The 230,909-nt window shown below is 47.0% G+C and overlaps 1 protein-coding gene and 3 long non-coding RNA genes across 6 annotated transcripts; 2 read left to right on the top strand and 2 right to left on the bottom strand.

The window, feature by feature from the left end:
- Positions 1-752: 752 nt before the first annotated feature.
- On the bottom strand, positions 753-128,484 carry RARG (retinoic acid receptor gamma). 3 transcript variants are annotated; one of them, XM_081848973.1, is made up of 9 exons: positions 128,158-128,484; positions 77,882-78,241; positions 17,628-17,776; positions 14,655-14,796; positions 7,955-8,115; positions 6,444-6,620; positions 5,286-5,490; positions 4,163-4,321; positions 753-3,155 (listed from the first exon to the last, which is right to left on the bottom strand). In XM_081848973.1, exons 2-9 carry the CDS (start codon positions 78,054-78,056, stop codon positions 2,956-2,958), a joined length of 1,368 nt encoding a protein of 455 aa, XP_081705099.1. In that variant the 5' UTR covers positions 78,057-78,241; positions 128,158-128,484; the 3' UTR covers positions 753-2,955. The 3 variants fall into 3 exon arrangements, with proteins under 3 accessions (XP_081705099.1, XP_081705100.1, XP_081705101.1); XM_081848974.1 differs by lacking the exon at positions 128,158-128,484 and adding an exon at positions 117,887-118,033; XM_081848975.1 differs by lacking the exons at positions 77,882-78,241; positions 128,158-128,484 and adding an exon at positions 50,995-51,353.
- A 41,228-nt stretch (positions 128,485-169,712) lies between these two features.
- LOC309335429 lies at positions 169,713-170,490 on the top strand. Its single transcript, XR_014153496.1, has 2 exons — positions 169,713-170,112; positions 170,247-170,490. It is a non-coding gene; the product is annotated as an uncharacterized lncRNA (long non-coding RNA).
- Positions 170,491-180,791: 10,301 nt separating this feature from the next.
- LOC309334617 lies at positions 180,792-186,284 on the top strand. Its single transcript, XR_014153193.1, has 3 exons — positions 180,792-180,958; positions 181,775-181,941; positions 186,183-186,284. It is a non-coding gene; the product is annotated as an uncharacterized lncRNA (long non-coding RNA).
- A 29,393-nt stretch (positions 186,285-215,677) lies between these two features.
- Positions 215,678-222,390, bottom strand: LOC309334623. Its single transcript, XR_014153201.1, has 3 exons — positions 222,167-222,390; positions 221,580-221,660; positions 215,678-216,965 (listed from the first exon to the last, which is right to left on the bottom strand). It is a non-coding gene; the product is annotated as an uncharacterized lncRNA (long non-coding RNA).
- Positions 222,391-230,909: the final 8,519 nt, after the last annotated feature.

Raw genomic sequence — 230,909 nt, 5'->3', positions numbered from 1 at the left:
CGTAGGTGTTGGAAACAACCAAGAGGTAAGCCTAAACCTTGCTGAGATATTGCTTACCGCATTTTTCGCTCTAGAGGACGCACCGGACCATAGGATGCACCTTGTTTTAGAGGGGGAGAACAAGAAAAAAAAATTCTTCCCCTCTCTGCTCAGCGCCCCTTCCATTTCTCCTCCCGCTTGGCTGAAGGGGCGCTGCGCAGTTCTCCCTCTATGCTGAAGCCAGGGGAGTCTTGCTCTCCTGGCTTCAGCGAAAGGAACCTGAAGCAGCGGGAACTCGACCCCTCTCACTCTCCAGGCTTCAGCGAAAGCAACGCGAAGCCAAGGAGCGCGGAGGGAGCGCTCCCTCTGGGCTTCGGAGGCTTCGCGTTGCTATCGCTGAAGCCAAGGAGCCTGCATTCGCTCTACAGGACACACATACATTTCCCCTTAATTTTTGGAGGGGGAAAAGTGCGTCCTATAGAGCGAAAAATATGGTATTTGGAACATTTTCTAGGCTACTGTCAGAATGGGTTGCTAAGGAAAGCAGAACTATTATGAAACAAAGGTTATGTAATCCAGACTTGCCTTGATCCAGAAATGGGTGGCTGTTATTTCAACTTCTGGCGGTGGGTATCAGAAAATGCTGCTGTTCCACACCACACCAGGATGCAAATTCTATGCAGTTTTTAAAATTTGGAGCGAGGTAAAAAAAATACAGCGAGAGACACGAGCGCACACACTGTCTGAGAGACAAATAAAATTGAAAAGCCATGTTTTTGAGTTTCCGTCGCTTTATTTTGCAAAAATAGAAAAGTCCCCTCTTCTGCGGCACAGCTGGGAGTGCAGGGACAGGACAGATTCCTCTAAAACACCATGGAAAGCTGGTCTGTAAACATCACGGAAGGGCTTCACCCTCTTCTCCATCCCGCCCCACAACAAACAGACCCCATCTTAAGGCCTGGGGTATTTATTTCATTAATTCGTTTCATTTTGGCAGCTTAAAATGACTGGGGGAAGAAGCCAAGGCAGTTTTCGGCAGAGCCTCTCGTTCCTGTGGGGGGGGGCTGTTCCACCCGCCTCATCGCCTGCTCTGGGGTGGGGGTGAAGGTGCAACTCTTTGTGCTACCCACCCCCCTGGTGTAAACATAGGCAAATAAATAAATCCGCCAAAAGTCTTGCCCCATTCATGGCCAGCAAGGGGCAGCAGAACCTTCAGCTCTCATTCCCAAAGCAGCAGTTTCTCTCTCCCCCCACTGATGAAGCAGATGTAGGGCGAGATGGAATCGCAGTTGCCGATGGCGGAACACCAGCAAAAGGGTGCTGGTGCGATGCCACCCTCCCCAACCTTCGTTTCTTGTAGTGTTCGGGTTTGGTTCCTTTCGTATTGCTAGGAGCAGAGGGAAGGGGAGGTGGGAGACCCCTTTCTGCAAGTCTTTTGCCCTCTGGGGAGGAGAAGAAAGAGCATTTTCCATATTTGGTCCATTGGAGCTGTGGAGCAAAGCAGGTCTCCTCCCCATCTTAGGCCTTGGGAGAATTGGAAACAAAGCTTCCTAGAGCAGGAGTGACCCGTCCCTTCCCCTTTATCAAAGTGCTGGGGAAGAAAACTTTGCCAGTTACGGTAAACAGTGTCCCGCTGCTCCCTGCCAAGTCCCCCTTTCCACACAACCTTAGCAGAGAGTGGCTGGTTCTCCCTGGGGAGGGGGGAGGTTGTGGGTAGGGGGCAGCAGAGGGCCCTGAGGGACAGGAAATGGGTTCAAGTCTGCAGCTCTGGCACCCCCGACCCTCACCCTTTCCTCAATATCTTTGGTATCTAGTGTCCTTTGGGGTCTGTTTCCCAGAATCCTTAGCACCGGGGTCAAAAGCATCCCAAGCGAGAACAGAGACAGCAAGCCACGCCCCCTGTTGCCCCCTCTGCCTTGGGAGGGAGGGAGGAAGGACAGACTGCTGCCCCTCTTCTCCCCCACCCCCTCCTACACACACACACACACACACACCTGATACGGGATTGATTTCTGCCCCAAACAATAAAACATTAGCGCTTTATACAGCTAACAAAAACAAAAAACAAAAAAAGACACACACCCCCAGCCCGTGAAACTCACCTCCCTCAAAAACAAAGACTCCACAACCCCATGGAATCCGCAAGAGATGGTCATGAACACACACACACATCCAGAAATCCCACAACAGGGATATATATGTATGCTGAAATCCTGGCTTCACTCTCCCCATTCTGCATAGTCATTGGTCCGAGATCCTTGTGTGCATTTGGGGGCCAGGTGGGATGCAGGAGAGAAATGAAATCCCTCTACCCGCCTCCAGAGACTAGAATAAATAGTGTCCCGGATGCCTGGGTTCCTGGCTTGGGAGGGTACAGTTCGCATCCAGCCGGGACGGTGGACCAGGTCACGAGGGAGGAGGCCAGGAGTGCGGTGTGGTGTGTGTTTGGGGGCACATGTCGCAGAATCTTTCTCCCTCGGCTCTCGAGGCGCCCCTCTTCCCACAGGCAGGAGTGCGAGGGGGGCGGATTGCACAGCGGGAGCTCCTCCCGTTTTGAAAGGAGAGGTCTCCCAGTCTAAGCCCCTTGGAGGCTTTCCTGGATATTTGGCTTGAGGGCGCCCGACGCAACTGGGCAGGCGGCCTGGGGCTTTTGGCAGAGCTCTGGGGTTCGAGGGGCAAAGGCGAGTTTAGAATATACATCCAAGGGCCCCGCGAGGGGAAAGGTTTAAGGCAAGAGGCATCCAACACCGCCCGAGAAGTCACCAAAGGCAGCCAAAGAGGGGGGAATGTGGAGTCTCCCTAGCTGTTGCCGTGACACCCAACTCCGGCGGCCTGCAGGAAAGGCCCAAGTATTAAGGCAAAGAGTCCTGGAGGAAATGGGCAGCGGGAAGGACGGAAGAGATAGATGTGGAAAGGGTTTTCATTTTTTCCTTCTCCCGGCCTTTCCTAGCCTAGATCCTGGCTCTCTTTGAGATGCTAGGGGGCTTCTTCCTCCTCCTCCTCCTCCTCCTGGCTCTTGGCATCTGCAGGGCTCTCCTCAGAGCTGGGGGGTTCTGCCAGGGGCGGGGGCTGCGACAACTCATCTTCAAACATCTCGGGGTTTTCCAGCATCTCTCGGATGAGTGGTGGCATGGGACCAGGAATCTCCATCTTAAGGGTGATGGCTCGTTCGGCCCCTGTTTGGGGGAGAAGGGGAAAGAAGGGAGGTTTGGGATTATCATCACAAAAGCAGTCCAATGCAATGTTTTCTGTTTGCCCAGAGTGGACACACAGAGGAATGTTGCTCGGGAAAACAGAAAACGGCAGGGGTGACAACAAATGCGCCACGAGTTGTTGGTTCTCAATAATCATGTTTTGAGATGCCGGGAAAATGTGTAGCTATATGAAGATGCTCAGTCTGCCCTTAACCAGCTGCCAGCTGCCTGCCCTCTGACTTACAACCAGTCCAACAAGTGCATCTGGCTTTGAACTTCCTCTTGAATCTAGAATCATAAAATTGTAGAGTTGGAAGGGTCCCTGAGGATCATCCAGTCCAACCCCGTGCAATGCAGGAATATGCAGCTGTCCCTTAGAAGGTTCGAACCTGCAACCTTGGCATTATCAGCACCATGCTCTAACCAACTGAGCTATCCAGGCAGCCTGACGGTAGGGAAGGGAATAGAGGTGAAATATACTTGGAGTCGAGAGTGGATTTCATGCTCTTTATTTAGCTCATAGTGGTGAGGAGGAATGGAAGTTCCCCCAGAATGTCTGCTTTATATACATTATTTACACAATGGGCCCCATGTGATTGGCTAATTCCGGGATTCTCCTGCAGGCCAATCAGGTTGCGGATTCACTTCCACCTGGAGCTGGATTGGGTGACTCCAGTGGACTAATCAGACTGCAGTATCCTGGACCCTATTGCTCTAGGACCAATCAGACAGCTGCATTCTGAATCCTATTGTTCTAGGACCAATCAGACTGCTGCCTTTTGGATCCTATTCAACTCAGTACATAACAGGAGACAAAATTAGAATGAGTTGGCTCTGACTCCACCTACTGGTGGCTGCCTTGCCTTCTTCTGCCCCACCAATTCCAGCGGGGACCAGCCACCACGCATTCACATCCAGGGTGTAATTGCTCGCAAGAATCCTACCCCCTTGCCTATGTGGCAATGGGTTGATGATGGGCTTGTTCTCACCTTTGGTGCTGATCCCCCGCAGGTCAGTGATCTTCATCAGCATGCGGGGAAACATGTAAGGCTTGTTGGGCCGACGTCGGCGAGCGTAGATCTTCAGGGCTTCCAGTAGTGGCTCTTGTAGCTTGTCCACTTTCTCCGGCTCTTCCAGGTCCATTCGATCTGGGGACGAAGAGACAGGCAGTGCTGTTTGTTTTGCTGGTTTTGTCTTTTGAGTTCTTTATCGAAAGGTGGGGCAGAAATGCAAGGTCAGCCCATCAGGAAGAGGTTACTGCATTGCGGAGGTTGGAAAGACAGCCATGTAGGATTCAGAAACAGGCATGTTCAGCACTTTAAACTGGGCCATAACGCCAAGAATGCAACCATTTAGCAGAATTATACAAATGTGTGTACAAATTACCGGTGTGATTGTTCTAATAGAAGATTCTGGCCTTTCTAGTTGTAGACCAGTGTCTCACAAACCTGGGTCTCCAGTTGTTTTTGGACTACAGTTCCCATTATCCCTGACCACTGGTCTTGCTGGGAGTTGTAGTCTGGATGATGGGACTTGGATGGGATGATGGGAGTTGTAGTCCTAAAACACCTGGAGACCCAAGTTTGGAAACACAGCTGTTTACGTTATGATACCATTCTAGGCTTTCTGCTGATGCAGATGTCATTTCCTATCCTTTCCCAGCAGTGTTTTAGAAATCTTACAAAATTTGCCAGCCCTTAAAGACAAGGCTGGGACGTGGGTGGTGCTGTGGGTTAAACCACAGAGCCTAGGACTTGCCGATCAGAAGGTCGGCAGTTCGAATCCCCGCGATGGGGTGAGCTCCCGTTGCTCGGTCCCTGCTCCTGCCAACCTAGCAGTTCGAAACCACGTCAAAGTGCAAGTAGATAAATAGGTACCGCTCCAGCGGGAAGGTAAACGGCGTTTCCGTGTGCTGCTCTGGTTCGCCAGAAGTGGCTTAGTCATGCTGGCCACATGACCCGGAAGCTGTACGCCGGCTCCCTCAGCCAATAAAGCGAGATGAGGGCTGCAACCCCAGAGTCAGTCACGACTGGACCTAATGGTCAGGGGTCCCTTTACCTTTAAAGACAAGGCTAATAACAATGCCTGTGGAGGCTGCAGCACAACCATTACCTCCGCAGATGAGGCAGATGGCGCTGAGCAGTCCTGTCTCTGTGTCGTCCATCTCAAGAGGCAGCAGTTGCCCAGCAAAGGCAAAGACCAGGTCCGTGAGGGGCCCAAATCCAGCATTGTGCATCTGGGTGCGGTTCAGGGTCAGCCCATCCGAGAAGGTCATGGTGTCCTGCTCTGGGGTGTAGCGGGTGCAAATACGGAGCATCTGCAGAAGGTGGAGGGGAGCACAGAGAAGATGGTCAGGAAGAAGGTCACGTCTAGAATGTCCTCAAGTGGGGCAGCAATAAAACTGCTAGCACATCTGCAAAGCTAAGCAGGGTCTGGTATGGTTTCGAATTGCAGGGGTTGGACCAGATGACCCTCAGGCATAGCTGTCAACTTTTCCCTTTTTTTGCGAGGGATCCTATTAGGAATAAGGGAATTTCCCTTAAAAAATGAGAAACGTTGACAGCTATGGCCTTGGGGATCGCTCCCAACTCTACAATTCTAATTCTAACTCTACAATTTTTAATAAGGGAGAGGTTCTCACTAGAGGTTATCCATTCTCCCTCTTGTCCCACTGCTTTCACCCAGGGAAAAAATGCTCTTTAGTGCTCAGTTGGAACAAATGGCAGTTCGGGTTTTCTCTGGATTAACATTTGCTCTGATTTAGTATTTAGGAGTGGGCCTTTCCTGGGAATGAGGAAAACTGCTCGGATCCATGCTTTCTAGGCACGGGTTAAGCAGGTGTGGATGAGCCCTAGGTCTGCAAAGAAGGTTGAAATTCTGTGTATTAGGTGAGAGTTCAGCGTCCTGAGAATCTCAGCCTCTCAAGTAAGCTTCTTGGCCTTTAACCCCTACAATAACGGGCTCAGAAGTGGTTGAAGATGCCCAGGGAGACAGAGAGAGACGGAGTTGAGGAGAATTCCCAGCACACAAAAAGGGGCTTCAGCATCCTCCCTTACTCCTTGCTCTTCTGTACAGTTAGCAGAAGCAGAACTACCTGAGCTGATGCTTAATTTTGCACCATTTCAGGCAACCCTGCAGAAAGGGGTGGTGAAGCTTTTTCTTTCTCTCCGTTGTCACTGTTTGCCTCCGGCATTATATGAAGCCCCCTGGCAAAGGCCGCACACCCCTCGCTTCCCTGGTCAGCTCTCGTTGCCTGCTGTAGCCCCTCACCAAGATGTCTAGGCAGGCCGCCTTGAGCAGGGTGATTTGGTCGGCGATGCTGAGGGTGGTGAAGCCTGGCAGGCGTTTGGCAAACTCCACAATCTTGATAATGCACTTGGTGGCCAGCTCACTGAACTTGTCCCAGAGCCCCAGGTCCAGCTGTACTCTGTGGTCTGCGCTAGAGTTCTGGAAGAGAAAGGACGAGCGGTCAGGGATCGATAATGCTGCCGTCTTCTCCCCACCTTGCATCTTCTGTTTGTGTTTGTGCAGATACAGGAGGGCTCGCACGCTTAGCACAGCTTAGGAGTTTCTCCCACCAGTCAGCATCCCTTACGGCAAAGGCAAGCACATGTCGGGCATTTGGGGAATCTAATTCTTTGTTGCTTTACTTAAGGACCCCTGAGGTCCAACAGCTTGAGCTGATATAGTAGCTTGGAAAGAGCGGTAGGCTTACACTTTCAACTACAGTGGTACCTCGGGTTAAGTACTTAATTCGGTTCAGAGGTCCGTTCTTAACCTGAAACTGTTCTTAACCTGAAGCACCACTTTAGCTAATGAGGCCTCTCGCTGCCGCCGCACCACCAGAGCACAATTTCTGTTCTCACCCTGAAGCAAAGCTCTTAACCCAAGGTACTATTTCTGGGTTAGCGGAGTCTGTAACTTGAAGCATCTGTAACCCAAGGCACCACTGTACTTAGAGGAGACCCACTAAAATAAATACAAATTAATGAATTAATATCCCACCTTTCCACCAGTGCAGAACCCAATGTGGCTCACACCAGCTCAAGTAGATAAATAGGTACTGCTGTGGCGGGAAGGTAAACGGTGTTTCTGTGCTGTCTGGCTTCTGTCACGGTGTTCTGTTGTGCCAGAAGTGGTTTAGTCATGCTGTCCACATGACCCGGAAAAGCTGTCTGCAGACAAACACAAGCTCCCTCGGCCTGTAAAGTGAGATGAGCGCTGCAACCCCATAGTTGCCTTTGAATGGACTTAACTGTCCAGGGGTCCTTTATCTTTTGCTTACCTAGCTAAGGTAACATTGATTTCAATGGGCCTTTTACAAGTATGGCTTAGCCATTTAGCATTGTTGAGGGTTACTGATATACCTGCCCTAAATGTAAAGGTAAAGGGACCCCTGACCATTAGGTCCAGTTGTGACCGACTCTGGGGTTGCGGCGCTCATCTTGCTTTATTGGTCGAGGGAGCCGGCGTACAGCTTCCGGGTCATGTGGCCAGCATGACTAAGCCGCTTCTGGCGAACCAGAGCAGCGCACGGAAACGCCGTTCACCTTCCCGCTGAAGCGGTACCTATTTATCTACTTGCACTTTGATGTGCTTTCGAACGGCTAAGTTGGCAGGAGCAGGGACCGAGCAATGGGAGCTCACCCCATCGCGGGGATTCAAACCGCTGACCTTCTGATCGGCGAGTCCTAGGCTCTGTGGTTTAACCCACAGCGCCACCCGCATCCCTTTCAATGTACAATGTACACAATTCAAATAAAACACGCTGCGGCTCTTACCGTTGTATATTTGCCCAGCTGGCAGAGGGAAGGGAAGGTTTCCTGGTGAGCTTTGCTGACCTTCTGGATGAGTTCTTCCAGCTCAGGTGTCATTTCGTAGCTGTCTACCACAACCTCCTCCTTTACGTCTTTTTTCTTCTTGTTGCGGTCGTTCCTCACGGCTGAAAGAGAGAGAGATGAGGGAAGGAAGGTGAGGAGGGAACAGGGATGGAATTTGGTGTGGGGAACCAAATTCTTGCTCTTATGATCTGACCCCATCAAAAAATGAAATAAAAATCCCTCCATTTCCGGACGCAGAGAAGAAAGAAAGCCATGGTGGTTAGGCCGAGGCAACGTGCGTGGTGGGTTGGTGGAATTTCTGCCGAAACTGTTCGCAGACGGCACTGGGGGACGGGGTGCTGGCTCCCCTCCAAGACAATAAAAAAATTAAGGTCTTAGATATATAATAAATGTTCATAAATGTACCAAGCAAACACGTACATAGATATGTGGACCACATGTCTGGAGCAGCACAGGAAGACTGTCCTGAAACCATTTTGACTCCCAAACTGACCAAATGTTTTCTCTGCAAGGAGAGAGGGGGTGAGGGAACCTTCCTGTTGTCTCAGGAATTGGGTAATCACCATCTCAAAGGAATGGCCAGACTACCAGGAAACCCAATCAGATAAGGCATTATCAGATAACCTGGCAAACAGGAAAAACAACAACATTCAAATTTCTGTTGTAGACCGCCTTTTCTGTGATGTAGGTATGATGTTTGTGGGGGTGTGGTCTTGGGTTACACCCCTTCTGTGATGTATGTATAATGTATGGAAAGGGGGTCTTGAGCTTCAGAGCAGGGAATTTAAAATGTCTATATAAGGGCAGGCACACCTTGGTTCTGGGTTCCTCCTCATCTCCTGCGTGTGAGGGGAGCACCCTGTTGCAACAGTTCAATAAAGATGAGACTTAATAGCTGCTTTGCTTCTCAATATTCTCTGGTTGGCCTCTGTTATTTTCTTCGACCGATGGAGAACCTACAAAGGACTCTGTAAGGGCTCTTGTGTCCCCCATAAGGGAATAAGGGCAGATTTTTGTTTATTACACCAGGGAGACACCTCACCTAGAGATCTTCTACAACACAGCCTGTGGGTGAAACCAAGGCCTCTTGCCAGCCCTCTCAGCTCATCCCCAACTCCTGGCGCTGTGTTGTTACAGTGCCCTAAAGAAACATGGCGGCAGAAACTGGGCTACCGGCATCCATTGAAAACAGTTGCATGGATAGTTGCCAGCCTCTGAGGTCAAGGGGTGTCAATGGTGGACAACTGAGCCCAAGCTCAGGAATCCTTTGCCCAATGCAGGACTCGAATCCATGACTCTGAGATTAAGAGCCTCATGTTCTTCCGGCTGAGCCACTCTGGACATATGTATATTGTTGTGACTGTCCGTTAGAGTGAAGGGTGTGTAAGAAATCTTTAACAACCATCACTACCACCAGCTGTATCTGAAGAAGTCTGCATGCACGCAAAAGCTTATACCCAGAACAAACTTAGTTGGTCTCTAAGGTGCTACTGGACAAATATATATATATATATATATAATTTATTATTATTTGTTATTTATATATTATTTATATATACGGTGGTACCTCAGGTTACATACGCTTCAGGTTACAGACTCCACTAACCCAGAAATAGTACCTCAGGTTAAGAACTTTGCTTCAGGGTGAGAACAGAAATCGTGCTCCGGCGACGCGGCAGCAGCGGGAGACCCCATTAGCTAAAGTGGTGCTTCAGGTTAAGAACAGTTTCAGGTTAAGAACAGACCTCCGGAACGAATTAAGTACTTAACCCGAGGTACCACTGTATTTCAACTGCATCAGACCAACATGGTTACCTACCTAAATCTGCTTTTCATGAAGACAGTCCCAGGTTCAAATCCACAGCATCTCCTGTTAGGGCTGGGAGAAACCAGTCTGAAACCCTGAACTGCTGCTGCCAGTCAGTGTAGACAGTGCTGAGCTAGATAGACCAGTATAAGGCAGCTTCCTATTTTCCTAGCAATTGAGTGCAGCCTACCTCTATAGAGCAGGGATTCCCAAACTTGGAGCTCCAGCTGTTTTGGGACTACAATTTCCACCATCCCTGCAATCTAGGGATGATGCGAGTTGGTAGTACAAAACCAGCTAGAGACCCAAGTTTGGGAAACCCTGATCTAGTGTATCTGGGGAATAGATGGAAATTACCTTGGGAAATAAACCAATTTCGCCCACCCCACAACTGTCTTGTAAAAGTCCCAAATTCCACAGAAGCAGCACGGGATTAACTTTTTGGATTCTACAGGCACTTCTCTACAAGAGAACTCACATGTGGTTTTATTAAAGGTAAAGGTAAAGGGACCCGTGACCATTAGGTCTAGTCGTGGCCGACTCTGGGGATGCGGCGCTCATCTCGCTTTATTGGCCGAGGGAGCCGGCGTACAGCTTCCGGGTCATGTGGCCAGCATGACTAAGCCGCTTCTGGCGAACCAGAGCAGCACACAGAAACACTGTTTACCTTCCCGCTGAAGCGGTACCTATTTATCTACTTGCACTTTGACATGCTTTTGAACTGCTAGGTTGGCAGAAGCAGGGACCGATCAATGGGAGCTCTCCCCGTCACAGGGATTCGAACCACCGACCTTCTGATCAGCAAGTCCTAGGCTCTGTGGTTTAACCCACAGCGCCACCCATGTCCCATGTGGTTTCATTAGCTCTTTGTAAATTTTAATCTCCCTTTTGTACACCAAACCAGATTGGTTAAATAATAATTGATTCATTTATTTTAAAGGACAGTCTGGGGGACATCTTGTGCTGTGGCGATTTTTAACGTGTCACTGATGGAATAAGGGTTGCAAGTTATTCCAGACCCTTAAGACTGCTTACCCTCCATCCTATCTACCTCATGGCATTCATTATCAAAAGTGGTTGAAGAGTCCATTGGCTGAAACCTTTCCTGGAAATAAGTCCCATTGAATATTTACTTCCGAGTAATGGCACATCGTAAGACTGTGAAAGCTGGAGCAAGCTTGCTTTCTCCTGCTCTGGAGGGTAGAAGAAGAAGAAGAAGAGTTTGGATTTGATATCCCGCCTTTCACTCCCTTTAAGGAGTCTCAAAGCGGCTAACATTCTGCTTTCCCTTCCTCCCCCACAACAAACACTCTGTGGGGTGAGTGGGGCTGAGAGACTTCAGAGAAGTGTGACTAGCCCAAGGTCACCCAGCAGCTGCATGTGGAGGAGCAGGGAAGCGAACCCGGTTCACCAGATTACGAGTCCACCGCTCTTAACCACTACACCACACTGGCTCTCACCAATGGATTCAAGTTACAAGAAACTTGACTAAACACCAGGAAAAAACCCTTTCTGATGGTAAGAGCTGTTCTCCCTCGGGAATTGGTGGGCTCTCCTTCCTGGGGGGCTTTTATGCAGAGGTTGGGCGGCCATCTGCCAGGGATGCTTTAGCTAAGATTCCTGCATTGCAGGGGGTTGGACTAGATGCCTCTTGGTGTCCCAATTCTAGGACTGCACTCACAGTCCCACACTCTCAGTGAAGGCTGGTCCTTTAGGGGAAACTCCAGCGGGTGCAGAATGCCGCGGTGAGACTCCTTACGGGGTCCTTGCTGCAAGATCACATTCACCCGGTGCTATACCAGCTGCACTGGCTCCCGGTGGAGTACAGGATCAGGTTTAAGGTGCTGGTTTTAACCTTTAAAGCCCTATACGGCCTAGGACCCTCGTACCTACGGGACCGCCTCTCCTGGTATGTCCCACAGAGGAACTTACGGTCTTTAAACAAAAACATCCTGAAGGTCCCAGGCCACAGAGAGGTTAGGCTGGCCTCAACTAAAGCCAGGGTGCTTTTCTGCTGCGGCTCCGATCTGGTGGAACGCTCTGTCACAAGAGACTAGGGCCCTGCGGGACTTGACATCTTTCCGCAGGGCCTGCAAGACAGAGCTGTTCCACCAGTCCTTTGGCCAGGGCACAGCCTGACCCCCTCCTCTGGCAATCCTCACAGAACTCTAGCCCAATGGTTGCCATTAATCTGATTTGAACTGATTTTAGAATGAAATGATTTTAGAATGTTGTACTATTTTATTGTTGTTAGCTGCCTTAAGCCTGGCTTCGGCTGGGGAGGGTGGGATATAAATTAAATTTATTATTATTATTATTATTAATGCCCCGCCAACTTCATTCTGCATTTACCCAGTCCTCAGCCTTCTTCCTTACACACCCCACAACGGAGAGCAAAGCTGCGTTGCTTGAGCAACAAGCTCCAGATGTTTCCAAAAAAAGAAAACCAGAGAGACCCAGTGCCCCCTGGGCAAGGAATCTGGAGATGCCTGTGATGATTTCTCAGGAGTTTATCTTGGGCTGGCATGTGTGTGTTCAGGTGGGACGTGGGGTGGGGAGAAACTTTATACTCTTCCCTCTCTCTCTCTCCAACTTAGGGGTGCCAGGAGCAGCAGCAGCAGCAGTAACTCCCCCCCGCCCTCCCTTCCCCAGGCTCTGCCGGCACCCCTCCCTTTACTGAGAGTCCTGGGGTTGCGTGTGCACTCTCGCTGGCCTGAACCTTCCCAGGCTGCCCTTCCTGTTCACCCCAGGATAAAGCGCCAGGGATCTGGGAAGAGGATACGCCAATTGGCAGGATATACACTTTTAGCCACAGTCAGCACAATGCTGAAGGGGGTGGGGGGCTGCTGCCAGCCAAGCTATAGACCTCTTTGCAGTGGGGGGGGGGAACACACACGCAAACTGAGAACCCTACTGCCTCAGGGTATTCCCCCCCCCAACCTACTCTCCCCAGCACAAACTCAAGCTTATGCCTTTGCTTTCAAGAGGCGAAAGCATAGAGGTTTAGCAGAAGTCTAGCTGTGAGGGTGAGCACCTCAACCCCCCCCCCCAATTCCTTGGTTTTTCTGCAATGCTGCCCCCCTCCCCCCCGCTTAGCACGAAATCCCATTTGAGTCTACATGGGATACTGGGAGGGAAAGGGAGGAGGGGCTGCGCTGGCCCAAATCCCTTAGGCCATCCGTTTCCTGTCTCTGTAGTGACAACCCATCGGGATAACATTCCTTCCCCAGCCAGCCAGCCAGCCAGCCATGCCCCACGCCCCTTGCCCAATCCTCTCCACCGACCGCCTCTCTCCCTTTAAAGTGACAGGCCCTCGGAAATAAATTGCCAGGTTTCGAGACATAGACATTCCTAATTAGGGGCTCTTAAAGAGACGGTGATTAATGTAAGCCCTGGCCCAGGCCAGCGCGAAGACATGCCTAAGCAGTTGGGAGTAAAAGCAACAGCCGCTGAGAGGCTCTCTGTCTCTTGGAAGGGCCGGGCAGCTGACAGCACTCTTGAAAGGGACGGCAAACTCCCCAAGTGGGGCAGTGACTAAAGTACCTCCCCCTCCACTGGGAGTTTTGTTTGTTTGTTTGTTCCTCTGTGGGAGTGCTCTCGGAATTATTTCCTCTCCAAGGAATACACATGGAAAACATTTCATCAGAACAGAATATCGGCAAGGCTCTGTGTGTGAAGTTTCTTTCACCTTGAGGAGCAGGGCGGGAATAGCTGCAAACGACAGTCTCCCGCTCATGCAGAAAACCCACGTTGCCTTTTCAGTTCCAAGGTAAATGTTCCCCAAATGCTTTTCCTTGGGGGTGGAATGCATTGAAAAGCACCACCGTGGAAGGAAACGCAGCGGCGAAACCAGATACAGAAAGCAGGTGGCTTTGCAGGAGTTTTCAGGCTGCGGTAGCTAAAGATCCCTTCAGAAGCGCTGGCCTGGGTTGTGTGCCTCCTCTTAGATGTCCCTGTGATTGTATCTTGGCAACACAGGCCTTGGTATTACAAAATTCTACATTTGATGCGCGGCAAGTAAAGCGACAGAGGCAGGCAGGAGGGACCTATGCGCAGGCCACTCCTTACAATACAGTGGTACCTCAGGTTAAGAACTTAATTCGTTCTGGAGGTCTGTTCGTAACCTTAAACTGTTCTTAACCTGAAGAACCACTTTAGCTGCGCCGCCGCTGCATGATTTCTGTTCTCATCCTGCAGCAAAAGTTCTTAACCCGAGGTACTATTTCTGGGTTTTGTTGTTGTTTAGTCGTTTAGTCCTGTCCGACTGTTCGTGACCCCATGGACCAGAGCACGCCAGGCACTTCTGCCTCCCGCAGTTTAGTCAAATTTCTGGGTTAGCGGAGTCTGTAACCTGAAGCGTATGTAACCTGAAGCGTATTTAACCCGATATACCACTGTAGTGAGGTTCCATTTGGGATGCATGCAAATATGTGCATGCACACAGATGTGAGGATACAGGGGGAAATGTTCCTGTGTACCCATCATCTAAACGTGAAATGGTCCGTGTCCAAATCCATGGGGGGGCGGGGACAAAGAAAATCTGCCAATGGCTGTTGCCAACAAAAACCAAAATATTCAAATGAGTACTTCTGCCTACAAGCAGGCAGTTGCGGTACATAAAACAGTAAGGCAGACATGGTCCTTGCACACACAGGCTGACAGTTTCAAAGTGTGTTGCATCTATGCCAAACGAGCAGGGGGCATGCATACCACCCCATCTGAAGGGCCCTGAATGGAACCTCCCTTTGCTTTCCGTCTTGTTTTACCTATGTAATCTCATTTGCTATCATCCCTCACACACTGCCCCCTCCCAAGGCTTAGAACAGAGCTCACCTTCTTTGGACATGCCAACCTCAAAGCACTTTTGCAGGCGGCAATATTGGCAGCGGTTGCGGGTGACCTTGTTGATCTGACAGTTCTTGTCCCGGTGGCAGGTGTAGACCATGTTTTTCTGGATGCTTCGGCGAAAGAAGCCCTGAAAGGTCAGAGAGAGGGAGAGAGAGAGAAGGAGGAACAGGTAACCAGGTGGGTGATGCGGAAGGAAGGCATTTAGGTAGTTCCAAGCCTCCTTTCCAAGTCTCCTTTCCCAGTGCAAATTGTGATATCCACATCCACCTTCTCCCAAACTCGCTGTTTCAGGTAGGACCGTTTTTGTAGCTCGGAGGCTGTTTTAGATGTCGTCGCTTACCAGGGTGAATCTTCAGACCTGGCTATGGCAGTATGAGTTTTGAATCTTCAGATCAGGGGAGTTGCTAGTGACTTTGGGACATGGGTCCATAGACACAAATGTACATACAATTTGCAAATATGCACATGCCAGTTTAGACTTTAAATGGCACGGAAGGCGAACCAACTATTTCCCATCCAGATCACCCCCAGGTTTAAGTTCTTTGCTTAATTTGCAGCCCAAGTCAGATAGCCCAAAACAGTACCTCTTTGATTCATATACCCCTGGTTAATTTCCCAATTTATCCTGCTCCAAATCAATTCAATTCCTGTTCAGTTTCTTCCATTCCTTACACTCCAGATCATCTCCAAAAAAAAAGGTCACCTTTGGGAGGCAACAACAGAAATGGGTCTTTTTTGTGGTGGCTCCAATTGTGGAATGCTTTCCCCAGAGAGGCTCGCCTGGCGCCATCATTGCATGTCTTTAGGCACCAGGCAAAAACATTCCTCTTTACCCAGGCCTATGGCTATTAAACGTCGTTTCCATGTGCTGCTCTGGTTCGCCAGAAGCGGCTTAGTCATGCTAGCCATATGACCTGGAAGCTGTACTCCCTTGGCCAATAAAGTGAGATGAGCGCCACAACCCCAGAGTCGTCTACGACTGGACCTAAGGGTCAGGGGTCCCTTTATGGCTATTAAATAGCTCAGTTGGTTAGACTATAGTGCTGATAACGCCAAAGTTGCAGGTTCGATCCCTGTATGGACCAGCTGCATATTCCTGCATTGCAGGGGGTTGGACTAGATGATCCTCAGGGTCCCTTCCAACTCTACAGTGCTATGCTATGCTATGCTATGCTAAATAATCTATGGCCTGTGAAAGTGTGGAGAAGAGGACTGTTATTACAATGACTATTTTAATATTAGGCTGTCTGTCAGTGTACTTTTTTATAATGTGCTTTCATTGTATTTTTATCACTGGTGTTCTGTAATGTGTTTTTAACAATTGTACACCACCCTGGGATCTTTTGATAAAGGGTGGTATATAATTTGAATTAATAATAATAATAATAATAAATAATTTGTGTAATATCCTACTGATATCCTGTAATTTGGCCCCTCCTTCCACTGAACTCACTACCCCACACAGGGAAACACTTAGGGCACTCAGAAAAAGTTGTGAGGCCCCCTTGTTCTTTGGCCCACCTCTGACTTTTAAATATTTGTGCATCATAAGCAGCTGACCTGTAATGAATCAGACCTTCCGTTCTAGCCCAGGACAGTCTTCCCTGACCGGCAGTAGCAGCGACAGCTTCCCCAAAATCTCAGGCAGAGGGTCTTCCACTGTCCTGCCCCTTGCGATCCTTTAACAGAAGTTGCCCCTTAAAGAGCTGGCATTTTGTAAGGGGCTGGGAAGTGTGTGAACCAGGAAGTTCTGAGCCCAAACATCATCTTAGGCAAGTCACTATCTCTCTCTTCCCTCAGTATGGAGATAAAGGGCAGTGGTGGGGAACTCTTTCAGCCAGGAGCCCTAGATCTTTATCTCCCACTCTGCCTAGAGGCCAGCTTTGATAGGGGAGACTACCACGTGTCAATCATCTGCTGGCAGGTGAATGATAGGTGCATAGTAAAAGCCCAGCTGTCCAAGTTGTGGAGCAAGTCAGGTGTGGAGCAGGTGGGCATGGTTTGGGGGACACAGCCTCACAGGCCGAATGAGTCAAGGAGAAACTTTTAACTATAGCTCTCAGTTCCAGCAACCAACCAACCCTCAAAGGTTCCCAAGGTGGAATATTGTAAAATTAAGGACTGTTAGAAAGATGTTGGAAAAAGAAAACTAGATGGTTTTGGTTGAAATGACATAAAGGACTAAGTAAAGATGAGTTGTTGAAATTGACGAAAGAGAGGACGATAAATTGTAATATATTATATTAAATTACTTAAATGAAAATAAGGTTGGAAGGATTTGCTGAAATAACGATTTGAATTAGAATACAAAACTGGGAGGTGAGAGGAGGTCAAGGAAATAAGTAAAGGAAGAAAGTTATGTAAAGGTTTAATTAGTTTTTTTTAAAAAAAATTTAAGTGGATCTATTTTTTCTCTTTTGGTGTTGTTATTTCTTTTTGTATTTTGTATTTTTCTTTTCTTCTTTTTGTTATTCTTAAATTCTGAATAAATATTATATATGAAAAAACAACAACAAAGGTTCCCAAGGTGGAAAACACATGCTCCATATGTACGGATTCAGCCTCAGCCTGACGGATGTTAACCTGATGATCTTTGAAGTAGGTGCAGAATTTTCTGCAACCAGAACCCCCCCCCCCCCCAATTCAACAACCAGGACACAGGAGGATGCAAGTCAGCATGCATATGCTTGTTTTGCACATTTCATCTTGCTTGCATAATCTGTTTTTTTGGGTGTTGGCATGCAGCTTCAAATTCCCTGCTGCAACATTCCTTTGGACGAGGAAAGGAGGCCTGGGTGAAGCAGCAAACCCCACCCTCCTGGCCTGAACAGTTGCGAGCCTGATGCCTGCTTGAACTCACGATTCGGGCGAGCTGCGCTGCAAGGAGCCCCCCAGCGCAGAGGGTTAGCTGAGGTGTGCGACAGCGCCTTGTTGGGTGGGGAATCTCCCTCCACTCACCTTGCAGCCTTCGCAGGAGCTGACCCCGTAATGATAGCCGGATGATTTGTCGTTGCAGACGAAGCAAGGTTTGTAGACACGTGGGGGTGGGGGCGGAGAGGGGGAGCTGGGCACCATCTCCTCCGAACTTGTGCTCTGTGTCTCCACCGCTGCAAAAACAAATAGGGGAGGGTCAGGTGGAAATTTGGGACACTGTACACCCAAGCAGCAGCCACGAAATTAAAAGACACCTGTTTCTTGGGAGAAAAGCAATGACAAACCTAGACAGCATCTTAAAAAGCAGAGACATCACCTTGCCAACAAAGGTCCATATAGTAAAAGTTTTCCCAGTAGTGATGTATGGAAGTGAGAGCTGGACCATAAAGAAGGCTGATTGCCGAAGAATTGATGCTTTTGAATTATGGTGTTGGAGGAGACTCTTGAGAGTCCCATGGACTGCAAGAAGATCAAACCTCTCCATTCTGAGGGAAATCAGCCCTGAGTGCTCACTGGAAGGACAGACTGTGAAGCTGAGGCTCCAATACTTTGGCCGCAACATGAGAAGAGAAGACTCCCTGGAAAAGACCCTGATGTTGGGAAAGATGGAGGGCATAAGGAGAAGGAGACAACAAAGGACGAGATGGTTGGACAGTGTTCTCAAAGCTGTCAGCATGAGTTTGACCAAACTGCGGGAGGCAGTGGAAGACAGGAGTGCCTGGCGTGCTCTGGTCCATGGGGTCACGAAGAGTCGGACATGACTAAATGACTAAACAACAACACCCAAACTTTGGTTAAAACATATTAAAAATGTCAGCCTTTCGTTTCGTTTCATTTTTTATTTTTTTTATCTTAAGGCAGCTTCTACAACTCAAAATTATTGTGTGGAAAGTGTGTGGGGTTGTTTGTTTTGCTACAGAACTCACATAAATAGTCCATGCAGCATCCAAACCAAGGGAATGTTTCCATTCCATGCTAGCACAGCCCAGGGCACTGGGTTTTCCTTCCTTTGGGGCACTATGTGAACAAAAAATCCTTTTGAGCTTTACCAGCAAGCTATACACAGGGTTCCAAGGAGCCTATGAGGAGACTCTCTTGCAGGGTTTTTTTTTAAAAAAAACATTTAATCATTTTTTTGATACAAACATCAACCACAAAAGACACATACAGTACAACAAAAACCATAATGACAATAATAACACAATTTGACAATTCAGATTTGAATACACTGATATACCTATGACTACACCTTTTTTTAACAAGATTTCCCCACCTCTCTCTCCTCCCACTACTATCCGCCTTATCGCTTAAATATTCATTCCAAATTTCTTCATATTGATCCATTCTTATTTTGCGTCGACATGCAATTTGTTTGTATGTAACTAATCTGTTCATATTATCAATCCATGCACTCAATGAAATCTTTTTGCGGCTCTTCCAATTAATCAAAACAAGTTTTTTGGCTTCTAATATAGCACGGTACATCCATTTTTTCGACCCCTTGAAATCTCCCACATTTCCGGAATATAATTTAGAATTAAATTCAGTTCCCCTAAATAACAATTTCTTTTTATTACTCTTACTCTCTTGCAAGGGTACCCCCGAAGCCAATTCTCTGAGAATTACAAAAAAAAACACCCACGACAACATTATGGGGAACACTCTCCCTTCGAGGGTACCCACTCTCTCCATATGAACCTACCTGGACCCTGAGATCATCCTCTGAGGCCCTTCTTCATGTGCCTCTTCCAAGAGAAGTCTGGAGGGTGGCAATATGAGAACAGGGCCTTTTTGAGAGTGGCTCCCCCTTTGTGGAAGGTTTGTCTGGCACCTTTGTTATACACTTTTAGGTGCCAGGTGACTGATTTGGCACCTGATGCCCTTTTAAAAGTGTTGTGGAGAGGGTTGTGTGTGTTATTGGTTTGTTTTTGTTCTTAAAGGTAAAGGTAAAGGTACCCCTGCCCGTTTACGGGCCAGTCGTGTCCGACTCTAGGGTTGTGTGCCAATCTCACTTAAGAGGCTGGGGGCCAGCGCTGTCCGGAGACACTTCCGGGTCACGTGGCCAGCGTGACAAAGCTGCTCTGGCGAGCCAGCACCAGTGCTGCACACGGAAACGCCGTTTACCTTCCCGCTATAAAGCGGTACCTATTTTTCTACTTGCACTTAGGGGTGCTTTCGAACTGCTAGGTGGGCAGGAGTTGGGACCGAAAGACGGGAGCTCACCCCGCCACGGGGATTCGAACCGCCGACCATACGATTGGCAAGTCCTAGGCACTGAGGTTTTACCCACAGCGCCACCCGCGTCCCATTGGTTTTTGTTCTTACTGTATTTTAATTCTGTATTTTGTGTTTTCATACTGTGAATTTTATGTTGTGAACTGTCCTCAGATCTAAGGATGAAGGGTGTAATAAATAAAATAAAATAAAATAAAATAAAATAAAATAATTAACCATCAAATTCTAAGTAAGAAGCTGTTAGGGCCACACATCTCCCCTTTCCCACTTTTATTCCTCTCAGCAGACAAAACCACATGCTTTTGTGCATAGCTGGCTATCGCTTGAAAGCAGCTGCTCTCAAAGTGCAAGGTAGGTCCCTCTGTTGGAGGGAACAGGATTTCTGGGCCAGGGTGACTAGATCCCAGGAATAACGGGATCCTTCAGCAGGTAGCAGTGGCGTAGCGTGGGGGTGCAGGGGGGGCCGGCCGCACTGGGCGCAACATCTGGGGGGGCGCGCTCGACGCCTCCGGAGTCGCCGAAGAGCCTCGGGCGCAGGCTGTAGCAGAGCCCCATGTCTTGCGGAACCGACGAGCTGTGCGCGCGTCCGGGCTGAAGGCGTCCGGCAGGCAGCGGCTCTCAGCGCTAGCCGCGGTCCCGGCGCGCCAGGCAGCCCCTCCTCACAGCCCCGCCGCCGCCGCCGCTGCTGCAGCTGCTGGGCCATGTTGCATTTTCCTCGCCTCTCTGCCCTCCTCCTCCTCCGGGCAAGCGGCGTCATTTGGGCGGCAGCGCCAGCGGCAACTCGCCTCAGATCACCTGACACGGACCCGCCGCCGCCGCCGTGGCTACCTTACCGTAAATACCCCAGCCCAGGCAGCAGCAAGAAGAAGCTGGCAGCGGCGGCAGGTTAGGGGTTAGGGGCGCAAATTACTTGCCTTGCCCCGGGTGCTGACAACCCACGCTACGCCGCTGGCAGGTAGAGCTCTTTTTCTCTATGGGCAAAAGGTGCTCACCTGATTCACACTGGGAAAGGGGAGGGTTAGGCAGAGGGGCAGGGACTGCATCCGCTTTGCCCAATATTATCAACCTTGGTTGGTACTGACTTGGGGAGAGCCGCAAGCTAAAGGAACTTCAGAAGGCAGAACAGAGTCAAGAAAGTTTGAGTGATATCTTAGCATCGTGGAGCCATCAGAGGGACAGGCATTACAAATAACACCTCCAAGATTCTGAATCTATAAAGTAATTTACGAACTTTGGCTGCATTTCAACTTGCATTAAAAATCTCTCTCACACCCCCACATTTTTTTCTGGCACCTAAAAGACTTAACAGATTGATTGGGGCATAAGTGTTCACAAACAGAAGCCCATTTTATCATCAGATACAAAAATAAAATTTAAAAAATCATTCATCTAGTTGTGCATCAATCATGCCTTGGTCCATGAAAGATTATGCTATGAATAAATGTTTTCATCCATAATGAATGGGTCTAGTTGTTCACGATATGCTGCAATCAATCTGTTAGTCTTTAAGGTGGCACATAGGTACCCCCCAAAAAACACTGTGACACATTAAACTGACTCCCAGCAGTGGACAGTGTGGTGCAGTGTAAACGCATCGGCAGGAGTGCTGGATTGGCTCTGCTGGCATCTGTTTCCACCACGCTGACCTCCCAGACCTTTCCTTCCCACTAAGCATCAGTCAGGTAAGCGCTGCTGCCACCCCCATCATGCCACACACTGTTGATGACCAACCTTCTGAAATCATAAAAAAGGTAAAGGGACCCCTGACCATTAGGTCCAGTCGTGGCCGACTCTGGGGTTGCGGCGCTCATCTCGCTTTACTGGCCGAGGGAGCCGGCGTACAGCCGGCATGACTAAGTCACTTCTGGCGAACCAGAGCAGCGCATGGAAATGCCGTTTACCTTCCCGCTGGAGAGGTACCTATTTATCTACTTGCACTTTGATGTGCTTTCGAACTGCTAGGTTGGCAGGAGCAGGGACCGAGCAACAGGAGCTCACCCCGTCGCAGGGATTTGAACCGCTGAAATCATACAGTGTTAGAAACTCAGGTATATAAGCTAGGCACCAAATGTGTAGTTGCCATTTGGGGGCAAGATGGCTCCAAAATCTTATTTTTCAAGGGATGCACTGTCTGTGATTGGTCATCAGGTAGTTCAGATGACTACCTTGAGCTAGGTTAAGAACTTTGAAACCTTAAAGAAGAAAAGTCACTTGATCCAGGGACAGTCCACATAGATATAGATAGTCCACATAGATATAGGCCTATTCCTATATCTTTTTCTTAATGACCATTCAACGTAGGAATATTCTTCACAATTGTGAGCAGGGCTGTGGGATGGGGACTCAGGGGTGCTCAAACTTTTCTCAAAATTTGATGAAGTGAACGTGCGTGAGGGCCGACCAATGTTGTTGACCCTTTTTTTAGGATTGAAGTTGTTGATTTTATTTTGCAGCTGGGGAGACTTGAGGAAGAGAGAAAATTGCTTGCCGAAATTGCCTCCTCATGGCTGAGGAGGGTCATACTTTATCAGGAATATGCTGGGATACAATATACATGGGAGTAAGTGACTGGAGACAGGGCAGTTGGGATTGGGGTGGGCCGGAGGTCAGGGTGTTATGTACTGAGTTGAATAGGATCCAAAATGCAGCAGTCTGATTGGTCCTAGAACAATAGGATTCAGAATCCAGCAGTCAGATTGGTCCTAGAACAATACGATCCAGAATGCAGCAGTCTGATTGGTCCTAGAACAATAGGATCCAGAATGCAGCAGTCTGATTGGTCCACAGGAGCCATCCAGCTCCAGGTGGAAGTGAATCTGCAACATGATTCGCCTGCAGGAGAATCCTGGAATTAGCCAATCACATGGGGCCCATTGTGTAAATAATTCTGGGTGAACTTCCATTCCATTCTGGGGGAACTTCCATTCCTCCTCACCACTATGAGCCGAATAAAGAGCATGAAATCCACTCTTGACTCCGGAGTATATTTCACAGCCATACACTGAGCAGGCAAATGGCGTAACTGTGCATTACTTACAGGGAAGTTGCATGGGAAGGAGGAAACATTAAAAAGATTTAGTCCTAAACTCCCAGCCTCTTGCCCTCACCATGACCCATAACGCCTGGACAGAGTTCCTTCGGTTCAAACAGCATTTTCCACCGCCCCCCAACCCCGGCAAGCCATGAAACTGTTTGCAATTCTAGCTTTCAACACAGACTGAATTTCCTGTGACAAGACCCTAAATGCCACATTCCAGGCCAAACAGGTTGGAATTGTTACCAGAGCTGTGTAACCTAATCCCTTCCCCTGGGGGTGGGAAGAGAGGAATGACCCTGCCCAAAGGAGACATAGGTTAGAAAAGCTGGGGAGGAAATACAATGGGGGGGGGGGAGAGACTTTTAGTCCACTTTCCCCTCCTGCAAAAGGTCTGTATTTAGTGTCCCGCCCCCCTCAGAAATTAAGGGTGTTTCCATTTTTAGGGTGGTGAAGCCAACAGCAGATTCGCAATATTCATTTAAAGCAGCCTTTCTCAACCTGTGGGTCCCCAGATGTTGTTGAACTACAACTCCCATCACCCCTAGCTAGCAAGGCCAGAGCTCAGGGATGATGGGAGTTGTAGTCCAACAACATCTGGGGACCCACAGGTTGAGAACTGCTGAATTTTAAAGCGTAACCAATGCACATTCAAAGCACATGACTTCCCCCAAAGAATCATGGGAACTGTAGTTTTCCTTTCCCATAGCTACAATCCCAAACACCCTCACCTACAGGATTTCTTTGGAGGAAGTCATGTGCTTTGAATGTGTGTTGGATGTGCTTTAAATCATGTATAGTGTGGATCTGCTCAATTGCTGACATTCTCCTTACATGGTGAATGTGGACTCAGTCTATATGGTATCCCTGACCATTAACCATAATAAAATGACTTGTATTATACGGTAGCCCTGCTTGTGGGTTATATTCACAGGTTTTTTTTAAATAAAAAAGTGTTTCACAATTACGATCATTCCACCGGAGTTTAACTTAAAGTCCGGATTAGGAAGCCAGCTCCAATTTTCTTCTTTTCTAGTGCCAATTTTGGCACTAGAGTTCACTGTGAGCTGCTTCTTGGGAATCACCCAGCAGTTCCAAAACTTCAATTGATATCCCTAATGTGTTTCTTTGCTCATTCATTCACAGAACCAGGCAGAAGGTGACTTCTTTCAGAACACACATTTTAAAGCACATTCGAAGCATGTCTCCTCACCCAAAGAATCCTGGGAACTATAGTTTCTTAAGGGTGCTTGGAATGGTAGCTCTGTGGGGGGTAATGAACAATTCCCAGGTTGGGGGAGTTTTTTTTGGGGGGGTGCTTTCCATTGTACGCAGCCTAAAACTGGAGCAAAACGACCCCCCCAATAGATAAAGCAACAACATTGCAGCTGTCTAGTTGATAGCAGGGATGGGTTGTTCAGAGAATTTGGGTGCTTGTGCAGAGAATTCCCTGCCTACAATACAATAGGGATCACAGGAGTGAAGGATTATAGGATTCCTCCCTCACCACCGCCCCCTTCACCTTCCTGCTATCTGCAATATCTCCCAGCACAAACTCTTGTTTGCAAAAGGAAAACAGCACTTCGGCAGGCCACTCTAACCACAATGGATAAGCAGCATATACAAGCTCCATGCAGCCAACATGTCTCTTGAGCTCCGTTCTTATGAGTGACCCTGCAATAAACAAACCCAGCCTTCCCACCCCAACAAATATCCCTCCGATGAATATTCATTTCCCGCAATAATAACGGGGCTCATTTGTGTGTTTCTCTCTCACTCCGCCTTCTAAATGACTCCACAACAAACAAGCTAATGTACAGCAGCCCAGAGCTAAGCAACAAAACTCATACTGTTAGCCTATGCCAGGCATGCCTAAACCCAGCCCTCCAGATGTTTTGGGACTACAGTTCCCATCATCCCTGACCACTGGTCCTGTTGGCTAGGGATGATGTGAGTTGTAGCCCCAAAACATCTGGAGGGACGAGTTTGGGAATGCCTGGCCTATGCTCTGAATCCTCTGCTGAAAACAAGATTCTTTATAGGCAGATATTCAGTGGGGGAAACTCAAATAATTTGGTGCTGAACACCACACAATTGTGAAGAATCTCAGCATGCATTTACTTTTCGAACAGCAGATTTCTAGCCCTTAAGATTGTGAAGATATGCTTGAAAGTACAGTGGTACCTCGGGTTACATATGCTTCAGGTTACAGATGCTTCAGGTTACAGACTCTGCTAACCCAGAAATAGTACCTCGGGTTAAGAACTTTGCTTCAGGATGAGAACAGAAATCGTGTTCCGGTGGCGCAGCAGCAGCAGCAGGAGGCCCCATTAGCTAAAGTGGTGCTTCACGTTAAGAACAGTTTCAGGTTAAGAACAGACCTCCGGAACGAATTAAGTACTTAACCCGAGGTACCACTGTACACATGGGTAAGGCCTAGATAAATCTCAGAAGCTAGAAGAGCAGCTGAACAACGTATGCCGTGTGGTGGGCTTCAGTGCCCTTGACAAAACTTTTCCAACGGAAGCTAGATTTAAGGTTTCATTCATTTCCCCAAAAACTCAGTCCTTCTCATTTTGGACTACTGACATACAGTATCTCATCCAATACTCCTGCAGGGGTAGCAAACATGGTATCCTCCATATGCTATTGGACTAGAATTCCCATCACCCCCCACCACTAGCCATGTGGGCAGGGCATGATGGGAATTGTAGTCCATCAACATCTGGAGCGAACCATGTTGACTACCCCAGGTCTACTGTCTCCAACTGGAGGGCAACAGTTCTGTGGTGGCAGGACCACATGCAAAATAATTATTTATTTATTTATTTATACCCCGCCCATCTGGCTGAGTTTCCCCAGCCACTCTGGGCAGCTCCCAATCGAGTGTTAAAAACAATACAGCATTAAATATTAAAATCTTCCCTGAACAGGGCTGCCTTCAGATGTCTTTTAAAGATAGGAGAGCTGCTTATTTCCTTCACATCTGAAGGGAGGGCGTTCCACAGGGCGGGCGCCACTACCGAGAAGGCCCTCTGTCTGGTTCCCTGTAAGCTCGCAATGAGGGAACCGCCAGAAGGCCCTCGATGTTGGATCTCAGTGTCCGGGCGGAACGATGGGGGTGGAGACGCTCCTTCAGGTATACAGGACCGAGGCCATTTAGGGCTTTAAAGGTCAGCACCAACACTTTGAATTGTGCTCGGAAACGTACTGGGAGCCAATGCAGACCTCTCAGGACCGGTGTTATGTGGTCCCGGCGGCCACTCCCAGTCACCAGTCTAGCTGCCGCATTCTGGATTAATTGCAGTTTCCGGGTCACCTTCAAAGATAGCCCCACGCAAAAGGGACTAGGCACAATTCCCAGCACCTTCAGGGAGGCTTGGAAAGACCCGTGCCTGAAATTCTGGAAAGGTGCTGGCGTTGGATTCTGAGCTAGGTCTGATTTGCTAGAAAAAGATGGCAGCATCCTACCGGGTCTTCCTAACTGATAGCAGTTTTCTGAGGTCACAGCCTAGGCTACCTCCAAAAATGTGATGCTGGTAATCGAGGAGTCTGAAATATGTTTGTTCACATGGCCTATCCGAACTCTTTAATTCCCAACTAGATTTACACCCTTCAGTCCAGTGCTATTCAGGCTTAAGTCCCAGATGTTTTTGCACTATAATAATAATAATAATAATAATAATAATAATAATAATAATAATAATAATTTATTATTTATACCCCGCCCACCTGGCTGGGACTCCCCAGCCACTCTGGGCGGCTTCCATAGAAAGCAAAAATACAGTAAAATATCACACGTTAAAAACTTCCCTGAACAGGGCTGCCTTAAGATGTCTTCTGAATGTCAGGTAGTTGTTTATCGCTTTGACATCTGCTGGAAGGGCGTTCCACAGGGCGGGCGCCACCACCGAGAAGGCCCTCTGCCTGGTTCCCTGTAGCTTTGCTTCTCGCAGTGAGGGAACCGCCAGAAGGCCCTCGGCGCTGGACCTCAGCGTCCGGGCAGAATGATGGGGGTGGAGACGCTCCTTCAGGTATACTGGGCCGAGGCCATATAGTTCCCATCATCCCTGACCACTGGCTAAGCTGGCTTGGGAAGATGGCAGCTGGGAGTTCAACAATTCCAAAGGCTGGGGGGGGTGTAAACAGCCTTGGTACAGGGATGCAAAACTTCTTTTTCAGTCAGGAACTACTGACCCAAAGAAAAAAGATCAGCAAGAGCCACATACAAACGAAAAGCACCTGAGGGGATCTTTGGAGGTGCTGACAGCACACTCTGACTCAACATCTCCACCCCACATCAGCCAAGAGGTTGCGCAGTACAGTGGTACCTCAGGTTAAGAACTTAATTCGTTTCGAAGGTCCGTTCTTAACCTGAAACTGTTCTTAACCTGAGGTACCACTTTAGCTAATGGGGCCTCCCACTGCCGCCGCTGCACGATTTCTGTTCTCATCCTGAAGCAAAGTTATTAACCCGAGGTGCTATTTCTGGGTTAGCAGAGTCTGTAACCTGAAGCATCTGTAACCTGAAGCGTCTGTAACCCAAGGGACCACTGTATCACATAGCCCCATGCCTAAGAACAGTTTGGAAGACGCAGATCAGGTCAGCTGATGCCCAGCCATATCCACACTTTCAAACGTGTTCAGGAACAAAGTAGGCCACACAAATCGGAACCAAGTGGAAATTCAGTGTTAATTAATGTTTTGTTTACATATACACAAGTAAAGGGAAAAGGAAAAGGAAAAAGAAGCATGTGAGGCCCAGGTGAAATTAAGCAACATACCAGATCTAGCCCCTAAATTCGAGATTCCCTGCCTTGGTGTTTTGTCAGCATTTGCACCCACCACCTTTTCGGTGGTGACAGCTGATTGCATCAACCAGCTGTTTGCTGTTAATGCGTAACAGCTGATCAACAGAGTCAGTAGCTGATTGAACCCCACAGCTCCCAGTTAAGTGACACATCTACAAGTTTCATCGTCCTTCAAGCTGATAAGATAACAAGCTTCCTCTGTATTAGACTACCAGTAGCGTATAAAGCAGAGACATCACCTTACCAACAAAGGTCTGTATAGTTAAAGCTATGGTGTTCCCAGTAGTGATGTATGGAAGTGAGAGCTGGACCATAAAGAAGGCTGATCGCCGAAGAATTGATGCTTTTGAATTCTGGTGCTGGAGGAGACTCTGGAGAGTCCCATGGACTGCAAGAAGATCAAACGTATCCATTCTTAAGGAAATCAGCCCTGAGTGCTCACTGGAAGGACAGATCCTGAAGCTGAGGCTCCAATACTTAGGCCGCCTCATGAGAAGAGAAGACTCCCTGGAAAAGACCCTGTTGTTGGGAAAGATTGAGGGCACAAGAAGAAGAGGATGACAGAGGACAAGATGGTTGGACAGTGTTCTCGAAGCTACAAACATGAGTCTGACCAAACTGTGGGAGGCAGTGGAAGATAGGAGTGCCTGGCGTGCTCTGGTCCATGGGGTCACAAAGAGTCGGACACGACTAAACGACTAAACAACAACAGCGTATAAGCCAGCATGGAGATGGTGTGTGGATGCTGCTTGGAAGGAAACGCATATTTTTATAGTATACATTTGTAGACACGTAAAAGTGTCAACTGCTTTGGTCAGTGTCTATCCCAAATGACTAAACTCAGGACTCAGCTACATTGGTAAAGAAACAGCTATTTGAATGTGCAATAAACATGCAACACCAGATGGCGCAAGAGAGCAGGAAATTTTTAAGCGCAATTTTCCATGGATATTTTTTTCTTTTGTTGAAATGATCTAATTTCTGACTTATTTATAGCGTTCTCCCCCAGCCCCTGCACCCGTGTTTAGATCCACCCACAGTGGTATTAGAAGGGACCTTCCTCTCTCCAAAGCTGTCAACAGTGAGATAGGTTGACCAATGTTCAAGACCAAATATATATAGACTGCAATGACTTATGCACAATTAATATATGTGTGCTTCTGAGTTGGTAAAAGCTGCAGGAGATGGCATAATTTTCATGTGGGCAGGGACTTATGCAAAAACCCGCCCGCAGCAGTGTCTTTCTCCAACATGGGAATTCTGCTTTTCATAGAATCGTAGAGTCATGTCAGAACCCAAAAGTTTCCCTTTCACAAAAGGGTTTGTATTTTCCAAGTGGAAGTTCAGCATTAAACTTAATTATGAGCAGGTCTGCATTTTGCCCAGCAATTGTTTGACATGGAGTGCTGTTCCCATGTCCTGAAGCACCTGTGTACCCAGAGAAGCCAGAATTCAGCTGTACTTTCCTAATGTGTGCAAACATGTGTGTCTTTGAAGGCGCATAACTGTTTGTTAATGCTTTGTGGGTACACTGTAGGAAATACCAGAGTAATGCCAGCAGCAAAAACAAGGTTGTTGCATAAAATGTGGAGCCACTCTTAAGATACAGCTGGGAGGGAGAGTCAGTGTCTCTGTTCTTAGCATCCCAGGGGCACCAGTATTAACAGGCTTCGTGATTCAACGTGGCACATTTCCCCACAGGGAAATGGCTAAATAGAGTATCCATTTCAAAGCCACTTAAGTCCTTCACATAGCAGGAGTGCAGGCCGCAGGTTGTCACTGTGATGAGATTCCCAGGACTGATCCCCTTAATAGAGACAGGGCTTTAGGGCAACCGGCAAGCTGGGAGCTCAGCCTAGACCCCCTCCGTTTCCCATATGCCCCCTCCTCCCCACAGAAAAGTCTAATGAGTTCCTCTCTTTATTACACAGCACAGCTTCTCTGTCCAACATGGCAGCTCTTAAAGGCCTCCCTATTCACTGCGCGACCAACAATGCATCATAGAGAGCCCTCTCCCTTATATTACAAACCTCTGCGGCTTTCTGCTGCCTACAAACCAAGCCACAGGCAAATGGGAGTGGGAAGCAGAGGGGCATACAAGGCTAACCCCAGCACAGCCTTTTGTTGGTGTTTGTACTTAGAGCAGGTACAGAACGAGCCTTTTGCTTGCATTTTGGTTGGCTAGTGCTGGAGCATGTCCGTGAGAGGAATCAATGCCCTTATGCGAAATATGGCCTATTAAAAACTGGTTGCGGCTAAGGTGCCTGCATCATCCAGGTCATTTAAATGTACTTATTCAGCTCTGGGTCCCCAGGTGTTATTGGACTACAACTCCCATCGTCCCCAGCCAGCTTGGCCAATGGGCAGGGATGATGGGAGTTATAGTCCCATTGTCGTCATCTGAGGGCCTAAGATGGAAGAAGGCTGCTTTGAAAGGCCTGCACAATTCTTCTCCCACGGCAACATCTTTGTTTCAGCTTTATGCTTTAATTTTCACTCTTGCAGTAACCTTGAGAAGCTGGTCGCTCTTGTTCTTGTTCTGTCAATGGAGAACGGAGGCAGAGAGACAGGTCTCAACATTTTATTCACTGGTCCCCACAGGTATTGTCTTAGGAACCACTGTTTGTTTCTCCTTTTCAGTGATTCAGGGGCTGCTTAGGTAAGGATGTTCGCTAGGCAACTGTTTCTAAGTGATGCCTCTTAAGGGATCTCTTGGGTAAGAGCTGAAGTACAATTGTAAATTGTACTTGGGTCTGACAATGCTGGGTTCATGACCCACAGACTCATTCCTTGCCCTTGGGAAGGCAAATCTCAAGATAGCAGCAGCTGCTGCTGAGCTACAGGGCTGGGGAACTTGCGGCCCTCCAGGTGTTGCTGGACTACATCTCCCATCATCCCTGACCATCATCAATGGTGGCTGGGGACTGGGGCTGATGGGAGCTGGAGTCTAACACAATCCGGAAGGTCATGGGTTCCCCATCCAAGGCAACAAGGTACAGATTTAAAACCGGTGAGTCAAGAGCAAGAAGTCCCACCGAAGAGATTGAGGGGTCTGAAGATGGTCTAAAAGATGTATGATGCAAGCAACTCCTTTCAGAACTGAGAGTTTTAACTACTCTGCCCTTTCTCACCTGGACAGGGTCTGTAGGGAATGTTCACTTTCCAAAAGAGAGATACCACACACCATTAAGCAAGGCTTACTGGGAACAATAATGTTCTCTGGAGCTAGGTAGAAGATGATCCTGACACACATGGGAAGAGATCTCAGCAAGTTCTTAATTTATTCCAGCACCAGGGCCTGGTTTCTGTCCATGCCTCCTGCCAGAGCCTATGAGTCTGGGAGCATGAACCTTACACTGCTTCGTTCATAGGCTCTTTTGGTGTTCTTGACATCTGTCTGTTTCAAGAGTCAATGGAGGGCACCTCCAGGGGTGAAGTCAAACCACTGTGTTAGCAGCACCTAAGGAACCTCACTGATGCGGGTCAAAGCAGAGCAATACGTTTGTCACCAGCTGGGCTGCAAGAGTTGCGGAACGGAGGCATACAAGGAGCCACCCAACTGTATTAGGAACTCCACTCTGGATTTGTGCAAAGGAATCCTCCTAAAGTCTTTTCTTCTCCCAAAGATGTCATGCAAGGCAGTGGAGCTTTAGGACCAGAGTTTTCCTTCTCCTGGATGGGCTACCTTCCAGGTTTAGCAGGCTGAATTCTTATGTTATTCCTATACTGCAAGACAGAGTGGACAGAGAGGGCTGGATAAAAAGGCCAGAAACAGATGCAAGGTCAAAGTCAGGTATGCAACATGATCCTCAGCAGCCGCCAGCAATAAGAAAAAGAGTAGAATTCAGCAGCCTCAGAAGAGTAGCATGAGTCTCAAGACTCAGGAGAATCTCTAAGGCTGGAGCTTTATAGAGCTTGGTTTGTGAGGACTGGCCCTTGAGGATCAGCTGACCAGCTTTTGAGACCGTCTTGGTACTTAATACTAGATGGCAACCTCAATGCATGGAGCCAAGTCTGCTGGACTGGCCATAGATGAAATGATGGAGCATCAATGGCAAAGCACCAGAGGTTCAAGACACAAACACCAGGGTCATACACCTTCATTCTTGGATTCCATTTCCAATCCCTGGCCTGGCACATTCTCAGCGGCAAATGTTCTCTGTTTGTAAAATAGAAGCAACTGGCCAAACTCACAGGGTTCTTGTGAGGATGGATCAGGCATTAAAGAGATGTTGGAAGCACTGCAAGCTAGAGGAGCTTCCTGCTATGGCTCTTCTCCTGGTCTTGATATAAATTTGACTATCACCCACCATTACTACCACCAGAAAAAAACCTTTTTAACCATGAGAAGGGACGGAAACATTTAAGGTTCGCCAATTCCTGTTTATCCATTCCGCCAGAGCCTCTTTTCCTGTCCTTGCAAACCTCTCCAGTGGAGTCTTCATCAGCATCAGAGAAGAAGGGACAATTAGAAGCTCATGAATTTTAACTCTCTGCATTATCCTCTTCTTTCAGATAAGACAATAGGCCTTTGGAGGCTGTTCCCTTGGCTCCAACAGTGCATGACTGGCTCCCTAGGGCCAGGAGATAGAGGCAGACAAAAGGAGGCCCTGCCAGGTGATTAGATCTCACTGGAAGGCCTTTATTTACCTGAAAACAGCCCATAAACACAGAGGGTTGTGTCTGAAAAGCTGGTGAGAATTAAGGGAGATGGATAAGAGAGAAAGAATGCCAGGTAACACAAAGAGACCAACACACACAGAGTAATGTGGAGATGTGCCATCACAGCTTTTAATTGCAAAGCTCAGAATCTATAAGTTTTTGCAAGCCCAAACTCCTGGAATTCCATGAACTACATCAGAGCAATCTTATATCAGGAAGATACAATGTGGTGGTGGGTATAAGACTGGAAAGACAGAATTCTAGTTAAGAGTAGGTAGCTGTGTTGGTCTGCCGTAGTCGAAACAAAATAAAATAAAAATTTCTTCCAGTAGCACCTTAGAGACCAACTAAGTTTGTTATTGGCATCAGCTTTCGTGTGCATGCAGTGTATCTGAAGAAGTGTGCATGCTTTCATGTGCATGCACACTTCTTCAGATAGCTTATACCAAGAACAAACTTAGTTGGTCTCTAAGGTGCTACTGGACAATTTTTTTATTTTTCTATACATTTTGACTGTGTCAGACCAACACGGCTACCTACCTGAATCTAGAACTGTAGCAATAGTTCTGTAAGTGAAATACAGTTGCCAACATTTTGCTGGCCCCTGCTAATATACGTTAAACTAAATCAAAAGATAGAAACTTCTACTTTGCAGAGATAAATATTAACTCATGCTAAAGTCTGCAAATCCATCTCCTACTGGAGGGACCAATAAATGACTTGGCAACCATAAAGTGAAGTGATTCTGTTCCAAAGCAACTAACAGTCAAAGCAAGCTGTGGGGTTTCAGAGACCTCTTCTTCAAGCACACATGTTCAAAGGGGGGGGGATTAAACTAAAATATTATTCAAAATAAAGTTGATGAATTTAACTTGATAGGCTGTCTCTGCAACTCACTTATTTATTTCTTAAATATACTATTTAACATAATAAAAACTTCTAAGTGACTTACAATAAAAAGACACAATAGGGAAAATGCAAAAAAAAAAGTTAAAGTTTCCTTAAAAACTGGATGAAAAGAAGATAAATACACAACTGTTTATCACAAATAAAACAGAGCAGAGCAAAAAACAAACAAACAAAAAATTCAAGTGGCAGAGTCCAGGAAACTTGGTTATACAGTAAATGCTTTTTTTAATGCATTGGAAGGTTATTATTGCTTTCACCCCATATTCATATAATCGAGAATGCCCACTTCTACACTGTCACTCAGCTGGTCATTCTGCAATAGCTGCAGCTTCTGAACCATGTGTACAGTACATTAAAAAAGGTAAAGGACCCCTGACAGTTAAGTCCAATCGCAAAGGACTCTGGGATTGCGGCTCTCATCTCGCTTTACTGGCCAAGGGAGCCGATGTTTGTCCACAGTTAGTTTTTCCGGGTCATGTGGCCAGCATGAATAAGCCGCTTTTGGAGAAACCAGAGCAGCACACGGAAACGCCGTTTACCTTTCCGCCGGAGTGGTTCCTATTTATCTACTTGCACTTTGACATGCTTTCGAACTGCTAGGTTGGCTGGAGCTGGAACCAAACAATGGGAGCTCACCCCGTTGTGGGGATTCGAACTGCCGACCTTACGATCAGCAAGCTCTAGGCTCAGTGGTTTAGACCACAGCACCATGCGTCCCTCGTGTACAGTACATTAAAGTACCCTAACTGTCTGCACTGTTACTAAAGGTGCAAGAGAGCCCTTGCACCTACCCAACCTAGAACCCAGGGACCCACTGCTAGGCAAAGCCACTTCTGGCCTGCCCAGGAGGTGGGGTTGCGGGCTTCACGCCCACCCCCACGTGAGCGGGGGCTGGTTTCAGCCCCCGCGAGAACAGGGGAATCCCGGCCGCGTCTGCCCCCCTAGCCAGCCAATCGGCTGGCTGGGGGGGGGGGCTTGGCCTGCCCTATTTAGGGCCAGTGCAGAGGGGGCTCGCCCTCTTTTCGCCAGCTAGCCCCCACATTTTCCCACCCTCCCTCCCTTTAGGTAGGCTTTAGGTAGGTCTCTGACTTTGCTATGGACTTCGGTCTGTCGTCGCAAGGGGCATGGTAGGAATTTTTCCCAATTGGCAATTTACAGCCTTTTGGTTTTTCGCCTACCTCGTAGCAACTCGTCACAACTCTTCGGCATTGGCGGTAGGCATTGGTAAGAAGGGGTTAAGAGGATGGGGGGGGGAGGAACGCCATCACCTCCCCCCAGTGAGCGAAGGGTGGTCTGTTAAAGGACTCCGGGAGGCGTGGCCCTGTCCGAAGCCTATGGAGGTGTGGGCCAAAGGCACGCCCCCGAGCGGTGACGGGGGGGGGGGGGACCTCCTAGTCAACGTGCCTCGGCAGGAGACTCCCCCATATAGTGTTAACCCTTCCCCGTGTCTCCAGCAAATGGGCTGGAGACCAATGCCTAAGCCAATGCCTCTCATTCCTGAATTCAATAAAGTTGTGGCCTAATTCGCCCATTTAACCTTAAATTATGGTGTCTCGTGTCTTTATTTATCCTGGTGGGGGGCGGGAACTCGCCACGCAAAGGAGATTGATGGGTTAGAAGGACAACCTGTTCTGAGGTGGTATAAGGCATGTGGCTGCCTCTTGCAGGAGAAGACTGATCACTGTGAGCAAACTTGGCTTTCACGGAAGCTTGCCTGCTGTCACCAATCTTGTCATGAACGAAGCTCTAGAGAAGCATTCATGGAACCCCTGGCGTTTGCTTCTGTGGACCAGACAGAGAAGCAAGCTTTGGAAATGTCCCACTGCCCCCACACCATCAGAACTGGGAAGGAGCAAAAAAAAAAGTCCCTTCCCTGTGCAGTTTTGCAGAGGATGTTTCAGAGCCAGAGTACAGACTTGTTTCCCTGGATTCCCCAATTGCATTTGACAGCTCCTGCCTTGTTTGCCCGGAGTCACACAGCGTGAAGGAGCCCAGGGTGGCAAAGGGACCTCAGCCAAGGCCACCCAGAGCTCCCTGCATGGCCGCCGGAAGCCAAGCTGTCGGGCTTTTTGAGGCATCGTTAAGCGAGATAAAGAGTGTGTTCTGCAACAGGTGGGAGCAGAGGGCAGGAAATAAATTCCGCAGCAGGACAGGGCTTTCCCGCCTCCATGAACGGGGGGGGGGGGGGGGAGCAGGCCTGGCCATAAATCGCCCCCGTGCTGACAGCAATCTGATGCTCCAACAGAGGGAACAAACCCAAACACATTCCCAGAGGGCAGGAGGCCAATGCACCTTCACGGAGGCGGAACAAGCAGCATGAAATATGGTGGCTGGCCCATGGGAGTGGACATCTGTGTCCAGTCCTTGTCCTCTGGGGAACAAATGAGAGCAGGAAATCCCAATACGCAGCCCAGCAGGAATACAAGAGGCAGCACATTAATCATGGTTTCAAATACTTCCATAGTCAGCTGATTGCATAAAATGCCTCTCAAAGCTAGAATCGTTCTTTGGTTCTTCATAATCAGGTGGTAGAATTTTGGGTCGTATCACTGCAGGGGCAGCCATGTTTTTTCAATCAATTTCCTTTATTCGACCGATAGTCAGAGATAAAACACAATACAGAATTATAAACTAAAACATCATAGGGGTACATAAATAACATTACTCATTTAAAACACAGAGAGACATACACACACACAACCTCCAACCATGCAGTCAACTAGCACATCAGGGGGGGAAAAACATTTAGCATACCCCTATGAAGGGGATTTCTTTTAGGGGGGGGGATGTTAAAAACTATTACCATCCCTTTGGCAGGAACCGGCAGTCTTAAGTGGCACAGTCCAGAATTCTGCCACCTTGTTCTTTATAATATGTGGGTCAGTTCCACGCTCCATTCATCTTCACAACCCTTTGAAGTCAGTAATAAAAATCACATTTTACAGGCAAGGAGTCCCGATTACAATTTCAAACATACAGTACTTGCAACAACAAAATAAAATAAAGCAAAGCATCCAGATGCAAAGTATACCTGTCTCTCCAAGTGTGTTTTACTAGGTCTTAATAAAAAACCCATCGTTTATCTGTTCTGTGTTCTCTTATGAAATCACATGCATATTCTTGTACTGAAATATGGACTGGGCATGAAAACATGAGATGGACCATCTGCTCTGAAGCTGAGGGATTAGAAAGAGAAAGTTACCATATTCTAGAGGAGTCTGGCGATAGCCACACCATACATTTAAAGTACGGTGGACGCTCAGGTTGCGAATGTGATCCGTGTGGGCACGTTTCGCTGCGCAAAGCGCAATTTAATGCTTCTGCACATGCGCAAACGCCAAAACCCGAAAGTAACCCGTTCCGGTACTTCTGGGTTCGGTGCGGTGCGCAACCCAAAAATGCACAACCTGAAGCGTCTGTGCATCCAGTATACAGTGCTACCTCGGGTTAAGAACTTAATTTGTTCTGGAGGTCCATTCTTAACCTGAAACTGTTCTTAACCTGAGGTACCACTTTAGCTAATGTGGCCTCTCGCTCCTGCCACGCCGCCACCACACGATTTCTGTTCTCATCCTGGAGCAAAGTTCTTAAACCAAGGTACTATTTCTGGGTTAGCGGAGTCTGTAACCTGAAGCGTCTGTAACCCGAGGTACCACTGTACTGTACATCCTGGGAATTGTAGTTTCCCCCTCACACAGAGATACAATTCCCAGCACCCTTAGCAAACTCCAGGAGGTCTTCCCCACCACCTGCTACCTGATCCTTTTGAATAGAGAGGCCAAGTTTTTAACTTGGGAGCCTTTTCTAATGTTGTTGGACTGGATAGCTCAGTTGGTTAGAGCGTGGTGCTGGTAATGCCAAGGTTGCAGGTTCAATCCCCATATGTGACAGCTACATATTCGTCCATTGCAGGGGGTTGGAGATCCTCAGGGTCCCTTCCAACTTTACAATTTGATGACTCTTAACTCACACCAGCCTCCAATGGCCTGGAACTATACTTCAACAACACTGCCTGCCTCTGTTCTACATGCAAGGCATGTGTCCTAAAGCTGAGCTACAACCCCTCTCCTACAGAGAGTCAGGTCTGGATTAAACTCTTGCACCAGACAACCTGCAGTGGAGGCTCTGCTGTGTGCTAATTATCTGGATTCTAGAATCCAGAATTTATCAGTGTAAAAACCAGCCCCACACAGACCTTTCTAGGAAGTTAGCAAGTAGAGGATGATGACAAAACAGCCAACTCCTGTTGTCTGTCCCCAGCAATGTAGCACTATCATTGTTCACACACACACACACACACACACACACACACACACACAGTGTCATGTGAAGGATCTAAATTCTTCTCAACTCTTCCTAGTTTGAAAGCTGAAAAAACAGAGAAAAGTCTGAAAAGGGGGTGGGTGGAAAGTGTCTTTTCTGCCCCCTCTTCCCAAAAGCAACCTCCGCCTCCCACCCTGGAGCTTCCCAAAGCAACTCTCCTCAGGGTCAGGGACCCTGCTGAACAGGGTGAGCTATTATGGCACAGGGGCTGAGAGGAGGAGGCTCCCAGAAGATGACCTGAAGGCATCTTCCATCAGCCAGAGTGCCTTCCTGCCGACTCTAATTTCAGTCCATCCAATAATAATAATAATAATAATAATAATAATAATAATAATTTATTATTTATACCCCACCCATCTGGCTGGGCTTCCCCAGCCACTCTGGGCGGCCTCCAACAAAATATTAAAATACAGTAATGCATCAAACATTAAAAGCTTCCCTAAATAGGGCTGCCTTCAGATGTCTTCTAAAAGTCTGGTAGGTGTTGTTCTCTTTGAAATCTGGTAGGAGGGCGTTCCACAGGGCAGGTGCCACTACCGAGAAGGCCCTGTGCCTGGTTTCCTGTAACTTGGGTTCTCGCAGTGAGGGAACTGCCAGAAGACCCTCGTGTGTCCGGGCAGAACGATGGGGGTAGAGACACTCCTTCAGATATACTGGACCGAGGCTGTTCAGGGCATTAGGTCCAGTCGTGGCAGACTCTGGGGTTGCAGCACTCATCTCGCTTTATTGGCCGAGCGAGCTGGTGTACAGCTTCCGGGTCATGTGGCCAGCATGACTAAGCCGCTTCTGGCGAACCAGAGCAGCGCACGGAAATGCTGTTTACCTTCCCGCCGGAGTGGTACCTATTTATCTACTTGCACTTTGACGTCTGCTAGGTTGGCAGGAGCAGGGACCGAGCAACGGGAGCTTACCTCGTCGCAGGCATTCGAACCGCTGACCTTCTGATTGGCAAGTCCTAGGCTCTGTGATTTAACCCACAGCACCACCCACATCCCTTACGGCACCAGTACCATGTACAAATTTCACATCATGCATCATGCCCACAGCAGAATTTTCCCATGTTGGAAGCAGTGACCTGATGCAAATATGGTGCTGGGGTGGAAAGGAATAGTGCAGTCCACGGCTATTTAGATGTTACTCTCTTGGCAGGAGGGGAACGAGCAAGACTGGATTACTGCAATGTGCTCTATGTGGGGCTTCCGTCGCACCTGATCCGGAAGCTGCAGTTAGCCGTGCAAAACGCTGCCACACAACTGCTGACGGGAGTGAGGCCTTGTTAGCATATAACACCTGTGCTGAGAGATCTGCCCTGGTTGCCAATTTGCTACCGGGTCAAGTTCAAAGTGTAATGAACTATGCGGCAAAGAATTCATTCCAAATGTGTCACATCTGATAATTAATGTACAGCTCACCCAAGTTGGCATTTTTGAAACAGGGAAATTGAAACCCAGGGACGTCACATGCCCATGATCACACAGGACAATGGAAGGTGAGCTTGGGCAGCGGCGTAGCATGGGTTGTCAGCACCCGGGGCAAGGCAAGTAATTTGCGCCCCCCAACCCGGGGCAAGGCAAGTAATTTGCGACCCCTAACCCTTCAGCCCGGACGCACGCACAGCTTGTCGGTTCCGCGATACATGGGGTTCTGCTACAGCCTGCGCCCAAGGCTCTTCGGCGATTCTGGAGGTGGCGAGTGTGCCCCCCCCCCAGATGTTGCGCCCGGTGCGGCCGGGCCCCCCTGCACCCCCCACACTACGCCACTGAGCTTGGGTGACAGTTGTGTGTGTGTGTATGTTTCTGACTCACTTCAATCTGCTACAGCTCTTTGTTTAACAACTTTGCCCTACAGTTGTTGGGTTAATAAGGAAGTCCGAAGGGATGCACATGGAAGCATCAAACTTTTGCTGACGGGAGCCTTGAGCTGTCAGAGAACAGCCTGGGATTGTGGTAAACAGCTCCATGAAAGCATTGACCCACTGTGCAGTTGCTGTGAAAAAGGTGAGCTCCATGTTATGGAATATTAGGAAACAGATCAAAAATAAAGCTGCCAGTTATTGTCATGCCTTTATACAAATCTATGGTGCAGCTGCACTTTTGGTATACTATGGACAGTTCTTCTCAAAGAGGAGCTGGAAATGGTACAAGACAGGGCAATCAAAATGGACCTGGAACAGGTACAGTGGTACCTCAGGTTACAGAAGCTTCAGGTTACATACTCCGCTAACCCAGAAATAGTACCTCGGGTTAAGAACTTTGCTTCAGGATGAGAACAGAAATCGTGCGGTGGCAGTGGGAGGCCCCATTAGCTAAAGTGGTACCTCAGGTTAAGAACGGTTTCAGGTTAAGAAGAGACCTCCAGAATGAATTAAGTTCTTAACCCGAGGTACCACTGTACAACGTTTGGGGCTTTTTAGTTTAGCAAAAAGGCAATTTGGTTTCATAGGGCATGAAAGAGGTGTGCAAAATTAAGCATGGTGTGTGTATAACGTAGAAAGAGATACAGTTTTCTCCCTCTTTGATTATACTAAAGGAAACAAAGGAGAATGCTGGCAGATTCAGGACAGACAAAATGAAGTAACTTCTTCACACATTAAAAAGCAAAAAAAGAAATTACACCAAGTACACCAATTTTTTCACAGGATACAAACAGTGATTTGTTTATACTATACGCCAAGTTCCCAGAAGGAAATTACCGTATTTTTTGCACCATAACACTCACTTTTTTCCTCCTAGAAAGTAAGGGGAAATGTCTGTGCGTGTTATGGAGGGAATGCCTACGGGTGGCATGCCTACGGATTTTCCTCCTCTAAAAACTACGTGCGTGTTAGGTCGGATGGCCAAAATATTGGGAAATGATAGAAAAAATAGGAGACAACTGGAGACTGCAGAGCTTCGAAAAATTAAAGAATAGGGTGCAAGATTGGTTTCATTATGCCCAAATTCAAGAAGTCTTTAAGTCTGACAAAAAAACAGGATTCCAGGTGGAAAAATCGAAACTAGAGACAGAACTGTTAGAACCTAAGACTAAGGTACTTTCGAGAATGTATAACTTGCTGCTTAAATGGAACACTCAGGATGAGATAGTCAAATCAGCCATGATAAAATGGGCTCAGGATATTGGGTACCACATTATGTTTGAAGACTGGGAAAGGTTATGGACCACTGGAATGAGATTCACGGCATGCAATGCCTTGAAAGAGAATATTATGAAAATGATATATAGGTGGTACATGACCCCAGTCAAGCTAGCAAAAATTTACCATCGATCTGATAATAAATGTTGGAAATGTAAGGAGGCTGAGGGGACATTCTTTCACCTTTGGTGGACGTGTCCAAAAGTGAAGGCCTTCTGGGAAATGATTTACAATGAGTTAAAAAAGGTGTTTAGGTACACCTTTCCTAAGAAACCAGAGGCCTTACTCCTGGGTATAGTGGACCAAAGGGTGTTAAAGAAGGACAGAACACTTTTTATGTATGCAACTACAGCAGCAAGAATACTTATTGCAAAAGGTTGGAAGACACAAGACCTTCCCACGCTGGAAGAATGGCAGACGCAGTTGATGGACTATATGGAATTGGCAGAAATGACTGGCAGGATTCGAGATTTGGGAGAAGAGACAACGGAAGAAGACTGGAAAAAATTTAAGGATTATTTACAAAAACATTATAAGTTGTATGAATGTTAAGAATCTGCATGATTTGGAAATTTTTGCTCCTGCAACTAGATTGGGAAAATAGAAAATTAAGTTATAAGTAAGAAAAAGGTGAAATTTAAAGTTATTTTATGTATTATTCTAAGGCATAAATATTTGAAAAAAGGTACTTTAAATCTAGAAGTAAAATATTTTGAAAGATACAAATAAGACACGAAATAAGGTAATAATTTGCTGACATGTTTATTGTAAAGAACGCAGGGTGAGGGAGATGTGGGGAAGTCCAGTTAACAATGTAAAAATGCATTTTGAAAGTTGGATCGCTTTTTCTTTTTCTTTTTTCTTTTTTCTGTAAATTGAAAATGTAATAAAAATTTTAATAAAAAAAATAATAAATAAAAACTATGTGCGTGTTATGGTCAGGTGCGTGTTATAGAGCGAAAAATACGGTACATTTGTACTCCTTCTTTTCTTTCTTTCTTTCTTTCTTTCTTTCTTTGTAGTCACTTTTTTTCCGTTCTGGAAATTTTTTTGAACCCCTTCTATGTTCGTTGATTTCCACTATCTCTTTGCGGTTTCAATACTTTCCTTAAGTAATAAGTGTTCTGTATTCATTTATTAATCTCAGTTTTCCTGTATATCTGTGAAATTAATCTAAGCACAACCAAGTATTATTTTTGGAACCATATTTTATCAGGTAGTTTTTGAAGCAATCCCATTCCTTTTTTGGGAATGGGAAAGGAAAGGGGGGAGAGAAAGCTATTGTGCTCCTATCATGCTTGTGGGAACCATCTGGTTGTCCACTGTGGAAAGAGACCGCAGGGCGTTTGGTGTGTGATGCTACTGTGTTCTTGACAGCAAGATCAAAAATCAAATAGGAAGTTCTTCAATCCCGTGTGCAGACAGTGTGCTTTAGGGTCAATGAGAGAAGAAAAGAGCAAAACAAAATATAATAATAATAAAGTAAGAACTCTTCCACCAGACTTCGAAAGGGTCCCCTATGACTTAACAACAGAGGTGAGGAATGCTCAGCATTCTGACCCAGTAAAATATCAGAGCTAGGAAGAATGCAGGCCTCCTATAGCAAGTGGCTATAGTTTACAGCAGCCCATCCCACACTTGGGAAGTAACCCAGCCAGATCCTGGTTGTATTCTTACAGGAAAAATAGAACCCAGGAGTTCTAGGTCACATCCCCCGTTCCAGGTACACAAAGATCTCCAGATGATGACTCTCGTGCTAATCTCTGTCAGTGGCTGACTGCTCTTCTTCTGGCAGACCCTCTTAATTTTCATCCCAGACTTCAGACCCCCAAGGCACTGGATCTTCCCAAAAGTCCCCTTCAGCTCATCCTTGTCTTTCTACAATCCTTCTTGCACGACTCTGCCAATCAAGGTTCCAGATTCTGCGTGTTCAGCCCTAGCTGGGGAGGGTGAGGAGAGAGAGAGGTGATGCCCTGTTTGTACTCTAAGCATCAGAAACCACTGGCAAACTTTAACACAAGGCTCCTTCAAGGCTCTTGTCAGGCCAAGCTGTTATCAGGCCTGTCATTTCCTGGAGAGCATCACATTTTAGCCCCAACTTATTCTTCTCTAAATAGCTTCTGTACACACCCAAATAACTGCCTGGAGCCACACAAAGGGGGGAAGAGGGGAAAGAAGAAGAGGACTGCCTGTCTCCGGGTGTGTTTACAAACCATCCAATATCCACAGCGGGGCTCAGCTACCAACAGATGCCTAAATGGTGAAAGAAGGGAGATGTGTGCAGAGATACAGAACCTGACAAGCCAGATTCAAAGGGGACAGGAGATATATGAGCCTCTGCATCTGCAGGGGACAGAAGCAGCAATGTGAAGGAAGAAGCTGCGACTGCCCCCATCGGGCTTGTGTGCTTCACTTGCAAAGTATTCATGGAGTTTTGCAAATCTGTTGTGGCTTTAGAGTAGCTACAGCAATGTTTTTGACATGTGTTTGGGTTTGTTTTCTAAATGCACAATACACTCCCTTGTCTAACCAGGTTGTTTCCGCCTAGCTCAGCAAGGTGTGCCAACTCCTCCCCATACTACAAGAGGCAGCGGGGCACAGTGAGACAGCCAACTAGACACAGCCTTTGAGTGCCCTCAGAAACCAGGCACAGGTCAGGAGCAATGGTAGGAAATGTTCGATGACTAACCTCACAACAGTCCTGATGGATCAGGCAAGAGGCCTGTCTTGTCCAGCATTCTGTTCCCACAGTGGCTAACCAGAGGCTTATTATGGGAAGAAAACAAGAAGGAAGCCCCAAGCAGAAATCATTGCTCACTGTTGTTTGTCAGCTACTGATATTCAGAGGAAATGCCTAGCTTCTGTGGCTAGTAGAATAGTAGTAGCCTTGTCCTCCGTGAAATGGGGGTGAATCTATTTATTTGTTTAAAATATTTGAATACCACTATTCATTTCTTTTTTTAAAAAAATTCAGTTTGCAACAAATATGCATATAGAGAATTTTTTTTTTTAATTGAAAACTTAAAATTAGAGATCAACTAACCATTACAGAGGGGGGCACGAGTGGCACTGTGGGTTAAACCACAGAGCCTAGGACTTGCTGATCAGAAGGTCGGCGGTTCGAATCCCCACGACGGGGTGAGCTCCCGTTGCTCGGTCCCTGCTCCTGCCAACCTAGCAGTTCGAAAGCACGTCAAAGTGCAAGTAGATAAATAGGTATCACTCCAGCGGGAAGGTAAACGGCGTTTCCGTGTGCTGCTTTGGTTCACCAGAAGCGGCTTAGTCATGCTGGCCACATGCTGTACGCCGGAAGCTGTACGCCGGCTCCCTCGGCCAATAAAGCGAGGTGAGCGCAGCAACCCCAGAGTCGGTCACGACTGGACCTAATGGTCAGGGGTCCCTTTACCTTTACTTTAACCATTACAGACAGGTATTTTCTTAACTGCCTGCATATGTTTGGTGGTTTTCAGTGGATGCTTGAAAACTGAAACAGGAGACGGCTTCTGAATCTCTATTGGCAGAGCATTCAGGGGACTACCATCCACCCCCCAAGGGGAATATCACTCATTAGGGCCAGATTCCCCCTCTCAGCTCCAAGCTTCCCCCTCTCAATCTCCACTACTAGACTGATGCATGCAGATCCAGGATGGCGAATAGACTCGTGGACTCATAATCTGCGTTTCCTTCCTCTGCCTCTCTTTTCGGACGGAAAGGAAGATCTCTGCACAACAGAGGTTTCATTTTTTTACTCAGAATACATGGTGCAAAAAAATGCATGACTGTATAAATAAAAAACTCTCATCCAACTCGTGTATATAAAAATGGGAATGAAAACTGTACAAAAGTGCAACCAGCTTATACAATACAAAAACCAAAAACAGATTGCTCAGATTCTATAAGACAAGGCCATTAGGATGTTCCTCATAGCATTACTGGGTAGGACAAAGCAGCTGAAGTCACACCACAAAAGTGGCACCTGTATATTCACAAACGTATACTGCATAATAAAATGTAAATGCATAATAAATGCTGGTACTTTCTTGTAACGGCTGGAAGAATGAGAGGAATGGTCTGAACAAGTGAGGAATGGGGAGCTGAGCAGAGCTCAAGTTCAGGTTCTGCAAAGGAGTTTAGTTCCCCCACCCCCAACCCTGTTAAGAGGCATTTGCCTTGAAACAAGCTGGAACTCCTCCGAGCTTTGTGAAGAAACCATCACATAAAATACTCGCTTTTCAGCTGGATTCCTTTCGACGCTTTGGAACTGCACATGTTTAGATCTTTTAAGCTAACTATGAAAGCTAGAATTTAAAAATGAAAGGAAAAAAGCTTTGTTCTTCTGGGACAGAGAAGCAGAGCAGAGAAGAGAGAGAGAAAGAGAAACAGAGAAGGAGAGAGAGAGGAAGGAAGGAAGGAAGGAAGGAAGGAAGGAAGGAAGGAAGGAAGGAGAATTTTCAGGAACAGGGACAGAGCAAAGAATTAACCCAGGGGCTCTGTGGATAGCACAATGTGGCGAATCTCCAATCACACGATCACTAGACCCAGTATTTCCTTGTACCCACACCAGGTGACTGTTAAACCAGGCTCTGGGTAATGGGTAAGGGAACCTGTGTCCCTCCAAATGTGGTTCAGCTTCTAAGTCCAATCATTACTGACTACAGTATTGTCTGTGTTGTCTGGTGTGGATGAGCGATGGGACTCCAATCACATCTGGAGGATCACAGCTTCCACACACACACTCTCTTTTAGGTTTTCCATGTGTCACTAGAAGATTCCTTTTTTTAAAAAAAGCCAAAAAGAAGCAACCAGAGTTTAAGCCTTTAAAGCTCTGGAATTTTACTTATATATTGAAATCGGATTCCTTTAAAAAGAAAAAATAATAATGTTTTAGATCACTTTATGATATATATTGTTATGATGGCACAGGCTAAATATTATTAAACATGAAATTGGCGGGGAGGAATCTCAAAATTTATTATTCTGGAAATTATTATTCCATGCACGGAGGCCAAAGAATTAGAAATATAACTGGTATAGTTATGTTAACACCACTGATAGCTGCTCCCATGCATGAGGCCTAGGAATGAAGGTTATAGTGAGAGGGACAGACAGCAATATGGGGCACAGCAAAGAATGCAAGCCCACATCTGCTCAACCTGTTACCCTCCAGAGGTTTTGGATGACAACTCAAATCAGACCACAACCAGCACAGCACCAGGATGAAGAAGGGCTGTGCCAGAGAATTTGAGTTAAGAAACAATAGCAGCCTCGTCCAAAACTCTCCTTCCGCAGGGCACTCATCCATAGGGTAGGGCAGCTTTCACACAGGCATGCCTATCCTGGGTGGGATTCAGAAAAGGAGAGGTGCTTTTTGTGCATACAGACACAGGCACTAACAAACCACACACACATTTACGCTAATGGACTGCCTGGATGGATGTCCTTTCCTAGAGCAGCTTTCACGGCATGCAGGTGAACAGGACCTTGTTCTATCCAAGCCAAAGTAAGCATGGTTTATTCCAAAGCAGGGGCCCTCCTTACGGTTCATGTTTTTTAAAACAGAGCATGCCAAGTTTGCAATCCTGAGTGTTGCTCTGAGCAGTTCTGGGTCCTTTTATCTGTTGATGAATCTCTTACAAATCAATTCACCGCTAAGCAGCCAGCGAGGAAGAGAGCGAAGGGACAGGACAGAATCTGGAGCAGCCTCTTACAGATGCCATCAGCAGCTGCAGAGCACTTTTAGCTCCACAAGTCTGGGAGACATTCACCACCATCCCCCACCACTCCTCTTTTGTTTCATCAGCCAGGAAGGCCACCAACCCTCAGACCAACCCCTGCACAAAGCCAGTGGTCCATCTACACTGGCCAACTCAGGGTCCCTGCTGTTCCTGCCCTTCCTCGCCCCCCTCCCTGCTTAATCCGGCTAGAGGAGTAGGGGTTGTTGGAGGGCTTTAAAAGCCTAAATTGCTGAAATTGAGGAAATTCCTGCCCTCGCCTTGCCGGAGCTTCAAACAAGCCATTTATAACCAGCCGTAAACTGTTTGCAGCTGGGACACTATACAAGCCATTTGTCTCAGCAGCAGCATTCCTGATGGCAGAGAGCTTGTCCCATACCTCTTACACACCATAATATACACACATCCCACAGAGTGCTCACATATCCTACACTCATCATAGCCACATGCCTCTCCCACCAACATGATGCCCATCATGGTCACCACACTTGCATACTTGTACTTGCATACAGGCAATACCAATGCACTTTCAAGGCATCGCATGTTTATGTAAACAAACATTGTGCTGATCAAACACTTGCAATTTTGCCTATAACACTCAAATACGCTGCGCATGCACATCTCCTGCCACATTTCCACACACACATCACACTTAACCTAAATAACTCTAAGCTTCTTGTGAGCGTTTGCATCCAGGACTACTAAAGTCTTGGCTTGCTTCTTTTCGTTTTGCAATGAAAGCAGAGATTCTCAAGCTGCTGAATTCCTCACCCACTAGAAATGTCTGTGCTTGCGCCCAGAATTGTGGAGAATATTCAAGGTCCTGTGTCTACTTTTCTAGCAATGTTTACGGTCTCTAAAATGAATATGGTGTCCAGGGTCACTAGTCTAAGTCAATAGCCAGTGGGCCCATGATCCAGACCTCCCACACAAGATCAGTTTGGTGGATGAGCCTTCTTATTATCTATCTCCACCACTGCTTGCCAGAAAGAAAAGAAAAAAATCAGGCCATGACTCCGGGTAGATGTGACAAGGCCAGGTTCTAACCTCTGCTCAGCCACAAAGTTTGCTGAGTGGTTTTGAGCCTGCCATGCTCTTCTTTCAGACTAACCTACAACTCAAGTGCTATTGCGGAGAGAAGCAAGACTTGCTATGAAACTCTAGTAAAGTTATATATGCATGAAAAATAACACAATTTGCTGCTGTTGCGAGGGCCTTTATCCCTAACGCCAGACTAGAGTTTCATTCACCAGTATTACATAACTTTTATGTCATCTAGAGATTCAGATTTCATAGGGAGTTAAGCTGGCTAAGGCTGGATGGCATGTCATTGGTGGCACAGCGACTGTGTATTCACTCAGGAGAGGCCACTCCATAGATACAGAAGCTCACATGTCCTCCTATGTCATATTTCCATAACAGTTGCGCAACCAAGGCCTAGTTTTCAAAGCAACCATTGTGGGTAGCCACGTATCCCTGTAGGTGCTGAGACATGAGGAAGACTTGCAATAAAGTTCAACAAAGTTACTGGTCCACGATTTTATTTTTACCAATTTGTCTGACACACAGACCTTTTGTTTCATCATACCTCTGTGGCACATCAAGGCGAACCGCCCTGAGATCTTATGATGAAGGGCGGTATAGAAATCTAATAAATAAATAAATCAACGCAGAACAGGGTTGGAAAACCTGTGGCCATTCAAATGTTGCTGGACTACAATCTTTGATCATTGGCCATGCTGGCTGGAGTTGACAGGTGCTGAAGTCCAGTAACATCTGGATGGTCACATGTACTGTATGTATCAGGCCTGGGGAACCTGTGGTCCCCAGATGTTCCTAGCCCCAGTCAGCATAGCCAATGGGTCAAGGGATGATGGGAGTCATGTTCCAGCAACACCTGAAGGACCATAGGTTCCCCACTCCAACACTCACAGAAGCAGTTGCCCCTTTCTTCTGGATAGACACTTTTTTGTGCCAGATGGTGGAGGATCACTGACGCCAAGGCAGATAAACCATAAAACAGAGATGTGTCACCACAAAAATCAAGCAAAGTTAAAAACTTGGTGCAGAGGGGATGCCTCAACCCTCTCTCAGTTTTGCAGCTACTTCCGCAATAAGGAGGAAAGTGCTGGTTGACACGAGCATACACCAGCAAATGGTCTCTTCCCCTGCACCCCCTGTACCCAAATAATAAAAGATGGCATGGTGCTACTCAAAAAGTCAAACATCAGCAAAGCCTTTCCCTTTTTTTCTGGGCTTCTGCTGGATATTAGAATGACTCTTAGGGTGCTCCTGTGATGAGGGCTTGTTATGTCCCCCTCTGTACAATAACGCTTTATCTGATCTTTTAATTGCGTTGAGATGTTTTCATTGTACGCTCCTCTGTATTGTGCCCTGTCCTGGGATCAGGGGATGATGGGCAGATGAAAAGCACTACTAACAACTAAGCCAACAAAACAAACAAACTGGCCCATCCTTACCTTTCCTGCATTACCACCAGGTATCCTCCTCACTCTTTCCTTTGTCAGCTCCTGACCCTTCCTGCCCTCCTAAAAGTACACTTCTTAGCCAGAAAGAAAGAGAGAAAGAGGGAGGGAGGGAGAGACCAGATCAGTTCCAGAGCCCCAAAAAGTTCCTGGCACTCCATGGGTACTAAGCACTTATTTAAGCAGCAGTAGTCACTAGAACTGCAAGCCATCTGCTAAGTGGGAAATGAAGCCCTGTGGGCTGTTATAACCTGTAAAGAGTTATATCTGTAAAGAGAGTGGTGCCAATATATTTGTCAAGCCTATCTCGAAACTATAGCCTATAGAATCCCAAATTCTAGATGGCATGGGTTACTTCATGGTGATGAAAAGGCACTCTGACCTTGCCCAGGGAAACTTCTCCCTTTATCATTTAACATGTTTCTGAGTTGAAGCTTGATCTTAAAACCAGGTCCCTGACTGAGCCCTGACTCGAATTCAGCTTCAGAATCCACCCTCTGTAATAAAAAATCCCTGTTTCCTTGGAATGGCTATTGCTGAGTTTTTATTAAACAGCACAGTAGTAAGAATTTCTTATTTCCACAGTGTTCTACAGTCCTCACACAAAGAAGGGCGCAGCTTCTGGTTGTGCCTCTGCAACCTTCTGCAAGCGCTCGGGGTGGGAGAAGGAATCCGCCCACAGTTCAATTATAGACCTAGGCAGGAAGCGACGCGTTTTGATTTCCAGGCGCCGGCGAAAGAGTTAAAGTGCCACATTTCTTGAGAGCGCTTTGGCAGCCAGGCTGGGGTGGGGCCGCTCCAAACGAAACCGCTTTGAAAGCGAGCTCCCCTCGGGTAAGGAGGGGGGGGGGCGGGCGGGAGAAAGGGGAGCGGAGCTTAACCCTGCATCCTCCCCAGGTGCCCCTAAAGGTGATGGGGAGATGTCTTTGCACCACACCGTGTGTGTGTGTGTGCGTAAAAATATCAAAGGATTGTTCTTCTGCAAGTTGTAAACACTGGTGGTGGGTGCCAAAAAGCGGGGAAGGAAGGGAGGGAGGGAAGCGATTTGGCAGCTGCTCAAAGAGAAAAGGGAACGCAGGACCCGCTGGGGACACCCTTGGGTGTTTGACAGATCTCGCAAACAGCCCCCCCCCCAAGCCTCCGCTTCTACTTCCAGATTTCCAGATTCCAATAGTGTCTACAGTCTAGTGTGTGTACCAAAATAAGGACGCAACATTGCCTAACTAAAGGATTCTGTTTGCACGGCGTGGTAGACTACAGCCAACCCCCCCCCCCTTTACTTTAAATCCAGGAAAGATAGCAAAAGTAAAAAATTAAACGCCCGCTGCCAGGCTTTGTGAAGGATGAACGCCCCCCCCCCGTCTTCTAGGCATCGTCTCCCAAAAGAAAGTCTTCCTTCCTTTCTGCCGTTCCTGATTTACTCCACATCCCCTCCACCCACACCCAGGTCGCCAAGAAACTTCAAAGTTCCCCCCTCATCTGGTGTTCATAACCCGCGTTTCCACATCAAGACAAAAGAGTCACGAACGAGAGGGATCCCCCGTTTCCATGTAACCGAGACAGAGTAGATCGCTGCCCAGATTACAGAAGGAGGGGGTTGCAAACGTCCCAGAGCTTAAGTCACGCAGCCCCCCCTTTTTTTTTGCAGAGGAAGGGGGGAGACCCATAAAATTTCGGATCCCGACCCGCTCTCTGCTCCCCCACCCCACCCCTCCCCACGCCTCTTTCGCGGCGCAAGAGTTCCGAAGCAGGGAAAGAAAAAGTTGGAAAATTGGAACGCGAAGCAACCAATCAGGTCCGACGGGACGCCGAACAGCGCCCTCTAGGAAGATGCCCACCCGGATCCACTCGCGCCCAACGCCCACGCGCGGTGATTCAAAAGAAACAAAACAACAACAACACAAAAAGCCCTGCCCCCAACCCGTGTCAACACTCGCTGGACGCGGAACCCAATTCATTCTTTGGCATGCGCGTGGCACCCCGGGGACGCACCCTCCCCAAAGGAGCCACCCCACCCCAGACCAAAAACAAAACCCCCAACCCCAGCACGATCTCGGATCACCTACATTGCAAGCTGGCCGGCTGGGGCCACCCGAAAGGATCCAAGCCCACGAAACACGGGCTTGACTTCCGCAGCATGCACGGGCTCCGGTTGGTAACATCGTAGAGTTGCCGCGGGGTGACGGCGAACGCCTCCATGCAGTCGTACATCTCCGGAAACAATCCGTTTGGCGTGGAAGCGGGCGGCGGATCAGACAAGGAATGGTGGTGGGGATGAGGAGGAGGAGGAGGATGGTGCGTTTGTGATTATGATGATCCTGGAAGAGTTGGAGATGTTCCGCGCCTCCCACAGCAGACGCGCAGGGGGCTTGGCTTGGCTGCGCCCCCACATGCAAAGCTTCTCGGCTGCACGCGCGCAGGGCGCACGCCGCGAGCGGAGCTGGTCGCCGGGGATCGGTTTCGCTGCCTTGCTTAGAGGGCTATTACCTTGGGGGCGAAAGCGGCGAAGGACTTCCAAGCTCGTGGGTGGGGCTTGGAGCCGAAAAGGGGTGGGCCATGTGGGAGGGACACACATACACACAAAATCCGACGCAGCAGCCACACGGACGCAACAACGCTCCGAGGAAGACCTAGGAAACGCGCGCAAACACGGATTCGGCAGGCACGCAAGAAGAAATCAATAAGGGTCACAGTCCCTGCAGGGCTATCCATTTGCACTGTATTCTTCGTTCTTTTCCAAGCCACACTCGCGATGACAGGAAGAGGGGGGGGGGGGTGAACAACTGCCGAAAAGCTCTCAAAAGTTTCGCAAAGGGGCAAGCTGATTATTCATATTTACTGGGAAGTCTGTTCTCCTGAGAAATGCGCAGCTTCTGCCTAAAGCGTGTGGTTCACACAATCACTGCTCTTGCAAAACTACACAGCCATATCCACCATCCTTGATATTGCTGGTTGAAATCCTCATTTCACCTATACAGTGGTACCTGGGGTTACATATGCTTCAGGTTACAGACTCTGCTAACCCAGAAATAGTGCTTCAGGTTAAGAACTTTGCTTCAGGAGGAGAACAGAAATCGTGCAGCAGCGGCGCAGCGGCAGCAGGAGGCCCCATTAGCTAAAGTGGTGCTTCAGGTTAAGAACAGTTTCAGGTTAAGAACGGACCTCTGGAACGAATTAAGTACTTAACCCGAGGTACCACTGTATAAGCCAACACTGAAAAGAGAGGTGGTGGGTGTAGACCTCCATTATCGTTTTTTGCCACTTTTTCAAGACTATGGCAAGGTCCTCAAAAGGTGTATTACGAAAACGGCTAATGCAACTGAAGTGAGCTGGTGTCAACACAGGATGTGTTCTCACAAGGTCTCCTGGGCATACCCAGGAGTGCTTGGGGGGGCATCTCCCCCCCCCCAATCAAGTAACTAAATAAAAATACTTAACTGACCAGATGCAGATAACTCGGTTCTGGCTCCCCACCACATAAAGCCTGCCCACCTAAGAGAAATCCTGACTACGCCCAGGCAAGGCCTTTTAATATTAATTAGTTATTCCCCCATCACATCAATTCCTCCATAGTCAAGTTAAAGAATGGAAAGTGTTTATTTTATTTATTAAATGTGTCAGTCGCTTTGCCCAGGGCAACCCAAAGTGACTTCCAACTAAACAAATAGACAATAACCCCCACATAGATATATTAAAACCAAGAGGAAATACACATTTAAAACATCCCTTTCTCACTTCTAAATGGCCAAAGATAGTCAAAGGCCTGGTTTTGCCTGGTGCCTCAAGATATACAATGATGGCAGCAGGTGAGCCTCCCAAGAAGAGCGTTCCACTAACAGGGAGCCACCACAGAAAAGGCCCGTTCTCATGTAGCTACCCTCTGGACTTCTAGTAGAGGGGGCCCCCAAAGAATGGTCTCCCATGATGAGCACAGGTGTTCTGTTCCCTACCTGCTCTGCCTCATGTCTATATATATGGGTGGAATGGGCATTGGGTTTGGAATTACATCATCAAACAATGATTGATAATTCGTACTAATGAATTCAAAGACAAGGGGTGAGATATTGAGAATCCACCCTAGCGTGCATTTTGTGTGCGTACCATTCAGGATATTTAAAGAACTGCTGGTTCATAACTCAGGTTAGTAAGCGAAGGTTTGCACAGTGTTTCCGCATGGGCATGAAGCCCCTTCACACAAGCCACAATTAAATCAGAAAGGCTCTAATTAACCATAGCTTTCCATTTCCTCTTAACTAGGAAAATACGGTTAGTAGCTCCAAACAAGCTACCATGTTATAAAGCAATGAAGCTGGTTACCCGTTTTAGAACCAGTCATGATGTTAAACTAACTTTAAACTCTGTTTTAATTTCCCGGCTTATCCTGAAGCTAGTAATCATAGTTTTCCGGTTCAGACAACATGGGAAACTGCAAATAATTAAAGACTTCTTGGTTTAACTGTGGCCCACATGTGCAGGCAAAAGGCTTGTGCATACTATAGCCTAAAAGGCAAGATCACCTAAACATGGCCACGGAGTGATGTAAACACCCATTTATTTTTATCGATGATTTTTAATCTGTATCAGTGAGTACAAAATCAGTACATGGTGGTTAATTTGAATTTAATTAAGGAAACTAGAGGGTACATAGAGTAAATATCTGGGACCTGTGCATATATATTCACACTGCAGAACAAATTCAAACCTTGGTTGTCGAACGCAATTCGTTCTGGAAGCCCGTTCGGCTTCCGAAAATGTTCAACAACCGAGGCGCGGATTGTGATTGGTTGCAATATCTTCTTGCACTCAAGCGGAAGCTGTGTCAGATGTTTGGCTTCAAAACCAGGAGCACTTTCTTCCGGGTTTTCAGTGTTTGGGAGCCGAAACATTTGTTAACGGAGCCATTTGAGAAGCGAGGTTTGACTGTACAAACTTTCTCTTTCAGTGCTCAGTTCTATGGTCTCTCACTTTTTCTCTTTCTCCCCCACACTTTCAGACCTTGATTTCAGCAACTTCATAGTGGTGCAGTAAATCTGGGTAGAGCTGTGAGCTGGGCACGTGGTGAGCAAAGCAACTGCACAACTGCTTTAAACACAACGTAAAAACCCACCCCAGATCTGCTCAGCTCAGGAGGCTGGCCTGCTACTAGTTTGGTTATGTCAAGGATGCCGGAGTTGGATGTGCAGAAGATGTGCAGAAATCAGCAGGTAAAACCCGTTCGCAGCATGGAAATAAACATTATCACCTGTTAATTCCTGTAGATCAAACTACTGCTGTTCAAAAGCTGGCGACCTAACTGGCTACCTGGGGGTTGCTCTTACTTGTCACAGGTGGCTTCAAACAAAATATCCTGCTGTCTTTGTAAAGTTAGAGGAGTATTATTGAGCCAAGTTTTATTGCAGGGATGCGGAACAGCCAGCCCACAGTGTCTTTGGATCCAGGCTACAGCCTCTCCTCTCCTCTCCAACTCTGCCCCCTCCACAGCAATAAAGGTGTTTTTTTTGGGGGGGGGGAGTTCCCATTGATGCCAATGGAAGCTTCCCCCTGCCAAAAAAGCCAAATTGCCATGTGTGGAGAAGGAGAGAATTGGGGGTTGTGTCACAGATAGGGAGGCAAGGGTTAACATTCTACTCCCCACACAATGTGACCCCCTCCAAATCATAAGTGGTAATTAGGCTTAGAGAAAAAGCTTCCATTGACATGGCAGTTCTTGACTATAGAAGCCTTTCTCCAGGCAAAATGAAACAAATCAACAGAATAATATTTTTATACTAGGACCGCAGGCATACCTAGGGACCCTTGCACCTTTGGCAAGGAGTTGTATTGGCACCCACCACCATGTCCAAGAGCTTTAAAATAAAATAAAATCTGGAACTCTGGAGCTTTCCCCACAAAAACCTGTTTTTTAAAGCTAATGTGCAACAAATGGCAATCCAGGTTTTCTGCGGATTGCTGTTTGCTCCGATTCAGCTTTAAAGAGTGTGTGGACATGGACCTTTAAAGCACAGACCATGCCTAGAAAATGTGGACAAGCCCCTCGTTTGAATAGCTTTCAGTCTTGCTGAAATAAGGTCCGGGCAAGTTGCAAACGCTCGCACAGGAAGCAGTGATGGCCACCAACTTAAAAAGGTAAAGGGACCCCTGACCATTAGGTCCAGTCGTGACCGACTCTGGGGATGCGGCGCTCATCTCGCTTTATTGGCCGAGGGAGCCGGCGTACAGCTTCCGGGTCATGTGGCCAGCATGACGAAGCCGCTTCTGGCGAACCAGAGCAGCGCACAGAAACACCGTTTATCTTCCTGCCAAAGTTGTACCTACTTGCACTTTGACGTGCTTTCGAACTGCTAGGTTGGCAGGAGCAGGGACCGAGCAACGGGAGCTCACCCCGTCGCGGGGATTTGAACCGCTGACCTTCTGATCGGCAAGTCCTAGGCTCTGTGGTTTAACCCACAGCGCCACCCATGTCCCTGCCACCAACTTAGATGGCTTTAAAAGAGGATTAGACAAATTCATGTATGAGAGGGTTATCAGTGACTGCTAGTCCTGATGGCTCTGCCCTGCCTGTACAGATGGAGGCAGCAACACTTCTGAATACCACTTGCTGGGAGAGGGCTCTTGTGGTCGAATCCTGCTTACGGGTTTCCTACAGGCAAATGTTCAGCCACTGTGAGAACTGGATGCTGGACAGGATGGACCCCTGACCAAATAGCACTGACCAAAAAGCAGGAGTAAAAACTGAATTCAGTTTTAAATATATTCTGAGAGTCATCTACTCTCTGTCTCACATGGACGTTGATAGGTTTATCATATAAACAAGCACAAGAAACCAACACCTTTTCCGAGCATGCCTCTCTCACAAGTGTTGACTTAAATTCTCTCTCTCGCACACACACTCCCAAGCTGCATACCTTCATCTTAATGCCTCCTCACCGACATCCCTCAATCCCCAAACCACAATTGCGGCCACCAGAGGATGCATCCCTGACCATCTGCTTTGCAAGCAAATTGCTCTTCCAGCCAAAATCCAGGTTCTGCCAAATCAGTGACAGGGATGAGGAATGCAGAACATTATTCTGAGAAACCACGGTAATCCCATGTCACTGATGGACAGAATGGCTACCAGTTGGACCGGGTCAGAGTCGACAGGCCTAAGTCAACTATCACATTTTGTTGGGTGAAGGAACTGATCCTGTTCCCAGTGCCCTCAAAGCAGAGTAGCAACAGTGCAAGAAAAGGGTCCCGCAAAGCCCCACCTGTTGACTCTGCTCCACAAAAGTTTGTACCATAATAGGACGTGTTCATCTTTAAGATGCTACATGCCTCCTTGTCATTTTTGCCGCTCGAGTTTCCTCTATCCAATCCATCCATGAAGCCTTTTAATAGAATATTAACCATACAAGTTGGAAGGGACCATGAGGTTCATCTAAGTCCAACTTCCTGCAATGCAAGACTCTTTTGGCCAATGTGGGGCTCGAACCCACAACCTTGAGATTAAGAGTCTCGTGCTCTATCGACTGAGCTATGATTTTGCACAAGTAGTGAGCCATACCACGTGTGTTTGGCAAGGCAGCTCATCTCCGAAAATGGGTCTAGACTCAGCGTGGGGGACCTCAACCCTGGGGACCAAAGGCAGCCCCTCAGTCCTCTCTATCTGACACCCCCTGGAACTTTCCCCAGGCCCCCTCATTGGCCACACCCTTCACTGGCTTTGCTTTTCACCCTCTTTGGGGTGTTTTTGCTCTGATGAAGCTACTTCCTTGCCTGGATGGAGAATAAGGTAAAGGTAAAGCGACCCCTGACCATTAGGCAAGGCAGCTCATCTCCGAAAATGGGTCTAGACTAAGTGTGGGGGACCTCAACCCTGGGGACCAAAGGCAGCCCCTCTATCTGACACCCCCTGGAACTTTCCCCAGGCCCCCTCATTGGCCACACCCTTCACTGGCTTTGCTTTTCACCCTCTTTGGGGTGTTTTTGCTCTGATGAAGCTACTTCCTTGCCTGGATGGAGAATAAGGTAAAGGTAAAGTGACCCCTGACCATTAGGTCCAGTCGTGGCCAACTCTGGGGTTGCGGCGCTCATCTCGCTTTACTGGCCGAGGGAGCCGGCGTACAGCTTCCGGGTCATGTGGCCAGCATGACTAAGCCGCTTCTGGCGAACCAGAGCAGCGCATGGAAATGCTGTTTACCTTCCCGCCAGAGCGGTACCTATTTATCTACTTGCACTTTGACATGCTTTCGAACTGCTAGCTTGACAGGAGCAGGGACCAGGTAACGGGAGCTCACCCCATTGCGGGGATTCGAACCGCTGACCTTCTGATCAGCAAGTCCTAGGCTCTGTGGTTTAACCCACAGCGCCACCTGCGTCCCGTGGATGGAGGCTAGAGAGGGGCATTTGAGACTGTGCAGAAACTAGCTCACACTTTACATTTGTGGGTTTGCCCACCACTGGCATGTGGAAGGCTGCCCACAAGAGGATGCTTCCCTCAGGCCAGAACATGTCCCCGCTCCCCAATCTATTTTTTCTTTCTTTCAAGGAAAAGGAACGTGGGTGTCTTCTGTCTTAGCCAGTCATTAGGACTTATGTGGAACTCCACCCCACCCTCCAGGAGCAGAATCCGCTTTTTATCCAGCAGCTGCATTCATGGCAGTGCCAGAGACCATGGCTCATAACATGCTCTGATAACAAACAGCCATGCTGCACAGCCAGAATGTCAGTGGCTTCCCTTTGGAAATTCAGCTCACCTCCTTCCAGAAAGGAACAGCTAGCATAAGTATGGGGCACTGCACTGTCAAAACACCTGACTCACAAACGGAGAGTCCTTACGGGCTCATCAAAAACAGAGCACTTTTGTTCAACACAGTGTTAAGATTTTCTCCTATGTCAGCTTGACTGCACAGCCCACTAAATCCCCTGCTCTACAGATAAATATGTGGAGAAGCTTTATTGAAAACCAGATTGACTCAACTTTTCAGACCCCCCAAGTGTCCCTATTTTCCAGGGAAAGTCCCAGATTTACAGAAGCTGTTCCGGTTTCTGATTTGATCCTGGAATGTTCTGCTTTTCCTTAAAGGTAAAGGTAAAGGTAAAGGTAAAGGACCCCTGACAGTTAAGTCCAGTCGCGAACGACTCTGGGGTTGGAGCACTCATCTTGCTTAGGACGTCCCCTATTTTCATTAGAGCAATGTTGGAGGGTATGGAGTTATCCGACCCCCCAAGCTAAAGATAACTAACTACATAACCTTTGCAAGACATCTGAAGGCAGCCCTGTATAGGGATGTTTTTAAAACAAGTTTTTAAAAGTTTAGGTTTTTACATATGTTGGAAGCCACCTAGAGTGGCTGGGGCACCCCAGTCAGATGGGCAGGGTAAAAATAATAAAGTAGTAGTAGTAGTAGTGATGTCCCTATTTTCATTGGAGAAATGTTGGAGAGTATGCCTTTTTCTTCTTAATGCAATAGTTGTGGGTTTGCACTCGCAGTAGTCTCCCAGTTTCTCCCTCCCCTCATTTTATTTTTGTTTGTTACACTCTCATTTCTCACTGCATTTTTTACCTGCTTGCCAATAACATTCTGTATGAAAAATGGCAATATTATTATTATTATTATTATTATTATTATTATTATTATTAGTGCCGGCCAGCCTTTCAATAGAACGAAAACAGGTGAAGTTATGCAAACTTCTTCTTCACTCTGACAATGGCTGAGATGCTCCAAAAATGACATAGTGGTAAAATAATAATAATAATAATGATGATGATGATGATGATGATGATGATGATGATGACGACGACGACATGGTGCCTGGCTTCTCCCCAACAGATGGAATGTCCTTTTCTCTCCCCTTCTCTTTCGCACACACACTCACACCACACAAAATACTCTTTTAAAAAACCCCTCCTCTCTGCCCTGTCCCCAGCTTCCACTAAGCGAGCCAACACAAACACACTTGCTAGCTGAGTTGGAGATGGCCTACTTTTTGCCCCCCCCTTTTTTTAGCCCTGGCTCAGCTATCCCCATCTCCCCCCCCCCAACTGGCCCTCCGCCCCACCAGCAGCTGAGCCAAACTTAATTCCTGCCCCCCTCACCTGCTGGGGGCAAAGCAACATTAGCTTTTCTTGCTGGTTAAACCGGGCTTCCCCCTTCGTGAGCTAGGCCCGGCTCCCTCTCCACTGGTTGGGCTAGGCTCCTTGCCAGTAGCTGGCCAGGCTAGGCGGTTCCAGCCCGCTCTTCTCCATTCCCCCACCCCCTGAAGCCTCTCCCTTTCCTTCCAGCGCGAAGGCCGAGCGAGCGTCAAGCGAGCCAGCGGCATGAACTCTGCAAGAACCCCCTTTGGGTGCAGTAACCTCCGCATGACCTGGCTCCATGGCAGTCCTTCCCTCCGCTGCCTGCAGCACAGCAGCCAAACCAGGCCCTTGCTCCCTCTCCTGCCTTCTGCTCAGTTTTTCCACAGCCTCCCGGTGCCCCACAGTTTCCAGAAAAGAAAAGAAAAAAGTCTTGCAAACAGCAACCACCCTAGCCCCACAGACCCCCATCTCCCCATCACTAGGGGGGCAACGAGTCGATTCTGAACCAGTATTTTTGATGCTGCTTTTTAACCCTAACCGAGAAACAGGATTTTTTTGTTTTGTTTTGTTTAACTGTTTTGTTTTAAAACTTTGCCGAATCAGCAAACAGCTTGTGATCTGCATGTGTTTAAATGTATTAAGTGGCCAGAGAATTCTTCCACAAGCAGATTTTACCCCCATCCCGCCACCACTGCCACCCACCCCCTTGATGATCTGTGCCAGTTTGTGGGGGTGGCAACAGACAGAAGATTTCCAGAGCTCAGAGGGTTGGGAGAAGGAATCAATGCAGCCCCACAATAACCTCAAAGCAAAAGTTCTGGCAGAATGGAAAGGCGGATTTAACTCGCAAACCACACGGTGCCACAAGCCAGTGAAAGAATCCCTTGGATTTGCCCAAGGATAGGCACCCAAAAAACAGTGGCCTAGCCCCTTACCCTGCCAGGCACAGATCGAGTGGAGGCTTGGGGGGCGGGGAGAGAGAAAGAAAGTCTTACTCCTTGTTTCTTACCCCATAGGATTTCTGTAACTAACTTCTAGGCTTGTGATAAATCCATCACCCTAAACCACAGTCTCCTCTCTTTTCAAGCAGCCCTACAGTTCAATTCCCCCTCCCTCTCCCTCCCCTCACCAAGGCTGCAAATCAGCATTCACAAATGCTCCTTTTTTTATCCTGGATTAAATAATCCAATCCTTTTCTGATCCTGTGCTTCCAGTGCCTACACTAGATTTAAAAACAAAAACCTACTGTGTACAGCCACCCTTATGGTGGTAGCTTATGGTTAAAGGGTGCAAACCGGTACTAACTAATCACTTTCTGAACGCAAACACAGATAGCTTCTGCCTTATGTAGGTGGGGGCTGCTTCTTGTCCCTCCCTTGCTGCTCTTCCCGAAAACTCCCCAAGCCTGTACAGATACATGGCTCTACCCTGCAGCTGCTCCCCCCTTTCCCCCCTGCCTTGTGGCTTTCCTTTGCCTGACTGGGACTCTGGCCACAAGGGATTCTTTCCTGCATCCCTCTAGCTTGCACTGGCGGGATCTGAAAGGTCCCAATTAGCCTGACCTGCCTGTCTGCTAATTCAAACCAGAAGCATCTCTGCACGGGCTCTGGCTCTGGGGCTGTGCTGCGCAGGAGCAGCATGTGTGCAGACATTCCCTCACTTGCTCTCCCCCATTGTCCCCACACAGCCAGGCAGCCTTGCTGCTAACATGAGGGGGGCAGAGAAGAGTATGTCGGGGGGGGGGGGGAAGCATTTTTCTCTTGTTCCCAACATACACGTTCCTCATAAACCTTGCAGCGTCCTTGCTCGTTTTTTCAGAGACGTTTCTCTGTTCTTTTAAAATTTGCCTGCAAGTCCAAGCCCATCCAGAAGACCAAATCTTCCTTGGCATTGCTTGGTCTTCAGAATAAGCCTCTTGCCATGTTCAATCTCTTGCATGGGTGTAGCCAGAATTTATGTTGGGTCACTATCCTCTGTCTATCAGATTCGGAACAGAATGTCTCAACAACAGTTGTTTAAAATTACTTTCTTTTGACTCCAACTGCTCAGAAAAAAAACCTGTCAAAATCTTCCTACAATTTCTACTTTTAGATAAGTTATTTGTTTTTATTTGATTTAGGGGCCCCTGCCCCACCCCTGGCTACACCCATGGCCTCTTGCCCAGCACCCAACAGAAGCCCATACTGAGAGGGGCCACTTCTCCAACTGCATCACAGAACAGAAAAAGAAGCAACATCTTTCCCGTGAAAGTGGAGGTGTGTGCAAACTTTCCTACTGCACAAGAACAATCCGTCAGCCAGAACAGAAAAGTCAATTATTGTCAGCTATAGAGAAAGTGGTGGATGGGAAGGAGAGGTTGATTGTAAATACGAGCAGTGACTTCATCTCAAAAAATTCAGCGCTTCAACACATACGGATGCATGAACCACCAAGGAGCTTAACGGCAATCTTGTCCCAATGACCCCGGAACCTGAGATTACACCCCCAGCTTCCAGGAAAATACCTGTGTCATGTCTGCAGCTGTAAAAAGCGTGGGGGCATCTGATAAATTAGTTTGGTTATTGCGGCAATAGCCTGTTTCATTACAAGTGAATACGCAAGAGCTGTCTTAAACAGAGTCAAGTCAGTGGTCCATTGGGTCCAGTGTTGTCCACTCAGGTAGTGGCTTTCCCTATTCTTGGACAGAGAGGTCCTTCCAGGCCTCCAAGAGGCCCTATTACCTGAGATCCTTTAACTCAGAGGTAGCTAACCTGTCATTCCAAGTGTTGTTGGTCTCTAGCTGCCATCAGCCTCAGTCAGCATTGCCAATGATCAGGGATGATGGGAGTTGTGGTCCAGCAATATCCGGAGGGCCACAGGCTCCTCACCTATGATTTTATTGGAGATGACTCAGTTCGAACCTGGCACTATATGTAAACTGGAGTTACTGTCTTTCTGTCGCTGCCCTTCATTAGTTCTCTTTCCAGTTATCCAGTTGCTGGTTTCCTTCTGTCTATTTATTCAGTTTGAGCCTGATCACAACAGGCTTCAACCCACCCTTGCAGGCCTCCAGTGCCAAGGCAGGACAGATTAGTATCGAATTTGTACCTAACTACTGACGTTTGACAGCCAGGAGAATCCATATGGCTGGCACAGTACTGCCTTCCTTCCTTCCTTGAGAATTAGACCTTCAAACTTTTTTGGTGTGAACTTTTGACAGTCTCAAAAGGCTAAGTGTGAGTGTGTTTGTATGTGTGTGAGAGAGAATGGAAGTATAATTTCAGGGTTCCAGAGAAACGACAATTTCTTTTGAAGTTGGTATTTCAAAATGTATTTGCTGAGTCATCCCATCTGACCCATGAAAGCAGCTGAGTCCCCACAAACTGTTTGCTCATTTACAGTCCCACACACTGCAGAGTTCAGCACACCTAATCCCATTGAAATCAGCAGCCTTGAAATGCAAATAGTTTTTCTTAGGCTTTAGGCTTAGGCTGTTAATGTAAAATCACTGAGCCTATTCACCTCTCTCCCTTGCCTAGGAACAAATATGCTTGGGGTTGATGTGGAGGGGGAGAGAAGACTGGAAGAAGATCTTCCGATCTTTCAGAACTTCTAGTCCCACCCTAGATCCGGCACATCTTTCTAACGAAAAAGATTGTGCGAACCCCGTTAAGTGACGCCAGGAAGTTCCAGCTGTGGGAAATGATCCTGGGCACAACAAGTCTTCAGTTCCCACCAGAGGAGAGGCTGACGACTGTTTCCTGTTGCAGCAATGTTGACAGCTTCCTCCGCTGGCTGGGGCTGTGGGGCTATGCGTTTGGGCATGGCAAAGTCACTGGCATCGACACTTGGTGGCAGTTGACACACTTGCTGGCTTTAAGGAGCTATTCTCTGGCTTTCCTCTCTGTGCCTGGTGGAGGAAAAAAGGTAAAGGTAAAGGGAGCCCTAACCATCAGGTCCAGTCATGGCCGACTCTGGGGTTGCAGCGCTCATCTCACTTTATTGGCCGAGGGAGCCAGCGTACAACTTCCGGGTCATGTGGCCAGCATGACTAAGCTGCTTCTGGCGAACCAGAGCAGCGCACAGAAACGCTGTTTACCTTCCCGCCGGAGCAGTACCTATTTATCTACTTGCACTTTGACGTGCTTTCGAACTGCTAGGTGGGCAGGAGCAGGGACTGAGCAACGGGAGCTCACCCCGTCGCGGGGATTCGAACCGCCAACCTTCTGATCGGCAAGTCCTAGGCTCTGTGGTTTAACCCACAGCGCCACCAACCAAGACTAGGGGTGGCCCAATTATTTACACTGGACAGCAGCATTCAGAAAACTTTACATGGGCAAGCTGGTGCACAAAAGCTCCCCACAAAAACACGCAATGCTTGCTTCACCAGACTGTTTCCAGTCAACTACCCACACCTTACCTTTTCCAACCCTGCCTGGTGTACCACTCAGGGCTTGTTTACATCTTGTTGTTTGTGTTCACATCTAATTTGCATAGTCCACATGGCATTACCCTCAAACACTAGATGACCTTGGGGTCCCTTCCAACTCTACAATTCTATGATTCTATGAACACCAACCTTGATGTTTTCCCCCTGCAAATTTGGGTTTATGCAACACAGGGACAACCTGATTAGGAGAAATGGGCTGCAGTCCACTCCACTCAGGATCACAGAGTGTTTCAGAGTGGGTGGGTCAACCTACTTTCTGCTACTCCCCTTGCCATGCTCACTACTTCCTTAAATTAATGCTTTCATTTCTCATAACAACACCCACATGCATCCACATTTCTTTTGGTCTCTCAGATTTGCACAAAACCAGAAAACTAAAAAAAGTGTGTGTGCAAGAATTGACAGTTGTCTGTGTGAATGCCTTTAAAGGAGGATTAGATCACTATGATCACTATGTTCTGCCTCCTCTGTCAGAGACAATACTGAATACTGCTTACTGGGAATCACAAGTGATGAGAGTGCTGTTCTGCTTACAAGCTTCTTGTTGGCAGCTTGTGATGTTTGGCTACATGGGCTTTTGGTGTGACCCAGCCACATGCTATTAAGAGTACAGAGCAGGTGCAGAGGCCCCGATCCAAACTGGGACCCTGATGGAGGATAAGAAGGCTGTTAACCCTTCACCCTCCCATACACGATTACGGTCCCTGTCCTGTGCCTGTTGTTTGCTTTTGGAAGAACGCTCCCATTGGTGCCAATTAATTTTAATTGGGAAAATGGTGTGGATGTGTTTATCAAGTCTTAAACCTTCTCTTCCAGAACCACGGTCTCAGTTCAAATTGCCCTTCACACAGCTGATATAAGCATTTTTTTAAACAGCAGAAGACCCCATACATATGTCTCCCATGTCATGCCACACCATGTTTGTCTCTATTAATCTGCTTCCCAAACTTTTTCACCATCACATATAACCACATGCAGACTCATTTCTGCATTCGTGGTCAGGGGGATAGAGCAGCTCCCCTATGAGGAAAGGTCGCAGCATTTGGGGCTTTTCAGTTTATAGAATCATAGAATTGGAAGGGACCCGAGGGTCATCTAATCCAACCCCCTGCAATGCAGGAAACATCTGCCCAACCTGGGGTTCAAACCCACAACCCTGAGATTCAGAGTCTCAGGCTCTATCATCTGTTCTCATGAACCGAAGCATGCCACAGCTGTGACCTGGAAGCAGCTGGTGCAGTAACTTTGCTGAAGCAAAAGATGAATAAGAGGTGACATGGCAGAAGTAATAGAGAGTAGAAGTCATGGCATGCACAAAGTGGTTAGAGAATTTTTTTCCCTCCTGCGTAATGCTAGAACTCGTGGACATCCAATGAAGCTGAGCATTGGAGGGTGCAGGAAAGACAAAAAGAAAGTACTTGTTCACACAGCACATCGCTAAACTATAGAACTCATTCCCACTGGAGGCAATAATGGCGACAGACTTGGATGGCTTTGAAAGATTAGGCAAATTCATGGAGGCAGACACTATCAGTGGTTATTAACCATGGTGGGTATATGCTCTGCTTACATGGTTGGAAGCAGTGTTCTTCCGAAACCATAGATGAAGTAAGCCTCGCTGATATCAGCAGGAGTTGATTAAAGTGATCAAAAGCTTGCAGTCCTAACAACACAAATGAATTTGTACGCTGGCATCTCCTGCTGAAGAACGTCATTCTCATCCTTTGAATTATTTTCTTCCAGACAAGGCCACTCCTGTTTTACAAGCAGGTATACCTCCTGGCATCTTATCTACCTGTCCTCCAGGTTGGTTTCCACCCAAGAGAGCCTGGTGGCCTCAAGCTAGGTTTATGTACCTGGTTCACATACAGGTATTAATTTGGGAAAGTGAGACATCTGTTGAGGCTCAGTGTCACTTGATAGACTTGGAAGCACGGTCTCATCTAGTCAGGAGGAGAAGCAGGAGGAGGAGGAGAACAGGTCATTTTGCTTACGCATTCTTCCTAATTATTATTTCTTCACCTGTTGCCACAACAAAACAAAATGCAGTCTTCAACATTGTCAAATCATATACAGAAACTGGAATGAACCAAGAGAGTCCTTTGGTCAAACCATTACCTTGCTAGCCTCCAACTGACCCACCTGTTCAATTCAGGAAGGAGTGAATGCTCACCACCCAGGCCCACAAATCACTTTTGATAGCTGTCATTGGGTCTTAAACCCACATCATGAACTAGCCAGTCTTTCAATGCAGCTAGAATGAAGGTCCTAGATGCATGTGCAGAACACCTGCTCTTTATTAATTATTCCCTACAGCTACGCATCTTCCACAGAAAAATACAGTGGTAAAGGTAAAGGTAAAGGGACCCCTGACCATTAGGTCCAGTCGTGACCAACTCTGGGGTTGCAGCGCTCATCTCGCTTTTTTCGCCGAGGGAGCCGGCGTACAGCTTCCAGGCCATGTGGCCAGCATGAATAAGCCGCTTCTAGCGAACCAGAGCAGTACACGGAAACGCTGTTTACCCTCCCGCCAGAGCGGTACCTATTTATCTACTTGCACTTTGAGGTGCTTTTGAACTGCTAGGTTGGCAGGAGCAGGGACCGAGCAATGGGAGCTCACCCCGTTGCGGGGATTTGAACCGCTGACCTTCTGATCAGCAAGTCCTAGGCTCTAGATGCATGTGCAGAATGCCTGCTCTTTATTAATTATTCCCTACAGCTACGCATCTTCCACAGAAAAGTACAGTGGTACCTTGGGTTAAATACTTAATTCGTTCTGGAGGTCCGTTCTTAACTTGAAGCACCACTTTAGCTAATGGGGCCTCCCGCTGCCGCCACCGCACGATTTCTTTTCTCATCCTGAAGCAAAGTTCTTAACCCAAGGTACTATTTCTGGGTTAGTAGAGTCTGTAACCTGAGGCGTATGTAACCTGAAGCGTATGTAACCCAAGGTACCACTGTATAGGGTATGGATTTCTAGCAGGCTTCCTGCACCCAATGAATGACTAAAGGTGTGGAGGGAAATAAAACGGGGACGGGGGAAGCTCAGGCCCTCCAGATGTTGGGGGACTACAACTCCCATCATCTTTTACCATTGGCCATGCTGGCTGGGGCTGATGGGAGTTAGAGTCCAACCACTTTGGGAGGTCCACAGGTTCTCCCAACAGTATTAAAGGAAAACGTGGATCCCATTGGGTTCCTGTGTTGAGAGGGCAGGCTTTTCTCTTTCTGGGTTGCTCTGAACCCTGCTCACACAATCTGGGGGTGCAAAAGGAAGGAGAGGAAGGAGGTGTTGGGGGGGGCAGAGGGGCAGGGGGGGGGAAGCATATTGCCAGATTCTCTCTGGAGCTATCAGAGGAGACGGGAACAGCCTCAGGCACCTTCCTGCATTCCAGCCAAATTGATGCCATAAACACACTGAAACATTCAGAATTCAAGAGCGAGAATATGAGGGGGAAGTACAAAGCAGGGGGACGGGGTGACAGCTAATTTGCTTTCTAGATCCCATTCGCCCACCCGGCTTCCTGCCAAAATGCAGGATCAGTGGACACTAGCCCCTCCGAAAAGGACACTGTTCCACAACAAGCCCCTAACCTTGGCCCACTGGGTAGTAGTATCCCATGCCAATTCTATGCAGAACAGATCCACCCAAATTAATGGAGCCAAGTGAATCATGTCTATGGATTTCAACAGGTCTACTCTGAGTAGGACCAGCATTTGCCACAAACCACACTGCTGGGAAAATGCATACTCTCCACCCCACCCCACAAAACCCCAGAGAGGTTTCCTTGGAAGAAAACATATGGCTCCTGCACAAGAAATTAGCAACAACTGTCCTTTTTCTTTTTCTCCTACAAACCAGCCATCCAGGAAAAAAGTCCCTAGTTTTGTCTTGTACCCCGCTCAGCTTTTGGCAGCTGCGAGGTTCATGATACTGCAGGCCAACCCATCATAATGGGAAAGCTATGAGGGATGGATGCAAAGGGATTGAGGATTAGCTTAAGCAAAACTAGGTACACAATAAAGAACTTTTTCAAACAGAGCCGCCCTGGAGAGTCCTGTCTTCGCTCTTGTTTCCTGCTTGTCCACCAAAGGATGCTGCCCTGTGGGGGAGAGGAGTATAGTTGGCCAGCTCCCCCATCTCTTTAGCACCAGTAGCTGCCTTGTGCGGAGGAGGAGGAACAATATTAAACAGGGATGGAGATAAGGGGCATGCAGCACTCTCAGAAGCTGCTGTAAACTTGGCCTCCCCCATGAGCGTCTCCCAGCCAGGAGAGTCAAGGCCAGTTCCAATGGACAGCTGCTACAAGTCTGCTCATCTTAGTGGACTGGGGATAACGAAATGGGGAAGGAACACAGTGAAGTTTGCCCAACAGCAGGGGAAGGAAGTACTGCACCAAACATTACGTAGGCACTGTCTGCAGTGCAGGAAAAGCCCATTCAGAACCAGTGAATTCTTTAACTCCTGGACCTGGGAACTGGTCACCTACAAAGCCTCTATCTTACCAGGATGAAATATCACTTTGTTGGTCCTCATCCTGCCAACTACTGCATTAAGGCGCTGGTTTGGAACCAAGACTGCTTCTCCTGATTCAGATGTTTTGGAGAAAGAGAACTATGGTGTCATCAGCATATTGATGACACCATGTCCCACTGATGGCTTGCCATAACAGATGTTGGTGTATGTTGCTTTTGTTTTCCTGAAACTTGAACCTAGGCAGGTTCAACACAGACCACGGCCGGCATCATCCAGTACAGTACAAAGAAGCCCAGCAAAAACAGCTTAATAAGACTTTGTAAAGGCTTTTCCTTTGGAGAAACAGTACCACATTTGGAACCGTTTTGTTGCAAGAGATAAGAATATCTTCCCTCTGAGTGATGCTTCTGTTGTGGCGAGGTCTCATTCTTCTAGCATTTTAGAAGGAAATTTGATTAAACGGCTGCTGATTAAATGTGAGCCTTCTTCCTCACACAGCTAGCCCCTTCACTGCCACTGAGATTGCTGTGTGCCAGATGGCTGCATGACTGACGAAAGCAGCTACTGGCTAGTGCCTGTGTCATCATTAATGGCAAGACATGCATGTCCTCACCCTGTAACCCAGTTTGCTTTTAATTTGTGTCCGCTCTTTCCAGAGCAAGCATGTTCCTACATTACCAGATGAGCTCTAGTACAGACCTTTATTAACCAGACTAAGCATGAAATTAGACTTCTCTTGCACGACTTTCCTGCCACTTGCAAAAACGTTTTTCTTTGCAATTTGCTTATCATTTAAATGTGTGCATCCTACTTCAGCACTGCAACAGACACCTATTCCTTACCCTCTTATTCCTTATAAATTATTCCTTATAAATAATTATAAGGAAGTGAACAGGTGTTTTCATCACCCCTCCATTTATGGGGATTTTGGGCTTCAACTGTAGAATTGGACACAAACACCAGCATAATACTAATGACCAAGTAGAACAGCACATCATTAGCCCAACAGTCCCTTCCTCATTGCAAAGCACTCTTGGGAAGAGATGCATTGTAGAAGGGAAGAGGCATGGCGAATGGTACTTAACCTTTCCCCAGCCAGTGACTTTTCTCATGACACTTGTCATCCCCCTCCCCTGCTCTTAGCCCACCAGTGTTCTAGAACCATGTTCACCTTGCAAACACAGGTCTAAGGGGAACTTGGGAAGGGTGAAAAACACCCATTTCTCTTCCCCCACCAACAAACACACACTGCTGCTCCACTGCAAAGAGCTCCCTCCTTAGGGTGCTTTGTAAATAGAAGGGGAAGAAATGGAGGCAGTGAGAGATTTTACTTTCTTGGGCTCCATGATCACTGCAGATGGTGACAGCAGCCAGAAATTAAAAGACACCTGCTTCTTGGGAGAAAAGCAATTACAAACCTAGACAGCATCTTAAAAAGCAGAGACATCACCTTGCCAACAAAGGTCCGTCTAGTAAAAGCTATGGTTTCCCCAGTAGTGATGTATGGAAGCGAGAGCTGGACCATAAAGAAGGCTGATCGCCGAAGAATTGATGCTTTTGAATTATGGTGCTGGAGGAGACTCTTGAGAGTCCCATGGACTGCAAGAAGATCAAACCGATCCATCCAGCCCTGAGTGCTCACTGGAAGGACAGATCCTGAAGCTGAGGCTCCAATACTTTGGCCACCTCATGAGAAGAGAAGACTCCCTGGAAAAGACCCTGGTGTTGGGAAAGATGGAGGGCACAAGGAGAAGGGGATGACAGAGGACGAGATGGTTGGACAGTGTTCTCGAAGCTACCACATGAGTTTGACCAAGCTGCAGGAGGCAGTGGAAGACATGAGTGCCTGGCGTGCTCTGGTCCAGGGGGTCACGAAGAGTCGGACACGACTAAACGACTAAACAACAACAAAATGAAAGATAGGCTAACATGTTGTATGGCTATAAGGAGAATGTTGCGCCCGTTGCTCCAAAGAAAACAGACAAACAGAACATCTGTGCAAACCCTGAAGAGCAGGCAGGTTGAGAGAGCTAGGCTCCGCAACTCTAGATCCTTCTGATTGAGGAAAACAGACCCGAATGGGTAGGAGGTCTGGGCTTCTGCAGCAGAGAGGAAAATGGCAAAGGATGTGCGTTGTGTCCAGGAAACAAAGCAACAGTCTTCCCGTTCTCGTTTTTTGATCTCAACTGACCTATAATCCAGCACTCTTCCCCTACTTCTGGCTGCAGCGTGGGAGGAGCAAAGATGTTTTGGGACGGGATCTCCAGACTTTCAGAGGGCGGGGGGGGGGGGGGGAGCCAACCAAGAGTGAGAGGTGTGAGGTGTGTGTGTGTGTGTGTGAGAGAGAGAGAGAGAGAGAGAGAGAGAGAGAGAGAGAGATGGGAGGGAGCGGAGTGGGGAGAGAAACTGACAGCACTGCTCCCTTCTGCCTGGGCCTTGCTCTCTTTCCAATGAAATAATTATTTCCAGCCGCCCTGCCAGCTCATTCAGCTGGCCAGGAGGGAGTCCCAATTCATTTCAGGCAGTGCAGGCCAAAGCAGGCCTCAACGCTCGTAACGGGGGCCCGGCCACTAAAAGGGCTTAACAGCTTGAGGAGCCAGCACGGTCCTGGGCCTCAGACGGCTGTTAGATGAGAAGTCAGGGATACGAGTGCAGTGCTTCGGTCCTAGCAGCCGATTTACTGGGGCTCAAACTGGCCTGGATGGCCTTAATCTCTCTCCCCCTGGAATATTCCCTTCCTGTTCCAGATATGCAAGGCCTGGCCATGATTAGTCAGCGACGGTGGGGAGGCACTTTCCATATGCTCAGAGGCACTAGGATGAGTCCTGAGGGTGGAAGCAGAGTCGCATTTCAAATCAATTCCCAGACCGTCTAAGTCCCAGATTTACAGAAGCCATCCCAGTTTCTGATTTGATATGTCCCGCTTTTCCTTAGGACGTCCCTCATCAGAGAAACGTTGGAGGGTACGGCAGGACACCCCTTCTTTCATCAGAGAAATGTTGGCGGGTACGAAGTTAAACGAGCCAAGGAGATAAGTAACTATACAACCTTTAGAAGACATCTGAAGGCAGCCCTGTGCAGGCTGCACAAATATGCTTGCATTGGGTCATTTCCACCAGGTCAGTCCACTCAGGGTGCCTGGATGTAAAAAATGAACAGGGACTCTTAAAAGGGCTACACATGAGAAGGGTTTTTGGCAGGTGCAGCCTGACATGAAGGCTTGAAAAACACCGCTCCTCTCCCTCCATGTTTGTTTGTTTTTATACCGCTGCTGAAGTTACAAGGCACCATCCTCCTTTGCTTCGGGTCACCTGAGAGATACTGCATCAGACAGAATCACAGCTTTTGGATAGTGCGGAAGCAACAAAGTTGTTCCACAGATATCCACTAGAGGGACACGGCTATAACGCAGCGCAAAGCACTGTGCACTGTATATAGCTTTGGCAGAACCCAAACGAACCGTTTAAATGACCCCACCCTAAGACCTCAGCCTAAAACCTGTCAGAGCTTTTCAAGAACAGGTTCAAGGAAAACCTTCCCAGCCGAACTGCTCTGATGGTTAGTTAGGAATGCATTCCTGTTTCCTGAATGGATCTTCCCTGATTAGGAGGAAGAGGAACCATCATGGTTACTCATTCATGAACTTCCCTGACCGAAGAGGCAATGACATTTAAGGGTTCTGCCTTCTTACCGGCATCCTTGTAAAACACGAGCTGCCTATGTCATCCACTCCCACAACCCCATTATCCTTTTTCTCACTTTCAGCAAGGGGTGGGGAAACTTTGGGCTTCCGTATGTTGCTCCCTGGTGCTGGAGGAGACTCTTGAGAGTCCCATGGACTGCAAGAAGATCAAACCTACGTATTCTGAAGGAAATCAGCCCTGAGTGCTCACTGGATTGACAGATCCTGAAGCTGAGGCTCCAATACTTTGGCCACCTCATGAGAAGAGAAGACTCCCTGGAAAAGACCCTGGTGTTGGGAAAGATGGAGGGCACAAGGAGAAGGGGACGACAGAGGACGAGATGGTTGGACAGTGTTCTCGAAGTTACCAGCATGAGTTTGACCAAACTGCGGGAGGCAGTGGAAAACAGGAGGGCCTGGCGTGCTCTGATCCATGGGGTCACAAAGAGTCGGACACAACTAAATGACTAAACAACAACAAATGTTTCTCCCACTCTCCTTGTCCACTGTCCTTGCTGGCTGGGGCTGATGGAAACTGGAACCCAGCAATATTTGGATTGCCATACATTCCAGCACTCCTGCAATAATAATAATAATAATAAGAAGAAGAAGAAGAAGAAGAAGAAGAAGAAGAAGAAGAAGAAGAAGAAGAAGAAGAAGAATATATTATTTATACCCCGCCCATCTGGTTGAGTTTCCCCAGCCACTCTGGGTGGCTCCCAATCGAGTGTTAAAAACAATACAGCATTAAATATTAAAAACTTCCTTAAACAGGGCTGTCTTCAGATGTCTTTTAAAGATAGGATAGCTGCTTATTTCCTTCACATCTGAAGGGAAGGTGTTCCACAGGGTGGGCGCCACTACCGAGAAGGCCCTCTGCCTGGTTCCCTGTAACCTCACTTCTCGCAATGAGGGAACCGCCAGAAGGCCCTCGGCGCTGGATCTCAGTGTCCGGGCTGAACGATGGGGGTGGAGACGCTCCTTCAGGTATACTGGACTGAGAGCATTTAGGGCTTTAAAGATCAGCACCAACACTTTGAATTGTACTTGGAAACGTACTGGGAGCCAATGCAGATCTCTCAGGACCGGTGTTATGTGGTCCCGGCAGCCACTCCCAGTCACCAGTCTAGCTGCCGCATTCTGGATTAATTGCAGTTTCCGGGTCACCTTCAAAGGTAGCCCCACGTAGAGCGCATTGCAGTAGTCCTGCTATAGACTACCAGCTCCTTTGAACTTTCCTGAGATCTGTCTGAACTCTGCTCTGGGTCTTCCAGATATATATGAACTGTTTCACTATGGCACAGGGAAAGAGAGAGAGAGATTCAGAGTCCCTCGCCCTCATGAATCTACACGCAAGAAAGCAGAAAAACAACCCTATATGCAGATGCTTTCTGAACCTCACCACTTAGAAAGCAAACACAAATGTAAGGTGTGTCCTTATAATACAACCCCTCTACCCTGCTGCTGCCTCCGCCGCCACCGCCACCACATATCTATTATAATGATAAGTATTTCACTGCTTTTATGCAAACAGGTATTTGCAAAGACTTGCCTGAAGAGGTCTGCCACCTTCATTGGGAACCAACAGATTTGTTATGTGAGGACTTCTCCAGCAGGTATCAAACGAGTGAAAGTGAACTTGAACCACGGTTACTAATTACCACCACCAAACTGCAGTGTATCATCATCCTGGGGATTTGGAGTAGGGAAGGAAGCTGACTCTACCAGAGTTCAGTTCTCCCTGACAACTTATATTTTTCAGGCCACTGTATTGGTCTGTTTAGGGTGTTTCTCCTGAAGGTCATCCAGCACCTTAGATTGGCACAGAATGCAGCCTTGATTATCTGTGGCTAGCTGCAGAATTGATGCTTTTGAATTATGGTGCTGGAGGAGACTCTTGAGAGTCCCATGGACTGCAAGAAGATCAAACCTACATATTCTGAAGGAAATCAGCCCTGAGTGCTCACTGGATTGACAGATCCTGAAGCTGAGGCTCCAATACTTTGGCCACCTCATGAGAAGAGAAGACTCCCTGGAAAAGACCCTGATGTTGGGAAAGATGGAGGGCACAAGGAGAAGGGGACGACAGAGGACGAGATGGTGGGACAGTGTTCTTGAAGCTACCAACATGAGTTTGACCAAACTGTGGGAGGCGGTGGAAGACAGGAATGCCTGGTGTGCTCTGGTGCATGGGGTCACGAAGAGTCGGACACGACTAAACAACTAAACAACAACAACAACAAGCTGCAGGCGGAACAATATTCCAGAGCAGTGAAAGATCTCCATTCATTTCTCATTTGTCTTGAGCCCGATTCAAGATGCTAGCTTTAACCCTTAAAGTCCCTGGGCCTTGCCAATGTTAAAGGAACACCTTCTTCCCCTATGTTATTTCCTACCTTTATAGATTGGTAAGAGAGACCCTGCCAGCTTTGTGCCATCTCCTTCTGATGTTAAGCTGACAAGTTGAAGATGCAGTGCCTTCTAATTGTTAGCACAACTGTGGCACTCCCTCCACAAAAGGTGCTGCTAAATACTAAAACAATCTATAGGCTTGAAAAAAAGGAATGTACCACCTTTTCTGAAGAGCTATGCTAATGTTGATCTTCCTGCTGGTTTTAGGTTGCTAAGTGGCACCGGCACTTTTTAATTTATTGGATTGCTTTGTGTAAGTTTTCCTGCCTTAGATTTCAGAAAGGCAGGTTAGAAATTAAAAGGATGAAAGAAAGAATTCAGTGTCAGGGTGACAATGAACAGCACATTTGATCCCCGGCTGTGACATGTGTGTGCATGTGATATGTGAATGCTGTTAACGAAGGAGGGAATTTGGAAGAGAAATTAAAATGCACACTGCAGTCAGTTTAGGTTTTTACATGCCAGCTAAGAGCAGATTTGAAAACAAATCCAAGGTATGCCTTGGGCGCCACAAAAAAACTCCATGCGATTGACGCCGATAATAAAACACAATTTCAGAAGACATCCCGGCACCTCAGTGAAGTGCAATTGAATTAGATGTGACGCAAGTCACGTGAACGCAGAGGGGGCCGCCTGGTGGACAAACAACATGCAGACAGGTTGGCAGTAGGAGCTTGGGGGCTGCAGTTGGCAGAGCTAAAGCAACAGAAGACGCCAAGTAATCAAAGAGCATAACCTGGGGCTGCCTAGGTCAAAATGAAAGGGCTTAGCGGAGTCCAGGACAAGGGCACCATGCTTCCTGGGCACATCCCTTCCTCCAAGGTAGTGCTATTCAGACAAAGGCACAGGCAGGCTTACATACGCACAGCTCTGAAGCACAGAAGCATTCAGTGAACTGGAGGCATGAATGACTGACAGCCCTGCAGCGTGGGGACGCTGCTTTGGCGTGCTGGAACCCGCACGCGAGAAAGCATGTAGGGCTCCAATCCCTGCATTGGCAGGCGGGAGGAGCCGAGCCTGGAGGTCTGGCACGGAGCCCGGGCACACCCTGGGGCGGGAAAGGGCAGAGCGGTCGGAACATGCCCCAATGTATGGGGAGCAGAAGCACAGAACCCGGTAGAAGCCAGTTAAGACCCACACCCAGCAAGCCCTGGGCACAACACCCCTAACACTCCTGTTCAAAAAAAAGCCCCGGTGAAATTGAGGCACAGTGTGCACAAGAGACACGCACACACAGAAAGAAAAGGGTTTCTCTGAGCACCTCCACAGTTAAGGTTTTCCCCTGGAGCCCCCTCCAGTGAGACTGGGGGAAAGCAGCTCCTCAAGGGTGACGCAAGGTCCCCTAAAAAGTAGAGGCCTGATGCCCTCCCCAGGGTGGGATCCGTCCCAAAATAGCTCCCTGAAAAGTCAAGCTCCTAGCCAAGATTGCTGTGTGGGCCAAGTCGCTCCACCCACTGTGAATTCTCTCCCTCCCCAAATATCCACGAGGTGGAATGCTTTTCCACACACACATGGACTCGTAAAATTACTGCGTCCTGGAAACTGCTTGTTTTTTGACATCATGGCAAAACAGCATGGGAGGGTGGCTTTCTGTTTTGACATAACCAAATTGCCTGGTGAAAGCCACTGTGTGGCAGTAGTTCCATTTTTAAAATGGCTGCGTGAATTGCTATGTGTTCTAAGCTCAGGGTTCAGTATCCTCACCCTCCAATCTGGTGATAATTCTGAGCTCAGAGTCTTTGACTTTACATATGCCTAAAATCCACTCTAACTTTGGGTGCCCAGTGATGGTGTGATAGGCATGTCAAATGACAGACAGCCGCTATTCAGGCAAGATACAAGGCTTGGTTCTTAGCTAGCTGCACTCAGCACCGCACCAAAAGGCATATAAGAATTGCATATCTTTTGGCTGATATGATTTTCTTACTAGGTTGTAATGGACTGTGAAGAGGCTTTGCCATTTTGATACAACAATATTGCTATGCACACCTATATCGACAGAGCTTCCATGCTGGAAGCAAGACCTGGTCATATTTAAATCGTGCTTTCTGATAGTTTACCAGGAACTTGGCAACTCATCACCGTTTGGTAAATTCTGGACTAATGTACTACAATATGTTTTGCATGGGACTGCCCTTGAAGATTGTCCCGCTAGTTTAAAAAATGGAGCAATGCTCCTTCTATCAATGTGGGCAGCCATGACCACATAATACCTGCGCCAGTTAGTTTCCAGGCACAATTCAAAGAGCTAGTCAACAGCTTAGCCAACATGTTCAGATTCAGATCGTGGGCTCTCCACCTTGCTCAAGCCACATTTTTTAAGGTGAGGCTGATCACCATCTCAACGTATGCCAGATCACTCACACAGCACTGATTTGCCCTGTGGAAATACCTGTCCAAATGTCAACTCATAAGAATTGCCCTTTCGAGTACAGACACAAAGTGGGCAAACTTTTTTCTCTTGAGGGCTGCATTCCTTTGGGGGTAATCTATCCAGGGGGCCATGTGCTGCCTGGCATAGTCAGGGACGAAGCCAGAAGAAAGCAGGGCAAGAGGTGGCAACTGAGAAAGATCACCCCCTTTTCTCATCCTGCCACCCCCCTTTTTCTCACTTTTACCTGTCAGCAGCATAGCTGTCAATGTTTCCCTTTTTTTCAAGGGGAATTTTTCGGCTGTGGCTCCAATCTGGTGGAACGCTCTGTCACAAGAGACTAGGGCCCTGTGGGACTTGACATCTTTCCGCAGGGCCTGCAAGACAGAGCAGTTCCACCAGGCCTTTGGCCAAGGCACAGCCTGACCCCCTCCTTTGGTAATCCTCACAGAACTCTAGCCCAATGGTTGCCATTAATTTGATTTGAACTGATTTTATAATGAATTGATTTTAGAATGCTGTATTATTTTACTGTTGATAGACGCTCTGAGCCTGGCTTTGGCTGGGAAGGACAGGTTATAATTTATTATTATTATTATTATTATTATTATTATTATTATTATTATTATTATTTCCCTTATTCCGAATTGGATTCCTTGCAAGAAAAGGGAAAAGTTGACAGTTATGGTCAGCAGCCAAGGGACAGACAGATCACTCTTTGTCAATATCACTCTTTGAACTGCTTCCTTGCAGAATACTTTTTAAAATTAGGCTAAGGATGCCTATCTCTTGTGTAGAACCTGTGAAGAAGAACCACCCTGTGAGTTCTGCTAATCTATACAGCACCTAACCCTAAATGCAGTATTATGCAGGAGAAGTAGCCCAAGACAGGAGTCCACCCGCACAAATCCTTTGCCACCAGGTTCAGTTATTGTCTAGACACTTCTGTAAAACCCTGAGGGTGTAATGCATCTACAGGTGTTGTCTCTTTCAGCCTTACAATAGCTTTCCTTATGCTTATTAAAATATGTATACTGCCCTTCATCCATAGATCTCAGGGAGGTTCGCAGCATAAAAGTACACGACAAAAACACACACACAAAATAAATAATAAGAACAAGAACAAAACAATAACCTCCTTCTCACTTTTGCTCTGGACTGAGCCCTTTTCCTCCCATCCCTGCAAGCAGCTCATTGTGAAGAAGGGGTTTAGAATCCATGCTGAGGCCCAAAACTCTTTTATCGACTGGTTGCCAGTGAGATTCCTACCAGGGACTCTATACCAAGCCAGTGCTGCTTATGAACTTTCAGCCAGTGAATCCGAAGACCTAAAAACACTGCTCTACATTTGGCTGGAACAGTGTCAGGGGAAATCTTTCCAGGGCCCAGAAGAGAAATCAACACTCAGCACCCAGCAGCTGCATCTCTATGTGGTCAGGTCAGCCTGGCCTCCATATCACCCTGGCAAGAAAGCCCCAAGCGCCCACCGCCAGCATCACCCCTTTTGGCCGAAGGAACTCACACAGTGATGCCATTTCCTTGGGCAGGTCGTTAGGGTAGCTCCGGAAGTAGCCTCCATTGGTGAGCACCTCGAAGTGCGGGTTGGGAAAAGGGAAAGGGTAGACCGCAGGTGGGAAGCCATTCACGTGAGCCAGGGGGGTTCCGCCAGAGCAGCCCCTCTCCTTGTTTCCTGCCATGGCTGAGGGCGCACGAGAAGCTGGCTTGAGAGAGAGAGTCAAGATTCCCCTTAGAAGATCTGGGTTGTGCCGTCACTGCTCTGGGAAGGTGGTTCCATGGTGGTGGTGGTGGTGGTGGTCTGTGCAGGTTCTCAGCCCCCCAGCGAAGGTGTTGTTGCTCTTCTTCCTCTTCCTGTTGTGCTGTCCTGCATGGGAGAGAAGAAGCACACCAGAAGCACATTAATATCCGTCATGTTCTAGCTGAGGGTGTTGTAAAGGTAAAGGGACCCCTGACTGTTAAGTTGTGGGTGAACATATCAGACGACACAGCGATTCTTCAAACAGCTCTTGTTTATTCACAGGCCAGAACAGAACTGAACTGAAGGGTTCAGCCAGCCTGCTTATATAGAGCTCCACTAGAACGCAACAGTAACCATTTTCTGTAAATATCCAATCACTGAACGTCACTTTCAATCCCTTATTTGCATATGTGGGCCTGAGTGAAAACTATCCACAGTATCCCCCTGCTGGCCCAGGGTGAGAACTTCAGTACATAACACTGACCATTAGGTCCAGTCATGGCCGACTCTGGGGTTGCGGCACTCATCTCACTTTATTGGCCGAGGGAGCCAGCGTACAGCTTCCAGGTCATTTGGTCAGCATGACTAAGCCACTTTTGGGAACCAGAACAGCACACGGAAATGCCGTTTACATTCCCGCCGGAGCGGTACCTATTTATCTACTTGCACTTTGACGTGCTTTCGAACTGCTAGGTTGGCAGGATGTTGTACTTGAGGGTGTTGTACTTGAAGTTAAACGTTTAGTTCTTCACCCACCATTTCCTCATAGAATCAAACAGCTTGGGAGGCAGCCCCTTCTTATATTTCAACCTCTCATTCTTGTACAGGTGAGAGATGACTCCCGCAATCCAACAAATATTGCACCCTCCTTTCCTCAACAAAAATTTTTTGCATATACTCCGGGGCTGGTGTGCACATACATGTTCTCTTGAAGGGTGGGGGAGGAAGCTAATAACGTTGGTCATACCCTTCCCAGCTTCACTAGGTGTTGGGTTCCCCCCAATCTTTTAAAAGAGCAGAAGTGCTGGTGCTGACCTTTAAAGCCCTAAACGGCCTCGGCCCAGTATACCTGAAGGAGTGTCTCCACCCCCATCGTTCTGCCCGGACGCTGAGGTCCTATTCAACTCAGTACATAACAAAAGTATAAGAAAGAAACTGTGGGAAGGAATACCCATTGTCTAAAAGAAGCTGAAAGTTGGCAGAGTCATGGACTTCAGTGGGTACATAGAAATGAAATGTGGCCTCTCTCTTCCGTAAGGATGACAGCAGCTCCTCCAGGGATCCTGAAGCTCTGAAAGGAGTCTTCGCCCCCCAAAAAATTGGTGAACACACATATTAGGTGAAGAGGCCAGTACAGGAAAATGACCACAGCAATGCACAGCAATGCATATAGAGAGAAAGCAGGAAGTTGAGGAAGGGGAAACTGAATGGACAGGTTTAGAGGGAACCTGGGAATAAGATTGTCAACCTTTTATTTATCCTCCTGTGCCTGCAACACCCTGGAACACACCGAAATTAGCAGATAAAGCTTTTTGTGCCACTTTTAGTTCCATACAAGGTAAAGCTTGATTTCTTTTAATTTTGGCACGTGAGAGTGCTTTTAAGGGTACAGGCACAGTGCAGGTAAAAAGCATCAACAAACCTACTAGCAAAAGCAGTAGGGATGTGGGTGGTCATAAATTTCCAAAACAGGAGTTGTTGATGCTGAAGCATGCCCAGAAACCAGTCATGTTAGGCTGGAAATCCTGTCCCAAAATACCAGGTGTGTGGGGTTGGTTTTCTGGGGGGGAGGGGGTTATTCGGTGGTAAATGAGATGCACTTGCCACATAATCAAGGGTACCCACGACCTTCCGATTTTCAGGAACCAGGCCTGGCATTGAACTAAGTTATCAGGATTGAGTCCTGGAGGGTAGGACCAGAAAGAGTCATGGTTTCAGGGGGTAGAGAAAAGACTACAATGATGTAGCCCAGGAGGCAAACAAAAGCAGTCTGGCAACCAGACCTTTATATCATCTATCTATATCTGTCTGTCTGTCTGTCTGTCTGTCTGTCTGTCTGTCTGTCTATCTATCTATCTATCTATCTATCTATCTATCTATCTATCTATCTACTGTATCTATCTATCTACTGTATCTATCTATCTAGTCTCCAGTACAGCCACTAAAGGCTTTTCCTGGCCAATCCAGATACCTGGCAAACCACAACAATTTATTTCTTTGTTTTTTTGTTTATTAATTTGTTTGTTTGATTGATTGATTGATTGATTGATTTCTATCCTGCCCTTCTTCCAGAAGGAGCGGAGGGCAGCAGACACAGCGATGATAAAGCATTTATTTAAAAACATTTACAAACATTATCTCAGCCAGTGATGATGTCATGGTTGCTAGGAGCATCTCCCTCCAGCCATCAAATGTCCGGGTTAACAGGAAGGTTTTCAAATTTCTCCTGGGTGTCAATAAATGTGGGAGGCTGATGCACCTCACCAAGGACGGCCTTCCACTCATGGGAACCACAACTGAAAAGGCCATGTCATCTGTCAACACCCAGTGGTAGCATCCCCTACAGGACCTCAACTGCTGATTGCAAAAAAAAACACACACACACAAACCCCCCGCACACACACAACCCCCCCAGGTTATATACTGAGATTGCCCTCAAATCACAACAGTTAAAAATGATATATTTAAGATTTTCTTTTGCCTTTGGCATTTTCAGCACCACACACAATATGTAAGGACAAAGGGGACACTTTCCCCAAGGGAAAGAGAGAGATTTCCCACCCGACAGCAGTAGGAAGCCAGCTAAGAGCCCCCCTCTAGGTAGGTCCCCTCAGAGAACAGATTTACAGACTTTGTCTTATGTCTGTACAGTGGTACCTCAGGTTACATACGCTTCAGATTACAGACTCCACTAACCCAGAAATAGTGCTTCAGTTTAAGAACTTAGCTTCAGGATAAGAACAGAAATCGTGCTCCTGCGGCGCAGCAGCAGCGGGAGGCCCCATTAGCTAAAGTGGTGCTTCAGGTTAAGAACAGTTTCAGGTTAAGAACGGACCTCAGGAACAAATTAAGTACTTAACCTGAGGTACCACTGTATTAGGTCTTTACGCTGAAGGGACGAGTTACTGGAAATCCCTTAGGGAGGGAGGAGTGATGCTCATGCCACCGCCCCCCCCCCCCCGCCAATCGCCCTTGCAAGCTGAAGCCTCTGTCCCAGTCTGTTTCCCTACGAAAAACTTCACCGCACGACACTGCTTCTTACACTCTTACAAAGCCCTTCCTTCCCAGGGCAATTTGAAACTGAGTTCCATAATTTCGAAGCCGGATCCAGCGCCAGTCCCCAAATCCAAATGAGGAGGGTTTGGAACTGAGCTGCTGCTCAGCCTCAGTTTACACACACACACACACACACACACACACACACACGGTCCAGCCTGCCTAGCAAACTGGGAACCGAGACGCTGTCCCTTTAAGCCTTTCTCTCCGCGAGGGCGTGTGCGTATTTTCCCTTTTGAACCATCTCCAAAAGCAGGCAAGTTCCCCCACCCCTCCTTTTTTTCTCTTTTCTCCTTCTTCTTTGGGTACTTTTTACCATATGATTTAAATCAAGAGTCATTTCAGGTTCCCAGATAAATGGAGCTTATGTTCTTGCTGCCAGCGCTTGGCTGGGGCTGTACCACCCTGGGGGTAGAATGTGAGCTCACATCTTCCACATGGAACCCAACACCACAGGCCTAATTTACAACAGCCCAGGCAGCGCCTTTTCCTGCCGACTCTGTGTCTCTGGCTCTCAGAGCTACCCCCTATTCCACCCCCAGCCCCCAGCCCATCACTCACTCTTCACCTCCGCTCCCTATACCCTCGCTTCTTTAATGAGCGCACACACACACACTGCGCACTGCACACTCTTACTTTCGCCTCTGCTTCATGCCTCCTGCCCCTACTCTCTCTTTAGGTTTTTTGCCTCTCCCTCCCCACTCCCTTTCTTTCATTTTTCTTCTCCCACCGGGATGTGGTTCCACCCCAGTATGAGGCCAGTTTGAGGCGGCTAATGCATCAGGCGTACCACAGGCAAGGCATGGGCGGCCTCATCGATGCTGCCCCACAGAACGCCAGCTGCAGGGCGAGAAGAAACAATGCGTGGGGTGTGTGGAGAGAAGGGGAAGCGGGAGAGGAAAATAAAAACGACCCACTACCGTACAACTGAAGGGACGCGGGTGGCGCTGTGGGTTAAACCACAGAGCCTAGGACTTGTCGATCAGAAGGTCGGCGGTTCGAATCCCCGTGATGGGGTGAGCTCCCGTTGCTCGGTCCCTGCTCCTGCCAACCTAGCAGTTGGAAAGCACGTCAAAGTGCAAGTAGATAAATAGGTACCGCTCCGGGGGGAAGGTAAAAACGGCGTTTCCGTGCGCTGCTCTGGTTCGCCAGAAGCGGCTTAGTCATGCTGGCCACATGACCCGGAAGCTGTACGCCGGCTCCCTCGGCCAGTAAAGTGAGATGAGCGCTGCAGCCCCAGAGTCGGTCACGACTGGACCTAATGGTCAGGGGTCCCTTTACCTTTACCTTTACCGTACAACTGAGAGGCACAGACATGCACAATACAGACATCCTTTGGCATCCTCAAAGCAGTGGTTGGTTACCTAGCCACACACACCAATACACACACGCCCTGGCAGTGCCCCCTGGCAGCCGGTGGCAAGGAAACAGAAGAAAAACCATGCTAGGCACCACCTCTGTGGTGTCTGCCCCAGCCAAATCTGCCCACCGGTATGGGGTGGGGGGGCAACCCCTTTGCGCTCGGCTCCTTTAAAACGGCGAGGACTTTGGCTCACTCCGCCTTCGCCCCCCCTTCCCTCCCCCCCATCCACCCCCTTTTCCCCACTGCCGTGGGTTCTGCCAAGTGCCCTGAGCAGCTAAAGCCACGAGATTTCAAGCGAGCAGCTAACTTAAAGGCTTCATTTCCGTAAACTTTTCCATATGTGAGGGCCTCTCTTGAAGCTCGTGTTCCAAAAATAAACGCGCCGTCAGGCCGAGGTGTCCAAGCACACGGAAACCGGGAAAGAAACCCACTGAAAGAAAACAGCACCGGCTCCTGCCAGCGGGCTTGGGGCACAGTTGCCTCAAGGAGGAGAGAGGGGAAGAAGAAGAAGAAGAAGAAGAAGAAGAAGAAGAAGAAGAAGAAGAAGAAGAAGAAGGGGTGCCTTTTTGGTGGGGGGACGGGGGGAGCAGGATGCTTACAGAAGGGAATGTTTTTAAATGGTGGAACATCAATAAAAACCCAACCGAGGCTCCCGCCTCCCTCTAAAACACCATTCGGAGTTCAACTTAATTCCAGGCATGCATCCGATTCCCTCGCCATTAGAGGGATCCTGGACCTTGTATTGCCCCATCAGAAGATGGGAGTGTGGGGGTCACTGGGAGGTCACTCTAATGGGGCTCCTTCTTCTCTGGGATTCATCCACGATGGAGACACTGAAACCCATATGTTCTCCCAGGCTCCTTTAATTGTTCCTATCCCTCATGGGCAAAGGAGCTTATGTCTCTCCATATTTCTGTGGAGGGGCCGCGTTTCTAAGAAACAACCAGCGCTGTTAAAATATATTTTTAAAAAAATAAAACAAAAAAAATAAATTCTTTGGAACAACTAACATGATAGCTCGCAGCAGCCTGGAGCCATCTCGTTTCAAAGACTTTTTTGTTAGATCGCTGTGTTTTCTATGTCACTGTGCGCTCGCGCGCGCGCGCTCTCTCTCTCTCTCTCTCTCTCTCTCAAACACACACACACACACACACACACGTCTCAAACACACACATATGCACACACACACACACAAGTCTCTGCCCGTGAAGAGCATACACTTTTAAGCAAAAGGGAAACTGAGGCCATTAACGGATTTGGCCCCAGCAAGGTAGAAGACTGAACTTTGGCACTCCTCTCACACTAACCTCAAAATGACACCCTGCACCAACACATCTGTCTAGCCTTTATTTTTGGTAGAGTACCAAATTCCTCCCCCAACCCACACTCACCACCCTGCCCCTTTCTGGTCCTTCCTTCAGCTGAACCAAATTTCCGGTTCCCTCCTGCTCTCCCCCCACAAAGTTTCTGCAGGAGCCCCAAATAATCAACCACATCCTAGGAGGAGAAGGCAGAATGTGGAAAGAAGAAGAAGCAACAATTGAACAAAGTTGCAAAGAAAGCATCGCGGCGCCTGGACCCTCTGCTGAGAGGGGTTTTTGTGGGGGGGTGGGAGAAACTGAAGATGTCTCGTTTTTCTGCAGAAGAGCACCCACTGCAATTTTGTAAACCAGAAGGTGAGAGTGAGAATTGCATGGATCAGGGACAGGGAACTTCCAGATGCTGTTGGACTCTAATTCCCATCACCAACTGCCCAGCACGGTTAGGGATTATTGGAGCTGACGTTCAACAACATTTTCAGGACCACAGGTTCCCCAGCCATGGTGTAGAACAGGGTTTCCCCAGCAGTTTTTGGACTACAATTCCCATCATCCCTGACCCACTGGTGCTGCTAGCTAGGGGTGATGGGAATTGTAGTCCAACAACAGCTAGAGACCCAAGTTTGGGAAGCCCTGGTGTGGCACATGGTTAGCTAGGCAGCAAGCCCAAAACACTTTGCTACCTGAGATGGGACAGCAACCCCCTCCCCTCATTTTGGCACCTGAGGCAGAAAATCTCGCAAGTGCCGCTCCCCATTCCTGGCATTAAAAATACAGCAACAACTTTTTTAATATAAAAAAAGTGTTGCCTTTTCGCGACACCCCCCAAAAAGATGCCTGAGGCAGTTGCCTCATTCTGACTAGTGGTAGGGCCGGCCTTGCCATGGTAGAATGGTGTGTGACTGTCAGCAGCAATCCTGGATTTCAAGAAAGGTTCTATGTCAGGGATTGAATTTCCACCATTAACCTATGGTCCTTCCAAGAGCCACACACCCTTTGCATTCTATATACTGTAGTTTGAGCACTGGAATTAGACCATGGAGCCCCTGTGTCAAATGCAGGCTCAGCCTTTATGCTGGGCCACTTTCTCTCTGTCACTCTCTCACCCTAGCCTATGATGCAGGTTTGTTGTGAAGCTAAAAGGAGAGAGGGACCATGCATGCCATCCTGAGCTCTTCAGAGAAAGAGCAGGATTTTAAAAATGTAATAAATAAATAAATAAATAAATATTACACACACAAGGTAAAGGTAAAGGGACCCCTGACCATTAGGTCCAGTCGTGGCCGACTCTGGGCTTGCGGCATTCATCTCGCTTTATTGGCTGAGGGAGCCAACCCAGCATGACTAAGCAGCGCACGGAAACGCCATTTACCTTCCCACCGGAGCGGTACCTATTTATCTACTTGCACTTTGACGTGCTTTCAAACTGCTAGGTTGGCAGGAGCAGGGACCGAGCAACGGGAGCTCACCCCATCACCCACAGCGCCACCCGTGTCCCATTACACACATTACACACATATTCCTGTCCTTTTCTCCAACAGAACTCCAGCCTCCCACCACTGGCATAGGTTAGGGAGGTAAAAAGCTTGCTTTACCACCTCGGCTTAGCAGAGAACTTGCACCCAAAGCCTTTCCTGATCCAAGCCCAATCACGCCTTTGACTAGACCAGGCAGCCCTCTTGAGCTGACGCTCTTAAGTGGCAAGGAGTCACAGCAATCTGTTCCAGATTAAAATGGAGCAGTTCGCTTCCCTTCCTCCTGTCTCTGCTTTGCCTACACATGTCTACCAATACTCCCGTCTTCTGCACAATCCAAAATCCCTGCCAAAAAAAAGTTACAAACGCTGCCCTCCCTCCCTCTCTCTCTCTTTCCATTCCCACTCCCCACTTACACACACACACACACACACACTCCAATTGGCCCTACTAAAAGATTTATGCTACTACACCAGATTTGATAACTGGAATACATTAGGAAAATAATGCCCCTTTTGCATGTTCATCCAACGCGCATAATTTTTTAATCGCGGCGCTTTATGGTTTCGAGAACGCGGGGTTCCTTTCATGCAGAAATGAGCCCCTTCCTTAGCTATAATAACCCCTAATTTCAATTTGCTCTCCTATCCCAAGCACCCTGGCAGCCACAAATACTAAGGGAACATGGAGCACACCACATTCCTAACCTCCTCATCAAAGAGAGGGGGGGGGGGGAAAGAGAGGGGAAAAGAAAAAGCCCCTAAACTTTCCTTTGCTGTCTGCAAGCGTGTCTGGAGTGGTCCGGGGCCAGTGAGAGGGGAGGGGAGGGGGGGAAATTGGTTTCGTGTAGATTTGAGGTATGGGGTGGGGGACTGGATTTGAATTTGGACAGAAGCCATTCAGTTGGGTTTGTTGGCTTTAAAATAAAATAAAAAAGCTTATTCCAAGGTGGAAAAAACGACATGTATTTTCCACTTTACTTTAAAAAAAGAAGTCCGGAGGAGAAAAGGGACAACACAATGACAGGATTGTGCGAAAGGCTGAGTTGGCACTTAGCGGGCAAAGGTTATGGTAAAAGGTGTTTATAAGGAATATGCAAACATGAGCATCAAGGGAGTCATTGCTCATGGTTAGAGGCACTGAAATCCTCTGAAATTAAGCTGCCATGGTGTACATTTTCCATAGTCCTCAATGCCCACAATGGAACGAGTTGTTGTTGAGTTCTGCTCCCTTCTCCCCCACCAAAAAGACAGAAAAACTCCACCCCCGTTTTGACACAGACTTTGCAAAAGTATTTCAAGAAGGAACACAGCAACAGCCTTTTGAAAAGCCTGTGTGTGTGTGTGTGTGTGTGTGTGTGTGTGTGTGTGTGTTTTAACACGAAGCACCTAAATGGAGAGCTAAACTAGAAAGAAAGAAAAATAAGAATTTGGCCTACACCACAGAGATGTTTGTTAGCTTCCATTAAAGGCTTAGCTACAGAGTTGCCAGCCACAAAAGTTGGGGCAGGACCCCCAAATCATAATATTGGGACAACTGAAGCTCTTTTTAATATGATTTCTGGGCCTTCGGGTTACAAAGAGGCCGTACCTGGGAGCATTATTTTTCTAACTTTGCAGCAAGAAGTTATCACTGGCTGGGATGCTAGAAATGGAAGATCAGCTATCAAGCGCGACTGTCCTGTAAAGTTCACCACAGTTTTACAGAAGTGAGACACAGTGTGACTGGGCCAAAATGCCTGCCAGGAAGCCCACAGATAGCTAGAGACTCAAATCCAAGCCTTCCAGTCCCAAACCCCCTTGAACTCCATGCAAACTAATCTAGAACAACTTTGCCCGATTCTATCACTGCAAATGCCCATTAGAATGCACACAGAACCCAGATGCATGCTTTGGAAAAAAAGCTTCAACGTTTTATCACCCCCTGCCACTAACCAGCACCACTTGCAAGTGCAACAGGCTGCTTAAAAGGACATTATAAACGAAGGGTTCGAAGCTTCAGGTTCTGCTAAACGGAAAGCCGTAGTTTGTCACTGTGTTCAACATACGTGCCAACATTCTGCTGATAAAAATTGGGACATGGGCCTTGTGCCTTCTTCCCAAAGCCCAGGAAGCACTCCTTCCTAATGCTGCCGCCACTGGAGGAGCTACTTCCTTGGCCCCCATCTGCAGGCGGTGCGAAATCTGGGCATCCCCGGGCAAAGGCACAGCCTGGTGCGCCTTCAAAGAAACCGTGAGTGTCCCACTTAAAACGGGGCATTTGGAAAGTATGGTTTGACTGCAGAAGACCTAAAAGCCAGGGTCGAGCTGTGGTTTTCAATCCTTGTTGTTGTTGTTTAGTCATTTAGTCCGACTCTTTGTGACCCCATGAACCAGAGCACGCCAGGCACCCCTGTCCTCCACTGCCTCCCGCAGTTTGGTCAAACTCATGCTGGTAGCCTCGAGAACATCTCGTCCTCTGTCGTCCCCTTCTCCTTGTGCCCTCCATCTCAGGGTCTTTTCCAGGGAGTCTTCTCTTCTCATGAGGTTGCCAAAGTATTGGAGCCTCAGCTTCAGGATCTGTCCTTCCGGTGAGCACTCAGGGCTGATTTCCTTCAGAATGGATAGGTTTGATCTTCTTGCAGTCCATGGGACTCTCAAGAGTCTCCTCCAGCACCATAATTCAAAAGCATCAATTCTTTGGCGATCAGCCTTCTTTATGGTCCAGCTCTCACTTCCATACATCACTACTGGGAAAACCATAGCTTTAACTATAAGGACCTTTGTTGGCAAAGTGATGTCTCTGCTTTTTAAGATGCTAAGTTTGTCATTGCTCTTCTCCCAAGAAGCAGGCGTCTTTTAATTTCGCAGCTGCTGTCACCATCTGCAGTGATCATGGAGCCCAAGAAAGTAAAATCTCTCACTGCCTCCATTTCTTCCCCTTCTATTTGCCAGGAGGTGATGGGACCAGTGGCCATGATCTTCGTTTTTTTTTTTATGTTGAGCTTCAAACCATATTTTGCGCTCTCCTCTTTCACCCTCATTAAAAGGTTCTTTAATTCCTCCTCACTTTCTGCCATCAAGGTTGTGTCATCTGCATATCTGAGGTTGTTGATATTTCTTCCAGCAATCTTAATTCTGGCTTGGGATTCATTGCGGTATTTGGATGAAATGGCAAATTAAACTTCTAATCTTCTTTTTCAATGGAGGCAGGGGAAAGGCAAGGAGGCTAGCCACAACTTCTTCATGTCAGGGCAAACCATGGTTTGCCGTCAAGCCTGAACGCAACTACAACAGGCCATCTTTTCATTCCTGTTTAACACACCACAAGCTTCAGAAAGAAAGCACATGTATTCTCAACTTGTAGCGTTGCCAGTGAAAATTAGCCCTCACCCGTCAATCAATTGAAGCTGGAGGTTGACTAATTAAATGTCATGGTGAGGTGCAGTGGTTAGAGTGCTTGATTAGGGCTTCAGAGGCTCAAATTCTCACTCATCTGTAAAGCTCACTGGGTGATCTTCAGCCACTTGCTATTTCTCTTAGCCCTTTCTACCCGACAGGGTTGTTGTGAGAATAAAATACGCAGGAGGGGACCAAGAAAACCATGTATGTTGCCTGGAACTCATTGGAGGAAAGGCAGGGTTTAAATTAAGAATAAAAGTTTACATTTCTCAGCGAACTAAGCAAATATATACTGCCCCAAGCTTCGTTTTCAGCTTCATTGTACAAAACTTGATAAGCCAAAGCATGAAAGCTGGTGCCTGCCCACAAAAGAGGTACAAGCTCTATGGTGTCTTTCAGATTTGCTGCAAATTTGGGCTGCATTCCTGCACACAATTAGGTTGCTTATATCCCACCAAATTCAACGGGTGGTATTCAGCCAAGTTTTACTCAGAGTAAACCCACTGAAATGAATGAACATGGCTAAGTTAGGCCCATTAATTTCAAAAGGTCTACTCTGAGTAAAACTTAGTTCAATAAGCACTCAGTGGGATTTAAGCAATCTAGTTATCAACAGGACAACAGCTTTGATGCACGCAATCCATTGTATGTTGGAGGGCAGTTTTTTCCCCTGGGGGGGACGCGTACCACTAAACATTTTGTGAATCTAAGTTTGGCCTCATTGAGGGGCGGTATTTCAATATAAGTAGGAAAATGAGAGTACCCCTAAAGATTTTTTAAAAGGAAAAAAAAGAGCACTGTTGGAGGGTATTATTTTTCAGGAGAAAATATCAGGGTGAAGTAGAACCACGATATCTTGGGCATATGTTGCCAAGTGCATGTTGAAGCATGTTTTCATGACATTAAAAAAACACAGTAAAAAGATTGTAACTGTGATTAAAGCCAGAAAGTCTAGTGCAATATGAAAAAGCATGAAAACCCACTAAATCACTCAAGTAGTTGCCGAAATGATGTGGTTATCTAGCTGGCTCTGCAAAAGGTAAAGCTTATCAAAGCTTACAAATGTCTATTCATAGAGCACTTTCAATGAGTAAAAAAGAAGGAAAGTACTTTACAGTCTTCATCCTGTTATCTACATAACAATCCAGTGGAGCAGACCTCTATTATCCTCATTATTCATCTGAGTCATCCAAAGACAGCCAGTTGCCTCTCATCCCAAAGCTCCCTGCTTCATTCTTTGCAGTGTTTCTGATCCACAGGAATACCCTGCCTCTAAGCAAATTGCCTTCTGGTCCTAGGGTAGCTAACATCTGAAGAAGTGTGCATGCACACGAAAGCTCATACCTAGAACTAACTCAGTTGGTCTTTAAGGTGCTACTGGAAGGAATTTTTTTATTTTGTTTTGACCATGGCAGACCAACACAGCTACCTATCTGTAACTTGCTTTTTAAAGCAGGCATAGGCAAACTGCGGCCCTCCAGATGTTTGGGACTACAATTCCCATCATCCCTACCTAACAGGACCAGGGGTCAGGGATGATGGGAATTGTAGTCCCAAATATCTGGAGGGCCGGAGTTTGCCTATGCCTGCTTTAAAGCAAGTGATAAAATTAGCCACAAGGCACATCCACAGTTACAAAATAGAATGGTCATGCAACAAATATTCAATTTTATTGGGATTTAACTGCCAAATGGCAAACTACTGCTTAGGAATGTGGTAAGCACTCTTAATCCGTGGCTAATTCCTCTTCCCCACTGCGCCCTGAGACAGTGTGCACATGAAATTAAATAAATAAATAAACGAAGAAAATGAATTGAGAAAGGCACTCCTAATGCATGAGTAGTGCTACTGCATGCACTGTTGAGGGTACAGAGAATTTATACCATGCACCATTTCTCAAGGTCCATGCAGAAGTACAAAATTCTGGCTGCAAATCGTTGCATGCAACTATCAACATACTGGGGTGTGGACTATGCATCTTTGAGAAAAGTGAGGGTGTGAATCATCGTATAATCTGTAGGTGTACGTTTCACTGAATGTGGACTTGGGGTACACACTTTTTCAGTGTGTGTAAGGATATGCATCCAGATGTATCTGAAGAAGTGTGCATGCACACGAAAGCTCATACCAAGAACTGACTTAGTTGGTCTTTAAGGTGCTACTGGAAGGAATTTGTTTTATCCAGATACTAGTATGTGAAGAGCAAAACAGGGAGAGAATGAGCACTAAGGAATTTAATACACTGACAAAATAAATTGTGGAGTGAGTGTGACAGCATTAAGCTTGGCTCCAAACCAAAAGCTGTGGTCTTTATCTATCTGTTGCATGATTATTTAACATGGGTTTTCTGTAGATGACATTTGACAGTTGAGGAGGTTTTGTCATAAGGCACCTTTGTGTCTTGCCACAGTATTATATTAAGTAGCAACAGGATGTGATTGCTAGCAATGCACTACTGGAATGAGCTATCCACATAAACAACAAGGCTATGAAAGTTAAGACTCAGTCCCACCAGACAGGACACATATCTACTGCTAAAGGCAAGGTTGCTGTCAAGGAGACAAGTCAATTATAGGGCCAGGAGCATATTTAAGGTATCTCATTGGCATCACCTCTGGGAGTGCCACTTATTTCACCAGAGGACAAAAGCAGACAGAAGACAAGCGAAAGGCTTTTGAAACAGAGTTCACAGTTGCTCCATACCCATCTGGAGGTAGGATGTGACAAAACAAGACGTCAGTATGCTACAACAGCAGCAAGAATACTTATTGCAAAGTACTGGAAGACACAAGATTTACCCACCCGGGAAGAATGGCAGATGAAGGTGATGGACTACATGGAACTGGCGGAAATGACTGGCAGAATCCGAGACCAGGGAGAAGAGTCGGTGGAAGAAGATTGGAAGAAATTTAAAGTTTACTTACAGAAACATTGTAAAATTAAGGAATGTTAGAAGGATGCTGGAATGAAGTTATGTGGTTTTAGCAGAAATGTTATAAAGGACTAAGTAAAAATGGATTGTTAATTGGTGAAAGAAGAGAATGTAAAATTACAGTATATTAAGATAAATTATTAGGATAAAAACAAAGATGGAAAGGATTTGCTGAAATATCTAACTGAACTAGAATACAAAAAAGGGAGGTGTGAGGAGGTCAAGGAAACAAGCAAATGAAAGATAAGTTATGGGAAGGTTTGATTTGTTTTTTAATTGTTTGTATTTTTCTGGGGGGTTTTTTGTTTGTTTTTACTTATTGTGATGTATTGTCTTGTTTTTTTCTGCTTAATTTGGTGTTTTTTCTTTTTTCCTTTTGTAACCTTTAAAACTTGAATAATTTTTTTTTTTTTTTTAAGCAAAACAAGACGTCAGAATAACAAGTCAGGCTTCTAAGAATGTGGCTGTTTGTGACACTTGCAGAAAGCAGCATGTGTTTCTCACCAGCTTGCAGTGCCACTGGGTGCATATATAATCTCAGCTTCAAGACTTGCTGCCGGTCTTGTCTAGTGCTTTTCCAGTGTTGCATAGTTTTACATCGCCCTGTTCATTGTGCAACTGCCTCACTCCTGCCAGGGTTCCTATGGAGACTACATACTGACGAGAAAGTTTCTGGCTTGGCTTAACAATGTGCTGACTTATGGCTACTGGGGATGCCCCTGCATGTGGGTGAATGGACTGGTGTGCTTTGCCCCGGGCCCCAGCCATACCTTTACCTGTCCCACAGTACACCTGGCATCATAGGGCCCTACACCCAAATGGCACAGTAGGCCAAACAGGGAGAAATAAATAAGACCGCAGGGCAGAGGTTTTCCCACCTTTGCCTCTGGACCTGTTCTCACTGTCATTTCCGTTAACAAACCCTGCCTTACTGGGCTTATTCCAGGCACTGATGGAGGAAGGGGGGTGCGCGGTGGGTGCGTCCGCCCTGGGTGTCATCCCTGAGGGGGGTGACATCATTGCCCTGCCCCCCTGGGACACTCGCCGCTCGCAGCGCCCCCCTAGGATGCTCGCCGCGCCCTCGCGGGCAGTTTGCCCTGCCACTGGGTGCGCCGCTCTGGGTGCCCAAGCAGCTAGCTCTGCCTCTGATTCCAGGGCTCGTGCAACAACACTGCAAGCTAAGCTTTGGCTCAACATTAAGCCTTGAGCACACACCCAACGCTTAAACTGCTTTGTCCCTACATGCATGGATGCAGTAGGACTCCTACACCCCACCCCAGGGTGTTTCGGTGTACCCTAGAGCAGTGTTTCCCAACCTTGGGTCTCCAGCTGTTTTTGGACTACCACTCCCATCATCCCTAGATATCAAGACCAGTGGTCAGGGATGATGGGAAATGTAGTCCAAAAACAGCTGGAGACCCAAGGTTGGGAAACACTGCCCTAGAGAGGGCTTCCACTTCCTAACTAGGAAGCGATCCTATGGTAACTGCTGGTGGTGTATGAAAAAGGTGCCATCAGCAAGGATCACAGGGAATTGCGGGAAGAAAACAGAAGAGAACTTCAAAGAGTCGTATGCAGAGTTGGAAGGGATCACAAAGGTAATCTAGGACAACTCCCTGTAATTCAGGAATCTTTTGCTTGAATCCACGGCTCTGAGATTAAGTGTCTCCTGCTCCACAAACTGAGCTATCCACTTCATGGATCTCCATTTCAGAAGATGCTCGGACGACGTCTGTGAACATTTGCCCTTGAGTCATCCATACCGAAGTGACACAATGTGATGGGTCCATGCGAATGCAAGCTCCCTACAGCACTGTGTGTAGCTAGGGTTTTTCATGGAGAAGAGGTCCATGAATATAGCTGTGTATCTGTGTGCACATCCAGGCATGAACTGGTATGTTTGTGTGAGAGAATATGCACACACACACACACACACACACACACACACACACACTGTGGATGTGTGTGTGTCTATATAGATACACACCCTTGTTTTCAACTTCCCAGTTCACACTTGAATTCTGGAAGTAGCTCGCTGCGGGCGTGGCTGGTTCAGAACCCACAGAGAGTGAAACACAGGAACGGCCTCCCCGACCCGTCCCATATGGGAACAAGCCTACAAGCTTGAGCAATAAAAACAAAACAATCTCCAAAGAGGTTCTTGGGCTGAGCACCTGGGAGCAGGGCCCTTCCCTTGACTGGCAGCACCGCATTCCTGAGCCCGCCAGCACCCAGCCACTAACCCTTTCCACGCCGGCATCGCTCTCTCCCATTACTGATCCCACACGCAGCACTGGGTGGAGGAGAGAAGGGTGGGGCTGGTTTGGAATTAGAAGCCCACAATCCCCAATTTTCTGCTACAGGCACTAAGGGGCCACGGCAAAAGGTGTCTGAGGTTTGACTCCTGTTTCCCCACGCCCCCACTCCAGGGTCAATGTTTGTGCCAAGAAAGCAGCTTGCAAAGGCTGTGGAGTTCTATGCCCAGGCTGAGATGAACCAGGTGCCAACTCAGACACGAAGCAAGGTTATGAAAATACCTCCTACTAAATCGGGCAACTGATTCCATCTAGCTCAGGAGAGACTGCCCTGAATGGCAGCAGTTCTCCAAGGTCTCAGGCTTCTCTCAGGCTTCTACTTGAAATCCTTTGAACTAGAGACAGCAGGGCCTCCAGCTGGACCTTCTCCCTACATGAGTTTTACCCAGGGGTCAGCAACCTTTTTCAGCCATGGGTTGGTCCACCGTCCCTCAGACCATGTGGTGGGACAGATTATATTTTTTTTTGGGGGGGGGGATGAACGAATTCCTATGCCCCACAAATAACCCAGAGATGCATTTTAAATAAAAGCACACATTCTACTCATGTAAAGCACGCTGATTCCCGGACCATCCACGGGCTGGATTGAGAAGGCGATTGGGCCTCATCCAGCCCCCCGAGCCTTAGGTTGCCTGCCCCTGGTTTCACCCCTGAGCTAGAATGCTTCCTTTACTAGGTGGCAAAGCTTGCATTTTTGCCAGGGCTTGCATTCATGCAGCCCCAAGAACTGCTTTGAATGCCAGGCCTTAGCACAGCTGCACGTTTTTTAATTTACTGACCTCGTGTGTATGTGCACTAGACAGCAACGTTATTTGGGCAGCTTAACAGTTTCAATAGAATAATATTGAAGTCGCAGATTTAAATAGAAATTAAATTCTTAAATTGACCTTTCCTAACCTGGCACCTTCCAGATGTTTTTGACTACAACTCTCCGCAGCCCATGTGCAGGGATTAAGGGAGTCGTGGTTCAAAACCAGATTTCAACCAGATTTAAGACAGCCCACAAGTAGGCACCAAGCAAGTCTCTCTGAGGAGGAAATAACAGGGCTGAGGTGCTGCCACCAAAAAGGCTCTCCCCCAGTAGCCACCTGTAATATCTCACTGGCAGGGCCCTGCCTCTAGAAGGATGATCTCAGGAGAATGCCCCTAAGCAGGTGCAAAGTGCATTTCCTTCACCACTAACTACAGAGAGTCTCATACCTCAAGGATTATAGGGAAGGACCTCCAGATATGGAGTGGTGTTTATAAATTTGTGAAGTCCTTATGGGCCCTTGCAAACATTTGTGGCATAAGAAAATTATAGGATTCCAGCAGCAGGAATACGTTATGGGACATGCACTGATTGGAAACAAAGCAGTACGTCTGCCTCGAAATGTCCGCAGGTGCAAACAGTATTGAAAGTGAGATTGCATATAACTACCGCAGATGAGCACAAATCATCATGAACATCATGAATAAGAAGGATGTCAGTGGTGGGGGGTGGGGCATATGTACAAAAACAGATGCACAAAAATAAGTGACTGATAAAACAGAGATCAGCTTAAAATTGTTTAAAACTTTCCGCTACTGCACAAGTCACACCAGGCTCTTAGAATGCAAATGATGGAGAGAATCTCAGGAAGGAGACATTTGCTAAATAAATGCAATGGAGGTTTTAAAGATAATTAAAAGCAGAGGTAAAGGTTTCAAGTATTCTCTATGGCAAGGCCATGGGTGTTAGGTTATTCAGTCTGAATAGCCAGAAATTCTTTTATTTCTAGTATCCCAGGGGTTGGATTAATTTGTTCATCTGATGGAAATATGTCCGAATCGGAAAGGCTACGGCCATCTAACATTTAAGAATGTGTTGCTGAACTGGCGGAAATGACTGGTAGAATCCGAGACCAGGGAGAAGAGTTGGTGGAAGAAGATTGGAAAAAATGTAAAGATTATTTACAGAAATATTGTAAAATTAATGAGCTTTAGAAAAAAGGTGGAATGAAGCTATATGGCTTTGGCAGAAATGTTAGAAGGAACTAGGTACAGATAGATTGTTAATGCATTAAAGGGAAAAAACTAGGTTAGAATATGTTAAGATTAATTATAGGACAGAAAATAGATGAAGATGGAAAGGACTTGCTGAAATAGTTAATTGAAGTGGAATACAAAAAGAGAGGCGTGAGGAAGTCAATGAAACAAGTGAATGAAAGTTAAGATTGAAAATATTGGAAGTGTTTTTAATTGTTTTTGTTTTGTTTTGTTAACTCAATGTTTTATGTAGTGTTTTTGTTTTTGTTTTTGTTTTTTATTATATTGTTATGTCTAATTTTTCTTTTTCTTTTTTTTTGTAATTTCCAAACTCTTAATAAATATTTTTTTTTTTAAAAAAAAGAATGTGTTGCAACAGGTTGTTCAAGCTTTTTTTCTGTTGTGTTTGCTGCCTTGCAGTTTCTGAAATGTAACCGCAGAGCAGTCGTACACGCACCCACGCGCATGCTGGTGGCACATGGAGAGCTCAGCCCTGGCATGCTGCTGCAAACCTCCCTCAATGGGGATTTGTAGTTTCAAAAGTTGAGGTCAGGGTGAAAGCCCCACCCCACTGGAAGCTTCACACCCATCTTATTGAAGCTTTCCTGAGTTACTAATCAGCAAAAGTTGGGGTTTCCCCCCCACACACACTGTAGGTGTGAACGACTGAGGCAGTCATGGGAATCACACCCCTACCCCCAAACCAAAGTTCTATGAGTCGGTAAAAATAACCCAAATTTTAGATAAATATATAGCCATACCATGAAATCAAAAGCACAGGCACTCATTTGCCATGTACACAACCCTACGTATTGTATGCACCAGCTTTAGAAAACACAGCAGCCAGGATTAGGGCACTGAGAGAGTTATCAAGCGCCAAGAGGAGCGGCCGCTTTCTAGGTCAAAACCAGCTTAAAGCCAATTTAAGACACCTGAGGAAGAAAATCAACATAGCCCACCCCGGCCGGAAAAAAACAGTATTGAACAAAAATCCGTTTTAACAAATGAAACTCTCTTATACAGTGGTACCTCAGGTTAAGAACTTAATTCATTCTGGAGGTCCGTTCTTAACCTGAAACTGTTCTTAACCTGAGGTACCACATTAGCTAATGGGGCCTCCCGCTGCCGCCGCACGATTTCAGTTCTCATCCTGAAGCAAAGTTCTTAACCCGAGGTACTATTTCTGGGTTAGCGGAGTCTGTAATCTGAAGCATCTGTAACCTGAAGCGTCTGTAACGCGAGGTACCACTGTACTTTGTCAAGCTATTGGTCCTTCTAGATCACTACAGTCATACCTCGGGGAAAATACGTTTCAGGATAAGTATTTTTGGGTTGCGCTCCATGGCGACCCAGAAGTAACGGAGCGCGTTACTTCCAGGTTTCTCTGCTCGCACATGTGCAGACGGTTAAAATGACGTCATGCGCATGTGCGGAAGCGGCGAAACATGACCCGCACATGCGCTGTCGCATCTTACGTTCTGGTCAGGATGTGAACGGGGCTCCGGGACGGATCCCGTTCGCATCCTGAGGTACCACTGTACTGCCTACTCTCCACCCCAGGTATACATATGCCTCATTGGAAGCGGGGAATTGCAACGGAAGATTCTCAGAATAATTACAAGTGTTTGAAAAGGCACAATTCGATTTAATCCTGAGAGCACTTTCAGAGATGTGCTCCTCTGGCTCAGGTCCAAGGGCTGAAATACAACGTACCTCTTGCCATGGAACCATCCAGATAGGACTCTCTTGCAGCATGCTTGCCCCAGGTGCTTCTCAGTGATTGGCAAAACATGTCACATGGACAACGAGACAATGCTGCTTTTGTTCTTCTGCCTGAGCTGCGTCAGCAGAGGACACCAAAGCAAGTCCACCAACCCAGCTGAGGATGTTCTATGTAAATTGCCCTATGGTCAATGCCAGATTTGGGCGGTGTGGGAGGTTCCCCTGCAATGGACTCCAAATAATAAGAATTATTGTGAAAATAAGAAATATAGGGGGGACACCGAATTTTGTGCTCGCTCAGGGTGCCATGTTACCAAAGTCCACTCCCTGTTACCATACACACACACACACACACACACACACACATATACACACATATATACACACTCCAACTACTTTTTTGGGCTGGAAAATCCGAAACCCAACTCCCTTCCCAAAGGCTGGAAAAGATTTGAGGTCTAGGTCAACATCTCACCTATCTAAGCCATAAGAACCTAACTGCTGGTTCTCTCTGTGCTGGTTCCCCTCTTGCACCAGAATACAAGTTTGATGAGCTTTTCACACAGTTCAGAAGTGCATTCCTTCTGCTAAAAATAAAGCAAAATCTGTGTGGACACAGAACACTTTCAAAACCAGTACTTATACTGAATGTTGCATTTTTCAAACCATATGACAAGAGTAACAGTGATCCACATTAAGACCTTGGCAGGTCGATTAAAAAAACCCAACCACTCCCACTTTTTTCTAGTGCAGGAAATGCCACTTGAGACTTTAGAATTAGTCACATTTCTAGGGGCAATGTTAATAGTTATAATTATTATTATAATTAATCTCTTATTCCTCGCCCATCTGACAGGGTTGCCCCAGTCACTCTGGGTGGCTTCCAACAAAAATAAAAATAAAACAAAGCAAAACAGAAATCAAACATTAAAAGCTTCCCAAAACAAGGCTGCTTTGGGATGTCTTTGAAAATTTATATAGTTAATTCGTTGACATAGCTTTTCATGTTTTAGAATGGCTGCTTGCCATGTTACACTGCTCATCAACCATATTCAAATTAAGTCACAATAGAGATAGAAAGGTGGTCCTGGCATCAGGTGTAAAAGCACCCAGAGTTTAACTATGCTTAAAAAAAAAAGTGCAGTATTCAAGATGGGAAACTTCTACCCTTCAACTTAGGAGTGTACAGTATTTTGGAAACCTGGCTCTTCCCAGTTGGCAAATTCATCCAAGTGCCACACATTATCTATTCGGAGAGCACTCTAGGAAACGATAGTTCCTCTTTAGGCAGATGCCCACTCCAGCTAGGATTTGGTCCACCAGCATTTTTCAAGGATGCATCTTGGAAAAATACCCCACCAACATGCCCTAATGCCACAAAAAATGGGTGTGGGTGGAAAACCCACTACAGTGGTGCCTTGCAAGACGAAAAGAATCTGTTCCGTGTGTCTCTTCGTCTAGCGGTTTTTTCGTCTTGCGAAGCAAGCCCATTGACGGCTTAGCGGATTAGCGCTATTAGCGGCTTTTAGCGGCTTATCGGCTTAGCGGATAAGCAGATAAGCGGCTTAGCGGCTTAGAAAAAGGGGGAAAAAACCACAGGAACTCGCAAGACATTTTCGTCTTGCGAAGCAAGCCCATAAGGAAATTCGTTTTGCGAAGCACCTCCAAAACGGAAAACTCTTTCGTCTAACGGGTTTTCCGTCTTGCGAGGCGTTCATCTTGCGGGGCACCACTGTAATTGCAACACTACCAGCTGCAAGCTATAGCTGAGCATGATAGTGCTTAAAGATTAGCCTTCGAAACCTGTCTAATTCACTCCCAGGTGCCTCTACCATGCCTATAGGCATAAATGCCTTCTAAACGGACTCCCTCAGCAGGTTGTGAACTCTCATTCATTGGAGGTTTTTAAGCAGAGGTTGGATGGCCACCTGTCATGGACGCTTTAGTTGGGATTCCTTCATTGCAGGAGGTTGGACAATGGCCCTCGTAATCATTTCCAACTCTGCAATTCTATGATTCTATGTTTGTTGGTTTTTAAAAATACCTTTAACTGTGCTATGCTACAAAAGTGCTCCAACAGGTCTGAATGGCATGAACACATACCGTATTTTTTGCCCTATAGGACGCACTTTTTCCCCTCCAAAAATGAAGGGGAAATCTGTGTGCATCCTAAGGGGCGAATGCAGGCTTTCGCTGAAGCGTGGAGAGCGAGAGGGGTCGGTGTGCACCGATCCCTCTCGCTCTCCATGCTTCAGGAAGCTATCAGCAAGCCTGGGGAGCCCTCGGGAGTTCCCGCAGGGCTCCCTAGGCTGCGGATAGCAGCCTGCTGCCCGGAGCGTGGGGCGCGCCAAAGCAGAGCGCCCCGCACTACGGGCAGATATCTGCAGCCTGCTTGCCCGGAGCGCACCAAAGCAGAGCGCCTCGCGCTTCGGGCAGATATCCGCAGCTGGGGGGGAATCATTTTTTCCCCTTTATTTCCCCCCCAAAAAACTAGGTGCGTCCTATGGGCCGGTGCGTCCTACTTGAGTGAATCCACAGGAGAGCATAAACAGTGGTGCCTTGCAAGACGAAAATAATCCGTTCCGCGAGTCTCTTCGTCTAGCGTTTTTATCGTCTTGCGAAGAAACCCTATTAGCGGCTTAGCGGCTTAGCGCTATTAGCGGTTTAGCGGCTTAGCGGCTATTAAAGGCTTAGCGGCTTAGCGGCTAAAAGGCTATTAGCGGCTTAGCGGCTTAGAAAAAGGGGGGGACGTTTTCGTCTTGCGAAGCAAGCCCATAGGGAAATTCGTCTTGTGAAGTGCATCGAAAAACGGAAAACCCTTTCGTCTAGCGAGTTATTCGTCTTGCGAGGCGTTCGTCTTGCGGGGCACCACTGTATACCCAATCCACAGGCTGCAAAATCTTAGCCAGAGCTCAGGGCTCTCTTACAGACCTGAACACCGTGATGAACCAATAATTGCACAACGACAATATTGGCTGTCTCTTAGTGCAAACCCAGGTCATCGAGCCTGAACTTCCACAGTCACTGAGCCACCAGGACTGGCAGCAACAGCAGCAGATATGTCCTATGCTTATAAATTTCATTCTCTTGCTAATTATGCTGTTTTAAATGTGCATTTTTATATCTGACTTCCATTAGTGATGTGTTCTTTTGAAATGTTTTAAGATTTTTGTTGTTGCTGCTGTTGTTAACTTTGCTGTGTTAAATGTGCTTTCTGTGGTTGCAATGTTTTATTTTGGAAATCTTGACGAAAATATTTTAGTTTCCTGTTAATTAGGCTGCTTTGAATGCATACTTTGTATTTAACTTTCTTCAGTAATGTTCTGTTCTGGATTGTTTTCTCTGATGCTTTAATGTAGGTTGTAAATCGCTTTGAAATTCCCCCCTCCCTTAAAAATATAAAGCAGTATAGAAGAAATAATAATAATAATAATAATAATAATAATAATAATAATAATAATGGGAGTATCCTGCCAGAAAACATCCAGTTACTTGAACGTGACCCTCCAATTTTTATCATGTTTGGCTTTCAAACATCCCCTGAGATGTAGGTCAACACTATTCTAGACCCATAAAGATATGGAACTGAGGCTGAGGTTAAGTGAGTTGGTCTAATCCAGAGAGGAGGAGGCCATATCCTAAGCCATGGGTAGGCAAACTAAGGCCCACAGGCCGGATCAGGCCCAATTGCCTTCTGGATCCAGCCTGTGGACAGTCTGGGAATCACCGCGTGGATCGCAAGCATGCGCGCTCTTTCCTTCTCCCTCACATGGCGGCGGTGGCAGCGCTTCCTCCCTCCCTCTTCCTGGCTTCTCCCTGCCCTGCCTAGAGGAGGAAGGGGGTTGGGCTTTGTTGATGCCAGCAGCAGCAGCAGCGCTAGAGCGGCCGCCATTTTAAGCAGCCCCTCTCCAGAGCCCTTTCGCACGCCAGCCCCTGCCACTCGCAAGACACAGGTAAGCAGCCACTGGGGCCCGTGGTGCTCTTGAATCGATTTTTCAAAATACAGTGGTACCTCAGGTTACATACACTTCAGGTTACATACGCTTCAGGTTATAGACTCCGCTAACCCAGAAAGAGTGCTTCGGGTTAAGAACTTTGCTTCAGGATGAGAACAGAAATCGTGCAGCGGTGGCGCAGCAGCAGCAGGAGGCCCCATTAGCTAAAGTGGTGCTTCAGGTTAAGAACAGTTTCAGGTGAAGTACGGACCTCCGGAACGAATTAAGTACTTAACCTGAGGTACCACTGTACAGTCCGGCCCCCTGCTGAAAAAGTTTGCTGACTCCTGTCCTAAGCTTTCAAAGAAGGGCAAGTCATCACATTCCCTACAACTCTGTCCCTGATCCCCGGCTTTTCCCCCTTAGGAAAATAATAATAATAAAGAGAAAAGGGTGGGGAAAATACCTTAACAAACCAATACTGCCCCATCTAGTCAGAATGCTTTTGCCCTCAGGCACTCCTGAGATCACATTGTCACTTTATAGCCACAGATTTTTATTTTAAGGTGAGGGAGCATAATTAACATTCACATAGGTAGGAAAAGAGTACCTGTCACATATTCTTGGTTTTTTTAGTTGAACAGCACAGCTGGCGCCTAAAATGGGGAAACCGGTGCCACTCTGCACATCATATGAGAGGTAAGCGAGCCACTTCCCAAATTCAATATAGACACATACAGTGGTGCCTCGGGTTAAGAACTTAATTCATTCTGGAGGTCCGTTCTTAACCTGAAACTGTTCTTAACCTGAAGCACCACTTTAGCTCATGGGGCCTCCCGCTGCCGCCACGCCGCCGGAGCACGATTTCTGTTCTTATCCTGAAGCAAAGTTCTTAACCCGAGGTACTATTTCTGGGTTAGCGGAGTCTGTAACCTGAAGTGTATGTAACCTGAAGCGTCTGTAACCCGAGGTACCACTGTACTGCAGATTTGATAGAAGCAGCATTGGGGAGTGGGCGGACTGCTTAACCCCTTTCCATGCATGGTACTAATTTCCCCCCCTATCAAGATCATTATGTGAAGACTTCTCACTCATGGGGGAAAAGATACATGATCCACAGGTCTTTTCCCCCACGTGGACAAAAGCAGCTGGGAGGGACACCCCCTCCAATGGCTGCATTAAAGTGAAATAAGCACTATGAGACACATCACACCCAGGTTGGCTCCCAGAAGCAGAGAGAGCCATTCATATCCACAGCATCCCTCTTTCTTGCCTGATTGCAATTTTGTTATGTTTTATTGCTTGCAGAAAGTGTTGTCTAAGTTTGCAGGAATTCCACGCCTAAATCGCAACTGAGCCGTGAAGTTCACAGGGTGCCCTTGGGCAAGTTCACTGCCAAGCTCACCAACACCCAGGGACCATTGTCAAGATAAAATTAGATATGGATACAGTGTAACCTGCCGTAAGCCCTTGGGATAGGGCAGGGATGATCTCTGAAGAAAATAACATGTTGCATGATTACACCATTCAAGAACGGTATTTGGCTGGAAGCAATTGCGAAAGTAGACTTTTTCAAAGTTCATCTAGCAGGGTAATTAATATATCTGTTCGTAAATCATAGAATTGTAGAGTTGGAGGGGAACCCAAGGGCCATCTAGTCCATGCCTGGAAGATTCCTGAAACATCTAATGGTACAACTCAGATACACTGGCATCTATAACCCAAAGGGTGCAGGAACTGACAATGCACATCACTACAGGAACACTGGCAGAATTGTACTGTGAACAGTGCGAACCATGCAACAATCAAAGTGGGTGCAAACATAGGGCTGTTGTTTCTTTGGTGCTATGAATCTGTGCATGTTTGCCGCTGTACAGCATTTACACATCTTCCCTGACTGTTACGCTTTACTGCTAAAATACCACGCTTCTCAAGCTCTCGCAAGCTCAGTGTTATAAATCTGGGGAAACGAGAGTGCTTTTCTCAGTGAATATTGCATTCACTGCTATCGTGATTGCTGCATGGAATGCAACTGTACGAGTGTCAAAGACATCTATAGGATATGTTTTGCGGTTCTTGCTTGTTGTTGCATTGCCTCTCCCAAAGAAGTTTCGAAACCCTGTTGGCTTGTGGGTGTTCCTTTTCAGTTTCAGTTTTTCAGTTCGTCTTGGGAAGTGAGTTGTCCTCTGCTTTGACAGGGTTGCTCTGCAGTAGCACATGCCTAAGCAGATTTTAAGAAGAGAAGGGGCAAGCAGTAGCATGGAAAGCTAGAGCTAATGCGGTGTGAACAGTGGGAGGCCAAGGACGGAGGAAAAGAAGCATTTCTTCACACTGTGCATATAGTTAAAAACACAGTATTAGCTCCCCCAGGAGGCAGCGATGGACTTAAAAGAGGTTTAGACAAATTCAAGGAGGAAAAAGCTCTCTATGGCCTTTGTAATCCCTATAGGTAGGTAGTGTCATTGCTGGTTTGCAAATGGCGTGGAGGGGGGAAGATATGCTTGGCTGAGGCCGCATCCAGTATGTTCATAGTCGAAATGATGTTTGAAGGGGGATTTCCTGGCTGACGCTGTTATAAGAATTTCACTCAGATTTCTGTTGTAGACCACCTTTTCTATGATGTATCTAGGGGGGTGGTCTTTGGACTACACCCCTTCTGTGATGTATGCATGAGGTTTCTGGGGGTGGTTTTGAGCTCCAGGGCAGGGAATTTCAAAATGTCTATACAGTGGTACCTCGGGTTACATGCACTTCAGGTTACATACGCTTCAGGTTACAGACTCCGCTAACCCAGAAATAGTACCTCGGGTTAAGAACTTTGCTTCAGGAAGAGAACACAAATTGTGCTCTGGCGGCACAGTGGCAGCAGGAGGCCCCATTAGCTAAAGTGGTGCTTCAGGTTAAGAACAGTTTCAGGTTAAGAACGGACCTCTGGAACAAATTAACCCGAGGTACCACTTTATAAGGGGAGGCACACCTTTGTTCTGAGTCCTCCTCCACTCTCCTGCGTGTGAACGGAGCACCCTGTTGCAACAGCGTTAATAAAGATCAGGCTTACTAGCTGCTTTGCTTCTCAATATTCTCTGGTTGCCCTCTGTTATTTTCTCCTACCGTTGGAGAACCTACAAAGGACTCTATAAGGGCTCTTGTGTACCCCATAAGGGAACAAGACCAGATTTTGTTTACAACAACAACGCTCTAAGCTTCTACACCAGCTCTCACATAAGTACGCACCTTTGGCTGGGATGCTTCCTGCTCAACTAGTTGTGTGCTATAGCAGGAGGATGGGAAGCCCCACCGCCGCCCCCCCCCCCAATTTCTCTTTGTGGTGTAAAACATAGCAGAAGAAAACAAAGGAAGTCTCAGTAAGAGTTCCTTAAGTAAGTCACTTCCAAGAGCTCATTTTTGTGGGTGGCCACCACCCCTTTTATTGCTGTTTGCTATTGGTTGCTCTGTTTAGACCACCAGTAAGACCGTGCCAGTCCTCCCTGATTGCTGCCAGTCCAAACCATCATACCAGCAGGGTAGAAGTGTGTTTCATAGCATCTCCAGCGCAAGAGCAGCAAAGGCAGTGCAGAGAGACAAACACACCTCGCACTGTGCCCTGTTTTTACTCACTAAGGGCACAACTACAGACTGAAATCACTGGTTTTCAACCAGTGTGCTGTGGTACCCTGGGGTGCCTTGAATGGTGATCAGGGGTGCTGTGATGGCCTGGGATTCAGACTTGAAGGCTGAACCTGAGGAATCCCAGCCTGAACAGGGTTCCCCGCCTCCAGAACCAGCTGAGCCGGGGCTGGGGCATGAGCCTGAAGGGTCCTCACCTGTGCTGGATCCTCAGGTGCAGACACCAGCTGAGTCTGCTCTGGCTCCTGAGGTGATGGAGGACTCATTGCCTGCAGGTGCTCCACTCTCAGAGGCTGAGGTTGCCTCTGGGTCCGGTAACCCTCCAGCCTCTCCTGCGCTGCAGAGGCTCAGGGCAGAGAGGCGGAGGGAACTAAGTTCCCGCAGGAGGAGTGCTCACCTCCAGGCCAGGAGAGGCGAGTCACCTGTGGACCGGGGCCGCCCTATGCCTCGAGGCAGATAAAAGCCAGCCAGTCCCAAGTTGCGGGAGCAACGTTGTTGGTAGCCTGTTCCTGCCTACACCCTGTCCTGCCAGATCTCCTGACCTCACCCGACTCCCTGCCTTGGACCCAGCTTCAGCTTTAACGGACGGCCTCAATACTGCTCCCTTGACCTCGGACTGGACTTGGACCTCGCCTCACGGAAACCCACAGGACCAGCACAGGTGCCATGGTCAACACCGGCCTCTGTCCCTCTTCCCTTCCCTTCCAATTTTCTGTTCAGTGATGGCATCACTAGGTGAAGCTGGTATCTGGATCTAGCATGAGATCCCTCCCATTCGGGCTAGACTTTCATTTTGAAATCAGGCTCCAAAAAGCGAGCTCCGAATTAGGTAACCACTTGGTCTAGGCACTTTCCCAACATCGCCTCCCAAACATGTGGGATGGAATGGCATCCTCAACTGTGAGGTTACCTGTTGCAAGCGTGGGTGGGGCGTGTGCACCTTTATGGAAAGAGACTCGTTTTCATTGATGCCTCTTTTCCCACACCAACCCGAGGCACACCTGGCGGAATTCTCACATCTAGAGGAGTACAGAAGATCCAAGGGAGCCCCACCTCTGATTAAATCGGGTCACCCTAACCTCACCCCAGATAATTAGTGGTATTACAGAAACAGCTATGTGATGTACACACTTGCCCAACTGTGGTTTTAGTTTACCCAATTAACTTATTGTGATGGAGCAGGGCTGGCAGTAGCCGTTAGGGCAATGCAGACAGCTTCCTGGGGCAGCAGAATTCAAGAGGTAATAAGGAAATGGATTGAGGAATACAGTTATTGCCCCCCGTCAACCAGACGTTTGGGACAAAGGAAATATCCCAACTTAACTTTTTTGCCTAGGGCAGCAAAAATAACTCCAGCCAGCCCTGTGGTAGGGACTGAGATATATTGGAAGCTGCCCAGGGCTTTGTGCAGTAGAAGACCGCCCTGAGTCATATTTGGCGCCTGGAACGCCACATCAAAATGCCCGGTTTATGTGCTGAAGTCTGCAAGATGCCCCGGGGGCATATGAGGACGGGGAACAAACAACTCTGTTTGTATGAGAGCTGCTTCCTCTACACCTACCCTGCCCTGCGACATAGTTCTACCCCCAGCGCACAACACCATTTTGCCTCTTCCTCTCCTTCACACAGGGTTACAAAGCAAGTCACCCAGAAGCCAGAGTGGGTTGTGGGGTGTACATTATCCGGTTTTATGCCTGCTTTCTCCAAAGCCCCAACTCTGCCCAGTGTGCTGCAATGGTTGTGTGTGTGTGTGTGGAGAAGCGGAGATCTGCTGTCGCTTAAGGTTCAGGTGGCCTCAGTGGCTTGGAATGCCTCCCATCACCTTCGGCTAGTGGCCCAGTTATGCCTCTGTCTGGACAGTGGCAGCCTAACCTCTGTTGTCTATGCTCTGGTAGCCTCTAGCTTGGATTACTGCAACACGTTATACGTAGGGCTGCCTCTGAAGATGGTATGGAAGCTTTAGCCGGTGCAGAATTCAGCAGCCAGGTCGCTCACTGAGCATACCACACTGATTCTGCCCTGACTGCACTGGCTGCCAATTAGTTTCCAAGCCCAATTTAAAGTGATGGTTTTGACCTATACAGCTTAGGACCACAATACCTTAAGGACTGCATCTCCCCCATATAAACCACCTCTGACTCTGCATTCATCATCTGAGGCCCTTCTTCGTTTGCCTCCTCCATGTGAGGTCTGGAGGGTGGCAACACAGGCCTTCTCTGTAGTGGCCCCCCATCTGTATAATGCTCTCCCCAAGAAAGTTGGCCTACTGCCTTCACTATATATATTTTAGGTGCCAGACGGTAATGTTCCTCTTCAAGCAGGCCTTGGGCTGATGGATATTCTACAGCCTTTTAAATGTGTCTAGGCAGCATCTTGAAAGGCAGACATCACCTGGCCAACAAAGGTCCGTATCGTTAAAGCTATGGTTTTCCCAGTAGTGATGTATGGAAGTGAGAGCTGGACCATCAAGAAGGCTGATAGCCGAAGGATTGATGCTTTTGAATTCTGGTCTGGAGGAGACTCTTGAGAGTCCCATGGACTGCAAGAAGATCAAACCTCTCCATTCTTAAGGAAATCAGCCCAGAGTGCTCACTGGAAGGACAGATCCTGGAGCTGAGGCTCCAATACTTTGGCCACCTCATAAGAAGAGAAGACTCCCTAGAAAAATCCATGATGTTGGGAAAGATGGAGGGCACAAGGAGAAGGGGACGACAGAGGACGAGATGGTTGGACAGTGTTCTCGAAGCTACCAGCATGAGTTTGACCAAACTGTGGGAGGCAGTGGGAGACAGGAGTGCCTGGCGTGCTCTGGTCCATGGGGTCACGAAGAGTCAGACATGACTAAACGACTAAACAACAACAATAATGGCGGACAAACGTCAGCTCCCTTGGCCAGTAAAGCGAGATGAGTGCCGCAACCCCAGAATCGTCTGCGACTGGACTTAACTGGCAGGGGTCCTTTACCTTTTTATGAGAGGGGGGAGGGGTCTGTTCTGCTGCTTTGTTTCACTTATTTACTTATTTTTATCCTGTATTTTTATTCTGTGAACAGCTCTGACATCTTATGAAGAAGGGCGGTATATATATACAACAAACAAACAAGCCCAGCTGGGATCTGCCCAGCAATGCTACTGCTGATGCAACTGCTATCCCACATCTACAGAATTTTGGCAGTGGCATCAGTACAGCACCAACCCATGGCTGCACTATTCCGGGTTTATGCAAGCAAACTTGTTCCAAGAGCTGCAAGTGTTAACAAATCAACAGCCAACTAATACTGTAGAGCGTAGCCAATGCGATGTTATTGGACAGCAAATCCAATCGTACCTGACCACTGTCCATGCTGTCTGGGGCCCAATGGGAACTGGAAGTCCAGCAAAATCTGGAGGGCTCCACATTTCCTGCCTCAATAGCAGGTCACAATCGCTGAATACAATGGCAGATTACTGTTCATTAGCATCACCACTGTGTCAGTTAATCAACAGGCCTGACCACAAATAAAAACCTTTGCACTCCCGAAATGCCCAACCCCACACTGGCAAACCAATAAATGTGACCATGGCTTTTTCTTATAATTTGTTTTTATAATTTGCTTTTTCTTATAATCTCAAGTTGGTAGCCAACTTGCCCGTCCTGATGAAACGACTGTACTAAGGTTACCAAAATAATAATCACAACACCTGACACCCACTGGTGTTCCAAAATGCACTTGCTTTTTAAAACATTGGTACTTCACAATGCCGATAAGTCCTGAACTTGTTTCTCTTCAAAGCCACGATTTTGATGTGTTACAGCAACACGGAATATTTGAAACTCTCACATGAAGCTAGAATACAAGGGGTGCATTTGTTCACTTTCTATTTTATGAATTACTTAACTTAATTCATCAATTTATAGACTGCTTACTGTTAAAAAAAAATGCTATAAGTGGTTTATAAAGTAAACACCACAAAATTATAAAGTAAAAATACAAATATTCCCTTCAAGGTCTTCAAAAGGGGCATCTTCACTGAGATTTGATAATATGTCATTTTATTTCAATTTGAAGAACCCATTAACCAGTTAAAAGCCAGAAAGTTAATCATTTCGAACATTTTGTTTAACCGGGCTACTCATATAATCCCATCCTGTTCTGTCACGAATGGTTATGGCAGAAAATGGAGACATTTATTTCATCTTACCCTGTGCCGACACCGCCTCATTGCTTCTTGCTTTCCTTATACTTTACAAGGTATATTGTTTAGTTAGGGAAAACTGTTTCAAAATGGATTAAAAACATTAATATGAAAAGGAAATAATATGCAGATCTTGGGCTGTATTAAGCTACCATGTCCCATCAGCAGAAGGTTTTTTGTTGGTGCAATCAGACTCCACCTGCCCCAGCTAGCCTGTGCCACAGACCCTCCACAAAACTGCTCCAGAAGGTTGGGAGAAGCCCTAGAACAGAAGGGGGGCAGGAGAGAGGAGAACCCCGTTTTGTGCAAGCAGAAACCCTTGTGCATAGTGCTACAATGGATCCTACCCATTAGCTGCAGGATGAAGATGTTAATTCGCCCACCATACAAAAGAGGCTCAGGTAAATCAGAGAACATGTGCCTTTTCCCAGTACATCCTCTTTGGCCATTCATGAATGCATGTGCGCTTCCACGTGCATCAAAAATGTAGGAGTGAGATAAGTTAGAATGATGTTGGACAGAAATTAAGTGGTTCCCTGCTGTAATGTAAAGGTTGAAAAATAAGTTATAATAAGTTATAATAAGTTATAATAAGGATTTGCTGAGCTAATAATTTGAATTGGAATACAAAAAGGGGAGGTGTGAGGAGGTCTGGGAAATAAGTTAAAAGAAAATAAGCAATTGAAATTTTATCTGTTTTTAATTGTTTTTAGCTGTATTTTTGTATTTTTGTTCTTTTTTGTTCTTTTTTGTGTGTCTTTGTACTATTTTTGAAATACGAATAAATATTCTTTAAAAATAAAATAAAAAATGTAGGAGTGAGGCCCCTGAACTATTCTTAAGAGCGGAGGTTTTCATCCTTTCTTTAGGGCTCCCTTTGATTTGCTTGCCATGCAGCCACATCTGCCAAGGAAACTCCTGACAAGAATCTTGGTGCACACATCAAATTCAAAAGGAGCACTGGGGAGGCCTGCAGGAGACCCATCCTGAACTGAGAGACCTCTTAGAAGATGATTGGGTGACTGGATCTGGTCATAGGCCGCATCCTTATCTCTCCCACCCCTGGCACAGGTGCCTTGGTTTTTGTTCATGGCGCTGTGCATGGGGCTTTGCAAGCTCCGACTATCAGCTAAATGCCACCCTTTGCAACCTGCTTTTGCACCTAGCCATGTCTTCATCTGTAGGGCTGGAGTTTTCCTACTGCTGTTCTCAGAACTCAGCCAAAGGCTCCCTGGCGGCTCTGCATTGATGGAGAAGTTTGGAAGCTACAGCGAAGTTGTCAGAGAGATGTTTGTTCACCCTCACTCACCTTCTCATTCAGGAACCCCTTACATGCTTCCAGGGAACTCTGGGAAATGCAGCCTTGGAAAAATGCTTAAACACGGGAAAAAGGTAAAGGTAAAGGGACCCCTGACCATTAGGTCCAGTCGTGGCCGACTCTGGGGTTGCGGCGCTCATCTCGCTTTATTGGCCGAGGCAGCATGACTAAGCTGCTTCTGGCAAACCAGAGCAGCACACGGAAATGCCGTTTACCTTCCCGCCGGAGCGGTACCTATTTATCTACTTGCACTTTGACATGCTTTCGAACTGCTAGGTTGGCAGGAGCAGGGACCGAGCAACAGGAGCTCACCCCATCGTGGGGATTCGAACTGCCGACCTTCTGATCGGCGAGTCCTAGGCTCTGTGGTTTAACCCACAGTGCCACTCGTGTCCCTAAACATGGGTAGTAGCAACACAACTACTCCCACAGTCTAAAAAGCCAACAAGGACAGCAGCCCTTTCTTTCACTGGAAAGTTGGAAAATAGTGGGGCCCAGGGTAAGGCGTATACTAGCTCCCCACCTCAAAGTTGGGTGACAGCAGTGGCGTAGCGTGGGGGGTGCAGGGGGGGCCGGCCGCACCAGGCGCAACATCTGGGGGTTAGGGTTAGGGGGTGCAAATCCACGGGTTAGGGGGCACAAATTACTTGCCTTGCCCCGGGTGCTGACAACCCACGCTACGCCACTGGGTGACAGTTCAGACTTCCCTGTCCTGCAAGCCCTTGGGTTGGGCAATAGGTTCCAGAACTACAGGGCCTCTGTATGTCTTCTCGAAATGAAAGATGATATATCATCACCACCACCATCATCATCTATAGGGCATCCACTTACAGGAAATGCAACGTGCTAAGGAAACAACAGGACTCCAATTTGCAGGTATGTTGATTTATATGCATTGGCGCAGAGGAGGAAGTCATGGCTATAATTTAAATAGAAATGCATTTCATAGTGCATTTCATAGGGGTGACCTGTGTGCCTCTTCAGTCTGCTGCAGAGGTGCTAATTAACTGCTGATGGGTCACTTGAAAGGCACCTCCTTGCTCTCAGATCTTTACACAGGGCCTGGACCACAGGGCATCTTCGAATAAAGGACCTTCCTCTGTAAAATAGGGCACTTGCCCACAGGACCAGAACTAACCCTGGGCCTCATAGGCATGGCTTGGAGTCAAGGAGGAGGAAGAAACTTTGGATTTTGTTTTGTTTTAAATGTTTCTTTGTTGTTCCCACCCAACCCCCTTCATCTGCAGCCTTCCAGGCCTCCCTCCCTCTCTCTTTTTATCAAACTTTACCATTTCAGATACTTTATTTGAGAAGGGGGGGGGAATGAGGAGTGAGGTGAGGTGGGGGGAATTTAGCTCCAGCACTCCTTCCCCTTGGCCTCCTGGCTCCAGCTTGCGAACAAAGCCCCCATTTACTGCCTGAATATCACACTTATGTTTAAGGTATTTCCACCAGAAAAGAGAGAGACAGAAAAAAAACCCAAACCTTTTTCCATGACCGAATTAGCTCACTTTTTTTTATGGCTAGCAAGCTGAGGCCTGTCTCGCAGACGGCAGAGCAGGAAAGTCTGAGCAAGCCTTGCATTCCCCCCCACCCCACCCGCTTCGCACCCCCTCATCCCCTTAGCATTCGGAGGGGAGGGGAAATTGCTGCACAGGCATCTGGCTTCACACACACACACACACACACACACACACACACACACACACACAGTTCCAATGAACCCGTTTTGTACAGGAAGGCAAGGAAAGGGAACAGGATGGATGAGTGACAAGCTGGGAAAGAAAGCCTTGGACTTGCAGCACATGGAATAATATAGGAACACAATGGGATTCAGCAGCATTCAGGGACTTGGGGGCCACTCGTGAAAATCCTGGCATCAACACTGGCAAAACCATTAAAATGCCCCAAGCCTACCCTGCATCAGATTCTGGAGCTCTTCAGCCTGGCATTTCTTCCCCGTCCATACCAAGAGATTCAGTGGCTAGATAAGCCATCAGCAGCTCTCTTCCCTTCCAGCACCCAAGCTTAAATTGCTAGCTCAGCCTTTCATTCATGTCACATGTCTACCAAAACTCTTGCACCTGGCAATGTCCAGACCTACATTAAGGTTTGATTTCTCAAAGCAAGAGGTCTTGCAGTTCATGCCCACCTTCATGTCACACCCGTTGACCCCACATTTTGGGCTCAAGAAACCTGGCAGTTGGGAAGATGCACTCTGTGCATGTTCAGGGGCCCTTTCATACTACATGATCAGGGGCTGAGTCCTAGTACAGGCACAAGGGATCAGATTAAAACTGCTCTCATACCGCTTCATCTTGCTGCTGTGCTGTGCTGCTTAGTTCAGCGCCCGCCCCTTCCTCAAATCCCTGCAGCAGCCACAGACAGAGACACAGAGAAACTCCTTTCTCTGCTTCTGCTGCTGCATTCAAAATTCTGGCCCTTAAACAGTCAGGAGCAGTGAGGGCCAGACATGACTTTGGGAGAGTCTTCTCTTTTTAAAGTTAAAAGTTAGACTTCCCCTAGTCAGTGGCGTAGCGTGGGTTGTCAGCACCCAGGGCAAGGCAAGTAATTTGCGCCCCCTAACCCGCACGCCTGGCACCCCCCCCCCCACAGCGGGCGGCGACCCGGCGGCTCGGATCGGATTCGCACAGCAGTGAGAGCAGTGAGAGAGAGTGAGTGAGCCAGGTAGGGGCAGAGAGCTGCGAGTACGAGCGCGCCCCCCCCAGATGTTGTGCCCGGTGCGGCCGCCGCCCCCCTGCACCCCCACGCTACGCCACTGCCCCTAGTCTGAATCACTCCCCTTATACAGACACACACACACACACACACACTTATGCACATCTCACTTGAACACGACCACGTTTATGCTGGTCGCAGTGAAACAAACAAACAAACAAACAAACAAACAAACAAACAAACAAACAAACAGATTAGCCTTCCCTAGCTCAGGGCTGCTGCCCAAGTGAGGGAAAGCAGCCTTTGTTCGACCAGCAGCAGCACAGGGCAAGAAGCGCCTTCTCCCTGCCTCCACTGCATGCCCATGCCCCTATCCTAGCACCAGTTCTGCTGAGGGTCCTTCTCGGCCTTTGCCCTCCATGGCCAGCCACCACTGCACAAACTAGCCCCTACCCACTAGTTAGGGGAAATGTGTGTAGATCCCTGTGGGCTTCGTTCCTTGGAGTCCTCACTTATTTAGCTGCCTTTTCATGTCCATGTTATCTTATACCAGGGGTCAGCAACCTTTTTGAGCCGTGGGCTGGTCCACTGTCCCTCAGGCCATGTGGTGGGCTGGACTATATATTTTTTTTGGGGGGGGGGAATGAACGAATTCCTATGCCCCACAAATAACCCAGAGATGCTTTTTAAATAAAAGCACACATTCTACTCATGTAAAAACACCAGGCAGGCCCCACAAATACCCCAGAGATGCATTTTAAATAAAAAAGACACATTCTACTCATGTAAAAACACCAGGCAGGCCCCACAAATAACCCAGAGATGCATTTTAAATAAAAAGACACATTCTACTCATGTAAAAACACGCTGATTCCTGGACCATCCGCAGGCAGAATTGAGAAGGCGATTGGGCCGCATCCGGCCCACGGGCCTTAGGTTGCCTATCCCTGTTTTATACCATGAGGATACTTGGGTGAAAAGGAAAGCCCTTCTGCAAGGACTCCCCACCTACAAACTGGAACCACATCATGACAAATGGCACTGGGGAAGATCACCCTTTAGCCGTACAGTGGTACCTCAGGTTACATACGCTTCAGGTTACAGACTCCGCTAACCCAGAAATAGTACCTCGGGTTAAGAACTTTGCTTCAGGATGAGAACAGAAATCGTGCTCTGGCGGCGCGGCGGCAGCGGGAGGCCCCATTAGCTAAAGTGGTGCTTCAGGTTAAGAACAGTTTCGGATTAAGAACGGACCTCCGGAACAAATTAAATACTTAACCCGAGGTACCACTGTATAAGGATTGGATACACCAAGCACTTGTTGGGAAAAAATACATACATACACATATATATATATATATATACACACACACACACACAGTGGTACCCCGGGTTAAGTACCGTATTTTTCGCTCTATAAGACGCACCAGACCACAAGACGCACCTAGTTTTTGGAGGAAGAGAACAAGAAAAAAAAAATAATTCTGAATCTCAGAAGCCAGAACAGCAAGAGGGATCGCTGCACAGTGAAAGCAGCAATCTCTCTTGCTGTTCTGGCTTCTGGGATAGCTGCACAGCCTGCATTCGCTCCATAAGACGCACACACATTTCCCCTTACTTTTTAGGAGGGAAAAAGTGAGTCTTATAGAGCAAAAAATACGGTACTTAATTTGTTCTGGAGGTCTGGTACCTCGGGTTAAGAACTTAATTCATTCTGGAGGTCCGTTCTTAACCTGAAACTGTTCTTAACCTGATGACCACTTTAGCTAATGGGGCCTCCTGCTGCCGCCGCCGCCCCGCCAGAGCCCGATTTCTGTTCTCATCCTGAAGCAAAGTTCTTAACCTGAAGCGCTAAAGTCACCGGAAAGACAGAAGTTCAGCTTCTGCTTCCACACCAGCTCCTCTTTCACACCAGGCGCGAGCCCAGAACGCTGTGGTGTGTCCAGGTGTGGCAAGCTCCATCCCCGCGCTGGGGTCAAATAAGGGATTTCACAGGGCGGGTAGGGCCAGCAGGGATACGAACTGGCTCACCTGGTATGGGTGGTTGAGTGCCGTTCCTCCTCCCTCAGGCGTGTGTCCAAGAGCAGGCACGGAAACAGGAGGTGCCAGTCCGGTGGCTTCGGCAGCCAGGAGGGTGGTGCCCGACGCCTTGAAGGGAGGCGAGGCTGTTTTGCTGATTATTCCCCAAGTCAGGATTTGCATGGCACCGCTTCAGAGGGCTTGGTTGCATCCGCCGGCCTCCTGCCCTCACTTCCCTGAAATGTTATCCTGGCAGAGGGGACTCCGCGCTGGCCAGCCCACTTTCGAAGTCCCTCCATCTTGGAACTCCCCCGTCTCTCCCACGTCCTTGGAACCACCCAACACACAAAACTCCCTGCCACCGCCACCTCCTGTTTGGCTGGATTCGAACCAGAAATGTCAAAGCCCACACCCAATCCAACCCGCTCACACACACACACACACACACACACACACCCCACCCCGCTGCTTTTAGGACAGACTGACAATGCAGTATTCACATCGTCCTGTCAAGAGGTGTTGTGCTTATGGGCCCTGGGGGTGTTGTGGAGAGGTGAGTCAGGGCCAGGACACCAAGGAGAGAAGAGTGAGAGTTGGCGTGGGAAACCAGGCAAGACTGTGCGAGGGTGTGGGCCGCAAGGGGGAGAGAGGTGGGGCCGCAGCTGGATTCTAGAACAACCATCGCCTACATGGAGGAGGGAAAGAACCCAACCGCTTTATTTAGGTGGCGGTGGGGAGACTGAGACATGCTGTGTGCTTGCCAGAGGTACAAATCAGGGCACATCCTCTCTCTCTCTCTCCCCCCCACACACAGCCCTCTCTCACAAATACACACATATGTACATATCTCAGGGCAACAGCTAACTTCTCAAACTCTGTGCACTCTCTCACTTTGGCACAATGTTAGGTTTCCTCATGTACATGACTGTTCTGCGCCCCCGCCCCCGGCTATAACACTGTGGTGCTCAGTTCATGCAACCAAGCAGTAGAGTAGGAGTGTTTCAATAACCAGAGGTGGTCACGATGTTGTTGTTGTTGATTAGTCGTTTAGTTGTGTCCGACTCTTCGTGACCCCATGGATCAGAGCACGCCAGACACTCCTGTCTTCCACTGCCTCCCGCAGTTTGGTCAAACTCACGCTGGTAGCTTCAAGAACACTGTCCAACCATCTTGTCCTCTGTCGTCCCCTTCTCCTTGTGCCCTCCATCTTTCCCAACATCAGGGTCTTTTCTAGGGAGTCTTCTCTTCTCATGACGTGGCCAAAGCATTGGAGCCTCAGCTTCAGGATCTGTCCTTCCAGTGAGCACTCAGGGCTGATTTCCTTCAGAGTGGACAGGTTTGATCTCCTTGCAGTCCATGGGACTCTCAAGAGTCTCCTCCAGCACCATAATTCAAAAGCATCAATTCTTGGGCGATCAACCTTCTTTATGATTCAGCTCTCACTTCCATACATCACTACCAAGGCACAAACAACATAAACCGGGGCAACTGCTACAGCCATCTTATCATCAGCCCTGGTGGTGAAGCCTGTGAAGAACTGCCTCCGCAACCATGTCTCTTGAGCACCATTGGGTGCACATGAAGAAACTCCCTTACACAGGAACCGGCAGAACTGTCTGAAATAATACACTTTCAAAGAACAGCTTCTACCAGAGATCGTGATGCTTTGGAGATGTGTCTGCACAATACAGTGGTGCCTCGCAAGACGAAATTAATTCGTTCCGCGAGTTGCTTCGTCTTGTGATTTTTTTGTCTTGCGGAGCGCGGATTCCCCGGGTATTAACGGCTTTAAGAAAAAGGAAGCAAACCCGCAAGACGTTTTCATCTTGCGAAGCAAGCCCATTGGGAAATTCGTCTTGCGAAGCACCTCAAAAAACAGAAAACCCTTTCGTCTAGCGAGTTTTTCGTCTTGCGAGGCATTCGTCTTGCGGGGCACCACTGTAGCTTTAAACCACTTCCATCCCCGTTTGACCAATCTGCCTCCCAGCCGAGGAGACTTGACAGCGGCAGTTCTTGCAGAAAGCGCTAGGAATCTCAAGCAAAGACTTCTTACCACCCTCACACAATGACACTAACCGCAATTCTTTGGGGCTAGACTACGACGATTGCATCACTTTCAAAGCTGTCTAAACTTGCAGCACAGACCCCGATCCCTGCCATGCCAGATATCCACAGGCCCAACAGCAACTGCGGTGATCCCAGCACAGATCACTGCTAGCACAGACTTACCGGTAGGAGTAACTCAGGCGGGACAGCAACAACAAAAAGCCAGCGCAGGGAGGATGAAGACAGATATAACACATATGTACCGTATATAACTCACAACACAGTGCTCAGGTGCAGAGTGAAGCCAGCTTCCTCATTGGCTTTGTAACCAAAATGACTAACGTGCTATTCAGAAAACTGAATGCCGGCTCAGCCAGTCATCTTTCCCCTCCACCCATCCTTCAAGCATACCGTTTGTTTGTTTGTTTGTTTGTTTGTTTGTTTGTTTTTAAAGTGTTGCATGAAGATTCATATATTTCTGTTCAAACTTCTCTCCCCACAATGACATTTTAAAAAGATTTCTTTCTTTTTTTCAGTGCAAAGCTGCTCCAAGGGTTTTTGGTAACATCATATCAACACTGCGTGCAGCCAGCTGCTGTTTCAAACTTGGAGAACCATTCCATTTTCAAGGTTCAGCTCTGGAGAGAAATATAACCCAAAATCAGAAGTTGGTTTCTGCCAATTGAGATCTGGCTTCCCCACCCCCCCACCGCTTCTTTTTCTGGTCTTCTTGGCTACGTAGTCTGCAAGTTCCTTAGGACAACATCCCTGCAGGCACCTGGCAGCCGAACAGGAACCTATGATAATAATGGACTGACACAGCCAAAAGGATGACCTGCAGAAGTTAGGATTCAGAGCACTGATTGTTTTGATGCTTCAGGGTGCACCTAGAACAGGCATAGGCAAACTCAGCCCTCCAGATGTTTTAGAACTACAACTCCCATCATCCCTAGCTAACAGGACCAGTGGCCAGGGATGATGGGAGTTGTAGCCCCAGAATATCTGGAGGGCCAAGTTTGCCAATGCCTGACCTAGAATGAAAAATTTTCCCACCTCAGAATTTTTCATGCTTTAAACTACAATAATGGAACATGGTATCAGGAAAAAGAAAGGGGTTGCATTCCCATTTCTCTGTCCCCCATGTGGACTGCACAGCCCTTAATTCATCCTGTCAGCACAAGCTGCAGCTTGCGGTCCAATAAATATACTCAAGTCCCATGTGGAAGTGCCCTTAGGCTATGTACAAAAGGCAGCGCTCTCTCTAGAAGAGATACCTTTTAATACAGGGGTTTAATGCTACAGTCACCTATTTGAACTGTGCCACCCGTGCTGATCTTCCTCGTCTGTTTGGATTAGCAGCATTCAGAATAGGTGTCAGCACAGCTCCCTCTGCTCCTTGAGGATATCAGGTGTGCAGATTCAGCATACCTGACAACACCTTGCACACTCCTGCACCGGGAAGCACTTTTAGGAACATTAGGTTCCCGCAACAAGCAACGCAACTTGATTTTTCATCTGGTAGATTTGTATATGCTGAGTTGTCCACAAGACACATGTCCCAGGTGGATGCAGCTAGCTAGGAGCACCAGTTCACTCTTCGGATATTTTTCAAGGTGTGCTGTGTGTCTCACTGCTTTACAGAAGCTCGACCCATTCATGAAACACACAGAAGAGGCCAGCTCATTCACTCAAAAAGAAAGAACTGCCTGTATTACGGACACTGGTCCTAAATCCGAGATGAAAAACTGCTCTGTTTCTCTGTCCGCTTCCCTGACAAATGTTGGATCTCATGCCTCCTGTTTTGCTTTCGAGCTTTCCATTTATCCCACCCTCCCTTTGACAAAGTAGCCCAAGTATCTGCAGCTTGTCCTAACTTGCAACATACCACATGACAGAGTTTTTCCTCTCTCTGCACCAAGCCGTTGCCCACCACCTACCCGAAGTATGTCCTTGGCTGTACCACACAAAGTATGGCCATTTCTCCCCACGTCCCGCCAAAACGATTCATGTACACAGGGGCTGTACTGTGTCTGTGCATGGTAGCTGTGCCCTTCCAGCTTCTTAAGCCTAGGGCTGCAGCAGATGAATACTACATACACACATGCATGCAAGCAACAGGGAACTCCAGCGCTATGGACATGAGCACAACTTTATTTTCCAAAGTCCATTGTCCACATGGGTTTTGTTTTTTTTATCTTTTCGGATGGGCGTTCAAGGGTTGCGCCAACATTTCCTTTCTCTCTCTTTCTGACCTGCAGCTCATGAGCTCACAGCCTAGTTGTCCTTCAAGGTTAAGACTAGACATTGTTGGTGTGGATCAGATTTAATAATGACCCCTGGGATAAGGACTGTGGGTAGTATAACACACCATTTAATAACTTCCTTGCTTACCAGAACTATTCTCAACATTCAGCAGGGCGTCTCTAGGGTCTAACTTCTGCTATGCCCTAACACAAGGTGGATATGGTAGCAGGTTCCATATCTCAGGATTATATCCCAACCTAGCAAGGCAGGTACTTCCATTACTCAAACCTAAGCAGGCGGACACGGAGTAAGTCACTTAGTGGTCAACTCAAACCCACCACAGCCTTGAGGAGCATAGCAAGAAGATGTTAATCCTTTGGACAGCACACTCCTGCTTCTTCCATTAGTCCTCGGTTCCTTTGTCAATGGTGCAAGAGAGACAATGGATTTATGAAGCAACAGAGGGATGGTGAATCGTTTGTGCCAGGACAATGATATTCTCCCCTGTTTCCTACTGACACCACCTGCCCCTGCTTTTGTCCATAAAAAGGGCAGGGTGGATCTACAAAAACCACTTCGCTGCATTGTTTTCTAGGAAGCAAATCATGCTTCTGGGAAGATCCACATGAATCTCACTGCTTTCAGGCTCCCCAACACTAAAAAGGTGACATCTTTCTAATACAACTTCTCAATCAGTGGGGCAGGGCGTGCCAACTCATTTGCAGATAGGGGAAACTGTGGAGGGCACCATGCAGCAACGATGCACATGCTCTCCCTTCCACCAGGAATTAGGCTTGGAAAAGGGGTTGTTGTTTTTTACTTTTTCTCAAGTTATTGGCAGGAGGGTTTTGATCTTTATGGGGAGCGCAAGTCAGAAGGCAAGAGATAACCTTCCCTCCACAGCTGCAAGCTCCAGGAAGACCACCCTCCTCTTGAAGCCAGTGGAAGGTCTCTTTCAAGCCTAATTTCAGCAAGGGGCAACCAGACCCTATTATGGGTGATAGGGAAGGTCTCTGTGGGCACATGCACACCAACAGGTGCCACACTGGATATCTATGAGCAAGGGGACCTAAGAGACCAGACCAAATAGCCTGACTCATCCTTCTAATGTGCCACCTCTACTGAAAAAAGAGGGAACCTGAAGTTAGGTTGTGTCCACACTCCTGTTTGCTGGGCACTTAACTGCATTCCCAGTGCTGAGTTTTTAATCTGAATTCACACAGCATTATCCAAAATACATGCGTGTCCTGTACTGTGTTATAAGATACTAGTGTTTGGTGTGTTGTTTCTCAAACCAGCCTCACACCGTGGGAGTCCTTAAGCCTTTCCTAATTAGTCTCTAGCCAAGGTGTGAACACCCTTAGAATGCTGCCATGAAAAGAAAACAGATTCTGCTTGCTACCCCATTCAGCACCTTGGGAAGGGAAGAGCTCAATCAACCTTATTTTGGCCAGCAACCTTTTTTTTAACTAGCTGTTTTCCTCCCTTTTCGGGCTAGCATGAGAAGCTGTTAAGATATATTTTTTAAAGCCAAAAGAACAGCAAGGGAAAGGGGGCCAGGGAATGGACAGGGATAGGCAGAGCTGCCTGAGCTAAGTAAACCCGAATTCAGCAAGCAGAATTATTCAAATTCAGTACATCTGCATGCATTGCTTACTTTGCATGGAGTCCAAATAGAAGCCCAGGAGAGGGAGCAGTAAAGTATGGGAGGGAGAGGACTGTAGGGAGCAACAATGCCCTACTTTTGGACCACCATCGCTCCTCTAGTTTGCACCTTCTTTGGATGATGCTCACACATTTCCACTCTCTATAATCTCAAAGGCTAGAAATTTGTGTGTATATAGATATCACTTCAAGGCTTTTTATTACAATCAAATGGTATATAAATCTTTCTTTCTGAATCAAAGCTAGTATCTATATCTGTATTCCATGGAATGTCCAATTCTTTGCAAACACAGCAAGCTTTTTGACACACTGCATACACACAATGCTAGTGTGATGGTAAAGGTAAAGGGACCCCTGATCATTACGTCCAGTCATGACCGACTCTGGGGTTGCGGCGCTCATCTCACTTTATTGGCCGAGGGAGCCGGCGTACAGCTTCTGGGTCATGTGGCCAGCATGACTAAGCCACTTCTATGAATGTTAAGAAGGATGCTAGATTATAAAAAATTGGCCACCACTAAATTAGATTTGAATTTGATGATAAGTGAGATTAAAGAAAACATAAATTTTTTGGAGAATTGCTAGATTATATTTAAATGAGTGGATATAAGATCGTAAACAAGTTGATAATTTGCTTGGAAAAACCTTTTAACGATGTAAATGGGAGCGGGAGACGTGAGGGAGTCCAAAGAAGTGATGAAACCACGTTGTGTTAGAAGTAAGATTGTTTATTATTTGTGCATTTGTACTCAAAAACTTTAATAAATATTTATATATATTAAAAAAAAGCCACTTCTGGCGAACCAGAGCAGAGCACGGAAACACTGTTTACCTTCCCGCCAGAGTGGTACCTATTTATCTACTTGCACTTTGACGTCTCCTAGGTTGGCAGGAGCAGGGACCGAGCAACGGGAGCTCACCCCGTTGCAAGGATTCGAACCGCCGACCTTCTGATTGGCAAGTCCTAGGCTCTGTGGTTTAACCCACAGCGCCACCCGCGTCCCTTTAGTGTGATGGTACCCAGTAAGATTTTTTTTTTTTAAGTGATGAGCCTTTGGAAGAAGGTATTTATTTCCCATGAGAGCCATGATTTGCCAAAGCCTGGGTCTACGAACACTTACAGTCAATTTAAAGCAATACCCCCCAACACACATCATCATGGGAGCTGCACTTTACCACTCACAGTTCCTAACACCCTTTACAAACTAGAGTTCCCAGGATTCTTGGGGGGGGGGGGACACACCGTGTACTTCGAAATGCATGGTGTGCAGGCAGCCTCCAGCTGGTAGCCACCCCATGGCTACTCTTCTATATAGTCTTTAATAGAGACATCTCAACATACAGTGGTACCTCAGGTTAAGAACTTAATTCGTTCTGGAGGTCCGTTCTTAACCTGAAACTGTTCTTAACCTGAAGCACCACTTTAGCTAATGGGGCCTCCTGGTGCCGCTGCGCCGCCACTGCACAATTTCTGTTCTCATCCTGAAGCAAAGTTCTTAACCCAAGATACTATTTCTGGGTTAGCGGAGTCTGTAACCTGAAGCGTATGTAACCCGAGGTACCACTGTACCTCCAAGACAAAGCATCACACCCAGTTTTGCGAAGTAGGTCAGTGCTATCCCCATAGGGCAAGTGTAGAAACAAAAGACCCACATGACTCACATGGGGAGGCAGGAGGCTGGACAAAATCCAGAAATCCTGATTCCTTACCTAGCCTCTGGAAATGCAATCCTTAGCCAGCGTTCTGCTGACCCGTGGAGAAAGAAAAGAAGTCCTGCTGCTCACAGACACTTCCAAGGAGGGGAGTTCACACCCTGGTAAGAAAGGCTCGCTACCTCCTGCTATCGAGCCCTCTGGCCAGGGTATGGGCACTTTATTAGTGCAGAGGGCCTCATCAGGATTTTACAAGCCAAGAGTCACAAATGAAGAAGCATTTATTTCCATTCCACATTCTTTTCATCATCTCATTTTTTTTTTACATGACAAAGCTACAGCTGTTAGACACTTATTTCAAGAGGAGTTGATTTCAAAACGTGCTCCAGAAAACCCCGCAGTTCTTTGGAAGTGCACCAGACGTTTCTCAAGAAGAAGGTCAGCGTTGGCACAGAAGGGTCCTTGAATGGCAGCTCACCCACCGTTACCAATCTCCTCCTGGAATGTGCAGGGGGAGAACTGTGTTCTGAGGCTCATATGGGGCTACAGCAAAGCAAAAGAGACCTGGATGATGCCCTGGATGAATGGGGATCATACTCTAGGTCAGGAATGGAGAACCTGCAGCCCTCCAGATGCTGTTGGACTCCAACTCCCATCAGCCCCAGCCAGCATGGCCAGTGGTCAGAGATGACGGGCGCTGCAGTCCTGCAACATCTGGAGAGCTGCAGGTTGCCCAGCCCTGCTCCAGTACATGTTTTCAAACATGGTCTTCAGCCACAATGTGTTGACCAAAACATGAGAAAACAAAAATAGGGTTGTTGTTTTTCACATTGTGGACGGTTTTTCTGAGCTGCTTTGGAACTGCTGCTGTTGCAGTGTGTGTGTTGCTTTGTGCTGTGTTCTCTGTTTTGTAATAAAAGGCAAAAAACAAACAAAACAGAGGGGGGGGGACTGGTCTCCAGTGCTTTCAAACCTGGGAGCCACTTTTGACCCAAACAAGCATTTTGGGACACATTCCTTAATTTTATTTCTTTTTGGTGTGGTGGCAGTGCTGCTCATGCCTCATCTCACATCAGCTCAAAACCCAGCAGTGTGTCTCAGTTCCAATGCTCTAGAAAGAGATGAGGAACCTGTGGCTCATCGAACATTGGTGGACTTCTAAATCCCTCCCACCCCCCTGACTATTGGCAAGGTTAGCCATCCTTGCTCTACAACATTTACCAGAATCCTCTGCATTCTGTTTAAGTTTTACTGGACTGAATTCTGGCTGTTTATCAGACATTCTCAATAAATTCTGGTAACTTATTTCTACAACTACGACTGCCACATGACTACTACTATTTAGCATGCCTGCAGCCTGCTGCATGTTGCACAGAACACACACACACACACAAGTGAAGGAACACTGTCTTCACTCAGAGTTGACACTAAAACTCTGGACACCTAAGAGCAGATTGAACAAAATTGCAGCTTCTGCTCACAGCAAATGATTCAGATGACAAGGGAAAGGAGTCTCCGGGAACACAGGCAAAAAACAACAACAACAGCCACCGTAAGAAAGCAAATGGTAACTATCAACCCTTAGCAGAATGGTGGGGAACCTGGTGGCCTTCCACATGTCGCTGAACTACAATTCTCATACTCCATGATCGTGACCAGTGGTGGCTAGGGTTGGAGGGCCACAAGTTGCACACAAGTTGCACAACTAGAGCAGGAGGAGGGGGGAAGAAATAAGGCTTGGAAAAGGAGTGCCAGGAGTGGGGGAAGATAAGATCAGCATGGTCATGAGGACTTGAGACATCTTTTAAATAAAATAAACTCTAATGAGAACCACACAAAAGTGTGTTGGGGCAATATGCAGCCCCTGCTCACTGTTTTCACATCATGTGATCAATCCCTTTAAAAGAAAAGCAGTATTGACACGCCTGCAGCTAAGCTGAAGTGACTAGAAAGGAGCCAGATCAGGTAAAAGACTCAGACAGAAAACCTGGGTTCCAGCATGCACTCAGCCATGAAGCTCATTTGACTACCTTCAGTATCCCTCAGCCTAATCTAGGCTGCTGTGAGGGTAACATGGCCAGGAATGCACCAAATATGCTGCCCTGAGCTAAGTGATGTCATAAAGGTAGGAGAAATTGCTCTGTTATGTGAGTTGTTCCCATGGCAGGCCACAGAGTAATAGGCACATCATGAACAGAACGAGATCTGCAGTCAGATCAACCTTGCAAATGAAGTCCTCAGAAGTTACTAGCCCATCCAGCCAGAGGGTCCTTTACAGCACAAACAAGACAAGACAAGACAAACCCAACACCTGTAATGCTGCCCTGCATGGATCGCCTAGATACAGTTTGCTACTCACCACAGGCAACCAGTCAAGAAGCTATTTACAAACCTGAATCTAATTGCACCTCTTTAACCGTTTATTTTTGGGCAAAGGTTCTGGCTAATGACTAAGGTCAAGGAAGTGTTCCATTCCACAGAACCAAAAGCAACCGCAGTCGGGATTCAAGAAGAGTCCATCATTGCTAAGATGTCTCATTGCTGGGTCTTGGAAGTGAACCCAAATCCAGTTCCTTAGAGATGGGGAGACACTACTAGCCTATCTCCAGTCCAAGGTGAATTCTTGCCCATTTTTGCCCAAGCTAATAAGTAGGGAGACGGTAGTCTCATTTTATGACCAAGGAGACACCTGATGGGAAGGGGAATCAGTTTTCCTTTCCATACAGTATTTCCATCTGCACAACCTGGAGAATCTAGACCTTGCTCTTCTTGAACAATACGTCAATTTAGCTGCATACCTGTCAGCCTTTCCTCTTCCATGTTTACAGTAGGGAGAATAGTCCCACCCTGCCACAATCAGCAGAAGATGCCCAGGTGCATTGCAAGCTTGGGAGGAAGAAGAGGAGAGATACAATGGGAATTGAAGTTGAGTGATGGAGCAATCCCCAAATTTTCCTTTAGGGGGTGCTCACTTAAAATAGCCAAACTGTACCTGGGTTCCATTTTCCCACTAAAAGCTTCACATACATAGGTTAATATGTAAATTTACAAGAACAGCCCAAGAGAGAGAGAGAGGGACAGATTTCAAGGTCTGTGTGGGGTAACATACAGACAACCTGTGACCTGCCTATCTTTGGAATCCTATAAGGTCACTATGTACTGAGGGTCACACATCTGGGCCTTAGAATGAGCTCCATTGCTATGCTGGCACCTAGAGATGCTCACCAAGGTAACAAGAGTCCTTGCCTACTCAATAGACCAAGAACGGGGACAGAGACATGTTAGTCATGGCCATCGCCAGTCCAGCCCAAGCCAACAGGCAACACGAGGTGGGCTCTTTGAACACACAACAAGTTGTTGTACACAGAACAAAAGTGAGGGAGAGACTGTGGTTTAGGGCAACAGCTACATATGGATAGATGTGTGGATGTCAACAGAGGTCTCTGTATGGGAGGAAAATTGGGGAATTGAAAAGTAAATGAATGGACAGGACGTTTTGTGATATGGCAGCTACAGGATGGATTTATGGATGTCGAAAGAAGGCTTCCTTGCTCTGTTCCTGGCATAAACCAGGAATTGGTCAAGGAACAACTGTGGGATCCATAGCTGTCAACCTTCCCTTTTTTTGCAGGAAATTCCCTTATTCCAGCGTCATTTCCAGCTGCTTCCCGCTGCTATCCTGGATTGTTAGATATCCCGTAGACTGTCCCCAGGACAGGTGAGGCTGCTGATCCCTTATTTCCAAATCTGAAAGTTGACAGCTATGGTGGGATCTGAACCATCCCCCCCCCCCCGCAATAGTTAATTAATGAATTAATTGAATGGCAATGGGTGCCAAGATGGCGGCACTGCTTACCTGGGAAGGCCACACACCCAACACAGAACTGAGGACTGGTAAGTCATGTGGCTATTATTTTTGGGGGGGAGGGGGGTATTATCCAAAGCACCCCGGAACTTCACCAAGAGTCTCCAGAAGGCAGCCTTCGATCAGCCCCGTCTTCCTCTGATGGCTCTCAGGCGTCTGGAGACCCATCGCCCTTCCGCTCCACCCACTGCCCGGCTTTCCCCGCCAAAGCAGAGCTGGAACCTCCTGCCCTTCTTGCTGGGAAGCAGCTCTCCCTCGGGAGCACCGTGGGCAGCCGAAGGCAAGGCGGCTGGGCGCCCCCCGCTTCCGCCTGCCTCCCTGCGCCATATGCTGGCCAGCTTCAGACGACGCGGGTTCGAGCAGCAGCAGAGATGCTCAAGGAGCAGGGGAGCAGGAAGGAGGCAGGTTCAAAAGAGCAGCGGCGCCTCTCAGCCCGGGGTTTGCCCACCCTGCGCCCTCTTGACACAGCTGTGTCCGTGGCTCAGGGCGCCTTCTCACGATCAGAGGTCAGGAGCACAACACCCCAGGAGAAGACATCCCTCGAAGCCCTAAGCGGGATCACAGGAGAGCGACCACCAAGTGGAGCCAGCTCACGCGCGCAGAGATGCCCTTGCACGCACTCCGCCCCGCTCACACGTGCACCGGCCCCAATGCCACACTCCACTCCATTCGGGCGCTCGGCAGGCGCTTGCCTCGCACGTGGGGCCGCCCAGCAGTCGCCAAGGTCTGTCGGCTCCAGAGACACCCGCTCTCCTCTCCCTCCCTCCATACACACGTGCGCGCGCTCCAACAGCCCGATCCCCCCACCCACAGCGCCACGCGAAAAGTTCTTTTCAAACAGCAGACTTCAAGGCCTCGGGAAGTCAAAAAGAAAAAGGCAGCAGATACGTGTCCACCACCCCCCGCCCCCCCCCCCCCCGCGCGCCACAAAAAGCCGGCGCAGGGGCGAGGAAAGTAAATCCAGATGCAGAACTCGGCATCTGACCTCTCACGCCTTCTGTCCAGGCCCCGCGTGCTGCCCACTCACCTGGTCGTCTGAGTGGGCTCGACACGCAGAGACAACACCTGGAGCCGGGGGAACTTTCCACGTCCCGTCTCTCTCTCCCTGCTGTTCCTGAGCGAGTGTGAGCCTCCCTCTCGCTGAGAATCACTCTCTCTCTCTCTTTTTTCTTTTTTTTTTTTAACGTTCACTAAGAAATCATTATACTCGGCTATTCATAACCCCAGCAGATCATGTGACACAGCCCTGAAAATATACAGCACATTTTTTCAAAAACCACAGAATGACTTCAGGCGAAGACACGGAAAATATTTTCTCTCTCCTCCTCCTCTCGCTGCTGCTGCTGCTGCTGCTGCCGCTCCCCCCTGCGCCCAGGCGTCTGTCAGCTTGTCAAAAGGACTTGACATCAGGACTGTGTCGGTGGCACAGAGCGGAGTGCTTTCCTCCACCAAGAGAGGGAGGAAAGGATGCATCCTGAGTCTGGACCTCACCTACAGAGGGACAGACAGACAGACACACTTGTTTTCCTTGTGATTTTTTTTTTTAATATTAAAAAAAAACCAGGAAGGAGAGACCAATCCACCAACTCTGGATTAGCACTTCTCCTGCCACAACCACAAGCTAGTGCTCTGCGTTTCGGAGAGAGTTTGGGACCACTTCAGAGTCTCCAAGGCATGAACCTTACCAGGTGCAGTTTTTAAACTGTGTGGCAGGGAAAGATGACGTCCCTCTGAAGTTTAGCAGAAGTTTCTCTGAGAAAATCAGAAACGAGTGCTTGCTGCCTGCTAGTGATCTCTCTCTGTGTCTGTCTTGCAAACCTATATGTGCATCTACTGAGAGGGGTCAGCAAATGTTTTCAGCAAGGGGGCCGGTCCACTGTCCCTCAGACCTTGTGGGGGGCCAGACTATATTTTGAAAAAAATAATGAATGAATTCCTATGCCCCACAAATAACTCAGAGATGCATTTTAAATAAAAGCACACATTCTACTTATGTAAAAACAAACTGATTCCCGGACCGTCCACGGACCAGATTTAGAAGGCGATTGGGCCAGATCCGGTCCCCGGGCCTTAGTTTGCCTACCCATGTACTGAGGAATGTCAAGGGATTTCACACACACCCCAAATAAGCCTGGGAACTGTATCTTATCTCCAACAGAGCTAAGATTCCCAGCACCTTAAACTATGGTTCCCAAGAGTTGAGAATCACCTTCTCTCACTCTCTCATTCCCTCTATCTCACTCAGATGTGCTGTTTGTAAGCAGCCCAAGTCCAAGTTCTCCTGCCCCTTTCCCTCCCTTTTCAAAAAGACTTGCTTACAGGGAAGCTGGGCCCACAACAGTGCTGGTGAGGAATCTATACATATAAATTAGCATATGCACATGGATCTGTGCCCAGAGTCCTTGTAGCTAGCAGTGCTGTCTGTCCCGGCAAGACTGCTTTATGATGCAATGTCAGTTTGCACGGGTTGATGGTAAAGTATAAGAACATAAGCAACTTGCTCTGGCAGTGGCCAATCTGGATGTCCATGGAAAGCCTGCAGGAAGAACCTGAGCTCAAAAACACTCTGCCCGCCTGTGATTCCCAGCAAGTCGGAAGAGGTCTAGTCAGTGACCTGGGTGAAATGGGTGTGTGCTGTAGAAGACTCCGCAATCCCTGGCAGCCTCTCAGGGCTTCCTTAGTTTGCAAGCCAATGTGGAAATGGTTAGAATATAGGAAGCTGCCTTGCAGATTGTGGCTCCCATCCTATTTAGCTCAGCGGCCAGGGCTCTCCCACATTCCAGACCGGGGAACTTGGGACCATAGATATCACAGAATCGTAGAGTTGGAAGAGACCCTAAGGGCCATCTAGTGCCCCTGCAATGCAGGAATATGCAGCTGTCCCATATGGGGATCGAACCTGCAACCTTGGTGTTATCGGCACCATGCTCTAGCCAACTGAGCTATCCTTTTACTAGCTGTTCAAGCCCTTCCCTCAAGGTAGAAAGTTTGGAAACTACTGTGCCACATCAACTGTACATCAAGTTGAAGGCCAAGCAACCCGACATTATGTTTGCCAGGATGGCTATTATTTATGTCATCCACCACTTGCACGGTGCAATTTGCCAGGAATCACCAACGCCACAAAGCCACCGCTCCTCACCACCTTTGCCTCTGTGCTAAACTCGCACCAACTTTTGGGGCAGGAGAAACATGCTAAATTCTGACCATGATAGATAAAGAGTTTAAGTCAGGGACCAGCAAACTTTTGCAGCAGGGGGCCGGTCCACTGTCCCTCAGACCTTGTGGGAGGCCGGACTGAATTCCTATGCCCCACAAATAACCCAGAGATGCATTTTAAATAAAAGCACACATTCTACTCATGTAAAAACACGCTGATTCCCAGACTGTCCGCGGGCTGGATTTAGAAGGTGATTGGGCCGGATCCAGCCCCCGGGCCTTAGTTTGCCTACTCATGGTTTAAGTAGCCATCTGTTGGTCCTGGCAAGGGAGAAGCAAGCCTCTTCTCTTTGTGAACAACACAGCCTCCAATCATGACTGGATATGATATGAGAGACTACAGTTGGGGGGGGGGTAGTGCCCTATATTCTCACCAGCTCATAAGCACCGGTGACTCTTTTGGCCTCACCCGCTGTTTTTCAAGTCAGATTTGCCAGTTGTTGTGCACACCAAAGAGGGGACAGGGATGTCCTCACCCGATGTGCTTTACATGTCTGGTGTTCTCACCCCACAACCTCCCCCAAACTCCTATTTGCAAAGCTGTCAGCTGCGCATGTGCTGTCATCCAAGCATGTGCAATGGCCGTCTCGAATGTGTACACCTCAGCTTAACTGTGATGGGAATGTGGATGAAATTTCCCTCTCAAATGGAAGCTGGTTTGACAGGAGTACTTCTCAAGAAACAGCAGGATAGCTCTGCATTGTGGGTAACACCACATGTACACAGATTCAAAGCCAGCCATGGGGCCAGAGTAAATGCTAATACATACACACCCTAAGAAATCAACCTAGACGAAGAAAAGTAAGTGTGCCACTGCTACTTACTTACGTTTTTTAAAATTACTTTGCAATTGTTTCTACCCTATATTACCCAAAACACAAAGCACGAGCCACAACCCTGTGAGCTTGGGGTCCAGGGGGTTCTGGACTTGAACTTTCAGACTCAGTGTTGCTCAACCCCAGGTTCAATGTAGGGCCGGGGTGTGGAACCTATTTAAACCCAAGGGCCACATTCTCTTCTGGGCAACTGTCCAGGGGCACATGCCTGTGGTGGGCGGAGCCAGAAGCAAAAGTGGGCAGAGCAACAAATGTTGCTGTCTCTCTCTCTTCTCCGCACAGGCAAGCAAAAGGCATCACCAGAGTTCAATGACAAATTCCACCTAGGCAAAGGCACTCTAGGAGGGTGCAGAAGGGAACGTGCTGTGGCCTGGAAAGACTCCTGAAGGGCCAGAAAAAAGGAGCTGTTTGGGCCCTGAGGGTCCGAAGCTCCCCACCCCTGACATGGGAAGAGTAGAGGGCGCAGCTGCCTTCAGCTGATGGCTGGATGTGAGAACGGAGGCAGCCTCCAACTTGATCTGATGGGCTTGAGCAATCCTGGCTGAACTGTTTGCCTCTCCCCCACCCCCAAATCGCTTATCAGCTAAAGAGAGTGCCTGTTCCAACAAGAAGACTCTCCTGTCACCAGTCTGTTCTTTGTGCATTGCTGTTCGATTTCCTAAGCTCTCCACTGTTTACTTCCCAAAGATTCCAATCTAGCTCTTGGATTTTAGCTGGGCTACTGGTTCACCCCTTTTTGATCTCTGTGTTGCTCTCAATGACTGCCTGACTTCGGCCCTTTGCAAAGCAGCTGGCCTTGGTTGCTGTGCTACCAGTCTGGCCATGACATTCTTCCTGGCTTTCATCCTATCAAGCCTGCTCATGCTAGGTTTCTGCTACTCTCATTCTGCAAACAGGAGAAGTTTGGGCAGATTGTCCCACTGAAGCAATCCCACAAGTACTTCAGCATATGCTTCAGCACAATGTAAAGGTAAAGGGACCCCTGACCATTAGGTCCAGTCGTGGATGACTCTGGGGTTGCGGCACTCATCTCGCTTTATTGGCTGAGGGAGCCGGCGTACAGCTTCTGGGTCATGTGGCCAGCATGACTAAGCCGCTTCTGGTGAACCAGAGCAGCACACGGAAACGCCATTTACCTTCCCGCTGGAGTGGCACCTATTTATCTACTTGCACTTTGACGTGCTTTCGAACTGCTAGGTGGGCAGGAGCAACGGGAGCTCACCCTGTCACGGGGATTTGAACTGCCGACCTTCTGATCGGCAAGTCCCAGGCTCTGTGGTAGGCCCATTCAAACCACATTTTCTGTGTTAGTCCGATTGTGTGAACTGGAGCCCAGAGGGAAGAACTTCTGGTACTGTACCCGCCAGCCACTTCTCAAATCTCAAAATGGCCCCCGGAATGTCATGGTGGATAAAAAAACAGTCCAAGAAGAAAGGGAGGCAAGGAGAAGTTCTGGTTGCTGCTGAATGTCTCCAAGGTGGGAGTCCAGCATGCCCACCCTGCCTGCCTCTTTGTCCCCATATGACTCCAACACAGCAGGATTAAAGAGACCAAACCATGACCATAAGAGGCACATGAAATGTTTCAGTCCCAGGCCGTGACAGAACCGTGAAGTTCAGGCCAATTTACTGTGAAAACAAAAATATGCTCTAGTTTGAGCAGGCAACAGAGCTTGTCTTCTCTCTGTGGGATGCTCAAGTAATCTGATGTTACAGAACTTCGGGTCCCTTCCCAAGCCTAGAAGCTGGACTGCAGGGAGAGTTTCCTGGTTTCCTCATTTCTGTGGGAGACACTCCCTCTCAACCCACGAGCTTTCCATCGGGCCATCTCCCAACCATCTATAGCTGCCAGAAGAGCTACATTATGCCTCAGATTGCTTATCACCAGCTCTGTGAGGGGTTGAAGAAGAGCCGGACTGTGGGCTTATCCACACAAACCTTTCTTCCGCTTACTCCAGGCATAGGTCTGCACTCTAAAGCTCCACGTCCAAGCATTCCCACCCCTCCCGGAGCTTTCCCCATGAAAACCTTTGGCGCTCAAATGCAGCAAAAGGGTTTTCTGTGGTTTGCCATTTGCTCCGATTCAACTTTAAAGAGCAGGTTTTTATCGGGAAACTCCAGAGCCAAAAAAAAAGGGGGGGGGAGTTACTTGGACACATAGCTTTAAAGAGCAGACCATGCCTGGAAAAAGTAGAGGAAACATGTGGAGAAGCCCCACGCCTCACAATTCCTTTCGCCTTCTAAAGCCAGCCTGTAGTGTACTAGCGTAACATCTCCACGCAAGCAGAAATGCAAGTATGCAAGGCAGGTTCAACACGAAAGTCTTCAAAGGGGTTGTTTGCAGGGTGAGGGGAGACAAATGCGAAAGTGTTTGATCCGTTTCAATGCAGGCACACAGAATACCATGCATTGCAGTCCAGTGAATTGCTTAGCGTTAATATATCTGTGCTAGATTATGTGTCTCTCTTTGCACAGCCACTGCAGGTACATGTCTTGTTGCAAGCAGGTTGTTCTGGGCGCGCTTCTGTGCAATGCTATGGGTCACTGGGTACAACCTGCATCTTTTTGCGTCTGCTTGCCATGTGTGCACATCAATGGCGCTGGGTGTATGTGGTGACCGTAGACTTGTTGTATGTCAGCAACCAGTTTGTTGTTATGTCAGCAATTAAATTGGCCACCAGCCCAATATGGAGCAGAGGAAATGGTTAGGGACCATCCCCTTACCATGGACTTACTTTGAATCAGGAGCTCTGGCAGTTTGCAGGGCCTCAGCCACCCTGCTCAGCACGAAGCATCATGTCTTAAAAAAAAAAAAAGAACTCACCAACTTCAGCAAAATCTGGGCTACTGTTTTAAAAACAAAACAGCAAGCTTCTAGACCTCTTCAATCCACAGGAAAACCCTGGAAAATGTGCAAGCACCATTTCTTCTTTGACATACATGCCACATTTATTTTATCCCAGCCTTTCAGCAAGTTGCTCAGAGAAGCATCCAAATTTTGTCTCACAACTCCCCTTTGGGGGGGGGGAGAATGGGCTGACTGATAGAGAGCTGCTTAAGGTCACCCGCAAAGTTTCACAGCCGAGCAGGGATATGAATCTGGTCTCCCATGTCCATGCCCAACACTCACACACTGAAACGGGACGCCCATGCAAAGTTGTCTTAGAACTGTGTTGCACCTATAGAAATGCATTGCACCTATAGAAAATAGCCTGCATAGGATTCCAAGGTCAAAATTAGTCACTGAAGAGGATGCCACAGAGTCCATCTCCATGTTACTATTGCTTTAGCACAATTAGGCTCCTAAAGTATGTCTCCTGATCCTGGGAAGGAAGGGGAGGAGAGATGGAGTGATGTCTCGCCCAGGAAAAAAGGAGGAAAGAATGAATTCAATGTACGTTCCATAGACTCACAGGACTACAAGGGACCAGGAGTTGGCCATAGAATCATAGAGTTGGAAGAGACCACAAGGGCCATCGAGTCCAACCCCCTGCCAAGCAGGAAACACCATCAGAGCACTCCTGACATATGGTTGTCAAGCCTCTGCTTAAAGACCTCCAAAGAAGGAGACTCCACCACACTCCTTGGCAGCAAATTCCACTGTCAAACAGCTCTTACTGTCAGGAAGTTCTTCCTAATGTTTAGGTGGAATCTTCTTTCTTGTAGTTTGGAGCCATTGCTCCGTGTCCGCTTCTCTGGAGCAGCAGAAAACAACCTTTCTCCCTCCTTTATGTGACATCCTTTTATATATTTGAACATGGCTATCATATCACCCCTTAACCTCCTCTTCTCCAGGCTAAACATGCCCAGCTCCCTTAGCCATTCCTCATAAGGCATCGTTTCCAGGCCTTTGACCATTTTGGTTGCCCTCCTCTGGACAGGTCAAGTCAAATTGGACACACAAACACAGGGAGAATTATCTACATTGCAGCCACCCACATGGTTAAACAGCAGAATTAAAACTAGTGTGCAAAGTTTTGATGTCCACTGACTAGTACATGAGGAGAAATCTGGGGAGGACTTGAATGCTCTGGGGTCCTCTCTGCCCCACACAACAGCTATCATGGGTTCTCCTTGCCCCTCTCCCTCTGCTCCACCCCTTAGGCGTTATTTCAACTGGAAGTGAAGCCTGGGGTCCAAGCCACGCATTGCAAAGAACCAGCCCACAACTCCCTCATAATACTTAAAGATGTGTGACGTGATGTTGATTTCCCCCCTTCCCCTACCCCACTTCTCTGGCTGCCATTTGGAGAGGGGGCCAGGGAACTGGCAAGTGAAAATGACATCATGTCATGTGCCTTTGAGCATTGCCAGAGTTTGGGGAGGGGAGGAAGAAAAACATGTTCACTGTAACATGTAGATTGAGCTTACAACAGGTTGCCAGACTGTAAACCGGAGAAGGAGCGTTCTTGCCCCAGTCTGGGTCTGCTCCTGCTCATTCTTCTGCCTGAAATAATGAGCATTTTGGGAGCGCTTGACCATTGAACAATATGCTCAGCCTTTGCATTGCAGTTGGGTGACCCTTAACTAATCCCCCGCTGCTCCTGAGTCCCTCTTTTCCCTTTTGCTTCTTCTTCTTCTTCTTCTGAGGAGCTGGCGGCTCCTCAGGGCAGGGACCTATCATGTTTGTTACGCTGTCCTGCAAAGTGCCAACATCAAGGAGAATGTATTCTGACAAAGAGTAAAGCATTTGAATCATGTCTCCTTGCAAGAAGGGGGAAGGAAAGCATTTTGATTTTCCAGAAGAAGAAAGAAGAAAAAGTTCTCATGATTGGATTGCAACCGAGAGTTTTTAAGAGCGGAAATGGGGAGGGCTGGGCCTTCTGATTTATCACGGTGAGCCAACAACAGAGAGCACACAACTCTTTCAGTGGCTGTTACCAGCATCTCATTTTATTTCTCTTTTAAATAAAAAATAAAAAATAATATTTATTAAAGTTTTGAAAGTTACAGGGGAAAAAAAGAAAAAGAATTAAACATAACAAAACCATACAATACAATACAAAGACAAAAACACTACATATACATAACAAAAATAAAACAAAAACAATTAAAAAAACACATCTGATACTTTCAATGTTATTAACTTCCTTTTACTTGTTTCAGCGACCTCCTCACACCTCCCTTTTTTTGTATTCCACTTCGATTAATTGTTTCAGCAAATCCTTTCCATCTTCCTCAATTTTCTGTCCTATCATTTAACTTGACAAATTCTAACATTATTTTTTCCTTTAATCCATTTACAATCTATTGTCCTTAATTCTTTATAACATTTCTGCTAAGGGCATGTAACTTCATTCCAACATCTTTCTAACATTCCTTAATTTTACAATATTTCTGTAGATAATCTTTAAATTTCTTCCAGTCTTCTTCCACCATCTCCTCTCCCTGGTCTCGGATTCTGCCAGTCATTTCCGCCAATTCCATGTAGCCCATCAACTTCAACTGCCACTCTTCCCGGGTGGGTAAATCTTGAGTCTCATTTTACTTCTCATTTTACATCTCATGGTCCAGGAACTGGAGACTCTTCCTGGCCCAGTGGCACCAGGCAGGGAGTTCAACCTCGGGTCTCCGGGGAATGACCCAGAAGGATCTACCCTGATACAGTAAATGGATAATCTGCAGGTTTTTAACACACACACAAGCACGTTTTTAATATACAGTAGTACCTCGGGTTAAGAACCTAATTGGTTCTGGAGGTCGGTTCTTAACCTGAACTGTTCTTAACCTGAGGTACCACGGTATATTAAAAACGTGCTTGTGTGTGTGTGTGTTAAAAACCTGCAGATTATCCATTTACTGTATCCGTGTAGCTGCCGCCGCACGATTCCTGTTCTCATCCTGAAGCAAAGTTCTTAACCCGAGGTACTATTTCTGGGTTAGCGGAGTCTGTAACCTGAAGTGTCTGTAACCTGAAGCGTCTGTAACCCGAGGCATCACTGTACAGTAAATGGATAATCTGCAGGTTTTTAACACACACACAAGCATGTTTTTAATGTGGTACCTCGGGTTAAGAACCTAATTGGTTCTGGAGGTCGGTTCTTAACCTGAAACTGTTCTTAACCTGAGGTACCACTGTGTATTAAAAACGTGCTTGTGTGTGTGTGTGTGTTAAAAACCTGCAGATTATCCATTTACTGTAACTGGGTAGCTGCCGCCGCACGATTCCTGTTCTCATCCTGAAGCAAAGTTCTTAACTCGAGGTACTATTTCTGGGTTAGCGGAGTCTGTAACCTGAAGCGCCTGTAACCTGAAGCGCCTGTAACCCGAGGTACCACTGTATATACGTACAGAACACCCTGCTTAAAACCAGTTAAATTGGCAACTCCGAAGAATGCTGCCTTCCATCTGCAGAAGTCTCTCTTGGGAGTGTGGCGGGGGGGGGGGGGAGAGAGGCTTGTGCCTTTTTGCTGGCTCTTAATTCCAGAATCTCAAAGAAGTGGAGAAACCACAGAGAGAAGCCAGGGAGAGGCGGCGCTGCTTCACTCAGCTCCAGGCCCTGCCTTTGCAGAACTGGGCACTGTTCTTTGGCAAAAAAAAGGGGATGGGTTGGTGTGGGACATGGAGGCGAGAGGCTGGAGCAGCTGATGTTTTTACAGTGGAAGGCTGCCAGCAAAATCTTCAGGCACTGCACCCCTGATTTCCACCTCCCCTCCTCCTTCCCTCTCCTCCCCCCCTCCCACTCCAGCCAGCCAAGGGAAGTGTGGGGCCGGGTTGGGCTCAGCTGGCGTCACTGATGCCTAATCCATTCAAGATGGGGAGGCACAGCGCACAAGCAGTACATGCCGTTTGCTCAGAGAGTCACACCCAACAACACACATACACACGAACAAAGCACATGCGTGGTACACCATTACACACAGGAAGCCCAGGCGTACAAACACAACCCCGCAAAACAAGCCCAGCACACACAAATAGCTCTCTTTATGGTTTTTTCCGGACGGAGGCTTCCTCAACCCAAAGGAGACAGCCACACTGACCATCAGTGTGGTGTGGTGCTTAGAGTGCCTGGGAGACCCGGGTTCAAATCCCTGTTCAGTCAATGAAGCTCTCCCTTCTGTTTCCTAGCCTAACATACGTCCCAGGGTCGTGGGGATAAAATGAGGGAGAGAACTATTTTCTTCGCTGCTGTGCACGCCTTGGAAGACAGGATATAAACATTGTAAGTACTGTATTTTTCGCTCTATAAGATGCACCAGACCATAAGATGCACCTAGTTTTTGGAAGAGGAAAACAAGAAAAAAAATATTCTGAATCCCAGAAGCCAGGACAGCAAACGGGATCGCTGCGCAGCGATCCCGCTTGCTGTCCTGGCTTATGGGATAGCTGCATGCAGCCTCTCCTGGGCAAGGGGAGAGGCTGCGCACGGCTAAGGCTCCCCCAAGAGCCGCGCTCCCTTTAAAGAGCGTGCAGAGAGTGTGTGAGGCTCTTGGGGGCTTTTCCCCAAGGAGGGAGGAGGGCAGCCCCTCTCCCTCCTCGGGGAAAAGCCCCCAAGAGCCGCACACACGCTCCACACACGGCTCTTTAAAGGGAGTGCTGAGCAGAGCCTCCCACCTGCATTCGCTCCATAAGATGCACACACATTTCCCCTTACTTTTTAGGAGGGGGAAAGTGCATCTTATAGAGCGAAAAATACGTTAAGTGCACATATATACAAAGGCACCAGTCCCTAAGGTTTCCTGGCCCAGCTCCCGTGCATTTCACAACAGCCCTGCACTAAAGTTTCCTATGCTAAACCTTTCCAGAAAGGAAGCTAAGAGGTGAGAGATATTTCAGCAGCTTACACTCTGCATAAACCGAATGCTCTTGATGACACCGGAGATAAGTGGGGTGATCTTCCTGATCTCACAAACCCTCCTTGTAAAAGAGAGTGACTGTACACAGAAGAGGCAGAACCTGAACTCAGGCTATCCAGACCCAAGGTCACCTTTTGGTCTAGAGAACCCACTTACACTTCCTGGATGTGACCAAAAACTCTGGGCGCAACCTTTGCTCCTCTAGCACCCTTTCCCTCAGTTGCCAGAAAGCCTCCTACCTCTTCAGACAACTCTCTGAGCGTCCCCTCTGTTTGCAGCTGCCTCCAAGAATGCCTGTGGGATGAAACTTCTTTCACCTCTATTAAGTTCCACCTCAAAAAACTACCTTTGCCACATAACCTTTGGAGCAACCATTTAGTCCACATAAACACACTTTGGTGTAGGCAACTCAGACACATACTATTTAGCTGTTTAGCCACTGTGTTCATCATTCGCCCTTTAACATCTGTAATCTCCCCTTGGGGGGGCATTTTTGATTGTAAGCTCCTTGGGGCAAGGAACTGTCCTTTTGACCTTTGTGATGTGTGCCATGCCCTTTGGGAGCACAATATAATAGAAGATGAAGATGAAGATGAAGATGAAGATGAAGATGAAGATGAAGATGAAGATGAAGATGAAGATGAAGATGAAGATGAAGATGAAGAATCTGTAACACAGGAGTGGAGAATCACAGACTTGGGGAGCCAGATGTGGCCCTCCAGACCTTCAAATCTGGTCTGTGGTACTTTCTCCAGACCACACCTCCTTCCCAGGCCACACCCCTTTTTCTAGGCCACACCCATTTGAATTGTGAGAATGCCTCTTACTTGCTTAACTGAAAAGAGAAGGGAGAAACATGCATATAGGAAGATCTGATTTCTAGAGCAACTAGGGTGGGGTGGTAAGATCACTTGCCTTGAACGCAAAACAGTAATCATTTATCCTACAACAAGGCAAGCCTGTATTTCAAAAATTGATGTGTGTTTTAATCTGTTGTTATTTTAACTTTTCAAAAGTCTTAAATTATTGTTTTCAAGTCTTCTAATTGATAATTTTATTGTTTTACCTTCTTTGAGGGTTTTTTATATATAAAAAAACAAAAACAACCGAGTCGTGTGTACATTTTACGAAATAAAAATTATAAAAATTATCCCAGGCAACTATAAAAATAATGTTGAATTGCATTTTCTTGCCAAGAGGCTCACTGAGGGCAGCAAGCTAGGCATTTCCACTGGGCCTATTCATGCAGCCTAACACAGCGAAGCACATTCAGGGGCTGAAATCAGCTGATTGGGGAAGGAGAAAAGAAGGGGCGCATCACAATGGACAGAAACAGACTGGAGTTGTTTTTTACACAAGTAAAAACTGAGCAGTGGAAATTTCAGTAGCTAGACCCCTAACAAACCCTCCAAGTTTCCCTATTTTCCAGGGACAGCCCCAGATTTACAGAAGCCGTCCCGGTTTCAGACTTGATCCTAGAATGTTCTGCATTTCCTTAAACGTAAAGGGAACCCTGACCATTAGGTCCAGGCGTGGCCGACTCTGGGGTTGCGGCGCTCATCTCACTTTATTGGCCGAGGGATCCGGCGTACAGCTTCCGGGTCATGTGGCCAGCATGACTAAGCCGCTTCTGGCGAGCCAGAGCAGCGCATGGAAACGGCGTTTACCTTCCCGCCGGAGTGGTACCTATTTATCTACTTGCACTTTTGACATGTTTTCAAACTGCTAGGTTGGCAGGAGCAGGGACTGAGCAATGGGAGCTCACCCTGTCGCGGGGATTCGAACCGCCAACCTTTTGATCGGCAAGTCCTAGGCTCTGTGGTTTAACCCACAGAGCCACCTGCGTCCCTCTGCATTTCCTTAGGACGTCTCTATTTTCATCAGAGAAACGTTGGAGATTATGCAAAGGTTCACAATCCTTCTCAACTTGCAGGTTTTAAGAGGAGCAGGGAGTGCTGAAACATAACCTGCCAAACACATACATGTGACTAGTTATGGCACTAAAGAAAACACACACAACTTGGGCCTGGCTTCATATATCTCAGTTCAGCCATGATCTCACTGAGGAGCCACTGGTAAGCGTTGGACCCATCTGCCAACCTCCACACTCCCCACCTCCACAAGAGGGGATGATGTTAGCGACCTGCTCCACAGGGGTGCCCACAACCACCAACATGCTGAAGGCGGGCAAAGCGTTTTGCACACTGAGACCTGTTTAAATATGCCGATTTTACACACAGTTGTTCTCCTCTGCGTATGCACACAGGCCTTTGTGCCAGATTTGCGGCACACGCCTTCCGGCATGCTGTGTAACCAAACACTCTTTCCCCGAACGCACACAGAGAGCCCCTCGTTCCGTGTGCTTACACACCCTGCTCCGCTTGGTAGAATAATATGTATGCCAAGCTTCTATTCTTCCCCTTCCTTCAATTATTCTGTGATTTCTTGGTTTTCACAGGCAGGTTTCCCACTGGCAAAGGGTACCCCAGTCCTCAAGCGGGAGAGGAATAGAATTGGGGGGGGGGTCTTCTTTCAGCCTAACTTGAGCCAAGGCTGAGTGACAGAATCTGTTTCTCGAGTCAGATCAAAGATGCAAATGGAACGTTATCTCTGAGAACATATAGAGTGCATTTCCCTCACCTACAAGCAACTACACAGCCCATGCAATTGGGGTTTGGCTTGCCTGAGCACACTGATATCTTTGAAATTATTGATCACCACCAACACCACACACACAAAAAGAAACCATTGTGGTTGAGGGATCACTTGTTGCAGGCAAACCGTAGCTTCAAGAAGGTCTGCTTTTGTTCTAAAGTATGTGTCATTGGAGAATTATTTCACTTCACTTCTCCTTCTAGGCCAGGGCTGGGGAACCTGTTGCTTAACGAGATACTACTGGCCTCCAACTCCCATTATCCCCAGCCCGCTGAAATATACTCGGAGTCGAGAGTGGATTTCATGCTTTTTATTCAGCTCATAGTGGTGAGGAAGAATGGAAGTTCCCCCAGAATGTCTACTTTATATACATTATTTACACAATGGGCCCCACGTGACTGGCTAATTCCGGGATTCACCTGTAGGCCAATCAGGTTGCGGATTCACTTCCACCTGGAGCTGGATTGGGTGGCTCCTGTGGACCAATCAGACTGCTGCATTCTGGACCCTATTGTTCTAGGACCAATCAGACTGCTGCATTCTGAATCCTATTGTTCTAGGACCAATCAGACTGCTGCATTCTGGACCCTATTGTTCTAGGACCAATCAGACTGCTGCATTCTGGATCCTATTGTCCTAAGACCAATCAGACTGCTGCATTCTGAATCCTATTGTTCTAGGACCAATCAGACTGCTGCCTTTTGGATCCTATTCAACTCAGTACATAACAGTGGCTCTCTGCCTTACGGGGCAGGATGCTTGGTAACACCACACAGAAGTTAAGTAAATAAACACCTGGAGGGTACCAGGATCTGTAGGATGGGAAACAAGGGTTAACCTCAGTCAGGGACTGGGCCTAGAAAATGAGATATGGTTAGGAAGAGTCATCTGAGAATGTGCAGACTGCAACCCAACTCCTGGCCTATATGTGAATGGCATGTTTGTGTACATATTATATAAGCATGTGTATAGAACAGGGGTTGTTAACATGTGGCCCATGTACAGGATGAGCTTCGGGGAGTACGTGAACAGGGTGCGTGCACCCCCCCCCATACAATAAAATAAATGCCATGCAAAAAGTTGTATGTATGTGCATTTTTCTGAGGCAGGGTCCATAATTTTCAACAGATTCTCCCAAAGGTCCATGAACTCCAAAAAGGATAAAAAACCACTGGTATAGTAGAAGCAGTTATAGATATATGATTAAAGAGGCCTAATTTGTGCAGGACAAAAAAAGCAGACACTCCCCCCCCCCCAGGAAATAATCTGTTTCTTATGAAAGTACCACTAAAAATAAATCCCATTGATAAAGGACAAGAATCTCAAAATACATGGAGTAAACCTAATCATCATCATCATGGCTCCCCGCTCCCCTGAACTCAGTTCCTGCACCTCTCAAGTAAGTGCCATTAGTCACAGTGTACGCAGTTGTTGCTTGGGAGAAAGCAGTTCAAGAGGAGCGTGGAGAGCCAGTAAGGGCCATAGACAGCTCATTAGCAGCGCAGAGCTCGCAAACAAGAAAACAAGGGAGGCGTTCATGATGAGTTCCAGCACCTCTTTTTCTAGAAAAAATAGCACTGATAACAACAACAGACCCTTCAAGTGTTCCTCTTTTCCGAGGACAGTCCCAGATTTACAAAAACCGTCCCAGTTTCTGATTTGGTCCCAGAATGTCCCGCTTTTCCTTAAGATGTCCCTATTTAAATCAGAAAAATGTTGGAGGGTCTGGAGTTATGTGACCCCCAAGCCAAGAAGGGAAGTAACTATACAACCTTTAGAAGACATTTGTAGGCAGCTCTGCCTAGGGAAGGTTTTTTTTAATGCTTAATATTTTGTCGTGTTTTTATATATGTTGGAAGCACTCAGTTAGTTGGCCGAGGTAGAAATAATAAAATTATTATTATTATTATTATTATTATTATTATTATTATTATTATTACTACTACTACTGAATAGGTAAAGGTAAAGGGACCCCTAACCATTAGGTCCCGTCGTGACTGACTCTGGGGTCGCGGCGCTCATCTCGCTTTATTGGTCGAGGGAGCCGGCGTACAGCTTCCGGGTCATGTGGCCAGCAGGACTAAGCTGCTTCTGGCGAACCAGAGCAGTGCACGGAAACGCCGTTTACCTTCCCACCAGGAGTGGTACCTATTTATCTACTTGCACTTTGACGTGCTTTCGAACAGCTAGGTTGGCAGGAGCAGGGACCGAGCAACGGGAGCTCACCCCATCGCGGGGATTCAAACCGCCGACCTTCAGATCGGCAAGTCCTAGGCTCTGTGGTTAACCCACAGCGCCACCCATTATTATTGAATAGGATGTCCCTATTTTCATCAGATAAATGTTGGAGGGTATGCAACAGATTTTCTGCAGCATATTTGGTGTTTCCCTCCTTTGCTTTTCCTCATCACACAGACCTTGGAATAACCAACTGCATTTGGTCACACAAGGTGTACAAGGCACCTTCCAGGTTGATCTGTGGTAATTCCTGTTCTAGCAAGATGAGGCTCAGTGTCGGGATCTATTTTTTTTTTTAATGATATTTTATTAAGTTTTACAATAAAAACACTACATATACAACAAACATCAAAACACAGAAATACAAACAGCATGCAGCGAAAAAGAATGAAAAAAAAGAAAAACATAGAAAAAAAGGAAAAGTTTAAAAAGTTAACAAATAAAAAAAACCTCTTTTCAAATTCTTACCATTCATAAACTTATTTTCCAGACTTCCTCACACCTTCCTTTCTTGTATTCCAAATTAAAATTAATTAGCAAATTCATTCTTATTAGTTTTATCCTTAAGTAATTCCTTTCTCATATTATACTTTCCCGATTTTCGTCTAATATCAATCCCTTCTTTCATATTTTTGTTTAGCCTTTTTTACTAGAACCCCTTCATCTCATTTCAATGCCTCAACATTCAAAAATTTTGCAATGTTTTTGTAAATAAATTTTAAATTTCTTCCAATCTTCTTCCACCAACTCTTCTCCCTGATCTCGTATTCTGCCAGTCATTTCCGCCATTTCCATAGAGTCCATCACTTGCATCTGACATTCTTCCAAGGTGGGTAAATCTTGCGTCTTCCAATGCTTTGCAATAAGTATTCTTGCTGCTGCTGTAGCATACATTCACTGTCGGGATCTATGACTGCGTGTCATGCAAACTGCGAATCCCCTTAGTTCTGTTCCCTTGCTGTGTTTTGGTTACAGGCCTGCTGCGTACTATGAAAGACAAATCTGTGGGTGGCGGGGTATGCTTGTTCCTGACTTATACCCTGCACACAAAGCCTGCTTCCCTCCCTCCCCTCCCCTTTCTTAATTGGCCACTCTTTCTTCTGAGCAAAGGGTTAAGGGCAAGAGACAGCTATACAATGGGAGCCCACATGAGCCCCATCAAGACAAGCTATCGTCAACATGGGCTTCTTCTCCAGGACACAGCGCCGCACCCGAGGGGAAATGCCACCGGAACAAAAAGGGCATTCATGATGTAAATCATCTGCCTGACAGCAGGAGGCCTGCCAGGCTCCTGGCCAAGTCTGATCCCACACACTACTCACCCCAAGCTCTCCTGACCTGCAGAAGGTGATCCTTCCAATGCCCAGGGCTATATAATTCTAATTCATGGACCCCAGAACAGATTTACGTAAGCAGGACATGAGCACCCTTGACCTCTCTAAATTGCATCTCTGCCTTAGTCTCTACCTATGTGTATCCACATAGGGACAAGGGTGGCACTGTGGTCTAAACCACTGGGCCTCTTGGGCTTGCCGATCGGAAGGTCGGCGGTTTGAATCCCTGTTACGGGGCGAGCGCCTGTTGCTCTCTCCCAGGTCCTGGCAACCTAGCAGTTCGAAAGCACGCCAGTACAAGTAGATAAATAGGTACTGTTGCAGCGGGAAGATAAACGGCATTTCCGTGCGCTCTGGCTTCCATCATGGTGTTTTGTTGCACCAGAAGCAGTTTAGCCATGCTGGCCACATGACCCGGAAAGCTGTCTGTGGACAAACGCGAGCTCCCTTGGCCTGAAAGTGAGATGAGCGCCACAACCCCATAGTTGCCTTGGACTGGACTTAAACATCGAGGGGTCTTTTACCTTTACTTTTACCTATGAACAATGCACGCACACAATCTCTGTAATATACAGGCCCTTTCTTCATGCATCATACCTCACCTGCCATTTATTTATTTATCATTATATGTAATAGTCCACCTTTCCTCAACGGGTCAGGGTACTGTACTTGGTTCTGCTCCTTCCCATTTTATCCTCACAACAATCTTGTGAGGTAGGTTAGGCAGAGAGACTGTGATTGGCCCACTTGGCTTTGTGTGGATTTGAGCCCTGGTCCACTAGACCCTGGGAACGCGGGTGGCGCTGTGGTCTAAACCACAGAGCCTAGAGCTTGCCGATCAGAAGGTCGGCGGTTCGAATCCCCACGACAGGATGAGCTCCTGTTGCTCGGTCCCTGCTCCTGCCAACCTAGCAGTTCGAAAGCACGTCAAAGTGCAAGTAGATAAATAGGTACCGCTCCGGCGGGAAGGTAAATAGCATTTCCATGTGCTTTGGTTTCCATCATGGTGTTCCTTTGCACCAGAAGCGGTTTGGTCATGACCCGGAAAGCTGTCTGCGGACAAACACCGGCTCCCTCGGCCTGAAAGCGAGGTGAGTGCCGCAACCCCATAGTCGCCTTTGGACTTAACCATCCAAGGGGCCTTTACCTTATTCAACTAAGAGTAGACGCATTGAAATTAAAGGACCTTTCTCATGTTCCTTAATTTGCAATAGGTCTACTCTGAGGAAAATATTGTTGAATACTACCCTATCATTTTTCGGTGCAGCTGTTCTGTATTATAACCAAAACAGCTACCTTCATAAGTTAGTGGAATTAGGCATGGTCCCTGCTGGAAAACAGGTGATGAAGAAAAAATAGAAACAGGGTGTGTGGCAAGAATGCCATGTCATTGCACACTTCAACAATGTCCATCTACCCCAGGTGGAGTGTACAGTTCAATATAACCACAGCCAGAATCGGAGCCCTTTTATGTCATATTATTTCCCCTTATTGGTTTATCTGCTAATGTGGAAACTCCAAATTCACCGGGAGGGAAAATACAGACTTCCATTTGGATGTGGAGGAGGTCATGTGGATACCAGCAAAAAACCTGAGGCACAAATAGCCCCTGATGCACACTAAAGTCCAGTGTGGAGGTACCCTTTGCTTTCTAATCATATGAGCATTTGGAATGCCAAATTCTGCAGCCGACACCACATTCCAAATTTGCGCTGCAGAATTGTATAATATTATCCTTTTCGTTGCTAACTCTTTAGCTTGTTTTTCATCTCCTTTGGTTCCCATCAGGGGCAAGAAAGTTCCTTTTTTTATCCGCACTAAAACGAACGCCAGGATTTTAACAAGCACTTTCAGGCCACAAAACAAAGCGTTCAAGGAGCAGAGGCAGCCCACAGGCCTTAAGGCAGCCCAGCCCAGCCCTGCTACAGCAGGAGGTCTTTCCAAGGAGCTCAGTGTGTCCAATACAGCAATTTGCACCATATTTTCCTCACAACCATCCTATGACATAGCCTAGGCTAAGATGCAGCCATCAGAAAATCACATGGTGAGATTAAGGATTGTGTGGAGATTGAACCCAGGTTGTCCCACTGAACTTTATTAACTACACCACTATGGTGTAGGGAGGGACGTGGGTGGTGCTGTGGTCTAAACCACAGAGCCTAGGGCTTGCCGATCAAAAGGTCAGCGGTTTGAATCCCAGGTACGGGGTGAGCTCCCGTTGCTCGGTCCCTGCTCCTGCCAACCTAGCAGTTCAAAAGCATGTCAAAGTGCAAGTAGATAAATAGGTACCGCTCCAGCGGGAAGGTAAGTGGTGTTTCCATGCGCTGCTCTGGTTCACCAGAAGTGGCTTAGTCATGCTGGCCACATGACCCGGAAGCTGTACGCCGGCTCCCTTGGCCAGCAAAGCGAGATGAGCGCTGCAACCCCAGAGTCATCTGTGACTGGACCTAATGGGTTAGGGGTCCCTTTACCTTTACCTATGGTGTAGGGATCAAATCCCTCGTCCAGCCTGGGTCTGTATGCTGTTGTTCTTTTGGAGGCATATTCTGCAACATGTTGTTTGTGTAATAAAAGTGGTGGCGGGGGGGGGGGGTTATACTGCAACATTCCACATTATCTGTAGTCCTATGATGCTTACCCAATGTTACCGCATTATTGCCAAATGTGGGGCACTCTTGCACACACAAAAAAACCCCAAAACACTTGTGGTGTAAAAAACAACAGGATTCCAACAGGAAGTTATGGAACATGCACGGATTGGAAAGGAAGCGGTACGCTCACCCCAAAATTGCAGGTACAAACAACACTGAAAGCCTGATTGCCCCACAAATAACCCAGAGATGCATTTTAAATAAAAGCACACATTCCACTCATGTAAAAACACGCTGGTTCCCAGACCGTCCACGGACCGGATTGAGAAAGGGATTGGGCCGCATCCGGCCCCCGAGCCTTAGGTTGCCTGCCCCTGGTTTCACCCCTGAGCTAGAATGCTTCCTTTACTAGGTGGCAAAGCTTGCATTTTTGCCAGAGCTTGCATTCATGCAGCCCCAAGAACTGCTTTGAATGCCAGGCCTTAGCACAGCTGCACGTTTTTTAATTTACTGACCTCGTGTGTATGTGCACTAGACAGCAACATTATTTGGGAAGCTTAACAGTTTCAATAGACTAAAATTGAAGTCGCAGATTTAAATAGAATTTAAATCCTTAAATCCACCTTTCCCAACCTGGCACCTTCCAGATGTTTTTGACTACAACACTCCGCAGCCAGTGTTCAGGGATTAAGGGAGCCGTAGTTCAAAACCAGATTTAAACCAGATTTAAAATAGCCCACAAGTAGGCACCAAGCGAGTCTCTCCGAGGAGGGAATAACAGGGCTGAGGTGCCGCCACCAAAAAGGCTCTCCCCCAGTAGCCACCTGTAACATCTCACTGGCAGGGCCCTGCCCCTAGAAGAGTGAACTCATGAGAATACCCCTAAGCAGGTGCAAAGTGTGTTTCCTTCATCACTAACTACAGAGTCTCATACCTCAAGGTCCACAGGCCGGATTGAGAAGGCGATTGGGCCGCATAAAGCCCCCAGGCCTTAGGTTGCCTACCGCTGGTCTAAAACCCTGGAAAGCTACTGTCTGCCAACATGGAGACTATGCTGAGCAAGAGGAACCAAAGGTCTAAGAGAGCCAGTGTGGTGTAGTGGTTAAGAGCGGTAGACTCATAATCTGGGGAACTGGGTTCGCGTCTCCACTCCTCCACATGCAGCTGTTGGGTGACCTTGGGCCAGTCACACTTCTCTGAAGTCTCTCAGCCCCACTCACCTCACAGAGTGTTTGTTGTGGGGGAGGAAGGGAAAGGAGAATGTTAGCCGCTTTGAGACTCCTTCGGGTAGTGATAAAGCGGGATATCAAATCCAAACTCCTCTTCTTCTAACTTGGTATAAAGCAGTTTCTCACAATCCTATGCAGACTTGACAGACCAAGAATGAAATGGCAGCAGAGGGAAAGTCCACCCTGTGCATCCTATCCCCACCCCAAACATCAGAGGGTTGAGCTCGAATGTGGGAATCCAAACTTCAGCGCATATGGCAAGCAACTCTCCCTCTCCGCCTTGACAGCCCCACAAGGGCTGCTGTTGCAAGATTAAGCCATGGCTCTTACTTAGCTCCTGGGGAGGAAGGTTGGGATACAAATGCAATAGGTGAAATGAGCCAGGCATTCCAGCTACTTTTCAAGAAAAATGAGGAAATACTGGAAGGAGTTCAGGGAAGGGCCACAAAAAAGACTGGGAGATTAAGGGCATAAGTGGCAAGGCCAAATGAGCCCCATCGATCCAGCAAGTCAAGAGACTGATCTGTACTGTGCATGGCAGCTGGCTGATTCCGGTGGATGAAAACTGGGGGGGGGGGCACAGGGAGGGGGATGGGGGAGAAAAACTTGATTCAGTTTGCACTTAAAGGTAAACATGACTAATTCACACTTTTCGAAACAATACGCGAACAAGCAGGCAGCCGTCTTTAGAAATTTGCACATCTCTGAATTTTGCAATGCAGTTCTTCAGCTGCGTACTGTGTACCAACAAAAGCACATGGGTAAGGTAAAATGTGCATCAAACTGGATATGTTAGTGAAATGAACACGCAAAAAGACATTAAACCTTGGAAGATTCCTCTGCTGAAATATGTATATTAGGCAAAATGGCCTGCAAAATGTGGACATTATTAGAAATTTGCACTAAAATGAATGTTCAGGTTTTAAAATCATCATCATCATCAGAAGCTGATGTGGAAATGTGGAGAACCAAATTTAAGGTTGGAAGGTGGAGAAGCCAAGAGAAATTTGCCCTTCTCTACCCACATGGACTTGCTGATCAGAAGGTCGGCGGTTCAAATCCCCTCGACGGGGCGAGCTCCCGTTGCTCGGTCCCTGCTCCTGCCCACCTAGCAGTTCGAAAGCACATCAAAGGGCAAGTAGATAAATAGGTACCACTCCGGCAGGAAGGTAAACGGTGTTTCCGTGCGCTGTTCTGGTTTGCCAGAAGCGGCTTAGTCATGCTGGCCATGTGACCCGGAAGCTGTATGCCAGCTCCCTCGGCCAATAAAGCGAGATGAGCACCGCAACCCCAGAGTTGGCCACGACTGGACCTAATGGTCAGGGGTCCCTTTACCTTTTTACCCATATGGTAGCAGAAGATGGGGAGAACCCTTTATTGCTCTTGGCAACTAATCAACTGTGGGAGGGGGACTGGGTTCAGAGGAGTCTCCCATTGCAAGATTACTTTGGCAGCAAAGAGATAGGGAAGAGTTGCACTCACCACTGAACATTTGAGCAGAGAAGGTAGGCATTAGACCCTGTTCAATACACCAGCAGGACCCTGGTCACTGCCCTCTGCTTCCTAGGATCCCTGGTTGCTCGAGAGACGGAAATGTATGCAATCCTGGTGGGCATGGGGGGCAGAGGAAGGGCTGAGGGAGGAAAGTGGCCATTCTGACCCCTTGCTATTTTTACGTGCTGGGGAAACCCTCTCCCGGGGCGGGTGATCCATTAGGGCGAATGGGTCACTTCCCCTCTGAAATATACGCAGAGTCGAGAGTGGATTTCATTCTCTTTCTTCAGCTCATAGCGGTGAGGAGGAAATGCAAGTTCGCTCAGAATGTCTGCTTTAAATACATTATTTACACAATGGGCCCCACGTGATTGGCTAATTCTGGGATTCACTTGTAGGCCAATCAGGTTAGGGATTCACTTCCACCTGGAGCTGGAATGGGTGGCTCCTGTGGACCAATCAGACTGCTGCATTCTGGATCCTATTGTTCTAGGACCAATCAGACTGCTGCAACTCAGTACATAACACCCTCCCAGAGCTACAATTCCCAGAGTTCCCTGCGAAGAGGGACTGATTGTTTCACCACTCTGAGAATTGTGACTCTTCCTCCTAACAACTCTCAGCAGCTTTAACAAACCATAGCTCCCAGGATTCTTTGCGGGACGCCATGACTGTTTGAAGTGGTATCATGGGGTTTTAAATGTATGGTGCAAATGTGCCACGAGTCTTATTAAAGGCTTACCACAGGACTGCAAGGGCCACTGTGTCCTTCCCGCCTCCGTCACCGATCACGTAAAGTGTTTTGTCAGTCCTAAATAAAACTTAGACTGTCCCATCCCATTACTTTGGTAAACAAGACACAAAAGAAGAGAGAGAAAACCCTTCCCCCAAAATTCAAATAACTGATGGCAAAAGGATGGTTATGCAGCAGCTTATAAAGGGATATCTCGCATTAAATGATCTTGTGACAGGCCCCGCATGAAACCGTCAAGTTCTGGTTTACTGTTCTGCATCGATACACATTAAACATGGGCTCTGAATAAATTCAGACTGAAAATGAGAAGTGGGATTCTAACCAGGGGACGAAGTTCTGGAATAATTTCCAAATGAGAGTCATGGGACAATAAACTTAATTCCCTCTGAGCAGCTAGATACAGTGGTACCTCGGGTTAAGAACTTAATTCGTTCCAGAGGTCTGTTCTTAACCTGAAACTGTTCTTAACCTGAAGCACCACTTTAGCTAATGGGGCCTCCTGCTGCCGCCGCGCGATTTCTGTTCTCATCCTGAAGCAAAGTTCTTAACCTGAGGTAATATTTCTGGGTTAGCGGAGTCTGTAACCTGAAGCGTATGTAACCTGAAGTGTCTGTAAACCGAGGTACCACTGTAGTTTTACGAGTGGAGACCTTTGTGACAGATTTGCCTTTGGTAGGAGTGGTGTGTGATTTAGGGGTTACCTCTGATATGGACTAACAAAAACACCAAACAATGCAACCCAGTAAGCCAAATTCTGCGACAAGAACAGCCACCATATTTTTTGCTCTATAAGACACACCTGACCATAAGATGCACCTAGTTTTTAGAGGGGGAATGCAAGAAAAAAAATATTCTTTAAAGGGAGTGATAAGCAGAGCCTGTAGGCATCCCAGGCTCTGCTCAGCGCTCCTTTTCACGAGCCGCAAGGAGTGTGTGTGCGACACTTGCGTGTGTGCAACCTCCTTGGGGAAAAGTGCCCAAGAGCTCTGCGAGGCTCTTTAAAGGGAGCACAGCTCTTGTGGGCTTTTCTGGGAGGTGGGGGAAGGGAGTGAGGGGCTGCCCTCTGTCCCTTCCCCCACCTCCCGCAAAAGCCAGCAAGAGCTGCGTGAAGCCTCCTCAGAGGAGTGGGATGAAGGCTTCCCATGCCCTGAAGAGGCTTCACGTGGCTAAGCCAGAAGCTAGAACAGCAAGAGGGAGCACTGCTTCTGGGATAGCTGTTCTGGCTTCTGGGATAGCCACAAAGCCTGCATTCGCTCCATACGACGCAAACACATTTCCCCTTACTTTTTAGGAGGGAAAAAGTGTGTCTTATAGAGCGGAAAATACGGTACATTCTGCGGCCTGTATATATTGCAGATAAATCTGAACATAGCTGCTTTTTCGCATGATTTACATTGAAAGCCTATGCACATCTACTCAGAAGTAAGTCCCACTAACTTCAACGGGGCTTTTAGGATCGCCGCCTTATTCTTCTGCCAAGGAGCAAAAAGCTACAGATGACAGGCCACCGAAAGGCTAAACTTTTGACAGTTGGAAACCTTCAGAGATTTGATCTAGATTCTGAGATGTTTCACCAGACATTGCCCACACATTTCTTCACAACCCAGGGGGGCTTCTATTTGCTCCAATGCACCAAAAAAAGGAGAAATTATTAGGAAGAAGAAACCTGAATTACAACACCCAGAGGTTTATCTGTAGTTCTGCAGAATTGGCCATACATACCATCTTCCTCATGGGTTTCTTCCTCATCCCAGCCATACAAGGGCACCCATCTGGTTCAACCTCTTACGAAAGAAAACCAGATGGGTGCCCTTGTATGGCTGGGATGAGGAAGAAACCCAGCATGCAGCAGTAAGAGCACCAGTGGCCATCCTACAGATTTACACCCCTCTAGGAATAAATGACACAAGGAGCTGATTCTTCAGGTTTGGCCAAGCTCTGTTCGTTAAAACCATTTTTAAAAAATCACCACACATATCACATTTTCTCTTTTGTGCTTAGCCGGAAGCTGTCTATTCCAGGGTGAATACTTCTTCAATATAGTAAGAACATGAGAAGAGTCCTGTTGGATCAAGTCAATGTTCAGAAAGTGGTGGTGGGGGATGAGTGTTCAGACCCCTGGGCCCTTACTTATGGAATGCCTCAGGGTTCTGTCCTCTCCCCCATGCTTTTAAACATCTACATGCAGCCGCTGGGAGAGATCATCAGGGGGTTGGGCTGGGTGTTCATCAATATGCAGATGATACCCAGCTCTACCTCTTTTTCAAATCAGAACCAGTGAAGGCGTTGAAGGTCCTGTGTGAGTGTCTGGAGGCAGTTGGAGGATGGATGGTGGCTAATGGATTGAGGTTGAATCCTGACAAGACAGAAGTACCATTTTTGGGGGACAGGAGGCGGGCAGATGTGGAGGACTCCCTGGTCCTGAATGGGGTAATTGTGCCCCTGAAGGACCAGGTGCACAGCCTGGGAGTCATTTTGGCCTCACAGCTGTCTATGGAGGCACAGGTCAATTTTGTGTCCAGGGCAGCTGTTTACCAACTCCATCTAGTATGCAGGCTGAGACTTTATCTGCCTGCAGACTGTCTCGTCAGAGTGGTACATGCTCTGGTTATCTCCCGCTTGGACTACTGCAATGTGCTCTACATGGGGCTACCTTTGAAGGTGATCTGGAAACTACAACTAATCCAGAATGCGGCAGCTAGACTGGTGACTGGGAGCGACCGCCAAGACCATATAACACCGGTCTTGAAAGACCTACATTGGCTCCCAGTACGTTTCTGAGCACAATTCAAAGTGTTGGTACTGACCTTTAAAGCCTTAAACGGCCGCGGCCTAGTATACCTGAAGGAGCGTCTCCACCCCCATCGTTCAGCCCAGACACTGAGGTCCAGCGCTGAGGGCCTTCTGATGGTTCCCTCACTGCAAGAAGCATAGCTACAGGGAACCAGGCAGAGGTTCCCAGTGGCGCCTGCCCTGTGGAACGCCCTCCCATCAGATGTCAAAGAGATAAACAACTACCTGACATTTAGAAGACATCTGAAGGCTGTCTTCAGGGAAGTTTTTAATGTTTGATGCATTACTGTATTTTAATATTTGGTTGGAAGCCGCCCAGAGTGGCTGGGGAAGCCCAGTCAGATGGGCGGGGTATAAATAATAATAAGTTGTTGTTGTTTTTGTTGTTGTTGTTGTTATGGCGTTTCTATTCCAGCATCTTCTCACAATGGCAAACCAGTCGCTTGTGGGAAACCACAAACAGGACCCAAGCACAAGAGCACTCTCCTCCTCTTTCCCAGTGTGCCAGTGTGGTGTAGTGGTTAAGAGTGGTGGACTCGTAATCTGGTGAACCGGGTTCGCTTCCCTGCTCCTCCACATGCAGCTGCTGGGTGACCTTGGGCTAATCACACTTCTCTGAAGTCTCTCAGCCCCACTCACCTCACAGAGTGTTTGTTGTGGGGGAGGAAGGGAAAGGAGAATGTTAGCCGCTTTGAGACTCCTTCGGGTAGTGATAAAGCGGGATATCAAATCCAAACTCTTCTTCTTCTCTTCTTCTTCCCACAGTGCTGCTCTGCGCTTTCAGAAAATTGTCTTCCTGATATGTATGTGTTTTTCACCAAAGGGCCACATCACATCCCGTCCTTCCAGTGTTGGGAGTGCAGATTCTTCAAAAATAAAATAAAAGGCAGCAAACAGGCTTTTTACTCAGCCTCGCTGCCGCAGTAGGACTTCCTTTTCCATTACACATATGTGATGCGATCGCCGCAAGATCTGAGCTAACGTGAGGCTAGCTCTCAGAGGAAATCTGCTGCCACTGCTTCTGAAAAGGGGGGGGGGGCATGATCCTATGTGGAAGGCCTTGTTCCCAGCAGCAGTCCCTTCTTCTCCACTGCTAAATGGCAAGTAGCTGGGTGGGCAGAGGCAGACGCATTTGTAAAAGGACATAGTTTCCTGATGAGGACAGATTATTTCATTGCCTGGCAGCAAGCGCCAAAATATTCTGCAGCTCTCCTGTCCCCATAGAGGAGAGGGGGGGTGGCATGTTTCACTCTCATGCCTGATGTCTGGCTCCACTTTGAGCTCCTCCGGACGATCTGTTTATGCAGCATTCATTCTGATTTGCTTGGACAAATCTTTCGATTGGACCCAGTCTTTATTGAACATTCGTTCTGATTGGCTTGCACGGGGGTTATACGGCACTGACAATGAGCACTCACCCTAATTTGTTTGCAGGGTGTTTATACATCTTCCCATTAGCCATCTATTCATCCACACCTTTCAATGCACTCCCCTGTCACATTCCTTACTGCAAAAAGTGTGTTCCTTCTTAAAAGGGGATTTTATTATTATTATTATCTTGCACTAGGGCAACCCTGTACACGTCCACCCCATGCATCCATATCCATGCATTTAAAGCACATCCCACCCACCCCGTAAGAATACTGGGAACTGTAGTTTACCATTACAGGACTACAATTCCCAGAGGCCTCCACAAACAGTTCCCAGGATTCATTGGGGGAGAGGAATGTGCTTTCAATGGCAGAGCACACTTTCAATCCACTTTAATTATGCAAACTAAAATCTCCCACTATGCACTCGAATCCTTCCTGTAAAATGTTGACAGTCAAGATGCATCCTTTGCTAGCGCTGTCTCTGAAATATTGCTATATTTTAGAACCGTTGGGGTGGGGTGGGGGTTGAATTTCGAAAGGGGGAAGCAAGAGTGTGCAGGAGAAGTTGGGAAGAAAAGATGGCACACAACTTATCCTCTAGTCCCTCAGTTGTCTGTTGTAGTAAGCACTCCTTCACCACACAGATGGCATGGAAGGGAAGAGACAAAATGAGGGAGAAGTGAGGTTACCAAGTCTCCCACTAAATAGAGGAGCTTCAATGTACAGTGGTACCTCGAGTTAAGAACTTAATTCGTTCTTAACCTGAAACTGTTCTTAACCTGAGGTACCACTTTAGCTAATGTGGCCTCCCGCCGCCGCCACACGATTTCTGTTCTCATCCTAAAGCAAAGTTCTTAAACCAAGGTAGTATTTCTGGATTAGCAGAGTCTGTAACCTGAAGTGTCTGTAACCTGAAGCGTCTGTAACCTGAGGTACCACTGTACTCGGGTTGAATGTGCTTCAGGTTGAGCGCTTTCAGGTTGCGCTCCGTGGCAACCCGGAAGTAACGGAGCGTGTTACTTCTTGTTTCGTCGCTCACGCACGCACAGATGCTCAAAATGACGTCACATACATGTGTGGAAGCAGTAAAATGTGCCCCGCGCACGTGCAGACGCGCTGTTGTGTCTTACGTTCTATTCAGGATGTGAACGGGCTCCAGAACGGATCCCGTTCGCATGCCGAGGTACCGCTGTATAGCGTATGCCTCCCCACTTGCAACTTGGCGAACCCAATAAGATCATGTGGTACATGATTGCCAGGGTCAGCCTACCTATCAGAGGCACCGAGTTCCAAGTGACATTGGGGAAGGGCTTGTCGCATGCATGTGACATGACTCGTAACCCAGGTAAGGGAGGCTTTGGAGGGGGGCAGCTTCTTGTTTTGCCTCAGGCGGCGAAACAGGACAGGTTTTCCCTGATGGTTGCCCATACTTCTGTGCCTTTAAAGGTATAACAGTGGGAAAGAACTGTTGTCTCCTAGTTCCGCTTGCGAGTTTCCTTGAGGTTGGCCACTGTGGAAGCAGAATGATGGATTAGATGGGCCACTGGCAATGATCCCACAGGCTCTTCTTACACTCCGGAAACACCAGCTGCTGCAACATGAGTGAAGCTAAACAACGAAGAGTCTTGCAGCACCTTAAAAGCTGGCATAAGCTTTCATGGACCACTCTACACTTCAATAGATGCTTGAAGTGCAATCTGGAATTAGTTAATCGCTTATGGTATATGCATGGGGGGAAAGAAGAAGAGTGAGCTCAGAGGCAAATAACGTGCTAAGATACAAGTGGCAATTAACAGAAATATTTACAGCGCCAATTAACACGGCAGTGTAGATGACAACAGAAACAATGGTCAGCTACAAATGTAGTGTAGTTTTTTTAAAAAGAAAATAAAAAGATAACTGATTGGCCGTGTGGCATGATCATATTCCCAGCAATGTGATCCCTGATTGGATGGGGTCCCAGGAACAAGAAGAAAGGGGCGAGAAATGGTCCTGGCACGTTAGCCAAGAGGATTTGCGGATATCAACAAATCGGATTGGCTATGCAGCATTCTGGCATCCTCATGTTCACAACGTGATCCCTGATTGGATACGATCATAGTTCCAGGGACACAAAGAGAGAGATAAGAGGGGAAGAAATGGCACTGCGGCAGCAGTCAAGGAGAGGTCTGGAAACATGTTTTGGGCTGGGGGAAGAGACACATACAAATCTCACAATTCATACCAAACATGTGCACTGGAGATTATTTGTTACAGTATGATGTGGATTGCTATCGCTTTATAACATATGCTGCAATGAAGGAACATTAATTACCACACAGATCACTCTGGGTTAACAAATCTTTTATAACAAATGATACTTTCGTCCTGGACTTTGATTGGACTTTGAATGTTATTTCTTGTAGTAGTATTCATTTCACACGAAAACAATAAAACACGTATTATACAGAGAATATTTGTTACAGTACTAAACGGCGCTTTCTGCCTTCCAGCCTGTTTAAACATGCGCCTGCCTGCATGAGCAATTTAACATGTCTGGATTGCTGCATGCTAAAATAATCTCTCCCCATCGCATGCTCCCCGCCATTCAGGTTGGAGGCCTCTGAATCCGCCAGTTACAAGGGGAATGCTGCCTTCCTGCATCTGCACACACATCTGCTGTGCAGACAAGCAAAGGGGTTTGTGCATCTTGAACACAGGTGCTGCAGCCCATGCAGCTTGCAGGAGTAATATATGTCCCTGTGACCCGAAGAAAGCCCCCATGCACAACCGCCCTGGTAAAACTACTGAGATTAATCCATGCACACCGGGGCATTATTACTCAATGTCGAACCTGTTTGCAAAAGCCTGCTCTTAACATCTAAATCAGTCCCTTTTCTGGCTTGGCGGGGGTGGCGGTGAAGAGAGTGCGGATGGGGGGGGGAGCTTTTCGTTCGCTCTCTCCAGTTTTCAGAAGGCAGTTTTGCTCTGGCTGGTAAACTGTTGGGAGAGGCTCCTAATTATAAACAGGTTTAACTGGCAAGAGCTAACTCAGCACAGCCCAGGGTGTGGCTGGGAGGAACAACACTGTACAATAAAACATTTACCCAAAAAGAGAGAGAGAGAGAGAGAAAGAGAGGATGAAATTGCAAGTGAGCATAGAAGCAAGAAAAGGGGGGGATGGTAGGGGGGCTGGGAAGGGAAGGGAATGCATCATAGTCTTGGAAGTTGAGTATCAAAGTCTCTCTTGTCTTGACTTTTTGTAACTTCAGTTATAAGGGGAAATGTATATATACACACACACACACAAACATACATACTTATTAAAAACTTGGCACTGGCTTTCCCAGGGGGAGAATTTCCACAAGTAAATTGTACGGGAATGTGGTTTTTTAAAATATAAATCTGCGCCAAAGCCTGGATTTTGGCAGGACAAGGGTAGCAGTAGCAGGAGAAGGGGGGGGGGGGGTTGGAGGAGAGAGGAGGTTGGCTTCAAAGCCCCATCTGAATCCAGGCTGAATGGTTTATTGTGAAACCGCTATATTAAGAGTGTGTGACTGGCAATGCATTTTGCAGATCAGAGCTCCAGACATGGCACAGCAGACTGGAAAAGCTTGCAGGGATGGAGGAGCACCGACAATATTGCAAGGGGGCGGGGGCAGCCGGGGGCGGCTGAGCAAACCTACGTATCACCTACTCGAGGCCCAGAACTGCCAAGGTGTCTGCAGGCAACCCAATACGTAGGCTGGGGCCTTGCACTTTCCGCTAGAACTTAACAGCAGTTGTATTGTGAAGCAAGATGATTGCATTCACATGAATGATGGAGGCAAACAGCATTAGGCGGCAATTTCAGAGACGCGTCCATTCGTCTCGTACAGCTGAAACACACTTTGTACCCAAGGATATATTCTCTGTGCTCTCTGCGCAGTGGGGAATCAAATTCAAGGAAGACGCGTGAAAGTCATCAAGGAGTTCTCTGCTGAGCTTTCTAGAGCAGTGGCCCTAGGGCTGGCACCAGAAGCAGGAATCATGTGCAGAGGCTCACGGTCAAATCCCTGAACCAGCTGATGCCAATGGCACTCCTAGATGCCACTGTGAGTTCAGGTGGCCTCTCCAGTTGGTGGCAGAAGAAAGGAAGTAAAACACCTTCTGCAAACCTTGTCCTAATCCAGGCATGTACAAAGTCCATCTTGGGGGCCTAATCCAGCCCGCTGGCCAATTTAATCCGGCCCCCATGGCAGTACAGTTGTACCTCGGGTTACATACGCTTCAAGTTACATACGCTTCAGGTTACAGACTCCGCTAACCCAGAAATAGTACCTAGGGTTAAGAACTTTGCTTCAGGATGAGAACAGAAATCGTGCAGCGGTGGCAGAAGGCCCCATTAGCTAAAGTGGTGCTTCAGGTTAAGAACAGTTTTAGGTTAAGAACAGACCTCCAGAACGAATTAAGTTCTTAACCCGAGGTACCACTGTGTATGTCCTGGGGTAAAATCCTTCAAAAAGCTCAGCAACTTCTTTTTTTTAAAAAAATAATTTTTATTGATTTTCTTTTTTCCTAACAATTATTCAATATCATCATTTAACATCCATTTTCTACTCCCCCCCCCCCTGTTGACTTCCCCCAACTTCCATTTCTGGTTTGTTACATCAAATGTCACATTCTTCTGTTTATACTAAAGCCCAACAACTTCAATCCTATAAAAAAAACTCAACAACTTTGGTCGGCCCTCATGCATGTTCACTTCATCAAATCTGGCCCTCTTTGAAATCTGGCACTCCGTCCTCATCTCTTGGTGGTGATGCAGATTCAACCCAGAAGGACAAGGCAAGCAAATGAGCAGTAGGAATGTGGACGAGGATGCAGGGCTACGCAAGGCCTAGCGCCATCTTGCTTTCCCTACCACCATCAGTAATGCTCTAGGGAAGAGGGACCCCAAGAACAGATAAAGTGAGGCCTAAGAGGGGGCAAAAACAGTACGCCACAATGTCTTGACTTTTACTCCTCTGTAAAACACAAACTTTTGTAAAACAGAAGCTGCAAGGTGTTAAGCACTTGTTACACTGAAGTAACGGTTTGTGTGAACATGACATACCCTCCAACATTTCTCTGATGAAAATAGGGACATCCCATTCCATAATGATAATTTTACTATCTTTACCCCACACATCTGACTGGGTTGCCCCAGCCACTCTGGGCAGCTTCCAACATATATAAAAACATAATAAAACAACAAACATTTTTTAAAAAACCTTCCCTATACAGGATTGACTTCAGATGGTTCCGGGGTCAGATAACTGGCCCATAGTAGCTCTTCGCCCCCTAAACCAGTAATTCCCAAAGTGTGTTTGAAAACATTTGAATGTCTTTCTACTCATGTAAAAACACGCTGATTCCCGGACTGCCCCTGGGCCGGGTTTAGAAGGCAATTGGGCCGGATCCAGTCCCCCGGGCCTTAATTTGCCTACTCATGTCCTATGCTTTCCTTCTGCTGCAGAACAGAGCATAGGATCAGGTTGTCAGCTGCCTGCTTAGCACTATCTTTCATCACATGCCGTGCAACACTGATCATTTGACACGAGAACACTGTCCAACCATCTCGTCCTCTGTCGTCCCCTTCTTCTTGTGCCCTCCATCTTTCCCAACATCAGGGTCTTTTCCAGGGAGTCTTCTCTTCTCATGAGGTGGCCAAAGTACTGGAGCCTCAGCTTCACGATCTGTCTTTCCTGTGAGCACTCAGGGCTGATTTCCGTAAGAATGGATAGGTTTGATCTTCTTGCAGTCCATGGGACTCTCAAGAGTCTCCTCCAGCACCATAATTCAAAAGCATCAATCCTTCGGCGAACAGCCTTCTTTATGGTCCAGCTCTCACTTCCATACATCACTACTGGGAAAACCATGGCTTTAACTATCCCCTTCATGGATCACAGCCTTGCCGTAGTGAAGGGGCTTGAATAACTCAGAGAAGCTATGAGCTATGCCATGCAGGGCCACCCAAGATGGACAGGTCATAGTGGAGAGTTTTGACCAAACGTGATCCACCTGGAGCAGGAACCGGCAAGCCACTCCAGTATCCCTGCCAAGAAAACTCCATGGACATAATAATAATAATAATTTATTATTTATACCCCAGCCATCTGGCTGGGTTTCCCCAGCCACTCTGGGCAGCTTCCAACAGAACACTAAAATACAATAACCTATTAAACATTAAAAGCTTCCCTAAACAGGGCTTCCTTCAGATGTCTTCTAAAAGTTTGGTAGTTACTTTCCTCTTTGACATCTGGTGGAGGGCATTCCACAGGACGGGTGCCACTACTGAAAAGGCCCTCTGACTGGTTCCCTGTAACTTGGCTTTTTGCAGTGAGGGAACCGCCAGAAGGCCCTCGGCGCTGGACCTCAGTGTCCGCGCAGAACGATGGAGGTGGAGACGCTCCTTCAGGTATACTGGACTGAAGCTTTAAAGGGCTTTAAAGGTCAGCACCAACACTTTGAATTGTGCTCGGAAACGTACTGGGAGCCAGTGTAGATCTTTCAAGACCAATGTTATATGGTCTCGGCGGCCGCTCCCAGTCACCAGTCTGGCTGCCGCATTCTGGATTAGTTGTAGTTTCTGGGCCACCTTCAAACGTAGCCCCACATAGGGGCTATGTCCATCTAGCTCAGAACAGTTTACACCAGGGGTGTAAGCGGCCCACAGGGGTCGTTTAACCGGCCCCCGAGCCGCACCGCCCACCCAGCACCGGAAATCACATCCGCGCAGACACCAAAAATCGCGGGGGGGGGGGGCGGGTCACACGATCTGGCCCACGGAGGGATCTCCACTGGAGTGAACCGGCACAGGCGAGGTAAACTCTGCCGTCCCCTTGTTTACACTGACTGGAAGCAGCTTGCCAGAAGGATTGTAAGTTATTTTTATATGCAGTGACGGCAGCAAGAATATTATTGGCACAAAATTGGAAGCAAGAAGAATTACTGATGAAAGAAGAGTGGAGAATGAAATTGATGGACTATGCAGAATTGGACAAACTAACAGAAAGGATTCGAAACCTGCGGGACCAACCAGAGATTCTCAGAAGACTGGAGTAAACTTACGGACTATTTGAAAAGTAATTGTGATGGACAGATTACGCTAGTAGGTTTGCAAGAAGTTTTGTAAGGTGAATTATTTGAAATATTGCAAAAAAGACAATGAGAATTATTAGTTAAAGGTAATTAAAGGTAATATGAAATTAAGAAATGCATAATAAGTGATAAGAATGGAAAATCATCAGAGGCGTTGACGGAAGTCCAAAAAATATTGTATAAGATGTGAAGTTCTGGTGCATGAATGTTAATTAATATGTTAAAAACTAATAAAAATGTATATATATATAAGAAGCAGCATTGCCAGTTTTCATAAATGAATCTTTCCCAGTCCTCCCTGGAAATGCCAGGGATCCTAGAATTATAGAATTGTAAAGTCCAGCCCCCTGCAATCTTACCACATGCCCCCCCATTCAATTGTTATAAGGGAGCTTCCCAAGTTTCTTTATTGACTCAAAAGAATGTCCCTATCATCTTTGCAATGGAACTGTTATGTACTGAGTAGAATAGGATCCAAAATGCAGCAGTCTGATTGGTCCTAGAACAATAGGATCCAGAATGCAGCAGTTTGATTGGTCCTAGAACAATAGGATCCAGAATGCAGCAGTCAGATTGGTCCACAGGAGCCACCCAATCCAGCTCCAGGTAGAAGTGAATCCGCAACCTGATTGGCCTACAGGAGAATCCCGGAATTAGCCAATCCTGTGGGGCCCATTGTGTAAATAATGTATATAAAGCAGACATTCTGGGGGAACTTCCATTCCTCCTCACCACTATGAGCTGAATAAAGAGCATGAAATCCACTCTCGACTCCGAGTATATTTCAGGAACACTACAAGAAAGGCAGTTTTCTGGGCTGAGCCTGGGCACACGTACTCAGAAGAAGCACATCCTGTTTGGTTTATTGGGGCTTAACCCCCAATTAAGCATGCATAGGCTCGCACAGCATTCGGTCCAAATTCAGATCAGCTGGGTGGAGTTTCATACACAGCCCCAGAATAGCTCCTCTTCTCAGCTTTATCCCCTCAAGATAGCAACACATGATGAAGCTTTGAAAAATGCGGACACTGTCTACTGAAAGCCTCAGAAATCAAAAGGGGAAAGGGGGGGGTGGGAACAAGCTATGGCTTCTATCGCAACACGGGATGTTTTGCATGCTTCTCAGCTTGTTCCTTGCTGTGATCACGAACCTCGCCCCCCCTCCCCGTGCCGGTCAAATGCACTGCCCCACCCGAATGACCCACGTACATGCCTACTCCACCCCCACGCTGGGCCCTGCCAAAAAATGCCAATTCCTGCAAAAACAAAGCCACACCCTCCAGCATGTGTCAGATGAAAATAGGTGCCCTTGTGTTTAGAATTGACTGAGAGAATAGCTCCTCACAGTGGGGCGAGGAGGTGCAAGCGGCGTGAGCAAGCCGTTTCCACAGGGCTTGGGGTTCCATTGGGCTTGACTCGTGGAAACTTTCAAATGTGATGAAGGAATTCCTTACCCATTAGGGTGATGTATCTTTGCATGCAGATACCCCCCCCCAATACACACTTTTTGTGATTCGTTACAGATTTTGCCTCCCTGAAATCCCCATCCTTTCGATAAATGTACAACTCTATAAAGATTATTGAATAATTGTTGTTGTTGTTGTTTAGTCGTTTAGTCGTGTCCGACTCTTCGTGACCCCATGGACCAGAGCACACCAGGCACTCCTGTCTTCCACTGCCTCCCACAGTTTGGTCAGACTCATGTTTGTAGCTTCGAGAACACTGTCCAACCATCTCATCCTCTGTCGTCCCCTTCTCCTTGTGCCCTCCATCTTTCCCAACATCAGGGTCTTTTCCAGGGAGTCTTCTCTTCTCATGAGGTGGCCAAAGTAGTGGAGCCTCAGCTTCAGGATCTGTCCTTCCAGTGAGCACTCAGGGCTCATTTCCTTCCTAATGGAAAGGTTTGATCTTCTTGCAGTCCATGGGTCTCCTCCAGCACCATAAGTCTCCTCCAGCACCATGAGTCTCCTCCAGCACCATAATTCAAAAGCATCAATTCTTCGGCCTTCTTTAATAATAATAATAATAATAATAATAATAATAATAATAATAATAAATTTTTATTTATACCCCGCCCTTCCCGGTTCAAAAACCGGGCTCAGGGCGGCTAACAACAAATTTAAAACACTTTAAAACACTTAATTATAAAAGCAGCATAAAATATGGTATAAAAACATGAATAACAATAAAAATTAAAAATCAATTAGATAATCCCCAGGGCTAGCTGGCTGAATTGGTCCTACTTGGGCCAGCGAGGAGGCCAGGGGAGAATTAGCTGTGGGGTCTCAGAGCGGGTGATCTTCATAAAAAGGAAGGGGGAGGGAAGAGAAGGGAAATAAAAGATCAGGCTGAATTCAGGTTAAAGGCCAGGCGGAATAGCTCTGTCTTACAGGCCCGACGGAAGGAGGTTAAATTCTGAAGGGCCCTTATTTATACCAGCAAACTTGCTCAAGGCGCAGCCAAAGCAAGTGAATGCGTGATATGGCATCCCAACTAATTTTAATTCAGACCCTATTTTCTAGGGACAGTCCCAGATTTACAGAAGCTGTCCTGCTTTTCCTTAGGATGTCCCTATTTTAATCGGAGAAATGTTGGGAGGGTATGGCGTTATGCGACCTCCGAACCAAGGGGCCAACCCTTTAGAAGACATCTGAAGGCAGTCCTGCAAAGGGAAGTTTTTAAATGCTTAATGTTTTATTATGATTTATTTATGTTGAAAGCTATCCAGAGTGGCTGGGGCAACCCAGTCAGGTGGGTGGGGTAGAAATATTATTATTATTATTATTATTATTATTATTATTATTAAATAGGTAATGGTAAAGGGACCCCTGACCATTAGGTACAGTTGTGACCGACTCTGGGGTTGCGGCGCTCATCTCGCTTTATTGGCCGAGGGAGCCGGCGTACAGCTTCCGGGTCATGTGGCAGCATGACAAAGCCGCTTCTGGCGAACCAGAGCAGCACACGGAAAAGCCATTTACCTTCCTGCTGGAGCAGTATCTATTTATCTACTTGCACTTTGACGTGCTTTCAAACTGCTAGGTTGGCAGGAGCAGGGACCGAGCAACGGGAGCTCACCCCGTCGCGGGGATTCGAACCGCCAACCTTCTGATTGGCAAGTCCTAGGCTCTGTGGTTTAACTCACAGTGCTATAGGGCATCCCTATTTTTATCAGAAAAATGCTGGGTGGTATGTATTATTTGTCAATATTTACTACTACTACTATTACCCTGCCTTTCCTCCAGTCAGGGAATGAAGGTGGCTTACAAAGATAAAACAAAACAAACTAAACATATAGAAAAGGCAATCATTAAAATGGAGTTAAGCACTGGTTCCACAGCCAGGGCCTAAAGGCTTATCCAACACAGCCCTGCAAAGCAGTTTCCAAATGGATTATTCGTTTATTATTTTAATGTGCAATCTTTACGCAAGTCAAATGCCACCTCTGACATATCCAAAAGTCCCGCCACACCTAGTCCTGCCGCCCTTAACTGCCAGCAGCAGCCACAAGTCCAGCACACCTCACAGGGCTGCCTGCGCATGCCATATGGCAGTCCTAAACATGCCACCCATAATGCTGTGTATCAGGAGTGGGGGGAAATGTGTGGCGGCAGTAGTCAGAGGAGAACAGCACATGGATGAGGGGGAATTAAAGGAGGGGCAACGGGTTCACAATTAAGGCTGGGCAATATCTGGTTTTCAGCATCGTGATATATCACCAGCTAAACATTGGGATAAACAGTACCGATATATCACAATATCTGAAATAAGGATGGATCTATGTAGAGGCTGGCTTCATGGTTTTTTCCACATTGTGATTTTTGGCTAGCACACACACACACACCATGATTTTCGATATATTTAAAGGTCAAAAATTATGAAACCAATTTCATGATATGGAGTTGAAATGGGTTTTGGACAATACATCGTCCAGTCCTAAAACACCTCATGATTTGCGATATATTGTCAGGTCAAAAACCATAAAACCGATTATCACAATATGGACTTCAAACCAGTTTTGGATGACATATTGATATATCGGCCAGTCCTATTCACAATCCACATGAAACCAAGGTACATTCAGGCTCCTAGAGGAACGTTTTTTTGGATTTCCGTCAAAAACTGTCAAGATCTGTCTTTTTATGTGTAACGCTAAAAACCATCTGCTGGAAAGTCCCTAAGGCTGGTGTCACAAAGGCCCTGGGACACATTTGTGTAGGCAACATGATAACAGGGTGGGTCTACCTCCACTGGCCTTTCAGGGAATGTTTTCTTAGCTGCTGTGGCGTAAGCCTCGGTTTGTGCCACTGCACAAACAGAATTAGGCAGACAGAAGGCAGACGTCATGCCTATGAAGGAGACTGTCATCTAGTATGTATGGGAATGTCAAACAAAATTCCCAAATCAGAATTTGCATGTGGAATGGATTAGCAGGATCTCGTAATTGTGTACAAACATGGGTAACCTTCTTTAACAGGAATTGGGCCCCTGTGCACCTTCATCAGCCCCAGAAAACATGGACAATGTCACCTCTTTTTCTAGAAGAATAGCACTGATATTTCCCTATGTCACTGTAATATATACAGTCGTACCTTGGGTTACAAGGGACGCGGGTGGCGCTGTGGGTTAAACCACAGAGCCTAGCACTTGCCCATCAGAAGTTTGGCGGTTCGAATCCCCACGACAGGGTGAGCTCCCGTTGCTCGGTCCCTGCTCCTGCCCACCTAGCAGTTCGAAAGCACGTCAAAGTAGATAAATAGGTACAGCTCCGGCGGGAAGGTAAACAGCGTTTCTGTGCGCTGCTCTGGTTCGCCAGAAGCGGCTTAGTCATGCTGGCCACATGACCTGGAAGCTGTACGCCGGCTCCCTCAGCCAATAAAGCGAGATGAGCGCCTCAACCCCAGAGTCATCCATGACTGGATCTAATGGTTAGGGTCCCTTTACCTTTACATATACCTCGGGTTACAGACGCTTCAGGTTACATACGCTTCAGATTACAGACTCCGCTAACCCAGAAATAGTACCTCGGGTTAAGAACTTTGCTTCAGGATGAGAACAGAAATCGCGCGACGGCAGCGGGAGGCCCCATTAGCTAAAGTGGTGCTTCAGGTTAAGAACAGTTTCAGGTTATGAACGGACCTCCAGAACGAATTAAGTTCTTAACCCGAGGTACCACTGTACTTCACTCAGTGATGGGCTCACAAAGAAGGCCTCCTCACAGTGGCGGAGCTTCATGCTCCGGCACCGGGGGCGGGTGGAGAGCAGGTGGGGGCGGGGCTGGCACATGCCCTGGGGGTGTGGCACGCCGCCTGCGGGGGCGTGGCAGCAACGATGGCACCCCACCGGGATTGTGCTGCCAGGGGTGGTGCGTTCCCCCCCTCCTCTTCCTCCGCCAGTGCCTCCTCAGATATTAAGTCCAGGGTTAGCCCCAGACGTGCTGCCTGAAACTAAGGATGATTCTGCTCCTCCCCCACCTCCCATACCAGGTTGGCCAGACTGGAAGCTGAATTTTAGCATCACAGAATTGTAGGGCTGGAAGGGACATCAAGGATCATCTAGGCCAATCATCTAGGCCAATCCCCTGCAATGCAAGAAACTCAGCTGAAGCGTCCATGACAGATGGCCATTCTTGCTTTAAATACTCCACCACCTTTCAAGGGAGTCCGTTCCGCTGTCAAACAGCTCTTACTGTCAGAAAGTTCTTCCTGATGTTTAGTCAGAATCTCCTTTCTTGTAACTTGAAGCCATTAGTCCTCCGAAGCAGAAGAAAACAAGTTTGCTCCATCTTCCATCTGACAGCCCTATAGATATTTGGCTATCATAACTCCTCTCAGTCTCCTCTGTCCCAGACTAAACATACCCAGCTCTCTTAACCGTTCCTCATAAGGCTTGGCTGAACAATCTTCCACTGCACCTGAGGGCAGCAGACTAGCTTAAGGGATGCAGGTGAGGCGGAATGCCTGTGTGTGACACACACACTGCTCTGTTTGCTCATTGCCCTCCTCATCATCTAGTTGAAGCAGCTGCCTCCTGCTACCTAATAGTAGAGCTGGCCATACTGAAGGCAAGGGCTGGCACAAAATAGGAGAGGCACACTTTCAAGTATTTACATCTTTCCATAACGCAGGCATCCCCAAATTAAGGCATGTGGGCCGGATAAGGCCTGCGGGACTCATTTATCCGGCCCGCAATGATGCCCGCTGCCCACCTGCCTGCTGCCTGCTCTTACTGGTACTGCGCTGCACGGCTGCCCACTTCTGGGTCAGAGGAGCACCGGAAATAGCTTGTGCACATGCACAAGCATTATTTGCTCATGTGCAAGCATTGTTTCCTGTGCACATCCGGGTAGGAGGAGACCTGGAAGTGCACCGGAAACAGAGTGTGCGCATGCATATGGGCACACGCTCCCCCGCCCTCCGGCCCGCTGCACAATCGGCGCTGGAGACACCGGCCCGAGGCACGGTAGGTTTGCTGACCCCTGCCATAACGGTTAGTTGACAGTCTCTGAGTTTTAATTTTATGTGTTTCTTATTGTGTTTATATATTCTATATTTTTATTATTGTAAACTGCTGTGCATTTTTTGTAAAAGCTATAGGAATATATCAACATTTTCATAAATAAATAAATGTGGGACCTAATTTTAGGGCTTTATAAATTAGCGGCAAAATCTTGAATTGGGCTCAGTAGCATGTTGATGTCAAAGCTATGGTTTTCCCAGTAGTGATGTAAGGAAGTGAGAGCTGGACCATAAAGAAGGCTGAAGTAATGCTTTTGAATTATGGTGCTGGAAGAGACTCTTGAGAGTCCCATGGACTGCAAGAAGATCAAGCCGATCCATTCTGAAGGAAATCAGCCCTGAGTGCTCACTGGAAGGACAGATCCTGAAGCTGAGGCTCCAATACTTTGGCCGCCTCATGAGAAGAGAAGACTCCCTGGAAAAGACCCTGATGTTGGGAAAGATTGGGGGCACAAGGAGAAGGGAACGACAGAGGACGAGATGGTTGGACAGTGTTCTCGATGAGTTTGACCAAACTGCAGGAGGCAGTGGAAGACAGGAGTGCCTGGCGTGCTCCAGTCCATGGGGTCACGAAGGGTCGGACATGACTAAACAACTAAACAACAACAACAGCATGTTGATAGCCAGGGCAGCTCGTGCAGGGTTGGTGTTAATTATGGCCCCAAAATGATGCACCAGAGTAAATACCCATTGTGGAAACAGCACAACCACTCATTCTTCCTATGAACCGCACAGGATAAAATCATGGTTTTCCCCTGCTTTATGGAGACCTTATCCGGTGCCTTTGTGACATCAGCAGCTATTATTACACCAGTCTCCCACCTTTCTCTCAAAGCTAGCAACCAACCAACCAACCTCACATTAAGGAAAAAGCCAATGACTGAAAGACTCAACAGGAAGCAAAGCAAATACTACAGGCTACTGACCACAGCTACTGCATACATGTTTCTGCCATTTGCCAGACATTTCACTAATTTATTCATATTGCGGAACACACGGCTTTGGAAGTGCGGAACTGTGCGCTGGCTTAAGACTGAAAGGCAGCAGCAGAGGTAATAAGCAAGCCGTCTCCGATTTCAGGAAAATCTGCTGATTGCAACACTAGCAGAATTGGGGTGGGGAATCAGCACACCATCACATTGTTTTGTTTCTAGGAATCGCAGAGGGTTTTATTTCTAATCTCCAGGAAGAAATCAGAGGCCTGTTGCCCAGCCGTGGATTTGCTGGGCATAGAAAGATAAACAGGAAGCATCTCAAAAGAAAGAAGAAGCTATGGTTACACAGCTTTCTCTGCAGAATAGACATGCCATGTTCTGTCTACAGGGGAGTTGCGACTGATCTGTAGGCAGAGTTTCACTTTCAGAAGAGAATATTCCAGTTTTGGGGCTCGGGGCTAGATGCTCAAGTAAATCCGTGTTTACTGCTGGAAACATCTGCCGCCCATATAATTCTCCTTTCTCTTGCTGTAACAACTGGTTGGTCAAAGAAATGATAATGACAGCACTGTGTAGCAAGTTTCCCTGACCCCCTCCAATACCGTATTTTTCGCTCCATAAGACGCACCTGACTATAAGATGCACCTAGTTTTTAGAGGAGGAAAAGGGGAAAGCCCCGGTTTTTTTAGGATCAGCTCACAGTTGTGCAGCTTCTTTTGCAAAGGGGAAAAGCCCCAGTTTTTTGAGGATCAGCTCAAAGTTGCTGAGCTTACTTTGCAAAGGGAAAAAATCCTGTTTTTATGGGGTTCAACCCACAGTTCTGCAGCTTCTTTAGGAAAGGAAAGGAAGCCGTTTCTACAGTTTCCAGACAGATACAGTGTTACCTCCAGATGCGAACAGGATCCGTTCCAGAGCCCCATTTGCATCCTGAAGTGAACGCAACCCACGTCTGTGCACACACGGGTTGCGATTCAGCGCTGCCGCGCATGCGCGTGACATCATTTTGAGCGTCAGCGCATGCGCGAGTGGCAAAACCCGGAAGTAACGCGTTCCGTTACTTCCAGGTCGCCGCGGAGCGCAACCCGAAAATGCTTAACCTGAAGCTACTTCAACCCGAGGTATGACTGTAATCTAATCAGCCAGTCACATGTCGCTGGGGAAACAAACAGCCTCCCTCCGTCTGCAGAACATTCAACAATGGAGGCCTGGGCAAGGGGCCGGGGCCGGGGCCAGTGATCGACCACACATTCGCTCCATAAGATGAACAAGCATTTCCCCTTACTTTTTTAGGAGGAAAAAAGTGTGTCTTATGGAGTGTAAAATACAGTAATTGGCTCAGGCTTGGTGAGGTGGGGAGGGCAGAGGGAATGGATGATGTGCAGAAGTAGCAAGGGCAAGGGGGGCTTTACCCTTCTTCCACCACCATCTCCCCCCCCCCCAACAGCTCTCCACTAGCACACTTCCCTTGCAAACACTTTGGGAGGGCAAGGAAAAGCAGCTGGTGAAAAGCAGTGGGTGGAGGAAGGGCTAAGCAGCTCCTCCCCACTGCTGCATCTCCTCTTCTAAATGCTCCCTCCCAAAGCTGTTTTACCTGGGCCTGGTGTTTCCCAACCTGGTGCCCTCCTGATGTTCATCTCTTGACCGCTGGCCGTGCTGAGTGGAGCTGATGGGAGTTGGAATCCAACACCTGGAAGGCACCAGGATAATAATAATAATAATAATAATAATAATAATAATAATAATGGTTTCCCCAGCCACTTTGGGCGGCTTCCAACAAAGATTAAAAATACATCAAAATGTCACACATTAAAAACTTCCCTGAACAGGGCTGCCTTCAGATGTGTTCTAAATGTCTATGCCACAACAGCAGCAAGAATACTTATTGCAAAGTATTGGAAGACACAAGACCTACCCACCCGGGAAGAATGGCAGATGAAGGTGATGGACTATATGGAACTGGCGGAAATGACTGGCAGAATCCGAGACCAGGGAGAAGAGTCGGTGGAAGAAGATTGGAAGAAATTTAAAGTTTATTTACAGAAATATTGTAAAATTAAGGAATGTTAGAAGGATGTTGGAATGAAGTTTTGTGGTTTTAGCAGAAATGATATTAACGATTAAGTAAAAATGGATTGGTAATTAGTGAAAGAGGAGAATGTAAAAATATAGTATATCAAGATAAATTTTTTTAGGATAATAACAAGGATGGAAAGGATTTGCTGAAATATCTAATTGAACTAGAATACAAAAAAGGGAGGTGTGAGGAGGTCAAGGAAATAAGCAAAGGAAAGAAAGTTATGTAAAGTTGGATTTGTGTGTTTTTTCTTTTTCTTTTTTCTTTTTTTCCCTCTTGGATTGTTTGTCTTTTTTGTAATCCTCAAAATTGGAATAAATATTATTTTAAAAAAACAGATGTGTTCTAAATGTCAGGTAGTTGTTTATTTCTTTGACATCTGATGGGAGGGCGTTCCACAGGGCGGGCGCCACTACTGAGAAGGCCCTGTGTCTGGTTCCCTGTAGCTTTGCTTCTTGCAGTGAGGGAACTGCCAGAAGGCCCTCGGCACTGGACCTCAGCATCCGGACAGAACGATGGGGGTGGAGATGCTCCTTCAGGTATACTGGGCTGAGGCCATTGAGGGCTTTAAATGTCAGCACCAACACTTTGAATTGTGCTCGGAAGCGTACTGGTAGCCAATGTAGCTCTTTCAAGACCAGTGTTATGTGGTCTCGGCGGCCGCCCCCAGTCACTAGTCTAGCTGCCGCATTCTGGATTAGTTGTAGTTTCCGGGTCACCTTCAAAGGTAGCCCCACGTAGAGCGCATTGCAGTAGTCCAAGCGGGAGATAACTAAAGCATGCACTACATTGGCGAGACAGTCCATGGGCAGATAGAATCTCAGCCTGCATACCAGATGGAGCTGGTAGACAGCAACCCTGGACACAGAATTAACCTGCGCCTCCATGGACAGTTGTGAGTCCAATTACCCCATTCAGTTGTGAGCACAATTACCCCATTCAGGACCAGGGAGTGCTGCACACCTGCCCGCCCCCTGTCTCCCAAGAACAGTACTTCTGTCTTGTCAGGATTCAACCTCAATCTGTTAGCCGCCATCCATCCTCCAACTGCCTCCAGACACTCACACAGGAACTTCACGCCTCCACTGGTTCTGATTTGAAAGAGAGGTAGAGCTGGGTATTATCCATGCCTTTTCCCCCCTGCGCATGCCCCAGTCAATGAAGTGGTGATTGCGATCTTGGAGATCTTGTTAAGGGTGCTGGGAATTGTAGCTCTGTGAGAGGTAAACTACAGTTCCTGGGATTCTTTAGAAGGAAGCCATGCACTTTAAATTTGCTTTAAATGAACAGGCTGGTTGTACAGGAACTGCAAACCAAACCTTGCCTCACTTCAAAACCAGCAAAGGATTGGTTCTTTTCAGATGTTTTTAATACATGTGCAATGAATGAAAGTTGGGGAGGCGGCAGGCCCCACCCTGACCAACATATGTGTTAATTGCGCACACATTGGAATGTCTGAAAAAGGATCTAGTCAGAATGTAAAGAAAATGCTGAATGCTGGGATTTAAGGGAATCTAAAGAGTAGACTGCCTCACTCACCCTTCCTTGAATCTTTGCATAGGCATGACTGTCTGAGCAAAAAAATAATTACTTGTCAGCTCTAGTTCCTCATCTGTAAAATGGGGAGATGAATAACCAAGTTGTCACAAAACAAATAGAATAAAACTGTAAATAATTTTGCCGAATCTAGAGTACCACAGAAAGAGGCATGGGCCTCTGAGTCACAGAGGTTAAGCAGATGTCATCTGTCAGAATGGTAATAGTGCAACCCTATGCATGGTTAAAGGTAAAGGGACCCCTGACCGTTAGGTCTTCTGGCGAACCAGAGCAGCACACAGAAACGCCGTTTACCTTCCCGCTGGAGTGGTACCTATTTATCTACTTGCACTTGATGTGCTTTCAAACTGCTAGGTGGGCAGGAGCTGGGACCAAGCAACGGGAGCTCACCATGTCACGGGGATTCGAACCGCTGACCTTCTGATCGGCAAGCCCTAGGCTCAGTTGTTTAGACCACAGCGCCACCCACGTCCTTGGTTACTCAGAGATAAATCCCACTGAAGTCAATGAGACATACTGCCTAGTAAGTGTTGATGGGATTGTAGCATCAGTTAGGCCTATTAACAGGCTATGTACCTTGTTGGTGCATCTCTATACGGTACGAAAAACACATAGGTAAGCCATTTAATAGGGTTGCGGGTGGCGCTGTGGGTTAAACCACAGAGCCAGATCAGAAGGTTGGCGGTTCGAATCCCCAGGACGGGGTGAGCTCCCATTGCTCGGTCCCTGCTCCTGCCAACATAGCAGTTTGAAAACACGAAGTGCAAGTAGATAAATAAGTACCGCTCTGGCGGGAAGGTAAACGGCGTTTCCGTGTTCTGCTCTGGTTTGCCAGAAGCGGCTTAGTCATGCTAGCCACATGACCCAGAAGCTGTATGCCAGCTCCCTCGACCAGTAAAGCGAGATGAGCGCCGCAACCCCAGAGTCAGCCACGACTGGACCTAATGGTCAGGGGTCCCTTTACCTTTTTAAAGCCATTAATACATTACATTTGCTACATGCAGCACAGCAAAATATTTTAAGTGTGCATCTAGATATGAAGTGTGAGTGTGCCAAATAAAAGGCTCCGAAGGCCAAGCCACTAGGTGGCTCACCTGTGTGCCTCTACCTGTTGCGGACTATAGCCCCCATCATCTCCCTGACCATTGGCCATGTTGTCTGGGGCTGACGGTTGTTGGGTGTCCAACAATACCTGGAGGGAGACAGGTTCGCCATCCCTGAATCAGAACATCTGTAGGGGTGCTCCCATGTATGCAACTGTATGTTCAGACAACTCTGCATAAGCTCAGGAACGCTGATCAAAAGATAGTGCTCCTGATTCCATGCGGACAGCTGTAGTAGAGTCGGGGACTCCCTACCGAACGCACACAGGCTGAGGAAGGACCCTGTTGCCACCATAGTGCAGCCTGCCCCCTGCCTGTAAGCAAATTTATACCCTACAAACACATGCAAAGAGCTGAAGTATGTGAAACAGCCTCTCCTTGCTGGCAACTTGCTAAATTGCATTCTTAATATATATATATATATATTTATTTATTAAAGTTTCAAAAAAGTTACAAGAATAAAAAAAGAGAAAAAGAAGCAAAAAATACAAAATACAAAAAAAGCAAAACAATTAAAAACAAATCAACCTTTGCATGTCTTGACTTTCATTTACTTGTTTCCCTGACCTCCTCACACCTCCCTTTTTTGTATTCTAGTTCAATTAGTTATTTCAGCAAATCCTTTCCATTTTTGCTTTTATCTTAATAATTTATCTTAATATATTATAACTTTACATTCTCACCTATTAACAATCCATTTTTAAATACTCCTTTATAACATTACTGCTAAAACCACATAGCTAGATTGCATTCTTAGGCTTTGTGGCATCATGGTTAGAGTGCTGGACTGTGACCTAGTAGACGCGGGTTCGAATCCCCAACTCAGCCATGATCACTAGGTGATCCTAATCTATTTCACAGGGTTGTTGTGAGGGTGAAATGGGAATGAGGAGGAGAAGGAGCAAGCTTGTTTTCTCCTGCTCTGAAGGGTAGGGCTCGAAACAATGGCTTCAAGTTACAAGAAAGGAGGTTCCGATTAAACACCAGGGAAAACTGACTGAAAGTGAGAGCTGTTTGACAGTGGTACGGTCTCCCTCTGTGGGCTCTCCTTCCTTGGGGGTTTTTAAGCAGAGGTTGGATGGCCATCTATCATGGATACTTTAGCTGAGTTTCCTGCTTGGCAGGGGGTTGGACTAGATGACCCTTGGAGTCCCTTCCAACTCTACAATTCTTTGATTCTATGATTCTATGTATAGTACTTTGAGCTCCTCGGAAGACAAATGTGGCATATAAAGGAAACAAACAAAAATAAATAACAAAAATAACAGTAAAGCCTTTGTCCTCAGATGTTCACCACCACCAATACCACTCATGTCTTTCTAATACAGTAGTACCTCAGATTACATACGCTTCAGGTTACAGACTCCGCTAACCCAGGAATAGTGCTTCAGGTTAAGAATTTTGCTTCAGGATGAGAACAGAAATTATGCTCCGGCGGCGTGGCAGCAGCAAGAAGCCCCATTAGCTAAAGTGGTGCTTCAGGTTAAGAACAGTTTCAGGTTAAGAACGGACCACCGGAACGAATTAAGTACTTAACCCGGATACCACTGTACAGTGGTACCTCGGGTTACAGACGCTTCAGGTTACAGACGCTTCAGGTTACAGAGTCCACTAACCCAGAAATAGTACCTCGGGTTAAGAACTTTGCTTCAGGATGAGAACAGAAATCAGGCTCCGTCAGCGCGGCAGCAGCAGGAGGCCCCCACTAGCTAAAGTGGTGCTTCAGGTTAGGAACAGTTTCAGGTTAAGAACGGACCTCTGGAACGAATTAAGTTCTTAACCCGAGGTACCACTGTACACCTTTTGCTGCTACTCCTTCTTACACACACACACACACACACACACACACACACACACACACACGGCAAGCAGCAGACTCTCTCTTCCCCTGGCCTACCCCACTTCATCCCCCTCTGTTCCACTTTCCCTCTATAGGGATCTTTGCAGTCTCACCTGGAACTTGCCTTGCGGGGGGCATTAAAAAATGTTATAAAACAAGCCCCAACTCCCCTGACTGCCAAGAACAAACGCATTCCCTGCCGGCCACGCCCCATGCAGCTGCTCACACAGCCGCAGCCAGATGCAGTTTCAAAGGGTGAGCTCAGACCTCCCAAGGAGTAGCTGTCAGGGCTTGCATGCGGCTTCACTGATTGATTGGGACGGCAGGGCGGCCGGGGGGGGGGGGGAGAAGACAGAATAACTGTTCCACCCCTTTGCTGAGAGTCAGCAACCCACACGCTTTATGCCATTGCCAGCATCGTTGACACAGGCCAGCCTTGTCCACAGATCCTTGCAAAACATTTCCCCCCCCCCCATGGCTTTCTGTGCATTTAAAGCACCCAGCCACCAGAACTGTTGTTCACAGAGGTGCCCCTTCCAGCACTCTTCACAAACTGCAGATCCCAGGATTCTGGGAATAATAATAATAATAATAATAATAATAATAATAATAATAATAATAAATTATTTATACCCCGCCCATCTGGCTGGGCTTCCCCAGCCACTCTGGGCGGATTCCAACAAAATATTAAAATACAGTAACGCATCAAACATTAAACGCTTCCCTAAACAGGACTGCAAAGCAATGACAAACCTAGACAGCATCTTAAAAAGCAGAGACATCACTTTGCCAAGAAAGGTCTGTATAGTTAAAGCTATGGTTTTCCCAGTAGTGATGTATGGAAGTGAGAGCTGGACCATAAAGAAGGCTGATCGCAGAAGAATTGATGCTTTTGAATTATGGTGTTGGAGGAGATTCTTGAGAGTCCCATGGACTGCAAGAAGATCGAACCTATCCATTCTGAAGGAAATCAGCCCTGAGTGCTCACTGGAAGGACAGATCATGAAGCTGAGGCTCCAGTACTTTGGTCACCTCATGAGAAGAGAAGACTCCCTGGAAAAGACCCTGATGTTGGGAAAGATGGAGGGCACAAGGAGAAGGGGACGACAGAGGACGAGATGGTTGGACAGTGTTCTCTAAGCTACCAGCATGAGTTTGACCAAACAGTGGAAGTGCCTGCCTTCAGATGTCTTCTAAAAGTCTGGTAGTTATTTTTCTCTTTGACATCTGGTGGGAGGGCGTTCCACAGGGCAGGTGCCACTACCAAGAAGGCCCTCTGCCTGGTTCCCTGTAACCTGGCTTCTCGCAGCGAGGGAACCGCCAGAAGGCCCTTGGCGCTGGACCTCAGTGTCCAGGTAGAACAATGAGGGTGGAGAATATATGGTATATAACTTATGGGCTGGAGAATAAAGTACCCAGAAGCCTCTGCAGTGCACCTCTATGACCTCAGTTCCTCAGTGGATAGAAAGTTTGAAAACCTCTCTCGACCGAGTCTTTATAAGGGAGATGGATCTCACTGGCTTGCATGTGAAGAAAAGTGCTGATAAGAGCCAGGATTTATGCCCAGCTTATAAGAAATAAGTACAGTAAACTAGAGGAAAGGTACACACATATGGCCCAACAGCAACTCAAGATTCCTGATCCTCTGCTGCCACTCATCAGTTTTCTAGCAGTGAGCTAAACAGCTGAAGATCAAAGGATAGGCTAACTTTTCCCAAACAACTATGTTTTTGTCGCTTTCCCTCCCACTCAGAATGCAAACTGTTTATTTAATTATGTAAAACTGACTTTTTAACAACCCAGCAGGCATAAATTAAGCAAACGAGGCTTTCCTAGCTGCTCTAGCTCAGGGCCAGCAAATGCTTCTCTTACTTAAACGTTTACACCACAGGCTGCTGTTAAAGGCGCAGGAGCAGGAGCGATAAAATAAGGTGGCAACACTGTTCCCCCTGCCCTCAGCAACACCGCTTGTTCCTTCAAACACTCCAAGGAAAGCTGCAGCCAACCATCATTATCATAATTAGGGCTGGGCGATATCTGGTTTTCAGCATTGTGATATATTTATATATCACTATGTCTGAAATAAGGATGGAATTATGTAGAGGCGAACACCATCACGTTTATTTGTATGTAAACTTTCCATGTCATCCTGGCCTAAATAGCTTACAGTAAAGTACAATAGTAAGATATAGTAAGGTAAAGGGACCCCTGACCATTAGGTCCAGTTGTGGCCGACTCTGGGGTTGTTGCCCTCATCTCGCTTTACTGGCTGAGGGAGCCGGCATACAGCTTCCAGGCATACAGCAAACCAGAGCAGCGTACGGAAACGCTGTTTACCTTCCCGCCAGAGCGGTACCTATTTATCTACTTGCACTTTGACATGCTTTCGAATTGCTAGGTTGGCGGGAGCAGGGACCGAACAATGGGAGCTCACCCCGTCACGGGGATTCGAACCACCGATCTTCCGATCGGCAAGTCCTAGGCTCTGTGGTTTAACCCACAGCGCTACCCATGTCCCTTGTAATAGTAAGATATAAAAGCATGCAAATATATAAACGCCGCATTTCCAAGGTAATAATTAATTAATTCAATTCAGAACAAACAACAGCATTTCAGCAGACCTCACCAAGCCTTCACATCTTGAAAAATTGTGGAGGGCAATCCACAAACAACCCATAGGAAACCCTAGCAATAAAAATACTATGGAAGAATACAGATTAACAGTACATATATAAGAAAAACTAAGAGTGCAAGCCTAATGTCCTGATCTTTGCTGCTGCAGAGACTTGGGATCTGTTGAGAAGATAGCTGTCAGGGAGTGGCTAGAAATACCGTACCTCAGCAGAACCAAATGCATATTGAAATGGTGAAGTCCAGCAAAAGTTCACCTCTCAGTTCTGCTGTTCTGCAGAAGCCTGGACCATAGAGGATGAAAGACTGGCGTAACAAGACAAACGCACCAGGGATTAAAGGTGAACAGAAGGACAGGTAAATCAAATCGCCATTAAGCAGGATGGCAACAAGTATACGTAGCAGTGATGATGGGCATTCTTCACTTCAAAAGGCACACTATGTGTCAGATTTAATGGTGGTGTATGTTTGTGCGTAGAGGGACACAGGTGGCGCTGTGGGTTAAACCACAGAGCCTAGGACTTGCTGATCAGAAGGTTGGCGGTTCGAATCCCTGTGACGGGGTGAGCTCCCGTTGCTCGGTCCCTGCTCCTGCCCACCTAGCAGTTCGAAAGCACGTCAAAGTGCAAGTAGATAAATAGGTACTGCCCCAGCGGGAAGGTAAACGGTGTTTCCGTGCGCTGCTCTGGTTTGCCAGAAGCAGCTTAGTCATGCTGGCCACATGACCCGGAAGCTGTACGCCAGCTCCCTTGGCCAATAAAGCGAGATGAGCGCCGCAACCCCAGAGTCGGTCACGACTGGACCTAATGGTCAGGGGTCCCTTTTCCTCTTTATGTTTGTGCATGGACTTGCACTATGTTCACATGAGCAGTATCAGCAGTTTAGTAACCACTCGACTGATTTCCTTCTCACAAGCAGAAAATTCACATGACAAACTGAGATTTCAGCATGCAACTGCAAACAACCTCAGAGTGGGTGGGGCAGTGGTCTGCTGAATCACACAAGCTGTGTTGTCAAACCTCTTCACCGCAACCACACTTGAATTTAGGTCGATGAGAAACATCAACCCGGAGGAAAACTAAGCAGCTGGCCCCATTTCTACCTTGTCTGATTCTTAAGAACAAAGAACATGAGGTGCCCTCCATGCTGGGTACCTTCTGCTGCACATGCCCCTTTGAAATGTGCAACTGCCCCTCTTGCATGCTCAATGCATTTAAATAGTCTTTGCGCCGGAAAACTGGCCAGAACTGCTCTCCATCATCAAAAACAGCGTACCAGGCCAGATGCCAGCTGACACGAGTGCTTGCGCATGTTCAAACTTTCATACGAAACCATGAGATCTAGAAACTTGCTTTCCTCTGTTGAAGCAAAATTCACTATAGCCAAAGAATAATGCATAATATGACTTAGGGGAGATGCATGCAGGTTCCTTGCACTGCGGAGGCAATGCTCTCCCCCGTTTCGTATTTTCCACATGTCTTTCAACACTATGCTGCATTTCAAACAAACAGCACACAATTCTGAGTCACATGGCAACGTCGCTGGCACATAGCAACGTGGAAAGTGTAAGTGATGATGTCACAAGGGCTTTCTCTCAGAGACACCCTTGACATTTTGCTTGACACATGTGCATCTCCTTGGTTTGCTTCCTGTACAGTACATTATTTTGCAGTGGGAGGAATGGAGCAGTTTGGTATATAGTGGAATCAGTGGTGACATATGGAGCCGTTTGCGGGTATTGGGCTTGCCGATCAGAAGGTCAGCGGTTCAAATCCCGACGATGGGGTGAGCTCCTGTTGTTCTGTCCCAGCTCCTGCCAACCTAGCAGTTTGAAAGCACACCAGTGCAAGTAGATAAATAGGTACTGCTGCGGCGGGACGGTAAACGGCGTTTCCGTGCGCTCTGGCAGTGTTCTGTTGTGCCAGAAGCGGTTTAGCCATGCTGGCCACATGACCTGGAAAGCTGTCTGCGGACAAATGCCAGCTCCCTCGGCCTGAAAACGAGATGAGCATCACAACCCCATAGTCGTCTTTGACTGGACTAAACCATCCAGGGGTCCTTTACGTTTACCTACCTATTGGGCGGTATACAAATTTAATAAGTAATAATTTCCCCGTTCCACCTTCTGAAGGTGGTGCCACGTCATACCTTGCCGTGTGGCAGTGATTCCATGGTTAATTGCACTAGATATTGAAATTTTAGAAATGGAATTGGAAAAATGACTACAAACCAGTATGTGCTGTGTAGATTTGCACTCACAAGATCTCCGAGGGTGGGGATGGAATTCAAAGAATAAGTGACCCTAAGAAATAAAAAGTCAAAAGGAAAACCAGCTTGTCAAAAAAATAATAATGGTGGAGAGGTCGCCGGAGGTAACGCTGTGAAAGGAAGGAAATGGTGGAAATTGATGCCAAAGGTGGGTGGTGAAGACATTTAATAATTTAATTAAAATTATTATTTTAAAAAGTATTAAATAACTTGGATAAAATGCAGCTCTTCATTTGGATTGCCAGTTTTGATTTAAACCAAAGCCATGCCTATCTTCATCACTTTGGCATTCCCCCTCTCTTTCAGACTGATCTCCTAACAGGCTCTGCCAGGCTGCTTGCTGGAAGCCGCCACCTGCGTCAAACTGAGACTTTCACTATGACCCACCCTGAAGAGTCCACCCACCTCTCTGAGCCTGCCACCGTCATTCCTAGAGTGCTCTCAGCCTCTGACTTACGGCAGGCTGGCATAAGGCAAGAGGAAGTGGCAAGTGTAGGAGGTTCATTCGGGCCTGGGAACGCAATGAATTTGGTTACTCTCACTGCCACTAAATGACACACATATAAACACCGGAGGTGGAAATTTAACACCAGCGGCGGCAGCTTCTGCCACCTTGGCTTGCATGCTCCATGCCCAATGGACATGCTTGACAATCCTCATGCTTTTGGCAGTCCCAGGCAGGAAGCAAAAACACAAGCAATTTAGCAAGGGTGGTGTTATGTACTGAGTTGAATAGGATCCAAAATGCAGCAGTCTGATTGGTCCTAGAACAAAAGGATTCAGAATGCAGCAGTCTGATTGGTCCTAGAACAAAAGGATTCAGAATGCAGCAGTCTGATTGGGCCTAGAACAATAGGATCCAGAATGGAGCAGTCTGATTGGTCCTAGAACAATAGGGTCCAGAATGCAGCAGTCTGATTGGTCCACAGGAGCCACCCAATCTAGCTCCAGGTGGAAGTGAATCTGCAACCTGATTGGCCTACAGGTGAATCCCGGAATTAGCCAATCACATGGGGCCCATTGTGTAAATAATGTATATAAAGCAGACATTCTGGGGGAACTTCCATTCCTCCTCACCACTATGAGCTGAATAAAGAGCATGAAATCCACTCTCGACTCTGAGTATATTTCAGGTGGGTACAGTCAGATGCCAAAATGAGCAGGGCAATGGCATACCCTCCAACATTTCTCCGATGAAAACAGGGACATCCTATTCCATCGTCTTCATCAAAATTTTATTATTTATACCCCCACCCATTTAACTCTGGGCAGCTTCCAACATATATAAACACATAACAAATCATTAAACATTAAACTTCCTTATACAGGGTGTCTTCTAAAGGTTGCATAGTTACTTATCTCTTTGGCTTGGGGGTCACATAACTCCATACCCTCCAACATTTCTCCGATGAAAATAGGAGAAAAGCAGGACATTCCAGGATCGGGGATGGCTTCCGCAAATCTGGGACTGTCCCTGGAAAATAGGGACACTTTGAGGGTTTACAATGAACAATGTGATAGAACAGCATTCCGTTCCATCCATGCAGAAGTCAACAGTTTCTAGGGACATCTCTCTCTCTCTCTCTCTCTCTCTCTCTCTCTCTCTCTCTCTCTCTCTCCAGTATTATTTCACTTTAAGGGCACATTCTGGCTAGGCAAAGGTACTGCGGTCAGGGCTGGGGGTTGGGGCAAAGAGTCATGAGGGCCAAACAGAGAGTTCTGGATAGCCACATTTGGTCCCTGGGCCTGAGATTCCCCACCCAGCTCCAGTTTAGCAAGGCCTGGGTGGGATGCCATAAATAGCTAGTGCAACACGTTGGCGACTAATATACACACAATAATTGCCAAAATGATAATGCATTCTTTATCAATCTTCTGAGAAAAAATACACAAACTTATGCAAAGCCGCAGAGACTTGCGAACTACCCAACCTAAGATGAACTTATAATGTCTGATTTCAATGGATTTTGCAAGTGCTTAACTCAGTCTTTTGTTTTCTTTATCTTTTTAGGTAAGTTAATGAAGATACCAACAAAAGGTAAGTTCGATGTTGTTCACAATACCAAGGGATGCTAGTGACGTTGTAGATGGATGTTAATGAAGTTGTATTTTTTTTAAAAAAAAAATATTTATTAAGGTTTTTTTTAGATATAAAATGCACACATAAAACAATCTTGCTTCTATCACAACAAATTCTTCGCTTCTTTGGACTCCCTCACGTCCCCCTCTCCCATTTACGTCGTTAAAAATTTTTTTCCAAACAAATTATCAACTTGTTTACAGTCACATGTCCACACATTCAAATATAATCTAGCACTTTTTCCAATAAAATTTTTATATTTTCTTTAATCTCACTTAGCATCAGATTTAAATCTAGTTTAGTGGTGGCCAATTTTTTATAATCTAGCATCCTTCTTAACATTCAAACAAATTACAATGTTTTTGTAGATACATCTTGAATTTCTCCCAGTCTTCCTCCATCTTTTCTTCTCCCAGATCTCGGATTCTGCCAGTCATCTCGGCCAGTTGCATATAGTCCATCAGCTGCATCTGCCACTCTTCCAGTGTGGGTAAATCTTGAGTTTTCCAATTTTTTGCGATGAGAATCCTTGCTGCCGTTGTTGCATACATGAAAAATGTTTGATCCTTCTTTAACACCCTCTGGCCGACAATACCCAGAAGGAAGGCCTCTGGTTTCTTAGTGAAGGTATACTTAAATACCTTTTTCAATTCATTATATATCATTTCCCAGAAGGCCTTCACCTTAGGGCATGTCCACCAGAGGTGAAAGAATGTTCCTTCATTTTCTTTACATTTCCAACATTTATTGTCAGACGAATGGTATATTTTGGCAAGTTTAACTGGGGTCATGTACCATCTATATATCATTTTCATTACATTTTCCTTCAGAGCATTATATGCAGTGAAGTTCAGCCCAGTGGTCCACAACCTTTCCCAGTCCTCAAACATAATGTTATGCCCAATGTCCTGTGCCCATTTTATCATAGCCGATTTAACCATTTCGTCTTGTGTATTCCATTTTAGCAGCAAGTTATACATTCTAGATAGTACCTTGGTCTTTGGTTCTAACAATTCTGTTTCTAACTTCGATTTCTCCACCTGGAACCCTAACTTTTTGTCATTTTTAAAAACTTCTTTAATCTGAGCATAATGTAACCAGTCTCGCACCTTGTCCTTCATTTTCTCCAAACTCTGCAATTTCCAATTGTCTCCGGATGTTAATGAAGTTGTAGACAGGGTGTTTTTTGATATATTAGTGGCCATGTGATGATTTTAGCTCATGGATTTTATTGTTTAATGTCTTGATTTGTATATTGGGGTACTTTTATAGCTCTGTTTAGAGTACGTAATGTTTTGATAATATAAATGTTTTAAGTCTTTTGTATCAGTCCAATATATTTTCTTTTAATTGTTGAATGATTCTGTGTACATTGCGGCAGCCTTTGGCTATGTGCAATAAAACTGACTGACTGACTGACAGTTCGATGTTGTTCACAATACCGAGAGGTGCTAGTGACGTTGTAGTTGGATGTTAATGAAGTTGTAGACAGGGTGCCAGCATTTTGCACTTGTTTCGCCCGGCAGTCCAATAAATCAAGAGGCCGCTGTTCGCCCCCGATGGGGCCCTTTTACTGTGGCTTGCAGGTAGCACACTCCCAAGTTAGTTTTCCGGGCTTCTTCAGTGGTCTAATCTCAAAACCTTGATGCGTATATTGATATTCAATTTCATAGAGAATACTATTTCTTGGGGAAGAATGGCAGATGAAAGTGATGGACTATATGGAACTGGCGGAAATGACTGGCAGAATCCGAGACCAAGGTGAAGAGTTGGTGGAAGAAGATTGAAAAAAAAATTAAAGTTTATTTACAGAAACATTGCAAAATTAAGGAATGTTAGAAGGATGTTGGAATGAAGTAATGTGGTTTTAGCAGAAATGATATAAAGGATTAGGTAAAAATTGATTTTTTAATTGGTGAAAGACGTGAATGTAAAATTACAGTATATTAAGATAAATTATTAGGATAAAAACAAAGCTGGAAAGGATTTGCTGAAATATCTAATTGAACTAGAATACAAAAAAGGGAGGTGTGAGGAGGTCAAGGAAATAAGCAAAGGAAAGAAAGTTATGTAAAGGTTTGATTTGTTTTTTCTTTTTAATTGTTTGAATTTTTTCTGTCTTTTTTATTTTTATTTTTATTTTTTATTTTTCCCTTTTTCTCTTTGTAATCTTTAAAATTTGAATAAATATTATTTAAAAAAAGAGAGAATATTATTTCTTGGCTTAAGCTTAAGAGACTGATTTGCTTACATTCCACTTGGTGGGTTCACAGTTTGCACAAGTCTGCTCCAAAAGCACAACAGGATTCACTTAGGGCAGAACCACAACATACATTTAGAGCACGTCCAATGCACATGACTTCCCCCAAGAATCCTGAGAAGTGAAGCCATGCGGTGGTTTAAAAGTGTGTTGGATTTGTATGGTGCAGAAACTAGATGTGGCATTTAAACATGTGACCGACCTCTTGCATACTTGGTTTTAGTTCCTTAAATAGGAACCCTATAGGCGGGGTCTGGATCTGGACCATGGAGTGGATGAAGGGAAGCTGTCATCCTTCACCCTAGACAGTCCTAATCTAGATTCCACCACCCCACCCTGCTTACTGCTGCTGCTTCCTCCCTGATGGGGTAAAGGTGCCATAAGAGGAAGCCCAACTGAGTAAGATCAGCATCTGTGGGTGGACACAGACATCCTGGCTGCATTCAAAATCGTAAATATTAACACAGGAAAGCCAAGGCTATTTGCAACATTTCTCTTATGACTATTCGTAAATTGCATGTATTGAAGTTTGGTGAGAAAATCATATAGATGTAATGCGAAGGGTAAATGTAAAGGTAAAGGGACCCCTGACTGTTAGGCATAGCTGTCAACCGTCTCTTATTTGGGGGGAAACTCCCTTATCCCAGCGCCGTGTCCCACTGCTGTCCCTTATTGATGATGTTTCTTAAATTTCCTGGGTTTCAAAGGAAGCAGCTCCTCTCCCTCCCTCCCTGCCGGCCAGGGAGGAGGGAGGCTCCAACTCTGTTGCTTGGCTGCTTTGCTCACCCAATAAGGAGTCTAAGAACGACTGGGGGGGTGGAGCTTGCATGCCTTGTGCCGATCAAATTGGCCGCGTTGCCTGGGGACTCGCCTTTGCTCAGCGCTTCTCAGCGGAGAGGGGACGGTGGTTTTCCTTGCTGCATCCCCTTTGCCGGGTTGCTGCGCTGTGGGAACCACCGCTTGAGGCTTCATTTGGCTGCTGGCTGGGCTTTCTGCCTCTTCGCTCGGAGGGGCTCAGAAGTTGAACATACCTGTGCCTGGAAAATCCCTTATTTTGGCTGCTGATCCCTTATTTTCGAGGCTGCTGGTCCCTTATTTTCAAATCTGTAAGCTGACAACTATGCTGTTAGGTCCAGTTGCGGATGACTCTGGGGTTATGGCGCTCATCTCGCTTTACTAGCCGAGGGAGCCGGCGTACAGCTTCTGGGTCATGTGGCCAGCATGACTAAGCTGCTTCTGGCGAACCAGCGCACGGGAACGCCGTTTACCTTCCCACTGGAGCGGTACCTATTTATCTACTTGCACTCTGAGGTGCTTTCGAACTGCTAGGTTGGCAGGAGCAGGGACCAAGCAATGGGAGCTCACCCCGTTGCAGGGATTCGAACCGCCGACCTTCTGATCGGCAAGTCCTAGGCTCTGTGGTTTAACCCACAGCGCCACCCGCGTCCCCAAAGTGGCTTACAACATGGACAAAAACCACAACTACAACATAGCAAAAGTAGTCATAAATAATAAATAAAACGTTAAAAAATGCACAACCAAACTGAACAATTTCCAAATAAATCACAACAAGATCTAAAATAAAGATACAAAAAAGATCTAAAATAAAGATACAAAAAAAAACAACACACCAAGATACAAACAAACAAACAAACAAACAAACAAACCCAGCAACAACCTCCCCCAACAAAACACCCCAGCCCAAGAGTCTGTTCAGCAGCCTCAACTTTTGTAGTCGTATGTTATATGAGGGGTGGGAAATCTGTAGTCCTCCAGTCGCCTGGCTGGACTACAACTCCCATCATCCTTGGCTGAGGCTAGATAACATTAGACTTCCTTGGTGGGGCTAGACAACTAGAAAACATTCTGAACACTTTATAAGCCTATAGAAAAGTTAAGCAAATATTATTATTGCCAACAATGAATTTGGAGATATCAGCATCCCAGTGCCAGAAATGATACCTTCTCTCCACCCCACCCACCCAAATATGTATGGTTTCTGATGGTATTGTTGAAAAAATTAAGGTTTGTGGCACAAAACGCATGATATATGCCAACTATAATTTGTAATCTTTTCTGTGGGAGTTCGATTTCGTCAGGGAGAAAACTTGGCAAGGGAATGAGACTGTTACAAGACAAAGAACTCCAACGCAGTTATGAACAAAAACTACAACTCCTTTTCAGAAATGGTAATACTCAGGAAATATATATGGCAAAACTGTGGGAAGCCAGCAAAGTATACTTAAGAGTGCAAATCATATCTTTTGGGGTTTTCCAGGAAGGAAGGAAGGAAGGAAGGAAGGAAGGAAGGAAGGAAGGAAGGAAGGAAGGAAGGAGAGAAAGAAAGAAAGAAAGAAAGACAGCAAAGGAATTAAAACAGAAACGAAACACTCATTGAGTAGAATTAAATAACAGTAAGCAGAAATAATTAAATACAAATGTATTATTCAAAATCAAAAGAGATTTATAAGAACATAAATATCATGAAGTTAAAACACTTGAAAACAGTTAAGCATGATGATAAAATACTGGCATGCCAAATACGAGAAATAATAATAACTTTAAAATCCCTTTGAAAATAAGTGAAGATGGCAGAAGTCAAAAGATATTTTCCTCTTTTATGGAAAACTGAGTGACCAAACCAAGAACAAACAAAACATGATTTTACTACAGCTCAACTTTCTTTTTTCTGACCAAGATGACTAGTGGAATTTCAATTAAGGAACTGGCAGAAATGAATCATGCAATTTATTCCGAACAAAAACAAAAATCTAGTATTTTAAAAAGTTGAAAAGTAGGGTGAAACAAAAGGGAAGAGGAAAACACACAAGTACAGTGGTACCTCGGGTTAAGTACTTAATTCGTTCCGGAGGTCCGTTCTTAACCTGAAATTGTTCTTAACCTGAAGTACCACTCTAGCTAATGGGGCCTCCTGCTACTGCCAGCGCGCAATTTCTGTTCTCATCCTGAAGCAAAGTTCTTAACCTGGAGCACTATTTCTAGGTTAGCGGAGTCTGTAACCTGAAGCATATGTAACCTGAAGCGTATGTAACCTGAGGTACCACTGTACTCACTCCCCCCACCCAATACAGTGAGACTAATAGTAACTGTTGAGGGGAAAGGAGGGGATTATATCAGGAAAATAACGTGAGAAAGGGTCAATTGCTGCTCCCTCCCCAGTCCTGCCGCTCCAGTAAAATCCAGAAAACTATGAACCAGCTTTTAAGTAAAAAATTGAAATGTCGGGAGAACTTATCATGGATCTCGTGTGTTTTGCCTTGCTTTGGCCCTCAGAGATTTGACAGTAGTTGAAACAATGATAACATCTTTTTGATAAGGAGCGCTCACGTTGCAATCCTACACACACCTACTTGGGAGAAATTCCCATTGAACTCAAGAGGACTTGCTTCTGGTTAGGCATGTATGGACTTGGACTGTTAGTGTCAAAGAACTGCTGGAAAGTATTGCGACACACAGCAAATACCAAAACAAAACTTCACATGCGTCATCTAATACACATTGACATTTGGAGGGGCTGGGGGGGAATTACAGACGTTTGTTTTGGTTTTAGTTTGGGCCAGGCACCAAAATATAATGCTTGTGGGGACATCGATGGGAATTCTCCCATTTCAGGACCTTTAAACAATATAAATGCATTTATACACACACCTTTCCCTAGTACAGGGTTCCCCAAATTTGGTTCTCCAGTCTGTTGTTGGACTACAACTCCCATCATGCCTAGCTAGCAGAACCAGTGGTTGTCCCAGATGAAAGGAGTTGTAGTCCAGCAACAGCTGGAGACCCAGGTTGGAAAACCTAGAATCATAGCTGTCAACTTTTCCCTTTTCTTGCGAGGAATCCTATTCGGAATAAGGGAATTTCCCTTTAAAAAAAAGGGAAACGTTGACAGCTATGCCTAGAATATGTGTTTTCATACACCATCATTTGGTTGGAGAACTTGACTGCATAATTCAGAAAAGTATCGGGTTTTGAGCAGTGGCCGTATTTTGCATGTTGCATTGTTACAGGAAGTGCACATTGAGGAGGCTTGCCTTTAAATGCAAACTGAATCAAATCTCTCTCCCCATCCTTAGATTTCTCTCTCAGCCGGACCAGGAGCTGCTAACTGCTGATGGGTAACATCAAGGTCTCCTCCTTGTATCTCCCTTCTCAGGGGTCTTTACCTCTAAACTGGGCTTGGACCAGCCAGCCCTTCCAAGAGACGACACCTTCCATTAGAGGACGACATGTCCCCTGACAGCGGCCCCCTCAAAGAGAGGACTGTCCTTGGTAATGTAGGACACCACGTAACCAACCTAATGACAGGGAATCCTGACACACTGGTCTGTATCGCTCCTCTGCCTGTTCATTGTGCCTGGGGCTCTTCTGCTGTAGAAAGTGTGATAGGAATTTTGAGGTCTTAGATATATGTTAAATGTTCATAAGTGTACCAACCAAGCATGTACCTAGATCAGCACAGGAAGACCGACCTGGAACCATTTTTGATTCCCAAACTGACCAAATGTTTTCTCTGCAAGGTCAAGGAAAATGGAAAGGCCTCCCCATTGTCTTTTCCTTCACAAATCCTGTCTTAAGGGTATGTCTGTGTTTGAACAGGGTGAGCCTGTGACCTGACTCAGGAACTAAGTTTTTATCATTACTAAGTATTTATCATTACAAAAGACTGGCCAGACTCCCCAGGGTATCCAATCAAGTAAGCAGGGTATCCAATCAAGTAACCTGCCAGACAGGAGATAAACAATGACAGGAGAAAAACAACATTCAAATTTCTGTTTTAGACCGCCTTTTCTGTGATGTAGGCATGATGTATCTGGGGTGGTGGTCTTGAGCTACACCCCTTCTGTGATGTATGTATGTATGATGTTTCTGGGGGTGGTCTTGATCTACAGGGTGGCAATTTCAACATGTCTATATAAGGCCTTGCGCACCATTGTTCTGGGTTCCTCCTCCTTTCCTGCGGGTGAAGGGAGCACCTTGTTGCAACAGATCAACAAAGATCAGGCTTACTAGCTGCTTTGCTTCTCAATATTCTCTGGTTGGCCTCTCAATAAGGAACCTACGTAAGGACTTTATATGGGTTCTTGGATACCCCATAAGGGAAAAGGGCAGATTTTGTTTACAACAAAAGAGAGCACAGATTTGGAGGCCTGCCTCCGCCTGTGGTCTAGCAGGATTTCCCCTGCCTCTCTCAGCTGACAGTTTATCGACACCTGGGAGAAAATGCTAAAGGGGGTAGACTCTGAATGTTTACTCCCTCTCTCACTTTACTTCCTCCACCCTCGCACAAGCGATGGGGGAAGCCCCCAAAAGTTATTCATCAAAGCAGAGCAGCAGCAAAAGTGCTGAGGGTGGGGTGGCAAGTGAGAAGGAAAGAAGACTTGCTTCAGTTGCACAGGCAGTCTCTGGCAGAGGAGGCCCCTGAAACCACAACTTCGGCATCCTACCGCCTAAACCACAGAGTGATTTCCCCACCCCGCTCCCTAAGCAGAGAAAACAAGAGCTGTGGCTACTGCATGGGGTAGGGGGCAGGCGGCCAAGGCCTGGTGCTATCTGGGATGTGCCACAGCCCTTAAAAAGGTGCCCTTATAGTTAGAGTTATAGACAGGAGTGCCTGGAGTGCTCTGGTCCATGGGGTCACGAAGAGTTGGACACGACTAAATGACTATACAACAAATAGTTAGAGATCAAACTGTTTTCAATCAGCTTGCTTAACGAAATTTAATTTGCTATATTATTGTTTAAAATGTTATTAAATTCAAAGTCCGTTTTACCCATATTATCCCATAGACATCACTTTGCCAACAAAGGTCCCGTATTCTTAAAGCTATGGTTTTCCCAGTAGTGATGTATGGAAGTGAGAGCTGGACCATAAAGAAGGCTGATCGCCAAAGAATTGATGCTTTTAAATTATGGTGCTGGAGGAGACTCTTGAGAGTCCCATGGACTGCAAGAAGATCAAACCTATCCATTCTGAAGGAAATCAGCCCTGAGTGCTCACTGGAAGGACAGATCCTGAAGCTGAGACTCCAGTACTTTGGCCACCTCGTGAGAAGAGAAGACTCCCAGGAAAAAACTCTGATGTTGGGAAAGATGGAGGGCACAAGGAGAAGGGGACGACAGAGGACGAGATGGTTGGACAGTGTTCTCGAAGCTACCAACATGAGTTTGATCGCTTTATTATTATTATTATTATTATTATTATTATTATTATTATTATTATTATTATTTTGTTGGGAGCCACCCAGAGTGGCTGGGGAAACCCAATCAGATGGGCAGGGTATATGTTGTTGTTGTTGAACCTGAGACCTTCTACATGCAGAAGAGATGCTTGACCAGTAAGCTTCAGTCCTTTCCCATTTAGAGGTATAGGAATGCTTGTATTTAGTTTCTTTGCTGTTCTGCATTATCTTAAAATCCTTCTTATGCACATCGATGTGGTCTTAAGCCCCACCAGCTCCATAAAGTTTCCGGCTTCTGTACTCACGGAAGACAAGTCTATATAAACAGGTGTTAGAAGATGTGGTGTTAGAAGATGGCATCCTAATTACTGCACTTGCCTGGTCGTATCTGAGCAGCCCTGTCTATAGTGAGCAGCCCTGTCTATGGTGTTTGTCCACATCTTCTGCAAAGGCAAAATGTGTACCTTGGATAAATTCCAATCCTTGCTGCCTTCAGTTTCAAAAATAAGTGTTTGGGTTTGAGGCAGGAGTGCTTTCTGGAGGAAGTTGCTTGCTGAGGGGGCTCATTGTCCAAGAAAATGTAAAATAAACTTATTTGTTTTAAACAAATAATTAGAAGAGAATGCTACTTTCTGGAAATATATTCTGCGGTGTAAGTGCAATTCTATACCGGGGGGGCCACTGAGGAGCTATACTCTGGCAAAAGTGGGTGGGGCAACCACCACTGTGAGTCTTTTATACAGTCAACTTATTGCAGCCACACAAAAGTTGAAGGTTTCTATGTGCACACACACAAATCACTCAAACCAGGCAAGCAGGAGGCATTCTCAGAGTTCAAGGACATATTCCAGTCAGGCAAAAACACTTGAGGTGGGTTTGGAGCAAAACCAGTGAAGGTATGGCCTGGCGAGAGGAGGTGTGGCCTGAAGAGGAACATGGCCCAGGAAGGCTCCGAAAGGCTGGATAGAGCGGACTAGAGGACTGCATTTGGCCCCTGGGCCAGTGTTAGAAACTGACATAGGAAACATAGGAGCTAAATGGCACCTTAATCCTAGGTTATGGGTGCAACAGAAGAATGTCCAGGCACACTTTTTTAATAACAAGAATACAAAACTGAAAATGAATGAACTGCAGCTAAAGTACTATGTTCATTTTTTCACAGGGTCCACTCCCCTGTCCACTCCCCTTTTATATTCTTAATAGGGTCTTTTCTCCAGCAAAGTATCTGATTGGTTGTACTTCCAGGGTTTCTGGACACCTCCAGACTGCCAACAGCTTGCGGGAAATTTAGGTTTGAGCTATCAAAGTGAATTAAAGCCACAACAAATTCACTTTACACAAAAAAATGCCACTTTTTGCAGCTAGGAAAGTGACAGGGAAATGCAATAAAAAGCAGGGGATAAACGACTGATTAACCACCACTAAGGCAGATCAGGACAGAAGTTGTATAACTTCCCCACAAACAAATCAGAACAAATGCTCAGTAAAGACTGGATATCATATATCCTTCACGTAAGCTTTGGGAAAATCAGGATTAATTGATACAAATCAGGATGAGTGCACAATAAATGAGTGCACAATAAAGAGCCCACTGTGGACATGTCTGTTGTTTTCCCATCATGTTTATGCTCTCATAGGGAGCATGCATTGGATATGGCAGCTGTTTCACCTGCACAGCCGTGGCCTATCTGTGGTCCGAGCATAATGTGCATATAGGATTGCTCTGCCTGTTTTATTTTGCCATCGCTGCTCTGAAAATTGTTATCACTACATTGGATAAGAAGGGGTGATGATTATTATCAGTCTGAACTCTACATTGGTGCTTCCCCCCTACCATGAGATACTCATAGGGCCACAAATGTTGCCCTATGGGCACAATGAATGGCCATAATATATCAGGTAAAAGGTTGGCTATTATTAATAATACTGTAAAGGTAACTGCCAACCTAGCAGTTCCAAAGCATACCAGTGCAAGTAGATAAATAGGTACCACTGAGGCAGGATGGTAAACCGTGTTTCCGTGCTCTCTGGCTTCCATCACGGTGTTCCGTTGTGCCAGAAGCGGTTTAGTCCTGCTGGCCACATGACCCGGAAAGCTTTCTGTGGACAAACGCCAGCTCCCTCGGCCTGAAAGCGAGATCAATGCTGCAACCCCATAGTCACCTTTGACTGGACTTAACGGTCAGGGGTCCCTTTACCTAATCTGTGGTACAGATTATGTTAAACTCTGTTCATTTGATGTACAAACAGCGGTGAAGTGGAGGTGAAATGCAAGAGAGTGCAGCTCTGGGACCTTTTTCAGAAGAGAGGAATGGTGTCAACTATTGGAATGCCAATGATCAAAGGATTCTCCTTGCTCTAGCCAGTGAAAGAGGTGGTCGTGTTTGTTTGTGACAGGTTCACTTAAAATCAGATTTGTTTGTGCCAGATTATGAAGTCAGAAAATAAGCAGCCTCTAGTTCCTCCTTTCCTTTTATTCTTGCTTCACGGTAGCCTTTTAAATGATAGCACTTCCTTGCCAGATTGTTTGCATTTCTAAATAAAAGCCGAAGGTTGCCATTTCAGCTGGCTGAAGAGCTTTTGTGAAAGTCCACTGTGTTTTACAAGTTCAGCCTTTGCAGTTGAAAGTAAGAACCACTGTGTTGCACCGTGCGTAAGACTGAAGTCATGCTCATCCTAATGTCATGCTCATCCTTTGGTCAAACTCATGCTGGTAGCTTCAAGAACACAGTCCAACCATCTCGTCCCCTGTCATCCCCTTCTCCTTGTGCCCTCCATCTTTCCCAACATCAGGGTCTTTTCCAGGGAGTCTTCTCATGAGGTGGCCAAAGTATTGGAGCCTCAGCTTCAGGATCTGTCCTTCCAGTGAGCACTCAGGGCTGATTTCCTTCAGAATGGAGAGGTTTGATCTTCTTGCAGTCCACGGGACTCTCAAGAGTCTCCTCCAGCACCATAATTCAAAAGCATCAATTCTTCAGCGATCAGCCTTCTTTATGGTCCAGCTCTCACTTCCATACATCACTACTGGGAAAACCATAGCTTTAACTATACGGACCTTTGTTGGCAAGGTGATGTCTCTGCTTTTTAAGATGCCGTCTAGGTTTGTCCTTGCAAGGCTCTGCTGGCTGATAGATATTATGGTCCAAAACATCTGGGAGGATTCCGGGTTGGCAAAGGCTGCTGTAGACAGACGGACACTGGTGCTCTGTTTTGGGTTTCTAATCCTAAGAAACCGCAGCCAAGACAGGTTTCCATCATCACATATGAAATGACCTCCCAAAGTCTTGAATTGGATTTAGCAATCTGGTTCACAGTAGCATTCTGGCAGATTTCCTTTTGGAAGCTATCAAGGTTTGAGAGCTATAAAGAAGCAATGGTTGCATTCATCGTTCTAACCTGACCTCGCAATGCCTCCCCCTCCCTCAGCACTCTAAATGCAAGGGAAGAGTGAAACGATGCGATGTCTGCAGGCAGCCGATGGCTCAGAGCCAGAGCCTTATGAAGAACGGCTAAGTGAGCTGGGCATGTTTAGCCTGGAGAAGAGGAGGTTAAGGGGTGATATGATAGCCATGTTCAAATATATAAAAGGATGTCACATAGAGGAGGGAGAAAGGTTGTTTTCTGCTGCTCCAGAAAAGCGGACACGGAGCAATGGCTCCAAACTACAAGAAAGAAGATTCCACCTAAACATTAGGAAGAACTTCCTGACAGTAAGAGCTGTTTGACAGTGGAATTTGCTGCCAAGGAATGTGGTGGAGTCTCCTTCTTTGGAGGTCTTTAAGCAGAGGCTTGACAACCATATGTCAGGAGTGCTCTGATGGTGTTTCCTGCTTGGCAGGGGGTTGGACTCGATGGCCCTTGTGGTCTCTTCCAACTCTATGATTCTATGATTCTATGACATGTAGCCCACCCTTTTCCTATAGAGAAAAGCATGAGACCTTTCCTTGCCAGATGAAAGCAAGAGATTTAAGTTTACGCTGTATGTGGAATTGCTGGAAGAGGTAGCACAAGGAAGATTCTGCTTCCAGTTTATACTGTACCCTCCCTTAGCCACAGTCCTCACTCTTTTGGGGGGCGGTCCCCTCAACCCCCCAGAAAGGCTTTTTTTTGCCTAATGCTGCCGTGGTACAAAAGCTGGGCACTCAGACTGAGCAAAGTGCTCAATTTCTGCTACCACCACAGCTCCGTAGCAGAATACAAACTTTGAACATACAACATCCTAAATTCAGTCCCTGATAGTCTCCAGTTTAAAAGGGTCAGGTGGCAGGTGGCAGGAATGGCACTGGCTTCGTTTAAGACCTTGGACAGCGGCACCAGGTCAAAGAGACAGCAGCCTGGGAAGCATTAATAATAATAATAATAATAATTTTTTATTTATACCCCGCCCTCCCCAGCCAAGGCCGGGCTCAGAGCGGCTTACAAACAATAATAAAAACAAGAAGAATGATTACAACTTAAAAACTAAAATAAAATACAACATTAAAATAATGGAACATTAAAATATTAAAATGTAGCCTCATCTAAATCGCTGTCTGGTTCCAACCAGTCTAGACCAGTTCCAACTAGCTTGGACAAGTTCAAACCAGTCTTAAATCCGCGCAGCCCAGTTAAAACAGGTCCAAGAAGGTTGGAACCGGTCGAAGCCAGTTGGATCAATATCGTTATTGTTATCAATATCATTATCATTATCAATATTGATATACATATCGTTTTCATTTGTTTTCGTTATCAATATTGATAACGATAAGTATAAGTTCGTTATCGATATAGTTATAATCGGTTATCCATCCGTACCGTTGTTTAATGTGGCTAGTAAGCTTACTTAATGTACTTAAAGCTAAAATGTTTTTAGAATGTTGCACTGTTTTATTGTTGTTAGCCGCACTGAGCCGGGCTATGGCTGGGGAGGGCGGGATATAAATAAAAATTATTATTATTATTATTATTATTATTATTATTATTATTATTATTACTGTACTGCCATCAATTCTGTGTTGTCCATATGACATTGTCCTCTAAATCGCTGTCTGGTTCCAACCAGTCTAGACCAGTTCCAACTAGCTTGGACAAGTTCAAACCAGTCTTGAACCCGCCCAGCCCAGTTAAAACAGGTCCAAGAAGGTTGGAACCGGTCGAAGCCGGTTGGATCAATATCGTTATTGTTATTGTTATTGTTATCGATATCGTTATCATTATCAATATTGATATACATATCATTTTCGTTTTCATTTTCGATATTGATATTAATAACAATAACGATAAGTTAGGTATAAATTCGTTATCGATATAGTTATCGTTATTGGTTATCCATATTCACACCAGTCTGAACTAGTTCCAACTGGATTCGACAGGTTCCAACCGGCTTTGACCGGCTCAAACCGGTCTGGATGAATTCCAACCAGTCTAGACCGGTTCCAACCAGCTTGGTCCGGTTCCAACCGGTTTGCACTGGTTCCAACCAGCTTCGACCACTTCAGACCGGTTCCAACCGGCTTGGACAGGTTCCTACCAGTCTGAACCAGTTCCAACCGGCTTTGACCGATTCAAACTGGTTTGAACCAGTTCCAACTGGTCTAGACCAGTTCCAACCGGCTTCGACCGGTTCAAACCGGTCTGGACCAGTTCCAACCGGCTTAGACCGGTTCCAACCAGCTTCGACCGGTTCAAAGCAGTCTGGACTGGTTCAAACCAGCTTGGACAGGTTCCTACCAGTCTGAACCAGTTCCAACCGGCTTCAACCAGTTCAAACCAGTTTGAACCAGTTCCAATCAGTCTAGACCAGTTCCAACTGGCTTCGACTGGTTCAAACCTGTCTGGACCAGTTCCAACCGGTCTAGACAGGTTCCAGCTAGGTTCGACCGGTTCAAACCAGTCTGAACCGCTTCCAACCGGTTTGAACCGGTTCAAACCGGTCTGGACCGATTGAAACTGGCTTGGACCGGTTCCTACCAGTCTGAACCAGTTCCAACCGGCCTCAACTGGTCTAGACCAGTTCCAACCAGCTTTGACCAGTTCAAACCGGTCTGGACCAGTTCCAACCGGTCTAGACAGGTTCCAACTAGGTTTGACCGGTTCAAACCAGTCTGAACCAGTTCCAACCGGCTTTGATTGGTTCAAACCGGTCTGGACCAGTTCAAACTGGCTTGGGCCGGTTCCTACCAGTCTGAATCAGTTCCAACCAGCTTCAACTGGTTCAAACTGGTTTGAACCAGTTCCAACTGGTCTGGACCGGTTCCAACCTGCTTGAACCGGTTCCAACCGTCTTGGACCGGTTCCTTGCAGTCTGAACCAGTTCCAACCGGCTTTGACTGGTTAGAACCGGCCTCGACCAGTTCAAACCGGTTTGAACCTGTTCCAACCGGTCTAGACTGCAGGTTGGAACCGGTTGGAAGCAGGTTGGAACCGGTCGAAGCCAGATGGAACTGGTTCAGACTGGTAGGAACCTGTCCAAGCAGGTTGGAACTGGTCCAGACCAGTTGGAACCGGTCCAGACCGGTTTGAACCAGTCAAAGCCAGTTTGAACTGGTCCAAGCCGGTTTGAACCTGTCCAAGCCGGCTGGAACCTGTCTAGACTGGTTGGAACTGCTCCAGACTGGTTTGAACTGGTCAAAGCCATTATAAACATGCAACACCAGACGGCATTATAGAGCGCAAAACTTTTCTATGCCATTTTACATTGGGGATTTTTTTCTTTTGTAAAGCAACTTATTATTGCGAGTAGAAAATTAAGGCAGCAGGAAACAAAATGGGGTAAAAACTTTGTCCCTGGCATGTTGGTAACTAGTTCTTCTATTAGTGGAGAGTTTCTTACACACTCCTTAAGTAAAGGTAAAGGGACCCCTGACCATTAGGTCCAGTTGTGACCGACTCTGGGGTTGCGGCGCACATCTCGCTTTACTGGCCGAGGGAGCCGACATTTGTCCGCAGACAGTTTTTCTGGGTCATGTGGCCAGCATGACAAACCGCTTCTGGCGAACCAGAGCAGCGCACGGAAACACCGTTTACCTTCCCGCCGGAGTGGTACCTATTTATCTACTTGCACTTTGACATGCTTTTGAACTGCTAGGTTGGCAGGAGCTGGGACCGAGCAACGGGAGCTCAGCCCATCGCGGGGATTCGAACCGCCGACCTTCTGATCAGCAAGTCCTAATAATAATAATAATAATAATAATAATAATAATAATAATAATAATTTTTATTTGTACCCCGCCCTCCCCAGCCAAGGCCGGGCTCAGGCCGGCTAACAAGCAATAATAAAAACAAGTTGAATGAATACAACTTAAAAACAAGATTAAAATACAACAATTAATATATTAAAATATTAAAATGCAGCCTCATCACAGGAGGAAAAAGAAAAAAGAAAAAAAGAAAGAGGGGGAGGGACTCAAATTGGCTCCAAGCCAAAGGCCAGGCGGAACAACTCTGTCTTACAGGCCCTGGGGAAAGAAATCAGATCCTGCAGGGCCCTGGTCTCATGAGGAAGAGCGTTCCACCAGGCCGGAGCCAGTGTTGAAAAGGCCCTGGCTCTGGTTGAGGCTAATCTAACTTCCTTAGGGCCCGGAACCACTAGAGTGTTGCTATTTATGGACCTTAAGGTCCTCTGTGGGGCATACCGGGAGAGGCGGTCCCATAGGTTCCAATCTGCTTGCCGTGAAGGGCTTTAAAGGTCAAAAGCAGCACCTTAAATCTGACCCTGTACTCCACCGGGAGCCAGTGCAGCTGGAAAAGTCCTAGGCTCTATGGTTTCACCCACAGCGCCACCCACGTCCCAAGAGATACGTGAACATTAAAAAATGCCATTCCTCTGCCTGCAGCCTAAAGTGGCGCTGTCCATTTTACCACCTACAGATTATTCTACTACCACATTCTGCTGTGTATGCAGAACAGGCCTTATTCTTTGGAACTTGCTGATAAATTTGGCTGACTTGGCCATCATTGGTACAGATGCTGGAATGAAAGGTCACACCAGGGGAAGGGCATAGTATTTCCCCCCCGATTTCAAAATACTCTGTTATTTACAGCGGTGGGTGGAGGGTGTTGCTCTGAGCGTAGTTCCTACTAGACTTGCCCAGAAAGGGAAACAGCTAGGAAGGTTCCTCAAAGTATAACAGTGAGTATATATTGCAGAATCATGCAACACGTGTTCGAACCCACACTTACGCACATATCAGGCTTCAGAAGGGCAAAGAAGGAGGAGATGGGAGTTCTAGCTGCAAATCTAGAGAGATAAAGAAGTTGACGGGAGCAATTACGTAAGAGGCAAAACCCTTTGGAAAGTGTTGCAAATGTCACTAGACGTGGTCTCACAGTTACAATGTGAAGGTGAGGCAGAATACCAGCAGCACCTTGCCTGCCACATACCCTCAAGATCGACAGCCCCTCCGCTTGTATTACTGTATTTTTTGCTCTATAAGACTCACTTTTTCCCTCCTAAAAAGTAAGGGGAAATGTGTGTGCGTCTTATGGAGCGAATGCAGGCTGCGCAGCTATCCCGGAAGCCAGAACAGCAAGAGGGATTGCTGCTTTCACTGCGCAGCGATCCCTCTTGCTGTTCTGGCTTCTGGGATTCAGAATATTTTTTTTTTCTTGTTTTCCTCCTCAAAAAAACTAGGTGTGTCTTGTGGTCTGGTGCGTCTTATAGAGCGAAAAATACGGTACTTTCTTTCACACACCTTTAACCTAATTTCATGCTCCTTTTTCTATTACACATTGTTATCCATCTTATTTAGTATTCCAGTATTTAAAACGGAACTTGTTTATTCTAATAGTTCTGATTTTCCAGTATGGTTTTGCAAGTATCCTTTAAACATCTACCACTCCCGGTCTATCTTCTCTTTTGAGATCCTTCAAATTGCAATTGAGTAGATTGAAAGTCTAACACAAAGGTGGGGTGAGGGGTGGTGGATGGTGATGGGAAAAGGAATTATCTGTGGGATTGAGTGTAGGTATGTTTGAACATTTTTAAGGATTGTATGACATGTATGTTTGTATGCTTGTATATTTGCAATATGTGTGTATTAATGCTGAATAATTTTAATAACAAAAACTTTTTTAAAAAAAAAAAAAAAGACAGCCCCTCGAGTACAACAAGCTGTGTAGAGCCATGTTGGCAAGCAGATTGGAACATGGTAGCAGAGCGGGCAGTATTTTACTACTTCAGTGCTTTGAGCCAAGATTTTCTGTGAGATGTACCATTTTGGAAGAAGATTCCAGCTGGAAGAAATCCTACCTACCTGCTGCCCAATGTTGAATGGTCACTTTAAAATGTGAAGGTTCATTACTGTTTCACAAGTTGTGTATGTCTTGAAGGGCCAGGGCCAGGGCAAATCACAAGACCCAGTCTTGCAGCTGTGAAAATAGCAGGTGCTGCTAGGTTGTGTTAATTAAGCTGTGTCAGTATTTGGGCATAGTATATAAGGAGCAGCACCTAGCTCTCCCATAACCCTGGGGGATGGGTTGGTGGTTGGGTCTGGTTTGTTGTTATGTATTTAGTGTATAAGGAGTTTTTGTTATTAAAACCTTTGTTAAACTTATTTTTGAGTTCCTTGTATGCATGGTCTCCCCAGCAAGCTCTCTGCAGCGCTACTAAACTGCAAATAGCCAACACCCAAATGTCTAGAACAGTGGTTTTTAGGAACAACTGAGATAAGATGCAGGAAATCTGTGCTAGGATATCCCAGAATCTACATATTTACCTAAGAGCAGCTCTCCAATGTTTCAGAGCATGGGTTTAAAAAACAAAACAAAAACGTTTTCTGGGCACCATTTCCCTGATATAAATCTCCCTGGTGGAAAACACATGGATTGCTGATTAATTGACAGAAGCCCATTTTGATCAGTGAAAGTAAATCATTTAACTGGCAGGCTGGTGAAATAACAGCATACATTTTCAGACTCTACTTTTTAAAAAGCAGAGACCTTTGCAAACAAAGGTCCGTATAGTTAAAGCCATGGTTTTCCCAGTAGTGATGTATGGAACTGAAAGCTGGACCATAACGAAGGCTGATCGCCGAAGAATTGATGCTTTTGAATTATGGTGCTGGAGGAGACTCTTGAGAGTCCCATGGACTGCAAGAAGATCAAACCTATCCATTCTGAAGGAAATCAGCCCTGAGTGCTCACTGGAAGGACAGATCATGAAGCTGAGGCTCCAATACTTTGGCCACCTCATGAGAAGAAAAGACTCCCTGGAAAAGACCCTGATGTTGGGGACGAGATGGTTGGACAGTGTTCTCGAAGCTACCAGCATGAGTTTGACCAAACTGCGGGAGGCAGTGGAAGACAGGAGTGCCTGGCGTGCTCTGGTCATGGGGTCACGAAGAGTGAGACACGACTAAATGACTAAACAAATTTTCAGACTGGTGTGCTAGTTCACTTAGGGGGTAGGAGATTTTTTTCAGCCTGAGGGCCAAATGCCAGTGGAGGCAGCGGTAGGACTGGACAGAGCAATAAAGGTGATTCTTACCTTTGTATGGTAGGATGGAGAGCTTCATCGCACATTCAAACAGCTGTCTCGATCCCCCATCCAGGCATACAAGAAGCATTGTCAGAATTCAAGGACACAGTCCAGTTAGGCAAAAACATTCAAGGAGGATGCAGAGTAAGGTTGGTGATGGTGTGTGGCCCTGGGTATAGTCTCAGGGGGCTGCATTTGGTTCCCAGGCCTGTGAGTTCTCCCTTCTTGAGTTAACTGCTGGTTACTGGAAAAGAAAAATACATTGTAAACAATGCTATTTCTTTCTAATGTGGAGCTGCTTTTGTTTTTCTAAGTACAGTGGTACCTCGGGTTACATACGCTTCAGGTTACATACGCTTCAGGTTACAGACTCCACTAACCCAGAAATAGCACATCGGGTTAAGAACTTTGCTTCAGGATGAGAACAGAAATCGTGCTCCGGTGGCAGTGGGAGGCCCCATTAGCTAAAGTGGTGCTTCAAGTTAAGAACAGTTTCAGGTTAAGAACAGACCTCCAGAATGAATTAAGTACTTAACCCGAGGTACCACTGTAAATTATAAATTAACATGGAGAGGGAGCGAGAACACAAGCATTACCCCTGCCTCTATGTCACTGTCAGCTCCAACCATGGCTATGGTTCTGAAGAGGGATTCTTTGCATGTTCAACTGAATGTGCAGAGTCCTATGTGCAAGCTGGAGCCCTGCACTATCAGGCTCCGCAGTCGCAGGCAGGATTCCAAGCATGTTTAGCTGGATGTGCAAAGAATCTCCCTTCAGCCTCAAAGTCAGCAGAGGGAGCGCATGAAGCCCAACCTCTCTCCTTCCATGTGTTCTTGGACCTAACACCAGAATAGAGAGGCACAGACTGTGCTCCTAAAGGTAAAGGGACCCCTGACCATTAGGTCCAGTCTCGCTTTACTGGCCAAGGGAGCCGGCGTACAGCTTCTGGGTCATGTGGCCAGCATGACTAAGCCGCTTCTGGCAAACCAGAGCAGCACATGGAAACACTGTTTACCTTCCCACCAGAGCGGTACCTATTTATCTACTTGCACTTTGACGTGCTTTCAAACTGCTAGGTTGGCAGGAGCAGGGACCAAGCAACGGGAGCAAACCCTGTCGCAGGGATTTGAACCGCCGACCTTCTGATCGGCAAGCCCTAGGCTCTGTGGTTTAACCCACAGCGCCACTATGCTCCTGGGCACACTGTAAATTCAAAGCACTCTTCTACGATTTTAGCAGTTATGGCTAAAATCTTTGGGGGAATCTTGGGAAATGTGGTTTGTTAAAGGTGCTGGCCTCACAAAGCTCGAATTCATGGCACCGTTAACAAACTACAGTTCCCAGGATTCTCCCTGGCTGATCTAAATGTATGGCCTGAATAAAATAATTGAGACAATCTTCCATGCATCAGATGAAGTAGATTTCAGCCCACAAAAACTGATCCCATAAATTGTTTAGTCTTATAAGGTGCTACAATACTTTTTGCCTGACTTGTGCAGCTTGTGGGATACAGTGGTGCCCCGCAAGACGAACGCCTCGCAAGATGGAAAACCCGCTAGACGAAAGGGTTTTCCGTTTTGGAGGCGCTTCGCAAAACGAATTTCCCTATGGGCTTGCTTCGCAAGACAAAAATGTCTTGCGAGTTCCTGCGGGTTTTTTCCCCTCCCCCCCCCTTTTCCTAAGCCGCTAAGCCGCTTATTAGCTGATCCGCTGATAAACCGCTTAACAGCTGATCGCTAAAAGCCGCTAAACCGCTAATAGCACTAATCCGCTAAGCTGTCAATGGGCTTGCTTCGCAAGACGAAAAAACCGCTATACGAAGAGCCTCACGGAACGGATTAATTTCGTCTTGCGAGGCACCACTGTGTTTACAATGTGGACAAACCAACAATGCATGTTTATAGAAAGGCACATGATCGGAACTGAAGCTCAAAGAGTTTTCCTGCAAGTTTGCTAGAGAGAACTCTGAGAAACAGTCACACTCCTCTCTGACACGGCATAGCCATAGATAATCTTCTCACCTGGCTGGGCACTTTTCCTTGGCTCTTTCACCCCATTCCAGCAATGTAGAACATATGCTAAGTCTGAGCCGCAGCTCATATGTTTGTAACAGAATTACCATTTTAAGCCTGCCTGAACAAAGCTGCTGTACCTGTTAATCTTCAACAAGTATTCTGAATGAGTAGATGTCATTTTTACCTTTTACAAGGCTGTTTGTGTGACCGTTGCTTTAAGGGAGGAGAAAAGGGGAAATACCAGGTGAATCCAGTCTGCCTTAAAAGTATCCTGGATTACAGACACCAAAAGGTATAAAACTAGCCTATCTAAGCTTTCCTTTTAAGCTGCAAAGGGATGGCACTCAGCTGAACTCACAAACATGAGGGAGGAAGGACAATATCTAATAAATATATCATATTCTAGCATCTATGCACATCCCTACATAAGCGATTGGTGCTGGGCCTTCACTCAGACCTGCTTAGCTTCATCAGATCAGCTACCTGCAGACCATAGTCCAGGATTTATGCTATCACATGCCACACTGAGGAAGCCAAAGTGGTGGAAACATAAATTTTAAATGAATATAAATCACACACACACACACACACACACACACACACACACACACACAATAATCCTGTAAATGTGGCATGAGTGTGGCACCACACTCTTCCTGTTGCCCAATAACTAGGTGTCTCTGTGGTGTCGCGGTGCAAATACACAGGCAGCAATTCTTCCTCCCACGAGCAGGGTTAAAGGTGGCAGACTGTGTTTGTCTTTGCGTGAGGTGTAGCCGTGTGCCTGTGACACCGGCAGGATTTATGAGCCTCATTAAAGCCAAGGAGATCATGCCCTCTGACGGGGAGAAACAGCTGGTTAGCAGGCCTTGGGGCTCATCCTAGGGCATGGCAGGTTCCCAGCTTCTGTCTCCAACTTTTCAGGCCTCTGGGGCCACTTCTCAAATTACTTTCGAAGAGAGTGATTAAATGCGGCGGAAGGAAAAAGTACAGCCCAGCTGCTTCTCACTGGCCCATGCATTCACTGCACTCTAACATAGGTACAGCTTCCTTCCCTCTGACTAAAGGCTAAAGGTAGGTGAACCTTCTTTCGCTTTCCCTGCCCTGCCATTTGTTAATTCCCAATCTCAGACTCCACTCCTGTCTTGTCTACCTATTGCAAATTCTCTAGCGGCCATGGCACCTGGATAACTGTTTCAACTTTCTAGTTGTTGTAAACAAAAATCTGCCCTTATTCCCTTATGGGACACAAGAGCCCTCATAGAGTCCTTTGTAGGTTCTCCATCGGTTGGAGGAAAAAAACAGAGGCCAACCATAGTATATTGAGAAGCAAAGCAGCCAGTAAGCCTGATCTTTATTGATCTGTTGCAACAGGGTGCTCCCCTCACCCGCAGGAAAGGAGGAGGACCCAGAAAAATGGCATGCAAGGCCTTTATATAGACATTTTGAAATTGCCAACCTGTAGATCAAGACCACCCCCAGAAACATCATACATACACCACAGAAGGGGTGTAACTAACCTAAGAGCACCTTTCAGATACATCATACCTACATCACATATAAGGTGGTCTAAAACAGAAATTTGAATGTTGTTTTTCTCCTGTTGTTGTTTACCTCCTGTCTGGCAGGTTACTTGACTGGATTGCCTGGGGAGCCTGGCCAGACTTTTGTAATGATAAATACTTAGTTCGTGGGCTCACACCCTATTCAAACACAGACGTACCCTTAAGACAGGATTTGTGAAGGAAAAGACAATGGGGAGGCTCCTCCATTTGACCTTGCAGCAAAAACACCTGGTCAGCCTGGGAGTCAAAATGGCTCCATGGCTGCTCTCCTGTGCAGCTTCAGACAAGTGGCTTATATATCTATGTACGTGTTTGCCTGGTACATTTATGAACCTTTATTATATAAATAAGACCTTAGTTTATTTATTTCAATGTCAATTCACCTTTTAAAAGTAATAGTTGTGATAGCAGACACCTCCTCTCCCGAGCCTTCTGGTCGGTGCTCAAAACAGCAGTGAGCATAAAGGAACCAATTTATTACACAATTCCGATGGTCGCTATTTACCAGTGAGCGTCTCATTTTCAGTTCCACGTCCCTGGAAAATCATTGTTAGTGTGAGCTGCTATCATTGTCAATCTTCCGGGTTTAGTGGCTAGGGGAAAGGGAAGTTGTAGTCCACAACATCTGGAGGGAACTAGATTGAAGAAAGATGCCATAGGGACTAATTGTTGGACCATATTCCTTTGAAGGACAATGAAATGGCCAGAGACTTCTTACTGATAAGGAGAGCTATTTGGAGAATGGGTCAGGTCATTCTTCCCACACACTTCAGACCTACTTCTTCTTGGAGGTTGAGAACCATGAGTATTACGTTTATCATGGCCATCACTGGAGAAACATCGTAAGTTGATTTGTGGAGCAAGCAGTCAGTTTGAAGGGGAATGGGAGGGAGATAAAATATATGCTCTTTGCAGGATCTGCACTGTGCTATCGGCCTTCTGGCCTGAGGAATGGACAATCATTGGGTGGGTGAGGAAAACCCCAGAGCTCAAGTCCTTTCATAGCGGTGGGTCTGCTGGAACAGCAGGCAGGGAAAATATTCAGGGTGGCCTTAAAGCATCCTCACAATTCCTTAGGAAGTTCTCCTGCACAAGCTTACTTAAAACGACCATGGGCTGTGTGGATTGCTGCACATTCACACTGTCCTACTCTAATATGGGACTCCTGAGATAAATGGCAACCACATTAGCTTGACTCAGAGTAGAGCCAAAGCTGAAAAACTTACGTTGCATGGGCAGCTGCACCCACAAGCAGAAGCAGAGTCACCTCTGGAATTTGCAAACGCCTTTTCTCCGTGGTCATCTCCGTCCTACCTCTCCTTGCCTATAATCTGGACAGCTCCTTCTGCTTAGTCCTGCTAGAATGCTTTGTTCTCATGTGATCCAAAATGAAAAGCTGGCAAAGGGTTCTCTTTTTCTCTGTCAACTCTCGACTCCAGTGATCAAGCCTTGCACTCATGCGATGATAGGTCTTGTGGTTGAAACATGGGACTGTCTGCTGGTAGCTCTGGGCTCTGCTCCTCTTTTGACCATTCATTCCAAAGCCAATGTGACTTTGCCCCACTTTACCTACCACAGTCCTATCTCTCTTTCTCTCTCTCTCTCTCTGCATTCCTGTTTGTTTGTTTCTGAAGGCTGGTGGAGCTGTAATACTGGCGAGTGTAAGCGCTGACTAAAATAGTACCACTGGCAACGTGGTCCTGACAAGACCAGGATTAGTGGGATAAACTGCAGCACATCCGTGCATGGGTGCACACCAATGAGTCCATTTCCTATCCAAAGGTTAGCAGTGACTTCAATAAAATGCAATATCAGAGTCCAGGCAAGGGACTCAGCTTGATGGCTCGCAGGATTATATAACCTCATGCTTTGACAGTTACACCTATATGTGGAGCTCATTGCCAGTAGCAAATAACCAAGTTGCTGGCGGTGACTTTGGCCACACCCAATTTGTTTAACAATCAATAAGCTCCACACCTAGGTGGAAAACTCAGACAATGCTCAGCAAACTCAGAGGTCCTGGTGGGAAGGTAGGGAGAGCCATACACCTGGACTGCACACAACGAGAGAACTTCTAGAACGCCACACCTCCAAAAATGTTGGGTCTGTTTATGCAGTGACCCATTTTGCAAATAAAGCACCCACTTCCCTGCTAATAATAATAATAATAATAATAATAATAATAATAATAATAATAAATTATTTCTACCCCACCCATCTGGCTTGGTTTCCCCAGCCACTCTGGACTGCTTCCAACACACATAAAAAACATAATACAGTGGTACCTCAGGTTACATACGCTTCAGGTTACACACTCTGCTAACCCAGAAATAGTGCTTCAGGTTAAGAACTTTGCTTCAGGATAAGAACAGAAATCGGGCTCCGGCGGCGCAGCAGCAGCAGGAGGCCCCATTAGCTAAAGTGGTGCTTCAGGTTAAGAACGGACCTCCGGAACGAATTAAGTACTTAACCTGAGGTACCACTGTAAAACATCAAACATTAGAAACTTCCCTAAACAGGACTGCCTTCAGATATCTTCCAAAAGTCAGATAGTTGTTTATTTCCTTGGCATCTGATGGGAGGGTGTTCCACAGGGCGGGCGCCACTCTGCCTGGTTCCCTGTAACTTTGCTTCTCACAGTGAGGGAACCGCCAGAAGACCCTCAATGCTGGACCTCAGCATCCAAGCAGAACGATGGGCGTCCTTTTGGGAGAGGCACCTGTGTTTCAGAGTGTCTCAACAGAGGTGTCAGAGGCTCAGTCTTGTTCTGAGTCGCTTTAAATCAGTCTCACATGCCAGTATGAGGAATATGCTTAGAGGCACAGCTCAGCTGACCATTTGTGAGCTGGAGGTCCCACATTCACCCTGCCTATTGAAAGTAAGCAAGGAGATGCTGGGTCCTTTGATGGTTGTGCAGGCATTCTTTGTTAGTACTTAATTGACATAACGGAATCATCAAATTGGAAGGCAGGGACAAACACGTACCCACTGGTATGTACAGAAAAGACAAATTGTTTTTATACAAATTCAAATACATGTGGGTGTGGACTATAGGCAACCCCCACTCCCAGTGCACATTTAGGAGGGGGTTATGTGCAAGGCACTGTGCGTCTTAGTGAAATCACACATATTTGAAACACCATTGAAAAAGCCAGCATACACCCATTACACCTCATTTTGTGATGTTTTTGTGGTGTATTGAACGTGTGTAAATGGGTGTTGTGTGCCCGTACTCTGGTCTAATTTGAAGCGGGGGGAGGAGTGGATTAACAGCTCAAATAATGTTCAAATGTGGACACATCCCTAAACTCACAGAAAATCTATGGAGATAGGTAGCCGTGTTGGTCTGCCATGGTCAAAACAAAATAAAAAAATTCCTTCCAGTAGCACCTTAAAGACCAACTGAGTTAGTTCTAGGTATGAGCTTTCGTGTGCATGCACACTTCTTCAGATACACTGAAACAGAAGTCCCAGGACATTCTATACAAGATCTCAAAGTAGCTGTTCTATTACAAAGGAATTTCAGAAATAGACTGGAAAGAGAAGCTGCTGAATTGCAACTTATCACCAAACTTAAAACTATGGAGAGACCTGGTTTGAACAAAGACATTGGATTCTTATCTCATTATACATGACAAAGCCATTTTTCACCTTCTCACCCCTTGCTTTTTCCTGTTAGACCTATTGCAGTCGTTAAGAGTCGTCAACAGGCTCATCGCAGCTATCTGCCAATCACCCATTCCCACCCCCCTTCTGAGTAATACCCCTCCCCACCTTCTCACTATATAGAAAGGTCCGGTGACTTCTGTTTCAGTGTATCTGAAGAAGTGTGCATGCACACGAAAGCTCATACCTAGAACTAACTCAGTTGGTCTTTAAGGTGCTACTGGAAGGAATTTTTTTATTTTGTTTAGAAAATCTATGGGTAAATGATTGGGGAAATTCAGCTATAGGAACCGGCAAGTTCAGCTGGTGCAAAAAGCGGTCACTTGCCTTGCTAACAGAGCTGAAGGCCTGGGAGCCATGTCTAGCTGTGCATTGACTCTCAGTTGTTGTTAATATGGCTACAGTTCAACACAATGGCTTTGACTCAGGGTATGCCAAATATTCTCTAATTTTGATATTTGACTTGAAACCAACAGTTTGCTTGCAGTCAAACAAATTACCAGGGGGCAGGGGAAAGACTCTTTCAACAGCGTTCCACTGTTTCGACAGTGTTCATTATTGGAGTTAGGGAGAGGGCCTTCTCAGCAGTGGCACCCTCCCTGTGGAAAGCCCTCCCTTCAGATGTCAAGGAGATAAAGAACTACACAAATTTAAGAAGTCATCTGAAGGCAGCCCTGTATTGGGAAGTTTTAATGCTTGACTATATATATATATATATATATATATAGGGACACAGGTGGCGCTGTGGTCTAATCCACTGAGCCTAGGGCTTGCCGATCAGAAGGTCAGCAGCTCGAATCCCCGCGGCAGGGTGAGCTTCCGTTGTTCAATCCCAGCTCCTGCCAACCGAGCAGTTCGAAAGCACATCAAAGTGCAAGTAGATTAATAGGTACCGCTCTGGCAGGAAGGTAAACAACGTCATGCTTAGTCATGCTGGCCACATGAACCGGAAGCTATACGACTGGACCCAGTGGTCAGGGGTTCCTTTACACACACATATATATATATATATTTTCCTGGAAGCTGTCCAGAAACCCAGCTGGGGAAACCCAGCCAGATGGGCGGGGTATAAGTAATAAAATTACTGTTGTTGTTACTGGGATTGGGCTTCTGGCTTCCTGCAGCACCAAGGTTGTCAGATAAACTAAAAGCCGTCCCATGTGGGACCCACACAGCCTCTAAAAAGCCATGTGACTTATGAGGGGCCAGTTGACTAATATTAGGGTCTTCTGTCATCTCTCAGTCTGGGCAAGTTATTGTCGAGGAGGGAGGATAGCATGTTTTGTTGCTGAGTCTCCAGACTTACCTGCACTGAGACTTCTTCCTGCTTGCCCACCTGTTTACCATGTCTTCACTGGATACTCAACTGTCCTCAGGCCTGCACACCTGACATCCATTGCCCAGATTTGTTCCCTGGCAACAGCTGCTTCTATCTTGGTGCCATTTTCCTTCCTCTTGTAAGCCTCATTTGCCCACACTGCTGTTTAACCTGATTGGCTGTGGTGACCCATGTGATTTTTAGATTTTTTTTAAAAAAATGAGTGTTTGTGATGTCATCAGATGAAGCATTCTGACCTCATCAGCAAAAGTATGCAAGTCCAGAAAGTGTAACTCAGTGAGATGCACTCAAGTTTACTGTTTGTTAAGTGTTACATTGTGAAAATTCAGTACAGTAGATTTATAAAAATGCACACACTTTGTCTATGGCAAAGGCTTTGGATGACAAATAGCGGGGGAAAGAGAATGGTGTAGGGAAGAACACTGATGGAACAATATGAGTATGTTAGCATGGAACAAGTAGAGAAAAACAGGAGGTGCTTTCAGATGCGCACCAAAACAAACACACCATGAGGCAAGTGGCTTTTGACTCAGCTCTAGTTTCGCGCTATGAAACACGGTGATTTTCCATATTTTGTGATTCCGGTGTACCTGCTCATTTCAAAACAAAAAAAAAGAGGCCATCAAAAAGAGCAGTAAAATACTATAGAAGCTGTCTGTTTTGAGGTTGCTGTGACATGCAGCTTTTTTCCGCTGAGCTGTTTTTATGAAGGAGTAATATGAATATTGCCAAGAGTTGCCTTTTTCCTGTAAGTGGATGAAGCTACTAATCGCTGCTGCAGCAAAATACAGGAGCTCCCAGTGTGCTTCGAACTTGTGCATCTCTGCGCAGGGCAGATATGCGAGATATTATCATATGTTATACCAGAGCCGCAAAAAGCAGCAGGGCATGGGTCCTTTGCAGAGGGTGTTTTTCTTTCTTTTTTCCTATAATGTATATGAGATGGCATTAAGTGACCACAAAGGAGAATACCCATCTCCCACTATTTCCCCCCGCAGTCTGACTCATGCTAGCCTCCCCATAGCTGGTTGCAGTTGATAACATCAGGCTGCCACACTGACCATCGCAGAAGAAAGAAGGAAACTCCAAGGTACACATGCTGGGAGTGATTTCTGGAAGTATTCTGAAGTCAGCTTTGAGTTATCTCTGGGGCAAAAAAAAAGTTCATTTTAGTCCCTGGAAGTGGGAAGCTAATTAGTGATCATATGTGGGTCACATTTGGCCTGCCATCTGTCAGTTGCTGACCACAACGCTATAGCCTATCATGCTATCTAATCTGAAAGCACCCACATTTACAGTGTCATTCATGTGCCAAGTTGTCTATGAAGCAAAGAAACTCCAGAGAGAGTTTTCTAAAGGCTATCTCCCCTGAACAGGTGAGTCTCTAGGAAAAGTAACTCCATAATGAAACAACTTACTTCAGAAGTGATGTTGTTGTTGTTTAGTCGTTTAGTCGTGTCCGACTCTTCTTGACCCCATGGACCAGAGCACGCCAGGCACTCCTGTCTTCCACTGCCTCCCGCAGTTTGGTCAAACTCATGTTGGTAGCTTCGAGAACACTATCCAACCATCTCGTCCTCTGTCATCCCCTTCTCCTTGTGACCTCCATCTTTCCCAACATCAGGGTCTTTTCCAGGGAGTCTTCTCTTCTCATGAGGCAGCCAAAGTATTGGAGCCTCAGCTTCAGGATCTGTCCTTCCAGTGAGCACTCAAGGCTAATTTCTTTCAGAATGGATCGGTTTGATCTTCTTGCAGTCCATGGGACTCTCAAGAGTCTCCTCCAGCACCATAATTCAAAAGCATCAATTCTTCGGCGATCAGCCTTCTTTATGATCCAACTCTCACTTCCATACATCACTACTAGGAAAACCATAGCTTTAACTATACGGACCTTTGTTGGCAAGGTGATGTCTCGGCTTTTTAAGTCAGAAGGCTTATTTGGTCTGTCAGCAGTTCGAATCCCCGCAACGGGGTGAGCTCCCGTTGCTCGGTCCCGACCTAGCAGTTCGAAAGCATGTCAAAGTGCAAGTAGATAAATAGGTACTGCTCCGACAGGAAGGTAAACGGCGTTTCCGTGCGCTGCTCTGGTTTGCCAGAAGCAGCTTAGTCATGCTGGCCACATGACCAGCTGTACACTGGCTCCCTCGGCCTATACAGTGAGATGAGCGTCGCAACCCCAGAGTCGGCCATGACTGGACCTAATGGTCAGGGGTCCCTTTACCTTTACCATCAAACCAGAAATATAAAACTTGAGTTTTGTATTTAGGGTTGTCCCTCCGAACATGTTTGAAAAGACCCCATGATAAGGCGGGTCCTCGACATTAGCGGGCCCACATCCACCTGAAGTGAAAACAATAGGCAGATACTTTGCTGCCTGAGCTAAAGCAGCAGATAGTGCCCTCTCAAGTCAAAGTGCAAAATATACCCAATGCCACTGAAGTTATTTTCTATTTCTAAAAAAAAGAGGTGCCAGAACTCACCATAAATACCTCCCTTGTTCTCTTATAATGGCAATGGCATCCACCTGAGAGCTGTCGGAACTGAGTTCTGGTGAGTTCCAGCTGAAAAAAGCCGTATATCTATATCTATCTTTCTATATCTCTCATTTTACCCCACACTTCGGCAAATAAAAAAGGCTCATACGATGGCTTACATACAGCTCTCCCTGCCTCTCAGCAGTTAAAACACAATAATAATAAATTAGTTAACAATGCAACCCTTTCAGGACACCCAGAATGAGCTGCCCTGAGGTGACCGACCGCCTTGCTCTGCCTAATGGCAAGACCGATGCTGGCAGGCAATGATTTTAATTCCCCACAAAACCCTGGAGTGTCTGATATAAAGTCACTACAGGGAATTGTGGGAAATTAGGGTGGCTGTCTGCTGTTGTCGCTCATGTATCATGGGCAGTGCCAGATGGGGATCATGGGGCAACCCCACACCCAAACAAGGAACTCCCCACACCCCACTTGCCTCCCCTTTGTGGTCATTAGCATATAATGTTATTTTTCTTTCCGAGATCTTAACGTGTGGGATACAACTCACCCACCTAGAAATTAGGGCTGGGCGATATATCGTCCAAAAAACGGTTTGAAGTCCATAGTGTGATATCGGTTTCATCGTTACTGACCTGGCAATGTATCACAAATCATGACGTGTGTTATGGCTGGGCAATATATATGTATTGTCCCAAACTGGTTTCAAGTCCTTAATTGGTTTCATAATTTTTGACCTGACAATATATTGAAAACTGGGTGGGTGGGTGCGATGCAAAAATCACAATGTGGGAAAAACCGTGAAGCCAACCAATGCCTCTACATAGCTCCAGCCTTATTTCAGACATTGTGATATATCAGTATATCACTGCGTTTAGCTGGTGATATATCACAATGTTGAAAACCAGGTATTGCCCATCCCTACTAGAAATATGAGGGATGCAGGTGGCACTGTGGGTTAAACCACAGAACCTAGGGCTTGCCGATCAGAAGGTTGGCAGTTCAAATCCCCACGATGGGATGAGCTCCCGTTGCTCGGTCCCTGCTCCTGCCAACCTAGCAGTTCAAAAGCACGTCAAAGTGCAAGTAGATAAATAGGTACTGCTCCGGCGGGAAGGTAAACGGCGTTTCTGTGCGCTGCTCTGGTTTGCCAGAAGCAGCTTAGTCATGCTGGCTTCCTCGGCCAATACCCTAAACATCCCTGGGGTGCTTGGCCCCAGCAGTTGCCTCAGGGTGCTGATGCTGGGCCTGTCCAACAGGATTTGCTCGGAAAGCACTAAGGGCTGGGAGCAGTCAATACCTTCTGCCCAGGGTAGCAGCTGCAGCAGTGGTTGCAGGAATATCTGGGAAGGGGGCTTTGAAGTACTTCTGTGATGGCCTGGGATTCGGACTCGGAGGCTGAACGTGAGGAATCCCAGCCTGCACAGGATTCCCCGCCTCCAGAACCAGCTGAGCCAGGGCTGGGGCTTGAGCCTGAAGGGTCCTCACCTGTGCTGGATCCTCAGGTGCAGGCACCAGCTGAGTCTGCTTTGGCTCCTGAGGTGATGGAGGACCCATTGCCTGCAGGTGCTCCACTCTCAGCCCCGTCAGAGGAAGCTGAGGTTGCCTCTGGGTCCGGTAACCCTCCAGCCTCTCTTGAGCTGCAGAGGCTCAGGGCAGAGAGGCGGAGGGAACTAAGTTCCCGCAGGAGGAGTGCTCGCCTTCAGGCCAGGAGAGGCGAGTCACCTGTGGACCAGGGCTGCCCTATGCCTCGGCGCAGATAAAAGCCGGCCAGCCCCAGTCCCAGGTTGCGGGAGCAACATTGTTGGTAGCCTGTTCCTGCCTGCACCCTGTCCTGCTCCTCTGCCAGAGTTCCTGACCTCACCCGACTCCCTGCTTTGGACCTTGCTTCAGCTTTGATGGACAGCATCCATACTGCACCCTCAACTTTGGACTGGACTCAGACCTTGCCACACGGTTAACCCTTGGAACCAGCACAACTTCTGCCTACGCCCTTCCCCAGAACCTGCCTTGCCATCACACCTCTGAGCTCAAGCAAAGCTAGGAGCCATGGCAGTTGGACACCAGCCCACATTTACTTGCTACTATTGAAAGCACCCATATTCTGAAGACAGATGGCTGAGAAGCTCACAATTCGTTTAATCTCAGGGATTCTCTTAGGTCAGCAGGATAACAAGATTCAGAAAGTATCTTCTCCAGAGCCCGAATATTCTTTGTGGGACCCATCCAAATGACAGCAATGGATCGTCACAATATAAATCTGATTTTCTGAACAGCTTTGTGAACCGTTCCGGTTGAAAAGCAGTATACAATTATTATATTATAAAATAAATATGTATAAAAAGAGTGAGGTCATTCCTGTAAGTTTGAGAAGGATTATTACCCCCATGGGGCAGATGGAGATATTAGTTTGCCTAAGGCAATCCACAGAGCTTATAGCTCAGGGGAGATTTGAACAAGGAGTGTTCCCAGTTTGTCTCCCTCTCCCTCCCTCTCAATCTCTCTTTCTCTTTAAAATGCTAGAGTGCAGCATCTGTTATCAGCATATTTTGCTGATTTAATGGAATTTTAACTGGATACTTTACATTAAGTTTGAAATCTATTCTGGCTAGCCCCAAGTGTTTGGAATAAGATGAGTGATAAATGACTATTACATATTAAAATATGATTACTCCTAGTCTAAATGTGCCCAAGCGCAGTAACTATCGCTGTAAAGAGGCAGCTGAATCCGGCGAAGAGGTTTCGAATCTCTATTAGAGCATTCTGGAATCCCTTCCATTTACAGACTCCAAGCCAGGAATTTTGGAAAACTTTCCATGCAGCCCAGACTAGAAGCTTAAGAAGCCAGAATAAACTAGGAGGTCTGCCAGAGTCCAGAAGGTTCCACGATGAATTGGCACGGTCCTTTTACCTACCACAAGGGGGCACCGAGCATCCCTCCCCCCCCAAAAAAAGGGGCAATTTAGGACAGGGACGCTTGCAGCATCTGTTTGGCCGCATTGTCTCTTGCAATGGTCCTTTGACGCTCACAAATACTTGTGACGTTGAAATCTGACCACAGTTTCCCCTTCAGGCCAAGTGGGCGTTGCAAAGAGGCCACAGAGACTGGCATCCGGGCAAAGATAACTCCTTCTTAGCTTCACATGAGAAAAGAAAAGAAAATGTCACAAGAGATCTAATGGTCCATCTACTTGGGCATTCATCGGACCCCCCCAATGGTGGCTTCAGACCTGGAGATTTCAAAGGACCGGTGCGCAAGTTAATTCACAGGCATCTCCCATTCTCATTTTGCAAGCGTTAAGCTACAGAAGGCACGATGTTTTTGCATACTTTGAGGGTTAAGAAGAATTCAGCTGCCCTGCAGATTTCCAATTAGGATGCAGCAGCAGACTCGAGTGAGGCTCACTTTGGGATTCCTCAGCTGTGGAAGGAAAGCAGAGAGGTTTATGCTTTTTACCTCAAGGTTTACCCTTCTCTCTCCCACATCTCCTCGCTCAATCCCGCAGGCAAGAATATCACAGGAGGGGTGGCGGCGGTGGAGGTCAGCACACTGCCGAAGCCCATGAGTTGCAAGCCAGCAAAGTCCCTGGTTCGAGTCTCTGCCATGAACACACTGGGTGGTCTTTAAGGCAAGCCATTATTATCTCAGCCTCAAGATGAAACTAGCTGTGATGGCGGTAGACCCATTTATTTAAACCTATAGCTTGTTGACCATGGGGAGGGATTTCAGCAAAGCAGTGGAGCACATGTTTTTATACAGAAAGTCGCTCAATCCCTGGTGTCTCCAGCGGAAAGAGGAAAAAACCAAGCGAAGGTGATGTGGCAGGGGGTGGGGGGAGGGAACAATTCCTCCTGAAGCCCTAGAGAGAAGGATTGCCAGTCAGAGTAGACAATATTAGGCTTGATAGATAACTAATTTCACCTGGTATAAGGTGCTTTCCTATGTTCCCAAGCCAGCTCTGTCCCAATCATATATAAATAGGGAGCAGGTCTCCAATTGTAAGAGCTACAGGGTTGCTGAACACGCCTTTGTCTAGGACAGGGGCTGCCAACATTGTTCCCGCCAGCATCTCCTTTGGTGTACGCAGAAGGTATCATTAAATATCCCCTGAAAATTCCATAGCGCATGAGAGACTAATCCTGCTCAACTCATGTTTGTACCGGCTTGGCCTTGCTACAGGCTCCTACAGCCAGTGGCATAGTGTTAAGTTGTGGGTGAACATATCAGACGACACAGCGATTCTTCAGACAGCTCTTGTTTATTCACAGGCCAGAACAGAACTGAACTGAAGGGTTCAGCCAACCTCCTTATATAGAGCTCAGCTACAAAGCAACAGTAACCACTTTCTGTAACTATCCAATCACTGAACTTTACTTATTTGCATATGCGGACCTGAGTGAAAACTATCTACAGTATCCCCCTGCTGGCCCAGGGTGAGAACTTCAGTACATAGCACATAGCATGGGGGGGCAGGGGGCCATGGCCCTAGGCTGAAATTTCTGAGGGGGTGCAACCTGGTGGGGGCACCTTCTTTCTGCTTGTGGATGGTGAAGGGATGTTGACACCCGCACCCTGCCCCTGGGTTGGCAGAGAAGAGAGGGAGGGGTAGGGTGGTGCCATTGCTGCTGCCCACTGAGGAGGAAGGGAGGAAAAGGAAGGTGGGAAAGCACTTCTGGAGCCACGTGTGTTGCCCAGAGCGCCTCACTGCAAGGCAGGAGGACGAGGCGGTACAGCGGCGTCCCTGGCTTCACGTTTCTCTGCCTTATGTCTGCGCCTAAGTTGGAGCTAGTTTGCAAGAAGAGACTCCCTTGATAAGATGCTGGACGGCAAAGGGACTGACTGCTGCTCAGTCCACCCAGGGCAGCGGCAACCCATGGTACGCCCCTGCCTACAGCAGACATTTTGTGTTATGGTACATCTCCACTGTCTCAGATTCCAAATATGCCCACTGGCCCCTAAAGGCTGGTGACTTCTGCTCTGACAGATCACTTCCCTACAATCAAATGCTTCTCCTGCCCCTAAACTCCAATTTATTTGGGTTCCACTACCAAAAAATGAGCCCAGCTGAGAGAGAAATGCCCAGGGATACAGACTGTGGGGAAGAAAGCTATTTCAGTTTTTTGTGAAAGACGAGAATTACAGCATATTAAGATAAATTATTAGGATAAAAACAAAGCTGGAAAGGATTTGCTGAAACATCTAATTGAACTAGAATACAAAAAAGGGAGGTGTGAGAAGGTCAAGGAAATAAGCAAAGGAAAGAAAGTTATGTAAAGGTTGGATCTGTTTTGTTTTGTCAATTGTTTGTATTTTTTTTGTTTGTTTTTTGTCTTGTCTTTTTATTTTATTTTTTATCTTTGTAATCTTTAAAATTTGAATAAATACTATTTTTAAAAAAGAAAGAAAGCTATTTCATTTTTTTGTTCATTAAATCAACCCCAGGCATGGACACATGGCTGAAATTACCTTCTGGGTGCAGGTATCGCTAGGAAATCTGAAGTGGGACAACAGGTAGGACTATGCTCATATTTGCCTCCACTTATGCTCTTCTATTTTATACGTACACAAAGCAAATATTGCAAAGGCGCTGTTGTCTCCAGAGTACGCTCTATCCTTCTCTTTCTCTCAGTTCCAAAGGAAGCCAAACTTAGGATGGGGGAGATATTCCATTCAGTTTGCACTTAAATGATGAGGCTATCCAGGGCTTTTGTTCAGCCAGAACTCGGTTTGGGCACCTCTCAGGGGGGCACCTTTGTCATTACAGTGGTACCTCGGGTTACATACTGTCAGGTCTGCCTCTAGATCCCAGCTCACAGAGGACCAACGCCCGGTGGATATAATATACAAAGTCTTTATTGAAGTTTAGTTTCCATTTCAAAGCTCTGGGCGCGCAGACCCACGTCTCGACGCTAGACCGGCTAAGTCCCCTCTGACTCACTGCTCCTCCCACACCAGTTTAAGATCCTCGCCCGGCTCCACCTCCTACGCTGTTCTTTCCTTCGCTGGGTCCTTCTGCCCTCTGGGGTCTCCTCCTTCCTGGACTCCTCTGACGCTGACCCCCCTTGGTCTTCCCCTTCCTTCCGGCGGGCTTTAGGACCTGGCTCCCTACCCGGGCTCCCTGCTGTGCCGCTCGCCTGTACATTTGAACTTGGCGCGCGCGCCCAGCCGGTAACCTTCCTCCTGAACGTTTCCCCGCTTCCTGATGTGGGCGTGACCAAACCTGACTCCTCTCCTCCCGCTGGTGGTGAGAGCACTGGTCCCGATTCCTGGGACTCCCCCTCCCCACTGCGCTCTGGTGGGGAAGCTGGTCCTGATTTCCAACTGCTGCTCAGGGACTCCCCGCTGGCCCCTTCCTCCTGGGGCTTCCCCCCTGGAACCCCCCTCACCCTGGCCATCGGCGCTCCCTTCTGTGAGTCCTCCGATTCGCTGGAGAGGCTTGTGGAATAACTCTTTCCACTGTCACTGCCTGCTCCCCCCTCGTACTCCTCCTCCTCACTCTCCATTTGCTCCCCCTCCTGTGTCTCTCCTTCTGAACCCCGGACACATACGCTTCAGGTTACAGACTCCGCTAACCCAGAAATAGTGCTTCAGGTTAAGAATTTTGCTTCAGGATGAGAACAGAAATTGTGCTCGGGCGGCGCGGCGGCAGCAGGAGGCCCCATTAGCTAAAGTGGTGCTTCAGGTTAAGAACAGTTTCAGGTTAAGTACGGACCTCCAGAACGAATTAAGTACTTAACCCGAGGCATCACTGTATAAGAGAACGAGATGCACATGGTGAATTCCAGCACCTCTTTTTTTAGGAAAATAGCACCACGACTACCTAATGTTTCCTTTTTGAAACAATATGCAAAATATGAAGCGTGGCCATCCCTCATAATAAGCACTTCTCTGTATTTTGAAATGCCATTCTCTAGCCAAGTGTGCAGAAATGTGCACATTTTCAAAAAATATGTACAGTACAGTAGGCAAAATTGCCTACGGGCATGTGTATATTAATATAAATCTGCACAAAAATGCTCGTGAGTACTTTAAACAAAAATGTCAAACTGATATGGAAATGTAGAGAACGGAAGTTAAAATGGGAAATATGAGAAAATGACATTGACAGATTCACTCATCCATACACCAAACGCAGGTCATCCTGGCCCTAGAACTTCTCACTGGTCAGGGTAGTGAGCCACAAGCAGTGTTGTATTCTGGCCTCCATTTAGCCTCTTGGTAGAGCGGATGGGATGGCTACTTTTTACTGGCGCATCTGCCTCTGAGCTCAGCCTCCAGCAAAGGTTTCCTTAGAGCTGCTCCACCTCCTTCTCTTTCCCCCAAACTCTTGTTCATGGGTAGGCAAACTAAGGCCCGGGGGCCTGCGGACGGTCTGGGAATCAGCGTGTTTTTACATGAGCAGAATGTGTCCTTTTATTTAAAATGCATCTCTGGGTTATTTGTAGGGCCTGCCTGGTGTTTTTACATGAGTAGAATGTGTCCTTTTATTTAAAAGGCATCTCTGGGTAATTTGTGAGGCATGGGAATTCATTCATATTTTTTTTCCTTTAAAATATAGTCTGGCCCCCCACAAGGTCTGAGGGACAGTGGACCGGCCCCCTGCTGAAAAAGTTTGCTAATTCTTGTTAGACTGAGCAGAAGAGCTTCATGGCAAGGAGGGGTGGGCGGTGGGGACTGATTCATCTTTTTCTTTTTTTTAATAGCAGCAGCAGATATTGCAGCAAGCTGGGTCCATTGCCGGGAGCCTCCCAGGTAATGAATGGGTAATAGGATTACCTGGGAGATCCCAGGGAATGCTGCCACCTGCAGAAACTCCATCTGTTTATATTTGTTAGTCTTGCAGTCCTGACAGGGCCGAGGTCATTGGAGGGGCCTGACCCAATCAACAATCAACACAAAGGGAGATGGGTTTCATATTTCAGATGTGGCTTGAGGCCTTGGACTCCCTGCCTCCACCAGTGAAGTGGGACAGGGGGAGATGATGAGAGAAAGATGGATTTGATCGGCCTCCAAAGAACCTCCAAAGCACCGTACCTAGTGGAGTAATGTTGACTTGAGGTGTATGTTGGAGGGAGACAGCTTCCTCTTTGGCTATCCAGTCAATGTGGAGTTTGTCTTGGTAGAATTTGTTTATTTTAGTTCATTAGCTCTCCCCAACATTTCTCCGATGAAAATAGGGACGTCTTATTATACGCTCACCCATCTGACTGGGTTGCCCCTGGCACTCTGGGCAGCTTCCAACATATATAAAACATAATAAAACATTAAACTTTTTTTTTTTAAAAAAAGTTCACTATACAGAGCTGCCTTCGAATGTCTTCTTAAGGTCGCAAAGCTACTTATCTCCTTGGCTCGGGGGTCGCGTAACTCCATACCCTCCAACATTTCTATGATAAGAGGGACGTACTAAGGAAAAGCGGGACATTCCGTGATCAAATAAAAAACCGGGATGGCTTCTGTAAATCTGGGACTGTCCCTGGAAAATTCTCAAGCTTCTACTTTCCACAACTCTATGCCGGAGTGCCTTTTGCAGGTTTCAGTAGAGTGAATTGGGCTGAGGAAGTCCTTTCAGAAGGAAGGGAAAGGCTGCCAGACACATAACAATTATGTCAAAAATATACTTTGTAGAGACACCATCCTCCTTCCCTGAACTGCAGCAGTCTTACGTAAGGAGGTTCTGGGTACATTAGCAGAGACAGATTAGTACACAAGGGCAAGGGAAGAAGTGATGGTCTTGTCCTGTCCATCCATTGTAGCTTGTCCTATGTGGGCTGGCTGAAGGCAGGTTGAGGTTGGTGGGGCAGTCCCTCCTTCATCATAATGGACCAGTCTCCTCTGCTGGTCACAAACAGTTGCCTTGGGAACAGGGCAGAGCATCATAGAGATGCAGTTCTAGAGTGGCTCCCCCATCCACCTTGGGTGGTTCTGGTCTGCAGGTGGTAGCTTTCAGGTGGAAATTTAAGGACTGCTTGTCACTTCGGTCTCCTGCGTAAAATTTACATGCATGATAAGTAACCTTTCAAAAATAATGTTAGTTGTTGGTCCAAATTATAAGACGATCACTGTTGATCATCCAAATGAGCCTTTAGGCAACCTGTTTCAAACCGGGCAGAAAATCTGGCTAGTCCTGAGGTGAGACAGGCGTCCATGAACTGAACTTGCCTGTCCATACGCCTTCCAATTGTAACTTTAAGCCAAGATGCCTGTCCTCTCAAAACACATCAGAGCCACCTCCGCAGCCCTAACTGGATTAGATCATTCCCAGAAGCCAGCCCATTTTGTTCAGACCCCTTCTATAAACAGCTCACTTCAGACTTTCTTCATTTTTCCAAATCGAATTTATTTCAGGCACATTTGAAGTCATTGTGCCAGCTTGTGATTTCATTAGCCGGGCCCATGGCCTGCGGGTTGGAAAGGCCTGTCGGCTCGATGGAGATCTATAGTCCAATATCGGCCCAAGGAGCCATAAAGGCAGGTTCCCAGCAGAGAGATTATGTAGGGGGGGGACAATCTACTCCTGGCTTTTACGTTGTGTGTGATGGATTAGCATATAAATCTCCACATCACACCACACATCAGGAACAGGGGTGGTGGTGGAAGCAGCTATCTCGTTCAGGCCAAGTTTTGAAACCCAGAGTGATTTTTGAGGCTGCCTGCCAGGTTCTCGCCCAACCAGGGAAAAGTCAGCATCAGATTCTGCGACAGTCTCCAAAGAGATCAGCTTGCAAAGAAGGAGATTATCACACTTGTCCTCGTGCATATCCTGTTACTGTGCTCCAGGAAGGATAAAACTCCAGAACAGCCTCTTTAGAATGCTTCCTGCATCTTACTCTTCTCTCTGGAGCATCCTCCTTAGTCTCCCCGCAACACGCAGTGAAAATATCCTCAGCATGAACCTTGCAAGTCCTTTTGGCCACCAAAGTTAGGCTCAGCAACCAGCATTGTTGGGCACCTGTCAAAGCCCATGCGTAGGCAAGTGCGCACTGCTGGCACTCCCTGTTCCTGCCACTGCTCCTCTCACCACTGCCACCTGCTGGCCTCTGGTCCAAAGAGTGTGTTTGAACTCTACTCGGAGTCGAGAGTGGATTTCATGCTCTTTCTTCAGCTCATAGTGGTGAGGAGGAATGGAAGTTCCCCCAGAATGTCTGCTTTATATACATCAACATCAACAATCTTTATTACGGTCCAGAGACCCAACAAAACAAAATCAATACACAGTTCATACAGCCTACCTCCAGGTTAATCAAGCATTTTGTTTAGAATATAGGGCTCATTTGTTCTTGCAACCACTGAGAAAAACTTTGCCACTGCCAACGTTCTAGCTTTTGTCCGGTCTTCCAGTAGGAACCTGACATAGTGAGCCTCTGATTTTCCCGGGAAAGGCACCAGCAAGGGTAGTATCAGTTCAGCCCTGGCCTGCTCATACTTCGCACAATGCAACAAAATATGATTTATGGAATCGATGTCTTGAGCACACGAGCAAAGTCTGTCCTGGTAGGGAACTCCTCTCAACCTACCATCCAGCACTGCAGAGGGGAAGACATTCGGTCTGGCTTTGGTGAAAAGCCTTCGATAGTTAGGTACTGTCAGGTTTTTGATGTAAGATGTTAACTCAAAGACATACCCATATTGAACTCCTGCTGCCAGCGGACTACAGACTGCGTGTGATCGAGATCGCAAGTCACTGTGTGCATTGTCCCATAATCTTTGCTTTAAAACCTTTTGGGCGCCTTCGTAACCCAGGTAATACAGTTGGGGGGAGACAGACCAATAGAGGTGGCTTTTTTATCCATGGTTTTCTGCCATTTGCTGACAAATTCCTCATTGGTCAAATGTTGGTACAGACCCTTCCCTAGATGAAACACTGAAATCCTGAGCCAATGTTTTAGGGCAGCCCACCACACTCTAGCTGAAATTGGGCATTCACCAGCTTCCAACAGAAGTACGGAGTTGGGGACGCAGTTAGGTACCTACAGCAGAGATCGTATAAATTTTGCCTGAAAGCCATCTAGCTTTGGCAGGTCCCCATTATGCCAGACATTTGCTGCATACAGGAGTGCTTTATATACATTATTTACACAATGGGCCCCACGTGATTGGCTAATTCCGGGATTCTCCTGTAGGCCAATCAGGTTGCGGATTCACTTCCACCTGGAGCTGGATTGGGTGGCTCCTGTGGACCAATCAGACTGCTGCATTCTGGACCCTATTGTTCTAGGACCAATCAGACTGCTGCATTCTGGACCCTATTGTTCTAGGACCAGACTGCTGCCTTTTGGATCCTATTCAACTCAGTAAACAGCGTTCAAGCAAGAAAAGCAAGTGAGAAGAGGCAATGCCTGCCACCACACGGTCACTTGCCTGCCCTTTCCATCCGGGTGTCAGAGGAAGTAGCCAATGCTGGGGAGGAGGGGTGCCTACAAAGGGCATCTTGCCCTGAAGCCCCACAAAAACCTGGAGCCAACTCTGCCAGCCAAGCCTTTTCCAGACTAACTACCACTGGGAAGCTCCTTTTCCCATGCTGTACATGGCAAGCCCAATGCAACAGGAGTGTTCGGTGCAGGAATCATGTCCATGGAGAGTCTTGAAGTTGTGATGAGAGGGCTGAGATTCAGCCATTGCCTACTTTCTGGTTAAAGGGGGACAAGCAGGAGACCAGATACACCAGTCCAACGGGTCATATCTCCCACTTCTTCTATGGAAGACCAATCTGACAACGCAATCTCAGCCTCAGTGGCCTGGAGTTTTGATAAGCATCCCAGAATAAGGTCACCATATGTTCCACCATGCTTACCATGTGTTCACTGGTATTTGCTCTTGGTGCTAAAAAAAAAAAAAAAAAAACTGTAGTAAGGAGATACACGCTTCTCCAAACAATTAGAGACATTGAGTGGATATCTGCTAGGAGTTTGAAAGTAAATCTGCTGCACTGCCAGCTAAGCAATTGCCGCACAATGCCTAATGATAGGGCCAGCCCTGCTTTTTCAAGGATTATTCCCCATGTTCAGACTGAAGCAGGAATTCAGATGCCTTCAGAATTACCCTTATGGCATTTTCACAAGTTTCTGAAAGGGCTTGTAAGCTCGACTTATCATATTTCTGCACATGTGTGAACAGTGTTAACAAAATCTGGGGGGAGGAAGCTATTTTAACTAATCAGATAATCCATTTCCAAAAGCGCCTTTTGATACCTTTCTCTGGAGACAGAGAATCACGTTTAGAGGGTTGAAAGTGTTTTGACAAGAGACCTGGCTTCCCATGGTGTGTACACATACTTATTTCATTTTGACCCTCTGCTACCTCTGGCCAAACAGATTGGGCAGGTTTTTGAAACAATACGGAAACCTGCCCAACAAGTTTCAATAGAGGCAAAAGTGTAAGTGAGTAGGAACCTTTTCCCTTCCAAGCCCTTTTTCAGCTATTGGGAGGAAAAATGACTGCTGTCTCTAGGCTGGACTTCAGTTTGACCTGAGAGGAAATATTATGCCTTGCCCTCTCAATGCCCAGGCTTGGGTACCTCTTGCATAGCCAAGCTCTTTGCTTGTCAGGATCCAGCCATGGAGACTTGACAGACATTGAAGCACCTAGATTAGAAGGAAGCAGGCGAGGCAGGAAAAAGCAAGTTGGGAGAAACTTGCCTGCGCTGATACAGCTTAATCAGCCATGTGCTGACCCGCAACGCGAAGATGTGGGCCAGCTTCCCTGCAATGCCAGGGTTTTCTTAACTTTTTGGACTCATCCGTGCGCCAGGGAATGGAGCGGGGCGGGTGGGGGGGTGGGAGCAAGGGGGAAAGTTTGGTGCCAACTCACCACTCCACGCAGATCTTCTCTGCAGTTCAAACCACTTGCAGATGTGACAAGGAGAGAGGAGATGGGGGGGAGAAAAGCTGCAACATCTGGAAAAGTTTGGGGAAGGGACAAGCAGGGGGCTTAAAGGAGTGGGTCCTCATAAGCGTGGAGCAGGAATGAGCCCTCTCCACCCAGCCCCTTCGCAGACTGCGAAATTGTTTCATTTTGGACACAGATGCACAGGCCCAACATCACTTGAACTACATTCCTGACTCTCTGAGACGTCGGGCTGTCATTTTAGAACAGAGAGAAAGTACCTGTGGTCCTCTGTTAATGCACCCTAGCTTCCTTGTTGCCCCTTCTCCTCACTGTCCAATTCCACAGCAGTAATGTCACTGCTGGAATGCGGGTAGCGCTGTGGGTTAAACCACAAAGCCTAGGACTTGCCGATCAGAAGGTCGGCGGTTCGAATCCCTGAGACGGGGTGAGCTCCCGTTGCTCGGTCCCTTCTCCTGCCAACCTAGCAGTTCGAAAGCACGTCAAAGTGCAAGTAGATAAATAGGTACCACTCTGGTGGGAAGGTAAAAGGTGTTTCCGTGTGCTGCTCTGGTTCGCCAGAAGCGGCTTAGTCATGCTGGCCACATGACCCGGAAGCTGTACGCCGGCTCCCTCGGCCAATAAAGCGAGCAAGATGAGTGCAACCCCAGAGTCGGCCACGACTGGACCTAATGGTCAGGGGTCCCTTTACCCTTTAATGTCACTGCTGGGAAGCTAGATCCACTGTGCCATCTCTCCCTGCCACCCACGTCTGAACTGAGAGAGAGAGATCTCCTATGCAGTAGTGAGCTATAGTGCTGGTCCAAGACATTTTGAGGCCTTGGATAGCACAGCAAACACAGTACAGTGGTACCTCGGGTTAAGAACTTAATTCATTCTGGAGGTCCATTCTTAACCTGAAACTGTTCTTAACCAGAGACACCACTTTAGCTAATGGGGCCTTCCTCTGCCACTACGCTGCCACGCAATTTCTGTTCTCATTCTGAAGCAAAGTTCTTAACCCAAGGTACTATTTCTGGGTTAGTGGAGTTTGTAACCTGAAGCGTCTGTAACCTGAAGCATCTGTAACCCAAGGTACCACTGTACCCCCAAGTCAAGCTGCACCATACTCCCACAAGCACCTCTTTAATAACTAATACGGTGGAACCATTTTATTGCAGCCTAAATCAGCTTCCCACTGCCTAATAGTAGGGGTGGCCCGAAGGTCTGTCTTGTCCTTGTATGGAGCAGTGGCAGCTCCCCCTCATCTCGGTGAGTGTCTTTTCTTGGCTACCTGAGATTCCTTTTAGTGGAAATATCAGAAACTGAAACAGCATCCTTAAATAACATACCCTCCAGCATTTCTCCTATGAAAATAGGGACTTCCTATCCATACCCTCCAACATTTCTCCCATCAAAATAGGGACGTCCAAAGGAAAACCGGGACATTCCAGGATCAAATCAGAAACTGGGACGGCTTCTGTAAATCTGGGACTGTCCCTGGAAAATAGGGAAGAAGAGTTTGGATTTGATATCCTGCTTTATCACTACCCTAAGGAGTCTCAAAGCGGCTAACTCAAATCCAAACTCTTCTTCCCCCACAACAAACACTCTGTGAGGTGAGTGGGGCTGAGAGACTTCAGAGAAGTGTGACTGGCCCAAGGTCACCGAGCAGCTGCATGTGGAGGAGCAGGGGAGCAAACCCGGTTCACCAGATTACGAGTCCACCGCTCTTAACCACTACACCACATTGGACACTTAGGGTCTGAAATAGGCATGCTCATTTAGCTCCCCTGCTGAGCTACATCACTTCTCTTACTATTATTATAGAATTTATATACCGCCCTATACCTGGGGGTCCCAGGTTGGTTCACAGAATAAATTCAAGATATAAAACCACAAAATACATAATAAAAATAAAAACAACAACACAAAAGCCCCACCCAGGGGGGGAAGCGCATTTTAAAAGGGCATAGGATGTGAATCAGATCAACCAAAGGCCTGGTTAAAAAGGAACGTTTTTGCCTGGCGCCTAAAGGTGTATAATGAAGGCGCCAGGCGAACTTCCCTGGGGAGAGCAGTCCAAAGATGGGGGCCCACTGCAGAGAAGGCCCCGTTCTCATGTTGCCACCCTCCGGACCTCTTGAGGAGGAAGCACACAAAGAAGGGCCTCAGAAGGTGATATCAGGGTCCCGGTAAGTTCACATGGAAAGAGGCGGTCCTTGAGGTATTGCGGTCCTGAGCTGTTTATCTTATTTAAAGATGTCATTTTGCCTTCTACTTGGCAAAATATACCATGTAGCAGGTACTAGCCATGATAACGATGTTCAGCCTCACTGTCAGAGGCAACTTGCCTCTGAGTACCAGTTGCTGAAAATCACAGGTGTGTGAAGAGCTGTTGTGCTCCTTCTGGGGTGGGGTGGGGAGGCTTCCCAGGACGTTGGACTAGATGGGCCATTGGCGGGATCCAGCAGGGCTATTATGTGCCCCACCAAGCTTTTGGGGGCACCCAAAAATCCTGGAACCAGGCCTGGAGAAATAATCCACACAGCGTTCTAGGCTGGGGACCAAAATACACTCCACCAGGCAGGGTCAGTGAGGTAAAGCTCTGACTTACTAGACGTTTTCTTGCCAGTGAAGCGAAAGCCCTCAGGGGAAGTCCAGGGAACCCACTTGGCTGCCTTTAATTAAATACTCAGTTGCAATGCTAAGGCAATAGGGAGCACTGAATGTGCATACATTTCGATGAATTAATCTCTGTGTTAAGAGAGCCAGGCAGAAACTTACTGAAAAGAGCAGTAGGCTGAGTGGCTCTGGTAAAGAGCTGCTGGGTTGGCTGAAAGGGGCACAAATCTGTCCAAAGATCCAAATTCTACGGTCAAGAGAATGAACGTCTGGGTCAAAATCTGATAAGACACCTTTGCAGCAGCACATTGCGCTGCGGCAAATAAGTGGTCCTATCACATCATGCCTTCAAGACTGGCTGCCAGCAAAATGTCCAAAACTGAAGTTGACCTAAAGTTTATATTAGGCTGCCAGCCAAGCAGAAAGCTAGGCTGTTGGGGGAGGCGCAATTGAGGCCTGGGGAATCTTATAGCAGTGGGGAGCTCATCGCTTTTCAAAGTTTTAGGGATTTGGAGGGCGCAGAAGGCCTGCGCAATATGAAAATGAACAAGAGGGAATGTATTTAAGAGAAGTGAGAATTAGGGAATAGGTATATTGCCTCTCTCCTGCCAACCTAGCAGTTCGAAAGCAAGTCAAAGTGCAAGTAGATAAATACTTACCGCTCCGGCGGGAAGGTAAACGGCGTTTCCGTGCGCTGCTCTGGTTCACCAGAAGCGGCTTAGTCATGCTGGCCCCATGATCCGGAAGCTGTACGCCGGCTCCCTTGGCCAATAAAGCGAGATGAGCACCGCAACCCCAGAGTTGGCCACGACTGGACCTAATGGTCAGGGGTCCCTTTATCTTGCCTCTAAATCAGGTTTAGGGAACCTGTGCACTCCCCCCCCCCCGATGGGCTGCAACTCCTGCTACCTCTGACCATTGCTGGGGGATTTTGGGGGGAGTTTTAGTCCAATACCTTCTGGAGAGCCACAGATTCCCGACACGTTTTAAGTGGAAACGAAAGACAATTACAATTTCTATATGTGGCTATAGAAAAGTGCTGTTTTGTGCCCCATGTGTGTTTGTATGTTTGCTATGATCTTGGGCCTCTGGGTCTCTTTGATTCTTCTTGCCATGGCTCAGACAAGCAATTATTATTATTATTATTATTATTATTATTATTATTATTATTATTATTATTATGTTATTATTATTCCGCCTTTTTCCCAGTCCAGAACTCAAGGCAGCTCTTACACAGATAAAACAGAACAATCTGAAAGCACAGAGAAGACAATAGTTCAGAGGCTCTTGACTTACTTATTACAAGAATATGCAGGGCTTTTTTTCAACTGGAACTTGCTGGAACTCAGTTCTGGCTCCTCTCAGGTGGGCGCCATTGCCAATCTAAGGAGGTGTTCATAGTGAGTTCTGGCACCTTTTTTTCTAGAAAGATGTTGTTGTTGTTGTTGTTGTTGTTGTTGTTTAGTCGTTTAGTCGTTTAGTCGTTTAGTCGTTTAGTCGTGTCCGACTCTTCATGACCCCATGGACCAGAGCACGCCAGGCACTCCTGTCTTCCACTGCCTCCCGCAGTTTGGTCAGACTCATGTTCGCAGCTTCGAGAACACTGTCCAACCATCTCGTCTTCTGTCATCCCCTTCTCCTTGTGCCCTCCATCTTTCCTAACACCAGGGTCTTTTCCAGGGAGTCTTCTCTTCTCGTGAGGTGGCCATAGTATTGGAGCCTCAGCTTCAGGATCTGTCCTTCCAGTGAGCACTCAGGGCTGATTTCCTTCAGAATGGATCGGTTGGATCTTCTTGCAGTCCATGGGACTCTCAAGAGTCTCCTCCAGCACCACAATTCAAAAGCATCAATTCTTCTGCGATCAGCCTTCTTTATGGTCCAGCTCTCACTTCCATACATCACTACTGGGGAAAC

Source organism: Podarcis erhardii, assembly GCF_964252035.2.
Source record: "Podarcis erhardii genome assembly, chromosome: 2".
In the NCBI taxonomy this organism is placed as follows: domain Eukaryota; kingdom Metazoa; phylum Chordata; class Lepidosauria; order Squamata; family Lacertidae; genus Podarcis; species Podarcis erhardii.
Note: the sequence above shows the minus strand (reverse complement) of the source record. Positions and strands in the feature narration are given on the sequence as shown.

Bases quoted from the DNA above. Each gene is read 5' to 3' on its own strand.
- RARG (XM_081848973.1), bottom strand. From the start codon at position 78,056: ATGGCAGGAAACAAGGAGAGGGGCTGCTCTGGCGGAACCCCCCTGGCT. The intron at 8,116-14,654 runs GTGAGCTCTGTT...TCTCTCTTTCAG, and splicing joins GGTTGGCATGTCCAAAGAAG to CCGTGAGGAACGACCGCAAC. The intron at 5,491-6,443 runs GTGAGGGGCTAC...CACCTTCTGCAG, and splicing joins CGGCCTGCCTAGACATCTTG to ATGCTCCGTATTTGCACCCG.